The sequence below is a fragment of the Capricornis sumatraensis genome, chromosome 16 (genome assembly GCF_032405125.1).
Source record: "Capricornis sumatraensis isolate serow.1 chromosome 16, serow.2, whole genome shotgun sequence".
In the NCBI taxonomy this organism is placed as follows: Eukaryota; Metazoa; Chordata; class Mammalia; order Artiodactyla; family Bovidae; genus Capricornis; species Capricornis sumatraensis.
Window position 1 is genome coordinate 26,473,299 of NC_091084.1, and position 238,071 is coordinate 26,711,369.

General features: G+C 49.6%; 1 protein-coding gene across 1 annotated transcript; it reads left to right on the forward strand.

Moving 5' to 3' along the window:
* Positions 1-16,648: 16,648 nt before the first annotated feature.
* ZBTB16 (zinc finger and BTB domain containing 16) lies at positions 16,649-214,429 on the forward strand. Its single transcript, XM_068988709.1, has 7 exons — positions 16,649-16,788; positions 20,097-21,454; positions 113,738-113,835; positions 149,763-149,849; positions 206,078-206,248; positions 211,467-211,634; positions 213,883-214,429. The coding sequence occupies exons 2-7, from the start codon at positions 20,187-20,189 to the stop codon at positions 214,110-214,112; spliced, it is 2,022 nt and encodes a 673-aa protein (XP_068844810.1). The 5' UTR covers positions 16,649-16,788; positions 20,097-20,186; the 3' UTR covers positions 214,113-214,429.
* The last annotated feature ends 23,642 nt before the right edge of the window (positions 214,430-238,071 follow it).

A 238,071-nucleotide genomic window follows, 5' to 3' on the forward strand; every position in this document is an offset into this window, starting at 1 on the left:
CACTCAGCCTGCCTTCTCCTTGGCTGGCACAGCCTTAGAGAACGGGGACATCGTGATGCGTGAGGAGGTTTCTTTTGCAAACAGTATAAGATCAGCCTTGTTACCTCAGAGCCGGTGGAAGGACAGAGTCCTCTTACTTCCCTGGCTGGTAACGATTTGGGCCCGAGTCTCTCGGTCTCAAGAACATGCTGCCTTTCTATAAAAAAAAAAGTCTTCCTGGGGAGAGGAAAAAAAAAGCCCGACATTTCTTGCTTTGTTCTTTCACTTTTTGAACAAATATTTATGAGAATCCTACTATGTGCTAGCATTGTCCTGGTGCGCTGGACGCGGTGTGTGGTTTAGCCGCTAGAGCCAAGCTCTGCACACAGCCACCTGCAAGAGAGTCCAGGCCTGTGCCCTCACAGAGCTTACATTAGGTAGGAGGGAGCACCAGGGAGGCTCCGGGAGGGAAGCCAGGAAATAAACAAGCAGTCCTATAAACACAGGAAACAATTTCCGGTAGTAACAAGTGCTACAAAAACAATAAAAGCAGGGCAGAGGGCCTGGGGGCAGGACGCAGCTCCAGATAAGGCAGTTGTTGAGTTCCGAACTTGGCAACAAGTGTGTTGGGTCGTGGGAGGAAGGTCTGCGGGGGGGAGGGGGGGGGAGGGGGGCGGGGATGGGGGTGGTGGCAGATAGAACGGAGACCTTAAGTGTAAAGGCCCTGAGGTGGCAACTAGCAGCCTTTAGTGATGTCATCTGCTTTGGGTCAGGTGTATAAGGTTTGTGGCATGATTTCTGAACAAGGGGCTTCCCAGGTGGCGCTAGTGGTAATGAACCCAGCGGCCAGTGCAGGAGACGTAAGAGACATGAGTTCGATCCCTGAGTTGGGAACAAGGGAAGAAAAAAAATGTGTTTCTAGACCTGATTCAAAGTGGTGTATCTGTATTTCTATCTAGTTCTCCATCCCCCTCTGTGTACCAAGCACACCTTATTTGGGTCACAGCTGCACACTCTCTTAACTAGAGCTGCCCTGCCCCCCTCCTTCCTCTATGACCTGGCTTATGGCTTCACCACTGATATTTCCTTTCCTTTCTAGAACCACAGGCAGCCATCACTGACAGAAGCATTTCCTGCACAAACTGAAGCCCAGCTCGCCCTCCTGTGTTTTGCCTGCTTCTGGGTACAGGTGGACGGCTTCCTAGCACCTGGGTCCCTTCATGCTGGGAATCAAAGTTATGATTAAGCGAGACGTCTTCCTTTAAAGACATCCTCATCATTCCTTCTTTCCATCACAAGGTGCTGGCACCTGATTTCCCTGTACCTGAGAGAGTTCACTGAGGATTCCATAGCTCGAGTTGGCGATTTTCAGGTTATCCGCAAGGAAACTGATGCCCCAAAGGAGGGGGAAGTAACTTGCTCAAAGGCAGACAGTAAATTAAGGACAGGTCTTAGGGCTCTTCTCAGAGACCTGGGCAGCACTTTTAAATGCTCACAGACATTTCCCATAAATATCTCTGTTCTTATAGAGGAAAGTATTGAAGCACAGAGAGTGCCTTGCGTGAGGTGACACAGGAGGTGTTTGGCAAAGCTGGCATTGAATTCAGGTCTTGAAATCATAGTTATAATTTCACCATGCTCTCTCCAATCTGCTTAACTAAAAAATCAATAAGTAAACATTCCAGAATGTTCCAAAGAAATGTTAGGGGAGAAAAAAGTTGCCATCATTTACAATTACTGTTTTTCTTTGTTACTAAAGACACTCAATAGGCAGGAAACTCAAAAGAAGGGAAATTCTCTTTCTTTTTGGGAAACATGACTGTCCTATCAAAGATAGGATGTAAAGTCTTGGATGAGAATTTCCACACAGTCAAATATCAGTGCTTATTTATTTGAATGATTCTCCTTGAAAGGAGCTCCTACAGAATAAATGGGGCTTCAGTAAACCAGAGAAATCCATGTCTTGCAGTACACTCTGCAGTCAATTTATAGTCTTTCCTGCTTTTTCACCAAACTTCTTTTCCTGGTAGTATTTTTGGCATTTTAATTTTAGACACTGATGAGGGAGTGGGAGAGGCTTTTTTTTCTTTTTAAACTTGTCTAACATATATTGGGTTGGCCAGAAAGTTCATTTGGGTTTTTCCACACACTTGTACAGAAAAACCCAAATTCAAACCTTTTGGCCAACCCAATACATCGCTAGACTCATGTTTGATCTTAACCTACCAGCTTCTTTCATGCAGGGTGTAAGAGATAGCTTTGAAAAGACTGGGCAGGGTAGAGACCTCCCCTCCAATCTCTGGCCAGTTTCCTCTTGGGGATTCACCCTCTGCTTCCCTAAGCACGGGGAGCAGGCAAAGCAGAGTCCAGGACCGAGGCAGTTTGGGGAATCCAATAAACCAAGGTTTCTGTCCCAGCTCTGTCCCTTACAAACTGTGTGATCATGGCCAAACTCTTTAACTTCTTTAAGGTTAGAGAGATCTTAGACAGCCTCAATATACAGAGGAGGAACCTGAGACTTGAGTCAAGAAATATGCCACATTGTACATCACTATTTACAGATCTGGCTTTGAGACCCATGGGGTCTGATTTTACAGCCAAGACGGTATGGCCTGCTGCTTCTCTGTAAGATCGTCACTAACCCCCAAAGGAACACATTCATGGATTGTGCACATAGGAACCATGACTATCAAATGGCAGAGTCAATTTTAAGCTTATATGTCAGAATGGATATATATGTATATACATATATATGTACATACACACAGATATAGAGAGATAATGTCTCTCCAAATATATATTACATGCTTTTGACTTATCACGTTGGGAAAGATGACTTCCTTTTTATAACTGTATGGCTATCATTGGTGGATCTGCAAATATATATTACATGCTTTTGACTTATCACGTTGGGAAACATGACTTCCTTTTTATAACTGTATGGCTATCATTGGTGGATCTGGATCCGTAGGAGAATCTCAGCCTTGCTGCTCTCCAGTCCCTCAAATTTTCTTCTGACCTCAAATTTCCTTCTCCAACGTCACCTTCTTGAACTTTTTAAAAAGTCAAGTCTTCCCTCTTATGGGCAAGTTATGCTACAACCAAAGACTCAGAAGATTATTGCTATGAATTCCCAAGAGGTGGGTACCATTGTTATTCCCCTGACAGCTAAAGAAACCGAAAGAGAGACTTTGAAGGTAATTTCACAAAATTTCCAGGAGGGATTGAATGGCTCCGATGACATTTCTTGTGATGGCCCCCAAAAGAGCTCTGGCCCCAAGTCTTGGCTCTACCTGACCACATTGGGAACATTGTTTGGCCTCTCAGCTCTGTTTCCTCTCTTGTAAAATGGTGAGATTGGACAAGATGGTGTTTTCAGTCTGTTTCAGGTTTGAGTCTATCAGGTCATTTAAGCCCTAGCATGCTCATCAAAAAATGGACTGCCTTGCCTTCTTGTCATGCCTAATGGCCCTAACGAATGGTCGGGAGGACCTCATAGTTCTCATTTAGAAGTAAATGTAACAGCTCCACCAGCCTATCCATTTTTCATACTAGCCCATTGCCTCATTTCCTCCCTTTACCCTAGAGGATACGGGGTGCAAAGGAGAAATATTAGATATACCATCTCCTTACAACCAGCACCTTCAGAGTCCATTCACCCCTTCCTGCAGACATCTGGGCTCCCTTCTCTTCATTCCTGCGGTGTTACTCCAGCGCCGAGAGTATCTGTCCCCGAATTCTCTCACTAGGAAGGATGCTCCTTGGTAGGATCCTCCCCAACATTTCCTCTTCTGCTTCCCCAGTCGCTTATGCTGGAAAATTGCTTTTCCCTCATTGTTAATAGAGAATTGTGAAGAAACTCAGAGCAGCTTGTTGTTAGTAACAGACCTGCCCTCTCGCTCCCCAGAGAATGCCTGAGGGTCCCTGAGAAACAGAAGCGTCTCATGGACTGGTGCTTAGAATGGAAAAGCTCGGTGCTTTGCAGGTTGGTTCAGTCCCGCTCCTTCCCTTCTGTTGATGAAGGACCGAAAGACCCTGCCACCAGGAATGGAAATTAACCAGAGAGGAGGAGAACACGGCAGTGGTTCCATAGGCGGCTTTGGGAGGCTGGGAGCTGGCTGTTTCCGCCTGTTAGCTGTGTGACTAAAGGGAGGCTGTTTTCTCTCTCCATCTTAGTGTCTTTAGCTGTAGAATGGGAATAACAACAGTACCACCTCCAAGGATTATCTGGGGGAGTAAAGGAAATGACCTGTGTCAAGGGTCAGTGTGCTTGCTTATTAGCCGTGGTTATTACCTTGGAAGCAGGATTCGATGGATATCGTGGAAAAAATAAATTGAAGGCATGACTTAAACTTGTTTAAGCTTATCAGATAATATTCATTCTACATAAACTACAGCGTTTATCATCCTGTTGGCAGCCTTGCTGTTTGTTCCCCATCCTGCTAGAAACTGTGGGAAGGGGCTTAACAAAATCAGAGGAAATGAGAGGTCAGATTCATGCTTCTTTGGTTATTCTGTTATCTTCATTCACAAGAAGGTCCTATGTGGTGCCTGTCTGGTCAAATGCCTTCCCCCAACCATTGACTTCTTTTTTTCTGGCCATGCCTCTGGCATGTGGGATCTTAGTTTCCTGACTAGGGATCAAACCCTTGCCCGCTGCATTGGAAGAGCAGTCTTAACCACTGGATGGCCTGGGAAGTCCCATTCACTTTTATTTTGAAAGGAAAAATAAACGAAGTTTGCAACACTACAACACCCTACCCTGCCCCCCGCCACCACCTGTCCTGTTTGACTCCAGCCTTACTTCAGTTCAGTTCAGTTCAGTTCAGTTCAGTCACTCAGTCGTGTCCGACTCTTTGCAACCCCATGAACTGCAGTACACCACACCTCCCTGTCCATCACCAACTCCCGGAGTTCACCCAAACCCATGTCCATCGAGTCGGTGATGCCATCCAGCCATCTCATCCTCTGTCGTCCCCTTCCCCTCTTGCCCCCAATCCCTCCCAGCATCAGGGTCTTTTCCAATGAGTCAACTCTTCGAATGAGGTGGCCAAAGTACCAGCTTTACTATTAGACTGTAACTTTCTGAGGGCAGAATTGTTTTTTTCTTTGACTGCATCCTTCACCCAGTAAGGGATCACAGATACACTTGGATTTTTCACAAAGAAGCAACACAAACACCCCAAGGCACCGGGGTGGCCTCCTTTCTTCTTAGAGATTTTGCAGAGACGAAATTGTTCAGAAAAGCAAAATAAGCTGCCCACACTCAGGGATCTGTCATGCCTGGCAATTCCTGATTAATCAACAAGGAAGAAGTTTCCTTTAAGGAAAAAGAAATATGGACCGGAAGAGAGAGAGAGAGCTTGCTTATCACTCTCCTCCAGCCCTGCCACCCTCTGTAACGCTTGGTCTCCCGTACAATTATAGCTAAATAGACCTGGTCCAGCCTAACTAGCTAGCAATGGACCCAGCAGGGAACAGCTAGATAACTTAGTCTCTGACTAATACATGGCCAAGAGAAAAAAAAAAATCTGAACTTCAAGGTTAAGAATCCGCCTGCCAATCCAGGGGGCAAGGGTTCAATCCCTGGTCCAGGAAGATTCCACATGCCATGGGGCCACTAAGCCCACACACCACAAGGACTGAAATCCGAGCGCCCTACAGCCACGGCACCACAGCCAGAGAGTAGCCCCTGCTTTCCACAACTGCAGCAAGCCTGTGCCCGCAACGAAGGCCCAGTGCAGCCAAAATAAATAAATGAATAAAAAAAATTTTAAAGACATCTCTAGAACAACTCTTTTCCCTCTTCTACAATTTTCCCACAATCCCTGGCCAGATGCAACAGAAAACACTCAACATTTCACCATTTTCCCCAGTACAAGGGGCTTCCCAGGTGGCGCTAGTGGTAAAGAACTCGCCTGCCAGTGCAGCAAACATGAGAGGCGGATTCGATCCCCGGGTGGGGAAGATCCCCTGCAGGAGGGCATGGCAACTCACTCCAGCTCCTGCCTGGAGAATCCCGTGGACAGAGGAGCCTGGGAGGCTACAGTCTGCAGGGTTGCAAAGACTGGGACATGATGGAAGCGTGTTAGCACGCATGCACCCAGCACTAGAGGGTACTCACTGCCCCCCCCCCACCCCCCCCGGCTGGTGGACAGCAGCCTCTTTGTAAGGAAAGTGAACAACGGTGCGCAGACTAGGCAGAGGTGAGTAGGTGTCTGCAGTCCGTGCCCTGCCTCATCCTGGTCTTGCGAACGCAATCCTAAAGGTTAATAATAATCACAACAGGCAGGCCATCATTGCCTCCCTGTCTGGCTGAGAGGTTTACAACTTAAACTCATGGCAGAGGGAGAAATTGGCTCAATCACTTGGAGTAATGGTACATGCAGAGCCAGTTGGGCATGACTGCTATTTAACTCAAGGAAACTGGGCTGCTGCAGTGGAGTCTAGGTACACGTTAATAAACATGTCATGCTCCAAGGTGAAAATTAACACTGCCCCCTGCACTTCATAGTTTAAATCTGCACTCCCCACTCGGCTCTCCATTTGCCCACTTGCCTCATCCCAACCAAATAAATGGGACAAGACTGGGAGAATGGGGCTGCAAAGCGATGCTTACAGCTATCATTATGTCAATAATCACAGGTCATCCTTCATTCTTTCAAAGAGCTTTTATTTCTCATAAGACTTTACCCCAAATATTTATAATCAGGCATTTTGTAGGGGGAAGGGAGAAAAGAAAGAGTATCTGACATCATCGCTAATGATAGCTAACATTTTCAGAACTTTCACTGTGGCCAAGCACCCCCGTGCATGTTCCTAGCCACTCAGTCAGATGAGTACCATCATTGGTCCTCGATTTAGCTGGTGAGGACAGTACAACTCAAGAGTTTAAATAGCGGACCCCAAATCACCCAAGAGCTAGGAAATGGGAGTGTGGTATTTGAATGCAGATCCGTGTGAGTAAACGAGAGCCCAAGTTCTCAGCCTTTTTGCTACACTAGCTGTTTAAGGGACAAAGGAGAAAGTGGAAGAAGACACAGTGATTGGCTTAACAGGGTTCTCAACTAGTCCTAGTTTTAGCCCTCAAAAGCTCAGACAGGCCTACATTATGACGCCTTCCCATCCGCCCTTCCCCAGCGGGCAAGTTGCTCTTCCACCATGAATTAAGGACTCAACTTGACCATGTGCCAAGTATGGCAGATACAGAGGTGAAACTCACAACCCTCTTTGTCCCCAGGCTTACAGTCTAGTAGAGAGGCAGCTAAGAAAAGTATGTTCATAGGAAAAAGGGTGAACTAAAAGCTGTTGTACTCTTGGTTTTCCCCTTGACTCTGTCCATACAAGACTGTCCATTCTCAATGGACCTGCTCTGCGTGTAACCTAAGTTGTCAAGAGGGCCTGGGGTCAACCCCTTATCCCAGGCCAGGATCCCAGCTCAGGTGCCATGGCCCTGCTGCTCTGACACATGAAACTAGGTGTATGTATTAAGGTAATGCTAATTACTATAATAAACTGTAAAATACACAATAGCTGAAAGACATCAATTTAAATTTTGAATTTCAAATAGTTTTAGTATTACTATGTGCTGTGCAATATTTGGGATATACTTATATTAAAAATTGTTCATTACTTATCTGAAATTCAAATTTAACTGAATGTCCTGCATTTTCTTTGCCAAGCCTACTCAAGACATCAAAGGTTTTTGGGCTTGTTTTTTATATTTATTTATTTATTTGGCTGTGCCAGGTCTTAGTTGCAGTATTTGGGTTCAAGTTCCCCGGCCAGAGATTGAATCCCAGCCTCCTGCCTTGGGAATGGGGAGTTCTAGCCTCTGGACCACAAGGGAAGCTCCTGACATCAAAGGTTTTTTTTTCTTGTTTATATAAAGCCCACATTGGGAGTTCTCAGTAGACAGGTAGCCGCCCTCCAAGGCTCTTTCCATCTTGGCTGTGTCATTTTCATCACTCAGTTTTCAAGGTATCTGTATCTAGTCCTAGTTTTAGCCCTCAAAAGCTAGATACCTAGATATAGGTATCATGGGGCCAAGTCACAGAAAAGGGAAAGGCCTAGAGAATTCTACATGGGAGTCTTTATGGGTTGGTCCTGGTAGCGGCACAAGGGACTTCTGATTACAATCCATTCATTGGCCAAAACTCAATCACATGGCCTGTACCTGACAGCAGGGTAAGCTGAAAAATGTAATCCAGTGTGTGCTCAGGAAGATATCTGGAAAACAGCTAGCCAGTCTCTGCCACACTGGGTAAGAGCAGAACTAACCTGTCAGTGCTGGTGCCTAATCTCCTGTGCTAGTTTCAGGCTTAGTCAGCAGTCCTCCACCCACTGAGGTCCCCAGCAGGAGATCAGATGCTTCTTCTCAGCCCTGGACTAGTTAACTAATAGCCACAGGGATTAGGGGTACAAGGCCACTGTAGGAGAAATAAGCTTTACCATGAATTCATATCAGTTCATTTTGATCCAGGGCAATTTAATAAATATTTATTAATGCTCTTAGGACACTGAGAAAAGCTTGGTTCTAGGCCTCCAAGGGAGACATAAACTGATCTAGAACCCAGTTATATCCTCAAGAAGCTGTATACAATTAAATTCAACAGCTATCCTCCACCCTTAACTATATCCTTTGGATTTTTCAAAAGCTGATGAAAAACCCATAGGTACAAAGAATTCTGCCCTAGATGTTAGGGTACAGAATGGTTCCTCTTCTAAATTCCTGAAACTTTTGGTGTCTATGTCCATTTATTCATTCATTCATCCATGCGTATATGCACTCATTCAATGTTCATTCGTGAACATTGATTGAGACCTCCTCTGCTTGACAGTGTACAGGCTCTGAGGACAGGGATGGGGAATCTAAGTTGAACAAGACTGAGACCAAGCCTTCCAGAAACTCTCAAAAGAAGGAGTGATCAGAATGCATATGATTCAGCCAGATACAAGGCAGATGGTGGTCAACATAGAGAGGAAGGAGAAATTAATTCTAACTGGAGGGTGGAGTGGAGAACACTGCATCAAAGATCCAACAAGGGGGACTTAACTGGTGGTCCAGTGGTTAAGACTCCATGCTTCCAGTGCAGGGGGCTCATGCTTGATCCCACAGGCCACGTGGCAGGGGAAAAAACAAAAAGCCCGAAGATCCAACAATGAACTCCCCAGAGACAAATGAACCTGCCCTGCAGACAGGGCCTCAGGCAAAGTGTCCACAACTCCCTTCCCGGGCATCCGCTTGCCTCCCACCCACTCAGGCCCAATGGGAAAAAAATGCAGTGAGCTCTCCTCAAGGGAGAACTCCAAGGCAGTCTCTCATTTTATCTTAAAAATCCACACAAAATTTGAATTCCACTCCACAGGATACTAACGTTTGTTTTGCTGTGATAATTTTAACATAATTGGCTTAAATTACCTGTCATTGAGTAAAATCATTTCATCTTGTGGCTTATGTACCCCCAACATACCACTTCTGTTTGAAGAGTACCTTTTTGGGAAATTTGGCTTCCCAGCTGGTTGAGCGGTAAAGAATTCACCTGCCGGTGCAGGACACACAGGAGATGCAGGTTCGAACCCTGGGTGAAGAAGATCCACTGGAGAATGAAATGGCAAACCACTTCAGTATTCTTGCCTGGAAAACCCCGTGGACAGAGGAGCCTGGCGGGTTACAGTCCATGGGATCACAAAGAGAGACTGGGCATGAATGCATGCATTTTCCAGAAATTTAGCTTCTGCAAGCGTAGGACCGGAAATTCAGTTTTCACTTACTTTATCTCTTCTCTTTTCTCCCTCAGGATATAGAAAAGATGCCACTTTAAGGATTCTGAGACTAGCCATATGCTTTGTGAACACATAACACGATAACCATTGATGAATTTTGTATTAAACAGGCTAGTTTTCATACACTTCTCTCATATCTGGTAAGAAATATACAAAATAATACAACTTGGATACCAGTTGTTATTTCTGGATGGTGGTGCTTCTGGGGACACCTTCAAGGAGCATGACCCTCCTCCCCACAGGTCCTTCTAGATTGTGCAGGTGGCTCCTGCTGTAAAACAGCTGCCCTGGATTCCAAGGTGCAAAGTTAAACCCCTCACAATGTAAACAACTGACTAAAGTTTAAAAGCACAAGAAAATGTTACATATTTCCCTTCTTCCTGACCTCCCCACAAAGAAACACCAAAGCATTAAAAAAAAAAAAAATCCTGTTTCTGATGAAGACTCAGGGGTTAATTTTCAGCATGGTGCCTGGGGATTGCAGGCTTCCCTTGTGGCTCAGCTGGTAAAGAATCCGCCTGCAATGTGAGAGACCTGGGTTTGATCCCTGGGTTTGGAAGATCCCCTGGAGGTAGGGCATGGCAACCCACTCCAGCACTCTTGCTTGGAGAATCCTCATGGACAGAGGAGGCTGGCGGGCTGCAGTCCATGGGGATGCAAAGAGTTGGACGCGACTAAGCACAGCACTGGGGATTTCACTGTGGGCCTCCCATTACTTGTCATGAGAGTCTTGCTGCTTCATTTCATGCATACTGTATGTGCCCCTCGACAGCCACAAAATTTTAGTTTTGAAATTGAGGCCGTCTTTTTCAGAACAAATCAGATTACAAGAAAACACCAAAACTACTCTGTGTTGGCCTGGGGCCAGGGTTTGTGCTTGTATGTATCTGAAGGGGAGGACTGCCTTTCCCTGGCGTGCAAATGTCCCTTTCAGAGACAACAACATTAAAACATTATGCCCAAGAGCTGACAGCCACGGTTATATGCCTCACCCCAAAGCTTTGTTTGGAACCCCATAAAACCTGGCACGTGGTTTGTGACACCCAGTGAAACACAGGGCCTCTCCCTAATAACCGGAGCCCTGCTGCCTGTCATTAAGGGACCTCTCTTATTAAGCGTCTCTTTTTTAAACGGCTGTCATCATCTGGTTCCAGTGTACATTAAATCCCATTATAATTATAAGCACACTTTCCCATAGCATCCGTTGCAGATTTCATCCACACTGCCTACCCCCTCAGGGCATCTTTGCACTAATAACAACTCAGATTTGCTATCTGAGTTGACAACATTAGGTCCCAGCACCATTTGCAATATGCTGGTGGGAGAGAGAGAAGAAAAAGCTTTCTCTTCCTCAGTCACAAAATCTTGGGGTCACAGTGACCCAAGGCCTCTGGGGCTAAAAGAAATAACCCCTCATCTCTTCCCTTTGAAACACTCTCTGCCTTACAGAAAAGAAGGGCATTCTTAGTACCTGGAGGAGAAGCCTAGGTGTAAATATCACTAACCAGACATCCACTGGGAAAAGATGACAATTACTAGTCAAAGAAACTATCTTCTTATTTTCTTTTCTAAACTTCAAATAACCAGAAGCTACACCTTGCCTGATTTTTTTTTTTCTCTGCTTTTTAGCGGGGGGATGAAAAGAAGTGGGATGAAATAATTAAATTAAGAAAAACAAAAGAAAACTATCAACATATGCACTGAGGCAAATATGACTCTGCTTAGCTTTTTTTTTTGGTTGAGTCTCGTGGCTTACGGATTCTTAGTTCCCTGACCAGGGATTGAACCTGGGCCTCCTGCAGTAGAAGTGTGGAGTTCTAACCACTGGATGGTCAGAGAATTCCCGATTCTGCTTAGTGTTTAACGTTATCGGTATCTATCTAGAGGATATCTCAGTGATGGCCGTGAGGCATCATAAGATCATTTGACTCCAAAAATGGACACAATAGGCTTGCTGTGTTTTTTCCCCTCAAGAGTCCCCAGTGGGGTAAAGATCTGAGAGTATATGTGATGGCCTAAAGATCTCACCTGCCAATACAGGAAACCTGGGTTCAATCCCTGGGTCAGGAAGATCCCCTGGAAGAGGGCATGGCAACCCACTCCAGTATTCTTATCTGGAGAATCCTATGGACGGAGAAGCTGGCGGGTTCCAGTCCATAGAGTTGCAGAGTCTGACTCAGCTGAAGTGACTTAGTATGCACACATGACTGCCTGGTGCATCTTCTGGTGGCAACCTGGAATTCTCCATTGTAGAGAAGACTATTTACATTTTTAATTTTTTTCCATTCAGGGACTTTACTGCCAGCATCCCTCCCTGAATATTTTTCATTCCGTATCACAAGGTTTTGGAGAAATATGAAGTGGCTGCTTCTCCCCCAAAGACAGGAGTCTTTGATCTCATTTTCATGATAGGAAATTTTACCTTCCAATTTTAAGACTATTTTCCAACGAAGGAGCTGGAACAAAATGGTTTGGAACGTTTTGTTAACCCTCAAGCAGAATACTCAAAACAACACAATCACCTTCTTCCTGGGCATCTACTTAATTGGAATTTTATTGTAATTCCAAACTCCTTTCTCAACTTTTGCTGAGATTTTTTTTTTCCCCAGTACTGCGCCACTCAGCTTTCAGCTTGCGGTTCTGACTGGGGAGTGAACCTGGGGCCTTCGGCAGTGAAAGTGTAGAGTCCTCACCGCTGGATCTCCAAGGACTTCCTTGACTGAGATTTCTGAGGAGGAAAGAAAGTGCAGAGATCTGGGCATCTAAGTCTGCCTCCTTGGTGGCCTGATTCAATGCAGAACTGTTCGGTTCCCAGCTCGTCTGGCTGTTGCGGAGGACTTGGTCTTTGTGGAATTAGAGGAGAAGGGAAATTAAAAGCCCTTGTTTCCCTTTTTTCATCCCACAGAGGCTATATAGGAGCTTCCCTGGTAGCTCAGTTGGTAAAGAATCCGCCTGCAATGAGGGAGACCTGGGTTCGATCCCTGGGTGGGGAAGATCCCTTAGAGGAACGTATGGCAATCAGTCCAGTATTCTTGCCTGGAGAATCCCCATGGACAGAGGTGCCTGGCAGGCTATGGTCCATGGGGTCACAAAGAGTTGGACACGACTGAGCGACTAAGCACAGCACAGAGGCTATATAATCTAGAAATTATGATCATGAGCTTTGAAGTTGGAATGGTCTGATTTAAGTCTTGGCTCCGATATTTAACAGCTCTGTAGTCTTGGGTAAAGTGCTTAACCTCTCTGAGCCTCAGGTTTCCCATCCATAGAAATGAGGGAAAGAACAATACTTGCATTATGAGAGTTGTTACAAGGATTAAATGAAACAATACAGGTCATGTGTGATTCACAGACAGTGCTCAGAATGAGGTATAATCCCCACGGTCTCCCTCCTGTAAGATCACTTAAGACCTGATGTACCCTTCTCTTCACAACCTGAGTTCTGAAGGGCTGCTACCACAGGGAGGTACATGAGTAAAGGAGGAGATGAAGGGATAAGATGTTTTAGCGATGGAATTCCACCCAAAGGTCATCTCATCTGTTCCTCTGTTTCCAGCAGGATGATGTCCCTGGAAGATTGAAGTCTCTCCTATTTTTAGGATCTGTCAAAACTGATGTCCCAGTTTCTCTTACCACACCCAAGGAAAAAAAAAGTTAAAAAAAAATCTACTACAGGTACATGAACATGAGAGAGAGAGAAGAGAGAGAGAATGAGACAATGAGAGTTTTCTGCTGTAATTTTCCATCCTGCTGGTTTTTAGGTGCTGCCATATGAAATCTCTGAACTGGAGATTCTCATCAGCCTTCCCAGGGCCCAAGGACACACAGCTCTGGCTATAAATGGTGCCAGTTTTGGTGGGGAGCTGCTGCCACTTTATCTGAGCCCAATAAACCTTATCAAACTGCTGTGCAGCCAGCCTTCAGTGCTAAGTGGAAATGCTTGGAGCCCAACGCTGGCACTCAGCCTAAAGCCTCGCCTGCCTTCCTCCTTTTTTGTTACCTTCGCCACCTCTTAAATTCGGGCATTAATCTCTCTTTAACACTTACTAACAAGGGCCGGGCTTTTTAATGGGTTGAGTTTATGAAGCAAGGGAGATTTTCACATAGCGTGAGTATGGCATGGAGGTTGGGGGGGAGGGGTCCAGGGCCACAGAGGATTTCTTCTTTCCCATTGTTTCCCCAGAGAGTCTCCCTGCCTCTGATTGAGGATTAATAGGAGATTAGATCAGCGGTTAATTGTGTGCTTCGCCTCTTACTGCACTCAGGAGGGGCTAGTAGGTGGACGTGGAGAGAGGTAGCAACCTTCGGAAGGTACTATCTAGGCAGAAGCTAAATGCTTCAGTTAAATGCTTCCTTCTATTTCCCTGGTGAGGCGCTAGGACCATCCTCTCTTCTTCCATCTCTCTCCTCTTGTTCTCCTTGCGGATCAGTTCTATTTTAAAAATTGGATTGTAGTTGATTTACAATATTGTGTTAGCTTCGGGTGCATAGCAAAGTGATGCAGTTATACATATATTTAGATTTTTTCCATTACAGGTCATTACAAGATACTTAATATAGTTCTCTGTGTGTGTGTGTGTTCGTCTCTCAGTTGTGTCCGACTCTGCAACCCCATGGACTGTAGCCTGCCAGGCTCCTCTGTCCATGGGATTCTCCAGGCAAGAATACTGGGGTGGGGAGCCAGTCCCTTCTCCAGGGGGACCTTCCCCACCCTGGGACTGAACCTGGGTCTCCTGCACTGCAGGCAGATTCTTTCCGGTCTAAGCCAACCAGGAACCCCTATAGTTACCTGTCGTCCTCGTCGTCCTCAAGTCGCTCAGTGGTGTCCGACTCTTTGCGACCCCATGGACTGTAGCCTACCAGGCTCCTCCCTCCATGGGATTCTCCAGGCAAGAGTACTGGAGTGGGTTGCCATTTCCTTGTCCAGGGGATCTTCCCAACTCAGGGATCGAGCGGGGTCTCCTGCATTCCAGGCAGATGCTTTAACCTCTGAGCCATTTGTACTACACAGTAAATCCTTGTTGTTTATCACACCAGTTCTTTCTCAACTTTCCTTAAATTTCTTTCCTCTTACAGACTGTAGATCTTAGCTAGAAAAGTAGCCCTATCATAGACTGCTCTTTATTGTTCATCAGAATACCCAGGGACTGGGTTTTCCCTGGCATCCGTCAGACACTGCGGTGTAACTAACTCCCTTTCTTCACTTTCAAGTGGCTTCTCTCCCCCGACTCCTGCAGGCAGGTCTGAGCACTTTTCCTGAGAGGAGAAAGGGACGGGCTTTTGGGATGGAGCTGTCTGTTCTCGGGTCTGGTCCGTTAGCAGCTCTTGTGAACTCGGCTCAGTTCTGATGGAAACTCTGGCCAGCTGGCCTTGCCAGGCCGGAAGTGGATTTTTGCCTCTAGCGGGCTTCTGCCATCTTCCAAGACGCTTTAATTCTTGGGGCCTGACCCTCGGTTTGGGACAGTGCCAGAGGGCGCATCGGGATATACTCATGCGTAAGTCTGGTGGGAAGCCTTTGACCCACCCCCTTGTCAGGGACAGGGCGGGGACTCCAGATTCCGTGATTGAAGCCCCGCATTGCGAAGACTGTATGACCTCCAGGGCCGACTGTCTGGAGACCCAGCGAGGGCGCTCTCCACCACTACCCCCACGCTAGCCGGAAGTCAAGGTGTGTGCCCAGAAGAAGGGCGTTTTCCACCTCTCGCCCACCACCTTCGCCAAGTTCCAAGGAAAGGGTGAAGACAGGGGCTCTCCGCAGCCCGCGGAAGGGCGCATGTCTTCTGGTTGCTCTAGGGATTCCTGACCTCAGCTCCGCCCTCTAAAGTGGAGCGATCAGCAGAGAGGAGGCACTTTGGTGAGCCGGAGCTTCTCCAGGCTCTCACTCGCTGCCCCCTGAAGACTGTGTCCCGAACTGAGCGCAGTTCTTGCGGAATTGCTTCCAGCCAAGGTTCCCTGGGGGCCGGGGGCGGGGGGAAGGGGGGCGGCGGCGCAAGGGAGGATGGGGGGGAAGTTTAGGGGATGCTCAAGACTGGCAAGAAGTTTCCCTCGCGCCTCGATCTTGGCCTCCAGGGGTCGCGACAGCTAAAATGGGGGCGTCTCCCCTCGACGACAGATCCCCGCGGGAGCCTCTGGCACTCGGTTCACCCGGGCCCGCGAACTCTGCGCCTGGAGGCGAATCGCAGCCTGGATGCTCAGAAGGCCTGGAGGCCCCAAAGCGCTGGCCTTGGGTACCATGAAAACGAGCTTCTAAAGACGACGCCGGGGTCGAGGGGTGCCGTCCCGAGCCCCGAGAAAAAAGTGAAAGGCGAGATGACACGCACTCATGGGGCAAACGTTGGGAGAACAAAATTCTGACCCTGGAAGCAGCAGGGAAACACAAAACCTGTTCCCACTGGAGATTAAAATTCTGGGGGTTGAAGATGGGGGCAGCTCCTCGCCCCTCATCTCCACTGCCCCCACTGAGACGCCCAAATCCCTGGTGCGCCTCTCCACGAGCTCCTCCTTCTCTGCTCTCCGCCTGGCCGGTGAGCGGCGGCCGCCAGCGCCCCAGCTGCAGCTAGATGTCAGGCGAAGCCCGGCGCGCGGCGCGCGGGGAAGGGAGGGGGACTGCAGGGGAGGGGAGGGGTGGGGCGGAGAGCGCGCGCGGGCTCGGCCAGTGCGGGGGGGTGGGCGGGCTGAGCCGGGGAACGGCGCGGGAGGGGGGAGGGAAGGGGGGCAGCTGTGGGCAGGGAGCCGGGCTCGGCCGCCAGCACTAAAGATGGAGAGGCGCCGGGGCCTCGCAGGGGAGGGGGCTCGGCGTTGACGTGGGACGCGGCGGAGGCGCCGCAGCCGGTGGTGATTTGCTAACCTCGCAGCACAGAGGAGTTGAGGGCGATGAGAGCGGGTACTGCGAACTGCCGGGCGATGCCGCCGCTACCGCCGTGATACCGAGAGCAACAGTTCCCCAGCAACACCCCTCCCAGACAGAGGCACACACCCCCAAGAGGCACGCACACCCACCCCACGGCACCCGGCTCGGCAGCGGTGAGTTGGGGGCCAGGGAGAGGCGCACTGCCCAGAGATAGCTCTGCGCCCGGGCACCCCAGGGCTGGAGAGGTCTGGGGTGGGGGGGCGCGCTCGCTTCGGCCACTCGACCGCTGGGCTTCTGCCTTATTTTATTCGGCTTGTCCCCTTCCTGCTGCTGCAGCCGTCGCCGCCGGCGGTTGGGGGTCGGCTGGAAGGGGGAGCCCTGGCTGTCAGCTTGGGCGCAGTTGCCTCCCCAACCTTTCCACTCCAGGGCACAGTCGGGGTGAGAAGTGGGGGCCAGAGCGGTCTGCGGGGCCGGGGGTCACAAGCGCAGGGTTGGGAATAGGAGGCTTTGTACCACCAGGGGCCGGCGGAGGAGCCGGGAGCCTGTGGGTGCTCATATGTATGCCGACCGGTGCGCGGGCGCGAGATAGGGCTGTGGTTTATTTGTGTGTTTATTCGCCCGCCAGCTGGGAAGCTAGGATCGGAGGAGTGGTTTTGGGGGCGGAGGGGAGCCGGACTGGGAGTCACTTGGGTTTTGTTTCTCTTTGGAAAACGTGGTGGGCTCCTTTTTCTTGATTGGACTTGATCCCCCCGGTTTTGGGGGGGAGGGGCTCCGTGGTGGAGCTCTGGAGTGTCTCCAGCGCTCCGGGCCCTCCTCGGCTCTCGGCGGGACCGGCTGTGGCGCCGGAGCTCGCTGTGCGCTCCCGGCCGCGCTCGGTGGGTGCTCCGCTCTGCACCTGATGCGTTCGGGATGCCTTTCCCACCCCTGCGCGCCGGCAGCTAGCTCTCACAGCCCCTCGAACACTCCCGCACGCGCTCGAAATGCGCACGATCTCGCCGGCCCGCGGACCCGCTGGAACGCACAGACGCGCTCAGCACCGACTCGCTGGCCGCTCCCCGGAACGCTCGCAACGTGCCTGGGCCGGGCGCGCCTGCTGCTGGCGCCACCCGCCCGAGGCCGGGGACCTTGTCCGCCGCTCGCGGGGATCCCCGCCCTGGGTCGGAGAGAGGGCCCTCAGATCCCTTCTCGCCTTTCCTCCCACAACTCGTCGGGCTTTTGTGCTTCTCCTTCGCCTCAAGGCGAGTCCGCCTTCTCGCCTCTCTCGCCCCAGCATTCGGCCCGCCTGAACTCTTGCCTTTCGCCCGGGTCTCTTTCGCTTTTCTTCTTTCCTAACCCAGCTCCCTTTCTCGTTGCCATCTGGTTTTCCCGGAAAAGTTGCTTCCCCAAGTTTGCTGAAGTCGTCTCCAAGTCTCCGGAGGGGGTGGCTGGAAACGGGGTGGGGGGTGAGGGGCGGGAAGGTGTGAGCGCGCGATCGATCCCCGGAGCTCGAGCTGGTTAGCGCTGGCTTTCCGCCGTGACAAGGGGCACGGCGCTGCAGCCAGCACCAGCCGGCCCCCGGGCGCCGAGCCGCGGGTTTCGGGGACGGCTGATCAGGGCACACTGATTTCCTTCAGGACCCACGGTGCTTGCTTTGGGGAAGGAATTCGGGTAGACTAGCTTCCATTCTTTCGATTCCTACCTCCTAGTTCTCTGAAACCCAAAGTCTGCGGGGAAAGCGCCTGGTGGCAAGGCGCTTGTGAATGGTCACCGCCCCCCACCATGGCCTCCGTTTTCACCCCGGGGTGGGGAGCAAAAGTGTCTTCTTGATTGACTGCCCTATTAACCCTTTCTAAGTAAGATTTGTGGCCTGGAGTCAATAGGGTTCCCTTTGGGGGTGGAGGCCAGCAGTGTTCCAAGAGGAAGAGCCCTTGTTCTGCCTTGCTCCCAATTGGTTTCACAGCAATATTGGCCACAGCAAGGCCGAGGCTGGGAGGGACCTGGGCCTGTGAGATCTTTCAGACACGCTTTAGACAGGTTTGGGAGACCCAGAGCCCTGTTACTGATCCCAGAGAGCACTTGGAGAGAGGCCTTTGTCTCCAGCTCAGTCTTCCCTTCATGCTGGTAACTCACACCATGATGCTGGTGCCAATATCCTCTCTCACCCCTTGGAGCCAGGTGTAGCAATCCAGCATCAATTCCTCTTTGGGTCATGGGACTTGCCCACTCCCGGGAGCCTGTGGGAGATACTGGGGGTTTGTGTTCCCAGCACATGCACTCCTGGCTTTAGGGGTACATGTTTTCTAGGATCTCTCTGTAGGCCCTTCAATACCTAGCCTGCATATTACAGGTCCTCCTCACTACTGGGCACTTGTGGGCAGGAGATAAGTGCAGCACATTATATAAGTGTGGCACATTATATAAGTGTGGACACGTGTGCTTGAGACTTCCCAGGTAGTGCAGTGGTAAAGAATCACCTGCTGATGCAGGAGATGCAGGAGATGTGGGTTCAACCCCTGGGTGGGGAAGATCCACTGGAGGCGGAAATGGCAACACACTCCAGTAGTCTTGTCTGGAAAACTCCTTGGTCAGGAGCCTGGCAGGCTACAGTCATGGGGTCACAAAGAGTTGGACACGACTGAGCATGCATGCACGCACGTGTGTTAACTGTTTCTGTTTCTCTGGCTGGTGCACACACATACATACACACTACACAGCTGAGGTTTTGGATTACTTATACAGTCACTTTGAGGTACCCATGATTGGGAGTGAGCCAAGCTAGTTCATAGACTATGTGTGTGTATTTCTCTTAGTGCCTAAGGAGAGGGTCAGGGCGTGGGTTCATCAGCCCTTTGCAACCCTGAGAAGAGTGGAAGGGTAGAAACCCAGGAAGGCATTAACTGAGAGTGAAAAGGTGGGCTGGAGGAGAGGAACCTTGCCTGTAGATTTCTTTGAGCTGCTACTCTAGGCTGCTAGCCCCAGCTAGGCTGGGTGTTGTTCCTGGGGCTACCACAATGAGGCAGGATTTAGAGAAACTTTGTTTTGAAGATGAGATTTGCTGCACAGGGGGTTGAAAGTGAAGTTGAGTGCTTACACTGACTAGAAGAGGGGGTTAAATTCTTACCCATTTAAGTTAAGCACTGGGCATCTTCTCACAATCAGTGTTGACTTTGCACAGGAGCCCCCCACACTCACACTTAAAGCTCAGGACTCATAAGACTCCACTGTAATTTTCATTTTACTTCTTCTAACAGATGTCACAGACCAGTGAATTAGGCATGTGCTATACAGCAGAACCTTCTCTTTACTCCCATCATTCTTGGGCCCGTAAAGGCAGTCATGTAGATTTCTAGGAAGCCCTTCCCCTCTGTTAAAATCTCCAGGACTGTCTTGCTGCAGGTTTGGGGCAGGGGCTATTGACTGAATTCTTACTTTTAGGGACAGTAACTAATCTATCTTTTGTTCTTGCATCTCTTTTGCCTCTTTCCTCATTTCTCCCCTCTAGGCCTTGCCATTGGCCCAGGAAACGCACCCTGCCCCGCCACGCAGAGCCAGGAAGGAAAGAGAGCCTCATGCCTAAGCCTCGGGGAGCACCATGGATCTGACAAAGATGGGCATGATCCAGCTGCAGAACCCTAGCCACCCCACGGGGCTCCTGTGCAAGGCCAACCAGATGCGGCTGGCCGGGACGCTGTGCGATGTGGTCATCATGGTGGACAGCCAGGAGTTCCACGCCCACCGGACTGTGCTGGCCTGCACCAGCAAGATGTTTGAGATCCTCTTCCACCGCAACAGCCAGCACTATACTCTGGACTTCCTGTCTCCCAAGACCTTCCAGCAGATTCTGGAGTATGCATACACGGCCACGCTGCAAGCCAAGGCGGAGGACCTGGATGACCTGCTGTACGCTGCCGAGATCCTGGAGATCGAGTACCTGGAGGAGCAGTGCCTGAAGATCCTGGAGACCATCCAGGCCTCAGATGACAACGACACAGAGGCCACCATGGCGGAGGGCGGGGCCGAGGAGGAAGAGGACCGCAAGGCGCGCTACCTGAAGAACATCTTCATCTCGAAGCATTCCAGCGAGGAGAGTGGCTATGCCAGTGTGGCGGCCCAGAGCCTCCCTGGGCCCATGGTGGACCAGAGCCCTTCCGTCTCCACCTCATTTGGCCTTTCAGCCATGAGTCCCACCAAGGCGGCAGTGGACAGTCTGATGACCATAGGACAGTCTCTCCTGCAGGGGGCTCTTCAGCCGCCCGCCGGGCCCGAGGAGCCAACCCTGGCTGGGGGTGGGCGGCACCCTGCGGTGGCCGAGGTGAAGCCGGAGATGATGCAAGTGGATGAGGTGCCCGGCCAGGAAAGCCCTGGGACCGCGGAGTCTAGCATCTCAGCTGGGATGGGGGACAAGGTGGAAGAAAGGGGCAAGGAAGGGCCCGGAACCCCTACTCGGAGCAGCGTCATCACCAGCGCCAGGGAGCTGCACTACGGACGTGAGGAGAGTGCTGAGCAGCTGCCGCCTCCGGTCGAGGCTGGCCAGGGCCCCCTCGGCCGATTGGAGCCCCCTGCGCCCCCAGCTGAGAAGCACCTGGGACTCTACTCGGTGTTGCCCAACCACAAGGCCGATGCCGTGCTCAGCATGCCATCCTCGGTGACCTCGGGCCTCCACGTGCAGCCCGCCCTGGCTGTCTCCATGGACTTCAGCACCTACGGGGGTCTGCTGCCCCAGGGCTTCATCCAGCGGGAGCTGTTCAGCAAGCTGGGGGAGCTGGCTGTGGGCATGAAGGCCGAGAGCCGCACTGTCGGGGAGCAGTGCAGTGTGTGTGGCGTGGAGCTTCCTGACAACGAGGCCGTGGAGCAGCACAGGTAGGCCCCTCTGCGCCCGTCACCCCCTCCCGGAATTTCTGGCCTCCACCCCGCCTTCGTTCCCAGCTGTCCCCTAGTCCTGGGGCCTGGCTCCCTTGTTCTCTTTGCTATTTGTGAAAAAAAAAAACCCTGGAAAGATCACTTTCCAGGTCTGTTGGGAGACCTTGGGGTCTTTCCTGAACACGGGGGAACTTAGGCGCTCAGTTCCTTTTTTAAAAAAAATTTTTTTGATTTTTATTTATTAATTTTTAGATCATGTCAAGTGGCTTACAGAAGCTTAGTTCCCTGACCGAGGATTGAACGTCTGCCTTCAGTAGTAGGACTGCCAGGGAATTCCTTTCGCCCAGTCTTTACTAAGCTCTTTGCGTTCTTTTTGCATCTGGGCTCCTGATTTGCTTTTCCTGCTCCTGAGTTTTTTCTCCTCTGCCTGGAGAGACTTCTAAAGTGGAGGGAGGGAAAGGTGGGGTGAGGAGGAAGGGCCCACGGCCGGGGTCTGGCCACTCCGCAGGGTTTCAGGTACCTGAGTTCCCCTGTGGTGGTTCCTGCCAAGGCTGGCGTGTCTGCAGCTCAGGAGGAGGGGAGGGGCTGGAGTCTGCTTAGACCCAAGAGCAGCTGCAGGTTCTGAACGTTGTTCCTGGTGAACCTTCATCACCAGGAATGTTGCCTCCTCTCCCTTTTCCTTCTCTGACCCTGTAAACACGTTTCAGGGGAGCTGATTTAAATTCAAGGGAGAAGGATGGGTATGAGAAACATCAGTTTTGCAGCTTGCAGTCTTATTCTTAACCCATCCCTACTCACACTGAATTAAATACTACTTTGGGCCAGCATCAGCTTCTCTCTGGCTTCTGTTTCCTTCTCTGTGAAATAGCTTTTATGACATGCCTGCTTCAGTTGCTTTTCGTGGAGTCATATTTTTGTTAACAGCAGTTTTCCCAGGTAGATGATGTTCTTGTCCATAGGGAGATAATAAGACCTTTTCCCAGGGTCATGTAGATACTGAGAGGCAGAGCTGGATTCAAATTCAGGTCTTAACCTTCTTGCACTTTGCTGCCTCTCGGAGTTATTCAGTCCGAAAGAGTGTCTTGTCTGCACAACGAAGGGTTTTGAAATTGCTCATCAGAAGTGGAGTAAACACAGAGGGACTCTGTAGTGAGTTTGATGTGCCCATCACATTACCCTCCAGTTCCTGGGTCAGGCGAGGGGTGTTAGGAAATCCAATTTCTCTTTGTCATCTGTGATAACATTTCCCTGCACACTCTCTTGCCTGCTGTGCTGCAGATCTTGGGTGGATTCTTCAGTTTGCACTCCTCTCCTCGCTGCCCCCCCCCCATTCTTCTGTTGACCATTCAGGAGGGGGTGTGGGGGAGAGGAGGCAGGGGCATGGAGTTGGAGGCACCTGGAGGTTATCTGATTCCACCAAGCTGAGTCAGAACCTCCTCCAACACCGCTTAATCGGGTCTTCTGAGACTTACCTTTTGGAAAGTGCTGCTGAGCTCCACGTAGCCGATTCTCTTCCGGTCGGGTGCGAAAAATAACCGCCACTAAGGTGTGTCTTCGTGATGCTTGTACTGCTCAGAAACGGACCGAGGTTGTGTTTGTTTTTGCTCACACTTTCCTAAAGAGGAAACCCTCTCCCCAGACTTGACCAGATACATTGATCGCCTTCTCCGGATGTGAATTATTTCAGTTATGTGCTATGAGAAATGGGGTATAGTGGAAAGTAATTTTAAAATGGAGATTTCGTTGACGTATAACAGTTTCAGGTGTATAATGATTCGGTATTTGAATATTTTATAAAATGATCACTATGATAAGTTGACTTAAAGTCCATCACTCTAGATAGTCAGATAATTTTTTTTCTTGAGCACTTCTAAGACCTACTCTCTTAGCAACTTTCATTATGTAATGCAGTGTTGTTAACTATAGTCATCATGTTGTATGTTATAACCCCAGGACTCATTTATTTTTTGAATACCTTTGACTACCTTTTCCCATTTTCCCCAACCCCTGTGCTCTGGAAAGTAGGTTTTTTTCTTTTTTTTTCCCTTGGCTTCTTCCTGGGTCCTTTTTGCTTCTCTTTACCTGAGAGGGATGCAAAAGATGTTACTCTCCCAGGAGTTTTCTGTGGGACCCTTGTTCCTCTGGGGAGAGCTGGAGGGTTGGCTGGAGGGTCTCACTCCCCACCAGAGCATGGGTAACAGAACTAGCCGTGTCTAGCACTGAGAGCTTGGCAACGTTACGTAACCTTTCTGGGTCTTGCTTTACTTTCTTTCAAATGGAGGAGTTCTGCAGGGTGGGGTGCTGGATTAACGAAGTAACATCCAGAAATCCCTGGAGCTGCGACTGGCACTTAGTAACCAAGAGGGTAAGGGCTGGACCCTCAGTCCCCTGCCTTGCTTGGGTCTCGTCTCTGCTTCGCCCTTGCGGCTCTGAGTTCTACAGTGTGGTGTCCATGGCCCTGCCATCGAGGGGTTGAGTTGACTGGGAGGTGGTGCAAAGGATGTCGCTGTCCTTCTGAGCTTGTGATGTTGAGCCGCCGGTTCTGGCATCCTTGGCGTCATGCCCTGGGCTGCTGACACAGGAGAATGTGCTATTAACTGAGGGTGGAAAGTGGGCTGCCGCCGCCCCATAGGCTGGAGCCTGGGGCTGTGCCCTGGGTGGAAAACTGTGGGGTCCGAGGAGATCAGGGACGGAGAGAATGTTCCTGCATGCTCTCACTGGCAGCCCCTGGCTCCCGATCTGACATGCTTTCAGGAGGCTTCACCTCTCTCCCTCTCAGACCTCCAGGATGAAGGTGCTGCTTCCCAATTTCCTGCTGTTCTCTTGTGTAAAGCTGCCAGCATAACACAAACAAAAAAGTCAAGACAAAACAATCAGAGTGGGAGATTTTGATGTCAGGAGGCTGTGAATGTGATAGTGAAGAACACGATGAAATAACAGGCTACAGGATTTATTTTATTCTGTTGGTAAGCCAGTAGGCTAGAGTGTGGGTAAAGGTTAGGTACCTGCTTGTGGTAGTCGCTTTTCTTCTTGAGGAGTGGGGGTGGCAGGTGATGGGCAGAAGGGCAGGGAGAGGAAGGAGGGGGAGAGTGCAGGGAAGGGAGGCAGGCAGGAAGGTGTGTGATAGAATCACATCAGTGTGCTTTCCTTGTGACTTGGTTCCAAGCTGGGGAGAGGGGAGCCTGTTGGGGTGACAGACAGCTGGAGTGAAACTCTGTAAACTTATGGTCCCTGCAGTGCATGGTGAGATGTAACAGCACTGTCAGATGTGGCCTGATGGATTGATGGGAAGCCCACACAGAGATGCTACCTGGGTAAATCAAATGGGGCTTACCTGCCTAAAGGATCCGGAAGGAAGTCAGAATAGTCAGAGGGCCTGCTGGATAAGCAGATCTGTCTCCAGGCAGATGCAGGAGCAAGTGCTGGATTCTAAAACCTCCCCAGCAGGCTCACATCGCAGAAGATAATGTCTGAGGGAGGGGGGGGGGGTCTCTTTAGTGTTGGACTTTCCTTCTCTAAATTTCCCTGGTGGCTTAGATGATAAAGAATGTGCCTGCAATGCAGGAGACCTGGGTTCAGTCCCGGGGCTAGAAAGATCCCCTGGAGAAGGGAATGGCAACCCACTCCAGTATTCTTGCCTGGAGGATTCTGTGGACAGAGTAGCCTGGCGGGCCCCAGTCCATGGGGTCTCAAGAGTCGGACACGACTGAGTGACTAGCACTTTGTTTAAGCTTGGTCTCTGTTCTGTCTCCTCTCTCCCTGGAAGGCTGGGCCTGTTCTGCATGTCACCTTGTCTGGATCTGATCTGGAGACCAGCTGAACTAGGCCAGGTGCACAGTCTCCTTCTCAGAGCCACGTACATGTGATAAGATTATCAGGAATAATGTGATTGACTTAGGAGTCTCCCCAGGCTCATGAGCCTAAGTCTTTTTTCTTTTTTATGGCCATGCTGCGTGGCTTGAGGTATCTTAGTTCCCTGACCATGGATTGAACCCTCATGCCTCCTACAGTGGAAGTGAGTAGTCCTGACATGCTGGACTGCCAAGGAATTCCCAGCCTGGTCTTAATACGTTTCTGAATTAAAGTGCCACAGAATCAGGGTAGGATCTGGCTTCCCAGGAACCTCTGGATCTCCTGCATTCAAGCCCTCGAATCAGCACTGCATGTCTTGCACACACACAGGAGGAGCTCTTGTCTGGTTCTTGCAAGCATCCTCGGAAACCCCAGAGGTGGTCCCAGCCCTGTCTCTGCACTCAGGACTGCAGCCCTGTTCAGAGGCTCCTCAGGCCAGGTCCAGAGTGCATGACCGTGTCGCTGAGCTATCAGGTCCTGCCTGGCCCTTGCCTTGGCCTCTTTCAGGTGGCCAGCTGTATGGTTTTCGGTGGTTGACCATGTAGAGGGCTGATAACTGTTGACCTTGGTTTAGGCCACTTGGAGAATTTAGTTGTTGCCCTGAATTCTTAGTCCCTTCTCATCATTCTGCCAGTTTTAGGCACCACTGAGGTCCTACCAGATTCTATTTGGAAAAGAGCCTCCAGTGGGATAATGATAGCCATAGTAGTGATATTTTTTTTAATGTACTTAAATTTATTTTTATTTAATTATTTTTTGACCATGCCATGGCACCCCACTCCAGTACTCTTGCCTGGAAAATCCCATGGACGGAGGAGCCTGGTGGGCTGCAGTCCATGGGGTCGCTAAGAGTTGGACGCAACTGAGCGACTTCCCTTTCATTTTTCAGTTTCATGCATTGGAGAAGGAAATGGCAACCCACTTCAGTGTTCTTGCCTGGAGAATCCCAGGGACGGGGGAGCCTGGTGGACTGCTGTCCATGGGGTCGCACAGAGTCGGACACGACTGAAGCAACTTAGCAGCAGCAGTTGCAGCATGTGGTATGCAGGATTTTAGTTCCCCAACCAGGGACTGAATTCATGCCCTCTGCAATGGAAGTGCAGATTCTTAACCACTGGACCACCCGGGAAGACCCAGCAGTAATATTAATAATGCCTTTTATCAGTTGCCCCACTGTTTCTTTTGCAAGGCACCTGTTTTAGGAATATTTGTTTATTTCTGTCTATACTGGGTCTTTGATGCCGTGTGGACCTTTCTCTAGTTACGGTGACCAGGAGCGGCTCTTCGTTGCAGTGCACAGGCTTCTCACGGTGGTGGCTTCTCTAGTCCTGGAGCGTGGTCTGTAGGGCTCACTGGGCTTGAGTCGTTGCAGCACGTGGGGTTGGTAATTGCGGTTCCCGGGCTCCAGAGCACAGGCTCAGTAGTTGTGGCGCCTGCGCTTAGTTTCTCTGCGGCATGTGGGATCTTCCCATGCCAGGGCTCGAACCTGTGTCTACTGCATCGACAGGCGGATTCTTAACTCCTGAGCCACCAGGGAAGCCCCTGCAAACCACCTTTAATGACTTTATCTCTCTTAACCTCCCAGCCTCCCCTCAGGGGGTGCAGGTCTCTCATTCTATACTGGTGATGGTGAAGTCGTCTGAGAACCTCTGAAAGCTAAAAACGCTTTGTGTAAGTTTGCAGCGAACTCATTTAGTGGCAAAACCTGATGTGAACTGAACTGATGTGAGGCTATATTTATCTCGCCTATTTTGAATATTCATATGTTTTGCCGCAAAAATATTGATGTGTTTGATTACGGAGTGGTTCCCTAGACTACTCTGGGCCTGGTGTACACTCAAGGCCCCATAGTACCTTTTTAAAATCTGAACAGTTCGGATTTCCAAAGCACCAAGGATTTGGGTAAGGGATTGTCACCGTCATCAGCTCCAACTTACAGATGAGGAAAATGGGCTGTGAGTGAGTAAGTGACATGTCCAAGGTCACATAGCTATCTATAAATGGCTAGAGACAGGAGCTCGGCTCTCCTTCTAATTCGCAGTCCCGGGTGCTCCACGCCAGGCCTTATAAGCACATGGGCATTGCCATTCTAGGTCAGATCCATCTGACCTAGTCTTTGGGCGCCAATGCCATCCCTAAGATACCACCGTTGGAGGCTGCCACTCTTCTTCCTTGACGTCAATCCTAAAGGTCAGGTGGAGCCCGGCGTCTCTTAATAGCTATTTACAGCTGCTCTGTCATTCACAGATTTGCCCAAATCCTTGCTGAAACCATTTCTGTTTCCAGGAAGTATCCTTTGGGGGATGATGCACGACTTAAGTTTATAAGCTCCTGGGCTCCTGGAAATCTAGTCTGTTCAGGAGGTCACTGGCTGGGAAGATGGGAAGATGACTTTGTGGTGCTGTGTCCTGCCGTTTGGGAGGCTGGTTCTGTATTTTTTGTTTTTCAGTTCTGTCTCTTTTTTTAATCTGGAGTTTAATGTCTTAATTTGTAAAACCAGGCCCTTGGATGAGCTATTTCTGGTTTGTTTAACTCTTAAAAAAAAAAAAAACAAAAAAACTTCTCCTTTGCTCCTTTGGCACTCGCTTATATCTTCATGAAGTCATTTTGGTTATTTGAATTTTGCTCTGTTTTGGAATCTGGTTTGGCAGTCAGCCAGCTGAAATAGAGGGTCAGTTTGATTTGATTCCGTCTGCTCTGACTTCGTTTTTTAATGCTTCAGTCTGCTTAGGGTTACTGAGTCATCTGCAATATAGACTGAACTCTTGGGAAGTTTGAAGATGAGTTCTTTTACTTTCTTTCTAATGGAAGAAAGTTGCCTACTCTTTCATCTCAGTGAAAAGTCCCATTTTAACTCGCTGTCACTATTGGTTGGAGCTGCTAATTGCTAGAAGGAGAGGGGAAGAAAGCTTTAGTTCAGCAGTACTTTTCCCTCCTGCTTGTTCTAGGAAAGCTATTTATGACTCTTTAAAATAGTGATTATCCTAAACTGTTAAAATCAAACCTCCATTCACAGCTCGGATTTCTTGCTAATTCAGGGGAAAAACATTTCCAGTTATTTTAATTCAAAAAAATTAATGACTTTAAAACAAGTCCAACCGAAAGCCCACGTGTGAGACATAAAAAGTCTTGCTAAATGAATACAGGCGTGCCTCAATTTGCCCATTGGAAGGTTCTGGAATTTTCCACGATAAGTAAAGGTTTTTGTAGTCAGATCCTGTTTTGGTGGTTTTAAGTGAAAACTCTGACTCAGTGGCATCTATTTTGTTAGTAAGGAAAATCTACCTCCGCATCCCCGTTCCCCACCCTCCAGCACCACGTTTTACGCTTTGTGATGGGCATTTTGAGCAACTTACACTATCTGGGTCAGAATCTCGATTTCACCACTTACCCGCTGTGTGACTGTGGTTACGTTACTTAACCTTTCTTTGCTTGTTTTGTCTGTAATATGGGAATAATAACCCAGTACCTACTCACTGGGTTGTTGCAGGAATTAATCACTAAATATTTGTCACGAGCATGGAAGAATAGCAGAGAGCAAGTGTTTGCTGTTGTATTTTTGCGGCCCTTGTTGGTTGTGAAGCTGGCGGTGCCGGGTAAAATTTGTGTTCCTGTTGGTTGAGGTCCTGCTTGCCCTCAGAGGTGTCCATTTATCCAGCACCTGAGAACTGCTGGTGTTTTTGCAGCTGGTTCACCGTGAGCTCCTGCATTTCCCCCCAAAAAGCTGATCTCTTGAGGCACTGTGGCCAGGGTACTCTTTGTCCCATTGACCTGAAGCCTGATGAGTCATTGCAGCCTTCTTTTAAATTTAGCTGGGCAGCACTCCACTGTCATCAGTTACGAATGCTGAGGCTACTCACCAACGCCAGGTCCTATCGCATGTGCACGTGGCCAGGCCAGCAAATCACTGTGATGGGAGCACAGATGCCTCCTCACCTAGAGAAGTCTGGGCTTTGGGGGCGGCATGCTGCAGAGCCCCTTCCCGTCCCCACCCTACAGTGCAGGATGCTTCTAAGGGCAGATTCAGCAAATATCGCCTTGAGTGCTTGATACACATGCTAAGTGCATTCGTAGTCAGTATCTGCTCAGAACCTCTAGCCACCCACTGGGGCTAGATATTTGTTTCCCATTCCCTGATGGGCAGAGGGAAGCCTGAGAGGTTAACAGACTGTTCCCTGGTGAGACGGTGAAGGGTGGCACCAGGGTTTGTGCCCAGGTCTCTGGCTTCATGTTCATACTTCTTTCTACAATGTCCCGCTTGGATCTTCAGCCCCTGATGGAATCAGAAGGGAAGGGGGAATACAGGAAGGACCAGCTCCATGTTCCCTGAAGTTGCTAACCAGGAGGCTCACCGCTTGGCCAGATCTGGCCTCCTGGCTTTGTCCGGTGGCTTGAGAAGACGGAGGGAGAGTACTGATTAGCTGGAAGGGTTTGTGTCTTAGGGGGCTGGGGTCACAGGAGTCCATCATCTCTTACAGACACAGGGAGAGGCCAGCTTCTAGCGATAAAGGGGGTTTATGCTGACTTCCAAAACAGAAAAAAAGAGAGAGGAAAAGAAACCCACTTACAAAAATAAAAATCCCGTGCCGTTAATTTCATGCCAGCATAATCAGAAATACCCCTTTCTACTGTTTCCCCTTAAAAACCCCCGTGTCCTTATTATGCTGGCTCAGTCTGGAAAAACTCTGGTTGGGTTTTGCCTATGTGAGGCTTATCTCTGCAGCTGCCAAGAGGGAATCCAGTACTTGATCGTCAGCACGGAAACTTCGACTAACAACTCACAGAAACCTGCTTGGTTCTAAATTTCTTGCCCTGTTGCAATTCTTGTCCTCAAGACATGACCTTCTTCGGCAGGGACAGAATGTGCCCAGCTTTGTAGTGGGAAGAATCCAGGTTAGATGAGAGAAAGAACTCCCTGAAACAGTGGGGGCATTACTGGCGATTTTATTAGAGTATGTAGTCACAGAAATGTGGATGGGAGGAGGAGGAGTCGTGGGCCATTGGAAGGAGTGTTTCGAGGTCTCCCCTCTTTAGGGTCATTTAGGTCCTCCGAGGTGTTAAGTAAGGGTGTATACACCAGGCATGCTAAGAATGAGACAGACACCCCGCCACCCCTGACTCTGCAGGCAGACAAGGTGTGTAGAGCAGGGGCATACAGACGGATCTCAGACTTGGGTTTGAATGCCCGCGCCTCATGGTGGATCTGGGCAGATTTGGGTAGATGGCTTCACCTGTCTGAACGGCCAGGCGCCCCTTCTGTAAAGTGAGGTTGTAGCCCCTTACCTCTCAATGTGGTGCAAACATGTTAAATGGGGTGCTGTGTAACATGAAGCACCCAGCAGGGACTCACATGTGAGGCTGCCCCCAGCTCCCCCCACCCCACGCTTCCCGCTTCTCCTGTGACCCCAGCCTGACAAGGGAGCCTCTCGCTCCAAGCCCCCAGCCACCCTCTCCTGCCGTTGGCCTCTAAGTGGATTAGCTGAGCGTTGTGATCTTAGTGCCATTAGGCCCGTTGGCACAACTCTCCTTGCCGTAGTGAGAAGCAGATGTGGCTGAGTGTAATGGCCCTCGGTGATCCATCAGGCCTGGAGCTGGGAGAAACATTATGAGTGTTAATTTGGGGGAGTCTTTTTATGGTAGCTGGGGGAAATGTGGAGGGATTGTTGGAAATGTATTTATTTAAGCCGTTCAGCAGGTTAGATGCTGCCGGGGGTCTACAGTGGCTGAAGCTCCCACCTCCCTCCACCCACCCCCCCCAACCCCTCCTTTAAAGAAGGCCCCTCCCCAGCCCTGCAGCCCAGGCCTGATTGCTTCCAGAGTTGGAGAGACAGCTTAGCAGGCTCTTGTTTCTTGCCGATGTACCTTATTAGTAGCACCTGGCATCATAACCCGCTAATGGGAACCAGCGCTCTCCTCCTGCGTGGCCAGTGACAAGTAGCCCTGTCAGCCGGAGCTCGCCGTGCGAGGAAGTTCCTATTAGCTTTATGGTCAGGAGAACTTGTCCTGTTCAGGAAATGAATGTTGCCGCTAAAGGTCCTCGGCCCTGACCCTGGCGGCGTAACTTGTGCGGGCTGGGGAGACCCCGCTCAGGATGCTTGGGATTTCAGCCCCTCTCTGGTTCTTGTCATATGTAAAGAGGGAATCATTGTGGTATGTTGCAGCCTTGAACTTTTGATTTATGCAGCGAGGGCGACTTAACCGTTTCCATGCCTGGGTGGCCGTGTGGTGACAGAGCTCAGGGTGTGCGCCTAGGTGTTGGGGGGCAGAGGACGGAGCCCTCATGCTGGCCGGTGGAGTGGCTGCTGGAACGTCAGGAGAACACTTTGCTTGCTTTTCCTTCCCGGAAAAGCACCTTCAGGGGTGCTTGTTGCCTGCGGAAGGGTGAACCTGGGTTTGAATCCATTCTCTGCCTGTTTGGAGCTCCGCGATAGATACCCAGCCACCCGCTTCCTCATCTGCACCAGGAAGCTAATAACGTCAATTTCCCGTGTGCTGCCATGATGATGTTCCTAGGACGGTGCACACGGGACCCCCGGGCAAGGCACGTGGCCTGGTCTCAGGGCACAGTGTCGGGAGGGATGTGCTTGTTTCCTTTTTGCTCATCATAACATGGTTTGAAAAATGGAAGAGAATGGCAGAGTACTTTTTTCGAATATCAAGACCGTTTCTCTCCCTCATCACAGGCTATACTCTGTACGGAAAGACTGCTTAGGTGGCTTCTCCTTCTGTCTTTTTCAACCTGTGAGTAACGTTTGTAAATGTGACATTTGTGGAGCACAGCAGCGTTTGACCTCATTCTCGAGGTGAACTCTGGCCTGACTCTTTGAGAAGAGGCGTTTGTGAGTTGTCTGGCGAAAGGATAGGCCATCACTTTAGCTGCCGCTGCTGCCTTGCTAAAGGCCCCTGGTGACAAAGGGGTGAACTGCACCAGGGGCGCCAGGAAAGGGTGGGCCTGGCGGGGGAGGGAGGACTGGGACGGGACGCCTCCGGAACTGAGAAACAGACCTGTCCCTCCGTCTCTGGCGTTTACGGCATCGTTGACAGTAGTTCAAGGAAAAATAAAAATAAGTTCTTACCGACTGTGTGGTTGGGTGCAGAGTGAAGGACAGGCGTGGTCAGCGGTGGCAGCAACTGATGACCGTGGTAACTCTCTGTTACCCAGAGTTTTGGGGAGTGGGACCCTGGGTCGTTGCAGGGCACACACACTCTGGGAGGACATTCTTACTCCCCTCAACCCTCTCTCCATCCTTTTACGTAAACAGCGGCTCCTGCCCCTCTTGGAGCAGGTGAAAGCTGCTTTGAGGGCGTTCGCAGCGTAGGGATTGGAAATGTTCGATGCAAAAGTGAAATCGTGACAGTTGTCCCCTCGATTCTCTGCTAAATTAAGGATCCGCTAACATTTCTGAGTCTACCTCCTTATATACCCCCACCCCCGTCCCCTTGGCAGAAGGGATAAAGCCGGTACCTAAAAACAATGTGAAGCCGCTGCTAAATCGAGTGACTCTAAAAACATTTTTCTGTCCTTGAAGTTGAGCATGGAAAACCAGGGCTGGACTCTTGAGCGCTGCAGACCCATTTAGGGCCCGGGGCTGGCCCCTTCCTCAGTTCCTAGCACAATGGTTTTCATTGCCACCGGCGCCCCCCCCCCACTCCTTCCCCCCTTCATAATTATCCACTATTTTACTTTTTGTGTCCTGACAGCTACAGAGTGGGTTTTGTGTTTTGAGCTGAGTAGCTGCTAAATATTCCCCAGAAGCCAGATTCAATGGCTCGAGGGAGGGGATAGGCCAAATCTTGGCATCTCCTGTTGCAAAAAGTGAAAAATATTTCTGTTTGCAGTTAATTTTAGTGGCAAGCAGATCATGTTAACTGGATGTAATTGCTTCCAGATATGGCGGAGGGTTTTGTGTGTTGAGATGAAGGGTCTGGTAAGTGCTTACTTCCTGTGTAAATTAGCCTATTCCATTCAGACTTTCATTCTGGCCAGCCCTGGATTCTGTCATCCTCCTGTTTCCCCCTCCCCAGCCCACAGCCTGGTGTGAGAAGCAGCTTGCTCTGTCTGTCCATCCGTCTGAGTGCAATTCTTTTGTCACTTGGAGCCACTCACCTCTTGGTACTTGATGCAAATTTGCCCTTAAAATAACGAGAAGGGTTTGAAAAGATGCCAGCCGGGCCTGCTTCTTTCTGGGCAAAGGCAGATTTGCCAGACCCGGGGGCAGGTAGTCTGTATCTGCTGGTCCCGTGGATGATGTCCAGAACCCACAACTACTGGTTTTCCTTGGATTTGTTTTTCCCCTGCTGCCCGCTGACCCCTACTCTCACCTTGGAGAATACCTTTTTCAACCTTTCTGAACAAAGCACACTCCAGTGGTTCTGAATCCCAGAAAAATGAAATGGCTGTTGCAAGGAGGAGAAAGTTTGGGCCATGAATTCTAGCCATGGAAGGTTCTCTTAGATACGAAGCCACCACTCTTGCAAAGCAGGTTGGACCAACATACACACACACACCTGCCCCTCCCTGAAAAGCAGGAGAGGCAAATCCACCCAGGGAATCTCTCCACGTTCCTGTGGGTTTCGAGGGTTGGAATCGAGGGAAAAGTGTTAAGGTGCATGTTCTCCTAAATTCCGATTTTGTCCTGTGGCCAGTCCTATATTCTTAGTGCTATTTGCATAAGAGATTGCTGTTTATCTTCCTATATCAACTCCACTGATAACCCCTGTGGTCTGTTTAACAATCTGTGAGGAGTAGATTACTTGATAAATGCCGGTTTTTCCAATATGCAAAGATAAACTGTTGGGGTCAGGGTGAGGGGTGGAATGAGGAAGGAGAGACCAGGTGGGGAGCTCGGACCCTCTTTCAGATCGGGGTGGAAACGTGTGAGGGGACCTGACGGCAGAAAACAGGTATCTTGTAAAACACAGCCGCTGCATTTATCACAGTTTATCAGCTTCCTGCCCTCCTCTGCCTTTCTCCCCCTCCGCGTGGACAGGCAGCCTCTGAGAACATTTTACTGAGTGGGCTGTCGAGGCCCGTGTTCATGCAAGATGGGAGAGGGTGTAGGTAATCTTTGCTTCTTTAGTTCCTGTCTTTTTCTCCATCCTCTCCCCCTCCCACAAGTTGTAGGCTGATAAGTAATGCGTGCTGACTAAAAATATGTAAATCTGAAATCTTCAAGGGATGGACTTTTCCTACCTGCCCTGAATTTGCTGCTTTAAGCAGAGTGCCTGGTTGGGGAAGAAGCGAGGTGAAAACTTCTGACCCCATTGCCTAGTCAATAAGCTGTCTGAGAATCAAACAAAAGAGTTTGGACTGGCTGCTAAGGCTTGGAACCCAACTGATAGCTTTGTTTTGATGTCCTTGTAATGTTTGCAGATCACAGAGGGTGCTATTTAGAGCAGGGGTATCTACGGGGACAGACTTACTGGGAAGTTGAAACAGTGAGCACAAAGTCCAGGAGATGCTGAAGATAGTGGAATACAGCCCAGGAATTGGGGTGGGGGTGGCAGGAAAGAGGCTCTCTGGGAGGTGATGGAAGTGGTGTTCTCTAGGAATGATATGCAGTGATGGGAAGAATGCAAACTTCAGAGTAAGACATCCTGGATGAAAACCCAGACTCCAGATTTACTAGCTGGATGCCTCGAACAAGTTACAAATAAGGGCCTTTCTGTGCGCTTATTTCCTTGTTCTCTTTTTTTAAAAAAAAATGTGGCCAGTATACCTTTTAGGTGGTTATTTGGATAAAATAATGTTTAAAGAGGAAATTCCCTGCCGGGTCAGTGGATAAGACTTGATGCTTTCACTGCTGTGGGCCTGGGTTCCATCCCTGGTCAGGGAACTAAAATCTTAAAAGCTGCATAGTATGGCCAAAAAAAAAGAGGTGTAATAGAGAGAAGGCACTGTGTAAATAGGCACTACTGAGCCTTAGAACTAGCCCTTAGAAGCCTTCTATTTTGGCCCAAGGGAGCAACGATGAAAGAAACCAGGGAAATCATTTGTTTTGGGCACTGCTAAGTGGAAGGTAGTACTGACTGATCTTATGCTAGCAGTCAGCAGGTGAAATAATAGATGAATAATCTGAGCGCTTCCCAGGTGTCTCAGTGGTAAAGAACCCCCCTGCCAACGCAGGAGATGCAGGTTTGATCCCTGGGTAGGGAAGAACCCCAGGAGAAGGAAATGGTAACCCACTCCGGCATTATTCCCTGGGAAACCCCATGGACGGAGGAGCCTTGTGGGCTGCAGTCCAGGGGGTCGCAAAAGAGTTGAATGTGACTTAGTAATTAAGCAAACAAACAAATTTGAGCGCATAGTGAATATGGAGGTCTCCATTTGGGAAGTGCTACTTGCTGTTGTAAAGAAGCTTCTGTATCTAATACATGGTCACTTAATCCTCTGATGTGGCCCAGGCCCCAAGCATTTTGGAAATCTTTCGGAATCCTTTCTGAAGCCTGTGCCACATTCTTATGCCTCGTCTTCTGGGAGGGTAGATTTGACTTTTGGAAATGGTCAAAATAATTTAGTGACAAATCTGGCGAATATAGTATGTGATGACATGGGTGACTGTGGCTGACTCTGAAGGCAGATTTTTGGAGAGAGTGTATAGAGAGGGCATGTCAGCTCAGCCCAGGGTGCATGGGGCCTTGCTTCTTGTGTGGGAGGTGAACAGGGCCAAGGGACTTGTGACTTCCAACCGATGACCCTGAAGGAGTCGCTGCCACTGACTGCGCCCCCACCCTCACCCACCCCCTCGAGGCCTGGGACAGACTCCTCTCATTGCTGGAGTGTTTCTGCATTTGTGGTTTGGCCTCCTGTGAGTTTGGGCTCCCAAGAGGCATTTCTGGTGTTAAAAAAAAAAATCTAGCCCAGCACGAGTCAAGTGTTGCTGGAAGTCAAGAAGAATAGATTGAGTTTGCACATATATTCTCCAAGGGGATGGGCACAGGAGGCTTTAGGGGCCCCAGTGAATCCTGACTTCCATCTCTTGGGAAGGTTAAAGGAGCTGCTGTGTTAAAATCCTATCCTGGTGCCCAGCACCTCCTCAGCGTGGCTAGTCCCCTTTTCTGACATCCTTACTTGTCCTCAACACCGTGAGGCTGGAGGGAGGAATATTTGACTTGCCTCTCCGTGGGAACCACCACTGGCTGTCAGTCAGTTCCATTCACCTTGGGATTGTCCGTCAGACCTGGATCTTTTGTGACCTGGCTGTGCAGGGGGTCAGAGAAGGGGACAACGCTCAGACCCTCTCCTTCTCTCTCCTCGCTTTCTACATTATTTATAGTAAAACAAATTAGGACCGAGTGTTAAAGAGGAAGGATGAGTCATTCCATTGAAACCATTGATGACATAAATAAAAGCAAAATGCTTACTATGTGTTTTGTGCAGTATTTAAGGCCAGGTGGTGCTAATTTGAATGCTCCCCGACTGAATCTGTGAAAGTATACATATGTGGGAAAAAATTCAGGTTTAACCAGAGGGAAGTTAGTTATTGAAAATCTATTTCGGTATCTGCTTTCTCCCTTTTATTTACTTCCAATCCATATTCAAATCCTGGTTGTCATCCTTCCTAATGAGAGAGACTGGCTTATTCTCTCGCTGGGATTTGCTTATTTTTGGAAGGTTGAGGAATGGTGCAAGGGGGGTTCTGTGCGCCCCCAGTCTTCACCCCTCTTTTCACCTGCTGTGGAAGGAAAGCTCTCAGAACCCTCATCTGCCTCCCAGCTGTGGGTTCTCAAGGTGACCAGTAATCAGTAAACTGATAGACCTGGAACGACCCATATATCGTTTATTTTGGCATGCTCATTTAGGATGTAAGATATGGAGGTTAGAGAGGCTCTGTGATTCACTCAAGGCCACGCAGAAAATTAGTAAGGACTAGAATCCATGTCCCTGCCTACTTTAATTCCTTCTTCACAAACCTCCCTGTGACTGCTGGGCTCTGCTCCCTGCTTCTGCCACCAAGGAGGAGTTAAAGGAGGATAAGAATAGAATCTGACTTAAGGGCAGTTTCAGATCTTTGGCTGTGTGGGGTGGATTTTCGGCATGGTGACTGGCCTTGTGGAGTGCTCCTTAACCTCTCTCCTGCTCAGGCTGAGTAGACTAGTGTGCATTGAATTCTTTAGATTTGCAGGCGGTGCACTGCTTTGGGGTTTTGAGTGTTGGTAAGACCCGGGACTTGCCCTTGAGGAGCTTATAACTTGAGCAGTTGAGTTAAAATACTGCAAATGTGTACGAGTAGGTTGATAACTATGAGAGAAAGTAGAAAATGGACAGATTATGGCAGATATACAGGAAAAAAAAAACCACAAGGCAATTCAGAGATGAAATGCCTTCCACCTGGAGGGATTCATTTTTAATAAAAAAATTTTTTTGTTGTTGCACACTTAACTGTGTGAGGGGCCCCAGATTAGGCCCCTGGAATTCAGTGGTACACAAGACAACAGAGGGTCTGGCTTTGTGGCGCTTTCCGGATGGGGGAGAAATGTAGCTAGTGTTCTTCCGAAAAACTGTGGGGTTGCAATTGTGGTAAATGTTGGGATCGTGGATAATACAACTCTCTTTGGCTGGAATGAGGGTGGTTAATACTGGAATGGTAGGTTGGGGTCAGGTGGGGTGCCAGAAAGTGCCAGGCCAGGAAGGGGACAAGGTAGGGTGGAAGGGTGGGGAGAACACCAGCAGCCTGAGGACAGGTTGTTGCGCTGCCGCGTGTAGACTCCGATCTTGGCCACACGGCCGAAATACTGTCAGCTGTGGCTTCCTCATCCTATGGTGGGGTTATCATGCGGGATATCATGGGGGCTCGCCTGAGGATTTCAGATAATGCAGTTAACACATTCTGCACGGGACCTGGACCAAGGTAGTTGCTCAATAAACGTAACTGTTGTTAGTTCGGGGACTTTATCCTGGGGCAGTTGGGAGCCTCTGAAGGTGTTTGAGCAGGAAAGTGACAAGGTCCGAGCTGTCCAGGCTGGTCATCTTGTCCCCCGGTGTCCTGGCTCCCAAGCTACCCCAGCTCTGTTTCTGCCTTCAGGGTCTGCAGAGGAGTTTGTTTAACGGTTAATCATCAGCCCCTCTCCCTGCGTCTTGGACCCAGCATCTACCAAGGTGGAATGACGTGACATGAAATGGACCGTTGCCACCTCTTCTTGGTGGGCGGAGGGGCTGGGAGAGGCCCTGGGGAGAGGGGACTGCAGCCCTGGGATCAGAGGAAACGACACCACGAAAAGCTGGCCAGCCGGACTGTTACCGGCTGTCTGACACTCTTTTAATAGAAACCTGAAGGTCTGAGCTCAGCCTAACCGTCCGTCGCCCCGCTTGCCTGCCTGATAGCGAGCGGAGGGCCGGTATCTCCCGTGGGCCAGTCTGGGCTGTGGTTGCAGCCGAAGCCCGCGTCTGCAGAGCGACAGCGGCTGGGGGAGATAAGGGCTGCGTTGTGTAAGAGGAGCTCGGTCTGTTGGCCCCGCGGCTCCCGGCCCCTGGTTAACTGCTAACCTCAACGGAGGAGTGGGCCCTTGCTGGGAAAGGCCGTTCCAGGGCCCCTCGCTGGTTCCACTGATGCCTTTTTGTGGTTGGATAAAGGAAGCTCATGTAGGCCGCCCACAGTGCACACTTGGGCTTGGGCTACGGCTGTTTGCTTGTTTTGTTTTTCTCCTTTGTCTTTCTTAAAAAAAGAGAAGCTGAAAGGGGGACAGTCTTGCTTGGCATCTACCTCCCATAGCCCGAAACGACAGAAAAAAAGCAGTTCCTAAACCAGGCAGGAAAAACATCCTCCTTCCCTGCCTGATATCCCCGGGTCCCCAGAGGCCAGCTTGGAGAATTCGGCTTGAGGGCTTGACCGGAGGGGGCCTTCCTTGGTGGCTCAGTGGTAAAGAATCCAGCTGCCAGTACAGAGATGCAGGTTCAGTCCCTGGGTTGGGAAGATCCCCTGGAGGAGGAAATGGCAACCAACTCCAGTATTCTTGCCTGGGAAATCCCATGGATAGAGGAACCCAGTGGGCTACTGTCCATGGGTTTGTGGAAGTATAGGACATGACTTGGCAACTAAACAACAATGACAACTTGACTAGTAGCCCCCGTCTTGGAACCTCAACCCCAGGCCAGCTTTTCTACTGTCCCAGTGGCTGGGTCCAGGGAGCCGCGGTAGAAAATACATTGTACTTTGCTTGCTTTCTTCTTTCCGTCTTCCCCAGCCACTTTTAAGATGGATAAGCGAGCCATAGTGTGTGTCCCCCGCTCTTGAAAGGATGATGGGGTCTAGCGTCCTGGCTTCTGGCGTTGCCCTGTTGTGATGGGTGATAAGCTAGAAGGGACTTTGGTGGCCAGCCCCCATTCTGAGGCTCTCATGTGTTCCATGCCACCGAGTCTCTCCATGGACCCCTCAGGACAGGGATGTTGCTGTTCCCTGAGCAGCCAATGCTTCTTCCAGAGAGTTCTTACAGCCCCACCACCACTTCTGCTCTTTGGAGTCACAGAGGCTCTGGGCCACAGCCTTTGAGATCTTTGTAAGATAGCTACCTGTCTTCCTTAGTTAGGCAGTGGTTTACCATATACTATGATTTTAGTTCACTTCACCATTCTCATAACACTGTTTTAGGTGCTTCCAGATTTGTCAGTTTTATATCACTGCAGATATCAGAAGGATCGTATGCACTGACATGAGCAGGTGAAGAACCAGACACTCACCTCTGTTGTCTGAGATGTTATACTTCTATTAATGGGTCTTCCGAGTGTCTGCCTTCTGTTCTTTCCCCTGGCTGCCCTGAGGTTATTTCCCTTGTTCTTGGCTGTCTGATTGCTCCCAGAGACTGCAGTGATTTTTCTTTTTGTGGGGAAGGTCACTGGGGGAAGCAGGAATGAAGGGTTGGATGGGAGATGATCTCTCTGAATATTAGGTAGAATAGATGGTCATATGCAGGCTTGGTGGTTGCTCCATGCCCACTTCAGGGGTCTGGCTCAGGGATAGTCAGGGGAGGGCAGATGATGATTTAAAAGATTCGAGGTGGTGGCTTATATTGATTTTAGCTTATCTGACCCTTTAGCTAGAGGCTGCTCTTCCCTCAAAGTGTCTTAGTAGCTGTAAGTTAGAGCAACAGAGAAATGTATATCATCCCTTTCTTTGCATTAATTAGGACTGGGAAATTCATTATTTAGAGGGATAAGCACTTCTGAGGAGGGAGACTTTTGAACCAGTGTAGAGATCTGTGGCCAGACTGCGGGATTCCCAGGTAGCAAGTGGAGATGAGGGTGAGAGAGTTGATGAGACATGAGTGGGGAGAAGGAGGGGTGAAGGGTCAGGAAGGGGAGGCATCCAGAGCCCTGTGCAGCCTAGCAGGGATCAGACGCCCTTCTCCAAGGGGGCCCAAGTTAGCAGTCCTGGGAGCAGGCTGATCCTGGGTCTTCTAGAAATGTTGTTTTCTGGGTTTAAAATACAATGTTTAGATTAACTGCCGCTCTGGCGTGTGGTCTGGTTAGCCAAGGGTTAAATTGTACATTTCCCCCTTTTAGTCATAAAGCCAGTTACAGATCTGCCCTGGAGTTGGGTCTTCCTGCCTTGGTGGGCGAGTCTAGAGAACCTACCAGAATGATCAGTGACTCTTGTCTGAATTCCAAAACCCTGCCATGATGATTCTGTTCTGAAGCTGTGGAGTCAAGGGCGAGTGAATGGATAGTGACCCTTGTCCCCCCAGGAATTCTCCGGAAGTTATGTTTTGGATGAAACCTGTGATAACTAGCTTTTTTCTTTGCTGGTTTATCCTAGAATGGAGGCTGTAGGCCCACAGAACAGGTACATTTTTCATCTAGGCCCAGGCCTTAACACAAGTATACCTGAAACTGAAGGCTCAGCAGAACTTTATCTGTATTATATTTTACGGGCGCTGATATTTTCTCTTCTGTTTATCTCTTCTGTTTCATTTAACATTTGTTAATCAAGACCCACTAATGGATTGTTACCCATAGTTTAAAGAACACCCTAATAAACTGAGGATTTAGCCATGGGTATTCAATTCAAAAGACATTTACTGAGCACCTGCTGTGTGCTGGGTGCTTACCAAGTGCTGTGAGGTAGCACATAGCTGTTAATAAAGCCTCTTAAGAGCTCACAGTAAAACACATGATAGCCACACACATGTATATGGCTCTGTGTGTGTGTGTTTATCAGACATACGCTCAATTATTGTGTTAGTGAGGTACTAGGGGAGCACAGGAGAGGAATTGAACAGTTCTGATTGAAGCTTCAGGAGGGATTCACGGAGGAGGTGTCATTTGGCTGGTCTTGGATGATGGCAAGGATTTGGAGAAGTAGAGATAGATATTGCCATTTCTAGCTGGGGAGTGAGAAAAGGTGACCGTGTATGTGTTTGGGCAGGTGGCCCACAGACAGCTCAGTGAGCGGGAGTGGGGGATGGACACGGGATGAATGGAAGGGCAGGCAGAGAAAATGGATCGGGGCCAGGTCTCGGAGCTCTTTGAACACCAGGCTAGCAGTTCTGGGCAAGGTTGAGTTGGTTGGAGGTTGGGTAATTCAGATTTTCGTAGAAGACAGACCTGGGAGAGGAGAGGCCGTGAAGTCTCTCAGAATGCTAACCCCACTCTGTTGCTATCCAGCCTTCTCTGAGTATTTGGGAGTGGGATGGAAGTGGTGTAGAGCTTAACAAGCAGCCTTGATTGGATGCTGGCTTTTCCCCCAAAGTTCTTTCCTATCCTAACTCCTTCCCACCGTCCGCACCCCACTTTGGGAGAGAGGACTGTCTCTTTGGGGCTTACCTGGTGGCTCAGGCGGTTAAGAATCTGCCTACAATTTAGGAGATCTGGGCTTGATCCCTGGGTCAGGAAGATCACCTGGAGAAGGGAATAGCTACCCACTCCAGTATTCTTGCCTGGAGGGTCCCATGGACAGAGGAGCCTGGCAGGCTACAGTCCATGGGGTTGCAGAGAGTCAGACACGACTGAGCGACTGGCTCATGGAGCCGCCTGGTCAGCGACATTGAATGGGCCCCCTTAGACCTGGCGCACACCTGTCCTTTCTCACGTTCAATCGCTACTCTTGGCAAACATGACACAGCCGCTCAAACTCAGCCCTGGGCCTTCCAGGGGAGCAGGGTTTGGAATGAAAGTGCTTTTGTTTGGGGCGTTTTCTACCCCCCCCACCCCCACCCCTGGCAGACCTGAGCTGTCCTTCTCTTTCTCTGTGTTCTCCAAGTCAGGCCTCTGTGGAAGCCCCTTCTCACTGTTTGCCCGCCCCCCACCCCCACCCCAGTTTGCCCCGACAAGTGTTTCTAAGCATTTCTAAATATACAGCATTTCACGATAAGCTCCACGGCCTTCTTACCAGGCTGTTTGGGCTCGCGTCTCCCCAGCTACCGCACAGGTTCTGTGAGGGTGGTGATCATGGTTTATCCATCCTCTCCCCGTCAGCTACCTGATGCCTTGCTGAACACACAGCAGCAATTCCATAAATTACAGCTAAGCGGGCACCCACTCTTTAGTAAGCCATTCATGAGCGTGAATATGCTTCATCCGCACAGCCAGCCGTGGGGGTGGGTGCTGGGGTTTTTAAGAAGTAATTCTATTTATTTATTTTTGGTTGCGCTGGGTCTTCATTGCTGCTCGGGGGATTTTCTCCAGTTGGGGTGAGCAGGGGGCCACTCTTGGTTGCCATGCACGGGCTTCTGTTGTTGTGGAGGGTGGGCTGTGAGTGCAGGGGCTTTAGTAGGTGAGGCTCACCGGCTCAGTTGCTTCTCGGCATGTGGAATCTTCCTACATCAGGGGTCAAACTCATGTCCCCTGCATTGACAGGTGGATTCTTGTCTGCTCTTACCACGGAAGTCCCAGGTGCTATTGCAGAAATCCTTGAGCTTCCAGGTTCCCTCTCCTCAGCTTTGGACTTAGGTTCTCCTGCCCCAGGATGCTCCTTGATTTATCTCCATCCAGCCTTCATCAGGGTGACTGTGTTGACGCTCTTATTTCAAAGGCTGCCTGTGACCTCCTAGTTCTCGAAAGCAGTGTACCTTCCTGGACTCTGTAACATCAACCCCCCCCTGCCCATCCGCCTCAAGATTCCGGAAGCTCCCTCCCTAGAGGCAGTGTGATCTACTACATGGCCTTCTGCAGGATCTCTGCTTGCCTTTATTTAAAAATCGTCATTGGTGAACTTTTTTATTAAATTGTTTTTTTTGAAGAAATTGAAGTGTCGTCGATTTACAGTGTTGTGTTACTTTCAGGCATACAACAAAGTGATTCAGTTACACACACTCACACGCGCGTGCACACACACACACACACACACACACACTCTTTTTCAGATGCTTTCCAGCTGCAGACTGTTACATGATGCTGAATACAGTCCCCTGTGCTATATGGTAGGTCCTTGTTGGTTATCTGTTTTCCGCATGTCTTTGCCTCTTGCTGAGGGGCAGACACTTTGGTCCCCAGGGCCCGCTTCCTCGTCTGCCAAGTGCTGGTAGCTCCTCTTCACAGCAGAGGTGGGTGGGGGCTGTCACTGTGGGTCTGCGGTGGCTGAAGGCAGCCCTGCCGCGCCACAGTGGAGGTGTTTCCTGAGATGCTGTCCCTGCTGCTTCTCCTCTCTCCAGCCTCCTCCTTGACCATCTCATGGTTTCTGTGGTCTGCTCTCTGAGGAAGACTTCCGGATCTCGGTCGCTAGCATTTTTGTCTTCCCTGTGTTGCTCATGTGCCTTTCCAGCTGCCTGCTGGGTACACCAGTCCTGCCAGAAACTAGAACTTGGTGTGCACCGGCTGAGTTCAGCACTGTCCCTCTGGGATCTTCTCTGTGTCCTCAAGTTCTGCCAGGGGCTCTGCCTGCTTCTTCAGACCGTGACATTGTCTGTGTCCCCTGCCTCTCTGGCTCATCTCCTCCCTCTCAATCGGATGGATATCCCAGCCTCCCAGGCAGCCTTCCTGCAGTGCCCCTGACCGTGGCTTATCACCACATCCTCCCGATCAGAGCTCTGAGCATGCCGCTGCTCTGCTGAAAACCCACAGTGGCCGTTACCTCTTTCTGAAGCAACTGGAGAATTCTTAGCTTGGTGTCCAGAGCCATCGGGGATCCTAGATTCCAGCTACGTCCCTATGCTTCCTCCCTTTCTCAGCACGTGCCTTAGGACATATGCCCCTGAAGCGGAGGGACCGTGTTTTTCATGTCTGAGCTATAACCTTTTAGCCCATCATCCAGCACATGGAGGCCCAGTACACGTTACTGTTGCATCAGACTCGTTCCTTCAATTGCTGTAACTTCTCCACTCGTCACAGCAGGGCCAGAGATTTCAAGTTCAAGCACAAATGCTATCTCCTCCCAGCCTTTCTGGGTGCATCCTCCCCTTGGTTGCCAGTAGGAAATAAGATGCCCTCGGAAACCTCCCATGCAAAGAGGCATAGAAAAATCTTGATGCTTATTATCACCACTTCTGTTCATTTCTTCCCTCCGACACCCTTTCTGAGTACCATCTGGGTGCTCTTCAGTTCCCTGGCCATCCCTCCTCCTCTCCTCTTTCCCCCAGGTCCAGTGCCATGCCCTGGATATTCTAAGTGTTACATGAATCTTGTTGCGTAGTGAACTGGAGGTTGTCTGATGGATGGTGGCATTATTATGAAATGGGTGGGCTGAGCTTTCTGAATATCTGCAGTGTAGTACTAAGGGTTTATTTCGGTTCAGTTCAGTCGCTCAGTCATGTCCGACTCGTTGCCACCCCATGGACTGCAGCACGCCAGGCTTCCCTGCCCATTGCCAACTCCCAGAGTTTACTCAGACTCATGTCCACTGAGTCGGTGATGCCATCTAACCATCTTATCCTCTGTCCTCCCCTTCTCTTCCTGCCCTCAATTTTTCCCAGCATCAGAGTCTTTTCAAATGAGTCAGCTCTTCACATCAGGTGGCCAAAGTATTGGAGTTTCAGCTTCACCATCAGTCCTTCCAATGAGTATTCAGGACTGATCTCCTTTAGGATGGACTGGTGGGTCTCCTTGCTGTCCAAGGGACTCTCAAGAGTCTATCCAACACCACAGTTCAAAAGCATCAATTCTTTGGTGCTCAGCTTTCTTTATAGTCCGACTCTCACGTCTATATATGACTACTGGAAAAAACCATAGGAGTTGGAGATAGTTAAATAGCATGTCCATCACTCAGTGGACACTCCGGGAGATAGAGGAGGACCGAGGAGCCTGGCATGCTGCAGCCCATGAGCTCACAAAGAGTTGGACATGATTTAGTGACCGAACAATCACAACAGCAGCTAAGGGTTAGCCATCAAGGCAAAGCCGGTAGTAAAAAGAAAACCCAGAAAGTGGGCCCAGGCTTGGGGACTGTCGAAGCAGAACTATCTTTGCTTGGAGCTTTTTCTTTTATCTTTTCTTTTTTCTGTCTGCTTTCCCCCACCCCTTTTGTGATCAGTGCCAAATTTGTCCTAATTGGCATCTTTATTATGGCAGGAATCGGCCAGGCAGCAGCAAGGGCTGGGGTGTGCGAACGCTGTGTGAAGGAGGGAGGTGGCTGGGAATGTGGATACAGGGCCTTGTTCAAGCGCAGGCATGCAGTGCACAGCCGCCTGCCTTTACCCACTAGGTGACAATGAGCAAGCCCCCGGGGCCGAGAGCCACGAGCCCCGCAACTGGATCCTCCTCTTCCCTCGCCCTCCAGCACCCCCAGAGGAGACCCACATTCCAGTGGACCACAGTCCTTGGAGCAGAGGTGTCAGGGAGAGCTTTGCTGGGAGGGGTGGCAGCACCCAGGGGGTGGACATTCACTGGTTCCGCTGGGGATTCCCTGTGGGTTAAGGGAGCCTGGGAGGGGCTGATCCTGAAGGGAAGGACTCGTACAAGGGCTTCTCATCTGCACCTGCTCGCCTGGTGAGCACGCTGGTAGCACTGCATTGAATTCCATACCGTCGCTTCAGTAAGAGCGCCGAGACTGTGGCTTTTTCTTTTCTTCCTCCCAGCGCCCAGCCTGGCACAAGGTGGTGACCTGTGAGTGTTCCGTGCGTTGAGTTGTAGAGGGCGCCTCTGATCCCCAAGACCTGGGGGTAGGGATCAGCCTGCTCTCGGCTACTGGAAATCGTCCCCATTCCAGACTAGACATAGACGGGGAGAGGCAGAGGCCGCTGAGCTAGCTGGTGAGGAGGCAGAGGGGAGGACCATCTGGCTCCCGTCCTGAAGGGCTCGCTGGGGAGTCGTCCTTTTGCACCTGACTTTGCCAGAGCGCTGTGTGTTCTCTGCTGGCCTGGCGAACCTGGTGTAGGTATGAGCTAGATCTCGAGATGAGAGGGGCAGGGAGGCTGGACGGCTCCTTCCCTTTTCTGTCCTTTTCGACTTGGCAAGTGAGTCCCACAGTGTTTGCATTGTAAAGGTCCACGGGTTTTATAGGCACCCAGATGGCAGGTGCAGGCCTATAACTCCACTCGCGGCCTCCCTGGGGCATCCGGCCAGGCTTGGGGCAGGAAATGGCTGATTCTGGGTCACTTGGCGGCTCTTGTTTGCTGCTGAGATTGTTCCTGTAATCAAGATCTGAGATCTGGAAGGGACACAGAGAGATGATCTAGTTCAGCTCGTGGCCTTCGGTGCTAAAAGCGGTGCTGACAGTCTGGTGCCCATTTCACGGGCAGGTACCTGAAGGCCCGGGATGATGGAGCGCCCTTAGGTCATTCCGCATGGCTTCCTCCGATCTTCTCTTCCGTCCCCTGCCGTGACATGCTGTGGATGGTTGTGGATGAGGTACTGTCTCCCTGGTGAGGTATATTTTCTGTGGGGTGAAGCCATTCTTGTCATTCGATACCTGAGAGGGCCAGCAAGAATGCCCTTGCTTTATTTCTAGGGGCCTGATGCAAAGAGTGGATGGGAAGACAGGGTGGCCTCTTGAACTTTGGGGTTTCTCTGAGTTGAGGCCTTGCCTCGCTGGCCCTGGGAGGCTGTTGGTGGTTTGAGAAGCAAAGGAGGGAAGCGTGGCCTAGCCAGAGAGCTCCTGGGCTCCTGTCCGCCAGCTCCACATCACAGAAATACCTGGACTTTCCGGTGGTCAGAAGGTAGTTTTGGAGAGCCTGTGTGGTTGAGGCCTTGTGTGGGGCTTGTCTGAGGTCTGGGTAAGAACTTCCTTGTCCATGGCTTAGAGACTCAGGCTTTATGGTCTCTCCATCCTGGGAAGCTCATTGGCAAACTTAAAAAAGGACTTCATTTTCTTAGATGCCGTGTGGACCAGCCCTGGGCTGTCAGTGAGAAAGGTCTGAGACCTTGGCTTTCCTGGCCGAGATAGGGGTGTGTGCCCCATGGCTGTCTGCCCTTTCTCATAAGATAACTAATATTTCTACCAAACTCTCAGATTCTTTCTGCCTTTTTTTTTTTTCCCCTGCAGCGTTTTATGTTTGTGGGAAGTTTAAGCAAAATGTATCTGACTTTGTTGTTTCTGCTTATTTGTTTTGTCTTCCAAGTTTCTGATTTTATCCCCCCCTCCCTCCCAAGGTGGAGTTAGTGGAAATTACAGTGGGTGTCCTGGGGTGGTTAAGGGTCCTTATGCCTTTGTCCTCCTACCTGGCTGCAGAGAAGACAAGCTACAGGCATTTAATAAAAAACCTTTCACCATCCTCTCGTGTCTTTCCCTGCCAACCCCTAAGCTCCGTCAAACAGCGAATGGATGTGAATTCTCCTAGCCTGTTTGTGCCAACTTCCGTCAGTGCCTTGCTGACCAGCTCTGGGCTGAGCGTCTCCTGTGTGGGGTTTGGCCTCTGTTTCTGTGTATGAGAGTTGGGTTTCTACTTCTGTACTTCTCTGTGCCTTTTTCCTTTTTCCTAATCTTATCTTTCTTTCTTTGCTTGATGTTTTCTTGTAATTATGTGGCTGCACCCAGTGTGATACGATTCCTTTCTGCTTCTCTAGCTTCCCGGGACGGTGTCCTGTGGCTGTGATCAGGGTGGACTCCAGTCTCTCCGCCCACTCTCCTTCTCCTTGCTTTTGTCCAGTTGACTGGACAAAGAGAACAAAACCAAATGGCCTCCCCTCCCCCCTCTCCTCAGCCAGTCACGCACTGGTGTTCTGAGCTGATCTTCCTGCAGCCACTGAAACACGTGCTTAAATGCCTCAAAGTCACTGAGACTGGCCAGGCCTGTGCACCCCTCCTCCCTGACACCCCTAGACCAGCCAGGGTCTTCCTGCCCCGTGGTACCCAGTGGGTGTGGGGCCATGCAGAGCCCCTGAGGCTCTGCTGACCGGCAGCTCTGTTACAGTCGAGGAGCCGGAGGGCTGGGGCTGGGACAGGTCAGCCAGGCCTCTTTTATTTACAGTACTCTCTTTCACGGCCCCAGTGAAACGGGAGCCCCGAGAGGCTGCAGTGAAAGGGCACTGTGTTTGTGCACTCAGGCCTTCCAGGGCTTGCTACAAAAGGTGGGGGCACCCGGAGCTCTGAAGGGCTTTTTGTCACTAGCCGTTTGGCCTGGGCGCGCCGAGGGCGAGAGTGCGAGGGTCGCCGCTGGGATTCTGAGCCTGTGCGTGTGGAGACAGCCCTGGGCTGCTCCTTAGGGCTAATCCTGCCGTCTGGGGATGGGGGCAGAGGCAGGCACTACATGTCTTGATCCTCTCGATTTTATTGTAGCAGAGCCTCCTTCCTCCTCAGGGTTTCTCCTAGTGGGCCCCTCATCTCACAGAAGCTATGGTTGGGAGTGAAGTGTAGAGGGGACCCCAGTCTCCTCCTCCACTCCCCTCTCTCCAAAGAGCAATGTCATGGACAGCGAGTCAACTTCCATGAGCTCTTGCATTCTTGTTTCCTGATTTTGCCTCCCCCTGATTAATCCCATCTGTAAAATGGGGGCAGTGATAGCATCTACCTCATGTATAGGACTGTTGTAACGTCTGGGTCAGATAACACGTGTGGTTGGCTCACATAGGGTTCTTTTCTTTCAAACTAACCAGCCACAGTCCCTTTCTCAGTCTGAGGAGCCAGGTTTGGGACCCTGCTTTGTAGGGACCCCAACCTTCCTACCATCCTCCCTGGCTCTTGGGGTTCTTCATACTTGACACCCTCTGGGTCTGCGTTATGTGATCAAGGGAAGAGAAGTTTCCCAGAGGAACATTCAAGACATTAAGGTTCGAGATTGTAGAACAGATGAAAGCACACACATACCACACCCCACCCCAAAATTACCTGTTAAAAGGAGATTAAAAAAACCACAAGTACCTACCCTGCATTGGTAAATTCTGGAAGCCTGACAGTGTTTTCTTCATTGACCTGCTGTGACTCCAGTGGTTGAGTCCAGATGGGTGTGGAAGCCTCAAATGTCTTTGCCTTTGCCCTTTAATTCTATCTTGGAATGTCCAGAACCAAAAATCAGGGCCACAGATTAGCAGTGGCACAGAATGGTTACATTCAAGCCTGTTTAGAGAGCCTCAGGACATTTGGAAGCCCTGGGTGGTCGTGCAGTTGGGGAAGCTGGTATTCCCCAGCTACAGAGGGGCCATCTTCCTCTCAGCTTTCGTTTTCTGCACCCCCCTTCCCCCTTACACTTGCCACCCCGGCTTCTCTTTTGGGGGCAACCCCCTCATGTTCTCACCCATCTTCCCAAGAGGCAGTTAATAAACAGCCACAAGCAGAAGCAAGAAGACACCTCGAGGGAGTGAGCAAAAGGCCCAGATAAGGGTGGTGGAGCCTTAATACGGAATTATAAGGAGCCTCAGAAAATCTCCTTACTGTGTGCTCACCCTTCAGGCCATGTCTATGTTCTGTCCAGCTGAAAGGAGAAAAAGATTGGAAAGACACAGCCAAGGGGGTTTTCCCTCTTTGCCAGCACTGATTTCTCTGCTGCCTGCCTTCTCTGAGGGACTAATCTGTAAGAAACATGGAGAACCTTATTTCTACCACTTAACCCACATCCATTTTCTAGATGGTTTATAAAAAAGGCCTCACACTAGCTCTTTGGGACTATCTGCCATACATGAGGAATGGCTCTGGATGATTCTTGCATTGTCAAGAGACACTTTTTCCTTCTGTCTTGCTGCAGTTGAAACAGTGATGATGTCATTGATTCAGACTTAAAGCCCTTCTCTGGTTAAATTCTTCCATGCTGCTGCTGCTAAGTTGCTTCAGTCATGTCTGACTTTGTGCGACCCCATATACGGCAGCCCACCAGGCTCCCCTGTCCCTGGGATTCTCCAGGCAAGAACACTGGAGTGGGTTGCCATTTCCTTCTCCAATGCATGAAAATGAAAGGTGAAAGTGAAGTCGCTGAGTCGTCTCCGACTCTTTGCGACCCCATGGACTGTAGCCCACCAGGCTCCTCCGTCCATGGGATTTTCCAGGCAAGAACACTGGAGTGGGCTGCCATTGCCATATCGGCCCTTAAAAATATATTTTTGGACTTTGCAGTAGAGCATACCTGATTCGCACACGACTGAAGTGACTTAGCAGCAGCAGCAGCATACCTGATGAGTCCACCAGTAGTAGTCTGAGATGTTGGTTCATTCACACAGGCCACTCAGAAAGGTTTAGTTTCCTTTACGGTTGGTGAGGGCACAGGCCACCCCATGAATTGCAGTGTTGTGACCGATTGGGCACCCAGCGTCTGGGAGTCAGAGGGGGAACTTGGGTGTGCAGACGATGGAAAGGGGCCTCCCGAGAGCCATTGCTGCTCAGGAAGTCTCTGTGTGGGCTCAAACTTGGCTGCCAGCACTCCACACAGTGCTTTTCTATGAGTTAGAGAAGGTGCCCTTTTTCCGTTGGGTGGGATGGGGTGGGATTTCGCATCTGCTCAGCCCTCAGTCAGGTACGCAAGGCTCCTGGTCCACAGAGGCCTCTGTGCTTGGAGGGGTCCTGAAATGAAAGCTATTCTAGTGAGATGTTTTGAGCCATCAGCCCATTGGGTGTCAGTGAGTGGGAGCCAGAGTTTCCCAAAGCCAAGGCCTTCCGAGGGTTTCACTGATTCCTCCACCCATCTGGGTTCCTTCAGCCCAGAGCCAGTCAGGGCCCTACAGCGACTGCACCAGGCTGCGGGCCACGGCGGCTCAACTCCACAGGGGCCGGGGGCCTCTCTGCCCGCCCTGGCGTCCTTAAAGCTGTCAGGTGGGGTTTATGGCATCCTCGTAGCATGACTGTCTCTGGTGATCAAGGCCAAGAAAAGCAACGGGAAGGGGTGGGAGTGGCCATGCGCATGCATACAGCCCCCAGTCCCTGGTGTTGCCGTCTGTGGGGTTGAGTTTGGAAAAGCACAGCATTTTATGCAACCAGTTTCTTCCGCATGGATGTGGAGCTGGGAGGGGGAGACCCGTTAACAAGGCAGAGCTCGGCCCTTTGCAGGAAGATCGATTTGCTCACCTCTTTTCTTGTAGTGTTGCTCATCAAGGCTGGGTCTTTAAAAAGCCACTGCCAGGCCTAGGCCAGTGGTAGGGTAATCCCAGGTCCCTTTAGCCTGAGCGCCCTTGGGTGCTGTATTGACAAGACTCTGAAGGGCCCATGGTAAGTAGACCAGGGCCTGAGAATAATTTCCATTTAACTAATTATTATTCTTACTCCAATAGATTTGAAATCTATTTAACTTTTCAGGGTCCCATAGCCTTTTAAATGTTTCAAATGTATTCTCTCTGATAGGTTACCTTTTCTCTCCCTGTAGGCTATAATTAGTGTCCTTTACACAAAATTGGCTTAGAATTGGATTTAGAGAAGATAAGAATCAAATTACCAGTATTTATCTTGTAAATTCCAAAAGATCTACTTAAGACACTGTATTAAAAAAAAAAAAAAAAGGGGAGTTTAAAAGAAAAGTTTACTCTATGAAAAGTAAATTCCTTATAGTCTGAACATCCCAGGGCCATTTTAATATTAAAGCTGCGACTTCCCTTGGAGGAACCTAAAATTGCCTTTCCCCTTGTCTCTCGTTTTATCTCCAATGGAGCTGAAATACGTTGCCAGGCTTTGGATGGTGGAAAGCTAATGTCTGGGTTTTCATTAATTTGGAGAGTTTGGATTGTCTACGATTTTTTGATTTGTGGTGAGACACACCTCTGAACATGTGTACCCTAAAAGATATACATGCAGTTTTTTTCCTTGGCATTTTAAGGTTTTAAGCTGTTGGGAGCTGAGAGAACAGACCTCGGCAGTCTCCTGCATGTTTGCATGACCTGAAATGTGAGCATGCTAGTTTTCACATGCTGCTTGGTACAGTAAGTCTCCAGCAGGTTTAAATAAGGTCATGTCAGAAAAATACGCCTGAGTTTTTAACACTGTTAGTTCATAGAGGTGCCAGGCAGTAATGGCATATTCAGATCATTCATTAAGCATTGAGCTACAATCCTCGTACTCTACAAATCTTTCCTGTATTCAGGTGCACTTCTGGTGTTGAACGTGAAACTCTCACCCCTCAAGCGAGGAAGTGCAGGGTTTCAGCTGCAGCTCCTAGTTTGTGGCCGGGGTCACACTTCACTGGCACTTTTGTAACCTCTGAGGCACTCTCTGCATGGCCTTCTGCTTTAGCAACACTGTTGACTGCAGTTTTCCAAATTGATTCTGACTTTTTTTTTTTGGTTCTGATGAAGGTTTTGGAGACCAAAACACAAACAACAGATTCCTTTTAAGGGAACAAAAATGTGTTTCATGAGCAGTTCCATTTCTGGGTATGGACCCAAAAGAATGGCAAGCAGGGACTTAAACAAATAACTGGTACACCCATGTTAGCAGCAGCGTTATTCGCAATAACAAAAGAGTGGAAGTGTCCCTTGACAGATGAATCGATAGATAAAAATGTGGTAAATACATGCAATGGAATATTATTCAGCCTTAAAAAGGAAGGAAGTTCTGACACATAACCCTTGATGTAGCATGGCTGATCCTTGAAGACATTATTCTACATGAAATAAGCCAGACATAAAAGGTAAGTCTTGTGTGGTTCCATTTCTATGTTTGTAAGTATCTAGGTTTATAAGAAGCACGTTCATAGAGACAGAAAGTAGAATAGAGGCTGCCAGGGGCTGGTGGGGGTAGGAGTAGGGAGTTAGTGTTTAATGGGGACAGAGTTTTAGTTTGGAATGATGAAAAATGCTGTGTATGGATGATGGTGGTGATTGTGTGCACTTAGTGGCACTGATTTATGCACTTAAAAATAGCTAAAATAGTACATCCTAATGTAATGTCTGTTTTACCATGATAAAAATTTACATTAATTGCAATACCTGGCTTTTGAAACAAAATTTCTTGGAAAACACTTAGGTTATCATACTGTTAAAAGCCCTCTGCTAAATGTTAAAGAAACAGTTACCTAGATATAGTATTGATTATCAGCCAGTAGCCTGGCACCCTTAAACCATCAGTATTGTTATCAGCAGGATAAAATACTTTCATCTACCTCTCAGGTGGTACGATTACTTGCTGAGGCCCTGTGTTGTTTCTGATGTGGTTCTAGAAAAGTCTCCCCTTTTTGGCTCTGATACTTTCTCTGGTTGACCTCTTCCCAGAGAGAAGGCTGAGGAAAATCTTCCCCCCCTTAATTTTTATTCTACATCAATAATTTTTTAAAATGTCTGTGGTTTTACAAACACAGAGAGGTTTCAGTGAGGAAGGAAATTCATTCTGGGTTTGCAACATTTCTGAAAATTGTGGAAGAGGTGTTTATGCTTTTTGACTTTGTACCTGTGTGGTCAGGTTTTTAGAAGCTTTCTGTTCCCCATCTGTGGTGAGTCTCATCCCCCGCCAAGGGTTGCAGACATAGCCAGAGAATTTTGTGAGCTTCTGAGCAGAAACTTTTCAGCTCCTCTTAGTTGGATTTTTAGTTAAATGAAAAATGTAAAACTCCTAAGGAAATTCACAGTGAAAAAAATCTATGCCCAAATAAGTTAGCATCTCAAGATGAAAATATCAGTTCTGGAAATGGAAGTTTCCTCTACCCCGTGGTGGCGTTGCAGCCAGCAGCCTCGTTCTGTGCGTCTGAGGGTTTAATGGCCAGCATGCGTAGGTACGGGGCTCGCCGTATATATAGTACCAGGCGTGTGGGCGCCTTGGCGCTGATCTGAAAATGCTTAACTTTGGCATTTCTAGGTTTATTTTAAACCTACAACCTTTAACGCCAGACACAGAACTGCTTTCCCACTTAATGTAACCATACATTGATTGCTTTTAATTAGCGTTGGATCTTTTTTGGTGCTTTGCAGCTTGGGATATGTAAGAAGTCTGATTTAAATTAAAAGGAAAAAAAAAAAAACAACTCCACTCCGACATTTTCACGAGGCATGGGAGCTTTTGAAATCCGCACCCTGCCGGGGTCCTCTTTATTTTTGTCTTGAGTCAGGTGGACTGTGAAGCAAGTGAAGGGTCCAGTATAACCCATCTAACAGATAAAAGGTAATTTATTTGTAGTGTTTTGGCAGAAATTAAACGTCCGTATGTAAATAACGGCGGCGGGGAACTAGGTTTTCAGAGCCTGAGAACATAGTTGATGAAGATCAATGGTGCCAAAGTCATGGGTTGTTGGCTAGGAAGAGAGGGGTGGGGTCAAGCCTTTTCGTTCAACAGTTTGGAAATGCTGATGATCAACTGTGGTTTTCAAGCCAGGATTCATAGTTGCTTGCATGTTGCCACCCCTTGTGGGAAGCCTCCATGCCACCACCGAGTTCTCCAGTAAATATTTCAGACATCCTGGGCCCTGCTGTCCTTCTCCTGCAGTAAATTACATATTAAAGAAGCCTGGTAACTGAGCGCTGGTTGCCGTGAGATAAGGACTGGGAAATCAATATGTTTGCCATGTGGCTGCTTGTTTATGACACCTGCCTCTGGAACAGTTGAGCAATGTTTTGTTTGTTAAGGCTGCATTTCAGAAGCTTGTATCCTCCTAAAACAACCACGATCTTACTGAGGGGGAGAGAGAAGTGCTACAACAGATATTGATTTTAGTTTTTCTAAGTATGGAATTGCCCTTCTAAACAGTGGTCTCACAGCCTGCTTTTTTCTTCCCCCCATTGAAGAAGGGAGCTAGATAACTCTGATCCTCTGAACATGTAGATCATAAATCTATTTTAGAATGTTTATGATGTGGTCAGTTAAAAGAAGGAGTATAGCTTATAATAAGGAAGTGTAGGTGTTGTTTAGATTATCTCTTCTCCGGGTACCTGGCTCACACCAGTTCCGTTCTCTCCAGACTCCTGATCCTCCCTGATAAATGCTTTTCCAACAATAAAGCAAAATGCAACAAGAAACATATCTATGGCCGACAGTAAATAAGCATTTTAATCTCAGTCTCCGTGGGGTTGTATTTTAACTAATGGATAGTACTATTGTCTTGTGACCCAGCCTGCTGGTGAGTTAATGGTTCTTGGAGCTGTGCATTGTCGACTCAAGTGAGTGAAAGAGTGTGTGTGTGTGTGTGTGTGTGTGTGTGTGTGTGTGTGTGTGCGCGCGCGCGCGTGTGTTAGGGTAAGGGGTCAGCTTTGGAGAGAGTAGGGAGGCAGTCCGGATCTTTCATTTGGTCTTCCATTTTGGAAAAAAGCATCAATGACACAGCTTCTCTCCTTGCCTTAGGGATTCAGCGGTTATAAAATATATTTCAAATACGTTTGGTTGTCAGGGTGTAAAACGCGTATTGTGTTGGTGCAGTTGGGTTGCCAATGGCACACGCCCTCCTAGTGTTCCTACACCTAAGAAGCGTTCCTTCTGTCTCCAGCCCAGTTAGTGGTCTGTAACTTCAAATGCACTTACACGTAAACAGTCAGTTCTGCTTTGTTTTGCCAGAAAGTGAGTTAAAGATCTGAAAAGAAACACGAGCTCCTTATTGAGCACCCCGGAGGCACCACCCCTGAGCTGCTACCCTCCACTGGGGTCCCAAAGACGGGGGAGATGATCTCTTAACAACACGGAGATATTCTGAGCCCTGATTTTTGTTTGTTCGTGTGTTTTTTAACCCAGATTGTCAGGTCCTCCTTAATCAACGGTGGCAAAACGTCACTTTCCTTTCTGTTTTCCACGGGATGGTAAATGGTTTATCCAGTCATCTCTCTCTCTTCTGTGTTCAGCCCAAGGTGACGCTTAACATTAGATGAAGGTGATGGGCAGGAGGGCTTGGTGAGTTGAGTACCAGCTCATACCTGGAGAAGGTGAATGAAGCTGGGTCTGTGCAACTGATTGAAAGGCCAGTGACCCAGGTGTCAAAGTCAAAAAATTATTTCTCCACTGCCCCCACACCCTTAGTGTCTAATAATATGGTAGGCATGGTAGGTGACTTATCCTGAGGAAGCTGGAACATATTTGAGATTTATTTAATTTTTGTAGTCCTGGCTTGGCTGGATGACAAAAGTGTTTAAGCCAAAACTGATTCTAGGAAGCATTTTATCCTGCTGGTAATGGGATGTGGTCATAGAGCATATGTGCGAATTTGGCCGTGAGGGTGGGGGAGGGGTTGGGGGTTGGCAAGCTGGCCTCTCTTCTCTTGAATGTGCTCAGCCACTGATGGAAAGAGAGGAAACTCAATGAGGATGCTTCTAGTGGTTTTAGTTTTCCAGAGGTTTTTAACCACTGAGCAGTGCTGGGAGCTGAAGTGACTCTGACCTTTCTGATAGATCCTTTTGTGAGAGGTGGCACTTCTAGCTTTATGAAATTATTAACCTTTTATAAGACTGGGATGATATAAATGCGGAGTGAGACCAGACAGTGGCTGTTGGATTCCTCAGCTGGAGAGATCAGGTGTTTACTGCCTTCACAAAAGTTCGTGCTGGTTTGGGAATCCAGAAGGACCTTTGGGGTGGGGAGAGACCCTGCTGCTACTGCTGCTGCTGCTAAGTCGCTTTAGTCATGTCTGACTCTGTGCGACCCCATAGACGGTAGCCCACCAGGCTCCACCATTCCTGGGATTCTCCAGGCAAGAACACTGGAGTGGGTTGCCATTTCCTTCTCCAGTGCATAAAAGTGAAAAGTCAAAGTGAAGTTACTCAGTCGTGTCCGACTCTTCGTGACCCCATGGACTGCAGCCCACCAGGCTCCTCCATCCATGGGATTTTCCAGGCAAGAGTACTGCAGTGGGATGCCATCCCTAGAGGAGTTTTAATGAGGATGTAGTCACATGGCAAGCTTCTTGGGAGATCCAGAGGGACTTTTAAGGCCAGGAACATTGCAATCTGGGTTTTGGGGTTTTTTGGTGAGTGTTTATTTTGGACAGTTACCTCCTGTAAAAGGATTTAGAATATCACTCAGTTATGACCCAGCCCTCCCCGTATCCTCCAGCTCAGCATTGTTGTTTTTTTGAGCTATGGAAGCATATTTTCCTATGACTGTGTGTAATTCATCTACTTAACCAGACCTATTTGAGGGGTTCTCAGAGTCTTGCATGACTGAAGAGAGAAACATGATATGGTAGAAAAAGCCCAAATTTTAGAATCAAGATAGACCTAGATCGAGAGAGAGTTTGTCCACTTTTTAAATTGTGTGTCCTTAGACACGTCGCTTACACATTCCTAGCCTCTTGTAAAATGGGGATGATGTCCCCTAGCTTGTAAGGTTATTGTGAGGATCAAATGGAAAAACACATGTAGTTCTCCTTGCTATTATTGTAGTGCCCAATAAAGGTTCGTTCCTTTGTCTTCCTTCCTCTCCATTGAGAGCAGGGGACCTGCTTGTATTTCTTTGTTTTTTTTGATGTCATGGTACACAATGGAGATAGTTTCATGTACTGTGGCTCTGTTTTGTATCCATCATGGTGGTAATAAAGGAACTGGTGGTGTCCCAAATGGGGAGAGAACAGGCAAGGTTTTCCCAGTGGCTTTTCGTTTCTCTTCCATAGGAAATTGGGCCCTGCTCCAAGGAACGAAAGTCCTGGGGCAGACGTGTTCCCTTGCCTTTGGCCTCTGCACCTGGGACCTCCTTCGTTTGGTGGTCTGTGTCTGGTCTCGCGGGTCTTGTCTGGTATATTGGGGTTGGCACTAAACACATCACCGACGGCTGCGTGTCCTCATTCACAGGCCTCTGAGCCACGGGCCTCAGCTGCTTTGCTCTGCAGGTTTGCAATTTCCCTTTCCGGGGGGAAAAAAAAATCCTTAAAAAGTGCTTTGGGAAGGCTTTCTTATTGTAGCTGTAAGGTGCTGGTGCTTCGTGTGGGTTTGGATCTGCCTGGGGTTTGAGGATGCTCAGCGGCCGTTCCTGACACGCTCTTGCCTTTGTATGCATGGACCGAGCTTGGGATCCTCGTGAACGTTTCACTGCGGGGCTTTCAGGAGAGAGGTTTGTCATTTGTCATCACGCTCCTCATCCATCATGACTGCAGTGAGAGTGGTTCCAGGGACAGGGTGGAATCAGTTGTTCAGATTTTTCCTTCTTCCTGATAAGTCAGTCCCCATCTCCCGCCTCTCCACCCCCAGCCCCAATCTTTCTGGAAATGAACCAGTTGGGAAATGCCTGGGCCAGTGTTCCTGGGATGATCCTGGCATACGTAGGAAGAGCGGTGCTTTTTGCAGATAGCCCTGGGATCAGTCCCGTATCCCTGAGGTGTGGTTTAGTAAGAGGTAAACAGTCACTTAATTATTTATTAGGTGCCTACAAAATTTTATAGGCAGGAGAGCCTAGGGCAATTCTAGAAAAAAGGCCGATCCTGGAGCTTTCTGTGCAGCTTCCTCCCTGGCCTTGAAGCTTTTAATGCTCCCCGATATCCATCATAGCCCCCAGTGCCAGCTGAGTGTCAGGTGGGGACAGTAATGTCAGCCAGAGCTAGGTTGTTTTGTGTGTCCTGAGGAACCAAATCCAATCAAAAGTGAGTGTCCTTCCAAACCATTACATCTTGCCCCTCTCAGCTGCTGGGAACATTAGAAGACCGTATTTGAAAGCAAACATGACTGTACCAAGGATGCTGGAACCAGAGGTCTGTAAAACAGCACTTCGTTTCTTTGATGATTATTCCTGCTTTGAGCCCTAATGCTGTGATCAGTGAGGTTAAAACGTAGGGGCTGAGAGAGCCTTGAGGTCATTGAGAGTAGTCTCCTGCCTTTAGGCTGGATCCTCTTCTGCCTGAAATGCAGGAGACCCAGGTTCGATCCCTGGGCCAGGAAGATCCCCTGGAGGAGGTCATGGCAACCCACCCCAGTGTTCTTGCCTGAAGAATCCCATGGACAGAGGAGCCTGGCGGGCTGCAGTCCATGGGGTCGCAAAGAGTCGGACACGACTGAGCTACTGACACTGTCTGTTGAAGGCAGGGAGGAGGATCAGAAAATAACTGGGGTTCGGGAAGCAGACCTCCTCCCCCAGCGTGGGTCCAAAGCACCGTTTAACCCGGAGATGAACTCAGAGGGCAGGGCCTGTACCAGTTCTGAGACGCGGCTGAACATTCTGCTTAAACACACTTTTAGTTTTTTTTTTTTTTTTTTTTTTCATTTCTTTTTTAGCATGTACCGTCTGCTAGGACTGAAGAGGTTTGGGTTTTTTTTTTTTTAACTTTGGGACACAGAAGTCTCTGCTTGCATTTGTGTGTTGGTGACCACATGTAACAGCCAGTGGAATCTTTCTTCTCTTTGCTTTCTCTGAACTTTCCAAAGAGTGGGCCCCTGACTCTCGGGGGGTTAACTCCTCGTCAGCCCTCTGTCGTTGGTGCTCCCCCACCCCGTGTCAGCATCTCAAGCTCTGTACACAGGATGTTTTCTCTAGCGCTTATCAGATGGTTTAGGAGATGTGGGGTGGAGATACAGGTAACGTATAACCCATCCTGAATTCCTTTCACAAGTTGGGGCCCAAGACCAACTCAGCCGCAGCACAGAGTGGGGTTTGGCTGGAGTGAATGGTGCTGAGCTTTCTATCTCAGAGGGAGGTGTGGGTGCCTGTGGTGTTACGGCACAAAGGAGCTTCATTTCGGTGGCTTGTTGAGCACCCCTCCCTGACATCAGTGTGTGGGTTTGGAGCTCGGGGAATCAAAGAGAAATCTAACAAGCTATTCTTTCTTGTGTGTGGGCTGAATAATTGAATTTGTGGGTTATCCGTGCCAGTTTCTTCTCTGGTCTCATCTTCCTTCCTTCCTACTCAGACCAGCGTTTTGATCAAGGTGCCCAGTTTGAGATCATCGGCCAAGGAGGAACAGGGGAGGGAGCAGAAACCAAAGCAAGCACCTCTGTAGCCTCGGAGGCTCTTTTCTACGTGGATGCATTTGGATTACATAGAGGTTGAGATTTTCTTCTAAGGCTGAACATGCATGGAAAACTGGCAACTAGCTACGTTCTCGTCTTCAGCCTCACAAGAGTTCCTCCTTTGGAGGCAGAAAGGATGGAAACAGGCTAGGGAGTGGTTTAGCATAGCTCTGTAAGAACCTCGCAAGCATGTGCCAGCCTGTTGACATGGCCTGCTAGCTGGCAAAGGACACCACTGATGAAAGATATCAGGATTCAATCCTGCTACTCACCTAAGACTGAATATTTCTCACCCTTTCTGGACTTGGTCATCTCTTGGTAGCCTTTTCTTCTAATATACCCGTCTTTTTCCATAGCAGGAAGGGAAAAGAAAGTACCCCGGAATAGCTAGCCATCAACCCTGTTCCTAAAACGCTCTGTAATACTAGGTCAGAGGGCAAGCAGAGATGAGAGAGTGAATTGGTACTGTTTTGTGGTGGTTTGCATGCATGTTCCAAAATCTTTTTGGGTATGATTGTCAGATTCAGGGAAATTGACAGACCTCCCAGAAGCCACGATGTAGGAGATCTTGTGGCCTGGGAATCTGAAGACCTGGGCTCTGGAGGCATCTCATCATAGCATTCAGCTCACCCAGCCTCCAAAACAGAGAGCATCCATTTAGCTTCTGCAGCATGTTTCCATTGGAAAGCCAGCCATCCTGTTGAATGGATATTAACTTATTCTTTTTCTTTTTCTCGCTGAACAGAAGAGAAAAGTAGCTCCTTTGATCACTGGACACTCTTGTTAGAGGCACCAGAGTCTTCTCCACCACTCTGAGTAGCAGGATTGCGTTCCTTTGGCCATCAGAAGACAAGTTTGCCATTCCTGTCTTCCCTGGGGTCAAGGTTGGTCACCAGACTGCAGACCAGACCTGCCTTTTCCTGACCCATATTGGCAGGCAAATTAACAGTTTTACCCATAGAGCTCCAATACTTTGGCCACCTGATGTGAAGAGCTGACTCATTGGAAAAGACTCTGATATTGGGGGAAATTGAGGGCAGGAAGAGAAGGGGGCAACAGAGGATGAGATGGTTGGATGGCATCACCGACTCAGTGGACATGAGTTTGAACTCTGGGAGACAGTGAAGGACAGATAGTGAAGGCCTGGCATGCTGCTGTCCATGGGGTCGCAAAGGGTCGGACCCGACTGAGCGACTGAACAACAGCAATCCACCCACCTGGGCGAGACATGTCTGTGTGATCTAAAAAGACTAGACCAGTTGGTATTTGGCACCTGAGAGGTGGACATAGCAGCATGTGGTAACTTATCTTAGTTTCTCTTGTGATCTGAATATTCTCTGATTCTTGCAACAAGCCCGTGAGCTGAGGCTAGCCAGGCAACCTGAAACTCTGAATTAATTCTTCTGGCTGAAACATTGGGTGTGGCTGTTTTTTTTGGTGGAGGTGACAAAAGAGAGGTGAGGTATCTTCTAAGGCTTCCTTGGAGGCAGAGAGAGCTGGTCTCTCTCTGGGTTCCCTGTTTGCTGGCTGTGCTTAGATGATTTTTTTTGTTTGTTTGTTTTTTTCTCTCCCCCTACTGCTCTTCCCTTCTCCTCTTATCCTAACAGTCTTGTAGGTAAACTTGGAAGACAAATACTTCTCAAACTGTCACCGAGAGGGCCATAAAAGAGACATTTGGACAGTGGTGTTGGAGACCCTTGTCTCGGCTCTGTGTTAATACAGAGGGATCAGGGTAGCCCAGATCACCAGGGGAAGGCAGTTTTTCTTCATTTAGTTTTTAATTGCTTTCTTTCACTTTTATGTATAAAAGATTGTCCATTTAATTAACTCAAGAATGCAATTTCAAAAACACTAATGCTTTACACATGATGGCTTTTAAAATAAAAGTAGCATTCTAATATTGCATAATGTTTTCCTCTCCCCTTACTCTCTCCCCCCTCCCCCCACCTTCCCTCTAGTCCGTCTTAACCTTTAACAGCCGAGGGTTGTTAGGAAGAAAATGCTGGGTCCTGGTGATGGGTCTGATTCCACTTCCTATGGAATAAGTACTCCCATCAGTGACAGGAAGGCTGCCCCTTTATGAAGCATTCCGTCTCTTATGTGAAACGAAGGCAGCTCATCCCTTCTGCCTGGGCTCATTTCAGGGCTGTATTTACCGTCGTTTGAGGTCACAAGAATCTTGCTTCTGTTCCTGACTGAAAAAAAAAAAATCATGGTGGATTATATAGAAAAATGAAAAAGGAAATAAAATCCTAATGCTTGACCTTGGTTTCTTCAGTCATTTCACCCTGTGAACATTGGCCTGAGGGTTAACGATTTCACCGTCTTCAGGTCTCTGATTTCTCAAAGAAGGCTAGCTCTTTCTCCTCTCTTCTTCCTCGCTTACCGTGTGAGTTCCCTGTGTCTTTGGTCTATCTGCTTTTCTGATCCTGGTTCCTCCCAGCCCAGACGTTTCCACTTGGACCGACCCTTACAGCCTAGTGCCCATGCGATGGTGGTTTGAAGGTACAGTTGTATTTTCACCAGTTGGGCTTGGGAAGGGTTCGGAGTACACATAGGAATTCCGCACATCCATACATCCCAAGAAAGACAGTCTTACCTGGTAACAGCAAACCCAGCTCCGAGGTGGGAGGGATCCTGGCAATCCCTTTGATTTTGTAGCTGAGATAAGAGAGTGGAGCCCCCGAGAGTTCAGTGACTTGTCCACGGTCTTCTTGTCAATGGGGGTCAAGCCTGAATGAGATCCCCTTGCTTGGCTGATCGCTCAGTCTGTCCACCTACTATCTTCTTGGACTTTTCTCTGTTGCGTTACGATCCGGGTCCTGAAAGGGACCTCAGGCATCATGTGACTCACCCACCTAGACACCTGCCTGGGTATCCCTCCTATTTTGGTTCTGATAATGAAAAGAGAAAAACTCTTTAGACCTTGTAACAGCATCCTACATACAATACTGTGTGTTTAGATCTAATTTAACTTTCTCACGTTAGCCCTGCTTTCTCATGCTCTGGCCTCCTTGGTGATGAAACGCGTGGTCATTGAGAGGGAATAAATCGAGCGACTGCCAAGTGTAGCAGTGCAGCTCGCTTCGGAGAGAGATCTTTTCTCCCATGGTGTCTCTTTTCCAAAAGAACGTGATATTTGAGCCTATTGAAGTGAGGGCAGTGCTGGATTTTCCACCTCAGAAGAATAGTTGTAAAGCTGTACAAGTGACCCAAGGATTGTTTCTTTCCCTGGGGTTACGTGTGTGGCCCTGACTCCTCCACTGTGTGTTGTGAATGTATACATATGCATCTTGGGAGAGCTATAGCCTCTTGATTCCAGAATAGGTTGGTCAAACTGACCTTAGAGATAGGCGTTTTCCAAAGAGGAACAGTGTGCTGGACTGAAATGGCTAGAGCTTGGCAACAGTGTGCAGTTCCACATTTTTTTTTTTTTCTTATCCTATTTGGGGAGAGAGATTTTCTAATTAACCTGGAGCAAATAGAATACTTTAGCAGGAGATTTGGGGCTTTTTTTTTTTTTTTTTTTTAAGTTGTCCTTCCTTGTAATGGGATCCCTTTTCCACCTCCTATCTTTATTATTTTATTATTGGTTTGTACTTCGGAAGCATTCATTGTAGAAGATACTGGCAGGGTTTGAGTGCTGCTCTGGAGAGGACAGGCAGATAGGGACCATACGGCTTTCTCATTCATTAATTCTAGGGTTCATTCACTGAGCTATTTAAACCTCTGTCTGTAAGCCCCAGATGGTCTTTTGGTGCCAGCTTTAGCTCTGAGACCCCAGGCTCTTGACAAAAGAGGGTACAAAGAACAGCTGAGTGTACGAAGTATTTGCGGCCCTTAGGAAGTATGTTCTGGAACTAGCTACAACACCTAGCATCTCCAGCATCTTAGGAATCTTTTTTTTCCTTTAATTTTTCCATTTTTAAAAAAAGCCCAGCATGAATCAGTGAGCCAGATTTTATTATTACGGAAGTGGTCACAGTACATCTCTGATTTTTAGAATGGAATTGAGGTCCATGTGTTTATTCATGGATTTCCTCCGTCATAGCTCCCTGCCTGCTGTTCTGGAAGGGCTTTAACATCACGGCGAACCTTTGAGCTCATCTCCCTCCTTCCCCCTCTGCCCACTCCTTCCCCACTCAGCACTCTATAGGACACCTCAATGATTAGGAGATGGCCAGTAGGATTGAGGAGGGTAGCTGGTAGTGGTGACTGATTTCCCTAGGCATGATGGAGGTGGCTCCCCTGGGTTGACCCCCTGGGGTGCAATGGGCTCTGAGGTCAGTGTTGGGTCCACATCACATTACCTCATTCAGTCCCCACGACAGACCTTTGGCATCCTGGTGTTACTGATGGGAAACCTCATGTGTACACATGAGATGTTCAAAGAGATTAGACTGTTTAGCCCATTCTTTTAAGCTGGGTGTCTGGAAATCAAACCCAGGTCTGTCTTAATTGCTTAGCCTGTGCTCCTAATGCCTTGGATTTTCTCTGTGAATATTGGGATAGTCTGGCTTCAGAGTTGATGGTTAGATGTGGGCACCCGGACAGAACTAGCTTTGCCAAACTGCAGTTATTTACCTTCTGTGTTTTCTTCTCTAGTGAGTCTGTGCCCTGTGGGGACTGTGGATGGGGCACATAGGTCATCCTCTTCCATGTTGGGCTTCCCTGTGGCTCAGACGGTAGAGAGTCCGCCTGCAATGCAGGAGACCTGGGTTTGACCCCTGGGTTGGGAAGATCCCCTGGAGAAGGGCTTGGCAACCCACTCCAGTATTCTTGCCTGGAGAATCCCGTGGGCAGAGGAACCTGGGGGGCTACAACCCTTGGATCAAAAAGAGTCGGACATAACTGAGTGACTGGACACACACACAGGCAGAGGCAGGAAGAGTATGGGGCATGTCCTCATCCTTGGGAAGCATCGTTGCTCCTTCTTCAGTGAATTTAGCTCTGTCTTTTCATTAGCTCTCCATTTGAAAGTGGCAGTTTTTCTAAAGAACTTGGTCCCAGTCCTGAACTGGCCTTCTGGAAAATGCTGTTTTCTCCAGAAATAATGCTGTGGTGAGTGAGATTAGTTCTCTGTGTGTTGAGGAGGGACATCTTTGGCTGGGCCAGGTCCTCGCTAGACTGAAAATGTCTGCAGCTTCCCCGGCCTCCCAGGCCCTGACGCCAGGCCCTGTCCCCCGCTGCCCTGGCCGTGGCACTCACTCTTGGGGAGACCTGGAGGTTGATGGAGTGCCCCAAGGCTGGGGTTGGGAGCACAGAGAGGCCCAGATTTTTTGCATAGTTTTTTCCATTGCCCCATTAGGAATGTGTTCCCTCAGGACGGGTTATGGCCTGGAAGTGAGCCTAATGTAAACATCCTTGCTGTGGCCAGTCCCCTTAATCGAATAGAAATGGTTTGGGGATGAGCGGGCTTAGGGGAGGGAGGAAAGGGAAGGAGGGGCGGGGAGAGATTTAGTGACTGAATTCAGAGACAGGACTGTCTGCGGGGGCTGTTCTCCCGGTGCTGATGCAAAGCAGGTCCAGCCTCCCTGGAGCTGGTGCAGGGCGGACCTGGCCGGTTCTCTTAGGCAGTGGGGTAAGACGCTGAGGCCACGGTGGTTCAGTTGACCAGCTGGGCGGAGCAGTGAGGCGTACAGAGGTGCACCGGATGAGCCAGGCAGGAGCTGGCAGGGGCCCCACGAGGACTTCTGGGGGAGCCTGCAAATTCAAGTACCTTATTATTAAAAAAATTTTTTTTAAATGTATTCATTCATTTGGCTGCATCGGGTCTTAGTTGTCCCATAGCATGTGGGATCTAGTTCCCCGACCAGGGATCGAACCCATGTCCCCTGCATTGGAAGGCGGATTCTTAACTAGTGGACCACCAGGGAAGTCCCTCAAGTACTTTAAAGGCCTGGAACATCATATTCAGAATTGTACTCTTTGAAATGCTATGCTTCATGGGCACTAGACTCCTGGAGCAGGAGTGTGGAGAGTATGGAAGAGTTAGGTGAATATGTGTGAGCTGGGGGTGGTCTCAGGGCTCTTGGCAGGGAGCCTCCACATCCCAGAGAGGCTGACCCTCTTTACTGCCTCCCGTGTAGCTCTTGTTCCTCTCGCTTAGGGGGCTCAGGCTTTCTGGGAGATCCTGGCACCTCACTCCAACCTTGAAGTGGAAGATTGGTCATAAACCTCTGTAGCAACCTGTGTGCAGAAACCCCACAGAGCAGTCATCTGGGGTCCCCAGGGGACAGTAGATGTTAGAAGTCTGACCTGGATAGTTTCCTCTTGTGTGCGAGAGTCTAGGTGTGCTCCGGGCAACGTCACAGCAGCTGCTCTTTCCTGGCTGGTAAACTTTTAGGACTTCTGTGTGAGGCTGGTTTTAAACAGTTGGCAGAGATGCCAAGACCGGTGGGTTGGTTTCACTGGTTCTAGGAATAAGAATCAGGCAACAGGAGAGACCTCAAGATCTGTGAGGTGGTGGGAAAGTTCCTGTTCTCATACCTTGGAATCTTGGTGCCTGAGTGTGCCTAGGAGACCGGAGATATAAACAATTGTTTGCCTTTGGGATGCAGGCTCTAATCTAAACATGATTAAGCTGATTTGATTTTATAGATAGGAATTTCTAAGTGATAGAAACTGATGAGGTTAATGTGAAATATTTACTTAATAAAAAGCCTCATTACCTGATGCTGAAGGGTAGGGGGAAAAAAACTGATTCTTGGTAACTTGTCTGATCTGTTGGAAATGAAGTTGGGTTAAAGTTTTCTTGGTAAAAACTGAATTCTGTGATCTTGTTTTTTACACATGCTGTGCTTAAATATTAACACCAATTGAGCAAATTGCCTTTTAACTGCCTTTATTTGCTTTCATTAATGGTATAATTTAAAAGCTCAAGAATTTGCATAGAACCTGTTGTGCATGTTGGGGGAGGGGCTAATCATAAATTAATTAATCGTGAGAACGTTATCTTTAAGGAAGGCCATGACACGCAAGCGTGGTTTCTGAAAAGCATGTTTGCTGTTTCTTGATGGGACTTGATGTACTTTTGGCTTAGAGATTGTGTGTGTGCAATAACTTGGCTGGATCAAGAAAAATTTTAATGACTGGACATGTTTTAAGTTAAGTTGAGTGAACCTAATTACAGTGCTGTTTCTAGAGAGCTGAAGGCAATACCATTGGTGTTTAAGCACTAGTTTCAAAATTAAAACCAACCTATATAATTGCCTATGCTCCTTAAATTGTTTCTCTCCTCCCCTCTCCGTCTCTGAACACTACCCCCTGCTTGCACTTTCACACCAAAAGAGAAGAGAGAAGTTGGCCAGTGCTGTTGACAACATCATTCTTGCGTCCAGTACATACCATGAACTGCGTTGTCTTTTCCTGAAATGACTCTCAACATGTGAAAAGTTTCCAGAATGATTTCACTGAAATCAGTGGCTTCCTTCTATACAGATGTTTTTGTGATTTAGAACCTCAGCCAAGGCAAACATTATGAATGGGACCAAGACCACCGTGTCCTGATGGTCTGAAGTTCCCAAGGAGTTACTGTATCCAGGCTCTTGTGACACCTCTGTTTTGACAGCACTCAGCCTCTCCTTCCCCTTTTGTCTCCCTTTCTCGGTGCTTTTGGTTTGCTGTGGGTGGTTTTCCTAATTAATTTAATCTGTAGTCTAGTTTTTCCGGGTCTGCAGATGCCAGCATGCTGAATTTATTTATCTCTGGTGTTTTTGTTGGCTGCTGTTGAGACACATTTTTTCCTCTTCTCTTTACCCTAACTCTTTTTGGAGGCTCCTAGACCCACATCAGTAAAGAATTTCTCTTTTGTGAGCACTTGTCAGATATGTTTTCTTCAGTGTCGGGGGAAGTATACATTTTAAATTATATATATATATATTTAACAGGTCATATACAAAACCTGAGGTATATAGAGTTTTACCTTTATATACTTGACTACATCAAAATTTTAAACATTCTGTGTGTTTTTCTATTGGGTTTTTGTCTTTTTCCTTCATATTTGTTGGTTCTTTTTCTGTATAAATCAGAAATGTTCATCCTTTATTTGTTGAAGGCGTAGCAGATGTTTTTCCAGTTTATCATTTGTCCTATAATTCTGATTATGGTTCCTTTTATATCATACACCATTTTTGTAATTTATCTAATTTAATTTTTTAAAAAAAATTTATTTATTGGCCACACTGCACAGCATGTGGGATCTTAGTTCCCTGACCAGGGATTGAACCCATGCTCCCTGCATTGAAAGGACAGAGGTTTAACCACTGGACCATCAGGGAAATCCCTATAATTAATCTAATTTTAAAATGTCACTACGATGTCTATAGAATAGAGAGTATAAAGCCTTCAATGGTCGTGTTTTAAAGTTTGGATTTGTAGAGTATTCAGATACTGAAACAGAGAGGGAGGGAAAGAGGGGAGGGGAAGAAAGGGAAGAAGGAGAGAGGGTGAAGACAAAAGGTTGATTTTTTTCCTGCAAAGAAATCCTTGGTCATCTGAGGCCCCCTTTCTCTAAGGGGAGTGTTCTGGCGATTTCAGCGCGTACTTGCCTCACGGAAGTTTCCCGTGCTGAATGGACTCCTACGTATGAGCTGCCCGTCCACAGAAGGCAGCCTCACCCCATTCTCTCTCCTGGTTTTCTCTCCTGCCGAGGCTTTTAAAATAAAAACTCCATAAAGCCACCTCTGTTTCCATACACTTTATTTTGACCTCTCAAAGGACCTACTGCTTTCTAGGTTCTGACAGAAATACTTCTGCATATCTAACCTTCCTTTTTTTTTTTTGGATACTTGAGGCTTCCCTGGTGGCTCAGAGGTTAAAGCGTCTGCGTCCAATGCGGGAGACCTGGGTTCGATCCCTGGGTCGGGAAGACCCCCTGGAGAAGGAAATGGCAACCCACTCCAGTATTCTTGCCTGGAGAATCCCATGGATGGAGGAGCCTGGTAGGCTACAGTCCACGGGGTCGCAAAGAGTCGGACACGATTGAGCGACTTTAGTTACTTAGCCTAGAGGCAGGAGGGCAGGCTGCTTTCTTTTCTTTTTTAACTTTGATTTTTATTATTATTATTTTTTTTTTTTTTGGCCAAGCCCTGTGGCATGTGAGATCGTAGCTCCCTAACCAGAGATCAAACCTGCGCCCCCTACATTGGCAGTGCAGAGTCTTAACCGCTGGACCACCAGGGAAGTCTCCCTAACCTTCCTTTTTAGAGTTTTACTTGGGAGCAGAGACCTCGTTTTTCTGTTGTTCTGTCTTGTCTTCAAATTCTTCACTTTCTTCAGCAGTCACTGTACAATAATTATTTATGAGTAAGCAATTTACCAGACAGACCAACTTTCATCCATTCCTTTTTCCTGCACTCTCTCCTGAGACCAGTATAGCCTTCCCCAAAGGCTTCCGGGGCTGGGAGGCTTAACACTGCATGCATTTTGTTTTCATAAGTAAGGTTGAGGTGTTGATTTGGAACCTGGTTGGAGTTTTGGGAAGACAAAAAGGAAGAGAAGAAGGAATTTCAGAGCTGCTCACGTTGACCTCAGGATATTCCCAATCTAAAACCCATCTAATCATGACCTTTTATTCTCCCAGAGCACCAGACAAGTGTTTTGCTTTGAGAGAAGTGATGGAGGGCAGATAGAAATGTCATGATCTTTGCCCTCGTGAGGTATTCTCTGGTTTGAGATCTGTTTGGGAAAAGGGGTTACAAAATGCAGACATTCTATGAAATGGCTCTTCTGAGTTAACCCCCGTTCTGCTTTTATTCCCCATCCTTTAATTTCCTCTTCCTAAATGAAGCAGATTGGGGGTGTCTTTTTCAGAGCCAACTCTGTTGAGGTTCTTGGGGCAGCTAGAGTTAGCTGTCTTGTCATCCAGATAGTCTTCGCTTGAAACCTGGCATTTATTCTTTTACTTGTATATTCATTTATTCATTCAATTAGTCACTCAACAAAACGTTGTTTAATCGATATTAGATTAGTCTAGTTTTAAGTACTTGAAGCGACTAAGCTCCTACTCTCTTTCTATTAAAAAGCTGATTTATTAGTGGAAGTAATGGATGGTAGGGATAAAATTGTTACTGAAAAACTCTCCCTGTTGGCTGTCTTATAACCTCCAGGTGATTCAGTAGAAAGAATACTATTTCTGTCTCCATGACATACTTTCAGGAAATAAGTAGAAATGCCATGAGTAGAACATACTATAAATACTCTTAAGAGTCTAGAGTAACCTGATATTCTAATTGGAGATGATTTCTGGAGAATGTGTTCCTAATACTTGGCACGATGTTTGTCACAAAGTGGGGAACCAGTAAATGTTTGCTGGAAGACAGAAATAATGAAGACTGAAGGCAGGAAATTGATGAGAGAAGTTACTTTGGGTTGTGGGTTTGGGAGGGAAAATCCGATTGGGAAAAGACCCACAGGGGACTTCATTCCATATGAGTGGCTTATTATATCATTCTTTAGACCTTGGAATATTAAAAAAAATTATGTTCTCTCATCTGATTGATCTGTGTCTTTGCTGCCAAGTTCCAGCCTTAGTGCTATAGAAGGTGCAGGGAGCTGAGTTAAGCGGTAGTGTTTATAAAAAAGGTTTGCTTCAGTTCTTATCAGAGTTCTTTCCAGAAACAGAACATATGTTATTTTACAGAATATATGCTATTTTTCAAGACTTGGGATGGAAGTCAGGGTGGATGTTAATGTATTCCCTAGAATGTTCTGGTCCTGAACTGCATTTCATAGAAGTCCTGCTGATCATTCCACATTGATGGGCTAGAGGGGCAGAGAAATAAAGATCTCAGGAGCACAGATTCACGCGGTCGTTTATTCCTCCCTCCCTCCTTTCTTTTCCTTCTTTTGTTAAAGGGGAGGTAGGACCAAGCTGTGTAAGGGTGTAATATCGCTGAAAGCCTGAAGGACCCCTTTAATTTCTGTACCCTCACCCAAGGAGCTGAAGCTCGGTATTACTGTCTCTAGAAAAGACCTTCCAGAAAAAGGGACGGTTGCATTTTTATGTGGATGTGCCCAGAGTGGAGAGCGGGTGCGCCCTCCAGCCCAGCTGAAAGTGTTTGGGGTCTGCCGCTTCTCGGGAGGTCAAAGGTGAGGTAGACTTTCTGTGGGTATTGTTCCCTTCCCCCCTTTTAATTCCCTTTCCTTGTTATCTCAGCTCCCAAGCATCAGCTTTGATGTCTATTGTTGGGACTTCAAGAGGACTCTCAGCACATGGGCAGGTGTTGCTTTTAGTGAGCAGGCGCGAGTCCCACGTTCTTCTGTTGCGGGGAGAGAAGTGGGTCCCACCCATTCCCTTCGATGCCCTTCCCCCGGGGCAGCCCCAGGCCATGCTCCTGGGAGCTGGAGTTGGGAATGGGGGTCCCGTACCTGATGGGGTTGGTGGGTGTACACCGGGACTTTCTCCTCTTATTTTTAAAGTGTGTTGCAAAGGATCTGTCTTCCTTCAAAGCTGCTGAAGAGACGTTGTCTAACAGGCGCGTATTAGGGTTTCATTAATCAAAGACACTTCCACTGCCCCTTTACAGAAACACAACTGCTGTGGCTGTCCTCTACTGACAGGCTGCTAATTTATCTTTCCCGGAGGAAGGGAGGGTGAAAGGCGGGGAAACAGGCGGGGGCTGGCCACGCAGGCTCCCAGGGTGCACACGTGCGGGCACATACATGCTGGTTTTTCACGTGTGTGTGCAGAGCGCTGGGCCTCAGGCCGCATCCCCTCCCCGCCCTGCCCGCGTGCCACGGATCACAACTACTGGGAATATTTTGGAGATGGGTTTACATGGTCTTCTTTTTTACTTGCCCGGGGTGTTTTCACTTCCAACTTCCAGGTGGTGTATGCAAGTGTGTGTTTGCTGAAATTGGGGGCAGAAAGACCTAGAAGAAAAAAACAAGAGTCTCCATGCATGTGTTTACGTGAGGGGTAGAGGGAGGTGTTAATACCTGGGAGCTATTGACCTGCAATGTACAGTCTTCCTTTTCAGCTTTGCTGAATTACTCCTCGTTCTCAGGTTGGAATCTGACCCTCTGTAACCCTCAGCTCAGAAGATGGATATTTGGACCTTTGGAAACCTCTCAGGGCCTCCTAAGTAGGTGATTGAACATTGTGTGTGTGTGTGTGTGTGTTTAAAGTTACATCTCCACTGGCGAGTCGCTTTGAACTCACTTGATTCAATTCATCGAATATTTACTGAATACCTACTAGATGTGTTTGGCTCTGTTGGAGAGGTAATAGTGAAGCGTAAGCCTTTTCCTTGCTCATAATTTGGGGTTAGAACTAGTAACATAATGGCTGTAATAGAAGACAGAGTAAAAACACATTCTCTAAGATGATTAGGAAATGCATTGGAAGCTCCAAGACCAGTGTGGCCCCATCTGACTCATTCTTTCAACAGGTATTTATTGAGTTCTGCTACATAACAGACCCTAGGGGTACAGGCATCGAAAGAAATGGTCCTTGTCGCCAGGAATCTTGTAACTTAGTAGAGGGACACACCAATCCCTTAGAGTATAATATAAATGGTGATAAAGTGAAGAGCATAGCATAGGGGGATTGGAGGCCAGCCATGACTGCGCTTTGTGAGAGGCTGCAGGTAAGACTTTGTGGAGGACGTGACATCTGAGCGGAGTTTGGGAAGATGAGAGAAAGGTCACTAGTTAGGCAAGAGGGCAGGGCATTCCAGGTAGAAGAAACAACATGTGCAAAGACCCAGGGGAGGGAGGACCAGAAAACTGCAGGCCACTGGATTTCACTGGAGCTTGAGATGTGTGATGAGGTAGGTAGAGGCCGTGGCTGCAGGCGATATTGAGTCTACTAGGAAGGACTTTGCCAGCAAAAGGACATGCACTTTATTCTGTACATGTGGGGCAAAGTGTTGAAAGCATTCAATCAAGAGAGTGAAATAATAGGAAATACATTTTAGCAAGAGTCCGCCAAGTGTAGAATTGAGGATGGATCTGTGGGGGTTAGTTTAGAGTCAGGGGCACCACTTAGGAGCCTGTTGAGTGGTTTTTGGCAAAGTAGTGCAGGCTGAATTACGAGAGCAGCAGGGAGGTGGAGGGAACAGGGCAGCTGGCGGATGAGGTGGACAGGTCTTGGTTGGGCAGGATTGTGAGGAGGGAGTTGGGAGAAACCCCTGAGTTTTGGCTTGGATGACTGGTGGGAATATAAAAGAAATTCTGGGTGGAAGAATTAAGTTGATGTTTTGAACGTGCTATTGGAAGAGATCTTGGGGAAAAGCCATGTAGAAGTTGTCTGTGTATTTGCAGTGGGTCTTGAAGGAAAGATATTTTGACAAGTTGAAGTTTTCTGTATATGAACTCAGATGTGTTTATTGACTTTTGATGATGCTTTAGAGTACATAAGAATCAGAAGTATCTCAATTCCATGGCAGAAAACAGTATTTTTGGAGTCCCCTGAATAATGAGAAGTGTTTTCATCAAAGACCTTTGTTCGTGTGTGTGCTGACATCTGGAGAACAGAGATAGATATTTTCCTTAGGTCTGGATTCCTGAGCCATGGGCTCTTCCCTCGCTCCTAATTAATCCTTTATAGTTAGTGACTGATGAAATCACGACTCTGAAATTCTAATCCTTGGCTGTATAGACACACCAGACTTTATCACAGGACCCCAGGTGTGTGTCTGAAATTAGTGTTGAATCTATTGCATATTTGATGACTTTATAAAATCCACAGATTCTGGAGAAGACAGACCGGAGTTTTGGTAAGGTTTATTGTCATTATTATGGTGCTTGTGTGTGCTCATTCATTTCAGTCGTGTCTGACTCTTTGTGACCCACTGGACTGTAGCCTGCTAGGCTCCGCTGTCCATGGGACTCTCCAGGCAAGAATACTGGAGTGGGTTACCATGCCCTCCTGCAGAGGATATTCCCAGCTCAGGGACTGAACCCATGTCTCCTGTGTCTTCTGTGTGGCAGGCAGATTCTTGACCCCTGAGCCACTGGGAAAGCTATTATTATGGTAATCTTGACTAATTCTTGAATGTGTATCATGGAATCTTAGAACCTGGAGACCATGCTGTTATCCTCCCTGAAGAAACTTAGGTCCAGAGATAGGAAGCAACCAGAAGCTTGGCTTCCTGCTTCATAGTCTCATTGAAGTTCATAGTTCATAGTTCTGACTGAGGAGTCAGTCTTGAGTGAGGAGTTAGGAAGAGAATAGTGTTTCTTTAAAAAAAAATAAATAAAAAAGAGCCTGAAGCATGTGTCTGTAGTGTGTTTTTGAGCTCTCGTGGTCTTGCTTGTCTCCAGGTTGGAACAGTGAAGGAGAGGGAAGCGTGGGTCACTTGGACGGCGACTTGGAGTTCAGTTGACATTTCAGGTAGACCTTTGTGATGAAGGATGCAGGGGGTCATATATGTGAGTGAATGACAGAGGGTGTGTGTGAGAGAGAGTATGTGAGAGTGAGTGTGTGCACGCACGTGCCTGTTCACGCTCCATCACTGCCTTCTCCTCTGGGAAGGCTGGGCTTGCCTGTAGGATTTCCTGGGAAGAACTCCTACTAGGGACCCGCTAATTCGGTCTCCACTGTGTTTCTGCGTGGTACAGAAGTCTCTCTTCCCTCAAAACCAGAGAGAGCTTGCACAGAGCTGTGTGTGTGGTGAGGGGTGTGGGGCCACAGAAGTTTCGGGTTGGACAGCGTGATGGGGGGCTTCTGTCTGGGCCCACCTGGGTCTCTCCAGTGATGCGGAGTGTGGGTTTCAACAGCAGCCAAAGCACCGCCTCTCCTCTAGTGTTTATGTCAGTCTCTGTGCAGGCACTTTAAAAACCAGACTTTATTAATTGTCACGAGAGGTCTGTGGTAGGTATTGTTAGGTCGGGGTACAGATAATAGCGTGAAGCTCAGAGTGGTTACGTGCCTGGCCTGATGTCACCCAGCTGGGAGGGTAGGGCGGGGACCTTGACTGACACCCAGCCTTCCCACTGCCATGCCTGGTGCTGGTGAGGATCACTTTTTATCGCCTGGGCTGTTTCCTCTGGAGTGAGGAGCAGCTCTCCTTGGAGGAGGGATTTCTCAGAAGAAAGACTAGAGTCTTCCGTCACAATGATACGAAGGATAGAGTCCTGTGGACAGACCTGGAGGGAGTGGAATGAGTTAGGTGGCTTTCTGGGGCCTTTCCAGGAGGTGAGCTGCTGAGAGACCAGCAGAGACTTTCTCTAATTTCCTGGGACCAGAGAGCCGTTGGAGCCACCCCCAAACCTCTCAGTTTCCAGGGTCCTCTCAGGACTCTGGGGGTGGAGCCAGCACTTGCTAATGAGTGGGGCTGAGGTTCAGAGCATCTGGTGGGGAGCAGGTGATGGAGAGCTGTCCCCTCCACCAGACTTCCTTAGGGGCCCTGCAGCTTTGTTCACCTTGAACCTAGGCCTCCTCTTCCCCTGGGTCACGCTGTCTCCTTTGCATAGTCCATTCTTGATCTCATCCTTTAAAACGGACTTCTCTTTGTATCTGCAAGTTGCTATACTCTGAAATGGGAGAAAGCTTCCTTCTGATTTGTCCCACTTTCTTCAACTCCTCTCCCTCTTGGTGTGTTGTTGTTGGTCCAAAGCTAAGTTGTTTCTGACTCTTTGCAATCCCATGGACTGCAGTAGTACCCTCTTGATGCCCACTACATGTTCACCCCTAGAAACCACCAAGTTTGCGTTCCTCGGCATTCTTCCTTGGCATCTCTTTGGATGAGTTCTTTTTTCATCCTGATCACAAGCTCTAAAGGTTGGCAGTGTCCTGGTAGGGACCAAGTCAGGGCCTTCTCTGGGACCTGAGAACCTTTGACAGACTCTGTGGATTATGGGGATGGTAATTGGAGCTCTGGTGAAGTGTAGGAATTGAATAAGAAAGATGAGAAAGGGAAGGACCAGCAGGCACCCGAGGGTCCCTTCTCCTTGTCAGCCCTCGTCTCTAAATCTTCTGCCCATCCTTCAGGGCTTTCTTCCCTTTTCTGAGAACCAGTGTAACCTCAGTCCCTCCGAGACGGCGTCTCATCAGGGAGCCAGTCCCCACAGTCTGATGGGTGGAGGAAAGCTAAGCGAAACTAGGAAACTAGGAAAACTAGATCCCTTCTCAGGGATGCCCAGTTGCAGTCCTTGTGTCCTGTGACATCCTGCCTGAGAAACCTTAGGATTGCACAGAGTCTTAGGTACAAAATCTCAGATCCCACTTGCCTGGTGAGGGAGCTTTTTCATTGACATGCTGCTGCTGCTGCTAAGTCGGTTCAGTCATGTCCAGCTCTGTGCAACCCCATAGACGGCAGCCCACCAGGCTCCCCCATCCCTGGGATTCTCCAGGCAAGAACACTGGAGTGGGTTGCCATTTCCTTCTCCAATGCATGACAGTGAAAAGTGAAAGTGAAGTCGCTCAACTCTGCCTGACTCTTAGTGACCCCATGGACTGCAGCCTACCAGGCTCCTCCATCCATGGGATCTTCCCGGCAAGGGTACTGGAGTGGGGTGCCATTGCCTTCTCCCATTGACATGCTAGGAAATGTTTAACGGATAATTCTGCAAGAGGAACAACACCTGATTTGTAGCGTTTCTAACTTTTATGGTAGAAGTACTCCCACTCTGACTGATTTGAAGTGCTAGTTCCCTCATAGTCTAGTTGGTAAAGAATCTGCCTGCAATGCAGGAGACCTGGGTTCAATTCCTGGGTCGGGAAGATCCCCTGGAGAAGGAAATGGCAACCCAATCCAGTACTCTTGCCTGGAGAATTCTGTAGACAGAGGAGCCTGGCAGGCTACAGCCCCTGGGGTCGCAAGAGTCGGACACGACTGAGTGACTAAAGAGGAGAGAGAGAGGAGAGAGTGTGGAGTCGTGGAGGCAGAGTTGGGGGGAGAGGTGCACAGTGGTATGAGCTGACCCCAGAAGACCACCGCTTCTGATGCAAGCACCCATGTCCTGGCAATCCTAGTCAGCCTCCAGAATGGAAATAAGATAGGGAGGGTGGCCCTCACCAAATCAGAACATGAAATCCATGACTCTGCTCTTTGTCTTGACTGTTCATGCGATTGATATAATCCCACGAATTACGGACTTTGTCCTGATCGTCTGGTTCTTAATTCTGGCTGGCAGCGTGGCTATTTAGCAAACATGCTGTAGACATTGCTGGGCTTCCTAGGTGACTCAGTGGTAAAGAATCCACTTGCCAGTGCAGGAGAGGCAGGAGACGTGGGTTTGATCCCTGGGTCGGTGATATCCCCCGGGGAAGGAAATGGCAACCCACTCCAGTATTCTTGCCTGGAAAATCTCATGGACAGAGGAGCCTGGCGAGCTACAGTCCATAGGGTTGCAAAAAGCTGTACATGACTAAAGCGACTTAGCATGCACACACACACATACATTATCACATTTAATCATAATTATATAATCCCATGAACTACGGATTATTATTATCTCCATTCTACAGATGAGGAAACTGAGACATGGAATGGTAACTCACTTGCTCAAGGCTACAGGGTCTCTAAGTGGTCAAGCCTGAATTTGAAACCAAGACTTGTCTGATCCCAGATTCCAAGCCTTCACCCATATGTCATACTTCCAGTTTTATAGCATTTCACAGACATCTCTGGACTTGGCTCTACTCCCGAGGGAGGGTCCTTGAACACAATCTCAGCTCCAGTTGGCAACTCTTCATGCTGGGCTGTCAAGATAGATTCTCAGAGACGTGAGGTGTCTTGACCTTGGCTTTGGTCAGTTTGGTTGCAAGATACTGGCTGTCCTCTTAAGACTCTGCTGAGCACCAAGACCACAGATTTCACCGAGGACTGAGATGGCTGCATTCTTTGTAGACACTGGGTTTGCCTGTTCCAAAAATGGTGATTTCTATAGCAACCATTTCTTCCAGCAGATGTGTGCCTGGTATGGTTGGCAGAGGGTGGGATCAGAAATGGAAACGGCCTTTTATTCTTCATTTTCTGAATGCACACCCTGTGTGTGAGGCACATAAGATGGGAAAAGATGGCATCCTTAGAGTCTGTGTAAGATCTGTGGCCGAGCAAAGAGGCAGTTGTTGTTTATGACTGACTTTTGTCTGAAGCTTGCGTTGGGCCATCTTTGGTTTCTGGTTCTTTAAGAGGCGTTTTTTTGGCAGATGGACCTGGTTTCAGTTCAGTGGATACTCGTCCCTTTGGTTTCTGTAGAATGTGGGCATTTACTGTGGGGGTGGGGCAGTTAAATAAACACCTAGAAGACACTGCTTTGGCTCTTAAAGACCTCAGTGTCTATGTTCGTGTTTATTACTCAGGGCTTTTTTTGGGCTGTAGCTTTAAAAAAAGATTTGTGCCGGCTTAAAATAAACAAGACTATTTGTTGTCATAACACAGGAGTGTTCCATGGTGCCTCAGGGTAGGGATACAGCCCACCTTTGAAAGGCAAGTGAGCAGCACTGAAAGTCGCTCTCGGAAACCTGGGCAGTGTTTCTCTTTCTCAGCCTCACTTCAGCCCATGCACCTAGTTGCCTTTTTATCTCTCTGTGGCCCTCAGGGTGGTCTGAAGATGACCATCCCAGGACTCCCACCCAGGTTTACCTGTAACAGGACTTAATTGAACTTTCCTGTCTGTGTCCCAGACTCTAGAGAGGGAATCTGTTGCATTTTGCATAGGTGTCTGCCCTTGGCTGCTCACTCACCGAAGGCCTTGTGGTAAGGGTCCTGTCTGAGTCTGCTCGGGGCGCCGTAACCAAACACCACAGACTGGGGCATTTTGACCAGAATTTATTGTCTCCCAGTTCTGGAGGCTGGAAAGTCCAAGGTCCAGCATGGTCAGGTTCTGGTGAAGGCCCTCTTCCCGGCTTTCAGATGACCACCTCCTTGCTGTATCCTCACATGGCAGAGAGAGAGGGAGGGAGAGAAAGAGAGAGAGGGAGGGAGAGAAAGAGAGAGAGGGAGGGAGAGAAAGAGAGAGAGGGAGGAAGATAAAGAGACAGAGCGGGGAAGGGAGAGGAAGAGAGGGAGAGAGGGAGACAGAGAAGAGAGAGCAAGGGAGCTTCTCTCTGGTCTTTCATTGTATAAGGGCACTAATCCTGTGGGATGAAGGCCCCACCTGTATGACCTAATTTAACCTTGATTACCTCCTTAAGGTCCCATCTCTGCTGCTATTGCTGCTGCTAAGTCGCTTCAGTCGTGTCCATCTCTGTGCAACCCCATAGATGGCAGCCCGCCAGGCTCCTCCGTCCCTGGGATTCTCCAGGCAAGAACACTGGAGTGGGTTGCCATTTCCTTCTCCAGTGCATGCAAGTGAAGAGGGAAAGGGAAGTCACTCAGTCATGTCTGACTTTTTGTGACCCCATGGACTACAGCCCACCAGGCTCCTCCGTCCATGGGATTTTCCAGGCAATAGTATTGGAGTGGGGTGCCATCGCCTTCTCCTAAGGTCCCATCTCTAAGTACAGTCAAATTGAGGGCTAGAGCTTCAACATAGGCGCTTGGGGTGGGAAGGGAGATACAGTTCAGTCCATGGCAGTCATCTAAGTATAGTATGGCTTTCAGATTCTACCCTTGAGTCCAGCAGATTGGAAGGAAGCTTTATCAGGCTCTTAGAAGGAGACTGCTATAGATGGAGAGGCTGATTACATTGTGAAGGCAACCCCACATGCCGTATTAGAATCTGAACCTCATTGTCAGTATACTACCTTTGGGGTGGATGACTCTGCTGTGTGTGTATATGCGTGCGTGGATGTACTTTGTACATGTATGCATGTATACACACGTATACGTCTCTATAAAGCTAGAGAGGACTTGCTAGAGAAGGAATGCAAGGATGTTTGAGGATGGCCTTGGGTCCCTGTCATCCCTCGTCACACTGTAATCAGCTGCTGTCCGTACTGGTTTACACACAGAGTTTGAATGAAGGATAAATTCCCATTTCTCACGCTCATGGGTTCTCCATGCCTCAGAGGAGCTGTGAAGAAAGAGCTGGGTTTCCAGTTTGCCAGCCTCTTAGCTCTATGATCCAGAGGCATTCAGACTCTCTTATTGCCAATGGCCTTAAAATAAGAGCTTTTAATAAAATGAAAAAGGTGACATGGGACCACACACTCTTGTCACCTATGGCTAAACAGATCTGAGGTTGCCGGACCAGTGCAGGGAGCCTTCCAAGCCAGTGAGATAACATGCTTCTGCAGAGACCAGATGATGAATATATTTTTAAACTTGGAACCCGGAACCACTGATTATTTCTGAATTAGGAATCACAAAACATATGAATAATCTCAGCAGGGTTTCTGCAGATGTATTCTGCCTTTAAGGTCACTTATTTGGGGGAGATGGTTGGGGCTGACGGGGGAGCTTGGTTCTGTCTGTGACTCCCAGGAATCCATGTCATGCGTGGTCAGTTTCCCCGTTACTGTGAGTGTTAGGCGAGGCACATTGCTGCGGGGTCAGGTAATGCGGGGAGGCACACAGCCTTCTTTATTTTTTTAATACGTCAGTACCACCAGCGCTTCCAGCAGAGTTGTGAGAAGGTGGGCTCTGGCAGCCGTGTGTTCGCGGCTGTGATGATTGAGGAGGCAGCAGCCAGCAACAGAATTCTTGTCCCCAATGCTTCTCCCCTCCCTCCCGGCATCTCTCCCCCAGCCTCCTACCAAACAAGGTCCGGAACTGAGGTGTCCTGGAATGCCGCCCTTGCTAAGCTCTGGGATTAGGGCCGGTCATTTGGGAAAGGGGATGGAGGGAAAGGAAAGAATACCCAAACATTAACCCCTTGAGCCCACAGCTCTGAGAGGCCTCACCATTTCAGCCACGGGCAAATCTGCGTGTCTTGGCCACATCCCTGAAACCTGAGATGCGCACACCAGAAGGAGACAGTTAAGCCAAGCCAGGCTGATGAAAATCTCTCTGTCCTTAATGACTCCGCCGGGCACACCTGCTCCAGCCTCTCACTTGCTCTCATTGTCAGATGGACCCAGGTATTGAATGACCACCGCAGTGCAGAGTGCGGCTCGAGCGGCCGTGGCGGAGGGGGGTCGTGAGTGAGAGGGAGGCTGTGTCTCTTGTCCTCAGGGAGCTTGCACGTGTCTGAGGGCGTGTTCAGGCTCATCCAGAGCCCAGGGGGTGGCCAAGGGGAGGGGACTGCAGGGCTCTAACCCTTGCTGACCGTGCTCTGCCTCAGGCGCAAGTCCTGAACCTTCTTCCTCCCCATCTGCCTATTTCCCTTGAAAACTTTGTTCAAGTTAAAAAAAAAAAAGATAACAGGAACACACACACACTTTTTAAGAAAATGAAGCAATACAAAGATATATAAAGAGCTCTTCCCCTAAGGAAAACTAATCTGTGTTTTATTTTTATGAAATAATTTCAAACTTACAGACGAGCTTCAAGAATGACACAGAGAACTTGCATATCGCCTGTTCCAATTTGGAGTTTACTGGTTTTTAACTTTTTGCCCCTGGGTTTCTTTCCTGATCTCATGCTTTTGGCAGCTGGAGGTAGGTGGGATTACTGTTTCTGGACGTGAGGAAGCCATGGCCCAAAGTCGTTGAGCAATGCCCCCAAGGTCGCATAGCTGTCAGATGGCAGTGCCAGGATTCCCACCATTCCCCCGTGATGTCACCCGTGTTTTCATTTTTGCCGCTCAGGCAAGACTGCAGAAAGTGGACCCATTTGCTTCGCAGGAAGGAGATGGTAGGGAAGTAGGAGGTGAAAAACCCCTGCCTTCCTTGGTCCTCCGCAGACCGGTGGCCTCCGCTCCCCTGTTCTGGTTTTGGGTGATGGGAAGGGTGCAGGGTACACGTTGCTGAAGTGGCTCCTTGCTTTGAGCCCTTTGGGCTTCAGACGGCTAAGTGAGGTCTTTCAGGGCCAAACCTGAAATCGAGGAAGTTCGCTCCACAAATGCATTTGTTGCTCATGAAGAAGTAATAGAAGAACCAAATGAACGAGGTATCCCTTTTCATGGAGAGAGGTTTTGCCATTGCCTTTGGGCTGGACCCGGGATCACACAAACACTCGTCCTTTGGGTGAAAGGAGAGGACCGCAGTGCGCGGCCGTCCCGCCCCCCCGCTGCCCTCACAGTGAGATGGGAAGCTTGCACGGGCTGCACCCCCAGCTTCTGCCATTTCGAGGATCTTTCTGGCTCCGAACTGGTGCTTCTGTGAGGTCTCGTGGAATCCCTCCCTTCTGCCCAGGTGTGGATGGTGTCTTCATCTAATGCTAGCTTTGCCTCAGCTGCTCTTAAAGCGAGGTGAATCCACTGCTCTGCCCTGAAATCCCTAGCAGGGGGCCACAAACCGGCAGCCTCGTGACCCTAGCCTCCTTGGTCCGGTATCCACGCGGAGTTTTCCTGGCAGCTGTCCCCCTGGCCTCGCTCCTCCCCACAGGGACAGGTCAGGTTACTGGGGTCGTGGCCGTGGGTGTCAACATAGGTCTTTGCAGGGTCAGGGGCTTCTCAGGATGAGGGCTGGCCGACTCAGCTGGGTCCTGTGTGGATGGTCCCAGAAACTTGCCCACAGAGCAGGAAGTGAGGCCCTTTCTGTCTGATTCAGAGAGCTCAGTGTTATTGCTGAGAGTGGTCCTAGCTTTGTCTTCGTCAAGAGTGGGGTTGCAGGATTTCCCTGGTGGTCTGGTGTCTCAAGACTCTGTGTTCCCAGTGCAGGGAGCCCAGGTTTGATCCCTGGTCAGAGAACTAGATGCCACATGCCACAACAAGACCTGGCACAGCCAAAAAAAAAAAAAAAAAAAAAGTGGGGTTGTGCCCGTGTGCTGCAGTTAGCATGGGAATGAGAGCTGGGGCAGTGGGCAGACACTCCTGCCTTGGGGGGGAGGGTCTGAGAGCTCATACCCCAGAGATGTTCACAGACGAGAGCAGGCCCTCTGTGTGTCCTCGGCGGAAGCAGGGAAGCCACTCCCAGCCCATCAGCGCCTGTGCCTGTGAGAGGCTGCCATAGTCTCTCCACCTTCCAGTCTGCAGCAGAGTCCCGGCTCCACGAAACCACACTCGCTTACTTTACCACCAGCTGTGGCACCCTCCACGGTTCCGGGTATGGCAGCTTCATCTCCCCCAGTGGGTCGTAAGCATCCCGAAGGCCAAGACCTTGTCTCTCTTATTCTGGTAGGACAGAGGTGGGGAGTGCTGGCTTTTGGACCCCACCTGGGCTCCTGGCTCTGGGTTACACTGCGTTTGCTTCCCTGCCTGCTTCCCTGCAACCCCCCACCTGGCAATCGCGCACCCTGGTGACAGCAGCGTCTTCCCGGGGTCAGGGCCTTCCCGGGATGAGAGGATGTTGATGCATTCTCCTATGCAGCTCCTCTCAAGAGCATACCTGCCTGAGCATACCTGTCCTTCCCCTCCACTGCAGAACCCCATAGATCACGGGGTTCTCAGGGTGATCCGTTGACCCACCTGTGCTGGAAGCCCATGGGGCAGGTGTTAAAGCCTTTTGGCCCACAGGGATGGCCTGGAATCAGAACCCTGGAGTGGGAGTAGAAATCTGTATTCAATAAGTTCCCTATGGACTGGAGTTAGAGAACTGCGGGAGTGGTCCGAAGCCTCCACACCCTGCCCCTGTCATCACAGACACAGACAGACAGATAGGTATGTGGGTGGCTGGGTGGCAGTGCCTGAGTATGGGATCGGGAGGGTTCTTCAGTTCGACTCATGTCAGGGATTAGAGGAAGGAAGGGTCGGCAAGGGGGATCTCAGAATGGGGTTCTTTGGGGTTGCTGGGGAGCCAGGAGGGCTCAGGGAGGGGCCTGTCCCATCCCTGCAGAAGTCTGGAGCTGCCACCCACGTGGCCACCCCTTGGACATACAGAAGTCTGATTCTCTCATCAGGTGTCACGGCGCCGCCCCCCCCCCCCCCCCCCCCCCCCCGCCCAGAGCTGTCCTGAAGTGGGGTTGGGCAAGGGTTATGTGATTAATCTTAAGCCCTGGACAAGGCAGCTGAGCACATGTCTTAGAGTTGCAGAATCTCTTTGCTGTCACCTCTCTATAAAGCCTGGAGACTAGATGCTGAGGGTCCTCCCTTCACCCCCTGCCTCTTGACTATCACTAGTGATACGAGGCAAGTTAATAAAGATCCGACTGCAAGGGTGCAGGACTGGGACTCATACCTGCCTGGATCTGAGCCTTTCTTGCTTAGTTCTCCTAGGACTTTGGACAGTTTCTTTCCCTTTCTGGGAGCTTAATTTCTTGTCCCCTGTTCCCACCCCATCTGGCCTCTTGCTTTTTTAGCTCAGTGTGTGCATGGCTGCAGCAAGGAGTGAGACACTTCTAGAGCCGCACGCCTTTCTTAGGAAGGCTGGAGGACCCCAAGATGTTAGTGATTTGGAGGCACGGTGCTCCTGCGAGCTGTGGCATCAGCTTGCCCTCATGCCTGCCCTATGCATGGAACACCCAGAAACATCTCTTTGGAGGCAGGGGAGGGCAGTCCCTCCCAGGCCGAGGCTGGGCAGTCTGCAGCTTAGCTTGTGCTTGTCTTATCAGCAGGCAAGCTGGATGCTCAGACCCCCAGCTGCTTCTGCGGAGGCCATGAATGGTGACTGAGCCCTGGTTCTGGGAAGGGGACACACCATCCACAAGGTCACAGTGGGAGGGATGAAGATGCCAGCCTCTGGACTCAGACAGTCCTGGCTTTGAATCTCGGCTCCAGTGCTTTTAGCTGAGGAATCTCGGGCAGATAAGTCAAACTCCTGACCCTTAGTTTTCTCACCTATAAGAAGGGAGGAAGGTACAGCAGCTAGTTCCTAGGGTATGTGATGTTATGAGGGTTTGGTGAGGTGAAGCCATGAAACCCTTCTTAGCGCCTGGCCCACAGTCAGCCTTCAGTGAGGGTTAGCAGCAGTTGGGACCCTGGGTGTGTTCCCGAGACACTCATGAGCTTGTAACATGAAGCTCAGTTCCTCAAGCATAATGAGCATCTGGTTTGAGGTTCTGGCCGGTGGAACCTTGGGCTGCTTTAGAAGGCGCCTGAGTTAGTGCAGTTTGCCTTCCCCAGGAAGGGGCATGCACCTGCCGTCTGCCCTTGATGTGCCATTTGCCCTATACTGGTGCCGAGAATCTGTCCCGCAGTCTTGACTTTGAGCCTGGGGTCTGCTCGGGAGGTGGTGCGCTACACCCCCCAGCCCGTTTGGACCAGGTCCGCCCGTACCGTTCACACTGCGGCTCTGGGACCGCTCACGTCTCTCTTCTTTACTTCACTTTGAAGAGAGTCAGCAAAATCCTTATTTCCATAAGCATTTTTCTGGCTGTAAAAAGCTGAATCCCAAACCTGTTATTATAGCTGTTCATGCTATTTTAATCTGCTCTGTTTAGAGGTAAGAGGGTAGCAGTGACTCTGCAATTACCGAGTACATTTGATCCAGGGCGCAGCTACCGGAGCCGGCGGAGAGAGCCCTCCGAGTGGGATGGTGCCGTGTGTGGCAAATCACTTTCAAATTTACTAAAAATATGCCCCTTTGCAGCCATGCAGATATCATAATTTTCCTCCCTGAGGCTTATTGAAATTCCTCTTCGCTTCCTGCCATTCGCTCGTGCCCAGCACGTGTCCCGTGGCCCTCCTGCCTGCTCCCTTTCATTCTTTGTCTTGGCCTTCTTGGCCAGATCCTGTCTGGTCTCCCTCGCCCACCCCCCACCCCTACCCTCCCACCTGCTTTTTCTTCCTCCCTCTTCATTTCCTGCTCACAAATATTTTATATTCTACTGACTGGCACACCCATGAAATCATCTGCGTTTGCCACGGTCAGAAGAAAAATTACTCAGAATTCTAAATCTCCCAACTATTTCACATTTAAACAAGCTGGCCCCGGCGCTGGGCCTCCTCCATACAGTAATTGTTGCATCCCCAGGCTCCCTGTTCTATCTCTGTTCCTATTTCATTCACTTTTCTATTTGCAGCCGGAGCGGCGTGTGGGGCCGCCCCCCTCCTGCAGCCGGCTTTCTAGCCAGTGACCTTGGCCTTCCCGAGGGCTGCACTGTAAATGAAATGTGGCATCGCCACATGTATCTTGATAAAATATATCAGTGGATGAATTGATTTTCATATTGATTTCCTCGGACGAGCAAGGTGTGTGTGGAAATCATGTCTCTTAACAGGAGTCCTGGAGAGAGGCAGGATGCCGCAGAAAGGGCAGGCCTTGCTTTTCTCTCACTTACGAAAAGTTTCTGCTTGTTAGCTTGGGAGAGAGGCCTCTTGGCTTTGTCAGCTCACCCTCTTTGTGGAGGGGAAAAGTAAATGTCACCAGGGCGTGGCCGGATCCCAGAGAGAACCGTGCTGTCTTAGTGACTGCCTGGGTCTTTGGGGTGAGCAAGCATCTGGATGTCCCCAGTTCGTTTGTCTCTGAAGAGAGCTGAGTAACTGTCCAGCCCTATCGGAGGCCCGGCAGGATGGAAGGTCTTGGATGGGCTGATGGATTTGTATGTGATCTTTATACTCGCCCCCCAGGGCCACTTCCGCTTTCATTTGTCAAGTTAGTTGAGATGTGGCCCTTTTGAATCCAGGACTGACTCTGTGACCCAAAGGAGCCATGAGGTTGTGCTTGACCGGGTGTGATTTATATGTGTCAGCATCAGTGCATGGGCGTGCATTCACACAGTGCATGGGTGTGCGCTTTCACGTATATGCATACAGAGAGCTGTGTGAGCCTTGTGTTGGGGCTGAGTGTGAACTCAGGTAGACAGCAGTCTCCAGGCTTGCAGTGAGCCTGGACACCCGAAAGGACAGTATCCAGTGAGGTGATCAAAACTTCATTTTCTCTTCTCTGCAGTTGCCTTCCCAATTCTTGCTCCTAAATAAAATAGATGCGTTTAGCCTTTCTATTCGATCCTAGAAGTGAGCTGGTAGTTGAATCCTTTTCTGAGGCTAAATAAGCATAGCTTAAGGTGATACTGTGTGTGCATGTGTACAGTCATGTAATAAAACAGAGTTAACTGGAATATTTCAGGATGAAGCTATTTTTTGGCTAACTGAGGCTTAACTAGAAAATCCTTTGGGTATAAGCTCTGCTGAAATGCTTTGCAAAACTGAAGTAGTACATTTTCTTTTGTAAGAACCATGTAGCGAGATATTTAAATCCTTTGACAGCATATGAGAGCTAGCCTTTGGTTATTACCTACGATTGTACGTGTCATATGGAACATGTAGAACTGGTTTGAATGAACATGTACTCCAAGAAGGTGGTTCCTACCCAGGGACAATTTTGTCTCCCAGGGCACACCAGGCAACGTATGGAGATATTTTTGGTTCTCGCAACTGAGGGAAGCTGTTACTGGTATGTAAGTGGGTAGAGATCATGGCCACTTCTGAGCTCCCTACAACCATCAGGGCAGTCTTCCTCCTCACCCCTACTCCTTAAATACAAGTAATTATTTGGTCTAAAATGTCTATAATGCTGAGATTGAGAGGTGCCAGTTTAAGATACATCTTTAAACACTTTTGTCCAAGAAGTCTTACTAACTTGCACACAAAATATTTTGTTTTCATGGGTCTGGTTTTTCCGAAGAATCAGGTGCTGGAAATGTACTGAATTATTGAAGCCTCTAATTCATTGACATTTATTGTTCTGCAGAACAAATAGGGAAGCCTGCCAGTTTGCAGATAGGCAGGCCTGTCCCCAGATGGCCCACCAGTGAATGCCCAGATTCATTGAATCATTTAGGACCATTAAAAACCATTAGGGCCACACTAGCTTTAGATTGAACTAAGCAGAATAAATAATCCCAGAGGAGGCCATAGTTTACCCCTTTCTCTTTGTCTTTACAACCCGATCTAAATTCTCAGAGACTTTCCAGAACTTTCTGTTGAGGCAGAATTTGTTATACTTATTGCAGGTCACGGATGATCTGGCCTTGGAACACATTAAAGTGCTTCTGGAGTAGGCAGACATGTTCATTGGTTTTGAATGGCCCCGAGCGAGCCTTTGGCAGTGTCTGTCTGCTCTGGGTTTGGTGGGTGTACCCAAGGGCGAATGATGGGGATTTCGCATACTCTGCATCTTTGACTCTCTGAGGACATCCCTGGAAGTCAATGGATTCATATACTAAAAAGTCTTTTGAGCAAAATCCAACTGGTTTGGGGGAGTTAGGAAGACTGGGGCCTGTCTTACTAGAATAAATTTATTTACTGTGAACTTAAGCTCAACTCAAACTTCAGTGTCAAATGCTCTGAAATTGTTAACATGTCATTTTATGAAGCCACTCCCTTTATGTCTAGAATGCTGTAAGAATCTAGTTAAATGAAGTCTGTGTGTCGTATGTATGGTGAATGCGAATGAGTAGTTGAAGAAAAGATGTTTATCGCTTGGTTTAATGTGCAATTTACCAGTCCATGGCAACCTCTGGCAGGGGTTCATTATTTCATATAAACTAGAAAGGAAAAAGTTGTCCCTGTAAGACACAGGGGGTGAAGTCGTGCAGCCGAAGCAAGGGGTCATCAAGTGGAATTTTTAGAGATCTGCCTTCCAGTGTCCATCAGAAGGGGTGACTGCAGGAAAGAGGGCTGGAGGTGGAGCCAGGTGCCCTGCATCTCATCAGGGTTTGCTACCTTCTAGCTCTGTGACCTTGGACAAGTTGCTTAACCTCCCCGAGGCTCATAGAGAAAACAGCACCCATGCTGCTCTGTGTAGGCTTGTTTGGAGGGATCAAGGGATGGGAAAGCACTCTGTAAATTACAAAGAGCTGAGTAAACATCAGGCATTTGGGACATTGTTCCATTGTTAAGCAAGAGCAGTGCCATTTTTAACCCAGGTTTTCAGTACATCCCAAGCATTTTTTTGTGAGAGGAGTCCAGGCTTCTCTGCACATACTTCTTTAAGGAGGATGGGTACCACGGATCTCTCCATCTGACGTATTCTAGCTGAGATGCTCATTGGAATCGTGGATGTACCTGGGGTCTTTCTCATTCCAGTGCATCCTCTGTGGGGGGCTAGCTGTGTCTCCTCTCCTCTCTCTCAGATGGAACTGTATTTATAGCCTGGTATAAATACAATCAGAAGGTTCCTATAAAACTCTGTTATTACTGCAGCACAAAGTTAGACATGCTTGAGGTTTCGGCTTCTTGGCTCTTCCATGCGGCAATGAATATTTTATGGGAAAGGAAATACTTAGTGTCTGACTCTTTTTATAGTGCAGCTATGCACAGGGCTGGTAACCTTCCAGATCTCTCCAAAATCAAAAGCGTTGCCTGTCCATCTCTCATCTCCTTTCTTCACAAAGCCCATCGCTGCCCTGCCTTGCCGAGGTGTTTGTGCTCTCTTGGTGAATGGGTCCATTTACACGATGTGTGGGGTACACTTTCCGATCCTAATTAATGTCCTGAACTGGAGGAGTTGGCTGCTCACCAGCTCCGCCCCACCCCTCCTGGCAGTGGGTCTCTCTGGTCAGCCCCTGGGGAGGTGTGCTGGCAGGGTGCCCTCTGGGCTCTCCACTTGAAGGCCTCCATCTCTATTTCCTGCCATGCTGCCTTTGCTGAGCGCCCACCAGAGGATGTGGCCCAGTCTTTCCAAAGGCTACTCTCATCTTGGATTTCAAAATGCAATCATGAGTTTGAGGTCCAGCACAGAGCCCCAGGGGCTCTTGCCTTTCAAGGCCTGAGCTTAGGGCTGAAGGTCTTACTGTGAGGAGCCATCAGGCTGATGGTATTTTCCTCCCAGGCCCTCTTACTGAGGTCCCTTCAGTGACCCCAAGTGTCAGGCTGGAAAATGGGGCCTGGGCGGTCTTGGCCCTGGCTTGTTAGGTTCAAGCCTCCAGGAAGGAGACACGAGTCTCCTGGCAGGTCAGCGTCCGTGGAAATTGCTCCTCTGGCACAGGTGTTCGGCTGGATTGGCCTGGTGGTCCTCAGACAAGAGTCATGACTACAGCAGCATCGCAGACCAGATTTCTGGCCATACTGTTATGGTCCCTGGGGTAGTTGGCCCATGGAACTCTCCCCAGAAGCCCCCCACAAGCTGGCAGAGTACTTAGGTCTCCCACGGGTGTTGGGAGGGCAGCCTGGGCCTTTTTTCCAGTGCCCAGAGAGCCCTGGTGTGGAGAGCATGGTGGGGTTGTGTGCAGCTTCTGAGACACAGGAGCAGGCCTGGCTGGGCCCCACCACGGGCTCAGGACAGCTTTCTCTTGGCTGGGGTGGATCTGTGAAAGTCGCTTCCAGTAGTCTGCACATGGACCCCACGCTTCATCAGTGGGGCTCAGCAACGATGGCATTTCACTGTATCTGCTTCTGCTCTGTGCCTGATGTTTGCTCTTGGCGCCAAAGGAGGTCCAGGGAGAGAGTGATTTGCAAACCTCCAGTGGCTTTGATGTGTTCTCCCAACTCTGGTTGCATTGCCACCGAATAGAGCTGTATTTCCTCACTACAGCTTTGCATTGGGTCTTCCTCTGTCCTCCTTTCTCCCTCATCTTTCCTCTTTTTCCATCTTCAGACTCTGTGGTGGCACAGGGCAGGCAAAGTGTAGAGGGCTTCTGGGCTTCTAGACGCACAAGCTCAGCTGTGTCTTCCGTTATGAAGACGAGGAAAGGATTATTTCTTATTTTTAACAGATGGGAATGGGGCCAGCTGATGGCCCTCCAGAGAAACTGAGCGCAGCATTTTCTACCTGGGATTGGCTGCACAGTGAAGGTATTTAACATGTCAGCAGGTTGTTGGGTGGGATGGATATAGGCAAGGGCAGAAGAATTGAAATCCTCAAGTGTTCTTAAAGCATCATTATTGGTCTTTACTCATATTTTGATTAGCCCCCTCCTGGCTCAAATGGTAAAGAACCTGCCTGCAGTGCAAGATACCTGGGTTCGATCCCTGAGTCGGAAAGATCCCCTGGAGAAGGGAATGGCAACTGACTCTAGTATTCTTTCCTGGAGAATCCCATGGATAGAGGACCCTGGCGGGCTACAGTCCACGGGGTCGCAAAGAGTCAGACACGACTGAGCTGCCAACGCTTCCCCCATCTGGGAAGTAAACAGCGATGATGGATAAAAGAAATGTAACCAGAGAGAGAATTAAGAGGGAAAACTTTTACTAAGTATTTGTTTTATAATAAACACTGCCTTGTGTTTTTACATGAATACCTTTCAGGTTAATTCTAAAGCTTAAGATTTAGAAGTTCCCTGATTCTGGGATTTGAGTAATCCACATTACTCATGGGATCATTGGTCCAGGGGTCAGATAAGGCGCCAGTATTGAGTATCTTATTCTGTATCTAGAGATGTGCTGGATACTGTGGAAGAGTCAAAGATGTATATGCTATAATCCCTTCTCTCGGGTTAAGGCCACACACTACACACACACACACGTTCTTGCACATGTGTGTACACAGAGGTAGATGTAGCCTGTGGATCCTGCAGTGCAGCCTGGATTCCAGTGCTTCAGAAATTCACCAGGTGTTGTCTGGGGGCATCACTAAGGTGATACGAGGCACGCCTCCTCCTCCTTAGCAAAGCCTTATGGGCTGGTGTGATGGCAAGTATGGACACCAGCAGAAGGTCGTGGTGTCAGACCAAAACTCACTCCTGAAGTCGTATGGTTAATGAATATGGCAGGCAGGATAGTGCCTCCCGCCCTCCGCAATGTCTGTGTCCTCCCTGGGAACTGTGAAGATGTTACTGGCAGTGGGGGAACTAAGACAGCTAATCAGCTGACTTTGAGACAGAGAGGTATCTTGGATTATTCAAGTGGGTCCAAGATAATCAGGGTAATCACAAAGGCCTTAAGATGTCGGAAAGGGAGGCAGAAGAGTCCGTGTCAGAGTCAGAAAAGGAGATACGGGGCTGGAAGCAGAGAGCCAGAGAGATGGCAGCCTGGGAGAAACAGCCTGGAGTTGCTGGCCTTGAGGATGGAGGAAGGGGCCATAGGCCAGGGAGTGAGGGCTGCCCCTGGAAACTGAGAAAGGCTAGGGAACAGACTCTCCCCTAGGCTCTCCAGGAGGAACACTGGCCTGCCCACACTGTGGTTTTAGCCCAGGGGGACCCACCTTGAACTCTGCCTGTAGAACTGTGAGATTATCCATTTGCTTTATTTTAAGCTGCTAACGTGGTGGTAATTTGTTATAGCAGCAAAAGGAAACTAATGCAGCCACGTGGAGGGAAGGTGAATGACTGGGGAGAGGAAACAGTGCTCTTTACTGTTCTCAGGAGTTCCTGCAACACAAGTGATTTTTTTTCATCCCTTTCTGGAGAGCCAGACAGGACTGACCCTTATCCCACCCAGATTCTCAAAGCAAAACAAGCCCACCCTTGTCTGTACCTCCCTTCCTTCTGTGGGATGTCTCCTGTCTCTCCTGCTCTGTACTCACTGACTGGGTACAGATTGTTGAGGTGGGGCGCTGGCTAAAGACGGGAAGAGGGTTGCGTGAAATTAGGTTGACATTTTTCTGCCTTGAGGGATAGGCTTGGACCCTGGCCAGCGGGGTATCTGGGGTTCCGATGCCTAACTCCACCTTCCTTCACTCAGGTTCTCTTTTGAACTTATCTTCCTTGTGTGAACAACCTGAAGTGTTTTTTTTTAAAAGTAGGTTCTCCCAGGAAGGGCTAAAAACAGCATTTGTTTTCAAGTCTTGGCATTTTGTGAAGGTTATTGACTGCCACTTGGAGGGTAAGGTGCCGTCTAGGAGCAGCTGTGGAAATGAGGTCCTGCTCCCGTAGGTGAGAGGGTCTCACGAGCTCATCAACCACAGATCTGTCCAGAGGCTGTCAGAGTTGGGGGGAGAGGAGCATCCTCCTTTTACAGCGGCGGGAAACTGAGGCTTAGAGAGCTTATATGACCCATGGAAAATCTTTCAGTTTGTGACCATCTGAGAGCTTTGCCTTTTTCTGGCTCTGCTGTGTTTTAAGGTTTTTGCCTTCTGATATTGCCAGTCTGGGGGCGGTGGGTGAATTGTGGTGGTAGAGACAGAGATCAGCCTCTCAATGTTCCTCCAAGAGATGGATGAAACTAATCAGATAGAATATTGCCTCCCAAAGGGATTGGTTGGCGAGGTATTACTCTCCATCATGGAACCTGAGAATACCGTCTACTGAGGATGACTTTGTCTTGGGTATTTCAGTTTTACTTTTAAGATTCTAGCGTAGGTTTAAGTGGAGGGCATCAGCCTCCTTGAAGGTCATAACGTACTGTCTCTGGGGTTTGTGACTTAGCTCTTTCTGCTGGATGATATGTGTGCTACTGTCTCTTATTGTGCTGTTCTCCTGCCTCCAAATCTCCACAGCGGTCCCATGTTCTCTCTGACATTTCTTTCCTGGAAGTCTTTAAAAATATTCTAGGTTTTCTGTCTGTAATGCTTAAGTTCTTTTATTCCTGGATACAGAGAAGGCCCACGGACCTCCCAGGCTCTCTAAGCCCTCTGATTCTTGGAAGGTTAAACTATTATGGAAACCGCATCTGTGTCTTCTCTTATTTCCTGCATGCAGGGGTGACCTTTGGGGGCACATTGTTCAGACCAACCATTATCTCTCCCATTTGAAGTCTGCTTCTCTTCATCTCTCTACCAAAAGAGAAACTAAACCTTATTGTCATGATTAAGGTCACAGCTGACAGCCAGGTAAAGAAGTCAATGCTCCCCCCCCCACTCACAGTGCTTCCTCGTTCCCCAGCTCTCCCATCCTCTCCAAGATGCAAGTGTCTTGGGAAAGAAAGAAAGTGGAGAGTAAGCGATGGTCCTTTCCATCCCTCAGCCTCGCTGGAGAAGGAACTTGGCCACACACTTGTCGGCTATAGGGAGCTGACAGGATGTGGATGTTCAGATGGCAATTCGGTATTTATATGACCAGACCCAAGGATTTCCAGGTGCTTCCAAATCCTTCCAGCCTCCTCACAGTGAGAGTCCTGGAGGCTTCCAGCAAGACAATTAGCACATGGATTAAATTATGTCTCCTGGAAGGGAGCCAAAGTTCCCTGCCCACTGTGGTATAGTTGATTTCATTAAGGTTGACCATGTCCTTCTCTTTGGGCAGAGAGAGTGAAGGTGGGTTCCATGGAGAAGACAGTGAGTTAGTATCATTGGAGAATGACTCTGTGGATGGTAGGGGGCTTTCTGAGACCCCGGTGGAGTCTCCCTCCTCCCCAAGTGGATGGTGCAGAGCTGGGGACAAATCCTACCTGGCTGCTCTGAGCACATCCCCCTATCTGGGTGATGCATGCAGCAGGCCCTGTGCTGTGCGTGTGACAGGTGCAGAGGGAACCACTCAGGTGAGCGCTGACCTCCTGGTTGAGTCAGAGAGAAGGCAGCACGTGAGGAGTGGCTTGTGGGGTCCCTAGAGAGGAGCTTGGCGAGGACCAGGATGAAAAGGTGCTCAGGGGCTGTTGACAGGCCCACCTACAAGTCCTCTGTTCCTAAGCTGGAAAGAAAAGCCAGTGGCAGGGAGAGCAGGAGGCAACTCTTGGAGCCGTGATAGGGTCTAGCCCTGGGAGCTGCCCCTTTAGAGCGTAGCAGGCCTGAAGAGTGGCCAGGGTTAGTAGCCCCAGCTTGACAGACCCCACAGTCTGGAGCCAGGAGAGGATGTAAGAGCTGAGGGAGGGATGCATGGGGGGTTAGACATGGCTGTGGTGCTTCCAGACAGCAGTAAACCTTGGGCAGAGAAGGAGCACGCTCCTTTGCCTTGTTGTTTGGAGCCTATACGTGAAACTTGTAGCACCCTGCATCTGATGTTCAGCCTTGCTTCTCCTCTCCCCTCTTCTTGTCATGTGTTGTTAGCTTTTTACATGCTCATGTTCCCTGCTATGTTTTAAGGTCCTTGAGGGTGTAGCCTGTGTATTCCATTTCTTCGAACCTTTCCACAGTGGCTAACACCATGCTTTGCATTTAGTGGGCAATAAATATCTGTCAACTTTGAGTGAACGGGACTGCCCCTCACTGTTCCCTTCCTCTTAGAGGAGTTAGTTACTCATATTCCCATGGTCTCAGTCATCACCTGTCCCCCAGCCAGCTTTCTGTCTCAAAAAGAAGCTGATGCCAGCCTCTTCCTCCTGCAGAGGTGTGAGAGTTTGTAAGACAAACATCGTGTGCTGTAAATGGTAGCCCCCAAACAGAGGGGTGCCTGGAACCGCACTTCTGAAACCCGATGGAGACCCTTCTCCAGACTGTTGCTGTTGATTTGTGGATGTCTCAGCTCATCTATCAAACTGATCCTCTCTCCTGAAGGGGGAAGGGGGCAGCCTGTAATTCCCTGACCTCTCCAGTTATTATTTTTACTGTCCTTCTTCCTTCCTGCTCCTCTCGAAGCTCCTTTATCCGCCAGCTCTGCCAGTGTGTTCAGTGTGGTTGTTTCAGCTTTATTTGGAAACGGGAAGCCTCATTTTACTATAATAGTTCCTTAATGATTTTCTAAATGAAACTTGCATACTTCATCTGCTCCCTCACTTTTCAGATATTAAACAAATAATCTCTAAGAGGTTTCCTTTCTTTTTTTACCTTTTTTTTTTTTTTTTCCTCAGAGACCAGCAGTTTGCTCAGCCAGATGGTGAGAGATGGAGTGTGTTGCGGGGACGTGGCCGCTTGTGTGTGCCCTGTAGTAGGGGATTCTTGGGGCGGGTCTGGTTTCTGCTCATTCTTTGCTTGTCTCTCTGGCATCCAGCTAGGGACCAAGACAGAGCACCCTTGGCAAGTGACCAAGACAGAGTGGGTGGCAAGAAGGCCCCGTCACCCTGATACTCCTGTGAGGAATCCACGTGTCTGCAAAGGGGCGGCCGTGCAGGGGGTCGCAGAGCAAGTGTCTGGCCAGTCTCCAAGGCCAGATGTGCTTTAGTGCTATGGGTCACGGTGGGAGGGCTTCTGGGGCGAGGCAGACCTCTGCTGTGGCACCGCCTTTATCCTGTGCCTGCTCCCCGTGCCAGGGGCCTGCGATGGTGCCCTGTGTGCTTGCTTCCCAGTCCCACCTTGTTCCCGTTTAGCATCGGGTCTACACGCCTCCCATGCCGCTCCACGACTCAGCTCCCCCTCGCCTGGCTTCTGGCTGGCCGCCCTTTGCTCAGGAACCATGCAGTCCTCAGCCTTGCTTTGCCCTCATCTGAAATACCTTTCCTCTTCTCTGCCTACTACGCATCCTTGCTGCCTTCTAGGAAGTCCATCCTCAGGGGAGTCCTCAAGTTTTTGATTCCCGCTGAATCTGGGTGCGGCGGTTGAAGTGGGGACCTGACGCCTAAGCATGGGAGTAAGAACCGGTTTACATTCTTCTGTGAATGGCCTTCTCAGCTGGATGGCAAGCTTCAGGGAGGCAGGCGTTGTCCTGTGGTTTGGTTATATCTTTCATTGTGCCCATACCTGCCTGATTGATTCTCAACCTGTCTGGGCTGGTGAGAGAGGAGAGCGACTTGTGTTTTGCTTCCCGCCGCACTGAGTGGGTGACCAGCCCAAGATGACTAAGAGGAAGTGGCACAGTGCAGCTCCTCCGTTGCACGAGAGTTCTCCATTCCCATCAGGAGATGATGGTCTGTTTAATTGCGTGGACGTTGCTGCCAGGTAGCAGAAGCAGTGGCTCTGCTGAGTTCCCTGCCTTGATAACATGGACTCCATGGAGCCAGGTGCCTGGCATTGAGACAGGTGGTTTATTCTGATCTCTCTTCTTGTACCTTCTTGTGGGACTGAAGTATCTTCGAGACAGGTGGTTTATTCTAATCTCTCTCTTTTTGTACCTTCTTAGGGGACTGAAGTATCATATACACGCATAGCTGGGATGCCGTGTTGGCATTTTGTTCTGGTTGGCTGATCTAACTACCATCTTTGGAAATATCCTCCTCCTCAATACAGAATTTGGGTACTTCTTTCTGTCCCTCTCCTTCCATGGTTCCTTCCCACACCAAGCCTTCCGCTCCACGCCAGCTCCGTTGTTTGTTTCAGGGAGGGTTTTGGTGGCTGGTCAACGACTGCAGTGCGCAAATCAAAGTCTGCCTCTGTCTTAGGACTCTGCACAATCCAGCCCTTGCTACGACCTCTGCAACCCACTTCTTCACCTGACCCCTCTGCATAGCCAGCCAGACTCCCAGAGGCTGGTCCAGCATGACTTGGCAAGTCTTGGCTCATGTGATGCCGCTTATCACATGGAACTTTCTCCCTTATCCAAGGCCGTTCCATTCTTAATAGTCCCTAACATGGGTTGGTAGAGCTTCAGAGTTTACAAAGCCCCTGAAAGGACCAGCTCAGTCTCACCATGCCCGCAAGCCATCTCTAGCCCCACCACTCACCTTTTAAGCTGCTCCTCTTCTGCACGTCTGAAACATGCATTATTTGTCAGCATTCTGTTCCTAACCACACCTTCCACTTGGGATTCTTTGTCTCTTTCTCACCAGCTGCGTGATGAACCAACTGGAGGAGCTGGGTCTATCTTTCTTCTTCTTCAGCCTTCTACTAGCTGATTTATTTAGCACACGTCCTCAACTCTTTGCTGTGTCTTTTTATGTGCACAGTCTCATTTTTCTGTCCTCTGGGGTAATGTTTATCCCACTTGGCAGATGAGAAAACCAAGGCTTAGAGAATCACAGCATCTTAAAGCTAGTCAGTTGTCACCCTGAAATTTACAGTGAGGGCTGGTTTCAGAGTCTGAGTTTTTAACATGTTTGCTCTGCCAACTAGAAATGTAACAGGCTCTGCCGCCTACCAACTTGATAACCTCAGACAAGCTGATTACTTTCCTGTGCCTCAGTTTCTCATGGCAGAACAGAAATGCAAATACCCTTGCCCAGTGGAGTTGTTCTGAGCGTTGAATGAGATGGTGCACATAGCAAGTGCTCACATATGTCTTGGATACCATCTTCCTAATCCTCCTTCACTGTCAACATCAGCTTAGTATTGTTGTCTGTGTTACATCGTCACCTCTCAGGTCTCAGGTATCCCCTTAGCACCTAACACAGGGTTATGCACGTGGCTTGTGCTCAGGATATGCTTAATTAATGAATGAGAAGATCCTTCGGTTTCCAGAGGTGACTTGGTGACAAATACTCGGTATGATGTTGTCTTCGTGACAGATACTGATTACAAGGTTGTCTTTGCCAGCGTTCAGTCTTGGCAGGTTGTTGCGGCGGTGGTGGGGGAGGGGAGGTGGGGGACGTGGGTGGTGGTGGTGTGATGGACGCTGCAGCGAGAACCTTCCTGCAGTCTGAAAACTTTTTCTCCTTCCCACCCCCTTCCCCAGTAGCTCTGAGCCCTGCCAAGTCTGTGCACAAGCCTTGAAATGACAAAGTACCCTTTAGTTAATTGCACAACGGATTGCCTAGAGTTAAAAGTTCTGATTTATATGACTATAGCTCTAACTGCTCAATAACACAGGCCTGTAATCTACTTTCATTTCAAACAGAACGGTGATTTATAGGGCAGCATGCCGCTTTAGCTCAGAAATGAGGTGTTCAACATATGCTCTGTTGACATAAATTTGGAATTTATCGCTGTTGTCAAAACTGCCTGTTGGACAAAGGTGGGTATTAAGGCAATAAATGGCTCAGAATAGTTTTCTGTCACATTTCCTAACCATTGTATTCAGTCTATTTGAGGGGAAAATATATACTTAAAAGTAATCAAATGTCCAAAATCCATGCATCTTGTTTTGAGTGGTGAGAAGGGGGAGGGTGGCAGGGTGCGGGGGCTGGGAGAGGGTTGAGGGTGTGTCGGGGGTGTTGTCCAGGAGAAGCCTTTTGGTGAAGTTATGGCCTATTTTAAAAAGATTCCACTTGGCTTCCTCTCCCCCATCCCCATTAGGAGGTGGACTTTCCTTTCTCATTTACAAAGAAGGGGAGGAAAATGAAAGCTCATTAAATAAAAATAGTAAAGGACATTTTTATGTGTGGGCTTAAAGCCAGTGATGTCAGGGAGGAGTTAGTGAGTGGGCCTGGGAGGGAGGCAGAGTGCGATTTTGTTTATGGGGAAATAAAGCCACCGGCTCGCGTCAGCCTCCGTTTCCCTGCCACCCCAGCGAGCACTGCCTCGCTGTCACCTTCCTTCCGTGGGCTCCGGGGCTCCCGCGGGCCATGTGACCCCTCAACCACCTGATGCAGGTTAAGAAGAGCTGGGTGCCAGGCTCTGCACACTATACTGTATGTACCCCACCCCTCTTCTGCTTGTGTATTACCCACGGGCTGGCCAAGACACTTCTGCCCACTCACTCCTCCCCAGAACATGTTCTGAGCACCCACAGATCCAGCCCCTTTGTGAGGCTGGAGATTACAGAGAAGTGAGGCTGCGTCTGTCTTGGGGTTGCTTTCCGTCTAGTAGGAGAGTCAGACAAGCGAGCGATGCAGCCCCAAGCGCTACTGGCGCATAGTAGGTGCACAGGCAGAGGATGGGGTGAAATGGATGCTCGTCAGCTTTGGGAGTGGAAGGACCGTGGAAGCACCCTAGAGGTGATGCTAGCTTTCCTACGAGGAGAAACGTCCCTTCGTGGCTATTAGATCCTGTAGGGAGAATCCGGGAAAAATAATACCCTAGCGATAGGCTTTTTACAGATGGTGATGACGCTGTGGCCAGGTGATCACTGAGGTGTGTCGTGTGGGTTTTCTGTGCCGTGTACGGTAACAGTGAGGCCAGGGTCCCTGTGCATCGGGGCTGCCACCTCCCGTGTCGTGTGCACTGGCTCCGTGCCACGGACTGGCCACCACATCCCCTGAGTGCGGGGCCACCAGGCAGGTAGCATGGAAGATTTAGCGAATGTGGTCAGATTCATGGCCACATGACTCTTTTTAAGAATCTCTTTTCTCCATCCTCTGCTCTGTGATAACATAGCTTGTGGTCTGCAGTCCTGAGTGCGTGTCTGTGAGATGGAAAGTACGAGGACACCCAGAGAGCCGGCTGTGTGGTGACTGTCGGCCGTGCCCAGCGTCCTGGGTATTACGCATTTCCTGCACACCTAGCTCGGCAGGCTTACAGGTTAGGAGCTGGCGGAGCAAGCAGGCTGCCTGGTACTCCTCCCTGCGAAATGAGGCCCAGCACAGGCAGAGGATGCATTATTGCTTTTATTTTGTTTTTCCTTTTATCTCAGTCCGCATGCTTGGACCATCTCAGTGTCAATAAATGTGCACTCTTGTACACATACACAACTCTCCTTTCTCTTGCCCTTGTGTGTGACACCCAGATGCACGCTCGCACACACAGTCCTGTGCACACCCGGTGTGGATGCTGTTGTCAGCCTCCTCCGTGTGGCTCTCCCTTCCTTTGCCACCAACCCTTGTCCTTTTCACACAAAGCTCCCCGTTGGGAAAACTCATAATTTTTACACCACACGGTCTTGACTGGCCATTGCTGGAATTACTGTCTCTTTGAAGTGCTTTCTGCTGGGGCATTTACAGGCCGTTTTAATTACCTGCAGCTTGCAAGGGGCCTTGCTCTGTCCCAGCCTTTGTTTGTTTGTTCTTTGCAAGGAGTCTGTGCAGCAAGCATAGGGCTGCCTTCTTTTACAAAGAGAGACAAGGGGAGCAAAAGAAGTTTGAGGAGCCCTTCTCGAAGCTTCTCCCCCAACTCCCACACTTTGGGAAGAGAGGCCAACCTGGCTTTTGGCTTGCCTGTGTCCTCATTTCTGTGGGTCTCTCTCCTAGCCTTTTCCTGGGATAGTTTTGTTTGTATGTGTTGATTTTAAGTATATTTTCAAACTTCCCGTCTTAGATAAGCAGGGCTATCGAATAAAGCTGCTCTCCTTGCTGACCAAATCAGAGTCAGCTGCAGTTGAGCTGGGATCCTGGTCATATTTTTTTCAATTAAATCTGTTTAAGGCATGTATGTTATTAAATTATTGAGTCTAGATGTGGGGTGAAGAGTGGGGGTTGAAATCATATGCGAAGGTAGAACCCACTTTGAGCTGTCTGGAGTTTTATTTTCCTTGTCTTCATTTTTTCATTCAATTCTCTCTCTCTCTCTCTAGAATGAGCTAAATATAAATAGCCTTCTTTGGGGTTTCTGTTAAACATGAGTGTGGCATGTCATGTCTGCAGATGAAGATGCGAGCTTAATGCTGGAGCCTTGGAAATGTATCCCCTTCTCCGCAGGCTTTTAGAGCAGAAAGAATCTTCATTCATTTATTCATTTAGCCCAAAAATGTACTGAGAAATTGGAAACCTCATACATTGTTGATGGGAATGTAAAATGGTGCAGCTGCCTTGCAAGAGCCTGGCCTTGGAAGGGTCCTCAGAAGGTTACACATAGAGGTACCGGCAAGTCTGCTCCTAGGTGAACGCCCAGGAGCAGTGAGAGCAGATGTCCACAGATGAAACTTGTACACACATGGGCATAACTGAAGCATTATTTATAACAGTCAAAAGGGGGAAACAGCCAGAAGTTCACCCGCTGACGAGTGGATACATTAGATGTGTAAGTTAGCCCTATGTACATATATACAGGGCTTCCCTGGTGGCTAAGACAGTAAAGAATCTGCCTGCAATGCGGGAGACCCAGGTTCACTCCCTGGGTTGGGAAGATCCCCTGGAGAAGGAAATGGCAACCCACTCCAGTATTCTTGCCTGGAGAATCCCATGGACAGAGGAGCCTGGCGGGCTAGTCCATGGGGTCACAAAGAGTTGGTCACGAGCATGCACACACATATATACATCCCATGGAATCAAAAGGAATGAAGTACTGATGCATGCTACTAAATGGATGAACCTTGAAAACATTATGCCAAGTGAAAGAAGCCAGACAAAAGAGGCTTCCTTATGATTCCATTTCATGAATGTTTCAGAATAGGCAAATCCGTTGAGAAGATAGATTGGTGGTTGCCAGAGACTGGGGGACAGAAAAATAGGGAATGACTGCTAACAGGTAGGGAGTTTCTTTTGGGGGTGATGGAAATGTTCTGGGAATGGAAATAATGGTGATAGTTGCACAGCTCAGTGAATATGCTAAAAACCATCAAAAGGTAACTTTAAACGGGTAAATTTTATGGTATGTATGTAAATGATCTCAATAAAGCCGTCACTTAAAAAATGTATTGAATGCTTTCTCTGTACCAGGCACTGCGCCAGATTCTGAAGCTACAGCAGATAGTTTCTGCTTTCAGGGAGCTTACAGTCTAGTAGAGATAAGGAAGCAAAAACTCAGTGTATAGCTGTCAGTAGTGGCAAGCGATATGCAGGAAATCAGTGGAGTGCAGTGATGGAGAATAACGCTGGTGGAGAACCTACCCAGGTGGACTTCGGCTCCAGTGCAGCCTTAACTTTCCCAGAAGGTGCTTAACAGATATTAAACAGCCGTCGGGGGTGAGGCTGCAAGTGTTCCCTGAGGTCTTCCCGGTAGGAGGTGCTGAAGTCCTTTCAGGAGCCAGCCTGCCATGGGCGCTGGGTGTCATCACTGGACTCAGCTGTGCACTCGGTGGCTCCGTTTGCTTCCCGATTCGCATTGGGTGAGTGACGGGCGTGTGTTCAGTGTCTCCTCTCTTGCTGGTTGTTTTCTGGTGCCTCTAAGGGTGTGAGGGGACGTTATGGGTGGAGTGCGTATTCTCTCAGTGGGCAAGTGTGAATGTGGGTCGGGAGGTGGGAGATCTGGAGACGTCTGCCTGCTTTACGGGAAGATCAGTGACTCATCCTCAGTGTCCTCATCCACGGAAAGGGGACTGTGCTCCCTTCCCCAGACACGAGGTGGCTGAGACCGTCCTCAGCAAACCCTTTCGGACTCAGATGTGATTTATAAACGCACTGAAGAAGAAGTCACTCAGTCGTGTCCGACTCTTTGCGACTCCATGGATTGTAGCCTGTCAGGCTCCTCCATCCATGGAATTTTCCAGGCAAGAGTGCTGGAGTGGATTGCCATTTCTGTCTCCCGGGGATCTTCCCAACCCAGGAATTGAACCCGGGTCTCCCGCATTGCAGGCAGACGCTTAAACACACTAGCCATATTATTATTAAATCTCTGTGGACTAGATTTTTTTTTTTTTTGCACTTTTCTAGAAGGAAAAAAGAACTAGCAGTGAAATGGCTGTCTATTGGGGTTTTGCCTTTTTCCTTCATTAAAATGACAGTGACTTTCGCAGTGTGATTGGATGTCCATACAGGTTCATCTGTGCACTCCCTTATCTTGCGTTTTGAGACTGATGTTCAGAATGATGGCTCCAAAGCTCAGCATCCTCATAGAAAAGTAATTCAATTTTCGGTGTGCTAAAGCAGAAAGAATGAGGCAATATACATTAAGGAGATTTTCAGAAGGGTTTAATTCCACGGGAACTTCCTCCTCAGGCCCTTAATAAACCTCAGTTATTTTCAGTAGTCTCTCAGGATCCATGCTGCTCTGTGGGACGGGAAGGCGGTAGAATTTTGGCTGCCCAGCTAACGTGAGAGCATCTCAGGATGAGCCTAGGCTCTCTCATGTGAGCCTACGAGAACGACATTTCCTCCGCACACCCAGGCAGAGCAGGAAGATTAAGGGGGAATCTGTAGCTTTTTGAAAGGGTTTTCCTAGAAATTGGCTATTTGTACTGGTTGAAAGCTTCATATAGGAGTGACAGCAAAAAGCGCTGCTCATCCGTAATCATAGTTCAATTCCCATATAGGGCCTTTTGGGATCTGGAGAGAATATTTCGGGTTTATTTTTGTTTCCCTTGGGCTGACATCATCAAGCATGCCTCATGGTGCCCTGTTTTGGGTTTGGAAAAAAGCTCCGAAAAGCTATAAATCTTAAGGCATTTTACTTTTTTTTTCTCCTCTTCCCTTTTCTGAAAGCACAACTTTTCTGGTTTCTTAAAAAAATATAAAATTTAAAAAAAAAACAAACCCGAAAGAAAACTACAAAAGTGTGTATTGATCTCTTTCCCTCAGATCTTAACTGGCCCGGCTGTAATACCTTGCTTACATCTGCCAGGTTTTTGTGCAGTTTTGCAACATCGCCTTAATCCAGTGAGCATAAATAGAACATTTCAATCATATTTGGCTACCAGGAACTTCGCAGATAAGCACGCTAAGACCTTGTTGAAAGAAGACTGTATGAGATTGTGTGCGATAAGATCATCCTATAGCCTGGTGCACAAATGAAAAACTTTTGTTCTTGGTGAAATTTGTTGATAGAGATATTTCAAATAAATGACTTGGGAGAACTTGGTGCTTTAAAACAAAGGGCCGGTTACATAACAGCCAGAAGCCTGGGCCTCCTGGTGCTGGGCCGCCACGAAGATCCTTCTTTGAGCAGTTGCTGCGGGGAGATTAGCATGGCCCTTTGTCATTTTTGACGTTGTGTTTTAACTCTCTGGGGCAGCCTTATCTGAAAGCACTGTACTTTGTGTGGTTATGCCGTGGGGAGTGACATTGTTCCTCATATTTTCAAGGCTCAGGACAGCCCCTGCCCCTCTTCAGTCAGCTCCAGATTGGCCTTGATCCCGGGCCAAGGCAGAATGCATGCTTTTCTTTCCAAGAAGCCCAGGGAGGTCTTCTCTTTTGGACAACAGGGACAACTGGTCTATTTTAAAAATTCATCGTACTGAAATATAGTTGACTTACAACGTTGTGTTAACTTCTGTGTAGAAAAATGCTTCAGTTATCCATGCATTCTTTGACATACGCATTTTCATTATGCTTTATCACAGGGCTTTGAATGGAGTTCTCCGTGCTGTACAGTAGGACCTTTTTGTTTATCCATTTTGTATATAATAGATTGCATCTGCAAATCCCAAACTCCCGGTTCACCCCTCTCGCTCCGCCCCCTCGGCAGCCGCAGGTCTGTTGTCTGTGTTTGCGTGTCTGTTTCTGTCTTAGAGATGAGTTCATCGGTGTCATATTTGGGATTCCACATATAGCTGATATCATATGGTATTTGTTTTCTTCTTTCTTCACTTAGTATGATAATCCCTGGGTCCATTCATGTTGCTGCAAATGGCATTATCTCCTCCTTTTTTTATGTCTGAGTGGTATTCCATTGTGTGTGTGTGTGTGTGTCTTTATCTGCATCTATGGATCACATCTTCTTTATCCATTCGTCTGTTGATGGGCATTTGGGTATCTAGGTTGTTTGCATGTCTTGGCTATTAGGAATAGTGCTGCTTTGAACATTGGGTTGCATGTATCTTTTCAGATTATAGTGTTCTCTGGATATATGCCCAGGAGTGGTACTGCTCATTCCTATGGTGATTCTGTTTTAAATTTTCTGAAAACAAAATATTGTTTTCCATAGTGGCTGCCACCAGTTCACATTCCCACTAACAGTGTAGGAGAGTTTCCTTTTCTCCACACCTTCTCCAGCATCTGTTAATGGCAGACTTTTTAATGATGATCATTCTGACTTTTTGTGAGGTGATACCTCATTGTAGTTTTGATTTGCGTTTCTCTAATAATTACCGATGTTGCACATCTTCTCATGTGCCTGTTGGCCATCTAAAGGAACAACTATTTCTTACTGGGGTGTGTGTGTGTGTGTGTGTGTGCACACGCGTGTGCATGTGCATGCATGTGTAAAAGGCAGTGGGGTTTTTTAATCTCTACGTTTTTTCTCCTTGAATTCCCTTTCATATTTGTCTGTTCATTGAGCAGAGATGCACTGAGTCCCTCCTATGTTCTGGGCTCAATGACAGAGATTGAGGGGATGTTACCTATATGGACTCTTCACAAAGAAGATTGTAGTCTGGCTAGCACAGGCCCCTGTCAACCCCACAGCCTTTTAATGTCATAAACCTGATTGGAAAAGGCCTCGGAAATCATCTAACTCAATTCTTGCTTGGTTCCAAAGCTGCAGAGTGAAACCTGGAGAGGGCAAGTGATTTGTCCAAGGTCGTTGGGATGGTTCCTGGAAGAGCTAGAGTGGACACTGTGTCCCCCACCCCTAGTCCAGCTTTTTGGTCAATACGTGTGTTAGTTGCTCAGTCATGTCCACCTCTCTGTGACTCCGTGGACTCTGGCCCACCAGGCTCCTCGGTCCATGAAATTCTCCAGGCAAAATCACTGGGGTGGGTTGCCATTCCCTTCTCCAGGGGATCTTCCTGACTGAGGAATCAAACCCGGGTCTCATTATGTCTCCTGCACTGGCAGGCGGGTTCTTCACCACTAGCGGTCAAAATACCACACTTCTAATCTAGACTTTTGAGAAAACATGCCTCTTTAAAAGGCTCTGAGGCAACCAAATGGCCTCCATCTTCCATGGCCCATAGGCCTGGATTCCCAGCAGAGGGATGCTTGCTGTCGGTCTGCCCCCCGTTTAGCAGCACAGAAGGTGTTAACTAGCACTCTGTTAGTTCTCGGTTGCTTTTTTTAATCTGTTGTTTGAAATCCTTGCTTTTTATTGGTATATTTACTTTACGGCATACATAAAGAGCTGTATTAAAAAATAAATTGTGTTGTAAAAGCATTTGCTAATGTTTATTAATATTGACTAGTCAGAGAGCAACGAACTCTATTGCTGGAAGGATAATTTGCGGTAATACCAGCTAAGCATCCACAGCTTGTCAAATGACTGTCTAATCTCAACGTTTAAAAAAGTGGGTAAAAGGACAATTTCCCTTATTTATGCCTTGAGAAAATGAACGTGACCCACTCCCTAGCCAAGATTAGAACTATGATTTCTTTTTCTCCCTCGGGGTGCCAGGCCTCCTGTCTGAACCCAGGCAGTTCCAGGGCTGGCTTTCAGTGTCGGGTATCCCTTGGTCTCGGGGTGCTTGGCAGCTGCTTCAGGAGCTGCAGCCTCTCATGGGTCTGCAGCCTCTCATGGGTCTGCTCTGGCGCCTGCGTCAGTAGCTGAGGGATTGGAGGGAGAAATGGAGTCCTGGTTCCTGTCCTCCAGGAGCTTGTAGATTTGAAGAACTTACAAATGGCTTAGTCCAGAACTGTGGGCTTGATACTCCAAGAAGGTACCTAAGGAGGATGACACTGGATGTGCCTGTTGACCCTTGGTGACTGAGCTCGATCACTCACTATTGACAGCATTAGAAGATGTTCCTTGTGGGACTTCCCTCGTGGTCCAGTAGATAAGGCTTTGCACTCCCAAGGTGGTTTCCCTTCGTGGCTGGGGAACTAAGCTCTCGCATGCTTGCATGCTGCGTGGTATGGACAAAAAAGGAGAGAGAGATGTCCCTTGAGAAGATACCCTGTCACCTTTAGAAAGCAGAGAACATTCCATGAGCATCCCAGGTGTCCTGTGGATGACCTGCCCTGGCTTAGGATGGGGGCCGCTAGTGGGACAGTTCTGTTCAGAGTATTCTTTCACCACAGAAAGGCATACGGAGAAAGAACAGGAGGCTGGACTGTGTACAGAAACAACTCCGCAGTCTCCCTAGAAGTTGCTTTTGGGAGTAAATCCCTTGTAACCCAATCGCTTTTCACTCATCTTTTCTTAAAGTTTAAGCCCAGAATGGCGTTGACTGTTTGGCCTTCCTCTTGGCGTTTGAATTGTAGGCAAGTGGACATAGAAGGCACGTTGTGAATTTAATGGTCTGGGGAAGAAGAGTAAGCCCGTTGTGGAAGTGCATAAACTCTTTTCCTCTGTCAGTTCCATTTCTGCCCGGAAAGGTGAGGGAGGCCAGGGAGGTTCTCTTACCACTGGGTTTAAGGGCCATTTGCTGCTTTGCAGACTGAGAGCCTTGTCAGAGCTCCCGAAGGTGCACCCAGCTCACAGGGTGCCCATGTGGGGAGACATGGCTGCCATTCAGGGCCAGTGGACAGGTCCTGCTCAAGAGGGGAGTGGGAGGTTTGCATGGGGCCGCCTTCCCATGATCAGTAGAAAGCCTTAGACAGTATTGACTCCTGGGAGGCAGCAGGCTTTTGAGAGAAAGGGATCATTGAAACCATCATGAGGAGCTGAGTCATAGAACCTTCTGTCTTGTCCTCATCTCTTCTGCGTACCCCTAGAAGCACTGTGTAGGTCAGGTTGATGGTCTCGGGATCAGAAAGCAAAAGCTCAAGCATTGTGCTGACTTCTGCATGTGGGGCAGCTCACACCAAGTAGAGGGGTGAGCTGGAAGGACCTTGAGAGCTGCTGAAGCTAGAGTGTTGGTGGGAGCAGGGGATGGAGTCGTGTAGGGTGAGAACAAAGAAAGCGTCATCTTATAAAGGCCCTTCTAGGTTGGCTTCCCCGCTGCAACTTCTCTCAGACAGAGGTGAGTCGGTGGTTCCCCTACTCACTTAACGCTCAGGACAGATCTTAGTTTTCAATGCTGGTGTGGTGTGACCAGCAAAGTCACAGGGCAGGCATTTTCACCTCCCCAGGAGGACAGCGAAGAGGCACAGCCATTGGGTTACTGGAACAGAATTCCCCTCTTGTTGGTCTGTTCCCCCTGCCGTTTGTCTTTGGCAGGGGAGCTTGGGAAGAAGTGGAATGCTGATGGTGCTGGGCCTTGAACCCCTCTCTCTCAGGCAAGCAGTGCTGCTGGCCCTGCTTCTAGCATCCTCCCCCTTAGTCCTTGGCTGTGTGGGGTGAAGGAGGGCTGAGCTTCCCCTGCAGGGCATAGATGCAGAGGGCGCCCCGTAGGGAGCAGCTGGTATGGACTGCTGTCCTGGGAGGCTGGGCGGGTGAGGATGGCATCTAGCACCAGTCTCTCCCTGCTCCCACTTACTCTCCTCTGGTGGTCTAGTGGGGAGATGAAGGCTCATCCCGAGGTGAGGTTGGCTTGAAGCTCAGGCTTTGTGCAGCTGTGATGTCACCGTTGGCCTTCCACGTGTGGACCTCAGGGGCACAAGTGAAGATCCAGCTCTGGGTTGGAGGTGCACATGAGGCTCTTGTGCTTGGTGCAGTGTTCCGATGAGAGGAGGCTGTCTGGAATTTCTTTGGCAGCACTGAGCAGTCGCTTCTAAACTAGGCCCTACGAAGAAAAGGAAAGCGAAACAGGGCTTCTGCCATTCCATAGTCACAGTCGAAAGCAGATGAGTATGAACGGTCAGGCTCACAACAGCACGAAAGTGGTTTGAATGAGCGTGCAGCTTGCTGACTTGGTTTTACTGGGCGAGAATTGTGTGGTTGAGAATCAGTGAGGAGTGTGTCGTTCCCTCCAGTTAACTTGTTAAGAAATTCGTCTTGGCTCACCTCTGATTTCTCATAATGATTCACCTCTCTTGAGAAAATAGCTAGAAACCTGTTAGAGGTTAATTTTTTTTTTTTTTTTTTTGTCTTCTTGGACCGAATTGAAGATCTCTTACCTTCAGGGTGAATTTACCCAATGAGTCAGGTGTGGATGTGCTGGGGCAGAAGTGGGGGTGGGGGGGCATCTGGGCCTGCTCCCCAAGAGTGGGTGGTGGGGCCCGGAAGCCTGTGGGGGAATGGACTCTCCACCGACTAGAGTGTGGAGATGCTTGGGCCGTCTTGAACTGGGTTACACTCAAGACCGTGCCCGGTGCTCTTGCTTCTCAGAGAAGAGAGTGTGAAAACCAAGGCAGCAGGCGTAGAAAGGTGCAAAGATGTCCTGAGCTGTCCTCCTTTCCTGTGTTACAGTGGAGGCTGAGGACCTCAGATGGCCACGAGCAGTTTGACCTTGTGAGAAGGCATGGCCGGGCTGGGAAAATATAGGTGTGTGTGGTTCAGGAAGAAAGAGGCGGACAGACTTTCCATTTTCATCAAATACTTTGCAGCGGCACAGTGAGGGACGGAGGTGATGGGGGTTGTGGTCTAGAGCAGGAGTCCCCAGCCTCTGGGATCTAAGGTCTGATGATCTGAGCTGATGTAACAATAATAGGCATACAGTGCACAATAATTGTAATGCACTTGAATCATCCCCAGACCATTCCCCCCACCCCACCCCGTGGTCCATGGAAAATCTCTCTTCCAAGAAACAGGTCTCTGGTGCCAAAAATGTTGGGGAGCACTGCTCTAGAGAGACAGACCCTGAGTTCTGACAGTTTGTTCTTTTACTCTAGAAACCAGTTGGGACTTTGTTTCCATGTTGATCATTCCCACAGATGGTGCCATTTAGAATCTATTGGTGACCCTTGAATACACTCAGATTCTTCTCTGCCGTTTCCCTTTTCTTTGAATTAGGAGAGGTCACTGCCTCATTACAGCCATCTCTTGGTGTCTAAACAGTAACAAAGGAGATGGGCAAACTGGCTCTGGGCTAAGCTGAGCTGCGGGCCTGGGAGATGCCTCCCTCTCTCTTCTGGACTTCGTCTGCGTTGCCCTACTCTCTCCGCCAGTGAGGCAGGACTGCGGTCCTTGTACTCCACCTGGGATCGCTTGGACGCCACCCTCGGCACCTGTGTGGGGGTGCTGAGTTAGTAGGTCAGGAGCAGGGCAGTTTCCTTACCCTGAGGCTTGGGCAGGAGAGGACACCCGTGTCTCTGGAGGCTGGAAAGTGCATTGCGGCAGAATGGTTCCAAAGAAGGGCTGGCCATGAGTTCTGGAAGTCTCTTTCACTGAAAGATAGACTGCAAGTGGGTAAAGGAGGAAACTTAGGTTGTCTGGATTAGAAGGATTTAAAATGAATAGATTTCTGGGAACGGGTGTCATTTTTTGCTTGGGTTGTCCCAGCCCGACTGCCTAGGTGTTGTGAGACACCACACAAATGGATGGCTCAGAGAGAGAATGTATGTGCCCTCTCGCTCAGTCACGTCTAACTCTTTGTGACCCCGTGGACTGTGGTCCACCAGGCTCCTCTGTCCATGAGATTCTCCAGGCAGGAATACTGGAGTGGGGTGCCATTCCCTTCTCCAGGGGATCTTCCCAACCAGAGAGGTAATAATACCCCTCAGAGGAATCCCTTGGATAAAAGGGTATGGGTGAGACTTTTGGATAATAAAATTTTGACCCTATGAGACTCAGGTGGTAAAGAATCCGCCTGCAATGTGGGAGACCTGGGTTCGATCCCTGGGTTGGGAAAATATCCTGGAGAAGGGAACGGCAACTCCCTCTGGTATTCTTGCATGAAGAATTCCATGGGCAGAGGAGCCTGGTGGGCTACAGTCCCTGGGGTTGCGAAGAGTGGACATGACTGAGTGACTTCCACTAGCCATCATCCATCACTTTACAGGTGAAAAAAAATACAGAGAGATCGTGACGGCAGGATTGGGCAAGGTCGTAAGGCAAGTTAATGACCAAGTTAGGACCAGGATCCAGGTCTTCTGGCTGCTCCCCTGCCATCCTTCCCTTCATCCTGCTCCCCCTGTAGCAGAGGGCAAGAGTGCATCGCCTTACAAACCACGCCGTTCCTGTTGGCCAAGAAAGCCGCCGACACCAGTGGCCAGGCAAATCCATTGGCACCAAACAAGGCACCAGGGTAACCCTGAAAGTGTTCGTTGGGGTGAGAGACTTGGTCTGCAACCTGCAGGAGGAAGAAACAGAAGCCCGGGGTGGAGTGGGGGTGCTTTCCTGGTGGCGGCTGCTGAAACCCGAGGCTCAGACACTCCAGTGTCCTTTGGGAAAGCCAACCTGAAAGGGTGTTGTCCTCCTCTTCCTCCCGACAGCCGCCCCAGAGGTGGGCACTCCTGGAAGCTAAGAAAGCATTAGTGCAGACAAAGGTGGAGATAAATAAGACTGGAACCCACGCTGACCAGACCGTGAGCATGTGCACCAGAGTCACCTGTGGGACCACCTGTGAACAAAGCTTTTGCTGCTTCACAGAACAGCTCTTGGGAAAGCAAACCCCTGTCCTGCCTGGGCAAGTGACAGGCACAGTCAGCTACCACGTGGGCACACGCATGGGTGCATACACACACACACACACACACACACACACACACACACACACACACACGCCTATGCCTGGGTGCATATTTTAAAACCCGCTTTGCCCAGAATGCTATTAAGACATGTCCCAGTGCCCAGCATTGTGAAATATATTTAGAGTTGAGAATGTTCGGTGGAAATGTTCTGTACTGTTACTATTTCTCAATTGGGATGAATCGGCCTCAGCCACGAATCAGATAACATGGGGGTGGGGTGCACGGCCGTGTCACAGATGAGGGAGTGTGTGTACTTGCGATTGAGAAATCACGTGTTGTCTTTGGCACGCGGGTAAAGGGAAGGCAAGCAAACACAACTGTGATTGAGAAAGAGTTCTGCTAAGGGGCCTGGGACAGAAGCTGGGCACACTGGACCCCAGATACAGTCTTCAAGCCACCAGCCTGGGCTCATACTCACCCTTGGACCCCAGATACAGTCTTCAAGCCACCAGCCTGGGCTCATACTCACCCTGGGGCCCTCAGGGTGGTGACGTACTCTGGGCTCTCGTGGGACTTGGAAGGTGCTGGCAGTGGGTGGCTGGCCTGAGTGTCATGATCTGGGCGCCGCTGACTGGAATGTATGATCCTCCCCTCCCCACCTGCGTTTATCTAGTATCTTGTACCAGCAGCCCTCCAACCTTTGACTGTGGGCCTAACACATCTGCGTCCCAACTGTGATGGGTGGTTCCCCTAAGAGTGCCCGCCTGCTGCCCCACCGCCCTCGGCTCCTACCTCTGGCTGCAGTACCTGCCCGGTTCCTTGGGGCTGAGGCCCCTGGGGAGGCGGCGGGCAAGGCGGGGGTGGACCCTGTATCTGGCGGAGGCACAGAGAGGCCTGAGAACAGGAGTGTGCGTGGAGGAAAGGCAGAGTTCCGGGCCAAACGGCCCTCATGCCAGCCCGCAGCCGACTCTCTAGACCTTCCCCACTAGCCACCCGCCTCCCTGCCCCTCATCGGCTCTATTGCTGGCTCCTGCCTGAGCGGTGGGGTCCGGCAAGGACCAGGATTGCAGGTTGGACCTGTGAACAGTGGATACCAGGGCCCCTGTCTTCTGGGGTGCTGGGGTGATTGTGGGTGGCTGGCCCAGCTCACGTGGCAGGGACAGTAAAATGAGATAACGTGCGTCAAAGTACTTTGGAAAGCCAGCACCGAAGGCTCCCACCTTCCTTTTATAGAATGATGTTATCTGGCTTCTTCAAGCCTTTCTTTCCATCTGGGTTCAACCTCTGGTGGGAAGCAGAGGGAAAGCATGTCAAAAGCTGGGCCTTTGGGGAGGTTTTTTCTGTTGGAGAGTGACTGCGGGTCTAAGAACCCCTGGATACTCTAAGAGGAGCATCTGATGTCCCTGAAGGCCTCGGTTCACTAAGAACGCTTATTCAGAGCCTGCTCTGTGCCCATCGCTGGGTGGGTGCTGGGCTGTGAAAGACAGAGAAGGTACAGGGCGGCCCTCCGGGGTGTGTGGTCTCCTGGGGGAGCCGGGGGCTCTCACAGGGCAGCGCAGCATGGGCCGTGCTGTGAGCCTGGTAAGCAGAGACACCTCGGCCTGTACGAATGGCCTATGCTAGTTTGACTGTGAAAGTTGTGTCTGTCTCACTGACCTGGGGCTTCCTCCGTCCTCACTCCACAGTTGAATCTGACTTTTTCCCTTGGTCTCTGTGCCACAGGGTGAAGCACTAGGGCATGCCCTATCCTTCCAGCCCTTGGACAGGACCAGGTATAGATGCCGCCTTGGCAGCCATCCACGGGAAAGGGGGCTCTCGGCCGCCTGTGGGATGATGAATGTGTCAGGGTCCACCTCCAGCTCCCACGCCCTCTGTCTCCCCTCCTCCTGTCCACCTGCTGGAGGGCTGGCTGCGAATTCCCCCAGTGGGGGTGGGCCTGCTTTCCATGCAACCAGAGTGGCAGCAACCTGTCTTTTCCTTTCCTGCAGGAAACTGCACAGCGGGATGAAGACGTACGGGTGTGAGCTCTGCGGAAAGCGGTTCCTGGACAGTCTGCGACTGAGAATGCACTTACTGGCTCACTCAGGTAGGCATGGATGCCCTGACCGGCCCATCTGAGCACGGACGCCCACCTCCTGCCTGCCTGCCTTTCCCCCACCCAGAGCGTGAACGTCTCCGCTGCTAGTGGGCCTTGGTCTGCCCCGTCCCGTGGATGCTCCTGCCAGGCTGCTGGAGTGAGAAGTCCATCCTGACCACATGACCATCTGGATGGGTCCATCCTCTGCCCTCCCGGGCTTCCTGGGGCATCGTGGGTACCCAGTGCCCTGTGTGATCCACCTTCCCAAGTAGACTGCAGTTTCATTAGCAGAACAGTTGTGGAATTAGGTTCTCGCTGTCTAATGAATCCGACTATTGGTTCACATTATACAGGAGCCTTTAATTAAATAGATATAGAAAGGTTGGAACACAAAGCTAGTTACAGCGTGCTGTCTTTTGCAAGTTAATTTTAATCCGGTTCTGGTGGGGTCGACTCTGCGGCTGCTGGTGCTTTTGCTTGTGTTTGGGCAAAGCTTCTCTGCCTCACGAGGCGTGAAGGGAGAGGCAAGCAGGTAGTGTACCCTGGCATTCTTGGTGGAGGGGCTGATACGGCAGGTCCAAGGCTGCTGCCTCGAGGCCAGGGGGGTTGCCTGGGTTCAGTGGGAGAGGCCGCCACACTTCCCTCTGGGGCCAGTGCTCTTTTCCCTCTAATTTCCTTGTCTTTGGGCTCTGGAGTCAGGGTTTAGGGGAGACGAGCCGACCGTCTTCTCATCTGGTCTTACTCGCTCCCATCTTGTCCACGCTCAGCACCTGTTGTCCTTTTCCATATTGCCTCCCTCACGGGGCCCTCCAGGCAGCGGGCAGTTCAGTGTCTGTGAACTGAGTCTGGACTTTGGGGTTGGCCAGATCCCCATCTCTGTGACCTCAGGCAGGTTTGTCTTCTGAATCCCAGTTTCTGTATCTGTAAGGGCAAGCTGTTGCTAACTCCTATCAGTTAGGTACCAGAATGTATGATGAAGGCGGCATACCCTTCTTAAACCGCAGTTGGTGTTCAGTAGCTGTCGATTGCTTCCACTTTCCCTCCCGCTTCCTCGGTTCTGAAGCTGTCGTCAGGGATCGTGGCCATCGCCATGCTCCCGGAGGAAGGTCTGAACGTCTGTGGCCTGTCTCACTGTCTTCATCGCCTTGGTCCTGCTGCTGGCAGCTTCATACGCATCCGCTCGCGCTGCCTTCCTGCACAGCCGTGTGCCTCTGCGACGTGTGGGGTGCTGTCCCTCTCACAGGCCTTCATAGCCCTGCATCAGGTGCTCCAACTCCTTCCCATTCTTGCCTCTTCCAGGTCCAGGAGCTGGGCCTCGCCGGGCAGCTGGGTGTGTCTGTGTCCGCCCGGCCCCTGTGTCTTTGTGTTCCTTCCCTCCTTCCCCTGGGGCCTCCCCTCCCCCACACCGGGCCCCAGGGCGCCATCCTCATCCCCCCCCCTGCCCCCCGTTGGCCCGGAGTCCTCTGAGTCCAGGCCTTCCTGGACTTGGCATCAAGCTGGGTGCCCGTGTGCTTTCTGGTGTGTTGTTTTGTAATTTGCACCTGCAATCTTCCTGCTCCCGCTTCTCTTTGCAGGTTGTTCAGGGTTTAGCGAGGGGTCCTGTGTGCTCTCTGCCCACAGGTTGGCCACCCTCCTCCGGTCTTGCGTTTTGTTTGTTCCCTGCCTCTTGGCACCTGTGTTGGTCTCTACCCCACGTGCTGTCAGGCACTTCCACGCGGGTGATGCAGCCTGCGGATAAGGCTTCCTCGCACACTGTAACTCAGCCCAGTAAGCTCCCTTGGTTCTTACTGTTTCCTGGGTCTAGTGTGCTAGCCATGCTCGTGTTCTGGTCAGTGTGCTCTGGTGCTGGTGTGCCGGCCAGCACAGCTTGCTCGCCGAGCTCTGTGGCTTTGTTTATTCCATCCCTGTGCAGGGAATAACCCATCCCCAGTCTTCCCAGGTCTTCCAAGGTCTCTAGAATGATCCCATCCTTGACTGTCCCCCACCTCCGGCCAGAAGCGATCAAGCCATCTTCTCAAGTCCATATTTCTTTATCTGAAGCTGTCTCTGGGTACAGTCTTTCTTCTCTGTATTATTGTTGATAATGGAATTGCCTTATTTCCTCCTTCTTGGGAGTCAGGATTAGGAATTTGGGCATCTTCTTCCTAACCATGTGACCTTGGGCAAGAAACGTAAACCATCTGAACCTCTGAACGCAAGGCTCCATTAGATACTTAGCACTCTGCCCGGCACATGATAGATTCTCAGGAAATGTAACTGCCCTTTTCCTCGGTTTTCCCCCAATAGACTGGAATAAGCTCCTTGGGGACAGGGTCCGTCCCCGTGATGTGCAGCACGTTAACCTGGTACAGTGCTGGAGTCTATAGATGCTGGTTGAATGGATTACTACAACCTGGGAAGCCAGGCGACTTAAGAAAGCTCCAGTCTCTCACTGGGTCTCTCCTGCAATAGAAAGAGTTCAGACTGTGTCCCTAGGGTTCCCTGCAGGGCACTGGCTACGTGTGAGTTAGCTGAGGTCTCTGTTGTGAACCCAGTTCTTCAGGAGTGTGGGTAGGTGGGTGGAGTGGCAGAAGGATGAGGAGCTGCTTATACACATTCAGGTGGGTCCAGGGGCCCCAGGTCCGACAAGATGAGGAATGCACCACCCCATGACTGAGTGCCGGCTCAAGGTCCCACAGTCTCGTCTCGTGCGTACCCTGGGGCCTATTTTCCTAGGTTTCCTCTCTGTCCCTGGAGTCTGTGCAAATGATGTGTCCCTCTGAAATTCACTTGCCACTGCCCTTGAAAGAGGATTTGGTGATGGGGGAGGTCACAGCAGGGCCTTAGTTCGCCCTTACAGAGAGCTCAGAGCTTGCTTTGACTCTGATTTTTCTTTCTCTGGCCCCACATACCTCTCACCCTTGTGTCAGGATGGCTTGAGAAGAAAACAGTGACAAGGGCTTCGTGAGGCTAGATCTCGAATTGTTCGTCCCCCCTCTTTAAACAGTGAAGGCCCTGAGGCCTCTAGAGGGACCTGGCCGTGTCGGGATGCCAGGCCTTCTCCCAGATTCCAGTAGCAGAAATTGTACTTTTCTCATTCCAATTCCTCCCTCCTGTTCCGCGATAACAGAACTATGTGCGGTCTTCGAGGAGACGTTCAATTAGATGACGTGAGATTTTCTTGCTGCTCTGTATTGAAGGCTCTGTGCAGGGAGCAGACAGCCAGGATGGCCCCTGAGCATCTGGGGGGCTACCCCCGCCTTAGAGGAGCTCACCAGGGGCTGCAGCAGCAGCGCGGAGAGGTGCAGAACTAGAGTTGCCCTGGGGACCATGTTTTCAAAAGGGGGCAGGCGTGGGAAAAGGGGGTCTGGGCTCTGGGTCAAGGTCGGGGAACTCCTGACTTCCCCTGAAGGCCATCTTTGCTCCGAAAAGGCTCATCCTCACTGCCTCTCCTCCTCGGAGCTGCACAGGCTCACTGCCTTGCAGGCTCTGCGTGCGCCGCCCCACCCCCTCTTGGCGAGCGTGGCCCGTGTTTGTTATTGTAGTTCTGGCGCTGGGCCAGGCCTGGCTGGGCGCCAGCCTTGTGGGTACAGTGTGTACAGTGAGTGCTGAGCCAAGTTTGTCATCATACACGATTAATTTTTTTTTTTTCTCATCTGGTAGGGGTGGGGTGAAGGAGGAGGCAAGAAGGAGTGTCTCCAGTGCTTGAGAACAGGCCTCATTGAATTCTGCGGAGATATTATTTCTGAAAAGATAAAGCGCTCTGGCTCACCCTTCCTCCCCAGCGTTCCTCTTTTTCGAATTATCTTCCTCCTCTCCTCTGCGTTTCCCTACCCGAGGAAATCAGCCTGTGTGAGATCGACACCATGAGGTCTTATTTTCAGTGACTGGAATACCAAATTTATACTCCTAAATCAGTTTGCATTGTGTTGAAATTGACAATTTGTTTAATTAGAAGTTTGCCCTGTAGGAGGCCCTTCTTAGAGACAATTCTTTCTCTCTCTCTCTCTCTCTTTCTTTTTTCTTTTTTAAGATCCTAAATGGTGGTAGTGAATGTTCAGTTTAATTGAAGTTTTGATTTCGATTTGAATGCGTTAACTAACCAAGTGTTTGTGAGTTATACCTGATGATAACAATAAGTTTAAATTAACAAACAATAACCTAACTCACTCAGTAATGAGATTGATCTGGCAAGACCCGGCGTTCTCAGAGGTGGTTTGGAGATCAGGAGGGTTTGAGCACTGAGAAGGAGATTTGGGGTGAGAAGAGCGACCGCTGGAGTGCTTTGCAAAGCTGCTCCTTGTGGAATGTGAATCTCAGGTGCAGGGAACAGGGGAAGGGTCCCAGCCCCTGTGTGCACCCAGATCTCTCTGAAGTCTCCCACCCAGTCCTTTGCTGCCCCTTCCCTTGTGGGGGCCTCTGTGACCCGCTGTGTCCTTGCCATTCCTGTTCTCTCTTAAGAGAACGTCCTCGCTCTGGGATGTCCGTGCAGAAACCAGACTCGGGCGATGACTCGAGTTGATCCTGCGATGTGCTGGGGTAAGGTTTCCCATTAGGTTTCCCCCAGCTTGGCCTAATGTCCTGGTGGATTATAACAGCACACCCAGCGCTGCTTGCCCCTATTTTTTTGCCTTGGCCGCATACTGTTTAGAGGCTTGCATATTTCTGTGGCCTGCTTCTATTCTGGGAGTGTCGTTCATTTTTGGAGCCAGCAGATGCTTCGGGCTCTGTGTGCTTAACCCTGGAAAACAGGCAGCACCCCTGCCCTCTGGGTGCTTATGTCTAGTAGGAAGGATGTCTGATACTGTGAAGTTATGGTAAAAGAAGGTGATATGTGCAGATCTCTAAGACAGAGTTCTAGGAGGAATTCAGAAGAGGAAGGGGGCTCCTGGAGAAGGTGGTAGAATGGGTTTCTGAGATGACCTGAGGTGGGCAGCCTGTGCCTCCTGGGGTGATGCTCAGTGTAGCTGGGGAGTACAGGCTGGGCATGGGGCGGCAGAGGGGCAAGATTGCAGGGGCCTCGAGTTGCAAAGTGAGTTGTTCTGAGTGAGGGCACTCAGAAACCACTGGAAGATTGGATAAGGCAGGGACACTTTTATTCCTCTGGAATAGAAAGGACTGTTGGTCTTTTTGATGTACTCTAGACTGGAGTATAGGGTTCATGAGACTCTCAGGGGAGGTGGTGCGCCTGAGGCATGGCTGGAGTGTGGTGTGGCCTGTGCCTCTTGCCCTGGTTGGGGGCACGCGGCCTTCCTTTGGGAGTCCTGCCTGCATGCTCCCTCGTCCTTGCCCTTCTCCGGGCTGTGTGAGCCATGACCGTCGAGGACCACCCCCAACAGCAGATTCTTCCCCATAGTTAGAAGCACCAGGAAAGAGCATGGTCTTTGGCCAACAGATTTTTCTGGTTGCAGCAGCAGCATGGTGTGGCCGGGCGTATCATCCAGGGCCGGGTCACTGGCTGGCAGGGAAGAGGGCAGGTGGGGTTGGGGTCAGAAACGCAATTGTTTCCTCTCTTGCTTTTCCCTGTCCTGATGGGATGGAAGTCACAAAATTTTACGAGATGTCAAAGATCTGTGGATTGTGTACTTGGCCTCCCCCTTTTTTTTTTTTTTCTTTTGGGAACCACTAACGCTTGGATCCTTCTTTGCAAAGACAGAATGTGGGGAGGGGGCAAAGGAGCTGTGACTGTGAGGTGGAGCTTATGAACTGGTCCCACACTGAGGATAGAGAAGCATGTTAGGATGCAAAGATGGCTGCTTGGGGCCTGCAGCTTCTCCTGACCTTGCATTCTCTCTCCTGTCTTTCTCTTCTTTCCTCCCAGATTACCCATCTGCTAGGAACACGAGAACAGGGTTGTCTGGGCGGCTCTGAACCCAGGGTCCATTTGCTCCCTCTCTCCTCGCTCCCTTCTGCTCTTGGCTTTCTGCCATCGGGGTAGAAGCAGGAGATAACCAAGAAGAGACTTCCCAGGTCCTGGATCTGCTAGAGGTGGGCCCGATCGAGGGTTAAGCTGGGGTGTGAGTGGCTCAGAGACCGCCTTCACCTTCCCTTTGGTCTAGGGGGTGCAGGGACGAGGAGAAGCCACTATCCCCGGCTCTGTCTCCAGCACGCTCCTCTCTCTCCCTCCCTGCTCTGAATCTGGCCTGCTTCCCGAACTTTTTCCCAGAGTGGTGTCGTCACTGGCCTGCCGGCAGGTCTGGATGTTCTGCCAGCATTCCAGAGAGTTTATGATCACTTGCAGATGTGCCTCCAAGAACACACTGTACCCAAAGCAGAAATTAATGCAGGCTTGACTGCCGTCCAAGCCCATACACGGGAGAGAGGAAAAAGAAAACAAAAACTGTTTAATGCTGTTTATAAATTATACACTGGCTGATGAAAAATACATTTCTTCCCCCCCTCCTCTTCCCTGCCCCTTGCTGCCCCCCACCCCCGCCCCTTCTCCCTTTCTGCCTCGAGCCTAAACGGAGACCAGAAGAATATGGTTTTGCCTTTTAGCTCCTGTTTTGGCTGGGATCCGAAACCCCACTGCTGATTCACAGCCAGGGTATTTTTCCCCTTTACCTGATGAAATATACTGATTTTTCCAGCCCAGATGGGGTGTTTTTGGTTTTGTTTTCATTTTTTTTTCTTTTCTTTTGGCCAGGGATCTTGTTTACAGCAAATAGCAGGTCCTGAGGTGGCATTGGGTGCGATGGTGGCCCTGGGGTAGATAAAGCCCCCCCCATCTCCCCACCGTAATGCTGCTGGAGGTGTGTGCCTGGGTCCTTCAGGTGTCATGTTGGGCCAGCTGAACAGAGAAAGTTCAGAAAGTTCATGGCAGGTCATTGTATTAAACAGTGTTTTCACCACTTCCCTCCCGCCCCTTCACCTGCAGCCCCTGTGTGAAAAAAGGGGTTCACATAGCACCCCCCCCAACACACACATGTCTCTCCCTCCATATGGTGCCTTAGCAGGGGTTTGGGAAGTGCATGCATCTACCCCTCTGGAGCCCAGCCTCTCCCCCTATGCTCGAGTCCCCCCTGTCCCAATTTATTCTATAAATTCGCTTCCACATTATGTCTATCCATTTACATGGCTTTTGTGTTTTTTAATACCGCTAATGTTTATCATTTGCCCAACAGGCTCGACAGATTTTGCTTCCTGTAGAGCATCGAGGCTTTAGAGCCCCCTCGTTGCTAAGTAGCAGCCTCCCTGTACTGTAATGGGTTGATTTTGTATTCCGTTCAGCGCTGTATCTTATTTTTGTATGCAAGACAAAGTGTTTTGATGGAGGACGATTGCGGCAGTGTCTGGAGGCTGTTTGGAGTTTTATGGGCTGTACAGTACACTGTGTGCTCTCCGAACAGAACACAGGCTGTTGAATTTGGGATTGGATTTGTCATTTTCCCCCCCTCGGAGAGGAGCCTGTCAGATAGAACATTACTTTAAGGGTGGAGGGAAGAAAGTGGAAATTATGTAATAACCTTCTTTCTCTCTCTGTTTCACTGCGTGTGTGTGTGTATCTCTCTCTCTGATTTTTCTATCCCAAAATAGGGTGGTTTCTACCGGCCCCCCCACCCCGCCCCGCAACACACACTCCCTTCCGTGCCATCTGATTCTGTCGAGATAATGACGTGCGTATCAGGAAATGATGGCCCTCGAGAGATGGATGCCGGGACATCTCTGTCTGTCTGTCTGTCTGTCTGTTCTCCTGTTCTGTCCTTCCCCCTCCCTTGCTCCCGCCACCCTGCCACCTTCTGGGCTGCCTTGCTGGCCCTTGTTTTTGTCTGGGGCTGGCTGGCTGTGGGGTGGCTGGGGAGGATGTTGGTGAGGAATCCGCCCAAAGGCGATGCCATGTTCTTACTTCCGGGGTTCTTTTCACCTTCCTGGGTGTGCACCCTGCCAGGATTGCTGGGTGGTCCTCTGCTGCCCTCTTCGCCCTCAGCCCTTGGGCCTTGCTCTCTCCCCGGTCTGTCCTGGGTCCCAGTGTCCAGGGCTGTACCCAAGAGACCAGCTGCCCCCAGATCAAGGCGTGACGGTTCTCTCTGCCAGCTGTCCTTCTCCATGCGGTCTTCTGAGCTCTCTCTGGTAGCAGGTGTTTATTTTTCAGCTCTGCCCTTCTCCTCGCTTCCATTTCTTCCCCCGTCTCCTTTCACCGCACTTCACCTCTTTGTTTTTGCGTCTGTGTCGGGCTCAGCCCTTTCTTAGTGCTCCTCTACATCTCCTAGCTTCTTCCTTATGTCTTCATTAGACTTGGTCTCTTGCCACGCAGGGGAGGCCTTGGCTGTCTCACAAAGTTTGAAGGTTTTTCATTGGGAAGTTGAGGGTGGTTGGGGTGTGGAATAAATTGTTACTCTGGCCTGGAAGGCCTGAGGAGGACTCCAGAGTGCTCCCGGCACCTTAGCCTTGTGTGTTCCTGCCCCATACCTCTAGGGGACCAGAGTGGGGCTTTTCTGGCTTGGTTCCTGCTTTTCCTAGGTTCCTGGATGTTTCCTTATGTTGAACTGAGTGTGGTTGAGTATGGATAAGCAGGGTTAGGTCTGGTAAGATCCTTGTTGGACTTTGGTGCTAAAAAAGTGCATCTTGCTGGCACTGTGCCCCCAGAGGTCTGTACCATGCCCCTGAATGCAGAGCCCACTGGGCACCTGGGAGTGTGCTTACCCTCATGTCCTGTGGCCGGGCAGAATACCCAGCACACAGAAGGCTTTTGATGAGGGTTTGTTGAATAAGGGATAATACCCTGTTACTAAAGAGTTTGTACTTCAGGGTGCAGATCTGGGTTTGGTGAAGCTTCTACAATTTGGGCTACCCTCTCTCAGAAAAGATGATGAATATCAAATGTTAGAGTGCCCCCCCCCCCCCCCCCCCCGCCTTCAGGAATGGACCCATGCAGTGGAGCGGGGAGGGAGCGGGGAGTTGTTGCTGAAGCTTCTGCTTTTTGAACTTCAAAAAGAAGGGGCCTCTACATACCATGAGGAGCCACCAGTTGGGGTCCCCAGAGTTGGAGCGACTGAGTGGGGAGATTCAAGTTTAAGGGTAGGATGGTGACATCTGCTGTGCTTTGGGGACCCTGGGCTCCCCAGGTGGTGCTGGTGGTAAAGAGCCCGCCTGCCAGTGCAGGAGACATAAGAGACGCAGGTTCAGTTCCCGGGTTGGAAAGATCGCCTGGAGAAAGAAATGACAACCCACTCCAGTGTTCTTGCCTGGAGAATCCCCATGGACAGACGAGCCTGGTGAGCGACAGTCCGTGGGGTTGCAGAGAGTCGGACATGACTGAGGTGACTTAGCATCCATGCTGGGGGCCCTCAGGACGTGGGGGCAGCCATGTTTTCAGGCCTCAGGTTTGCAATCTGCAAGGGGCAGGACAGATTCTCCTGCCTTTGGTAGGCTGCCGTTGGTCCCAGTGGACCTGGTGGCCGCCTCTGCATTTCAGGGCCCTCTTCTCAGTGAGCCTGGTTGGGAGCTGCAGATGGACCCTAAGTCCTGTCTCACCCAGAGCTGCCAGGTCCAGCAGTATATGCGGCAGCCTCCTGCCTCCACCCTGGGCTTCAGTGACTCTCAGTGAAGGAGCGTGGCAGCCGCCCCTTTCTTAGGTGCGGCTCCATCTGCCTGGGCCACGTCTGACTGGAGCAAAGCACTAGTCCTTTCGTGGTCTGTGCGTGTATGTGTGTGTGTGTGTGTCTTGGAGAGGAACCAGGAAGGTGAGTGGCCCTGGAGGTGATGAGCAGTGTACCTAGAGGTTCAGGGGTCTGTTCTGCTGTGCTTCCAGACTCATCCATTAATTAGGGTCGGGACTGGACCATCTTTCGGGAAGGACACTCCTTCTTGGAAGATGTGGAAAAGCTACAGTTATGTTCCCAGTCGTGAGGGCAGCTCTGTGTGTGTGCACACGTAAGAAAAAGAGATGAAGAAGAAGCGTTTACATGAAATACTCAAAATTGTCCCTTTGCTCTAACGGCTCCGCACAGACCATTACCTTGCAGATTTAAAAACTAAATGAGCTCATCATATCTAGTGACTTCCCTCGACATTCATGCCTGATTGCAAAGCCTGTGTTACCTTTGAATTTCGACTTCATTGTTTGTTATTAATGCTTAGATATGGGTGGTATGTTTCCCTCTCTTGGATTCTACCGTGGACATGTTGGTTTGGTGTGATGAATGGAAATGTTTCTCAACAGGATCCCACTCAAGAACCTTTTCATTTACAAAAATCGTATTGGAGTATAGTTGCGTTACAGTGTTACGCTGTTGCTGTGCAGCCATACGTATCCAGCAGCTTTCAACCTTTTTGGTTTCAGCGACCCATTTTGTGGAAGACAGTTTTTCCACCATTGGAGGCGAGGGATGGTTTCAGGATGATTCAAGTGTGTTTCATTTATTGTGAACTTTATTTCTGTTATTATTACATCAGCTCCACCTCAGATCATCAAGCCTTCGATCCCAGAGGTTGGGGGCCCCTCCATACATATGTCCACTCTTTTTTTTTTTGGATTTCCTTCCCATTTAGGTCACCGCAGAGCAAACAGAGTTCCTTGTGCTATGCGGTAGGTTCTCAAGAAGCTTTTCATTTAAAAAATAGCCCCGTGATCTCTAGGATGGAGTCTAGAGTTTCCGAGGAATCCAGTGGGCTGAGGTGGTACTTTGGGCTGATGGGGTTGACTTTGGAGGGGGCAGAAGTTTTTACATGTTTTAATTTAATAACTTGGGTTTCCTGTGAATGGTTCTGCGTTCCATGCAGTACTCTTGCATTTTCATAACTGTCTCTTCCACTTTGGGCAGAGGAAGGGAGGGAAGAAATAACAGCAGCAGTATTCTGTGGGCAAAGGAAGAAAACAAGAGAATGGGGCAGAGAACAGGCTAAATTTAAAATTGTAATTGGCTGACTTCCACTGGCTTGCGGGTGTTTTAATGACTCATAATAACTTCATTTAAAACCAGCTGAGCAGAAAATAGATTGGAGAGGAGCCTCGGGCCATTATGGATTTGTTTTTTTTGACAAGCTCGGTGTTCGGCAGCCAGGAAGGCTCTCAGAGAGGGCTTGGCTGTGTTCGCTCCCTCTCTCTCTCTGAGGGTTGGTGGTCTGCCCGGGAGAGATTGTATAGAAACCCAGGACTGCTTTTTTTTTTTTTTCACCCTCCCTATTTTTTTAAACTGATTAAAAATAGACGCCTTGAGGTATTATTTTAGCATCAGTACGGTTTTTTTTTGTTTTTAACTTTTGATGTGGTAAATGGAACATAAATAAAATTGTTTTTGAAATTACCGAATTAATTAGGTAGTAAAGCCACTACAATGCATACATTTCCTTTGCCGGTTGCCCTGATCCATATTTGGGGGCCGTTTCCCCTTTTTTCTCCATCCCCCGCTTTTTTCTCCCTGGCCCGCCCCCCCCAGCCCCCCCTTCCTCCCCACGCTGACCCTCCCTTTGAATGGCAGGGCTCTTTTATCATCCTGGCTGGGACAGCTAAATGATTTCTCTTTTTTTAAGATCTGTAGGATTTTGACAGGATTGGTTCCGTCCCACTATCCAGTCAGCTTGAGGAAGCACGAATTTTGGGAATTGCCAGAAAAGGCGCTAACCTGCCTCTAGCCGTTTTAAAATAGATCCTGCCTGCTTCCCGAGCGAGGAACAGTGCCAGTGGGCCAGTGATCTTTTCCCTCTTCTCTTTTTAAAGTCAGCCGGCTTAGCCACGGGCTGCGTCTGTCTGGGCAGGACGTGAGGCTGCCCACCCCACCGCACCCCGATCTGATTGCTCATGGCCTTTCATCTGTCCCCTTATGGCACCTGTCTGTGTCATCGCTATTTGTTTGCTTGTCCTTTTTCACCTACCAGACTCTTGAGCTTCTTCAGAACACGTGATTTATTTCCATGTCTCCCATACTACCTAGCAGAGCGACCTGCAAGGTGGGTATACCTCAGTTGCTTGTTGAATGAACTAGTGGGTGAGTGGACATGTGCGTGTGGCGAGGCAGGGCATACCCCCAAAGCGCTGCCCGCATCCTGCCAGCCCTGAGGGTCAGCCGTCTGGACGGGGAGACAGGAGCGGAGGCAGGACCTTATCCCGGGCATGCTCCATGGCCTCTCCACAGCCTGACACCCAGCAGACCCTCAGGAAATCCTGTAGAATAAGTGAATGGCTCCGGATGCACCGCTGGGTGGAGGGGAGGAGAGAAAAATCCCTCCAGAACATGTATTGGACGCCTCCTGTGTTCCAGACCTGGTGCTTGGCGTTCTGCATGTCCGAACTCACTTGTCTAACACTGACCTTGGAGGGTAGTTATTCTGATGCTCTTTTACAGGTGAGAACATTAGAGTGTCCTTAAAGAGCTGGAGTGACTCGTGGAAGGTCACACAGCCAGGAGTGGCGAAGCTAGATTCCTTGCCAGGGCTTTCTGCCCTCCATACCCCCACACCTCACTGCGGTGCTGGCCCAAGGGCTTGCTTTCCTGTTTATAAAGATAACCAGGGTCTCAGTGACTGGGGGGCCGAGACAGGAAGAGCCAGTAAGGCCCTGTCCCCAGGGGTCCTAGGGGTGGGAGGGGCTCTTGCTTGGGGGCCTTGCCCCTGGGCCACCAGGAGCAGGGGTGCAGCTCATGAGCCTCTTCCTGCTCTTCCCGAGTCTCGAGTCTCTTGTGTTCATCTGTGGATATCCCCCTGCAGGGCAGCGGACAGGGTGGTTCTCGGAGCCTTGCTAGGGGGTCTGTGGATCGGTCCTTCCACCCGGGTGAGAGCTTGGTGGTGTTCTTTGCCCATTCCTTCTTCCCATCACTTTCTCACGCAGAGAAGAGTGGCAGGTCCAGAGAGCTGTTGCCGGTAGTCTCCCTTGCAAGGAGACCCAGCAGGGTGCTCTGCTGCTGAGTGGAGGCCCTCTGCTCTGTGATGCTGAATCAAGAGTAAAGGGGGCAGCTGGCCATCCCTACACGTGGGAGCTGTGACGACTCGGGGCTCCTCAGACTTTGCATCTTGGGAGTGAGACTCGCTGCAGGCCTCCCCGGTCTTTCGGATTCTGTCCAGTGGAGCTGGACCACTTGGCGTGAGGCTCCTTCTGTCTGTTGTCCAGCAACCTCATCTTCCCCAGGCACGCGCTGGGGATGCTAGAGCCTTCTCTGGGGACCAAAGCATCAACCAAATGGGAACCAGATGGTGAAGCTTGGGGCAGCAGAGAAGCCTCAGTGACTATTCTGGGTCACTAGAAGTGGCTCTCTTTGCAGGGGGGATGGGTGGGGTGGGTGGAAATCGTCCGTGAATGAGTTCATCAGTTAGCTGATGGCCAGGGAGGGCCCATCGATGTAGTTCCCGGCAGCGCATACAGCAGGGCTGCAGTCAGGGTCCTCACCTGCCAGGGGCCGTTGGTCTGGCGGAGAGGGTAATGTAAGACCCCAGCGAGGCTGGGTGTGCCCCCATGCCCGAAAACGGGAAAGAGTGAGTGTGGCAGTTTACAAAAGGGGGAGGTCCCGAGGACCAGGGTGATGAGGGAGGAGGTTCCTGGGATTTTGATGGACTGTCTCCTGCTGGAGTGTCCACGTGGCGCCACGAGGTGGGCAGTGGATCTGTGTCTCTGGACAAGAGGGAGCAAGAGCTTCCGTGAGCAACAGCCAGCCGGGTAGGTGTCTTCCTCCTCCTCCTCCTGTCCTGTCTCCCTCTTCTCTTCATAGCAGTCTTGAAGAGACTTTAAAGCCCAGCTTCTCATACTGGAGAATCCTCAAGAGTTCTAAGGATGTTACGGCCCACCTGGGGCTGCAGGTTGAGAATGACTGCATTAAAAACAAAAAGCTGGCACTTCATGCAGTCTCTCTGTTGCACGGTGTCCACAGAATAAGCACACGTGTGAACGTGGGCTTTTAGATTGGACACAGATCCAGAGTGTTCTGTGTTTCTCATGCAAGACTAGATGACCCCCAGAATACGTCATGAGTGTCCAGGCTCCACAAAGCACAGACTGAGGACACATACCATAGAGGGCTGCACCTCTGAGGTGGAGGACAGACTCAGAGCCCTGGAGGGGACAGGGGAACGGAGAGGAATTCCTTAGGCTAAGGCCCCCAGGCCCCAGCCTCCTTCCCAGACCCCTGCCTATGTGCCTCTTGAAGGTGAAGGTCGGTGCTTCTTCCCTGGGGCCCTCTCCTCATTCATCCTGATAGAGACATATCTTCTAGGCCTCTGCCTGGCCTTTAACATGATCCTCCCTCCTCCCTCCTATTTTGATTGGAATTCTTTTGCTTGCCAGGGAAAGGAGGGAAAAAAAAAAACACAACACTAAGTTCTAAACTTTTCATTAGGTAGTTGGGATAAGAAGTCTTCTGGGGTAGTCAGATTAGAGCTTGGTGGCTCTCACTGACTATTACAAGCTAATTGAGTGCTAGGAGCTCATTGGCGGTTGCAATGAGCATTTTGCTGGAGTAATTATGCAGAGGCCACAGTCGTCAGTAACAAGGTAACTCCAGGTAAGGAGAGAACTCCCTGAAACTTTTGATTTGCTGGAATCCTCCTCATTTTATTTCTTCATTAAGATGAGCCCAGGAGAGATAGAGGCCCGGAGATGCACTCTTCTGTGAGGCTGCTGCTCACTGGGGATTTCTGCGTGAACGTCCCTGCCCTGATGGCGTGGTTACTTTGTGAGGGCCTGTTATTAGCCGTCCTGCACACCTGGCCTCTGATGGGCCGGGTGTATGTGGATTGAGATTTGGGGTCCAGAGTCAGGTGCTCTGGGATACAGGTTGGAGAGGAATGAGGGCAAGCATTGGGAGCCTGGGGACAGCGGACAAGGGTCAGGGAACCTCACAGGCCAGCATCTTGTTTGCTAATGTGTGCGCTGAGAACATGCCTGACCACAGGTGACAAGGCTGGCATCGTGCCCTCTGTCTCAACTGGGATCTGTCTGTCTTGGGTGGGCAAGGTGTGGGCCTACATAAATGTTGTCTTCTCTGTCCCAGAGAATTCTTTATGGTAAAAACTTCCTTAGATAAGCTATACGCTCCCTGGTGCTGCATCCCCGGCCAGAGTTGTAATCAGGAGGTTGCAGCCTGAACCTGCCACCTGCAGGTCTGGGCTAAGTGGCTTGGGGAGGACTTGTCAGCACAACTTGGCAGGGGGCCTGGGGCCTTGCCAAGCCGACCTTGTCTTCTGGGTGGCCCTGCCCAGCCTCTGGCCCGCTGTCCACATGCATTGAGTCATGCCCCTCAGAGGACAGCGTGTAGCTCTGCTTCCAGATGTAGCCCCCGCCTTCCAGGGGGACAGGCAAGGTCATTGTTATGGAGCTTTCCATCTTTCTGAAGCTGTATGACCCATGTGGCTTTCTTCCCTCCCTTCTCAGCCTGGCATAGCCTAGAATTCTGCTCTGCGAACAAACGTAGAGCTATTTTTTTTAAAGTATGTGGCCCATCCATTTTCTTCTCTTTTCCATCTCCCACTTCAGTTTTCAGGACACTGCCTTCACTCTCTGGCCTGGACTGTCTTCTTCCTCCATCTCACAGTTATAAATTTGTCCCAGTCAGAGGCTGGCTGCATCGAGGCAGGAATGTGTTGTTTGGTTAAATTATAAAATTAGCTAGGAAAGTTAATGAGGCATTCCGCCTCTGCCTTCCGAAGAGCAGAAAGTTTATGGAGGTACCTCGAGTCCCTCGCCTACGAGGGAGAGAAAGAAAGGAGGGAGTGGGCCAGGAATGTGGAATAGCCTTGTCTAGGTGAGCCTGCATGCCTGGGACCCGGCTGGGGCCTGTTTAGCTGGGAGGGGCCTGAGAAGTTGTCCCTCCAAGCTTCAGCTTTGGAACGGCCTCCATCGGCCACTGTGGACCACAGGGACTCCCTCCCTCTTGTCTGAGGACTCCAAGGCCACACAGCTACCTATGGTTAGCTATTTTAGTGCTGCGTTCCTTTCCTGTGGTTGTGCAAGGCTGAAGAGGCAAAGACCAAACACCTGTCTTCGAGGGTGTCTATGGCAGAAGGGGGAAGGCCGAAAGTGACAGTTACAATGGTGACTGACATTTACTGAGACCCAACAGGTGCCCGTTCCTATGCCAGATGCTTTATTCGTCATCTCCTGTGATCCCCACAAGATCCCTGGGACAGTCTCTGCTATTATGTCCACTTAATGGATGAGGAAACTGAATTTACTTGCCCAGGATCAGTCACTGAGGAAGAGGCAGCGTGGGGCCATAAATGCAGGCCTGCCTGCCTCCCACGCCCCTGGTCTTAACCCTGGAGGCAAAAATTACTTGCAGTTCCTTTCCAGGCTGCCCGTTTCTCCCAGCCCCTAGCTCGCGTGGCACAGACTGTAAGCTTGCAAAAACTCCCCCTGCAATTTTGGAAGTCACGGTCTCAACGGTGCCTGCAGAAGAGCTGCCCACAGCCTATATTCTGGACTCACCAAATTCTCAGGTCCTCCAACGACACCAGACAAGCCTGACGAACCCTCCAGTTTTCGAGCGGCAGCTCTCTGCTGCTTCACTTGTCAGGTGTATTTTCATAAGAGTTAGCATGGGACATAGTTACCCTGCTTGGGCTTTTTGCATGAGGTCAGCTGGCAAAGGAGAGAGTTGCTTTTGTGTTTCATTTTTTTCTTGGCTGGTATGGAGGGTGATGGTTCACACTAAGAATGGGCATTAAGTATGACAAGCCATATTTCCGTTTGGAAAAGTGTGGAGTCTTAAGGCTCCTGAATTTTGAGCCTGGAAATGTCAATGTGGCGGTTGTAATGTAACACCTCAATTATGGTGCAGGGGGTAAGGAAGAAAGACTCTGAAACCTGCAAGCTTCTTTAGATCCACAGCCTGAGCCACAATTAAGGTTTCAGAAACACCAAAGGCAAGCCAGTGAGTGTCATTTTTAACCAGTTTGAACATTTTACTACTTCCTAACATCAGAAGCACTCGGGCTAGAGAGCCTGGTCCTTGCCCTCAATAAAGTGATTAAGCTGAATGGGTGTTGGGGAGTATTATTAGGCTGAGAAGCGCTAAAAATAGAAATGCTCTGTTTTCTGAAAGCCACAGCAGGCCTGGAGAGACTGGCAGCCTGGAGGTGCCACTGAGGGGCCCGAGGAAGGGTAGGGAGGGTGGTAGTCCCTGAGGCCCCTGGACTGAAATGGGGTGGTGGGTGTTGTGAGGGGCTAGCCGGGCAGTGGGCCTCTTTCCCAGCTGTCATCAAGAACAGAGTGACAGCCAGGGAGAGGAATGAAACTGGGTCATTTGCAGCGACGTGGATGGACCTAGAGTCTATCATACAGAGTGAAGTAAGTCAGAAGGAGAAAAACAAATACCGTATATCATCTTATATATGCATATGGAATCTAGAAAAATGGTGTTAGTTGCTCAGTCGTGTCTGACTCTCTGCAGCCCCATGGACTGTAGCCTGCCAGGCCCCTCTGTCCATGGGATTCTCCAGGCAAGAATACTGGCGTGGGTAGCCATTCCTTAACATCTGCAGGGCAGGAATAGAGAGTGGACTTGTGGACATAGAGGTGGGTGAGGGGAGGGTGGGCTGAACTGGGAAGTAACACTGACATACGTACAGTACCACGTGTGAGATAGACAGCTAGTGAGAAGCTGCTCTGTAACGCAGGGAGCTCAGCTCAGTGCTCTGTGATGACCTGGAGGAGTGGGGTGGGCGGTGTGGGAGGGAGGCTCAAGAGAACGGGGCTATACTTATACATGTAGCTGCTTTGCTTCATTGTACAACGGAAACTAACAGCATTGTAAAGCAATTATACGCTAATAAAAAATAATAGAATAGAAAGCTGTGGATTGGTTGCTTCTGCCTTGGTTTTGAAGACCACCCTCACCCCCCCTCCCCTTATGTGTTTTTGTATTAAAGTAACTGACAATGCTTGAGTCTAGGATGGACACCTTGATCTAAAATTTACATATTTCAGCCCTGAACTTGTCGGAGGATTTACCTGCTGCTGTGGTGAGGGGTTGGGTGGCGGGTGGGGATGGGTGAGGAATCCAGTTTGGGCAGTGAGCAAAGGGCAGATTCTAAGGGTTATTTGCAGACAGAGCTGGGGAAGGGGAGAGACCACAGAGCGTCTGCTCTGTCAAGCTGGGGTTAACCAGAATGCTCAGGGAAGGTGAAAGAAGGGGACTTTTTGGTTAACGGAAGGTCAGCCTAGAAAGCCTTGTCTGTTTTATTCTTTATAGTTCACTGTCATTCATCAATGTGAGAGGCCTTTTTTTTTTTTTTTTCTGCTTTAAATGAATCCAGTTGACTGTTTTTCATGATAAAATATCTTGCTGGCTTAGAAGTCACAAGGAGAAGGCCCAGGAAGGGAGCTAGTCATGAAGGGATATTCCCAACTGTGATTTCACTGGAAGTCAGTGTTAAAGATCGATGGTACCTTCTGTCAGGCCCTGCATGTTTTTTCATCTTGAACTCATTCCTCCACAATTAGGTAGAAGGGCAGGGCTGGGAACATGCTGTCCACTTTAGAGGTGGAGAAACAGAGGCAGAGTGCTACAGCGGAGTCCACAGCAGGACCAGATCCGTCCATGCTGTGCAGTGGGCATGGTGCATCCCTGGACCCGGAGAGGAGAGCTGTTCTTCAGACACGAGGATATAAACTGGGGAGCTGGCCTTGGAGCTTGTGAGAAAGACCTCCCTCCAGGAATGAGCCAGGGGGTGGAGAACAGCAGGGGCCGAGAGCTTGCTGCCTCTGAGCGTCTCTTCTGCTCCCCTTGATGTGAACTTCTTCCTCGATAACCTTTTACATAATCAGAGGCCCTGAAGGTTAGCTGGGCCTCCCATACTGTCACCCTGATTGATTTGTGTCTTTCTTTTCACTTACTGACTGTGAGACCTTGGGCCACAAACCTAAGCTTTTCAGCCTCAGTTCTTTTTTTTTTTTAATTAGTTAATTTATTGGAGTCACCCTCAGTTCTTACCTCTATAACATGGGAAGAATCTTAGCATTGATGGCAGAATTAAATAGTATGTGAGGAAAACAACAGAATGGGAAAAACTAGAGATCTCTTCAAGAAAATTAGAGATCCGAAGGGAACGTTTCATGCAAAGATGGGCTCGATAAAGGACAGAAATGGTATGGACCTAACAGAAGCAGAAGATATTAAGAAGAGGTGGCAAGAATACATGGAAGAACTGTACAAAAAAGATCTTCATGACCCAGATAATCATGATGATGTGATCACTAATCTAGAGCCAGACATCTTGGAATGTGAAGTCAAGTGGGCCTTAGAAAGCATCACTACGAACAAAGCTAGTGGAGGTGATGGAATTCCAGTTGAGCTATGTCAAATCCTGAAAGATGATGCTGTGAAAGTGCTGCACTCAATATGCCAGCACGTTTGGAAAACACAGCAGTGGCCACAGGACTGGAAAAGGTCAGTTTTCATTCCAATTCCAAAGAAAGGCAATGCCAAAGAATGCTCAAACTACTGCACAATTGCACTCATCTCACATGCTAGTAAAGTAATGCTCAAATTTCTCCAAGCCAGACTTCAGCAATACGTGAATCGTGAACTCCCTGATGTTCAAGCTGGTTTTAGAAAAGGCAGAGGAACCAGAGATCAAATTTCCAACATCCGTTGGATCATGGAAAAAGCAAGAGAGTTCCAGAAAAACATCTATTTCTGCTCTATTGATTATGCCAAAGCCTTTGACTGTGTGGATCACAATCAACTGTGGAAAATTCTGAAAGAGATGGGAATACCTGACCACCTAACCTGCCTCTTGAGGAGTCTGTATGCAGGTCAGGAAGCAACAGTTAGAACTGGACATGGAACAATAGAGTGGTTCCAGATAGGAAAAGGAGTATGTCAAGGCTGTATATTGTCACCCTGCTTATTTAACTTCTATGCAGAGTACATCATGAGAAACGCTGGACTGGAAGAAACACAAGCTGGAATCAAGATTGCCGGGAGAAATATCAATAACCTCAGATGTGCAGATGACACCACCCTTATGGAAGAAAGTGAAGAGGAACTAAAAAGCCTCTTGATGAAAGTGAGAGAGGAGAGTGAAAAAGTTGGCTTAAAGCTCAACATTCAGAAAACGAAGATCATGGCATCTGGTCCCATCACTTCATGGGAAATAGATGGGGAAACAGTAGAAACAGTGTCAGACTTTATTTTTTGGGGCTCCAAAATCACTGCAGATGGTGATTGCAGCCATGAAATTAAAACATGCTTACTCCTTGGAAGAAGAGTTATGACCAACCTAGATAGTATATTCAAAAGCAGAGACATTACTTTGCCGACTAAGGTCCGTCTAGTCAAGGCTATGGTTTTTCCAGTGGTCATGTATGGATGTGAGAGTTGGACTGTGAAGAAGGCTGAGCGCCAAAGAATTGACGTGTTTGAACTGCGGTGTTGGAGAAGACTCTTGAGGGTCCCTTGGACTGCAAGGAGATCCAACCAGTCTATTCTGAAGGAGATCAACCTTGGGATTTCTTTGGAAGGAATGATGCTAAAGCTGAAGCTCCAGTACTTTGGCCACCTCATGCGAAGAGTTGACTCATTGGAAAAGACCCTGATGCTGGGAGAGACTGGGGGCAGGAGGAGAAGGGGACGACCCAGGATGAGACGGCTGGATGGCATCACGGACTCAATGGACATGAGTCTGAGTGAACTCCGGGAGTTGGTGATGGACAGGGAGGCCTGGCGTGCTGCGATTCATGGGGTCGAAAGAGTCGGACACGACTGAGCGATTGAACTGAACTGAACTGAACTAAGGTTTTCAGCCTCAATTCTTTTTTTTTGGAAATGTATTTATTTATTTTAATTGGAGTCAGCCTCAATTCTTACCTCTATAAGATGGGAAGAAGCTTAAAACTGATGGCAGAATTTAAGGGTATGTGTACTAAGCTTTTCAGACCTCAGTTTTCACCTCTATAAAATGAGAGTAATCTTAGAATTGATGGCAGAGTTAAATGGTCTGTGGCATGTAGAGTAGTTAACATGGTGTTTATCTTGTAATAAATATTCAATAATTGAGTTATCAGGGACTTCTCTGGTGATCCAGAGGTTAAGACTGCCTTGCAATGCAGCGGGTGGGAATTTGGTCCATGGTCAGGGAACTAAGTAAGATCCCACATTGGGGCAATTAAGCCTGAGCCCCAATGAAAGATCCTGCATGCTGCAACTAAGACCCAGTGCAGCCAAATAAATAAATCCATTAAAAAACAATAATGTTATCAGTATCCTTATTATTATTCTCAAGGCTGCAGCAGCACTGTTGCTTGTCTCGGCAGGGCAGCCCTTGCAGGAAGGACTCCTAGCATCCTGGGAAGGGAAGAGTTAGGGTGCAGTTGCCAAGCGCCAGTTCCTGTTGCCGGGCACCTTCACGTGCATCATCTCATCTGAACGTCCAAGGTTGTGGCCTCCTTTCTGGCTGAGTGGTGCCCCTGGAGTTGTACGCTTTCAGACTCTAGGATACGACAGGTGTATTATCAATATTGCCTCTTTAGCCGGTGAGGAAACCGAGGCTCAGGGAGGTTAAATGGCTTCCGCTGCTGATGCAGCTGGTGGGCACCTGAGCTGAAATATGTCCGTGTCAAAGCCAGGGATGGGCTTGGCAGTGGGTGAATCCTGCCTCTTCTGGTAATCTGGCAGGCTCTCTTCAGGGGCTGTGGCATGGCGTCCTGGTGGGGCTCCCAGGAGTGGGGAAGTCCCTGTCTCCAGGGCTCAGCGAAGGGAGTAGTCAACAGACGCTCGTATTGCAGGCCCCCGCCCGCTGGTTTCTTAGTGCAGTGGTTATTACACTGGGACAGCATTTGAAACCCCCTGAAATGCCTTGTTCCTTGTAACTTGTTGGGATAGGATCAACTATGGGTGTTTTAGGCTTCCCCAGGGTCTCAGTGGTAAAGAATCCTCCTGCCATGCAGAAGACAGCAGACGTGGGTTCAGTCCCTGGGTCTGGCCTCTGGAGGAGGGCACGGCAACCCAGTCCAGTATTCTTACCTGGAGAATCCCATGGACAGAGGAGCCTGGTGAGCTACAGTCCATGGGGTCGCAAAGAGTCAGACACAACTGAGCAACTGAACACACACACGCACACGCACACGCGCACACGCACACACACACACACACACACACACACACACACACACACTGGAGAACCCCATGGACAGAGGAGCCTGGTGAGCTACAGTCCATGGGGTCGCAAAGAGTCAGACACAACTGAGCAACTGAACACACACACACACACACACACACACACACAGACACACACACACACACTGGAGAACCCCATGGACAGAGGAGCCTGGTGAGCTACAGTCCATGGGGTCGCAAAGAGTCAGACACAACTGAGCAACTGAACACACACACACACACACACACACACACACACACACACACACACGGGTATTTTAGCTTAAAAATGGAGGTGGACTGAGAGGAGTGGGGATGTGGGCATTCCCTCTGCAGGGATCTCAAAGAGCTTCCCAGGTTTTGAGAGACCTTGGCATACTTTGCAGTCATTGAGAAGTGAGGGAGGAAGGATCCTGCCGGGAGACAGGGGGTCCAGAGTGCAGTCAGGGATGAGCGAGTCTGCCTTCCCTCTTCTCTGAAAGTACCTCAAGGGACAATTTAATTGGAGGAGGTATCAGGGGATGTTGGGGGACTGGGGTGCTGGCAGCCCTCAGCTTGTGATGTGGATAGGTGGGGTTTTGATTCTGGCTGTCTTCCCTGGAGTAGCCTGGTTTTGCTTTTCTCTATTGTTCAGGTGGCACTAGTGGTAAAGAACCTGCCTGCCAGTGCAGGAGACACAGGAGATGCAGGTTTGATCCCTGGGGTGGGAAGATCCCCTGGAAAAGGAAATGACAGCCCATTCTAGTGTTCTTGCCTGGAGAGTCCCACGGACAGCTGGCGGGCTACAGTCCGTGGGGACAGAGTCGGATGTGACTGAACTGCCTTAGCACGTACTGTCTAGGTAGTGCCATGCTCTTCTCCTGGGAGGTGGGTCGGAGGTGAGCCCACGCCACGCTGGATTTTGGGTGTGGACCCCTGATGGGGAACTCCAGTAGAAGGGAGCAGAGTGGTTGAGGCTGAGAGCAGGAGGCCAGAGGCTCAGATCACAAGCAGGGCTTCGAGGCTGCTGGACACAGGCAGACAGCCCTCTGCCCTTTAGGAACCTCTCATCTGAGAATCCCCGAGTGGGAACTAGGGAGGAAGGTCCTTGCTGGTGACCAGGGGTTGGTTGAGGGGTTGTCCAGTGAAATCATGGCAGAAGTCACCCTCTTCCCCCGCCCCCCGCCCCACTGCTAGAGTTTTTGTGGCCTTTTTACCTCATCCTTTACAAATACCAAGAGCACAGTGCCACCTCTTTTAAGCAGGACGAAGCCGTGGATACCTGAAAGCTTGGGTGTTCCCTGGAACTCGGCTCAGCCTCCGCCTCGGCCTCACTGGCTCAGCCCAGCTCTGTCTGGTTAATGATTCTCTCAGTGTCTGGACTGTCTGCCCCACTTTGGCTGCCGGATGGAGCAAAGTCTGCCCCTGGGGAAGGAATCCCCTGCTGGAACCAGGGAACCCAGCCCCAACTTGATCCAGCACCGCTGTCCCATTGTCAAGGGTTGTAAGCATTTGGGCCCCTTTACGGCCACTTGAAGCCTCCTTTGCCCTGTTTTTCCAGCTTCTTCCCCAGCGATGCCCCTTGGTCTTTTCTTCTCCCTTGGGTCTCCACTTAAAACTAGTCATTTACAGATGGAAGGATGAAGTGATTCACCCACAGCTACACAGCTCAGACAGGGCCAGTTCACCCGCCTCATCCGAGGGTGCCCCTTCTCCCGTCCCAAACAGCTGAAGACCATGCATTCAAGGCCCCCAGAGAATGCAGTGTCTCTCCTTTTCGAGCCGCTTGCTCATCACAGGTGGGAGCTATGGGGCTAGAGTATTACGGACTGGAGTTCCTGAAGACGCTGTCCAAAGGCTGGTCTCCTGGAGCTCATCAACTTGATGAAGTGAAATTATTCCGTAATCATCATAACTATCCAGGTACTTACTGTGTGCCTGGTACTTCATACAGGTTCTTGTTCATGCTATCTTATGAGGATAGATAACCCCATTTTAAGGAGGGAAGGAAGGCCACAAAGTTGATGCCAGGCCCATACCTGGCCATCAAAAGAGTCTCATCAAAAGAGACCAAACAAAAGAGTCTCTCCCCTTTTGTTTCTTGCTCTTTGGTCTGGGGTGGTAAGAATATTTTAAATGTTATGAGATGTGTATTGCATTCTTTTGATGTCTGTGTGGGTCTCAGACATTGACACCAGGGGAAGGGGAGTAAGCAGTGGTAATGACGAGGACATTAATTTGACAACCAGATTTTATTGAGCAGTCCCTGGATGCCGGGCATGGTGGTAAAGACTTTACATACAGTATTTAAATGAGTCACCAGTCAACCCTGTGAAGTAGATGCTCTGTGCCCAGTTTTACAGGTGAAGAAACAGGTCCAGAGAAGATAATTAGCTACCACTTGGGGGTGGTAGCTAGAAATGGTAGAACCCAGGACTTGACCCTGTGTGTGTTTTGATTCCAGAGCGAAGGTTCTTCCCTGCTATGCAGCTGTGTATTTGGTGTATGTGTTTCTCTGGGCCATGGACTGTGTTTCTCAGCCTGTTGGTTGGTCTGCTGGTGTTAAAAGTGGTAACAGAGGAGCTTTTCTAAGCCTCTCCGGGCTGAGTGATAGGGATGAGGGACACTGTGTTTGGCATTCAGTGGAGCATTGATGGGAAATTGATGTCTAGAGATCAGGAGAGCCTGCCGCCCAGAATCCCCGGTCATTCTGTGATCTCTGTCGCCTGGTCAGGGAGTCTGTCCTGGTGACTTTCTGAGTCCTACCTTTGATTGAGGCCCAGTGTTATTAGTTCCCCCTGCCACCCCCATCTTGCAAGCCGGGCCAGGCCCAGAGGACCTTTCTCCTACTTGGTCGTCACGGAGAACTATCCTTGAACCATATTCTGAGCCGATCGATAGGGCTGGTTGTTTTCCGGGCAGCCCACATCTGCCCACCTGCCTTTCCTGTTCCCTCTCCCCTAAATCTGTGTATCTTACAGGGATGCTGGTTCTGTATCAGTTTTGTTTTTGTTGATAAAGGTGAAAGAGAGAGAGAGTGCGCGAGCGAGCTGGAGGGAGAGCGAGCAGGCTTTCCAGCTCCTCTTAGGGAGTACACATCTCCTTGAGTGAAAGAACACGCAGTGCTGGCCTTTGGAATTGGCAGCCAGTGTACTGTTCTCTGTCAGATAAGAGGTACTGTAAATAAAACTGTACACCATGGCCCGTTGTAAAATGCCCGGAGTCTGTACTCATTGTTCTGACAGCTTATGCTTTTTTTGGGTCTGCTGTTTTGGTACACTCTGTACTTCCTTATGTAAGCAGGCATGCATATCTCATCAGAACAGTCAAGATGTTTATTTTAAAATCTCAAGGAATTAAAAGAAAAAGGACGCAGTACTCAACATTAGATGCTGGCAGACGTTAGGTGTTTTTTCAGTGGTTCTTCCCTGCCCCCTCCCCACCCCTTCTTGTTAGCACGGGGGTGGGAGAGTTTTGGGAGACAAGGGATTTTGAAATTTTTTCCTTTTATCATTGGCTTGCGCCTTACTGGCTTCAGAGAGGCTGCAGGCCACATCTGATTGTGTGCAGTGCCTTCTCATCCCCTCCCTTAGGTGCACGGGACCCCCAACCCCATTTCTGGGCAAGGGGGTGCTGTGTTTTGCCAAGGAGAAGCAACCCAAGCGGGTGGCAGGAGAGGAGGGCGGCTGCGGGCAGCCTGCCTGCCATGCTTCTACTGGATTGCGGCTCTGTTGTTATTGGAATGCTGGGCATTGATAGAAAGCTTTATGGTTTTGAAAGTGCTTTTCTGGCATGTCTCGCCTTTGATTCCTGTGAGTCGGGGTGATCCTTAGCCCAGAGTGGAGCGGCTCCCACACACACAGAGGCCGCCTCCGTGTGGGCTCTGGCAACTGCCTCCTTTCTTTTCACCCAGTCTTAACCCGCTGTGAGCCCTCCTCCTTCCTCTGGCCCTTGTTTCACTTTCTGGAGGCATCAGGGAGGAAGGAGAGAATTCAGAATGGTCAGATGGCTGCTTCCACTCACAATGCTCCCTGCCCCCCCGCCCCGCCACCTCTCGTGGGATCCCTGGGTCAGAAAGATCCCCTGGAGAAGGGAATGGCAACCCACTCCAGAATTCTTGCCTGGAGAATCCCACAGACAGAGGAGCCTGGCAGGCTACAATCTGTGGGGCCCCAAAGAGTCAGACACAACCGAGGGGCTAACATAGCCCCATTTTTCTCAACTAAACTTTGCGTCTGGACTGGGAGTTGGTGTGCTCAGCAGATCTCTGCTGGCCTGTTGGGGGGTCCACTCTGGCTGACCAGAGGCTCCCGAGTGGGCTGGAGGGAGGGCTTGCTTGTTTGCTGCAGCAGAGTGAGTCCTGGGCAGCTGGACAGGGAGCCAGAGGGCGGGCAGAGAAGAGAGACATCTTGCTCCAGGGGAAGCAGACAGCTCCACTTCCTAAGTTTCCCTTTCCTTCTCCTCCAGACTGCCTGAGTTCCAGGCGGAGACCGTGTCCTTGAGTTTTGAAAAAGGGCCAGCAGACAACCCAGCACGTGTAGACCAAGGACTCTGCCACCCCCTAGGGGACGGCCTGGCAGTGCCCTGAGTGGCCAGTGCCCCCTTCACAGGCCAGTTCTGCAAACCAGGAACCTGCCTGAGGGTTTCTGTGTTTATGGGGCAATTAGTGAGCGCCATCCACGTGTCAGGTACTGGGAGAGAATTGGGAGTAGAGAGGTGGTCTCCAACGTTTTGGGCACCAGGGACCAGTTTTGGGGGATGATTCAGGGGGGCGGGGAGCTGGTTTGGGGATGATTTGAGCAGATTACGTTTACTATGCAGTTTATTTCTGTTATTGTTACATCAGTTCCACCTCAGATCATCAAACGTTAGATCCCAGAGGTTGGGGACCCCTCAAGTAGAGGACAAGCCAGATGCCAGCCCCGCCTGCTCTCATGGAGCGTGCAGTCTGCTGAGACAGAGAGAGGAAAGAAGTCTGGCAGGCAACACAGGACCTATGAATGGAGCTCCTCGGACAGCAGTGTAGAAAGTGCAGGGGTGTGTGGGGAAGGGGGCAGGATACGGAGAGCTGTCAATACTGACATGTTGGTCCTCTGATAGATTGCTCTGCTCCCTCAACAAGACAATCCCTCACCTTTTAAATTAGCATGACAAGGGATGTGTGTGTGTGCGTGTGTGTGCGTGTGTGTGTGTGTGATTATAGTGAAATATGTCTTTACAAATGTGGGCTCACTTTACAAGAGATAAATGGCCCCCAAATAGCTATACACTGAATTTCAGTAAAATCAATCATACTTCGCACAAAGGCGTTCTTGAAAGGAGTCCTGGCCCCGAGCCCGTCTGGGCTGGTGGTCAGTGTCACTGACTGGTTCTGTGGCTCTGCCCCGGCCCGTGCGGCCCAGCACTTTGCCCAGCTTCTCACAGCCCTTTTGGGACTGTCTCTTGCTGTTCCCGTTTTACAGAGGGAGCGACAGTCTCACTGAGATTAGGCAACTCGCCGAGGGTCACAGCTGGTGATTCGCTGAGCTGGGATTTGAACTCTGATCTGTCTGACTCGAATCCTGCGCTCCTAACCACATTCTGCTGTGCCCCTTCCACCCGCCAAGGTATAAAGAGCATCAGTCATCTCCTGTCCGCAGAGTGCCTGGTGATTAACCAGAGATTTGTAGTCATCAACTACATGATCTCCTTGGGTTCCCATAGCCTCAAGTGAGGCAGATGGATCCGATCATTCCCATTTTACAGACGGAGATGCATGCGTGTTGAGGTGTGATGAGGGGTGTGAGGTCCACGGCGGGGCGTGGCTGAGGCGAGCCGGGGACCCGTTCTCACCATTCTGGATCGAGCCGTTGTCTCCTCTGGCTCGCTCTGATCTGTAACAGCTGGGGAACAGCGAGGGTCTAGACCGCTTGATCATCGTGCGGCTCTGCCTCTTTGCCGTTGAATTTATCCTCCTGTGATCCAAACCCTATGTCCCTCTCCGCTCTCTGACGCGTGCCAGCCAGCCAGCCTCCTCGCTCTTCCTTTGTCTGGAACGGACTTTCTTAAGACTGTGGGCTCACCTCCTCAGATGCCAGCTCATTCCATAAAAATAGCCCCCACCTTCCCTGGCCCTCTTCACGTATGTAGTTCTCTCTTCATGGCTTATTGCCACCTATTTTATATCTACTTGGCTTTTAACAGCGTGCTTTCCCCTCTTGAATATAAGCTTCTCGAGGGCCAGGATGTGTTCTTTTCTCCATGTCCTGTAATTCCCCCTCTTGGCAACTACTTAACAGACATCCAGGGAACATCCCCTTTATGTAGGAAGGGGATGGCAAGGAATGTCTGTCCCTGAGCCATGCCCTGCATGAGCCCCAAGAAATTTTGGGAGTGGGGTGTAAATGCTGCGGTGTCCTTATGTGCCCATTGTGTTCAGCTGGCATGACCTCCCCCCACCCCCTTGCCCTGATGGCCTATAAATGTATCAGTGGCTGGGTGATGTCACCGTAATGCATTCTGGGAATGGCCGTGTGGTTTATGCACACTTGAGTTGCTCTCAATGCAAACCTGACATCACGCTGGAGGCAGCAGCAAACAACATATGCACAGTAAACAGGCAGAGACTGTCCTATTGATTAACAGATGAGGCCTCTATTATCGATCAAAGCTTGGTGAGGAAATTTATCACTTTTAATTTCAGGGCTGCCAAATATTTCTGCCTCTGAGCCAGCCATTACAGGGACAATTTAAAGGCACACGCCTCCTTGGGAGAGGGGGGCTCTGTGCCTCCCTCTACCCGGTTCGTAACTGCCTGTCCTTGCTCCTGGGCTTGGGGTTTGCAGAGGGAGTCTGGGTGGGGACGGGGAGTACAGAGGCTTCGTGAGGAGAGGCGGGCGTGGGAGCCTATGTCCTTGGCATCCACGTGGGAGGGGGTCGTCACCCACAGTCACTGAGGATGGGGGACTTTCACACACTCACAGTTTTGTGACTTCGGCAATGCAGGGGTTGGAGAGCAGAGGACTTTGAGGGCAGCCAGATGTGGTCAGGCCTGGGCCAAGCCGCTACCCTTACTAAGATCACGTGTGCTCTCATCCGCTTTATCTTTGTCTGGCTTCGACAGTGTCACACATCCGGCCCGTGATTGCCTACCTGGCCTCTCCCTGCTTCTCAGTCATTAAAGCAGATGCTCCTGAAGCCACACGGATGGCTGTTTTCTAAGAATCCTCGTCACCACAGCTCTTTGAAGCTGCAGCCCGAGTGGGCTCCTCACCCAGAGGCTCCAGCATCATGGCGATGGCAGTGGTGGGCCCTCCCCTTTCCAGCCCCTGCTTCCCTCCTGAGGCCCTCCTTCCCCTTCTTCTTTAGGGACCCAGGAGGGGACCTCCCTGGTGGTCTAATAGTTAAGACACTCCACCTGTCCATTGCCGGGAGCACAATTCCCTGGTCAGGGAACTAAGATCCCACGTGCCATGTGGCGTGGCCAACAAAACCTGTAAGTCCTTTAGGGAGCTATGAGAACTGGTAGGATCAAACCAAAAATTAGGGTTAAAATCCAGTTCCTTACAGGTCTGCAGAAATTCATTGCTGGCTGATGATTTGGAGCTGGGGGAAGTTTCTCACTGTAAGCGGGGATGGTTTCCTCCGCCCCGAGGCTTCCCACCTCTGCCCTTTGAGGTACTTGCTGCATTTCCAGTATGAATGGATAAAAAGTGGCCTGGCTGCCTCCAGGGTGGATGCACATGGTGACTGCTTTGCCATCAAGTTCCCTGGCTCTTTCTTAGAAGCTCTTGAAGCTGCTTACAGATGCTTGGCCCTAGGACACCCTGCAACTTGTAGGGATACCCGGAGGGGATCATGGTATTCTGCCTGCCTTGAGGCAAAATTCTACTCCAGCCACTGAAGACAAATGACAATATTTATTTTTGAAACTCTTTAAGGAAAAGTAATTTCATATTTTTCTTGAGGCACTTTATCATTCATTTATTTAGTCAGCTGTGTAATATTTATTGAGCCCCTAATAGAGGGTATATCCTGCTCCTTGTCAGGAATGTAGACAAGATCAATGCCCTAAATGTTTATTAGTATTTAAGTCTATACTGGTATAACTTGTATTCTGAATGCTCGCCCTTAGTGTGCCAAATACTCCAAGACAATTATAAGACGCTTGCTCCTTGGAAGAAAAGCTATGACAAACCTAGAAAGTATATTAAAAAGCAGAACCATCACTTTGGCGACAAAGGTCCATATAGTCAAAGCTATGGTTTTTCCAGTAGTCATGGATGAATGTGAGAGTTCACCCATGTGTGAGGACGAACCGTGAGGATCACAAAGAAGGCTGAGCGCCAAAGAATTGATGCTTTCTAACTGTGGTGCTGGAGAAGACTTTTAAGAGTCCCTTGGACTGCAAGGAGATCAAACCAGTCAATCCTAAAGGAAATCAATCCTAAATATTCATTAGAAGGATTGATGCTGAAGCTGAAGCTCCAATACTTTGGCCACCTGATGCCAGGAGTCGACTCATTGGAAAAGACCCTGATGCTGGGAAAGATTGAGGGCAAGAGGAGAAGAGGGTGACAGAGGATAAGATGGTTGGATGACATCACCAACTCAGTGGGTATGAGTTTGAGCAAACTTGTAGGAGACAGTGAAGGACAGGGAAGCCAGGTGTGCTGCAGTTTATGGAGTGCACAGAGTTGTACATGGCTTAGGGACTGAATAACAAAAGATTTTAAAATTACTTCAAAGCAGTGAAACACCTGGAGTAACAGGCAAATTCGGCCTTGGAGTACGGAATGAAGCAGGGCAAAGGCTAATAGAGTTATGCCAAGAGAACGCACTGGTCATAGCAAGCACCCTCTTCCAACAACACAAGAGAAGACTCTACGCATGGACATCACCAGATGGCCAACACCAAAATCAGATTGATTATATTCTTTGCAGCCAATGATGGAGAAGCTCTATCCAGTCAGCAAAAACAAGACCGGGAGCTGGCTGTGGCTCAGATCATGAAATCCTTATTGCCAAATTCAGACCTAAATTGAAGAAAGTATGGAAAACCACTAGACCATTCAGGTATGACCTAAATCAAATCCCTTATGATTATACAGTGAAAGTGAGAAATAGATTTAAGGGACTAGATCTGATAGAGTGCCTAATGAACTATGGACAGAGGTTTGTGACATTGTACAGTACACAGGAATCAAGACCATCTCCAAGAAAAAGAAATGCAAAAAAGAAAAATGGCTGTCTGGGGAGGCCTTACAAATAGCTGTGAAAAGAAGAGAAGCAAAAGCAAAGGAAGAAAGGAAAGATATATCCATTTGAATGCAGAGTTCCAAAGAATAGCAAGAAGAGTTAAGAAAGTCTTCCTTAGTGATCAGTGCAAAGAAATAGAGGAAAAGAATAGAATGGGAAAGACTAGAGATATCTTCAAGAAAATTAGAGATCCCCAGGGAACATTTCATGGAAAGATGGGCTCGATAAAGGACAGAAATGGTATGGACCTAACAGAAGCAGAAGATATTAAGAAGAGGTGGCAAGAATACACAGAAGAACTATACCAAAAAAAAATCTTTATGACCCAGATAATCATGATGGTGTGATCACTCACCTAGAGCCAGACATCCTGGAATGTGAAGTCAAGTGGGCCTTAGAAAGCATCACTATGAACAAAGCTAGTGGAGATGATGAAATTCCAATTGAGCTGTTTAAAATCCTGAAGGATGATGCTGTGAAAGTGCTGCACTCAATAAGCCAGCAAATTTGGAAAACTCAGCAGTGGCCACAGGACTGGAAAAGGTCAGTTTTCATTCCAATTCCAAAGAAAGGCAATGCCAAAGAATGCTCAAACTGCCGCACAATTGCACTCATCTCACACACTAGTAAAGTAATGCTCAAAATTCTCCAAGCCAGGCTTCAGCAATACGTGAACCGTGAACTTCCAGATGTTCAAGCTGGCTTTAGAAAAGGCAGAGGAACCAGAGATCAAATTTCCAACATCCGCTGGATTATGGAAAAAGCAAGAGAGTTCCAGAAAAATATCTATTTCTGCTTTATTGACTATGCCAAAGCCTTTGACTGTGTGGATCACAATAAACTGTGGAAAATTCTGAAAGAGATGGGAATACCTGACCACCTGACCTGCCTCTTGAGGAGTCTGTATGCAGGTCAGGAAGCAACAGTTAGAACAGGACATGGAACAACAGAGTGGTTCCGAATAGGAAAAGGAGTACATCAAGGCTGTATATTGTCACCCTGCTTATTTAACTTCTATGCAGAGTATATCATGAGAAACACTCGGCTGGAAGAAGCACAAGCTGGAGTCAAGATTGGCGGGAGAAATGTCAGTAACCTCAGATATGCAGATGACACTACCCTTACGGCAGAAAGTGAAGAAGAACTAAGGAGCCTCTTGATGAAAGTGAAAGAGGAGAGTGAAAAAGTTGGCTTAAAGCTCAACATTCAGAAAACGAAGATCATGGCATCTGGTCCCATCACTTCATGGCAAATAGATGCTGTCAGACTTTATTTTTGGGGGCTCCAAAATCACTGCAGATGGTGATTGCAGCCATGAAATTAAAAGACGCTTACTCCTTGGAAGGAAAGTTATGACTAACCTAAACAGCATATTAAAAAACAGACATTACTTTGTTAACAATGATCCATCTAGTCAAGGCTATGTTTTTTTCCAGTAGTCATGTATGGATGTGAAAGTTGGACTGTAAAGAAAGCTGAGTGCTGAAGCATTGATGCTTTTGAACTGTGGTGTTGGAGAAGACTCTTGAGAGTCCCTTGGACTGCAAGAAGATTCAGTCCATCCTAAAGGAGATCAGTCCTGGGTGTTCATTGGAAATACTGATGTTGAAGCTTAAACTCCAATACTTTGGCCACCTGATGCGAAGAGCTGACTCATTTGAAAAGACCCTAATGCTAGGAAAGATTGAAGGCAGGAGAAGAAGGGGAAGACAGAGGATGAGATGGTCAGATGGCATCACCTACTCAATGGACATGAGTTTGGGTAAACTCCAGGAGTTGGTGATGGACAGGGAGGTCTGGCATGCTGCGGTTCATGGGTTTGCAAAGAGTTGGACATGACTGAGTGACTGAACTTAAAAGCAGTGGAACTTTTTTTTCTAACTAGAATTTTACATAAAACTTGGAGGTATAAAAGGGATAAATTGGATTTTTTGTAGGGGGAGAAAGTCTAGAGCCCAGCTTCCTATTCATGAAGCATCTTTGCAGATGAAACCCTGGGAAGGCTGAAGGGTGCAGGGATTCAGAGGAAAGGCTCTGAAGTCAGGCTGCCTGTGTTTGAGTCCACCTCTGCGGTTAGCCACTGTGTGACATTGAAAGCTCCTTAACCTCTCTGAACTTGAGTTGAATCATCCGCTAAATGGGATTAATCACACTATGTCCTTTGAAAGCTTGTTAGGAGTAAATGAAATGATACATGCTAAATACTCCGCCTTACGCCTGGGATATGCTATGTTGTTGTTTCGTTGCTTAAGTCGTGTGTGACTCTTGCAACCCCATGAACTGTAGCCCACCAGGAAATCTGAGGTGGTTTGCAAACAGCACTAGACTGCTTTCTACTATAAATATGTGAAAGAAATAGTTGTGCCTCTTATGTGACTTGAATACAAAGCTAAAACACAGGCACACTTAAAGAAGTGCTCAGACTTGTCGAAAGGAGCAAAGTGCAACAGCAGATAGCAGGTTGGAAAGGGCAGAGCCGCGAGGGGCTGGCGTGTTTGGCACATGTGTACTTTGGTGTTGGAAATGGACTAGGACTGGAATGGACAGAAATGAAGAGAGGCGTTGTTCGGTCACCATGACCCAGGAGGGCCCCGCGGCACCCGGAGAGGGCTGGCAAGGATAGTTCCCAGTGGAGTTGGACAGCTGACCGGGTGAGCTGATGGAACACCTTGAAAGCCAAACAGAGTTTAGTGAAAGTTACTCAGTCGTGTCTGACTCTTTGCAACCCCATGGACTGCACAGTCCATGGAATTCTCCAGGCCAGAATACTGGAGTGGGTAACCATTCCCTTCTCCAGGGGATCTTCCCAACCCAGGGATCCAAGCCAGGTCTGCCGCATTGCAGGCAGATTCTTAACCAGCTGAACCACCAGGGATGCCCGAGGAGGAGTTTAGAGTCAGTGCAAATTGTGAGCTGTTGTGTATTTTTGAGCAAGGAAGTGTGAGGAATCAGGAACCTGCCTCTGTTGGGTGGATCAGAGGGTGGCTGGTGGTGTGGCAGTCCTCGAGTCATCCAGTGTTCTGGACACAACCCACAAGGGCCTCGGTAGGGGCAGTGGTTATCAACATGCAGGGCGTGAGATGCAGCTAGAAGACATTTGGAGGAAAACCTTCCACAGCTGGTGACGGGTGCCCCCTAGATGAAGGAACAGAGCCTTGAAAGCCATTAGCAAGTGGTAGAAAGTCATTGTCACATTGTGGCACTGTTATTTTGATGCTTGTAAAAATGGTTCCAAAAAAGCTGATCCAATTGAATTGCACTGAACTGATTTTGTTTATTCCACAGATATGTATAGTCATTCATTCCCACTGGGTGTTAGGCAGATACAACTGTGCATATGATGACATACTTCCTCCCTCAGGGAGCTGGAGACGGGTCCACAGGCCTTTAGGAGAGAGCCTGGTGAGACCGCAACCTGGAACAAATGGGGTGCTGTGAGAGCCTGGAGAGGGTCCCTCTCACCAGACCTGGGGCAAGGGTGGGAGCTGAGGCATGATAATGACGAACTGTGGGGCTGGGGAGAGGGGTGGACTGTCAGAGACAGAGGTGGTAGAGAAGGATGCTCAGAGAGCTCACAGTGTGGAAGTGCGAGGCTCCTGCAGGGGACCAGTGCTTCTCAGGAGGGCTGGAGACCAGGGATCGAGGATGAGGAGCAAGAGAAGAAGCAGGAGAGAGAAGCGCAGGAAGGGCTTTGTGAGTACCCTGTGGACTGTGAACTTTATTCTGAAGGAGAGTCATTCAGAGATTTTAAATTGTAAGCTGCAGGTGGTGCCTGGGGGGTAGACAGTTAAATATTTTTAAGTTTATTTTTTGGTAGATGTGGTTTGGTTTGACTTTTTAAAAATACCTACGTTTATTTATTTATTTGGCTGCTCCAGGTCTTAGCTGCAGACCTTCGAACTTCTTTGAGACATTCTGACTCTTAGTCGTGGCGTGGGGGATCTAGTTCCTTGACCAGGGGTTGAACCCGAGCACCCTGCATTGGAAGCATGGAGCCTTAGACACTGGACCACCAGGAAAGTCCCGACAGTTTGGTTTTAGACACACAGAAAGTGGAAGTGTTAGTTGCTCAGATGTGTCCAACTTTTTGCAGTCCCACGGACTGTAGCCCACCAGGCTCCTCTGTCGATGAGATTTCCCAGGCAAGAATCCTGGAGTGAGTTGCCGTTTCCTTCTCCAGGGGATCTTCCTGACACAGAGATGGAACCTGGGTCTCCTGCCCTGCAGGCAGATTCTTTAGCATCTGAGCCACCAGGGAAGCCCCAGGCATACTCAGTTAGGGAATTATCCAGGTACTGCTGTGTCAGTAGTTTCTTTTTTTCCATAAAGTATAGTCTGGGAAGCAGGGCATGTTTCCCCTCACAGTATCAGGGACTGCTTTCCATCCCTCACTGGGTGCGAACCCCTTAGGATCCCCCTTCTTCTTGCACATCTCTCCCGGATCCCTTCGCTGTTTGTTATGGCTGTCTGGTTCTGTTCCCTCTTCTGCCTGGGAGAGCCCTTGCTGGGGGGGCATTTGGGAGCTCAGTTGGGTGGGTGGTCACATCTTGGAGGTGGGTCCAGGCTGGCTCTGGGGCCGTGGGTTATCCCTGACTTGAGAGCTTCACAGGTGTTCAGCCCCTTCCCCCAGGGTCCACCTGCACGATTTTAGCCCAGGACCCCTTTTCCTATTGCAGCGTCACTCTTAATAATAAGGTAACTGCCTCCCCTTTCTTGCAGCGGGTGCCAAAGCCTTTGTCTGCGATCAGTGTGGTGCCCAGTTCTCAAAGGAGGAAGCCCTGGAGACGCACAGGCAGACCCATACTGGTGAGTGAGTGACCCCATCCTCCAGGCCTCTGTTGCGGTGGCGCGTGGATGTGAGTATCTTGGCCCTTGTTTCCCTGGGGAGCTGTGAGTGGGGTGGTTTGTTGAGTGACCCCATCCTCCAGGTCCTCCATTGTGGTGGCGTGTGGATGTATCTTGGCCCTTGTTTCCCTGGGGAGCTGTGAGTGGGGTGGTTTGTGCTATCTTCAGCTACCCTTGCTTGTGGAGCTGGCTGGGCAGGAGCTTATAAGTGTGACTTTGCCCCAGAAGAACAGCTGCCCTGGATCAGGCCAAGCTCTCTGTCTCTAATAGGCCACTTGGAGCCCATCTCCATGGAGATGCTGGTACTTTCAGAGGCTTTAGAAAGTCAGTGATGTTGTCTAACTCTGAAGTGGCCCAGTGGGCTGGCCCTCCTTCTGCAAGAGTCTAGTCACTGTCTAAAAGAAAGCAGTCTGTCCACAGGCGTGCATTTGAACAATATTACCCAACAGTGATATTGCGGTGATCTCAAACCATTGATTTCATAGCATCAGTGTCATCCCATCACGGTACTTGGCGGCAGCGTCATCACTGTAGCTCACGCTTACTGAGCGTTCACAACATGCCAGGCCCTGTCCTTAGTGCTTTACCTGATCTCAGTGAGCCAGTCTTTCCATAACTCTGTGAAGTAGAAAGCTACTCCCGTGTCACTGATAAGGAAAGCGAGATTCAAAGGAGGGTGCGTGACTTGCTGAAGTGAGTAGTGGGGACGGGAATGGTACTGGTTTGATCCTGACACTGCCATTTACTGTTGGTGGAGCCGTGAATCCGTGACTTAAGCCCTCTTAATTTGGGTTTCCTCACCTGTTGGAAAAGTAGGGTAATACTAGTATCTACCGTGCAGCATAGATTTGTTGGGGGGATTAAATAAGATATTTTATTTGGAGTATTTAGGGGAATGCTTGGCTCATAATAAGCATTCGATAAATAGTAGTAGATGCATTTAATTTAATAAATATTAATTGAGTTCCTGTAATATCCTGGGCACTGTGGGAGTCTTTAAGGTCTAATAACATATGAGACAGATAGCATTCTTCATGGAGCTGAGATTCCAGTAGGGCGATAGGATAGGCACGTGATTGTGTAGTAATAATGCCAGGCTGTAATAAGCACTAGTGAGAAAAAATATAGCAGGATAAGGGAGAAAAGGGATATTTTAGGTCAGATGGTCAGTCTTCTCTGAGAGGGTGACATCTGAGCTCAGCAGTAAAGTTGGAAAGTGAGTTAGTTACTTAAAGGTTTCGGGGAAGAAGATCTGAGTAAAAGGAACAAATACTTGTAACACTCCTGCACGTGGGTTGAATTTGACAGGTTTGTGGAAGAGCGGTGTGGTGGTAGGGGGCAGGCAGTGAGGTGCAGAGAGCGGTGGGAGGTGAGGTCAGAAATTAGGTGGGTCTCTCAGTCCTGGCACGGAATTTGGATTTTATTCTGCATGTGCCAAGAGTCCATTCTTGGGGTTGCGGGGCAGGGGGGGGATAAAATATTTGCAAATCATTTTCATTCGGTTCGAAAATATGAGGAACTCTTAGGACTCTAATAAAAATACAAATAACCAAAGCAAAAACTGTGCAGAGGATCTGACTGAATAGATATGTCTCCAAAATAAACAAATAATCATTGAGCACATAAGAAGATGCTTGACATCATTAGCCGTTGGGGCACGACAAATCAAAATCACAATGAGATACTAAATGCTTTACACTCACCAAGATGTAGCTTAATAAAAATGCAGGCAGTGAGAAGTGTTGTTGAGATTGTGGAAAAATCAGGACCCTCATACACTGCTGGTGGAAGTGTAAACTGGTGCAGCCACTTTGGAAAACAGGCAGTTCCTCAAAAAGGTAAACAGATACTGTGACCCAGGAATTCCACTCCTGCGTATATGAAAACATATATCTACACAGAAACTTGTATGTAAGTGTTCTTAACAGCATTTTTATAATAGCCAAAACGGTAGATATAACTCAGTGTCTTCTACTGATGAATGGATACACAAAAAGTAGTTTATCCATACAGTGGAGTATTACTCATCTATAAAAAGGAATGAAATGCTGATACATTCTAAACCTTTTAAAGAGGAATTCTAAAAACGTTATGCTCAGTGGAGGAATCCAGTCAAAAAGGCCATGTGTTGTATGGTTCTGCTTACATGAAACATCCAGAATAGGTGACTCTCCAGACAGAAAGGAAGTTAGTAAGGGGCTGGGAGATTTGGGGGGAAATGGTAAATGCTAATGGGTATGGAGTTTCTTTTTGGGGTGATTCAAATGTTCTAAAATGTGGTGATGGTTGTGCATCTCTGAATACATTAAAAAGTACTGACTTTGTCCTTGAAAAGCATGACTGGTATATCATATGGTATATGAATTATGACTCAGTAAACTACACACACACTCACACTGTGCACACACACACACACACACACACACACACACACACATGTATGCAGACAAACATTTATAGAAAATGGGCAAAACAGTCCATTGGAGGGTGTTGAATGGAGAATGACATGACTTGATTTATGGGTTTAAAATATCACTCCAGTTTCTATGTTGATAATTGACCGCAGGAGTGTTTGTTACCAATTGGTATGCAAGGAAAACCACTCTTAACAGTAGATTAAAGCCACACTGTGTTAACATATCAGACGTTTCTGTAGGTGACTATGCTGAGCTGAGCAGTTTTCACTTGGGGTCTCTCACGTGGTTGCATTGGGTGGTGTGTGGGCCTGGGTGTCCACGATGGCGCCCTCCCTCTCGTATCTGCCTCCCAGTCCTCCTCCCATTGGCCTCTCTCTCCACCAGAGCAGCCTGGACCTCTCACTCAGGGCTCCAAGAGTCAGGAAGCAGAAACTTCCAGCCTTCTTAAAAGGTAGGCTGGGAACACGGAGCATCACTTCCACCAGTTCATTGCTCTCAGCAGGCACAGGTCAACCCCAGGTTCAAAGAATGGAAGAGTAGATTCCCTCTCTTCGTGGAGACTGACAGACATCAGGGAAGGAGGGACTGGTGGCAGCCCTCTGTGGAAGCAGGCCCCTGAGCTGCTACCGGGGCCGGAAGGGAAGAAGGAAGACCAGTCAGCTGCTGCTGCTGTTCGTGATTGCCATCAGTCTTTTCTCGTCTTCCTGCCCCTCAAAATCAGCCTCTCCACGTGGAAGACGTATGTCATAGTCCTGGTATCATGCACTCTGGGCTGGTGTTGCCCTGACCTGTGGCATTAAGCAGAACTTTCTAGGTGAGCTGTCAGCCCAGTCAGTGTCTCCCTGGCTCGGTTCTAGAGAAGAGGACTTGGCCAGCAGATTTTGCCCAGGATCCCAGAGCTGGTGTTCTTAAAAGCCAGGGAAGGACGCATGTCTCTCAGACTCCCGGCTATTTCTTGTTGCCTCTGGACCGCACATGTAACTGAGAATCCTGCTCTGAGAATTCCACTTGGGGGCTGAGGACACCAAACTCTGAGCCAGCTTTGCAAAGCAGCTTAATTCTGTCCATCCAGATTAAATTTGCAGCAGCAGGGAGCAAGCTGCCCTAAGTGCCAGGGCCAGGGCAAGAGACTGCGTCCCTGCTGAGTGAGCAGATGGGTGTGTCGTTCACAGACAGGACCCCACACACTTCTTGAGCACCTTTTGTGTGCCTGGCACCCACTGGGTATATGGCAGTGAGCAACGCAGACCTGCTCCCTGTATTGTTTTTCAGACAACTTTAGTGAGATGTAATTCACATCCTGGTCATGTGTTTAAAGGATCCAGTTCTGTAGTTTTTGATATATTAGTGTATTTTTAAGACTGTCATAAAAGATACATAAATTTGCCATTTTAACTAAGTGTATAATTCAGTGGTATAAATGACATTGCAACCTGTTTGAGTTTGGTATTGATTGGGCTTTGAAAACCAGGAGGTGTCTTAGGACTAATGCCCTTCCAGGATTTATTAAGTTAGTGAGGACTTGAAAGTGACCAACATTTTTCAGAAAAGAATATTAGTTCCAGGTACTTTGGCCACCTGATGCCAAAGGTCAACTCATTGGAAAAGACCCTGATGCTGGGAAAAGACTGAGGGCAGGAGGAGAAGGGGGTGACAGGGTGAGATTGATCGGATGGCATCATCAACTCAATGGACATGCGTCTGAGCAAACTCTGGGAGATAGTGGAGGACAGGGAGGCCTGGCACGTCAGACATGACTTGAGAGGCTGAACAACAGTGATTGGAAAAAAGCTGAAGTTTGAGTCAGAAGCTGGGGAGGGGGTGGAATCTAACTTTGCTGGCTAGCAGGTGGATAACCTTGTTCCTAGTCCTTTCTGCCCTTCAGATGTCCTCACCTGCAAAGGGGTATAGTGCCCATCCTTCCTTAGCAGAGGTGGAGCCCGGCTCCTTCAGACCTGTTTGGGGGCCAGGCATAGTACTGTGGAGAAGGCATGTGGGAATCTTAGTTCCCTGACCGGGGATCAAGCCTGTGCCCCTTACATTAGAAGTAAGTCTTAACCACCGGAGTCTTAACCCTCAGACTTACTTCTGCTTTATCTCCAAGCTGAATCCAAATTGTGCAGAAGAAACCAGGGTGGATGCTTTAAGAAAGGCTCCCTTCCCAGCTGGCTGTGAGCGAGGGGCACGCTTCCTTGCCAGGAGAAGTGTTTGGCCCCTCCTGGTGTTGGGCAGGCTGTCCTCGGCTGGGGACAGAGGTGGTGGTGGCCGTATTGTCAGCTTCAGGTTGGCATCGAGGCAGTTCTGCTGACAGGCAGAGCTGGGCACAGTACTATAGGGGACATACCTGTAGAACCTGCAGCACCCAGATGGGTTCTCGGACTCCCCTAATAATCAATGAGAAAACACAACGTGACATCTAGATGCCATCTCTGTTCTAAGAAAGGCAGCCTCTGAGGAAGAGAGAGGCCTCGTTATAAGGAATGCTGAAAGTGATGCTAAAGCTGTTGGACTGGGGGAAGCCAGTGGGGTACCAGATATCCTTTAAGAGAGCGAACAGGAGAGCGGGGAAGAAGCTCTGAGAAGGAAGAGACCCTGGGAAATTAAAGTCATGAAACTGCCGTCTTATGTTTCTGATACCTATATTTATCAAACACTTTCTTCCACTGTACCCATTTTACAGATGAGACCATGGAGGCCTAGAAGCTCAGCACTAGGAAGTGAAGAGCTGGAACTGGACCCAACTCTGACTTCAGTGCTCTTTCTACCAATCCCCAGCTGCCTGCTCATTGACTTACTATTGTCCATGGGTTTGTGGCTGAACGGTTTAGGGAGAGCTTGTGTAGCTCATGGCCACATCCTGGGCAGAGCTCTTTTGGATCCCTGTGACCTATTTAACTAAGCATCCTCAATACCCTGATGACCGTGTGCCCCTCGGGAGATAGTATACAATATCCCTGAAATAGATAGGGTCTGGGAGTTCCATGCCCAAGGCAGCCCCGCCGCGTAGGGAATTCACAGAGCTGACGTGTAGCATGGCATTGGGATGGGTTATCAGGGTGCTTCTCAGATATTCTTGACACTGCAGAATGAATTTAGGAGAAAGTTATTTCCAATCCCATTTTCGCCAAACACATCATCTTCAGGGCTCACCCTTTTAGCTCCTCCACTTACCCTGGAGGACTTCTGTCTCCGTGGGTGTGACCCTTCCTTGTTCCTGCCCTCCAGGATCTTGGTGGGCTCCAGCTGGTGCTCAGGGATGACACACTTACGCTTGGGCTGGGCTCAGGCTTCGTTGTCACACTTCAGTTTTCTGTTTTGCTACAGCTAAGACTTTGAGGAGATAAACAGAGATCACTTTACACCTTTTATATTATGACAAATACATATTGCAAAACACTGCTGCTTCCAAAATGTTTGGGTTGCAGAGCAGTCAGGAATTAACAGCTCTGCAGCTCCCCAAGATGCCTGTACTTCATTTACACATCAGAATTTTTTTTACACTGTTCAGTAAAATAAAAAGCGAGAAAACACATATACACGCACGTACACACACACACCCAGTGCACCAGTTGGGTTCTATATCAGGAATGTCTTAAATTAGTACGTAGTTCTTTAAAAGTCCAGATAAATTGATAAATACCATTAATGGCTTAATTTATACTCCGGGTTTGAAATTTGACACACGGACAGTATCTTGGCTCAGGAAACACAAGTGGTTTTGTGCCAGAGGTTTTAATGACCGATCAGTAATATAAATTGCTGCGTCACTGAACAGAAATAGCTTCCCCATGTCATTTGATCTGGAAACTTCTCTGGCCAGGCAGCAGTTAATAAATTTAAAAATAATTACCCTCTTCATTCAAAGTCAAACTAATTAGGAGTGGGTTTTACAAATCATAATGTTGTCCGAGCCACTGTATATCCCCGTTTGGGATGTGAACAGGCCTAGGGGCAACAGATGGGATCGGGTGGCATTAATTAGAGGGCAGGGGAGATACCTCAGCTGCTGAACTGAGGGCAAGGGGGTTGGGGCAGTCTGCAGCAGGCCCTGTGGGGGAGGGGGGAGATCTCAGTGCGGCAGCCTTGGAATTGAGCTGAAGGAACCTTCACCTCTTTTAATTCATATGTAGGAGACTCAGAGGCTTCACAGGTGGCAACAGTGGTAAAGAACCCACCTGCCAACGCGGGAGACACAGGAGACGCAGCTTCAATCCCTGGGTTGAGAAGATCTCCTGGAGGAGGGCACGGCAACCCACTCCAGTATTCTTGCCTGAAAAATCCCACGGACAGAGGAGCCTGGCGGGCTGCAGTCCATAGGGTCAGGTCGCACAGAGTCGGACACGATTGAAGTGACTTAACACGTCCGCACGTAGGGGACTCAGAACAGCTGTCTATGTGCAATCTGAACATAAGAGAGATGGGGCCAATGCTAGTGTTTGGGGGCCAGGCCAGAGAGCCCGTGAGAACCCCACAGCAGGAAAGGCAGATGTGCAGATGGCTACTCAGGGAGGATGACCTCTCGAGGGCTTTATTCACCAGGCAAGTGGGGGCCCTGATAGCGTGGTTCAGGTTTGTCTTGCAGGTTTCAAGGAAGCGGGACCCTTGGAACCCAAAGTCTTGAGTGTGACATTCAGGGTATTCGGAGCGCTTGGAATCTGGTGTCAGACTGTCTAGATTCAAGTCCTATCTAGTCCCATCACTTCCACGTTTTATGAGCTTGGGCAGGGCGCTTAACTTTCCCTAAGCCCGTTTCCTCCTTGGTGATGTGACAGCAACAATGCTGTCGTACAAGGGATGTTGTGAGGATTTAGTTTGATGATCCGTGGAAAGCACTCAGCACAGGCCTTGCATGGAGTAAGCGCTCAGTCAGTGGTGATGGTGGTAGGTGAGAGGGGAAGGGGCAGGTTGATACAGTAAGCAAGGAGTAAGAATGGGGTGCAGCTGCTTTGCTGAGCGAATGGGATCTTGAGGATCCTGGTGTGTCCTTTGGTCAAGAGGGTGTTTCCAGCGTACCTGTAGAGCCAAGAGCCCCTGCTGTAGGTGCAGTGGGGAGAGGTGAGGGCATCATGAGGTTGTGCATGTGAAACAGCCTCTCAGCAGATTTCGTGGATTTTATTTAAGGCCCTAGTTCCTAGAATGCTCAAAGCTTCCCGGGGGGACTGCCCTTTTCTGACGTTTAAACCGATAACATATCCAACTAGGCTGGACAGGCTGCAGAGCTGGGGTTGGAACAGAGCAAGGTCCTGTGTTCCCCCTTCCAGGAGCTCGAGTCCCCCACTGGTGTCCTGGCCCATGTCTGTTGCCATTAGGAACCTGGGTATTCTGGAAATACAAGTCATCAGACCTGTGTCATCCCACTTTATGCCCTCGTAGTACCCAGGTAAGGAAAAGAGACAGAAAGTCATTCCTGAGCTTAGGAGTTCTGGGGCTAGGAAGCTTCACGGACGCCTTAGAGCCCAGGAAACTTGATCTCCAGACTTGCTCCAAAGCAATTCCCCTCTCTTCTCCAGCCCACTCCCTGCCCCACGAGGTTGGCCAGGCTAGTGACTTGTGTTCGCTACATACCAGAGTAGCCTGTGCGGCTGATTCATCCCATCCTTCCTTCATTCATTTATCCACTAAGTTTTGAAGTACCTACTGTGTGCAAGGGGTGGTCCCTGCCTTCCTAAAGGCTACAGTGTGTTGTGGAGGAAATGAACAAGTAGGGTGAATTTGCTTTGGTCGCAGATAATATAGTCTTCCCAGGTGGCGCTAGTGGTAAAACAGACAAACAAACAAAAAAAAACTTGCCTGCCAATGCAGGAGACATAGGAGATGCGGGTTCAATCCCTGGCTCAGGAAGATCCCCTGGAGGAGGGCATGACAACCCACTCCAGTATTCTTGCCTGGAGAATCCCATGGACAGAGGAGCCTGGCGAGCCCATGAGGTTGCGAACAGTTGGACACGACTGAGGCAACTTAGCATGCATTCACAGATAACATAGTAGCTGTACTCTATTGGGTATTTTGGAGATATGATTTTATTAAGTCCTTATTACCGTCCTAAAACATAGACATTTTCCTTCCCTGTTCTTTGCTAGAGAAAATTAAAACTTAGAGAAGTTAAGGATGACCTGTCCAGGATGGCTAGAATGTGTGCTTCGGGCTCCTGCACCCTAAAGCCTGTGTTTTAATGTTGCTTCTCCTCCCCGTGTGGGCCTGGGCATCATACCTAATGTGCAGAGCCGGGGGCTCAGCTCTGCCCATTCAACAGCCTAAATAACTAGGGCTCAGAGGCCTGTGTTTGCAGAGGGGGGTCAGTTGAGAACAAATAAGCCAAACCAGAATTAGGACCCACGAGTTCTTACTTCCAGGCCAAAGTACTCTCCACTCTTGACTACAAAATAAGGACTTTATTTTGCTGGCCTAGAAAAACTTGCTTCATTTCCACCTTCCTGCGTCATAGAGAAAGCCATTCAAGCAGATGCAAATGCTGAGATGCTCCTTCTCAGCTTCTCCATGTCAACCTCAGGAGGGTCGTGTGGCCCAGAACAGCTGACTCACCCGGCGGCCAAGGGCAGTGGTGCTGCAGGACCTGCCCACCCCTGGTAGCACGGAGCAGGCGCTGGAGGCGCCCTCCCTGGGGCCCTCTCCTCCTCAGTATGAAGGAGGCTCAGAGACACCTTGTCGTGGCTTTGGGAGGAGAAGGCAGTGATATCACACAAACACACGCGAGCACGCACATGTACACCCTTTGATTGTGCGGAGAGCTGTGCCCCCACCTTGGTGTTGTCGGCTGCCTGCTTGAACTGGCCCCTCTGTCCCTCCTGATATATTAAGGATACTTGGAAAGAGCTGCGGGGACTGTCTCTGGCCCTGAACTCCAGAGGAGAAAATGAAGTCCTTGTTTGGAGGACTTTCGGTGGTGGATGAGCAGCCGGGGCAGAGAATCAAAGAGGGTGAGCAGCTACATTCCTTACCTGGGGGTGGCTGCCGGCCTTCTGGCCCCCCCTCCCGCCCTGGGCCTGGCACGAGGGGTGGTGCTGGGCACGGAGGAGCCCTGTCAGGGCGGCTGGCTCCTGTCCTCCTGCAGTAGGAAAACCAGCAACTGTTCTGGCTCCTCCTCCCAAGGGCAGTCTCTCTGTTCCCCTGGTCCCAAAGAGGATGGGGGAGGGAAAGGGAGAAGGGCCAGCAGATGAGAAAGAACTTCCTCTCCCCATAGCTTGACATGGAAAAAAGGCAGAACGAGCCTCCCACCCTGGCCCAGGCTGGAGGGCGGGGGGGAGGAGGGGGTCATCAGATGGACACGTGGGCTCCACTTGGATTGGCGTGACCTCTCCCATTGAAAGCATAATAGCTTTTGACTTTTGTAAATATCAGGGGTGATTGGTATAGCGTTTCACGTGGTGTGCCAGGGAATTGAACCCGAGAAAGCCCGAGCTCGGGACGGCTGCAGGACGTCATGGGCACTTGGGGAGGGAGAGTCATGTGCCCCTGTTTGTACAGTCAGTACTCCAGCACAGACTTACTCTTGAGCTCGTTTTGTGCTATTACTATCAAGGCATGTTTGATGCCTAATATAGAGTTTTATTTTCCAAGCCCAGGGCTCTCAGCTCTGTTGGAGCTGTTGCTGTGGTGTAGGGAACAGCAGCCTGCTGTCACCTGCTGCCCAGCCATGCCTGCCTTCTGCACCGGTCACCCTAGCGGTGCCAGGGTCTCTCTGGCTCCTTCTGGACTGACCTCCAGTGCTGCTGCTTGTGAATAGATTTTGGGTTTGTTTTTTTTTTTTGAGTGATTTTAGATTTATAGCAAAATAGAGTGGAAAGCATAGAGTATCCCGTATACCCTCTACTCCCCACCCCAACACAACTCCCTCCCTGTCAACATCCCTCATCAGAAGGGTGCATTTGTTACCCCTGATGAACCGAGGTTGATACATGATTATCCTGCAGATTTCATGTTAACGGGTCAGTGTCGTTGTTGTAAATTCTCTGGGTTTTGATAAATGTATAATGATGTGTATTCACCATGGTATCATACAGAAGAGTTTCGCTGCCCTACAGAACCTCTGAGCTCTGCCCATCCACCACCCCAATACTTTTGCATGAAGCGTTAACACTTTGAGGGGATCGGTGGTATTTAGCTCTCTTGGGATTGGAGAGGAAAATTGAACTGAGATTGATTTGGGCTAGAAGAGGTTAAAGCTCATTCATTCAGAAGACGTCTTGAGCATCTGCTCTGTGCTGGACATTGATGCTGGGCCCTGGGATAAGGATACAGCAGTGAGCAGGGTTCACTCGGTCCCCACCTCCAGCAGTCTCCCATCATAGTGGAAACGATGAACATCATTGTCCTGTGGGGGCAGCTTGGTATTAGGGAAAACAAGAATGAATTAGGGGAAAGGAAAACTGAGTTCTGAGTTCTTATCCTGGCTCTGTCACAGGCTTGCTTTATGACATGGGACAAATTGCTTTGTTTCTCTGCTTCTCTCAAATATCGGGAGTGGGAATTAGGTAAGAAGAATTGCTGTTTGAGAGGTTGCATGGTTCCAAGCACAGCCTGAAGTTCCGATCTTGGATGGATGGTCTACATTTTTCTCCACTTCAGCACATTTGCACCTATGCCAGTTTCAGGGGCTTCCCAGGTGGACCAGTGGTAAGGAATCCATCTTCAGATACAGGAGACACAAGTTTGATCCCTAGGTGGGGAAGATCCTTTGAAATAGGAGATAGCGACCCACTCCAGTATTCTTGCCTGGAGAACCCCATGAACAGAGGAGCCTGGCGGTCTACGGTTCATGGGGTCACAAAGAGCCAGACATAACTAAGCACATTAGACATTTACAGTTTCTGTCTCACCAGTAGACAACCGCTTCTTTCATTTTATTTAGATGTGTATTCAATAAAAAATTAAATGCATACTGTGTCTGAAGAAGAAATTAAAGGTGAAGATCTTTTGTCTTTTAAAAACTGTTCCAGAAGTTTAAGGGGATTGAAATGGTTTTGATCTTTGAGGACTGTTGTTCAGAGCTTGGACTGTGCCTGGCTCTGGTGCTTTTATATATTATCTGGTAGAGCCCACTAAGAGGCAGGTTCACTGCCCCTATCACTGCTGAGGAGCGGTGGGCTCAGAGCAGTTTAAGTAACATGGCTCGCTCAGTGGAAGAGCTGGGCTTCAAGTTCAGGGCCCCCAGCTGGGAGTCTGATGGAACTTCCGGGGTGCGTGTCATTCTCCTATGGTCGTAAGTCCCTTCCATGCGAACAAGTTCTGTTCCATGAGTGGGTTGGTAAGTCCAGCTTGTTCGTAAGTCGATTGAAGTTAGCCTAGGTACCCCTAACACAGTCGGCCCCATGGTACTGTACTGTAATAGGTTTATAATACTTCTCACACACATAATTCATAGCAAACATAAAAAATAAAACATCTTACCGTGCAATACCTTGGAAAGTACAATACGAGAGCTGGCATCGGGGGGCTGGCCTTGAGTGAGCAGGCAAGAAGCGCTCCTGACTGGAGGAGGGCGAGGAGGTGGGAGATGGTAGAGCTGGTGGACTGTCAGCAGCGGGAGACGGAGGGCGAGCTGCAGTTTCACTCACAGCTGGCGTGGGTGGCGTGGGATCTGGTTCCTCGCTGGAACCAGATACACGCTCGCATCTTTGAAAGTTTGCAACTCGAAGGTTCATATGCAGAGAGGACTTAACTGGATTCAGAATTGCCTGTGTTCAGAATGGCCTCTTCCCTTTCATGTGATCCTCAGACCAGAGTCCCCGTGGTCAGCCTTGGGGCTCCCACTCACCTCTCCAACCCTGACTCCCGCTGGCCCCATGTATCCCCTCCATCTTTTCAGCTCCTGCCCCTTCCTCTCTGGCTGTGCTCCCTTCTCCCCCCGTGATACCACTGCTGCCTGATGACAGAAAGGAGTTAATAAAAACCAATGTGTAACTTAAACTTGAAAAGCCATAAATCGCCTTGTTTTTTTCTAGGATGTTGGTAGCATTTTGATTTAATAGTTGGACAAACACAAGGGCCTATTTTATTCAGAGTTTACAGGCCTCAAGGCTGTTATTCCTCCCAATTTAATAGCATTGAAATTGCAGGGTTTGCTATAATTTGCCTATCGCTTTCTGCTCCACCACTGATGTTTATTGTCAGCGGGATGGAATCTCAATCCGACTCACTTAGATAACATGTCTGTTAAACATTTAGATAATTGTACCATCATTAACTTGTCACATTATTTTGGAGATTCAAAACAGAAGCAGGGTAAGTAGAGGTACTGGGGGGAGGGGGAGGAGGAGGAAGAGGAAATCTCTCCTGAGTTGAACAACCAGGAGATGAGAGAATTGATTTCACACTCCTGACGTTTCGGGGGGGCATGCAGCAGAGCTGGGCTGGAAACCCAGGGCAGGTCACCCCTATTACATTGCCGCAGATGCTCAGGGACCCTTGGTGGTTCATGCCCAGCTTTGGCCTTTACGTCACAAAGATCAGTTTTTTAGCTTCCCTTAGAGATGCTGATTACAGCATTATATGTAATTACAAAGCCTGAGACCAACCTACGTGTCCAAAGGAAGGGACTCTGTTAATTATGGCACCTGCATGGAAAAAGAGCCCTGATGTTTTGTGCGATAAAAGGTGATTAGAGGAGAAGGTGGTTTAGTGTCATCTTATTTCATGTAAAATACAGAAGCCATCCTGTAAGATTCTATAAGGCTCTACAGTCCACCTATTAACAGTGATTATCTTTAAAGAATAGGATTACAGAGCAAAGCAGGTTTTACTTTCTGCATTAATATCTATTTCTGAATAATAATAAGAACTAGTATTTATTTTCTTTATTATTATATAATAATAATGACTTATTGGCATGTTTTACTTATATAGTTTTACATTATTTATTTACTTTTTGGCCATGCTGCACGGCATGTGGGATCTTAGTTCCCCAACCAGGAATCAAACCCATGTCCCCTGCAGTGGAAGCACGGAGTCTTAGCCACAGACCTCCAGTGAAGTCCCTTGTTTGATTCTAAAAATTAAGGTCATATTATAAATAACAAAAAATATCACCTTTGAGCCTCATTCTTTCATGGAGGAGAATTTCTAAAAAAAGGCTGCAAGTGCAAGTAAATGGGTTTTTGAGGCAGATGTAGGACATGACTGTCCAGACCTCAGTTTCCCACTCTTAAGGCAGGTGACTCCAGATGGAGAACTCGGGACCTGGAAGGGGCTTGTGCCAGTGCTCAGGGATCACAACCACTGTCTGTGTTCAGCGTGGCCTGATAGAGGACGTGGGTAGCAGGGGAGACTTTCCTTAAAATTAAGTGAGGACTGACGTCACACCTGGAGGGGTGACCCAGGCCAGGGCCCAATAGGAATGAGCTCCCATTTTTCAGAGAGCAACTACAATAAATGTCAACACGAGTAGGGTACGAGCTTGGCCTCCAGAACTGCCTCCGTAGGAATTCTATGGTCTATGTCCTCTGGTCCCTAGGAATTCAATGGTCTGTGCCCTCTGGTGACAGGTGTGACGGGTTCTGTCCGTCTGGCTTTAAACACTGTGTTAGCTCCTGCGTCTGTGTGCACCCAGTGACACCCAGGAAAACTGCCCAGGTCACAAAACAAAGGTTGGAATGGACATGTACACACTGCCATGTAGAATGGATGCCTTGTAAAATAGAGCGCCAACAAGGACCTACTGGATATCACAGGGGACTCTGCTCCATGTTATGTGGCAGCCTGGATGGGAGGGGAGTTTGGGGGAGACTGGATACACATATGTTTGGCTGAGCCCCTTTGCTGTCCGCCTGAAACTCTCACAACATTGTTAATTGGCTGTACTCCAATATAAATTAAAAGGTAAAAGCAACAACAAAAAGCCCTACAAAGGTTAATGTTTTCCTGATTGTACTGTAAATAGTGCAGATATTTGGGGGTGGGAGGAACAATGTAAATATTTTATAGACTGTAAGCTGAATAATGTATATATTTAGAAAAACAGCTTAAATATTTCATGTGCTATAGCGCAGATTTTTTCTTCGAGGATGAACTGGACTGGTGAAGCCCACGGGGTAAGGATGGTGACATGGTGGCCCCTGGGGTGGAGGACCAGAGGAGTTGCAATAAAAATACGTGTGTGGGATTAGGGAACAACAAGGACCCACAGCTGTCAGTTTCTTGGAACCCAAGTATGTAGTTGAAAGTCTCAGATATTTCAAACTATCTTTTAAATATCCTGTGCTCTTTTTTTTTTTTTTTTGATGTGTGAGAGACACAAATGACAACCTAATAACAAGAATTTACTTTTAAAAAACCACTTCTAGCCCAGGAGAATTGAAAAACATCCATCCACACAAAAACTTGTACATCAGTGTTCATAGCCACTTCATTTATACCCTCAGCGTAGAAACTGGAACCCACGTGTCCATCGGCTGAGGAATAGATGAACAAGACGTGGTATATCGGTATCATTATCCAGCCATAAAAAGGAATAGATACACTTGCATGCTACACCATGGATGAATGTTAAAACCAACACGAAAGAAGTTGGGTACGAAAGGCTACATAATGTATGACCCCGTTTATGTGAAATATTCAGAATAGGCAAATCTACAGGAACAGAGCAGATTAGTAGTTGCCAGAGGCTGAGGGGAGTGGAAAATGGGGAGTCAGAACTAATGAGTATGGAGTCTCTTTTGAGGGGTGATAAAATGTTCTGGAGTTAGTGTTGATGATGGTTGTACAACTTTCTGAGTACATTGAAAACCATTGAACTGTGTGTTTTAAAAGGGTGTGTTTCATGGTTTGTGGTGGATTATATCTTCACTGAAATGAAAAGCAACTTCTAGGTCTTGTTGGTTTTTATACCCTCAGCCCAATCCCCTCTACCTGCTGCATCTCAGGATTTGTTTTAGATAGCCAGCAGTTTGCAGAATGGTGACCGTTCAGACAATGCAGGAGGCTCTGGTGCCTTCAGGATCGTTCTGTTCTTGGAGGCAGTGGGGAGCAGGATGGCTCAGAGACCTCCTCCTGTCCTTTCTCCGTATCCACTGCCGACTGCCGGGAAGAAAGAAAGAAGGGATCAGGTCGGGACCCTCAGTGGGGGAAGGATGTGAATCTGACCGCAGTCAGAGGAGACTGGAGTTGCCTTGTGTTGTACATCTTCAGAAAAACAGCCAGGCCTTCTCATGCCCGAGAGGAGTCCCTCTGACCAGAGGGCGTACATGAATAGCGTGGACCCAGGCAGCCCGTTTTAAGCAAAGAATCACACAAGTAGTGTGCGCTCCGTGTGGGGAAATTAGAAAATACGTGTAAACAGAAGAAATGTGCCTCCTGTAGCTCCACCATCTTTTTCTGTTGTCTTTTAAACAACACCGGGGCCATAACAGGCAGCGCATGCTGTTCTGTAATCTGTTGCTCGCATGCCAGCAACCCTGTATCTTGATGATCATTGTAATACTTCCCTAGGATTGTCCCCTACTCCCCATGTTTTTTTTTTTCTGTAAGCCTCTGATTGCCTTACTTTGTGCACTGGGATGCCCCCTTTGCTCTCCATGCTTTGGTGGGGGGTGGGGAACCACTCCCCACACATGAAGGACCCTCCGGGGGGCTGCAGGCAGGATAAGTGACTAACAGATGCAGCATGTTATCACCTCTTACCTATCGCTTCTTCTGTCAACAAGATGAACTGGGCTGGCCAGGCACTTCTGCGGCAGCTGTTTACTTGGTCATTCCAGGCAAGCTTGAGATGCTGGGAACACAGCCAGTCCTCACATTCGATCTTCTTAGAAGCTGTTTGCCTTTGGTTTTCTCCAGCCTTGCAAATGGCCACTCGCCCTGGGCACGATCTGGGCAGGTAATTTACCTACTCCACTAGCTTAACGGATGGCACTGCCTGGGGGCTGGGCAGAGCAAGGAAAATACAGGCATCGATTTATTTGCCAAGTTTAAGCCCAGAGTTAAGTAGCAAGGTAAGTCTCTCCATGTGTTAAGTGTCCCAGGCCCAACTAGAGTAGATTTCCTACCAAAGAAGAACCCCAAACAGGTATTAAGGAAAAGGCTTTTCTTTTGGCATTTCCTTCTCGGAACATTAGGAAAAGTTACCTAACAGGGGGATTACAGGTTTGGGTCAGATGAAGTGTTCCCTGCCCGTTTGGAGAAGATCCATTACAGATTGGAAATGACTTTGTCTCTAAGTGCCCATTGTTAGATGGAATACACATTCCCCTCCACCAAACAAATATAAAATGCTTCCAGCCTCTGCCTCAGATTTTCTATTACTGTTTCACAGGACTCCAGAGAGTTTTAAGATAGCAATTTGATTAAGCTTATGGGGAAGATCCCATCAGATAACATTCTTTTTCTGCAGGTAGAGATAATGTGTTCAAGTATTAAGTATGTTTTAAAGGTAATTATCTTTTCCATATTCATTTTAGTTACAGGAATTGAAAAGGGGGAGACTTTGTATTGGAAAGCTGCCCCTTGGGCCCTAGAGTCGCTCTGACTTCTCTCCTCTGGGAAACACACTTGAGGGTTTTGACAAATGAAGGAGCACCAAGTGTTGCGCTGTTTTGAAATGACTTGGGAACCCCTGTCTCTGGGGAAGTGGTCCAGAAGGCAGCATCTTGGCCCCTGCTCTCATCTGGCTCCCAAGTTTGGACCCCCTGTCCTGGGATGGCTTATGGCTTCCCCATCTTAAGCTCAATGGACATGAATTTGAGCAAACTCCATGAGATAGTTGAAGGACAGGGAAGCCTGGCGTGCTACAGTCCATGGTGTCGCAAAGAATCTGAGATGACTTAGTGACTGAACAAAAACAACATCTTAAGCTTCTGGGTGATGGAAGGAGGCCTGGTTGCTGCTCAGAAAGAGAACTTGCCTCATCCATCAGTGAGTCATAATGTTACAACCCCACCTTACAAAATAGAGCCTGGAATCACCATTTACATTTATTAGCCCAGCTTTGGGCTATACTCATATTGCTGCTCATATTGGGAGAGGCTAATTCCAGATCTCAAATTCTAACATATTTAGAATCCTAGACTTCAAAATTGGAGCAGGAGGCATTAAAGAGTGTGATCCTGAGCCTCAGAGAGGTTCAGTGATTTGCCCAGGATCACACAGCAAGTTAGAGAGATGTACTGTGGTCTAGGGGGCTTCCCAGGTGGCTTAGTGGTAAAGAATCCACCTGCAATGTGAGAGATGTAGGAAATGTGGGTTCAGTCCCTGGGTCAAGAAGATACACTGGAGAGGGGAATGGCAACTGACTTTCTTGACTGGAAAATTGCAGAGACAGAGGAGCCTGGTGGGTTATAGTCCGTGGAGTCAGAAAGAGTCAGATATGACCTAGCTTTCACGCATGCACTGTGGTATGTAACCCAGGAATCCTGGTCTTGGATCACTCCTCCCGTCTCCTGGGATTCCCACAACTCTTCGATCTGGAAATAATGCTCAGCCCCTTTCCTGGGAGTTTCCAGAGTAGGAGATTCTGTCCACGTGGCCTTCCTTGGTTATCCGTGCATCAGGGTCTGCACTGAGAGCTGCCAGGGCCCCTAGGGGTCTGAGAAGCTCAGAGCAAAAATGGTGCCGATGCTCTGAACTTCTTCAGATCTCACTTGCCCACCAGCTGTACTGTTTGAATTACTCTATCAATTTTTTTCAAAGTAGAAAAATCAGATTGGAATCCTACCTTCAGAAAGCAAACAATTGCTAGGGAGGAAAAAACACAGACATAGCTGAAAAGATAATTAGTGATACAAGGCACTTGAATCAGATGCATGCTGTGGGGATCCAGGGGTGGTGATTGGAGTATCTCTCATCCCTTCATCTGCCTGAAATTCTTTCTGCTGCAGCCAGAAACCCATAGTTCCTGCCCACAGTATCCCCCACGTTATGTCTCTGCCTGATTGCTCAGGAGCACGTGATTAGACTGAAGTCACTGGTCTGAAGGCAGCTGACTCTGCGAAAGGACCCCAGGTGATGGTCTTATCACGTAAGACCCAGGATGGTGGCGTGGAGGGCCCCATTGTCTTCACATTCCTGCCCAGTTCTGTCAGATGGAGATGGCAGTGGAGGATGGGTGTGGAGCTGATGGGTCCAGGCTGGTTTTAGGGCGTAGCCTCATGCACTTACCTTAGCTAAGGTTGGCTCTGGCATCCTTGCTGGTGTTGTCTCCCCATGCAGGAGATGCAGGAGACATGGGTTTGATCCCTGAACTGCAGGAGGAAATGGCAGCCCACACCCAGTGCTGTCTCTCCCATGTTCCTCCTTTGGAAGGTCCTCATTGTCGTTTATCAGCTATACATTAAAATATATTTATATCAGCTATATATTAAAATACTTGGGGGAGCTTTTTTTTTTTTAAAAGAAATAGCAAGCAAGGATTCCCACTACAAACCTGCTGAATCAGAATCTCCAGTGAGGGCGCCAGTGAGGGGCTCAGGATGGATGTTTTCTAAAGCTCCCCAGGAGGCTCACATGTAAAACCAGGGTTGAGACCTTCCGGATGAGATAAGATCAGGCTGTACTGCGTGGCCCAGAAAATGCCTCCAATCAGAATTTCAGGCCATCTCATGCTACCACCTACAGTGTTCATCCTGAAGCACTTATAATTTCCTATCTCTCTCTGCTGCTTTTCTTCTCCTTGTATCTTCCCCTGACTCCTTCATTTTCCTGTGTCTTGTTTTTGTAGACTATTTCTTCTCAGCTCCATTGTTTATGTTATATAAATGTTTGTGTTTGCCCTCCACCCCTGTTCCCTGCCCCGATTCATGTCTTGAAGCCCTTACCTCCAAGGTGAAGGTATTTGGAGGTAGAGCCTTGGCAGGTTTAAATGAGATCATAAGGATGATGAACCCCCATAATGGGATTAGTGTCCTTATAAGAAGCAGAAGCAAAGACATCGCTTTGCCAGCAAAGGTCTGTCTAGTCAGAGCTTTGGTTTTTCCAGTAGTCATGTATGGATGTGAGAGATGGACCGTAAAGGAGGCTGAGCGCCCAAGAATTGATGCTTTCAGATTGTGGTGCTAAAGAAGATGCTTGAGAGTCCCTTGGACTGCAAGGAGATTAAAGCAGTCAATCCTAAAAGGAAATCAACCCTCAATGTTTGTTGTAAGAACTGATGTTGTAACTGAAGCTGTAATACTTTGGCCACCTGATGCAAAGAGCTGATTTGTTGGAAAAGACCCTGAAATTAGGAAAGATGGAAGGCAAAGGGAGAAGGGAGCAGCAGACGGTGAGATGGTTAGATAGCATCGCCAACTCAATGGACATAAATTTGAGCAATCTCTGGAAGATAGTGACAGACATAGGAGCCTGGTGTGCTGCAGTCCATGGGGTTGCCAAGAGTCGGACATGACTTAGCGACTTACCAACAACAGAAGAATCAGGAGAGACTAGAGCTCTCGCCTCCATGTAAGGACACAGCTCCAAGGCAGCCATCTGCAAGTCAAGAAGGGCCCTCACTGGGAATCCAGCCACGTCAGCACCCTGATCTAGGACTTCCAGCTCCCAGAACTATGAGAAGTAAATGATGGCTAAGCCGCCCAGTCACAGCATTTTGCTAGAGCAGCCCAAGGAGGCTAAGACAGGGCCGTCCTCTGTCACCCCCTTTTCCCCAAATAAGCACTGGAAGGCATGGCCTCCTTTTCATCTCCTGCACCACGGGCATAACTCCACTTGCACCACTTGGCCGTCTTATTACTCCATGTGTTGGGGAGGGGCACTGTCTGAACCATCTTTGGTCCCTGGACCCTTTGACTGTTTTTAGAGGAGTAGCCACCCAATCAGTATTTGTTGTGTGGTTAACCAAAAGCAATAAAGGGAGCTTCCTGGTGAAAAGCAGGAAAAGGGAACCTGTCTGAATTCAGAATTTTGCTCTTCACGTGCCAGCTGTATAGCCTTGGACAGGTCACTCAACCTTTGTAAGTCTCAGATTCCTTACCTGAAAAACTAGAACTTCATGCTTGCCCCAATCACGCCAAAGATGGATGTGACAGCTAGAATAATCTCAGCAGTAACGTCCCTGTGAGGTGAAAGGCAAATTCACATGTAAGCTATCGTTCTAATTGTCCCAGCTTGGGAGCCCCTTGGGGGCCTTGGTTTCTGCCCTTCAGATACCCAGTTTGTACCCTCTGCACCGCACCCCTCCCAGCTCTTCCTGGCCCTTCGCTTCCCTGGCTTGCTCTGCTGCACCTACCATCCTGTCCCCTGCACATACATGAATGCTGCATGGAAAAAAAAAAAAAAAGTAAAATTCTGTTACCATATATTTTGAATTACACAGAAAGTAGTGGGGGAAGCAGGCTGGTCCATCTGGAAATTAACTATTCAGTGTAACATGATGGACAGACATTAGAGGGAGAGGCGTCCTAGGGTTTTTGATTGAATATGATCTGAATAGGTCAGATCCCGCATGCCATCCATTCCAGATCCATAATTTCTAGTGTGGAGAAAGTTCCAGAAGGAACCTGAGCTCAGTCATCCCTTGCTCATCCGCCCTGTGTGACTGGAGCACCAACCATGGGCATGTGGCAGGTGCCCACCTGCCAGCATCTGAGGGTAGCCTGCCTCACCTGCCCCCCACCCCCATTCAGGAGCTTGCAGATGAGAGGACGGCTGTGTCCGGCGTGCTCAGGAGCAAGATGGGAGGGCGCCCAGCCGTGATGGGGCCAGGAAGGGCTCGGAGGCAGGAGGAGACCCTCAGGCTGAGTTTTCTTCTCATGCTGCTTTAGGGTAAATTTATCTCATGGGGATGGTGACTGAGTTGCTCCCTGTATCTTGCACAGTAAAACCTGCGTGTTTAGGCTTGCAGATGGAGGCTGTCGCTAATCCCTTTCCTTTCTTAGTCTCCTATTTCTGAGGCTGGCGGTGTCTGGCGTTTGTGCAGAGAGGAAGGATATAAAAGGGCAAGACAGGAGACCCCGGTGCCTGGATTCAGAGCCTCTGCATTCCGGGACCCCCCAGAGGCCCCGCTCCCTGGACCCTTCAGCCCGAGAAAGCCATTGTGCTCCGTCCTGGCCTCTGACCCCAAGGCTCTGAGAAGCAGCAGGTTGTTGACACTTGGACAATCATTTCTCGCAGGACCACTGCCTCCCTCGGGAGCTCCCCTGTCTGCCTTGGGGTGGTGACGGCTCCCCCAGCTGGGAAGGGGGTTGGCAAAGGAGAAGTTTGCTCCCAGCCAGAGTGGGAGGAACGGAGGGGACGCCTCCTCAGCAGCCACCCCCCCGCCAGTTGGGTCTGTGTCCTTTCCTCTCTCACCTGCCAGTTCAGTGGCACACCCCTCCCCGGGTGGGGAGAGCTTCAAGAAAATGAATCCAGGAGACATTTCCGGCCCACATTCCCTCTGGCCTTCTTGTTGTGGGTCTCCTGCTTGCGGGGGAGCCCCGTGTTTCTGCGTGAAGGATGTCTGTCTGTCTCCTGCAGTTACAGCAACAAAGACTGTTTCTGGCCTTGGTGCTGCCGCTTATTAGAAGCGAGACTCTGGACCAGTCAGTCGCTTGCCCTTTTAGAAGCTCAGTTTCTGTATTGGTAGAAAGGGCTCCAAAAAGCTCGCTTACCTAACAGGCCTGCTGTGAGGCTCAGAGAATAATAGGTGTGGAGCGCCCTGCACCCTGTGAAGCCAATATATGGTGGGTTATTAGAGTTTCTTTAAGAACCACAGTTTGCTGGCAGTTCGCATATATGATTCTTACAGTTTCTGTGTGTGGGGGCGAGGTTCCCCAGCATTTTCTCCCCCTTCTTTCTCCGGCATCTCAGAAAACATTATTTAGAAGCGGGTGGAACTGGACAGAGGGACTCTTACATTTTTTAAGTGCCACTTTGCATTCCTTTCACCTTGGTCTTAATAATAAATAACTCTGACCGAGTGACCAGGGCCTGGGATGGTCTGTCCAAATAAATGCAAGAATGTCTCCAGTAGCCAGGCGTCCCCATTCAGTGGGCTTGCTCAGGACCATTTCTCCAGCCATGAGAAAAGCTGTCTTGCTAAGCTACAGAAAAATCTCCCTTGTGCTTTAATTCTGGAAGAAGCGGATTAGTGTGGCCATATTTAACCTTTGACCTCGACACAAAAGCATTATCAAAATTAGTTGCCAAGAGGCTCTGTCTTCCTCTCCCTGCCCCCCATGTCCCTGTTTGCCTGGACTGGTTTAGGACCTTGGTAAACTTCTGAGCAAGAGCAAAGGTTCAGAAGACCATTGTTGCCTTAGAGACGTCCGGGCCTGGTGCTGCCTGTCCGAGCTTCTGGGGTCCAAGGTGAGCTAGAGGGCAGAGCTGAAAGTCTTGTGCTCCAGTGGGCGTCAGAATTTATGGGCTTCCTTTGAACACTCTTTCTCTCTTGGAACCGGCCTAGTTCTCGGCTAGTTTGGAAACTGGACACTAGTCAGATGGTACATTGATTTTTAGACCCACGTTCCTCAGAACTTTTTAATACCTCCTTCCACCCGGTTGCTATGGGATCTCAAAGTACTGGTTGATCCAAAGGATTGATTTCAGACATTTTCCCCCTCCAGGCAGAAATCTGTGGACTTGGAGGATGGTGCAGGGTGGGTATCTGGACCTGAGTCAGTTCTCCGGGTGTAAATCCCTCCCCTGTCATTTAGTCACTAAATGGGCAATTTGTGTGAACTCTGAGCCTCACTTCCTCATCTGTAAGGTGGGCACATTCATGACAAGTATAATAGGATATTGTATGTAATAGGATAGCATGGGAAGAGCCCAGAATGGGGCATGACGCTTACATCAGTGTCCTCACTGCTTAGGCAGACATTAGCTGTTGTTATTCCTGTTGACATCAGTATCATTATTGATTCTTTATTACTTGCCCAGGTCCTGCGTCTCTTTGGCCACACCCCCCACCCCTCTCAGTCCCCACCACATTGGCACCCCACAAGTTTTCTGGGTGACTTTCCCCATTTCTGGCTCCTCTAGCCCAGCTTACTTTGCAGTGATTTTTGGAGTCGTCTCTTGGATAGGGGGTGGGGGTGGCTGGGTGAGGACTGTCTTCATTTCATACCAGAAAGTCCAGCGTGCAGAGGGGGATTGGGAGGGAAGAGCGCTTTATAAGCTCGTGATGAAAGCTGTAAAACGAGATGGTCAAGGGTCTGGCTGGGCCTGGTTCAGGATTATGGCCGGCCCCTGGAATGCAGAGGGGGCCTCTCTTAAGAAGCCAGCGTCTATTTACAGTGTATCTCTCATAAACCCCAATGCTGGGGCGAGGGCAGGGGGACTCGCCCTCCTGGCATGTGATTGATTATCTGGTATTTATGCCATTGAGGACTTGTCAGCGGTTCGGGGTCAAAGGGTCATCTCATGTGTCTTGCCGCCAATCCACCTCCTTTTGTACAGTGCGGACTGGGTGAGCAGTGCACAAAACAGCTTTTTCTTTGCCTTGGGAAACGGGGGAGGGGGTGGGGAGGGAGTGTCAATGAAAATTTTTTTCAACCTTTTCTGAATAGTGTCCTTTTAATTCTAAAGAACTTTTAATTAAAAGTAGCAGGAAAATTCATCTTGAGAAGGTTTAACTTACCTTAACAGATAACTTTTGTGTCCCGAGAAGCTGGGAGTGACTTTGGATTAAAAAAAAAAAAGAAAGGAAGGGGTTCTGTTGTGTCTCTTGCCCTCCGCAGACATGTTTGAGGATCCCTGGAGGTCCCTGCCCTCTGTCCCTAAATGTGGCCCCAGCTTGGGAAAGCAAGAAGGACAGAGGTGGTCCTTCAACTGTAGCATAACCTTAAAAACCTAGCGAGGGTCTCTCCGCTCCAGCGTCCCCCTGTTTTAGATGAAGAAACAGAGCTTTGGCAGGTGGAAGGACTCACTCGGAGTCACGCAGCTGGTTGGTTGTAGAGGCAGGCACTGGGTTTTGTTCTCCTGACCCCCCTTCCGCTGCTCCTCTGAGCACATGAAGTTGTTTCTTAAAGTTTTGGATGCCAAGTGGAGATAAAGCGATGGTATCGGCTTGGCCAAAATGTTCGTTCGGGTCTGTTCCACAAACCAAACGAACTTTTTCAGCCAACCCACTATTTTGTTGCTTTTAAACCCTAGATGTTTGAGACTTGGGGGACTCTCCTAGGTTCCTTGGGCTGGAAGGACCCGCCTTCATCTCTGAATAGACAGTGTGTGCTCACGTGACCCAGAGGACTCACTCTATGCCCCCTTCCTAAACATCTACCAAGGGTTGTGGGAGGGGCCTCCGTGTCCTCTGCGTGGTAGAAAATCGCAGCATCCCTCTCCCAGTCTTTGTCACTCTGATGGTCTGGATGTTCTTCTGAACAGTAAGCTTCCCCTGGCCTGGAGCTCAGGAATGGCCTGAGTGGAGGCTGACTGTCCACGGGTGTGAGAGGGGCCACCCAGAGCCGGGACTTCCCAGGGCACCTATCTGTGTATAGTTCTTCTCTGCTGTGGGCTCAGCACCCCAGGGGGACGTTTAACCCCCCAAATCTTACCCAGCTGACTTAGCTGGTGATGCCCCAGGATAGCAAAGGGACACCCTGGTCATGCCTCTCAGCTCATTGAACACCAGTGGAAACCCGGGCAGAGAAATTCTTTGCCTAAGTTACGTGTCTGTGGGAGTCGCATGATATTCCTGTTGGCCATATTCCTGATTTTGTCCTTCTTGCTGCCACTTAAGAAGATACAGTACAAGGAATTGTCTTCTCGGGAATTGCTTTAGGAATCCCAATTCTTTCTATTCCCCTCATTCCTATTCCAGTTAAATTAGTGAATGCTAATTTGGGCTGACGGGGCATCACTGTGAGGAAAAGACTGAAATTGTGTGAGACCTTGTTCTTGCTGGTGAGAGAACAGCATTTACCACGTTCTTACAGACTTTGCTGAGTGTCAGACACTGTTCTAAGGCTTAATTGTAATAATTTTATTTAGTCCTTCTATCAGCTTTTCAAAGTGACCATTCTTGTCTCCAGATGAGGGAGGCATGAACCACTTTCCCTGGAGATAACTCTGATAACCATTATAGTGAAAACTGACTGAACATTTGCTTCATGCTGGGTAGTGCTAAACTTTTAAAACACATGATCTTCCTGGATCTGTACGAAACCCCTGTGAAGTAGGTACTGGTATCATCCTGGTTTTACAGAGCCTAAAACAGGCACAGAGGAGTTAGGTAACTTTCCCGAGACCACACAGCAGAAGTGGCCAAGCTGGATTTGGGACTACAGAGTTTCCCCTTAAGCTGCATCACCCCTCTGTCTCTTTAGGTTTCAGAGCTGGGCTGCAACTCACGAGTTTCAGACGTCAGTGCTCGTATTGTTTCTTCTCACTATCCTAACATAAATTTGCTGGGAGACACTATATATAGACGTATATAAATCAACCCGAGACCAGCAAAAGGTCACTGTGTAATCAGATGCCAGCCTGGGTGGTGCATGGAGAGGAATTGAGAGGAGCAATATGTTAACGAGGACATCACCCAGCCCCAGCCGTAAGCTCCCACAGTAAGGGCACTGATCCTCACCTTTCCATCAGTAGACCTCACCCAGGACTGGGGCATGTTAGCTCTTCTACAAGTGCTGATTAAATTACCAGGAAGGAGTGAGTGGGGGAGGTGGAGTGAAGTGGATTTGGTTTAGGAAAATGGCATTTTTAGCCGTCTCCCTTTCATGGCGTGCTGACAGGGTGCCGGGTCCTCTGCCAGGTCTGTTATTTATGCTCTGTGCGTGCGTGTGTGTGCTGAGTTGCTTCAGACATGTCTGACTCTTTGCAGTCCTGTGGACTGTAGCCCACCAGGCTCCTCTGTCCATGGGGCTTCTCCAGACAAGAATACTGGAGTGGGTTGCCGTGCCCTCCTCCAGGGCATCTTCCTGACCCAGGGATTGAACCTGCATCTCTTTTATCTCCTGCACTGGCAGGTGGGTTCTTTACCAGTAATGCCACTTGGAAAGCACCTGTTTGTGCTATACTTTAACCTTTATACGTCAGCCCTATGGCTGTTATTATCCCTCACCTGAGGCTGAAAAGAAGCTCTGTACCTTGACCAAGAATTCTCCCCATGATTTCAAAATCCATTTCCTTTCCCCAAGGCCAAGAAAAAGGCACAAGTGAAGGGTGAAAAGGATACAAGTGACAGAGGTAGACTGCAGAGAGACTGCTCACTTGGCACCGGGGACCTGGAAAACCAAGGAGGAGAGCATGTCCTCTTTTCTTCTGCTTGTGGTTGGGAGTTGCCTCTTTGATATAAGGATATCTGGATCTATGAAGTTAACTGTGTCCAGTTAATTGAATTTATAATTCAGCCCCCGCCCCCAAATGCTGAAAAGAATCGTTTTTTATGTTCCTTAATGAGTGCTATAAAAACAAGTGGTGAATCTAATTTTATGAATGATCCTTTATGACTTACCTGATAACTAGTAGTTGTTCAGCACAAAGGACTCATAACTCAGTCTGGGTGTAAGCTGGCTGCCTGCAGTAAAAGAACGTGTTTTAAAGTTGTCATCTTGTTCCTCTTGAGTGGCCGAGGCCTGCAGCTAGCTGTTCCCTCGTCCACCGTCAGGCTCCTCATTCAAGGGGGATTGTGGAGAAGGGCCACCTGGCTTGCCAGCCCGGGACGACCAAGAGCTCTCGCCTCTCATAACTGGCTCCCACCCAGAAGGGGAAGGGGAAATATGGCGGCTCATCCCAGTCCCTCTCTGCTGGAGTCCCACCTCGATGTGGCCGGCTGTGCTAGGGAAGAGAAGAGAAGCACAGAGAAAGAGGTACAAGGGCTGTAAAGGAGTTTCTTTCATCTATACCCTACAACGAAGACAGTGAGCTTTTGAAAAAAAATAAGGGAAAGAAATCTAGATGAGATGCTGGTGAGAACTTCCTGAATTGAAGAGCTGTTCTTAAGAGAGGCTGAGGCATGTCCATCACTAGAATAGGCACACATACATGTGCTCTTAGCTTTTTATAGTTTTCATTGATTCTTAAAAATCTTTTAGCAGTTGAATTTAAATGGTTTGGTGATCACACACCTTAAAAGTAATAGAGCTTAGTCATATAATTCAAGCATCATTCATGAAGACCATTGAAGAAAGGTTGGCTGAACTCCCCAGCTGGAAAGTCAGAGGCAGGGGGCTGGACTCGGTGGCCGGGACCCTGCCCACGGTGCTCACCCAGGACAGGAAGGGCTTAGAGGAGGGAAACCCTTGAACCTGGCAGCCAAGATGGGGGTGTGGGAGCGTCATGAATGCAGGCCAGGATAAAGCTGTGATTTCCATGGGTTATCACCTTTCCCACTTTATCTGGGGTAAGAACAAGGTAAGAACAGGCCCTGCGGCCCTGAGTGAACCTTTTCTTGGGGCTGCTGAGCGGGGAAGAGGACACCCCGCCCTGTCTCCCCACACCCCTCTCCCTTGTACACACTGCACCAGTAAAGTACACACTGCAGCTTTGGTATGTGGGGTGGGTGGGGACAAATACAAGAAAGTCCCTGATCTGGGTGCTGATGACTTCCTGGCAGAGTAAGGCTGCCTTTGTGGCCATGGTGTGAGTCTTGCCTTAGCTGGCCTTGTGCCCAGACTGTCTGGTGGGCCTTCCTTCCCCTTGTCCCCACCGTCTCTCCTTGTCGCAGCCTCACCAGGCTGATGACACGCTCGTGGGATGCACCGGGGCTCTGACTGCTGTTATCTTCGATCAGAAGGAGTCTGGGTGAAAAGGACAAGGAGAACGACTGCTCCAGCACCACGTTTGGAGGCTGATGAACTTTGGCAGGGGAATGCCCACCTAGCTGGTCTGGAAAAACTTGTTTGGGCCCCAGAGAACCTGACAAAACTGGGTGCTAGCAGCCTAGAAACATTTATGCTGAAGGCAACCGAGAGCACACACATTCCATCCTCTGATGAACGGCTGGAGACAAAGGATGTGTGAGGCCTCACTGCCCCTTCCTTGAACCAAATCCAGATTCTCACTGTGCTGGCATGTTCCTAAAGGACCCCCCGCTTCCCGCTAGTATTTTGAGAAGCAAAATAGCCCGACGTTCGTTCATTCATTCAACATTCATTGAGTGCCTGCATGTTTGTTTGCTAAGCCACATCAGTCGTGTCCGACTCTTTGCATTCTCTGGATCATAGCCTGCCAGGCTCTTCTGTCCATGGGATTCTCCAGGCAAGAATACTGGAGTGGGTTGCCATGCCCTCCTCCAGGGGATCTTCCCAACCCAGGGATCGAACCCACGTCTCTTACGTCTCCTGCATTGGCAGGCAGGTTCTTTACCATTAGTGCCACTTGGGAAGCTCTCATGGAGTGTCTACTGTGTGCTAAATGCTAGGGATACAAGGGTCAATAAGTCCTGATGTCTTGATTCCAGGGACTCAGAGTCGAGAAGACAGACAGTAAGCAGCTGGTTATAACAGACAGTGCTGGTTAATGGAGACATTTGTACTTGGTACTGTGGGCACTCAGAGGAAGTGTCCACAGTGGATACTCAGGGGACAGATAAGACATCCTGGAGAAGACATCACAGGATTGAAAGAAGATGGAGAAATTAGACAAGATGAAGGGAGAGCTGGACAGAAGGAACAGACCTGTGTGTGCTTAGAAACGGCAGTGGGGTAGCTTAAGCATCACGTCTGAGACAGATGTGTCGGATAAGGTTGGAGGGAAAAGCAGGCCCAGACCACAGAGGTCTTGCTAGGCCATCTTTTTTTTTTTAATTAATGTATTTATTTGTGGTTGTGCTGGGTCTTCGTTGCTGTGCTCAGCCTTTCTCTAGTTGCAGCAAGTCGGGGCTGCTTTTTGTTGCAGAGAATGCGCTTCTCACTGTGATGGCTTCTCTCGTTTTGGAGCATGGGCTCCAGGGTCCTGGGCTTCAAGTAGTTGTGGCAGCTGAGCTCAGTTGCTCTGCAGCATGTGGGATCTTCCCAGACCAGGGATCAACCCCGTGTCCCCTGCATTGGCAGGCAGATTCTTAACCCCTGGACCACTAGGGAGGTCCCTAGACTGTCTTAAGGAGCCTAGAAATTCTCTCTAGGTGATGGAGAGTCCTGGGAAGCCTTTAAAAGGATGCTGCAACATCAGATCAGTTTCCGAGAGGCCACGTTGGTGGTTGTGTGAGATGCGCTTGGGAAGATGTGCTGTGTTTGGGAGCCTCTTGCAGGAATCCTGGTAGGGACACTGGAAGCTGGGTCCAGGCTGTGACTTTCTGGTAGGAGAAGGAAGGGACACACATGGCAAGGTCTCAGGTCCTAAAACATTAGCCAGATTGGGATGGGGTGGGGGGGGGGGGCGTGGGTCGAGGGGCCTCGGGGATGACATCCAGGTGTTTAGCCTGAGTGACAGCATGGGAGACAGTGCTGACAGTTGAGACAGAGACCCAGGAACGGGGACGGGATTGGGAGTGGAAGATGTGCGTTTCAGGCTTTGACACGCTGAGTCTAGGGTGCCTGTGGAGCATGCTGGGGCACTCGCATTTGTGGGTTTCGTGCTCAGAGGTCTGGGCGAGAGGTGTGGTTGTTAGCTTCTGAGGGCCAGTGAGACCAGGAGGGGAGAGTTCACTGGGACAGACCGTGGGGTGCGGGGAGCATCGTGAGCTGAACACTGCAGGGCCAAAAGCTGAGCAAGGCCTCAGCCCTCGTCAGCCTCAGGCTTGGCAGAAAGAAGCATGGGCCTGGGGTGCAGAGGGCTGTCTCTGCAGGGCCGCCCCCAGGCGTGGCGGGTGTAGAGACACCCACAGATGAGACAGAGGAGCTCCAGAGCCCCAGCGGTTGGTGCTCTTGAACCCCAGGGAGCTCCTTGGACCAGTGCCCTGGTCTGGGGCAGGAGAGAAGACAGGCTGAAGGAATTGTTTCAGAGCTGCTGGCGCCTTAAGGGATGCCAGATCCCCCCTCCTCTTCTGGGATGGAACAGTCAGTCCTCTGGGCCACTCTAGACGGTTCGAATACCCGACCCTGCCCTGCGGCACGGCCCTTCCTGGGAGTCTCGTCCATTGAGCCCTGAAGCTGGCCGCTTCCCGCGGCCCCATCTTTTTGCATGTGTGTCTCTCTTTTGAGGTTTATGGTGCTAGGTCATGTTGCATATTCTTGAGGGAATATAAGCACCCCCGCTTCCTTCCAGAGGAAGCTGGGATCATGGCCCCATTTGGGTGTGACCTTCTCTTACACCCCATCCCCCACCTTCCCACTCTCACCCTGATCCCCAAATGAACACTTCTCTGGGCATGTGGGTCCCACTCTTCCTGATGTCCTTCTCTGATGGCTTCGCATTTTGGGACCGGCTGCTAGAGTGATTGACATAAAGCCAATCTATAAATAAAAGTCTTTTTCTCTTCTCATAAAGACTTTGTGGTTGAGTTTGTCTTCAAGGTCAAGATCAGACCTTTCTAAATAAACACATATCAAAGGATCATTAGCAGAGCAGCACTGTTAAATTGAGATATTAACTTCTGTCAACTGCTTGTTTCTTTTTTGTTCTGTAACTCATGACTGCAGTAGGTTTTTATTATTTTGTCCTTAGGCAGTAGCATCTGGCTTCTGTAGAGACTGTAAAAATTAAAAAGCAACACAAATCATTGCGGGAGAAAAGCAGTAAATCCAATGATAAGAATTTAAAATTAAAATGTTTCAGCGCTTTTATATTCTGCAAAACATGAAATGAATGAGTTTGCTGCCTGTTGCCATAAACCTAACCCAGCTAATCGTCCGCTTGAGTTTTTTCTTGTCTCCTTCGCTCATCACCATCAATTCTGCCTTGGCACAAGGCGAGACATCAAGTGAAAGTCGTGTGTGTGTGTGTGTGTGTGTGTGTGAGTGAGTGTGTGTGCAAGTGAAAGCCGTGTGTGTGTGTGTGTGTGTGTGTGTCTGTGTGTGTGTAGTCAGAGCAAGGGGAAGATTGACTGAGACCCCCTCATCTGAATGGCAGAGACGAGAACAGGGGGTGAATGCAGTGGAAACCGGGGCGGGGGAAGAGGCGTGAAGGTTTGCTTGTCCCCATGGATCAGAATTCTCTTTGTAATGACTGTTTCCAGTTAAGCGCTTAAGCCAAAATATAGCAAAACCATCACGCCAAAACCCACAGGTCACAGACCTAAGCAGCATCTTGTAGCATCCAAGTGAAATGCTTAAAGGGAGTTTCCGTAGCAGGTATATGATCTTTGATTAGGGATCTGAACAAGTTCTGGCTCTTTCCCATCCCAGAGAAACCCAGGCCCTCCCTTCGGTACAGGGCCAGGGTGGGAGATGAGGCTGCATTTGAAACTCTTTAATCTGGCTTGAAGATTCAGGTTTTCTGTGCTGGGGTCCCTCATTCTTATTGCAAAATCGAGTTGTGATGCCTGACTTAGCTATTGCTAGGCCATGAGAGAGATCAAAGTAGAAGATTGGTTTTTTCTTCCCCCCTGCTCTGGAAGAACTGTAGCTTAAAACAATAATGGAAAAGAGTATTAAAAATAATATCTATACACACACATATATATATTTATAACTAAGTCATTGCTGTGTGTTTTCCTGGTGGCTCAGTGGTGAAGAACCTGCTTGCCAGTACAGGAGATGCAGGAGACATGGGTTTGATCTCTGGGTCTATCCCTGGGTCTGGAAGATCCCCTCGAGAAGGGAATGGGAACCCACTCCAGTATTCTTGCCTGGAAAATCCCACGGACAGAGTAGCCTCGTGGGCTACAGTCCATGGGGTCACAAATAGTTGGCCATAACTAAATGAGCACTCACTTTGCTGTACAGCAGAAATTAGCACAACATTGTACATCAATTACATTTCAACAAAACTTTACAAAGAAAAAAATAGAGATGACACTTTCCATGTTAAACCGCTAGAGGACAACTTAAGGCAGATGTGGGTAAGGACGCGACGCTGTTGGACAAGTCACACGCCCACCATCTGGGCACCGTGTGGATTATCAGAGAGAAGTGAGGCCAGTTCAGGGAGAGCTCTTAGGACGTGGGTCGCTAATGGAATTGAGAGCTGATTCTCAAGTCCGTCCGGGTCTGGTGCCTGGGAAGCCTGGGGTGAGCATTGTTGGGGGGCTTTATCCCCATATTCAAACAGGAGAGTGGAGGGGGTTGGTTTTCATCCAGCCTGTCCCAGTTTGACTGCTGGACCCACAGGCACGAGGGCAGAGTTCTTTGTCCTGCACGAACTTCTTCAGCCTAGGAAGAGGTGAGAAAAGAGAGTCAGTCCTTGGCCTCCGTCAAAGGGAATGAAGGGAAGTGTGAAGATTAGGGGACGGAGGGGTCGAGTTAAGAGGGTATGACTAATACGGCCGGTCATTCAGATAGGAGAGCACATTGTTCTCTGTGCCCAGATGGTCCTTGGAATAAATCAGCTCAGGCAGAAACAGACTTCCAGTACAAGGACGTTGGAGCAACTGCTTGCCTGCTATTCTCCAGCCGCATAATCCAGCCTGGCCCAGAAGAGCAGACATTTCATATTTGTACTGTGGGTGTTGGAATGGGGGGGCAGTATATGTGTGAGAGAGAGAAAATGTGTCCTTTTATAGCCTCTTAAAGAAGAGTGTTGGAGAAGGCAGTAGCACCCCATTCCAGTACTCTTGCCTGCAAACCTCCATGGACGGAGGAGCCTGGTGGGCTGCAGTCCGTAGGGTCGCTAAGAGTTGGACACAACTGAGTGACTTCACTTTGACTTTTCACTTTCATGCATTGGAGAAGGAAATGGCAACTCACTGCAGTGCTCTTGCCTGGAGAATCCCAGGGACGGGGAGCCTAGTGGGCTGCCGTCTGTGGGATTGCACAGAGTTGGACAAGACTGAAGCGACCAGTACTTTTGCCTGGGAAATCCCATGGGCAGAGGAGCCTGGTAGGCTGCAGTCCATGGGGTCGGGAAGAGTTGGACACAACTGAGCGACTTCCCCTTCTCTTTTCCCTTTCATGCACCGGAGAAGGAAATGGCAACCCATTCCAGTGTTCTTGCCTGGAGAATCCGAGGGACGGGGGAGCCTGGTGGGCTGCCATCTATGGGGTTGCACAGAGTCGGACACGACTGAAGTGACTTAGCTTAGCTTAGAAGCAACTTAGCAGCAGCAGCAGCAAAGAAGAGTGTATGAGGCCATATTGTGAGGGGGAGACATCAGGAGACTTCACCTAGAGCCCGACTTCAGATTCCAACCCTTGAGAGTTTTAGAAGTAGTCAGGCTGGTTTGTCTCCTTCCATAGACAGGAGGCTCTCCAAGGGCAGGGACTGTATGTGTCTGATTCATCAGCCTGTCCCTAAGACCTGCATTGCACAGCAGCTGCTTCCTACAAGGTGCCTAATAAATAGAAACACAGAGAAATTTCTGGCAGCATTCTCTGTCTTTTTTTTTTGGCTGCACCAAGTCTTGTTTGCATCTCGTGGGATCTTTACTGTGGTGTAAGAAGTGGTGTGGTCTTAGTTAGTTACGGTATGTGGGATCTAGTCTCCTGATCAGGAATTGAACCTGAGCTCCCTGCATTGGGAGCAGGGAGTCTTAGCCACTGGACCACCAGGGAAGGCCCGTTAGCAGCATTCTTATTTTCCTCTGTTGCTTCATGGTAGCCACCAATTCATTTATTAAACTAGTAATTGAAAGTGATAAAGTGTTAGTCGCTCAGCTGTATCCAGCTCTTTGTGACCCCTGTGGATTGTAGACCGCCAGGCTTGTCTGACTGTGGAATTTTCCAAGCAGGAATACTGGAGTGGATAGCCATTTTCTTCTTCAGGGAATCTTCCTGACCTAGGAATCGAACCCGGGTCTCCCACATTGCAGGCAGACTGTTTACCCTCTGCGCCACCTAGGAATTGGTACCTGAGTTTGGTGGCCCAACGGCATTCCTCACATGGTTCCTGTCTGGGGACAGTCATGAGCACTGAATGAGATGGGCAGGACACCCACCAGAGCTGTCAGTTAGAAGGTTTGGGGTGATGCAGGGCTCCTTGTCATAAACGTTCTCTAGGTTTACCGTGTTGACGATTTGCAGGCATACACGGACGTAGACTATACGTAACCGTCCTGATGCTTGGTGGCAGCTTTTCCAGCCTGGAGACCCACAGGCAGCAGAAAAGTCAACCTGCTCCGATCTCTGGCCCTAGAGTCTCCATCTGCAGGCTACACAGATTCCTTCCCTTTCACAGAATCTGTTCGGGCTCCTTAGGATTTAGGGGAGGGAAGAACCACATGGCAAAATCACTGAGTAAATAAGAATAATCAAACAGATACTCCCTGGAGAGGTTCCTTTCTATGAAGATGTTAATTAATATGAGCATTCTGGTCTCGCGTTCGTTCAGAGGCAGTCTTCTGTGCAAACGGTACACGACCGCCCCTCCAGCCCTGAGTAAACCGACTCTTAGGGATCTTTGCCGTTTGGAGAATGAACTAGTTTGGGGGAATCAAGCCAGATTCTGTCAGAGATGGAAGTTGCCTTGTCTGAAGTTAAGCACATCATAAAAAAAACCACAGTGGAAAGAGGAAAAGACACCTTAGCCCTCTGCAGCTGAGTTAGAAAACGTCGCAGGAGACAGCAGAAGAGACACAGATGTATAGAACAGTCTTTTGAACTCTGTGGGAGAGGGTGAGGGTGGGATGATTTGGGAGAATGGCATTGAAACATGTATATTGTCATTTATGAAACGAATCGCCAGTCCAGGTTTGATGCATGATACAGGGTGCTCGGGGCTGGTGCACTGGGATGACCCTGAGGGATGGATGGGGAGGGAGGTAGGAGGGGGGTTCAGGATGGGGAACACATGTACCCCCATGGCGGATTCAAGTCAGTGTATGGCAAAACAATGCAATATTGTAAAGTCATTAGCCTCCAATTAAAATAAATTTATATTTAAAAAATAAAAAAACAAATTTATCTTAAAAAATAAATAAAAATAAAAAATAGAAAATGTCGCAGGGAGTCCATGTGCGTCCCCCAACCTCCTCTCAGCCTGCCCTGCTTGTGCACCGCCCTCGATGTTTCAGAAAACCCAAAGCTCACGAGCTGCCCAGGTTGTCAGAGCTGAAAGGTTTGAGGGCTGTGTCTGTGCTGTCCTTGTCTGAGGCCTTGTACAGTCCACACGGCCACTTCCTCATTGCTCTGTTGTCCAGGCCCCTCACATCAAGAGGCGGTGTCAGCTTTCTCTGTGCTGGTATTACTAACAAACTAGTCTTACCTCAATAGGCTGTTGTTTCCAAGAAACAGCTGACCTGAGGAGGAGGAAGGGAAGACCAGGGAGAAGGGAGTAGGTTGGGTGACCTGGGGAGCACTTGGGGACTGGAGGAGCCGGGGAGGAGTAAGAAACTGGTCTGTCCAAAGAGAAGACTCAGGCTGTGAAAAGGAGTGGGTGTGGCCACACGACGTCCACTGGGACTTGTTGCTGGCGTTCCCTGCGTGGAAAACCCTCCTGGAACCAGACGTCCTGCGTGAGTGGTGGTGGGGAACCTGGCTTGAAGTCCTTTGGAAGGATAAGGTTTTTCCTGCTGATCTTTGCCGCTGATCCCAGAGGCTTCAAAAAGCTCCACAGTACTTCTGTTTGAGTTCAGATGGGAACATTTTGACAATTCCTCACTCCTTTCAAAGACCTTTGTGAAAATCCTCCAAATGAACAGTTACTCTAATGCAAATAAACAGAAAGCGTCCTCAGTATTTGCCAATTCTCAAAGGCCACCAGCATTAGTCTAAAAAATCATATGCTTCCCACCTTCTCATCCCCCCCAAAAAAAGTTAGGAAAGAGGTGTAAAGATGAATGAATGAACACTGCTTTCTCATTTCCAAGGGTTTTGAGAAGTGGGGGAAAGGGAAATAGTTGTGGACAAGCTGGAAACACAAAGGGACCTGAATGGATGTGGGCAATGCCAAGGCCCCTTTGCCTGGGACCTGGAATCTCCCAGGGAATCCCTGTGTTGTCACGTTTGCTTACAAGGACACTGGGTACTACACTCACCACTGGCAGGTCACCCATAGAGCCACAGGAACTGGGTCTTTGACCAGGTCAGAGGGCAACCCCGGACTCAGATCTCAGGCAAAAGCCTGTTGAACTCTTGAAGAAAAATCAATCTTAAGTTTCCGAGCAGGATAGTATCGGAGGTCACAACTTACGTGCGTGATGGTGACACAGCTTTGGGCATTTCCATTAGCAGCTCTGTTTTAGGGGTTTTCCATCTGCTCTAGGAACGGCGTCTCAGAATAGTAAAGTATACATCATCACCCTCTGAAGAAGGCTGAAGGCAGCCTGCCCAGAGTGTGATTTGGGGAAGGCCATTGCCTGAGTATAGAGGATTCTGTCCTCTGGGCAGCTCAGAGCAAGTCCTGCGGGGAGAGCTGAGGGCCAGCTCTGATCTTAGAGGAGGAAGAGGCAGCAAGTGGACACCGGGTGCATGTACAGCCTTGGGTCCATGTCCTGCCAGGGGCCAGGAGGAGTTGTCAGTTTTAACATCAGGTTCCAAACTGTTAGTGACTTGCTGGCTGCCAGCTCACAGCTTTGGCCAGAAAGTAATATCTGGTAACTCCATTCTACAGTCCTTTCATTCAAAGAGCTGGATCCTCCTTTGATGCAGATGACTTTCCATCTTGAAGAGACATCTGGGTAGTTCTGCACTGGGTACCACATGTACCCCCTGGGTAGTTCTGCACAGGAGGCTTCCAGGTTGGGAGGCGAGGCCAAGCCTGGGAGAGCCCGTGCCCAGATTCTGGAGCATACGGATACGAGTTCACACTTGTCAGTCACACTATTAACTATATTGTAACAAATATTCCAGCTTTTAAGGGATCCGTTTACAACACACTTTTTGGTGTTTTGTTTTTTTTTTTAATCTCAATTTATCAGCTTCCAGATAATCACTAAACCAGAATACACTGTTCCCAGAACACCATGACAAAAAGACTGCTGGCGTCTTGCTAAAGATTATTCTACAGTCAGGAAAACTAATCATAGAAACAGACAGGCCCAGAAGCCTGCAACTCACAGGGAATCTGGGCTGGTGGCAGAATGGCTGAAGAGGGTAAGGAGGCATGCTTTACTTGAAGTCGGTCAGAATCAAATATTAATGGCGTGGACTTTAGAAATCGTAACTTGCCAAGGATCGTGGACCAAACCCACAGAGATATTAAAGGTTAAAACTTTGGGTATCGTTTGTTTATTTATCCATTCAGTAAATATTTATCAACACCTGTCATATACCTAATAGTGTATTAGGCTCTGGGAATGCAGCGGTGAGTAAACAGAATTCCTGTCCTCATGGGGCTCATGTCTTACAGGGAGGCAGACAGGTGAGTAAGCAAGTCACATACAGGATAAATACTGTTACAGTGGAGGCATAAGCTGTTATAAGAGCACACATGGAGGCCTCCACTTGGATGGGGAATCGGGGAGGCTTCCTGGAGGTGGTGTCTTCTGCAGGATGAGAAGTTATTAAGTAAAGAAGATAGGTTACTGGGGGAGAAAGGGAAGAATGTCAGACTGAAGTCAACACCCAGAGTTGGAGACAAGTTAGGCTGATGTGTGAACGGAAAAATAGGAGTGGGGAGTAGGGCTGGCTGAGGCCTGAGTGTGGAGAAATGATGGACATTAACTGTGAAAGACCCCTAAAAACCTTAAGTAACTGTGTGTTTTTCCTGAGGGTGACGGGGAGCCATTAAAAGGGCCTCGGAGAGTGACATCAAATTATGTTTGAGAAACATGACTTGGACTACACAGTTGTGAATAGACTGGAGGGGTTTACCCAGAAGGCAAGGAGATTCGTAAGGAAAGTGTTGCCTGTAATCCAGGCAGGAACCTGTGGTAGCTTGAACCAGGGCATTTACAGTGAGGACGGGTAAGAAGTGGGAAAAGTTCACGATATTTAGGAGCCTGAAGAAACTTCACAAGTGATCTGTTGTAGAAGATGAGAGAGAAACGAATCAAAGATGATGGCCCCTTTTCTTATTTGGGGCCCAGTGGGTGACAGTGGAGCCCTTTACTGAGATGGGGATAAAGGAGAAGAGGCAGAAGAACTTTGTTGTTGCTGCTGTTAAGATGATGAACAGTCTGTGTCACAGGAGTGAGGCCCGTGTGACATCCAGTGGGCATCCGTCCAGGAGGCCTTTGGACTCATGGTTATGTCTGGAATTCGGTAAAGAGAGAGATTTGCTGGCCATGTACCTATTGGCGTCATCGGCATATAAACGATTCTTGAAGCTGGTGAATTTACAGAACAAGAGACGAGAGCCTGGAACAGAATCCAAAGGCACTCCAACTCAGTGGGCCCTCCAGGATAGTCACAACCCATCATGGAGATTAAAACAGAGTTGCTGGAAGAAACAGGATGGAGACCAGGAGAGTGTGGTGTCATGAAAGAGGAAGGGGAAAAGTAGTCATCAGTCTTAATGCTGCCATTAAGCCCTCTAAGAGGGACTAGAAACATCTGTTGGGTTTAGTGACATGGGGTCATTGGTTATCAGAGGTGAACAAGTCCTGGTCTTCGTGGAATGATGGAAGCAGGGCTGAGATCATGGTGGGTTGGGCACATGGGAGGGAAGGGGAGGCAGCCTGTGTAGGCAGCTCTAGGGGTGGAGGAGGCAAGGAGTTAGACTGATCCAAGGGTAGCATTTGGCAGGGGTGGGGTGGTACAGTGGGAGGATAATGGGCAAGGGAGTTCAGGAACTGGCCAGGAAGCAGATGGGAGTTGAACCATGGGCCCTGAAGTAGGGGCTGATGGAAAAAGAAGGCAGAAAGGAAGGACATGCTGGGGATCACTGGGGCTCCGAGAACAGTCCTGGTGAGAGTAACTGGATGGGAGAACTAGGAGCGGGGCGAGGAGGTTTCAGTGTAATACTTCAGAGGAGTAGCTCTTGCTGGTGAAGAAAGGCCTGGAGTATTCTCTGTCAGCATCTCCTGGAGTGGGCCTGCACAGTTCAGGGTGAAGGTGAAGGTGTTAGTCACTCAGTCGTGTCTGACTCTTTGCAACCTCATGGTCTGTAGTTTGCCAGCCTCTACCCATGGAATTCTCCAGGCAAGAAGAGTGGAGTGGGTTGTCATTTCCTTCTCCAGGGGATCGTCCTGACCCAGGGATTGAACCCCGGTCTCCTGCATTGAAGATTCTTTACCATATGAGCCATCAGGGAAACCCTCAGTTCAGGCTACCTAAGTTCAAACACCAAATCCATTATTTACAGACCTCTCTCCGTACGGCCTTCAACCAGGTCCCTGGATCCCTGTTCTAACCAGCTACCAATTCTCCACTCCCTACTGTCTCACACTGTGGTGGTGGTTATAGGTTTTAGTCACTACGTCGTGTCTGACTTAGTCCATGACCCCATGGACTGTAGCCTGCCAGGCTCCCCTGTTCAAGAGATTCTCCAGGCAAGAATACTGGAGTGGGTTGCCATTTCCTTCTCCAGGGGATCTTCCCAAGCCAGAAATTGAACCTGGGTCTTCTGCATTGCAGACACATTCTCTACCGACTGAGGTACGACAGAAACTCTCACACTGTGGGAGACTCATGTATTACCTCCAACCCTCCCAGCGAGCTTGAGTTGTGGATGTTATCACTCTAATGAAAATAAACCAAGACCCAGAGATATTAGGAAATTTGCCTACCATTCTCTAGCTAGGAAGTAAATGGCAGAGCCAGGTTCTGTCTGACTTCTTTCTCTCCATTTCTTAGACTGCAAGCTTAGTGAGAGCAAGAAGTGTCTTCTTAGGGCTAAAGCCTTGGTATTTGATGCCTGTGCAGAATTGGAGCTCACGAAACGCCAGGTACCAGGGAGAATGGGAAAATGAGTGAATGGTGCTAAGAATGATGCTCCAATGCTGTCTCCCAAGGGAAATAAAAATGCTGCCACCCCAAGAGAGACGTGAAGATCACTGGAAAGAAGGAGGAACAGGTTTGGCAATCAAGTGGCGCTTGTGTCGGATGAATAGAACAGAGGTGTCTTCTTGGGCTCTTTTGTGAGTGGGGTGCTGGGCGCTTGGCTGTGGCATGAGAGAGTCGACTGTCAGCTTTCCATCTGCGCTGGGGCCAGCCTCAAGTTCCAGTCCTGGCAGGGAGTGGCCTAGAGCACTCCCCCCTCCCCTCCCCCCCGCCCCAGAGGTGGAACTGAGAGGGGAGGGACCTAGGAAATAGAACCCGCAGGGGAGAAATGAGAAGCCTTGACCACTCCCTAACACTCCTGTGTTTCCTTTTTAGAATGTGAGGCTGGGGCTTCTCTGCAGATCTTCCATCATGCTGTCAAAGGGGCGTGTGTGCGTGTGTGTGTGTGTGTGTGCACGCGTGCGTGTGAGGGCGTGGGCAAGGAAGGCCCAGGTTCCTCACCAGTTGTCTGAAGAGCATCCCCACTCCCTGGTGCAGGCTTAAGGCCCTGGCGATGTCTGCTGGGTGGCTACCCCGTCGCTTGCCCCTGGGAAAGATTTAGAGAGTCAGGTTCACAGCCTGCTTGAAGGGAGGGGACTTCCACATTTGAGGGAAGTGGGGAAGGCTGGTGGACCATGTGGTTTGGTTTTTGTTCTTGACTGCATACTTCTCTCCCACCCTCCCTGAGTAGCACAAAGGACAGTTTCCTCCTTCCAGGCTTTAAAGGCCACCGCATGCCACCTGATGCTACCGCAGGGCCTAGTCCTCAGGCCTCCCTGCCTCCCTCTCGTCGCCTGTCTGCTCGGCAGGTCTGTATGTTCATCGTCCTCTGTCTCCCACCATCGTTACCGGCCCATTTCCTCTCCATGGGGCGAGGCCTGGGGTCCAGGGGAGAGCCGTGGGGCCCGGGGGCAGGAGCCCCTCGCCCTCAGTCTCCACGTCAGGCATGCCCCTGCCACAGCCCGTCCCCCCCAACCTGTGTGCACGAACCCCCCACACCACCCCCTGTCTACTTCTGAGGGCTGCGTGCTGGAGGCGAGGTGTGGGCAGTAGGCAGGGGAGCCTGGTGAGGAGAGGGAGCCCCGCGGAGACTGTTGGCGCCTTAAAGGATCACAGAGCCCGTCCTCCTTATGTCCCAGATGAGATTGAGAGTCAGAGAGAGAAGATTCATGTTTAATCTTTCATCCGCTGGTCCGTCCTTCTCTCCATCCAATAAAGATTCATCAAACGCCTGTCAGATCCAAGAGACACAGCAACGGGGTCTGCTGCTCTCAGTCGGCTTCTGTTCTGATGGGGAGGGAGTCACCATAAACCTTGAACTTGAAGCAGCTCTACCAAGGCTAGTTGGCGGCCATAGAGCTGAGCCTGGACCTTCTTCAGTGCCCTTTCCGAGACCCGTGCATGATGACTCCCCGCCTTCCTTGGATCCTGAGCTTCAGTTCTCTCTAAAAAGGAGATGGAAACATTTAGAAGGATTGAAACTGGATTTTAGCCTTGATACTTCTGAGCAGCAGAGGGTCATGAGTAAAATGTATCGAACATAGGATCTAGCGTTTTAACCATTTTTAAGAGTGCTGTTCAGTGGCATTCAGGAAATGGCAACCCGCTCCAGTATTCTTGCCTGGAGAATCCCATGGACAGAGGAGCCTGGTGGGCTACACAGTCCCTAGGGTTACAGAGTCGGACACGACTGAGCTCGCACGCATGGTACTCAGTGGCATTAAGTCCTTTCGCATTGTCGTGCAGTCGTCACCACCGTCCGTCCACAGAACTTTTTTGTCTTTCCAAACTGAAACTCTGTCTCCGTTGAACAGTAATTCTCCCTAAGTCCCCCGAGCCCCTGGACCAGGAATTCTTCACATTTCGTGCCATGGGCCCCTTGGGAAATGTGGTGAAAGCTAGGAACCCTGCCTCGGAATAATGTCTCTAGCTGCATAGAGTGAAATAGCTAAAATTACCAAGGGAAACTTTAAATACAGATAGCACAATATTTTTAAACCATTTGTAATACAGTTAATATGTGGGATCCTTTGTCATCCTGTTAACAGGCTCAGGCAGTGATTGGGCATCTGCAGTTGGCATAACTGGTTTGAGGTAACCGCAACATGTCTTCTAATGTGGTGTAAGTATCTCGCTGCCTGTGCATGACCAGGTCACAAGTACAGTTCATCTGACTGCTTTGTCACTTTCATTCCCCCATTGAAGGAACTGCTGAATTTCAGTTTGTTGTTATTTTTCGTTCGCTAAGTCATGCCTGACTCTTTGCCAACACAGTGGGCTACAGGATACCAGCCTCCTCCACTGTCTCCGGGAGTTTGTTCAGTTTCATGTCCATTGAGTCGGTGATGCTGTCCGACCATCTCACCCTCTGCCGCCGCCTTCTCCTTTTCACCTTCGATCTTTCCCACCATTGGTTAGAGGTTGGTAAAAATAAAAAGGGAATATTTTCTCCTCCATGATTACCAGCCTCCTGAATTCTGTCCCTGGGTTGCATTTGGGTTTCTTGGCCTGGAGGTTCAGAGAGGCCTTGCGGAGCCAGTTTGCCTAACCTTTTCCGCCTGAGAGGGCAGCGCCCGGGGCCAGGAGTGTGCTGATGGGTAGGATGCCTGACGGAAACCTTCCCTTTGCACCGGCTCTCTCTCTCGAGAGGGATGGCAGGAACATCCTAGGAACCCAGCCAACAGGGGAAGAGGTGCCCCCTTTCTCCCCAAGCTGCCAGCCTGCTGTCTGAGGTGGGCGGGGCCAGCGCCCTCTGGAAGCGTGCCTTCTGGCAGCTTCCCCGCCCCCCTTCTAGCCCCTTGTCCAAAGGCTCAATGCAGAAGGGAGCCATATGGTCCTTTGTGGACACATTTTCCCCAGTACAGTATCTTCCTGGTGTGAATGCAGGGGCCTGGCTCCCCAGTGTCAGCTGTCTGTCCCCTCCCCCACGACGCCCCATCTCTCATCGTCAGCCCAGAGCATAGCAGGTTGTGGGGGGCAAGCTCACCGAGTTGGGGAGCCCTGCAGAGTCAGGGTGAGTGAGGCATCTTTTTAGTAACACCCAACCGCACGCACTCACACAGAAACTGTTGAAGTCAAATGTCTCAAAGTCAGATCCCTTTTTAGTATGAATTTGCTGTGTCTCATTCTGAGCACTAATTCCAATTTAATTGCAAGTGGCCTGAAGCCTCTTCAATAGGAGTAACAAATGGTTTGATTTTGTAAACTTCATCAGACTGCATTTTAAATGCGACACAGTAGCCCAGCTCGAATGCCAATGAAGCACTGGAGTAGCTCTCTGTTTACTAATTATCCGTTTTTACTCCAAGCCACGCTGGCTGGCTTGTCTGATTAAATCGGATTTGTGGGATAGAGAACAGCTAGCAGAGTTTTCTCTATAGTAAACGAGATTGAAACTATGGGCCGCCTGGCTGCACACTGTAAATTATATTTCCTTTTAAAGGGGACGTGTCTCTTTTATTTCTGTGGCGCCCCTTCTGCATATTAAACCTTCTGGCACAGAAATGTACCTGGCTCCTAAATCCAGCCTCCTCGCGCCCTCCACCAAGTAGCCGGCTCACTTCTGTTGCTTTCCATCTCCCTCTCTGAAGGACTGGAAAGGAAGTTGGCGGCTACATCCTGTATTTCCCTCCCACACTGCTTTTCTTTTTTAATCCTTGCATTTCTCCCCTTTATTCTAGGGATGAGTTTTCATTATTTCATTATTCTAAAAGGCCCCTGTGATGATATGGGTTCTTAGAATTCATTTTGAGTTGGATAACACAGAGTTCTAGCAATAAAATTTGCCGATACCCAGCGCGGACTAGGGTTTAACTTCTCTGAAAGACGTGAATATTGGTGGCATTGGGTGGGTGGGCCTGAGTTGGTAGTGACAGTGTGGGTGATAAAAGAGCCAATTTCTGAAAACTTAAATCTGTTCTTCAGTCCACCCTGGAATGAAAACCTTTCTTCTCACCAGGGTGAAATTCAGATCCCAAGGTTCCTCCCTATGGTCCAGCAGAGAAGCTATGGCTCAGGCACTGGAGGAGGGGGTGTTGTGGGCCAGTACTCACTGTGTAGCCTGCATCAGGGTTTAGCTGGTTTCTTCTACCCACTTGCTGGGGTCTGGAGTCTGGCCTTAAGCTCCTGGTCTCTCTAATTGTTTATTCCTTTGTCCCCAGAGGGCTTCCCTTGTGGTTTAGATGGTAAAGAATCTGCGTGCAATGCAGGAGACTCCTTCATCCTTTCTGTCACACTGACACAGACACACACACACACACACACACACACACACAGACACACACACACACACACACACAGACACACACACACACACACTACATAAACTGAACACAAGGCAGCCCTGAATAAGGTGTAATCAGGTTGTGCTTAAACTCTCCTGTTGCTAAGACTTTACTCCACAAGCTAGACCTGCCTGGCCTGCCCTCACTCTCTCTGTCTGTGCACCAGAAGCTTTTTGTCTTTTAATTTGCTTCTGAATGTCCTGCAAAATTAACGGTGTGCGGACTTTTCCCTCTCTGGCCATTGTGTGCGGTACAGTACAGGCAGGCCTGGCAGTGCCTCTGATAGCCTGGTTACCGTGGGAATGAATGGCCACCACACTCTCAGGCTCACAGCCCTCCTCCTAATTGTTGACAGTAAAAAGCGTTTAAATGCTGCTTAATTTGTAATCATCTTCTGGGGGTGGGGGGGAAGGAGAGGAGCCATTAAAATGTCAGTAAAATGAATACATCCATCTCTCTCTCTCTCCGTCTCTTTGGTTTGGTTTTGTTTATTTATATGGGGTGGTTTTCCTTTGCAGTGCCCAATGTTTGTCTGAAACAACCAGTATTCCATTTGATTTTGAATTTCCATCTCCCCCAGTCCCTGCTCCCCTCCCCACCATATTCTGTCCCTGGGTCTTGGCCTGCAGAGGCCTGTTTCCTCCTCTGTCCCTTCTCTTCTAGGGGGGCCTCCCTGCTGGCTCGTCCTCATCATCTCTGAAATGCATTGGGATTTACAGGACCATTTAGATGAGACCCCAGCTGAGCTGATATCTTCTTTTCCATTGATCCCTTTTCTGGGTCCCAATTCTAGCCTGGGGGGCCTCAACGTGGTTTTGGGGATGCCTGGATCTAGGGAGGTGGGCTCTGTTGAAAACATCTTGTACACCTGAAGAAGATGAGAGAGGAAAGCTGCCTGGGGATAAGTCATTGTATCACTGCAATAAGGAAATTGGGTCTCATCTTCAGGTGGAACCGCAGCACCCTCCCATGAAGCCTTGGACACACAGCTGAAAAATGAAGTGCCTACTGTGTGTTGGGCAAAATGTTAAGGAAAGGAGGCCACTGGAATCAGGGGGTCTGGTTCTCTGACCCACCATCTTGGTTGTGTTTTCTGTCACCCAGCTCTAGGGGCCTGAGAGAGAAAGCCCCTTCTCCCCTCACCCCTCCCCATCAGCCTGGCCCTTGCCCTGTACAGAGAGGCTGGCAGGGACTCTCAGACCCAGCAGCTCAAGAATTGCCCTTCTAGGCGTAGGGCTAATTCTAGGAGGTACTAAGTAACTGGTGGCCCCTTGAGAGAAAGGACCTAGCAGGGAGTCTCGAGTCTTGTTTGCCCCATCTTCCTAAATACCCCTGTGTCTCAGGACTGGTGGAGGGTTCGGAGGGAGAGACCTGGATCGCCCAAAGCTGGTGCTCAGTCAAGCTTAGCTGTCTTCTGTGCCTCTCCTGGGGCTGTCTCTCTGTGAGCCAAAGATGGTGGCTTCCAAGTGAAGCCCCGAGAGTCTCCTTAACCAAAGAAAAACTGTCAAGGGGCACTTTGAAGGAGAAATGTCTGGAACGCATCTTACCGGGGAAAAGGCCTTTCCACTTCCAGCACCCTCTTACAGGCCTAGGATTACTGCCTGTTAGAGTGAAGGCAGGAGGAGAAGGGGTCGACAGAGGATGAGATGGTTGGATGGCATCGCTGACTCAGTGGCCTTGAGGTTGAGCAAGCTCTGGGAGAGGGTGAAGGACAGGGAAGCCTGGTGTGCTGCAGCCCATGGGGTGACAAAGAGTTGGACACAACCGAGCGACTGAACACACAGAGTGAGGGGAAGCTTGAAGATTACTGACTTCTACCTGCATTTTTCTGATGAGGAACTTGAGGCCCAGAGAGGTCCAGGGACCTGAGTGTGCACAGCAAGGGAGCTGCTGAGCCAGGACCTGAGGATGGGCCTTCCAGTGCTTTCTACCCTTCTGGTCCTCTTCGACTAGGAGCCGGTAGTGAGAAGTCACCGGAAAGGGAAGGGCAAGAGGACCATGGCAGGACGATTACCCTGGCATGTCCTTGCGTATGTCATCCTGGCTTCCCGTCTCACGTTTCAGGGCTTCTTTGCCAGAAACCTCAGGACCAGGAGGCTCCTGGCTTCTTCCAAGCCAGCTCTCACACAGCCTGGTAGAGAGCGGCAGGCTTCTCGCGGGGGTTATAGGCCACAGGTGCAGAGCTGAATACATGCCAGGGAGGCTGGATTGAGGAAGGAATCCATTGCAGCTCTGGGTTTATTTGTACCCATCTACCCACCAAAGGAAGGAAGTTGGGAGCTCTTGGGTTTCAGGAACCCTCTGGGCAGACAGGTGCCTTGCCTGTCTCCTGTGATCTTCAGTCCTGCAGAAGAGACAGCGTAGGGAAATTGCGGAAGTCGGTCCTTCTCTGCCTCTTGGGAGGAGAAGCCGGGTATTGGTCCTTCTAGGCAGCTCGAGGCCCCTCCTCTGCTGGACGGCCTGGTCTCAGAGGCCCGTCTCCCTCCGCCAGAGTGGGAAGCACCCCGGGAGCTGCTCCCATTTCCGACCCCTACTCCTGGGCCAGGCAGGCTCTCCTGGGCTGAGCTAGGTTTAAGGGACTGCCGGCCGCCCCTCTCCACTCAGGGCTGTTGAAGTTGGTCCAATTTTTCAATCGTGGGCCAATTAGTTTCACAAATGGGGGCCCCCGTGGTGCCAGGGCGCATTTGTTCCGGGCCTGCGCACTGGCTGGGCCCCATTGTCCTGCCTCCCACCCCCATGGGGGCCCATTGTCCTCGCCCCCAGCGGGGGCTGCTTATGGCTGATTTATACGGGCAGGCGTCCCGCGGCACTGCCACAGCTGGCCGAGGTGCTTAAGGCCTCGGACCCCCTGACCTCTGCCCTAGTCCTGCTGTCTTTTTGAAAGTTACAGACCAGAGGGCCGCATACCTCTCCGGATTTACTTTCCTCCCCCCAACTCAGCACGCACCGTGTCCCTTGCCTTTTTCCTCCCTTTGCTCTTGGCGGTGGCAGCCTGGGCTCCTTCTAGAACGTCTGGAAGGGTCCAGGAGCTGGGCTGGGACGGGGATGAGGGGCAGGTGGGAGGTTCCAGGAGAGGTAGCCAGTCTGATGGGGAGGTGGTGGCTGCTGCTTCCTCCACAGGGGGCTCTGCGTCCTTGATCCCTTAGTTCCCTCTCTGAGGCGGGGCAGGGAGGGCGTGTTCCCATCGGTGCAGCGCTGCCCGGGACCCCGGGACTCGGTTTGACATCTTGCAGTTGAGTTTGCCCTCTCCGCCTTTCTGCCCGGGCCCGTGCGTCCTGGACAAAGCAGCCCAAGGTACAGGAACTGGAGGCGGTTGGTCATGTAACCAGGCAGCAGAGCACAGATCGGACTCCCTCTTAACCCGTGGACTCTCTCTTACCAACCAAATCCAACTTTCCTCTTCCTTTTCACTGCTTTTCCTCTCTTTTCCACCCCTCCTCCCCTGTTCTTGTCCCCTTCCCCCAGTTTCTCCCCCTCTTTGGCTCTGTTTGTTAGAATGATTGACAAAATTAGTAAATCCATTCATGTTACTTTTATTGTGCAGGTCTCAATAAATCCCCCCCATGTTCGGGGTGCACCTTAATGAGCTAGTGAGCTGACAAATTTGTTTACTGTAGCTGGAGGTGCCCAGTAATGAAATGCATTTGTGTCTGCAGCTCACTGCTAAACAAATACACAGTTTTCTGGGAGCCAGCATTGCCTGCTGCTGCTTGAGGATGCAGCCACACTCCCCAAGAGACTGAGAGGGGTGTGTGTGAGTGAGTGTGTGCCTTCGTGTGTGTGTGTAGAGCACGCACATGCCCTGAGACTTGTAGTCACTCACCAGTCCATGTCTTAGTTCCAAAACAAATTTGAATCAGCAGCTCCAGCTCCTCCCCCTTTGGTTATTCATTGAGAACTCTACTCCCTGGGCTAATGATAGGAAATCCCAACATTTCCCCCTTTCCCTGTGGAAATAGAAGGTTATGTTGATATATGGGTGCCTCCCAAGGTTCTAAGCAGATAAGAAATAAAGGAAAATGTGGCAAGGGGGCTGGATAAGAAGACTGAAATTGACGAGACTGAAGTTGACAGGAAGGTTAAGATGCTATGGTTTTTAGCTCCTGGCTTGGTTGGGGAAGATGCGACGAAGCCGATGATTAAAGGTGCCCTAGAAGTAGGTGACTATATGTAGGAGGCAAGCACTGGTGCACAGACTTGTGGCTAATTTGGTTTGAGGCAAGCCTACCAAAGCTGTTTTTTTCAGCCTTCCCTGCCCTTCCTGGGAGAGAGGCTGTAGGCAGTAAAGGAAACAGTGGGACTTGTCTCCCACTCTCCAGCAGCTGTCACTCCCGGGGCGGGAGTGGGGGGTTGGTGGGCCGACATTTTCTTGGGCTGGGTGGACTGGGCCCTCTTTGTGCACATAGCTAGCCTTCTCAGGAAGGCTGGGAGTTGAGGGTTCATCCCAAATGATGCTTCAGCCTATGCCCAGGAGGAGAGCTAGAGCAGGATCATTTTGGTACTTTCTTCAGTCGATCCCTTGAAAAGGAGCCAAGCCCTAGTGATGGCTCAGGGGGTTCAAAAAGGAGGCATCCCTGCCCATGTCATGCATTGGGCTTTTGCTTCCTTTCTGTCTGCTTCCGGTCCTGTTCTCCCCCACCCCACACTCACACCTCCAGCCTCTTGAGATGCAGACAGGGCCTTCCTGCCTTCCGTGTGAGTCAGCCCTGGGCTGCTTGTCTCTGTCTGTCTTTTTCTCCCGCACAGTGCATGACGCAGCTCTGCCACTTCTTTAGCAGTGACCTGGGGCGGGGGAGTGGGGGGAAGGAGGAGAAAGATGGGGAAGAGGGAGAGGTGGCAGTTTCTGTGGCAGTTTTGGTGTGCGCTCACAAGGCTTCAGAGGACTGGAAATGGTGTCTTAGGAAAGAGTACTCCTGAAGGTCAGAGGAAGTACAGTAGGTAGCTCTGTCTGAGGACTTGGGGATGGGGGAGGGTGGAGGGGTGGAAGGTGGGTGTTGGTTCCCGTTTAAATCAAGATTTTCACACGGCGCCCCCCGCCCCAGCCCACATTTGCTATTTTCTTTCCTCTGGAAAGAAGAAGTTGCAGGGGGTGGGGAAGCAGCTCTTCCTTTCTTGGGTGAGATTGGGTGGAGTTGGACATGAGAAGCCCATCCTTGGCCCATGTGCCAGCACACGCTTATACACACACACACACACACACACACATGTAACAGTCACAGCCGGCTTACCAAAAAAAAAGCCCCAATATATTTAGATCCCTCTGCTCTTTTGATTAAGAACCTGCTTATGTCTAGGGATAATAAGAGCCTTGCTCCAAGAAGGTGTAGCACCTGAACGTCTTCTCCAGCTGTGTGCACCTCTGATCCTGTTCCTGCCTTTCTATTAAACAGCTAATTGGTATGGAAATGGCACAGGTGTAAACATGAGGGTTTTTGTGTCTCATAATTTCAGACCCAGTCATCACCGGGGTGAAATAAATACCCTGGGTCGGTGTCACCCCTCCTGCCTCCTGTTCCATCCTAGCCTTGGCTTTCTCTGGTTCTTTTTTATTTTTTGGCTAAAATTAAACTTGTTTTAAATTGGGAATCTGTGAGTTGTACATGCCCTGCAGCCAGATTGGCTGTGCTGCCCTTGAGGGTTTAAGGCAGGTATGTTGGGGGCCACCATCTCCGGGTAGAATTGGTGCTAATGAGGGTACAGATAGATGCATGCTCTTCCCCGCCTTACCTAGGGCCTCTCTCCATCAACCCCAGCACACCCATTCCCTCCTCCTAGTTCATATTCCCTTCAGACCAGGCAGACACCCTTGGGGTCCAGCCTAAGATGGAGACCCATTCATAAGGGCAGAGGGGGTTCTATTCTTTGACCTGATAAATGATTTCTTTGGGCCAAGCCTAATTTATGTATCTGATTTACATTTGAATTTACAGATTGATTGAAAACAATACCTTTGTAGGATTTACATACTCAATAATTTTTGCCAGTTGCCTATTAACAGCATTATGAAGTTGGTGTTGGAAAGGGCAGCTGAGTCGTGAATACCATTTCCTAGATGAAAGAATGAGGCCAAGGGCAGCAAGTAGCTGGCCCAGGGTCACAACCAAGAAGGGCTTCACCTTTGGGCGAAAACCAGGGTCTGCCGACTGTATCATTGCATGAGGTGGTAAAACTGATCCTTCTGTGGGCTGGGTCTTTGCTTCTGAGCAGCAGAGCTGAGACATGGAGCCAGAACCAGGGTGTCCTGTTCAGCCCACTAGACGGACCTGAGAGGCCCCAAAGACATCAGCTCTTTAGAGATTATTGGGCGTTACTCATTTCCGAGGAGCATCTTACTGGACATTCTGCATTCAGTCTGGGCTTTCCCCAGCTCTAGCCATCCATTGCTCTGTACCATGACTTTCCCCATCCTGTGACCCCCTGTGCTCTTTGTGATTGTCCCACAACCCCTTATTTATTCTTTAAAAAAAAAAAAGCTCTTTATTGATTATTATTATTTTATATTTTCTTGGCTATGCTGTGTGGCATGTGGGAATCTTAGTTCCCCGAACAGGGATTGAACCTGCCCCCTTGCATTGGAGTCTTAATCCCTGGACTGCCAGGGATGTCCATCCTTAATTATTCTTGAATGCAACATGCAGCTATTGAGCGCCTACTGTATGCCAGGCCCTGTGATTTATGTTAGGGGATATAATGATGAAGAAAGTGCTTCTTGCTTACCCTCTCTTACCATCTCCTGGGCAGAGCTACATGTCAAAAATAAGTACAACAAAGGGTTTAATAGTTGTGCTGGGGTTGTGAGGCTCAGAGGAAGAAGGTATCCTTGGCACTGAGTCCTAAACAGTGTCTCTCATCCAAGATACCTTCTCTAGGGCCAGTTTCCTGGAAGAAGTAGCCCAGAGTCGATAAAACAAAGTCAGCTTGTGTATCGTGCAGGGCGACCGTGATCTGTATCCAGGTTGTTCACTGCAGGAGGATGCCCAGCTGAGGGAGAAACAGAGGCTGGAGTCCAGCCGTCTTTGCGTGCCAGAGCTGTGTGCCCAGGAGAGGATCTGTGTTGGGCTAGAGAAAGAGGCATTATTTTCTAATTCAGACAAAGGCATCCTCTGGGCTGGCATTAGTTCTGCTACCACTTCATAGCTAAGAAGCTTTTCCACTTGGGTATCTCATTGGATGCTCTCAACGGCCACAAGCAGGGTGGCAAAGGATGGAGCAGACCCTGGTCCAGAGAAGCAGAGTGACTTGCTCTGGGTTGCAAGGCAATGGAGTAGCTGAGGCAGGACCCACGTGCTTCCCTGGTCTCCCTCGTGTCCTGCTGGCCCTCTGATTTCTGAAGGTCTTTTGCAATGAGTGGAGGCTCCTTGCCTCTCCCCAGTGGTATTAGGCATGAGGTTCCCCCAACAGCAGAGGAAGGGGCAGTGTGCGTCTCAGGGGCTCAGGCATTGAAGGGAACAGGGTTCTAAAACTGCCAGGCCCCCTTGCTTCGCCCTACATCTCACGGCAGCTAATGAATTGCTAATATAATTTTCTAGATAATTTTATTTCCATAGTCCCACATTTTAATGTGTTTCCAAAAGCTAGCATTTATTTGCTTAATCTCCCAGTGTAATAGAATCTGCCCTGACTCATCATACATGCGAACAATCAGCTAGGCAGAAACTACAGCAAATTGTTTAATAAGTCAAATCTAGTCGCTGGATTTTTAACTTACATGCACCAATAGCTTTTCTTGTGTCTCATCCCTTTCTCTCCCTCCCCCCGACCCCCGCCCTTTCATTTTTCCTTTAAAGATATTTTCTATCCTCTCAGCTGCTGGTCTCCAAACAGAAGAATGGGAAGTGGATGGGGCCCCTCCTTTCTTCATCTCTGATCCTCAGGCAGTGTCATCAGTGACCAGGGGGAACCCCTGTGCCCTGTGGAATGCCTAGGAAGGAGGGGACCACCGTGGGGACACTGTAGATAGATCCTTTCCTGGTGGTCACTGCATGACTTTACACTTGTCACCAAGAGCCGATATCCAGAACTTCAGATGCATGAGGCTTCCTGACTTGAGCCCAGGCTGAGGGTCCTGTCCTGCCATTGCCCCGGGATTCCACTTCTCCAGTCCTCCTCTGTCCTCCCAGCCCCTACCTTAGACTGGTCCCAACACTCCTCCAGTGATAGCACAAAAGCCATCTCCTCTGTCCCTGATTTCAGCCACTTTGCCAATGCCGTTGGTCCCCACTCAGCCCCCAGGGGCATTGCCTTCACATACTGGTTGGAACATGCTAGCCCCTGCTCCCCGCATCTTTTCCCCACACCCCTGAGCAATCGCACCTGGCAATATGGCCGTCTGCCATCTGGCCCCCAATAACTGTCTCTGCTTATCTTCATCCTTGGGGGGGGGGGGTCTGTCCTCTCTTCCTGCCTGCTTTGATATCTGATTGCGTTGTTTCTAGCTTGGCTCCTGTGCCCACTGTGGTCCTTAGCTCCTCAGTAGACTTTATTTCTTAAAGTCTAAGAAGGAATCTCCAGAGCCCTCTTGGGATCAGCCTGTCTTATCCTCTGGCTGGTGGTTGGTTTGTCTGTGTCCTCCACGTGGCCAGGACCCTGTGTCTCTGGTTGAGCTCAGCATCCCTCTTGTCACCTAGGACAGTGCCTGCCCTAGGTGATATTCACAGAGTTGACTGAATGGACACGAAATAGGCTCAGGGGATCCTGAGAAGAAGGGGCCGCACAGTGGGGCAGCTCTGGGGCCCTGGGAAGACCCGGAGGGTGAGGCTGCCAGGGTTCTCAGTCTTCCCTGGGCTGGGACTGACCCTCAGAACTCCTCCGGGCTTGGCTTTTTAGGCTTGGGATCTCCTACTGGGAATGTCATTCATGTTCCCTCTGACCCAGGTTCCTTCCACACTGGGGATTTTGGGGGATCCGTAAAGAGAAACCTGGGCTCTTAAAGGGCTTCATCGGGACTCTCTGTAGGTTGAGGTTCAGGCCAGAGATGGGGCTCGTGGGATGAAGCAGCCAGAGCTGCCATGCCCCTGGATATGTTGCAGATGGACGCCACCCTCGGGAGTGCTGGCCAGGCCAGACTGGACTTTGAGGAGTCACTGTCAACCCTTGTCTGCGTCTGCTGGGCAGATCACTGCTCTCACTGTACCCCCCTAATCAAATGGAGTGAGCACCTCAGTTCTTCTTGCAGAGGCCTTGCTGGCTCCCAGAGGGGTTGGAAGGCTTCAGAGAGCCCTACCTCGTGACATCTTCTAGGGTGCTCCTCCTGGCCTGGGCTGTCTGTTTCTAGGGTGGACCTTGGATGCACGGGGGCTCCTGAGCCAGCTGGGTTGGAACTGGCTCTCTGCGTCATCATTGTGCCTCTTCCCAGAGAAGCCCAGGCAGATAGGGAGACATTAACCCAACTCTGTGGTTTCTGAAATCAGACAAACTGAGGCATTTATAAATCCCAGCTCCTCTTCTTTCTGACCATGTGACCTCAGGCAAGTTATTTAACCACTCTGTTTTGCCATTTGTGAAAAGGGGCATGAGCATCCTGCCGGGTGCGGTTGCAAGTTTCAAATGAGATGATGGCATAAATAAAGCACCTAGCACAAGGCGTATAGCAGTCCCCGTCCCCTCTGCTCTCTGAGGCCAGGAGGAAGGTCGTGCCCTGGCTGCTCCTCACGTCCCCTGCCCAGCCTTCCCGGGACCTGGGTGCAGGCGATGCCCGTGGGTGCGATGAAGCATGGCTCCAAGTGCCTTGAGGGGTGGGGATGTGGGGAAATGAGAAGCCGTCCTTGCCTTCCTGCTAGTCCCTCGCAGCCCCAGCCGTGAATGGGACTGAGGCAGCCAAAAGAGACCCCCTGTTTGCTGTCTCCACTGATAGACCTGCGAGATAGCAGGCTCTCCGTGCTATCTTTCTTGTACCCCGCCCCCTTCCCACTGGGAGCTCCCTGATGCCACACCAAGCAGACCTTGATCTGAAGCAGCCAGAGCTCTGACCCATCTTCCACGCTGGACTGACAGGTGCTGCACCTCACCCCCTTTCCTGCTTGTGTCCTTTACACAGCGGGGCAGGGAGGCAGGGCTGGGCTGAGCACGAGTGATCAAGCCCAGATGCCTGCAAAGAGAGGCGAGTAGACTGGGAGCTTCCAGGGGAGCTGACATGCTCAGGAAAATGGAACCCAAAATAGTGGCCAAGGCGGCCAAGACCAGCTGGGACTCAGATGGAGGGCTTAGATGCTTCCTCCTTAGATGCTGAACCCTGGAAAGCCACGGCTCCACAGCAGCACCAGAAAGAGGGGTGACGAACAGAAAATAGCACCCTGTCTTTGTAGGGCTTTCCTGGGCTCAGTGGTAAAGAATCTGCCTGCCAATGCAGGAGATGTTGGTTCGATCCTTGGGTCAGGAAGATGCCCTGAAGAAGGAAATGGCAGCCCCCTCCAGGATTCTTGCCTGGGAGATCGCATGGACAGAGGAGCCTTGTGGGCTACAGTCCATGGGGTTGCAGTCAGACACGACTTGGCGACAAAACAGCAACAACAACTTTGTAGGATATCATGGGCTACCTACCTCTACTTCTGATCAGCACAGAAAACAACCAGAGTTAAATGAAAATCTCATGTCCCTCATTAGCTTAAAATCTCTTGACCGAGGACGTCCCTGATGGTCCAGGGGTTAAGACTTCGTTTTCCAATACAGAGAGTATGGATGGGTTCAATCCCTGATTGGGAATCTAAGATCCCACCACTCCTCATGGCCAAAATACCAAAACATAAAACAGAAGCAGTATTGTAACAAATTCAGTGGAGACTTTAAAAATGGTTCACATCAAAAAAATCTTTTTAAAAAATCCCTTGACAGCTGCATGTTGGTCTTGGGATGAAGCCTAAAGTTCTTACCACGATTTGCAAGACTCCGTACAAGCTGGCCTGGCCCGCTTCTTTGACTCCCTCCCTGTTTTTTTCTCTGCCTCCCTAGCTGCACTGTTCTGTCTGATCCTTCTACCGGCTATGTTTCTCTCCAGTTCACAGATACTATTTTTTCTTCCTAGAATGCTGTCCCCATGTCCCCAGTGTGCTTGGTAACATCTGTGATGAGGGCAGGCACTTTGTACAGTTTTCCATGGCTACACCCCCAGGGCCAAAAAGAGAGTCCTACTTGTAGTAGATACTAAAATAGTATTTGTTCAAAGAACGGACCCTTAGGAGGTGTGCATTCATGAGTGGAGATGTGGTTAAGAGAATCGGGTCTGTAGCGTCAGGGGAGGATCAGATCCAGGCAGCCTGGGCTTGAATCCCAGCTCTGTTTGCTTGTGAACTCTGCTACTTTGGACAAATTACTCAATCTCTCTGTGTCTCCTTTTCCTTAGCTGAAAGGTGAGGCTGTAGAGGTCCCATTTTGCAGATGGGGTGTCTTAAGTGTTAACATTCCAATGATGTTATTCATCTTTCCTATTGTGGTTCCTCACAGAGGCCCCCGGACACCCCATCTCCTGCCCAGGCTTGGAAAGGGCCTCTGATAGATGGCTTCTTGGTACCCTGCCTTTGACACAGCACTCCAGATGATTGCAGAGTCATTTGCTGCCATGATGTTTTTGATTAATATCTCTGTTTCTCCCACTAGACTTTAGGTTCCATGAGGATGGGAAGTGAGTGGATTTTGTCCACCGGTGGAGCCGTGTACTGGGGGCTCCATCAGCATCACGTGGCCCGTGCTACCTCTGGGTTCGCTGCTGAGTGTGGAGCCGGGGGTGCTGCCCTGACACTGGCTTGTGCTCCAGCCCAGCTGAGGCTCTGCCCTGTTTCCCGCAGGCACGGACATGGCTGTCTTCTGTCTGCTGTGCGGGAAGCGTTTCCAGGCACAGAGCGCGCTCCAGCAGCACATGGAGGTCCACGCGGGCGTGCGCAGCTACATCTGCAGCGAGTGCAACCGCACCTTCCCCAGCCACACCGCCCTGAAACGCCACCTGCGCTCACACACAGGTAGGCTGGCCACCGGCGCGCGGGTGGGCGGGGTCTCTGGGAACCGCTGTCCAAACGGTTTACCTCCAAACTCATCTGGTGGGGGAGCCCTCGGTCCAGTGTGCAGGGGCCTCTGAGGTGCAGGCCAGTGTGGACAGTTCTTATCCCATCCCACCTTGGGGACGTTTAGTTCTCGGTATCTCTGTGCCCAGCAGAGATGGTGCTCATTAGAAATGTAGGCTCATGGGTCCCCCCCACCTCAGAAACTTCCATTTAGTGGGCATGGGTGGGAATCTAAGACTCAACATGGTTAATAAGTATTCCCAAAGATTCTGATGCAGGTGGGCCTGAAATGAATTTTGAGGAAAATCTGCCTGCTTAGTCTGTTTCCCACCACTGGTCCTACTCCACACACACACACGCACACGCACACACACACACACACACATACATACACACACACACTCTGTACGCACACACATATATATACCATGCACACATGTTGTGCACACATGCACTGTGCAGGCATACACTGCACACACATGCACACACACAGTGTACACACACAGCATACACACATACATACACACGCTGTGCATGTATGTTCCTGAGGTCAGCCTTGGGCTCTTAAGGGAATGTGGCAGAAGTGGTCCGGCCTACTAGTTAACAGAAGCACATGCTCTGTATTGGGCCTTGCCCTGCTTAGGAGAGACAGCGTGGGTGTATAAACTGAGCCAGTCGCTGCTGGTGGGGGAGGAGAGTAGCTATGAGTCAGGGGTAGGGGGTGGGGTGCTTGCTTCTGAGACCTGAGGGGCATTGGCTTCCTCGCATCATCCCCTAACCCCCAGCAGTGTCACAGGTGACTTGAAGCCTCCCTTCCTCTGACTGTACGTCGATGAAGGATTGCCCGTTTCTAAGTCTGCATGTGTCTCTGCTTGTGTGTGTTCTGTCCTGGATTTGGGGTGAGAGGTGGGTGATGGGGCCGGGGATGTAGAGAGGCAAATTATCTTTCTGGGGGTGTAACAGGGTGTGTTCTCCTGGCTGCTGGAGAGGGTATAAAAAACTCTGCATGCCTCTGACAGACTCGGCAGGACCCTTTCCTCACCCTCGGGTCTTGTCACAGCCCCAGGATTAAGTGGCAGGCTTTGCCGAACATGGGAGAGGTGGTTATTCATCACAACCTGGCCTGTCCTGCTGGCAATAGGCATCCTCACCGAGGAGCCTCCCAGGCTCTCACCTCTGGATGCCATTCTGTTCAGGGGAGCATGTTGCCTTAGCATCACCAGATTTGCTTGGAACTTCTCAGATTTGCTGGCTTAGGATGAGGAGGGGTCCCAGAGGATAAGGTCTGACAAGAAAGGCGAAGGAGGAGAGGATGCTGGCAAGAACTTTCTCTGCAGTGACCGCCTAAGCATCTCCGGCAGGTATCAGCACCTTCTGTCAGCACCTGCCCCACTGGGTCCCTAAGCTCAGCTTATCGAAGATGGCCAGTTACCTTTCAGACACTTCTTTTTTATTAATTTTTATTTGTTTATTTTTGGCCACGGTGGGGTCTTTGTTGCTGCACGTGGGCCTTTCTCTAGTGGCAGCAAGCGGGGGCTGCCCTCCAGTCGTGGCTTCTCATTGCAGTGGGCCCTCTCGTTTCAGGGCATAGGCTCCACAGCATGTGGGCTCCGTCGTGGTGCATGGGCTCAAACGCCCTGCGGCACGTGGGGTCTTCCCAGAGCAGGGATCGAACCTGTGTCCCCTGCATTGGCAGGAGGATTCTTAACCGCTGGACCACCAGGGAATCCCCCTTCGGCCACTTCTGAGCATACTGCTGGGTCCCCTCGGCTGGATTCACGGGACTCGGATGATCCCACCTAGGGTTGCCCTGCTGTGCCCATGCTGTCTTCTCAGAGCTCAGATACCGAAATGTCACGGGTCCCTGGGTCAGTCATGGCTCGGATCCATTTGGAGGGACTGTTTCCAGACGTCGTTGGGAGAAGTACTTGCTTAATCTAGGAAACATGGAGCGTGTGCACTGCTTGTGCACACACAGACCAACACCCATCAATTTCACACTAGCCAGGGCCTGTGCACACAGGCCGAGCACACCCCCACACAATGCCTCATTAATATTCCGTTGTTCTTGGCCCGTTTACTGCTGGGGCCGGGTGTTTAGCATCGGCAGCTGTGTTTGGTAGGTTAGTCCAGCCGCGCTGTTGGCATTGATGGATCCCTGATTCACATGGCTCATCATATAATAAACTCTCAGCTGTGTTGGAGGGGTAGCTGAGGGGCTGACGGGATGGGGCTGGGGTGGGGAAGAGGACATTGGGCTTGGCCACTGCCAAGGAAACCAACCAGGTGAGGACGGACCACTGGGGTCACAGGTGCACTGGGCAGGCCGTAGGGGGCTCTAATTAGTCTCGTTTGTCCTGCACTTAATGTCAAGCTCATTAAAGAGGCTACAGAGTTAATCAACATACCACAAATTGGATTTTGAGTTCTGCAGCCAGTTTTGTGTACATTATGGCAACACTGACACGATTAACTCTCAGGGTGAGGATTTTGGGCCAGGTGCTTCAAAATCCATGTGTGTGTGTGTGTGTGTGTGTGTGTGTGTGTGTGTTGGTGTGTGCATGTTGGTGCATTCCTGTGTTTTTTCCTTCCTAAATTTTTTATTCCTTTCCCTGGACTGCCTCTAGAGATTTCCTATTTAAACTCATTTAATGTGATCCACTTCATAATTAAATTCATAAAAATCTGATCAAACCAACCTCTCTGCCTTAACCCTTTGTTTTTTTAAACTCTCCGGGCCCCCTCTGGAGGGGGGAAAGACGCAGACAGACGGCGGTGCCCCCCACCCACCTGCCGAGTGGCTGCCGATGTACGTTTTAATTACCGGCTCCGGCTGAAGTCTCACGTGGGCCCTGCCTTATTTATTTATTTATATCTTAATGAGGATACTGAATCCTTGATTAAAGTCGTAATCGTTGCCGATTCACTGAGGGGGGGTGGAGTTGGTTGTCAGACGGTGGTGAGCACAGGCATCCACACACACACAGTGGTGTGCGGGGCCAGGCACACAGAGATCACCCCTCACTCTGTTAGACACACAACTAATTAGGACCAGGGTCTGCCTGGGCCTCGTCTCCCCTGGGATTGGATGAGGCTGGAGGCTGGGGGACCGGGCATCTGCACAGCCCGGCAGTGAGAGGGCAGGCGGGTGCCGGGAACCCAGATCTCTGCTCATCCCCAGATCTGCACATTGGGGGGCTCTCCTCTGAACCCAGGGCAGGGCCCCTAGGGTGGTGGTGACTGGCGTGGAAGGACAGCTCTCTTCTTCTAGCTTCTTCCATCTGACGCCTCAATGGAAGGGTTCCCACCCACCCCGCTACACCCTTGGAGCATCTTGCAAGTCTTCCTCCCGCGAGAGAGCCCGCCAGCCAGCAGACCCCAGCATCCTCTCCCCACAGAGCCTTAAAAACCCTTCAGAGCCATCAGAAGAGATGAGAATTTATATGGGTACAGAGGCCTGCCTTCGAGAATGGGGAGGTTTGGTTAGAGGCCTGAGGAGGGGAGAGAGAGAAGAGAGTAAAATATCATTTTAAAGAGGAAGTGAAGGCGCAGGCATGCAAGTCTATAACGAGAAGGACAATTTATGCCCAGGCACGAGCGCAGTTTGACATGGGGATAATGAAAAAACGTAGGTCATTGTGGATGACTTAAACCTTCAGCGGCTGAAGAAAATGTATGAAATGCAGAGGACATTACACGGTTGGCAGCCTCGCACATCTGCAGAGGGACAAGTGAAATACAGTGGGCCATTCTTTACCATAAACTGTGGTTGTTGGAGATGCAGCCCAGAGAAATTGTAATTACAGTGACAAGACGAATCAGCGATATTTAAATATTCATGAACAAAGTCTGGGGTGATCAATCTATCTTTATTGTCTGTGCCTTCACTCCTGTAATAAATAAGTAGCTGAAGTCTTCACCTTTCATCCCCCCACCCCGCCCCGCTGCCACCGAAGCCCCCACTTTAGGTACAAGAGGAAGGATGGTTAATCCTCATGCCCCAGCCTCTGACCCAGTAGGGGATTTCAGGGTGCATTACAAACAGGATGCTGATGGGCATAGATGCCAGGCCAGGGAAAGGGAAAGGCCATTCTCCCCCAGTTTCACGTACTGACATTTTCTGAGCACTTTGATTGGATTTGACTGTGTGCTACGTACTGAGGCCACAGGGATGAGCGAGGCTTCCTTCTTGGCCCTTGTGGTGCTTCTGTTCTACGGGCACGGTGGCTGTCACAACAGATACAACACGGCACGTCAGTTATTAGTCTGCTAACTGACACTAGTATTCCAGTATGTCCAGTTAGTATTACTGGTATTCCAGTGTCCAGACCCTGGAACTGGATCTGAATCCCAGCCTAGCTGCTTACCAGTTCTTTGACCTTCAGGACTGTGTTAAGTGTCTTGAAACAGCTCATGTTTCTCATCTGTAACACGAGAATGATACTATCTTTCTGGTAAGGTTGTTGAAGTGATTATGTAATATTATCCGTGTGAGGTTCTCAGCACAGTGGTGAGCACTCAACGTGGGCCATTTTAATTAGCACCATGAAAATTGTGCTATTACTTCAAAAGGGATAGAATGCTGGACATTTCTTCTCTCCGGAGACTGAGGAGAAAGTGACTCAATTTGCCTGGGCTGTGGCGATGGGAGGCGGCGCTAAAGGGAAACTTCTGAACCGTGGTGACACGTGATGTGGGTTTTGATGGGTGACTAGGAGTTCGTTAAGAGAGTATCATACAGAAAGAGCAACTGCATGAGACTGTGGAGGAGGGAAAGAGCAGGGCGACTGAGAACACTGGAGGGGTTTTTTGAGGGTCGTGGAGTCAGGCTGGAATGGCTTGCACCCTTGACCTAGAAGAAGGGAAGCTGGGAGCAGGGTCTAGAAGCCCCTGGGTCTGCTCTGCCCCCGGGGCGCCTGCTTTCTGGGGGCTCTGTCCTCCCTGAGTTAGATGGGCTCTCTTTTCCCGGGACTAGCCTTTGAGGCCTAGATGACCGTGGGGCCGTGTGTGCCCCCCGTGAATGCTAAGGGGCCGGCAGGGGTGGGCGCTCCTCAGTCACGTCTGCAGGTGGTGAGTACAAGCAGTCTCATCCTCCGGTGCTCTGATCCCGCCCTAATGTCCCCTAAAGAGAGGGTGGGCGGCGGCGAGGGCCTGATGCAGCCCCTTGTCCCCACAGGCGACCACCCGTACGAGTGTGAGTTCTGTGGCAGCTGCTTCCGGGATGAGAGCACACTCAAGAGCCACAAGCGCATCCACACGGGCGAGAAGCCCTATGAGTGCAACGGCTGCGGCAAGAAGTTCAGCCTCAAGCACCAGCTGGAGACGCACTATCGCGTGCACACAGGTACCGGGGGCAAACGGGCTGGGGGCGGGGGCAGGTGGCTCCCCAGAGAAGCCCAGGCGAGGATGGGCCCAGGCTGAACCAGGGTGGAACAGCTCCTGTTAAGGCTTAGTACAGTGACCTGAGTGCCACTACTTTCTGGAGAGGGCGAGGCAGACATCACTAATCGATCACACTTTCCAGCAGCCCAGAGCAGCCTTCCAGGCAGCCATACCAATAGCTCGCAGATGATGTCCATTCATGAATCCTTAATTAGGGTTCACTTGGCCTGATTAGCTGAAAATGAAGGCTAGGATGATTTCATGTGACTTGAGGGTTAGAATAAGACCCTAGGGGACATTAAGTTAAGATTTACGATGAGGGTTGGGAAAAACTGTAAGTTCGATTGAGTTCAAAGATTGGAAAAGCAGATGTTTTTACTAACCCCTCCACGTGTATAATGTTTTACCATTTCAAAGGGCCTTGCCCTTCCTTTTTACGTGAATGTGAGCAACTGTTTTCTTAGGGCCTGAGGACAGAACAGGTGGAAGTGGTCCTGATGTCCAGCGCTGCCAGAGCTGGGAGCAGTGGAAAGCTGGAGCCGGCCCCAGCCTGCCTGGGAGAGCCTCCTTTCACAAGTCTTTCCAGCATCACCCCCCCCCCCCACCCACCGCCCCCGTGTTCATTGTTATCACCTTGTTTGCTTAAAATCAGCCACATGGGAGTATTCACGGCATGACCATCTGCAAATGCTACAAAATCAGGGCTTTGTGGAGAGCCCATTGTTAAACACTTACCACTGGCACACTGCTGGGTTGGAGGTAGATATTCAGAAGGACTTCCTTTGAGGATAAGAAGTGGTGGAAGGCAGTGGAATGTGGCCAGACAGAAAGCCTCCCCTGATCAGGGGAAATAGCTGCCTGAGCAGAGTTAGAAGGGAGCGATTCCCCTGGCGGGGAGGGTGTGAATTCCTGGGAGGGGAGGTGGATGGAGGGGCCAGTAAGCACAAGATATGTGTTGTCACAGGTCTGCGTTGGGCCACACGGAGAGGATGGGGTGGTTGTTGCTGACAACTGGAATGACCCCCAGGATTTTGCAGAGCCTCAGGGGCTTCCTTAGCCCCTTGTGGGAGATGTGACCTGGCGGGTGGATCATTAAATGCATTGGCACTGACTATCGTAAATAGCCGGTCGATAGTTAGATCACTTTGGCTGTTCATTACTTCATTATTTGCAGGGGCCTCTGCACGGTGGAGTATCGATAGTGAGATGGCTGGCCAGTTAATTACTGTATCGAAACAAGGTTCTCCTGCGTCCTCCGCTCAGCTCCAGGGGACTGTAACAGAGGGGTGGGTGGTCACAGCTAGGGCGTGGGCCACGGGCTCCCAGGGTCTCCTTCCTTCCCTGTTCTAGCTTGAGAAGGAAAGCAGGGTCCAGGGCAGATTCTTCCTGGTCTTAGAGGAGGAGGCATCCCCAGGGGTAGCATGCTTGCCAGACTGGGGTCCTCTCACTCTTAGCACCCCCTGCTTCCCACCATCTGTAGCCCTGAAAGAACTCTATCCCCTTGCTTCCCTAGAAGGAGTTGTGTGCTAAAGAGCCATCCCTAAGAACTTTAGAGGCTTCGAGGGCACTTTTCTAGATTTCTGTTTCCTCTCTTAGGAAGGAGAGAGTCCACACGCTAGAGAGAGTTAACGCTTTAGTCCAGGGGCTGGAGCTGGCCCACACATGACCACTACCTCCATGTGGCTAAATTTATTGGGTTGGCCAGAAAGTTCATGCAGGGTTCCAATACCCAAGACTTCCCTTGTGACTCAGCTGGTAAAGAATCCACCTGCAGTGTGGGCAGGATTGGGTTGGGAAGATCCCCTGGAGAAAGGGAAAGCTATCCCCTCCTGTATTCTGGCCTGGAGAAATCCATGGACGGTACGGTCCGTGGGGTTGCAAAGTGTCGGACACGTCTGAGTGACTTTTGCACACGCACACACGCACACACAATACATTAGTTATGGTGAACAAGATTAAGAGTGTAATATACTGGAAACTAACACACCATTGTAAATCAACCACACATCAATTAAAAACAGAAAGAACATAGGGTCGCGGTCGCACGGGCCACGGTTCAGGCACTCGGGAGCTGGATGTGACTTGTGGCCGCCACGCTGGGCGGTGCACGCGGCACACGACGTGCGGGCCCAGAGGGCCTGAGCGTCCCCAGCTCGCCGGGGTGGGGCTCCTCAAGGCTCCGGCCTCTCCTGACCCCCCTTCCCCCACAGGCGAGAAGCCCTTCGAGTGTAAGCTGTGCCACCAGCGCTCCCGGGACTACTCGGCCATGATCAAGCACCTGCGAACGCACAACGGCGCGTCGCCCTACCAGTGCACCATCTGCAGCGAGTACTGCCCCAGCCTGTCCTCCATGCAGAAGCACATGAAGGGCCACAAGCCCGAGGAGATCCCGCCCGACTGGAGGATAGAGAAGACATACCTTTACCTGTGCTACGTGTGAGGCCGGCCTGAGGCCGCGGCGGGGGAGCCGGGAGCAGGAGGAGAAGCGATGGAGCTGGGTGGAGTCCAGGAGGACCGTGCAGGGCAGAAACACACACACACACACACACACATACACACGCAGCAAGAAACAAAAAGCAAACAAAAAAAGCAGAAAGGAGAAAGAGAGAAAGGAGGAAAAGGAAGTCTCGGGGCTGTCTGGCTCTGGTTCTGCCTGGGGCTCCAGGTGACCCGATGCCTGGCCCAGCCCCTCCACCCAGGCCTCCGTCCCTCCTTTCCTGGCTGGGGGTCGTTGGCCTGCTCTTTTCGGGTGGGGGTGGAGGGGGGGTTTGTCGAGCTCAGATGGTGGGATGTTTCTCTCTTCCCTCCACCCAGATCCTCCTTTTGTGTCCCGAAATAGAAACTAGGAAAGGGCTGCGGGGTCCTCTGGTCAGAGTCAGACCGTCCCTGCCTGCCGTCCCCTCACTGACTCCTCGGAAGGTGGGGGGCTGAGGGATGGGTGGGGGTGTGCAGGGGGCGGCCTGCAGAGGCTGGGGCTGGGCTGGGTCACTGGTTGACGCTCACAGTGGCAGCTCTAGTTTGCCGGGGGGCACATTGGGGTGGGGAGGGGCCCTCCCGCCCTTCCCACTGCTCAGTTCATCTGTTGCTTTCTTCCTGCGCCACACCGGGTGTCCCTTCACAGTCTTTTAGGAGCCTTGGGGCTCTTGTCTGCTCCCTGGCTCCCCTTGACTCCTGTCCTCCCAGCCCTCCCCCCGCTATGGATCGGAGTATCTCCTGCCTCCTCTGGCTCCCTGGTGGGGAAGCTGGGTCTGACTAGAGAGCCCCGCCAACTTTCACCCTCTTGCTTTCTGAAAAAATGCAGACAAATTCAGTGGAATAGCCCATCCCAGTCCAGCCATCCTGAGCAAGACTCCTGCTGAGCTGCTTTTGCTTCCAAAATGGAAAAATGTAACAACTAAATACATGCTGTCCCACCAAACGAACACAGGCCCTAGGAGGAGGGTTCGGTCCATGAAAGGGGTCGTGGCTGGTGAAGGGACGTGATGTTCTTCTCCAGAGGTGTCCTACACCTGGGGAGGGGGACCCCTGTCCTGGGAGGGAGTTGGGGAGCCGTGCTGGGGACCCTTGGAACTCATGGGACCCCCCCCCAGGCCTGGTGCTCTCTGCGGGGAGACCCAGGTCCAGAGGGCTGTGCAGGATTCCTGGCTCCCAGGGGCGCCCAGGCCACCGAGAGGAGGCGTTGAAAGCGCTTTGCCTTGTGTTCCGTTTTGCTTCTGTTCTGTGTCCTCTGTTCACCTGTTAGCACATTGTACTTGAATTACCTCAGTTTTTTGTGACCTCATGAGCTTTTTTGACCCCTGTATCTCTGTTTTGGTTGGGGGTTGGAGGAACGGGGAGAGTGTTCTTTTCAGTTTCTTGTGTAAATTAATAGCCGGTTTAATAGACTTCAGCTGGCCAAGGCCCTCCCCATCCCCTCGGACGAGCCTCCCAGATGGAGGGAGCCGTGCAGAAGGAGCTGAGTACTCAGGATCTGAATGGGAGGCCGGGGCAGGAGGTGGGTGCCTGCCGGGGACGGGGCGCCGGGGACACCGCAGGACCACAGCTGGCTCCGACCAGACATGACGTCCCCAGGCCTAAAACACTCTGGAGCGAATCCCACCTTTCTTACAGTTTGCTGGGTCCTCCAGGTCTGGGGGCCTGTGTTCTTCAAATCTTTTTTCATGCGTGTGGCCCCACCTCCGTGTGCATTATCACTGCCAAAACTGGCCTCTGGTCTCTCTGCAGGGCTGGTTGGGGACAAGACGGCCCGTGTGTTGTTGCAATGGGGTGGGGGTGTTGTTTTTCTCAAAGCTACCTCTTACGTTTGTCCAGCTCTTTTGTTCCCCTTCACGCCTCCCATCCTGCTGCTCTGCGTCCCCCACTTCTCCCCAACCTCCCCCCGCTGAATTTTTGGAAAGCACATTTGCAATATTTGTGTTCGCTTTGGGACGGGTCTTCCGTTTCATCTCATGCTTTATTTGTAAGAGTTGTTTGTGGGGTTTTTGTGTGTGTGTGTGTGTGTGTGTTTTTCTTCTTCTTTCCTTTCTCTCTCTGAGAAAATTGTGGCTGCATTTTTATTTTTAGGTTTTAAAAAGGGGTTTAGGGAAGTGGTTTAGGGGAGAAGGGTTGTGAGGCATACAGGGAAGTCGGAGGGGTGCGTGCTGCTGTGACAACCCTGTTCCCGGGCCCCATCCCTTCTGTTCTCCCCTGCAATCTCGCCCACCAAATCTGAAGGCCTTAAACGTGGTGTGTTGGGGGGATATGGATTGGGAGGACTGTGTCACTAGACTGTTGACTGGGGGTGATAACTAGGGCGGATGCTGTTTTGCAACTATAATAATGATTTAGTGCTTTGGAAAGGAAAAAAAGTTAAACTTGAAATATGTAACTAGAACAGTTGTCGTGTTTATAATGTGAAGAGTGGAATCATTGGGGGAGGGGCAGTCCGTAAGAAATCTTTGTGCACTATTGCGGCCTCCCCCAGTCCTGGAAGTAGTGGGGACAGGCTGGCCCTCAGGGGATCTATAAATCCCAGAAAACAGTGTTTGAACAGCAAGATACCATTCACCTTAGGTGGGGAAGGAAAAAAAAAAATCAAACTATTCCATAGGCCCAGCTGGCCCCTCTCCCCCTCCCCCTCCCCTTCCTGCACAGCCTGGGTCTCCTCCCCTGTTCATAAAAGCTGAGAGGGTTGAGCTAATATTTACAAATTGTAATATTTTTGTAATATTTGTTAGTTCCTTCATCAGTTCTACCAGACCTTGCCCTTTTCCTTTTGTAATGTGAATAGGAAAAAAAAAAAAAAAAAAGACAAAAAAATTCACCACCACCACCAAAACGTCCCTTTGTACATGCGTGTGCGTGCGTGTGCTTGTTGTGTGCGGTTGTGTGTTCAGTCATGCAGTATTGTCGTAATCTGGTGTTGCAGCGCTGGATGGTACTTAATCAGCCCCTGCTAGCCCCCATCATCCCAGAGGGATCCTGGTCGAGAGATGGGGAGAGAGAGGGTTTGGGCGTCGGGTCTCTGAAGAATGCTAAGCGGGGAGATCTCTGTATCTGGCTCTCCCCTCCTCTCCCACGAAGCCCCAGACTCCCTGAAGAGACTCCAGCATCCCTCTTGCCGCAGCTTTCTGCTCACAAAGACAAAATGATTTCTGACCTTGCCAAGGTGGTCGGGCCTGATGGCCAAGGTAAAGGTCAGAGATGACCTGGAGGCTTTAGACGTGTCTGCACAAAGAGGGCTAAGGAGACGAGGAGGGTGAAGGCCGCTCTTTGCCCAGGTGAGACCCCAGTGCTCTTACTTCCCTCTTCTTTGCCAGCTCCTCGGCCGGCCACCCCTCGCCTCTGGCTGTGGTACTGCTGACAACCTGACTTGCTACTGCCTTACCCAGCACAGTGAGCTTGTCCAGTCTGGGAAGTCCAAGTTGACTAACAGTCCCTTTCCTGTGTTCAGCTCCTATAACTGTGCCCCCTTAATGCTTTTGGTGACATTTCCCCCCTCACTCATCCACTCTTTCCCTGTTCACTCCTTCACTCATTCAAAGCATTAAAATCCTATGTGTATATAGGATAGACAAATATATAGAGAGATATATATATAGCAAGAGAGAGATATAAAATAGTAAATATCATTGCTGCTTTGGGCTGCTTTGGAGGAGGCCACAAATACGGGGAAGGGAGATGTGGGGTGTAGGGGTGGGGTGGGAGGCTGGGGGACCCAGTGATTCAGTACAATCCAGGGATGCAACGCGGGCTTGTTTAATCTTTGTGCCTGAACAGTTTTTCCATGTGTAGAAAAGAAAAAGAAAAAAAAAAAAAAAACTGCTGCAATTTTTCACAAGTGTATGGTACCCTTCTGGATGCTGTTGGTACAACCGGCTGCTGGGGTGTCAAGGCCTTGCAGGGACAGAGCTGACTGGCTCACCTCCTTACAGGGGGGTGAACAGTGGTGGGGGGCAGCCTTCTGACTCTAGGGGGTGCTGGGGGAGATTGTTGGCCAATTCCCTGCAAACCCCACGAGGGCAAAAGCTGGGGGCACCAGACGTTAAGACAGAAAAGTGGAAAGCGAGCAGCCTGTGTTCGTTTTTTCCTAGGCCTACGTCAAATCTGTTTTTCCCCTCCCGTCTTTTTTTCCCTCCATCTTGGAGCTTCGTTGGTGGCACTTAACCTGATATTTCAGGAGGAAGGGAAAAGGCCAGAGCAGGCCTATATGGTGGGGCTGCTGGGTGGAGGGGAAAAAGGCACAGCCAACCAGGAGAAGGTGTGCAAGACAGACCAGGGGAGCTGGGTCAGGGGAAAAGGGCTGTGGGGAGAGGGCCTTCAGGCCCCCGCAGCAGCCCTGCCTCCCTGAGCCCTTGGCATCCCGCTTTGCAGACAGGGTACCGGCCTCCTGGGGTGTGGCATAGGAGTTGTTCACATAGTGTTATGCATGATCTTTGTGAGGTTAAGACGCCGTGGTGGTGCACCATGACATCCGACCCGTATATATAAAGATAAATATATATATATATGTATGTAAATTATGGCACTGAGGGCTCTGCCGCCCTGCTGGACCAAGCGGAACTCAGCCTTTTGGTTTGGGTATCATGGTTTGTTTCGTTACTTGTTTGTTTTTTGTGTGTGTGGCTTGTCTTCTGTCGTGACAGCAGGAGTGCCAGTCCGACCGCGCTGTATTACAGAATAGTGTTTTTAATTAATTGACGTTCTAGTTCATGTCTACCTCAGCACCTCCTCTTAGCCTACTTTCAGGAGGTTGCCCAATTTTGTTTCTTCAATTTTACTGGTTCCTTTTTGTACAAATCTGTTTCTCCCTCCCTCTCCTCTCTTCCCCACCTCTCTCCCCTCCCTCCCTCCTTCTCCCCCCTCCCTCCCTCCGTCCCTTTTCCCTTCCCTCGCCTCTCACTCCTGTGTGTTTCACTTTCTCTCTCACTCTCCCCTTATTGCCCCCGCCTCTGGCCCCACCCAGCCCTGCCACCCCCACGTTGTGCTTGCCAGCCCCTATCTGTTCTAAGCCTGAAGCAGTTCACCCGAACTTGTGCGGTCCTGGTTGCAGCTTGCCGCATCTGCCTTCGTTTCGTGTAGATGGACGCGTTTCTTTGTAATTTCAGTGTTTCTGACGAGATTTAAAAAGAAAAAGGAAAAAAGAAAAAAATTGAAAAAAAAAATGAATTTACTGCTGCAGGTTTTTTTCTCTCTCCATGTGTCACTAAGTGAAGTCTGTGCCTTCTATAGCAAAGAGAATATTTTTTACATCCTACTAACAGTAGATTTTTTTGTAGTGAACATTTTTTGTATTTTTATTTATAAGTCTCATAAGAAAAATAGCAATGTTCAGTTGTATACCTTGAATCTGCAGTTAGAAGAGAATAAAGTTAATTCAGTTGTCTCTGGCTTGAAGTGTCCCCGTTTTTTAAAAATGTGCTTTGCCTTTTCTGCCTTTTCCTGGGTGGGGAGGAACTGAGGTTTCTGTCTGGGGATGGGAAAGAGAGTGCATTACCCCTCAGCCTCACTTATGTGGCACTGTTATGCATATTTGAGAGGCTCATACCCACCTCACGACATACTTACTTGATGAGTTTTCCTTTAAAAAATAGCATTAAATACACAAATAGCATTTGACCCTTGGTACGGTATGTGAAGCAGGCTTTCTGGGTGGCTCAGTGGTTAAAGCATCTGCTTGCAGGACAGGAGATGCAGGTTCAGTCCCTGGGTCAGGAAGATGCCCCTGGAGGAGGGAATGGCAACCCACTCCAGTATTCTTGCCTGGAGAATCCCACGGACAGAGGAGCCTGGTGGGCTACAGTCCATAGGGTCTCAAAGAGTCAGACACGACTGAAGCAACTTAGCACACAGGATGTGTGAAGCAGATATTTGTCCATTGATCGCTTCAGCATAAGTGTTCATCTGGTAATTGGCAGTTATTGTCATAAACCTTGGGAATAGAGTGAGAAGGGAGCAGACAGACCCCTCCTCTCAGGAGCCAGTATTCTAAGCTGCTGGGTTGGAATGTTCTTCGATTATAACTTGTCCTGATCCCACAGCTGGAGAGTGGCAGGGTCACACCCTGCATCTAGAACTCCCCGTTCCAAATCAGGTTCCTTTTTCCCCTGACATCAGAAGCAGCGGGGGGCTCCTGTCTGGTCTTAGAGATATTTTCTACTTTATGTTCACAGCCAAGTGAGTTTCATCTGTTTCTCAACAAGAAGCTGCCCCCCAGTTAAAGGTCCCTAGGTCTGGCAGCCGGGCCTAGGGGAGAAAGGAGTTCGGAGCTGGCAGGGCGGGGGGGACGCAAGCCCAGCATCGTCACTGGCAGAATAAAGCCTTTGTACAAACTGGGATGCCGTGGCTCCTCCCACACTGCCCTGTCTCAGGGTCTGTCTGCTTTCCTCTCCTTGGGGATAGGAGTGTTGGCCCCGCTGGTAAGTGTAAGCCAGAAAGCCAGACACACTGGTTCAACACCTCTGCCCGAGGTCACCTACCTGACCAGAATGAGGAGAAGAATCCATCTGGTCACAGAGACCTCGTTAAGAATAGAGCAGGCAGGCCGCCCCCCGGGTGTGAAACCAGTGCCAGGCCTCGGGGGCCGGCCTGGCCTCCAGCGGCATCCTGGGCATCAGCGGGAAGCGTCCTCCACGTGATGCCCTCCCAGCACCAGCTGGGCGGTGGGGCCTGATCTCCGGCCTCACCTGCCAGCTCTGGGCGCCGACCCTTCAGCCCCCCCGGTCCGGTGTCTGTGTGTCCCTGGGGTTGCGAGCTGCAAACCGCCTGGAGCTACACACCTGCCTGGGTGGGTGGTAGCCCCTCTGCGGGGGGCCGCTCTGTCCGTCTGTCCTTTCTCCTTCCCGGTCTCTGCGCTCCGCTCTGGTCGTTTTCCTTCACCTTCTCGTCTCTCTTTCCCTCTCCCCCAGTCCTTCTCCCCTCTCCCCTTCTCTCTCTGTCTCTCCTTTCTCTTGAGGTTCCTTTGGGTCCCATACTCTTTTCCCCTCCCCATGTTTCTCATCTTGGAAAACAACCCTTTGCCCCTTGATTCCGAGCCCCTGCCCCGTTCCTCGGAGCCCTTGGGCCAGGCCTTTTTCCTCCTGTCCCTGCTCATTCCCATGCCCCCCCAACCCCACCCCACCCCGGCCTCCCTGCCCCTCCCCCATGTCCCTCCTCCGCCTCCCCCCCAGGCCTCAGCATTCTCTTGACAGATGGGAGGGCAGTGAGCGCTCCCTCTTTAAAACAACATTTAATCGCCGTTTTCTGTTCTTGGACATCAAAGCTGGGGCTTAGGCACTGTGCTGGGGTCGCAGTGCGCGGGCTCTGGGGAAGAGGAGGTGAGTGAATAGGGCCGGACTGAATGGGCTTTGTGTGGCCGCTGGGGTCTGCCTGCTTTACGTGCTCTTTGACCCAGATATGATCTCATGGAGAGAGAGGGGCCCTGGCCGTGGCCAGCCTGAAAACGCTCCCTGGCCTGACTCAACCCCCACCCCCAGCCCCGCCGCCCCAGCCTCCCTCTCCAGGGCAGGGGGCTGGCCGCCCGCCTGCCTGTGGCCAGCCCAGGTGCAGCTGCCCTCAGCTCCAGCCTTCAGCCCAGGGCCACCTCCTCCAGGACTGGGCTTGCCCAGAGGATGCTCTGCTGGGCTCAGAGGAGGGGCTGGGCTGCTGGCAGGGCGGGGCAGGGGCTCCATTCCTCCTGACTGTGTCTCCGGGGACATTAGGTGGGAGGCTGCCCCTCCCCGCACACAGGCACACTATCCCTTCTTGGATGAGGCTGCTGGAGTTCTGGTGGGTTCTGGGGTCACACGGATCAACCTTAATGGCTCTGAGGGGGCCCCCTCCCACCAGAGGTCGGAGCGCCAAGCAGCAGAGCCAGCAGAGGCTTGCTGAAGACTCAGGTTGTGGTGGGGGAGCAGACAGAGCTGTCCAGCTGAGTCTGAGGCCAGGGCGTTCCCCACCCAGGTCTACATTGCTGGGGCTTCTGCCTGGCCTCTCCGGGGCCCCTCGTCCCCCCCAGGAAGGCAGGGAACTGAGGAGTACTGACCCCACGTGCTCTTCCTCTCTCCGTCCACCCTTGAGTTTGCAGCGGCCAAATGGATTTCCCAAAAATGCAAACAGCATCACGTCACTCCTTTGATTAAAGTCCCTTGTTACTCTGCAGATGGAGTTCTGACTCCTTCCTTAACGAGGTTTGCAAGACCCTCCATGAGAGAACCTCTGCCGGCCATCCCAGCCTTATCTCAGCATCGCACCCTGCCCTGCCCTTGTCTCCACCTCCCTGGCCCCTGTGCTCCAGACTGCAGAGGCCTTCTGGAAGACACTGAGCTCCGTGCCCCGTGGGCCTTTGCTTGTGCCTTGTGCTCTTCTGGGAACTGCATCACGCATACACATACTGGCCTCGCTTTGGTCTCGGCTCAGGTCCTGGGCAAACCCTAGTTTCCCAGGAAAGCTCTGCAAGGGGCCGCTGAGATTGGGTTCAGAGTCACCCCTTCCCTCCCTGGTCCCATTGCCCTCATGCGTTATGATAACTCACTTCCTTAACTGTCAACGTTGCCCCAATGCTAAATTCCTTGAGAGGGGGCATTGTGTGTCTTCATATTCCCAGAGCCTGACGCTGTCCGGCATGTAGAAGGCCCCCAGTAAAGCTTTGCCGGATAAACGGATGGGAGAAGGAGGGATGGAGAGACAGCATCAGCGGCTGAGGTCAGAGGTGCACACCCATGCCGCCCAGGCACCTCCATGAGAGTGCATGTCACCACGTGCAGACTTCAGTGGAGGCGACTGTGCCTCCCCTCACACGTGCCCATGTCAGTTCAGAGAGACGCCTGAAGAGTCAGCTCATAGCCATGTGCAGGGGAGGAGCAGTCAGCCCAGGACAGCGGTGCATCTCAGCCTGGATATCGCTCTGGGTGCATGTGTACGCATGAGCACGTGGGTGTAGACACCTGGTCCCCAGCCACTTTGGGGAGAGGTTATCCCCCAACTCTCGCCGTGGCTCAGACCCAGGCCTGCCATCCCCCGCCTCCCCCCAACCCCAGCCCCTGCCCCTCATGTGGGCTGGCGGGAGGGCAGGCTCTTCTCTGGGCTGTGTTTGCTCTCCGGGGGGCGTCTCAGTGAAAGTGAACTCACTCATTTAAACCTGACTCTGCAGCCTTGCAGCCCCCTGCAGCGCTAATTACCCTGTAGCTCTCAACTGATGGCTGTACACTACGCTTAAGCCCTCCTTTATTTATTTACTGACTACATTAATAGGAAAGCCACTGCTTTCTGCAGCTCACGACTGTACCCGGCTGGCACCCCGTTCCTCTGCCACCGCCTCTCCTGGGGGGCCGGGGGTTGGGGGAGGGGTTGGTGATGCAGAGATACAGCCTGAAAAGCCCACCCTCTCCTGGAGATCCCGGGGCCACAATGTGAAAGTCACAGCCTTCCCCCTCATACTCCCTGACCCAAGCAGGGGGCTGCTTCTCTTGTTGTGGTTCTTCAAAAGAGCAGGAGCACCCAACACCCTGCTTCCCCAGGGGGATCTGCTATTTGGGGGACTCTTGGAAGCCTCCCTTTCTTCATAGGTCCTATGAGGTGCTGAGTGCTGGCTGCATTTTACGGAAGGGTAAACTGAGACTGTGACTCGTGGTGGTGGCCAGTGAAGGTGAGGCTGGAAGTCGAGATCTGTCATTCCATCAGCTCCGTCTCTTCTCTCCGCCAGGCCACCTCTCTAGGTGACACCCTCCCACTCCTGGCCCCATCAACCCAGGTTGGACCATTTCCATTTAGTGACATGTTTTCACAGCTTCCACTCCTGTGTTGAATCAAAGCCTTTATCTCCCAGCTTTTTCTGCCTCATTCACATGCCTGCCCAGAATTTGCTGGAAACCCGGGCCCTACAGCCTTTCCTTCACTCTCAGTAGCCTGTCCCAGGGCAGACCTAAGGCCAGCCTTAGCCAGAGGACCACGTCCCCCCTGCCATTCACACCTGGGTGGGTCTGGAGAGTGAGGCCAGCTGTGGGCTCCTGCAGGGTGGTGTCACCAGGCTGCCTGGCACTGTCTGCTTCACCAAGTGCCCTCAGGCCCCATGAGGCAGAGCTGAGCCCTGGCCTTGGGGCCTGGCAGCAAATGAAGCCCAGATGGGTCCCATCAGGGTGCAGCATATGGCCCCACGGAATCGAGCACCCAGCTCCACTCTGACTGATGTGTGGTGACTGCTATTCTGGGCTCCCCCCAAGGAACAGGGGCAACTGAGTCCAGGCTGAAAGAATCTAGTGTCCAGAGTCAAGAGGACCTAGCTCTGAGGCCATTCATCGTGTGACCTAGACCGTAACTCCAAGCGACTCTGAGGTTCTCTGTCCTCAGCTGTAAAATGGGGTACAGAAATGCCTGCCCTGTTTACCTTCAGGACATTGCCAACTGAAGCAAGGCATGTGAATCAGCTTTCTAAACACCACGGTGCTATAAAATGAAAGCATAAATTAGTGGGGGAGGGGGCAGTGGTGCTCACGGCCTGGGCATTCATTTCCAGAGCTAGGGCCCTGCAGCCAGGACCTGGGAGACTTGGGGTGGGTTCCTGGGCTCTCTGGCATCACTGGGACTCTATCACCACCTAGTGGACACTGACTGCAGGTGCCTCTACTGGGCAGGCAGGTCTGGAAAGTGACTGGGAAAGCACATCCCCTTGCAAGGAACTTGGGTTCTTTGGGGGCACCCTGTGCTATACCGAGTCTGAGGTAGGGCTTCCCAGGTGGTGCTAGTAGTGAACAACCCGCCTGCCAATGCAGGAAATACAAGAGACGCGGGTTCGATCCCCAGGTTGGGAAGAACCCCTGGAGGAGGGCATGGCAACCCACTCCAGTGTTCTTGCCTGGAGAATCCCCATGGACAGAGGAGCCTGGCGGGCTACAGTCCATGGACCAGGTTGGGCTTCGTAAGAGGAGAAAGTGGTCCAGTTTTACACCAGAAAGGAAATGCTAAACTACTTGGGAGATGGTGCAGTTGGATTTTCCAGAAGTTCGCCCGAGTCAGTATTTCTTCCCTGATCCTTTTTCTCCCGGCTGAGCAACTGGTCTTGTCAAATCCAGCCCCTCCTGTCCCCAAAGGCTGCCATCAGCCAGCCCACACCCCAGGGATCCATGTGGCCTCATCTGACACTGAAGGAAGATCAGCCTCGAGGGGATCCAGCCCCTCAAAAGCTTTGCTGCTGGGAGAGAAGCAGGCAGGCCAGAGGGCTGCACAGGAGCTCAGAGGTCCCCAGCTCCACGCTCGAGAGCCTGAGAGGGGACAGCAAAGGGCAAGAGGCGGTGGGACCAGCTCTTACTTCCTGAGAACCTTCAGAGACCCTAGGAGAGCCGTCATGGAAGGTTGCTAAGGTCAGTTCCTGCCTCTAAATAGAACTGCCCTTCTCATACAGCGGGTTGACCTGTGCCTGTCCACAGCACCTCTCTGGCTGCTTAACACCTGAGTTCTCTGGGAGGTAGTGGACTCTCCTTGGACATTTGGGTCTACAGGGTATTTGATTGGAAGTGATCTTAGGTTGGGTCATTTTGCCTCTCTTCTTGACTCTTGGCACCTCTGACCGTCTCAAACGGATTCAACGGAATGGTTTAGAAGACCCTTCCCAACGTGGCTCAGACGGTAAAGCATCTGTCTACAGTGTGAGAGACCTGGGTTCAGTCCTTGGGTTGGGAAGATTTCCTGGAGAAGGAAATGGCAACCCACTCCAGTACTCTTGCCTTGAAAATCCCATGGATGGAGAAGCTTGGTTGCAGGCTACTGTCCATGGGGGTCGCAAAGAGTCGGGCACGACTGAGTGACTTCACTTCACTCCCAACGCTAAACTTCTGAGATTCTATGACTCTTGCCAATTATGAAGATCCTCAGAGCAAAGGATACCTCTGTCTCAACATCAGCTGTTAGCGCTTGTTTCTCTGGATTGGGTGAGCCTCAGTTTAGAGCGAGCGTCTAGTGACACCAGGTGGTGAGAAGGGGGAAACGCACGTTTGGTGGTTGGTCTGATGGGCAGAGAAAGGAACAGGGAAGGGAGGGAGTCAAGAGGCGAGGAGCAGGAACCGGTTGGGGGTTGGACCACACAAGTTAGATTTGATTGATATCCACCTTATTCTCAGAAATCTCTTGCCATTTAGCATTCCTCCTTAACACCAGTTGTCCCAAGTGGCTGCACTTGACCTTTCCCTTCACTCCCCAGAGCACAGCTGAGACCAGCCTGTAACATTTAAATTAGATTTCTCTGAAGTCTCAAGGACAACAACAGAAAATAAGCACCAAGAACAACATACCATTAGCCCAGCTCTCTGCCTGCCTGCCTTCATGAGACCATGCCATCTTTAATCCCTAGGGCCAAGAAACCCAATAAAGTGAGACCCAGAGTGAGGCGTCTAATGGATTACATGTCCATCCTATTGAAGGTCAGCCCCTCCTCCTGGGCTCTGGGTCTCATCCTCCCTTTTTCTTCCAAACCCTTTGCTTTTGTACTTTTCTCTCTGCTGTACCCATTTTCCCCTTTTAACTGGATTATTCCCATCAGCATTACAAATATCTGTTATCAAAACTTCCCCTGACCCAAAGTCCCTCTTTAGTTACCAACTGAATCCTTCTTTGAACAACAAAATTCTAGAGAGAATTTTGCCTATATGCATTGCCTTCTGTCATTTTTCTTACAACATTTTCCTGACCTGGGTTTTATCCCAGTTTTACTTCATTGAAATTGTCTTGTCAAGGTCATCAGTGGCTTCCAAGAGACTAAGGCCACTTTGCTGTCTCCATCTTGCTTGAGCTCTCAGCAGCTTTCTAGATCCCGGGCTCCTTTTGGAAACACTTACTCTCCTGGCTTGAGCCTCTTCCCCAGAGCCTGCTGCTTCTCGGTCTCACCGACTCCTCTTCTGGGATTTTGGCTGTAACAGTAGGCTGTCTCTAGCGCTCCCCTGACCTTCTTGCCCTAACTATCGACTGTCCCCTGTGGCATCCCCTTCCGTCACGTGTATGCTTGCTAATGACTCCGAAATCTTTCTCCCTTGTCCTCAATTTTCCATTGAGTTCCAGACTCAGTTACTTAATTGACACAAACACTTTCATATCAAACAGGCATCTCAACCTTACCATGTCCTTATCAGAAAGCCTGTCCGTACGTATCCATGCCTGTTTCTTCCACTGGGTATATATTAAATGGGATAACACTGGTTGCAATAACAAATAGATCCAAAACACACAATTCCTCCCATATGTCTTTGTGTGCTCCCTCAGCCATGTCTGACTCTTTGTGGCCCCATGGACTGTAGACTGCTAGGCTCCTCTGCCCATGGAATTTTCCAGGCAAGCATGCTGGAGTAGCATGCTGTTGCCTACTCCAGGGGCCTCCAAGATAAGTTTATTTCTCACTCCTTTAGCTATCCGAAGGTGGATGATTGTGGTTGGCAGATGGCTCTTCCCTACAGTCCTGTGGTTCGGCCATCCCTGGAGGTCTTGTCTTCGTCTTCATCTTCTTGAAGAAGGGAAGACAGAGTCTGAAGGGAGTTTTCCTGCTTTTTAAAAGCCTTGGCCCGGTAACGACATGTATCTTTCCTGCTTTCGTTTCATTGGATTGTATTCTGTCACATGGCTACATCTAAGGGCAAGGGGAACAGGAAAATGCCTTTCAGCTATGTTCAGAGGGAGGAGAGTGAGCTTTGGTGGAAAGCTAGAGATTCCTTCAGCAATTGTCCTTCTACTCTGTTTACACTCTTCTTCCCGCATGTAAAACATTCCCAAAGAAAAATAACCCCCGATTCTATCCTATCATTGCACCCATTCCAAAATGCGGGGTCTCTGGTTGATGTTCAGTCTTCACCATCAGCTCTGTGAACTAAAAGCAAGTTACGTGTATCCCACCCACATCCACGGGTACATGGCTAAAATAAATGACGACTGCCCATGCTATGCAGTAATCGATTTTCTCCCCTTCTTGGTTTAAATTAAGGTTATAGTTCCCCGGCAGTTAGGTGTGGCCAGATGACTGATGGCTAACAATCACGTGGGTAGAAGTCATTTGTATTACTGTTGGGAAGAGGATTTTAAAGACAGTATCCCTCGTTGAAGTTTCCTGAAGCTCTCGTGACACATCACCACAACTTGACGCCTTAAACCAAGAGAAACTAGTTTTCCCACAGTTGTGGAAGACAGAAATCCAAGACCAAGGTGTCAGATGGCCACGTTCCCTCTTGAGACTCGAGGAGAGGATTTTTTGTCTCGTCTTCTAGCTCCTGAGGTGCCTGACATTCCCTGGCTTGTGGCAGCATCCCTGACTCTGTACGTGACCTTGGCCCTGTGTGTCTGCTTTGTTTCTGTCTCTTTTAAGAATGCTCTCATTGGATTTGGAAAGTGAAAGTCACTCAGCCGTGTCTGACTCTTTGCCACCTGATGGACTATACAGTCATGGAATTCTCCAGGCCAGAATACTGGAGTGGATTGCCACTCCCTTCTCCAAGGGATCTTCCCAACCCAAGGATGGAACTCAGGTCTCCCACATTGCAGGTGGACTCTTTACCAGCTGAGCCACCAGGTAATCCCAAGAATTCTGGAGTGGGTAGCCTATTCCTTAGATCTTCCTGACCCAGGAATCAAACCAGAGTCTCCTACATTCCGGGCAGATTCTTTACCAGCCGAACTACCACCCCAAATCCAATATGAGCTCATCACCATCCTTATGCTAACCACATTTAAGACCCCATTTCCAAGTAAAGTCATATGCTGAGGTTACAGTGGACATTCTTGGGACGAAACCATCCAATCCACTACAGCCTGCTTTATAATAAAAATCCCCTTCTGCAATGGGAAGCAAGGGGCTCATCCAAGTCTCAAGACCGCAGCGATGATGGAGGCCCTGTACACAGGTACGTGTGAAGGACCCCTGCCCCAGCAGTGGGGAATGTTCTGAATCTCTAGGCTGGGAGGAGTCGCTTTGTCCGATGTTCTCAGAAAGCCCTGGCTCCAGCCTCTGAGGAATCATTTCTTGACTGTTATCTATCCTGACCCATCTCAAGTGGTCCTGGGAGGTGGGCCTCCCTTAGGATAGCACCTCTTTCACCACCAGCACCAGCAGTACAAGTTCAGGGGGACTGAATATGATTTTAAGGTCTGAACTTCCAAGGCCTTTATTAGGCTGGGTTCATGGATTTTTTTTGGCAATTCAATTTCTTAAAAAACAGCTTCTAACCCATTTAGATCTATTTGCTTCTAACCCATTCCTCATGCTGGCAGACACACCCAAATTTCTTTCTGACACACAGTTGTCAAAACTGCTTTTATCATTGATATTATTATTGTTATTAGTAGTTATTTTTCTTCTTCAAATCCAAGCCTGCTTGTGAACTTCCTGGTGGGTGCCTGAGAGGGCTGGCTTGGGTGGAATCATAACACTCTTAATTTGATGTTTACTGTGAAGCTGAATCCCTTTGTAAGAGAATTTTAAATAATGAACCTTTATTGCTTGAAGCCTTTCGCAGTCTTATTTCCTGTAATTGCATAGGGCATAGAAACAATCAGCTTACCTACATCCCAAAATACACAAATATCTGGATACACCCTATTTTCTTGTATTTCTTCTTGGAAAGTTGTCAATAATATTTTGCTGTAAACACTGGAGAACAACCAACAAACTAACATACACTCTGGTCCTTCCCCCAAAATTTCTCTTAGAGCTAGAGACTCAATACATATTTGGTCTGTCTTTCCAGTTGTCCAGCAAGAGTTTTCCTAATTGTGTTATTTCTGGCTACCATGGGACTCCATCTTTCTAGCCAGCCATACTTCTCTCCTTGTTCAGTTCAGTCGCTCAGTCGTGTCCGATTCTTTGCGACCCCACAAATCGCAGCATGCCAGGCCTCCCTGTCCATCACCAACTCCCGGAGTTTACCCAAACCCATGTCCATTGAGTCAGTGATGCCATCCAGCCATCTCATCCTCGGTTGTCCCCTTCTCCTCCTGTCCCCAATCCCTCCCAGCATCAGGGTCTTTTCCAAGGAGTCAACTCTTCACATCAGGTGGCCAAAGTATTGGAGTTTCAGCTTTAGCACTAGTCCTTCCAAAGAACACCCAGGAGTGATTTCCTTTAGGATGGACTGGTCGGATCTCCTTGCAGTCCAAGGGACTCTCAAGAGTCTCCTCCAACACCACAGTTCAAAAGCATCAATTCTTCGGCACTCAGCTTTCTTCACAGTCCAACTCTCACATCCATACATGACCACTGGAAAAACCATAGCCTTGACTAGACGGACCTTAGTTGGCAAAGTAATGTCTCTGCCTTTCAATATGCTGTCAAGGTTGGTCATAACTTTCCTTCCAAGGAGTAAGCGTCTTTTAATTTCATGGCTGCAATCACCATCTGCAGTGATTTTGGAGCCTAAAAAAATAAAGTCAGCCACTGTTTCTGCTGTTTCCCCATCTATTTCCCATGAAGTGATGGGACCAGACACCATGATCTTAGCCACTGTCTATTTCCCTGTCCCGTCTTTCCCACTATCCTTTACCGGCGTTCCCTGCCTCGCTGCCTTCCATCGCTTCCCGGACAGAGCAGGCTTTTGTTTATGTTGGTCCCTCTGTCTAAGCCTATGCCAGGCTGCCTCCTGCACATATAATTGAGGTCTCAGCTCAGACATTGCTTCTTGATGGAGTCTTCCCTGACCATCCCATTCAAGTGTGTTTCTTCACAGCATTTACCACCATACAATATTATCTTCTTTATTTGTTTACTCATCATGGTCCTGGCCCCACTCCACTTGAGCATGGGCTGTGTGAAAACCAGGATCCTGTTGGCTGTGTTTGCCCCTGCTGGTATTAGGAACTGGGATTGCCATACAGCTGTTATGATGACAAACACCCATATTAATATATCATGTGTGCCAGACACTGGTTTAGTTTTTTACTGAAAACTTTTTTAATGAAAAATTTCAAGATATACACAAGTAGAATAATACAACAAACCCCACAAAGCCCATCACCCAGATTCAACATTATCAAGAAGACACTTGCTTTATCTATCCTTCTTTCTCTCCTTCCCTCATTTCTCTTTCCCTTTCCTTGCTTCTGGTGAAGTTTTCTATAGAAAATCCCAGGCATTATGTCACTCCTCCCCCATCCCACTGTATCCTTCATTTTTTTAGAAGTTAATTTTTCTTATAGAATTTCAATGCCATTCATACACCTCAAAAAATTAGAATGATTTCTTAGTATTATCACTCCATATTCATATTTCCTTGATTACCTTAAAAATAACTTTTTAATGTTGACCTGTTTGAAATAGGAACCAAGCTAGGTCCACACAGTTGTTATTTCTCCTAAATCTCTTTCTCCCTGTCTCCCATACTGCTGACTTGTTGAAGAAAGCGGTTATTATCATGAACTTTCCAGCTATGAGATGATGAAGGCTGGAAATGAGGCTGGATAATAGGGACGAAAAGAAGGAAATGTTCTGAAGAGACCATGTGGAGTAGGGTCATCTGATTGACCCTGACTTGGGTCCATAGAGTGGAGACATCACTGCCCACTTGGAAGCACTCAGGAGCTATGAGAACAACAATCGCCTTGCTTCCCCTTAGAGGGGGACAGCTGAATGGAACCCTCAGATCAGCTAATTGTGTCTCTTGTTTTAGTCCCTTGCTCAGCCTCTCCCAGCTGGACAGAACATCTGTACGATCTTCCCACTTCTTCACAAAATTCCCTCTTTATCTTGCAGCCTCTGAAGCTTGTTGGGAAAGGGTCAGTCCCCACACACTGTACTTACTGTGGTTCTCACACCAACTGTGTACCGAAACTCACGGAGTTTCTTCTGCTTCTGTAAAATTATACTCAAATATCTGATTACTTATCCCAGGCCATTGGAATGAACACCTGTGGCCATAGGAATATGTATTTTAAAATCACTTTCTGGATGACCATGACGTAATTATGGACCTAGATCAGAAACTTTGTAGAATATACCAATGATGTGAGGCCTAAGATGAAATCCGTAAGGCAGTTTCTGCCAGCAAAGTCACAGTTCCTCTGAGGTCAATCATCTCCCACATTTTTTGTTAAAAAATGATATGAAATTAAATGTTAATCATATACCTCAACATTTGACTCAGATGGTAAAGAATCTGCCTGCAGTGCAGGAGACCTAGTTCAGTCCCTGGGTCAGGAAGATCCCCTGGAGAAGGAAATGGTCACCCACTCCAGTATTCTTGCCTGGAGAATTCCATGGATAGAGGAGCCTGGCAAGCTACAGTCTATGGGATTACAAAGAGTCAGACACGACTTAGAAACTAATGCACATTATATACATGTACCACTGTACTACCATATTAAGTACAAAAAACATTAAAGTAAAAAAAAAATTATTTTAAGATTTAGCAAGTAAATAGAATTTCAAATATTTGCTTCCTGAAGCCCAGTGGGTTTTTTTTGATGCCTGCCCATCTGTGAACTACTGCTCTGGAATATTTTCAGCCAATTTTTATTTGCCCAAGTCTTCCTCCAAGGGGCCCATTTGATGAGCTTCCAGATATCACTTAAAAGCTCCTCTTTTCTATAACAGTCCTTGTCATAACCTTGAATCCTGCTTGGAGAGAGGTGTGTCTAGTTCACCTTGGTTGATTTTTTTTTTTTTTCCCTCTACTGTTCAACCATGGAACCTTTCCAAATTAGTTGCTGAGCAGACAAAAAAATTATATCAGCTCTCCAGGTTTGATTGGACCCAAACCTTCCATTCCTCCTGTCATCTCTTGGATCTGAGGGGCCTCAGGACATGAAAATTTCCTAATGGATGTACCTAAGCCTAAAGAAGGAGAAAAGTGATTAAGGGTCTAGAAGAAAAAGAAGGTACATTGGGGTAAGGAAGACTAGAATTTGCCATTTCTAGAGCTCCTCCTTCCTTTCTGTAGATCTAAGATTCTATCAGTATCATTTTCCATTAGCCTGAAAATCTTCCTTCAGTATTTCTTATACTACAGGTTTATTGGTAACAAATCCCCTCAGCTTTCATTTATATGAAAATACCTTTATTTCACCCTCATTTTTGAAGGCTATTTTTGCTGGAAAGGGAATTCTGTGTTGACAGTTATTTTATTTGTTTGTTTTGGGCTTTAAGGACATTATCCTTTATCTCCTGACCTCCACTGTTTCCGATGAGAACTCAGCCATTTATTGTGTCCTTGTTCTCCTGTGTATAACATGTCATTTTCCTTTGGATGATTTCACAACTTGCACAAGTCTAACGATGATATTTCTGTTTCATTTAACCATGATAGTGGTTTAGTTGCTAAGTTGTATCTGGCTCTTTTGCGACTCCATGGACTAGTAGTCTGCCAGGCCTAGGAGAATTGATGCTTTTGAACTGTGGTGTTGGAGAAGACTCTTGAGAGTCCCTTGGAGAGCAAGGTGATCGAACCACTCAATCCTAAAGGAGATCAACCCTGAATATTCATTGGAAAGGCAAATGCTGAAGCTGAAGCTCCAATACTTTGGCCATCCCATGCGAAGACTTGGCTCTTTGGGAAAGACCCTGATGCTGGGAAAGACTGAGGGCAAGAGAAGAGGGTGACAGAGGATGAAATGGTTGAATGGCATCACTGACTCAATGGACATGAGTTTGAGCAACCTCTGGGAGATGGTGAAGGACAGGGAAGCCTGGCATGCTGCAGTTCATGGGGCTGCAAAGAGTCAGACATGACTTAGCAACTAAAGAAGCAAGCAAGCAAGCAAGCAACTACGATATGCCTTGTTGTGATTTGGGAGTTTGCTGAGCTTTTGAATCTGTAGGTTGATATATTACATCAAATTTAGGGAAGTTTTATCATTTTTATTCATATATCTTTCCCTATACTATTCTCTCCCTCTTTTCCTTCAGGGATTCTAATTATGTAAACGTTAGCTTTATATTTTCCAACAGATTACTGAGGCTCTGTTCATTTTGTTTCAACCTTTTTTTCTCTCTTTTCTTTGAGTTGGGTCATTTTTACAGCTCCTTCTCCAAGTTCAGGGACTCTTATTCCTGCCATCTCCAATCTACTGTTAAAACAATTCAGTGAATTCTTCACTTTAGATATTATATTTTTGGTTTAGAATTTCTCTTTAAAAAGTCTTCTCTTTGAGATTCCTTGTTTGCTATTCATCAAGACTGTGTTTTCCTTTATCTTCTTGAATAAATTTATTAGTGTTTTGCTGAAAGATTTACTTTTGTTTTAGCCTTGAAGGATTCATTAACAAAAAAACTACTCAGTACATACATAAATAATTTCAACTTTTTATAGATTACTTGACTCTATTTCAATATACAGCCATTAAAAGAAAATAAATAGAAACAATAGAGAGAAGTAACAGTGAATACATCACCAAATTGGGCCAAGCTAAATCCAGACTTAGACAGTGGGCTGGGAAGTCCTTTGTTAAAAGCAATCTGGAGTCCCAGTTGGGAAAGTGTCCTGGGCAGTACTTCCACCCCATGACTCAGACTTCAAATTGCAGTTTGGGGGCTCTGGTTTATAATCCCAAGCCACAAAGTGATATCATCATCAATTCATGTGCAAAAATGCAACTCTGGTTTTACATTAACCATTTTACAATGCTCTTTGTTTCATCTTGTAAATTACAGGGTTTAGTTAGACCCCGGGGGTTGGCCAGACCCTTAGGGGCTCAGGAATTCCAAGACACACTTCTTTTCTTGTCTAAAGTGCTGCCTGACTTGCTGTGCTTGCAGGCAGTCGTGGAATCTGGACAGTATCCAGGCAGATCAGAAACAGAGCAGAGGCTTCTAAAGCCTGAACAAGACTTCCTCCATTTTAATTTCCTTATCACAATTGCACTCATCTCACACGCTAGTAAAGTAATGCTCAATATTCTCCAAACCAGGCTTCAGCAATACGTGAACCATGAACTTCCTGATGTTCAAGCTGGTTTTAGAAAAGGCAGAGGAACCAGAGATCAAATTGCCAACATCTTCTGGATCATCAAAAAAGCAAGAGAGTTCCAGAAAAATATCTATTTCTGCTTTATTGACTATGCCAAAGCCTTTGACTGTGTGGATCACAATAAACTGTGGAAAATTCTGAAAGTGATGGGAATACCAGACCACCTGACCTGCCTCTTGAGAAACTTGTATTCAGGTCAGGAAGCAACAGTTATAACTGGACATGGAACAACAGAGTGGTTCCAAATAGGAAAAGGAGTACATCAAGGCTGTATATTGTCACCCTGCTTATTTAACTTCTATGCAGAGTACATCATGAGAAACGCTGGGCTGGAAAAATCACAAGCTGGAATCAAGATTGCCAGGAGAAATATTAGTAACCTCAGATATGCAGATGATACCACCCTTATGGCAGAAAGTGAAGAGGAACTAAAAAACCTCTTGATGAAAGTGAAAGAGAAGAGTGAAAAAGTTGGCTTAAAGCTCAACATTCAGAAAATGAAGATCATGGCATCTGGTTCCATCACTTCATGGGAAATAGATGGGGAAACAGTGGAAACAGTGTCAGACTTTATTTTTTGGGGCTCCAAAATCACTGCAGATGGTGATTGCAGCCATGAAATTAAAAGACGCTTACTCCTTGGAAGGAAAGTTATGACCAACCTTGACAGCATATTGAAAGGCAGAGACATTACTTTGCCAACAAGGGTCTGTCTAGCCAAGGCTATCGTTTTTCCAGTGGTCATGTATGGATGTGAGAGTTGGACTGTGAAGAAAGCTGAGCGCCGAAGAATTGATGCTTTTGAACTGTGGTGTTGGAGAAGGCTCTTGAGAGTCCCTTGGACTGCAAGGAGATCCAACCAGTCCATCCTAAAGGAGATCAGTCCTGGGTGTTCTTTGGAAGGACTAGTGCTAAAGCTGAAACTCCAATACTTTGGCCACCTGATGTGAAGAGTTGACTCCTTGGAAAAGACCCTGATGCTGGGAGGGATTGGGGGCAGGAGGAGAAGGGGACAACTGAGGATGAGATGGCTGGATGGCATCACCAACTCAATGGACGTAAGTTTGAGTGAACTCCGGGAGTTGGTGATGGACAGGGAGGCTTGGTGTCCTGCAATTCGTGAGATCGCAAAGAGTCGGACATGAGTGAGTGACTGAACTGAACTGAACAATTATAACTGCTTTAAAATGTCCTGGTCTGCTAATTTCAATTGCTAGACCATTTCAGAGTCTGTTTCCATTGATAGCATTGATTTTTACGGATAACATTTTTCTGTTTTTTGGTGATTCACCATCTGGTGATTTTTTATTGTAGGCTAGATTTTGTGGGTAATCGATCAGAAGGAGCCTGGATTATGTTGTTCTCCTTTAAAGAGTGTTGTATTTTGTTCTGACAGGTAATTAATTTATCAGAGGCTTTCCTTGACCCTGTCAAGGCTTGGTTTTAGGCTTTGTTAGGGTGAGGCTTCCCTGGTGGCTCAGAGGTTAAAGCGTCTGCCTCCAAAGCGGGAGACCTGGGTTCAATCCCTGGGTCGGGAAGACCCCCTGGAGAAGGAAATGGCAACCCACTCCAGTATTCTTGCCTGGAGAATCCCATGGGCGGAGGAACCTGGTAGGCTACAGTCCACGGGGTTGCAAAGAGTTGGACACGACTGAGCGACTTCGCTTGCTTACTTACTTAGGGTGCATCTAAAGTAGCCTTTATTCCAGGGTATAATCCCTCTTCCCAAAGCATAACTTTCTGGCATCTCAACTGTATGCTGAGGTAGTACATTCTGTAACAAGAAGTCCTCTCCACTGTGACTGGAACACGAACTCCCAGCACTGTGTGACTGATCTGAGTGAGAGCAGTGAGTGGTCCTGAAGAGAGATCTTAGCTTCCCGCCCAGGAACTGGATCTGGGTAACCTGGATGAAAACCAAGAATCCTAGCCACTAGACCACAAGGGGCTAGAGGCTAGAAGAAAAGTGACCCTGGCTCTTACCCCTGTTTGAAAGAAAGAATGTTTCAAGGAGGCAAAAACTGTAAAAACAGGTATAAAATTTATTAGTAGAGGGCACAGCCCAATGTATGGGAGAGCACACAGATAAAAACAGTTTATTTAAGTTGGAACCAGGGCAGAGACACACCCGGAGAGAAAGGGCGTGGGCATCTCTGCAATGAGGAGAGCGGCAGTAAGTCAGAAGCCAGGCAGAGACACACCCGGAGAGAAAGGGTGTGGGCATCCTCTGCAATGAGGAGAGCGGCAGTAAGTCAGAAGCCAGGCAGAGACACACCCGGAGAGAAAGGGCGTGGGCATCTCTGCAATGAGGAGGAGTATAATAAAGAGGGAATGTAAATCACTTATTTAGGACAGTCTTTCCAGGTCTTTGTTTCCCTTTGGCTAATTATGTTGTTTCTTTCTTCACATCTGACTGCTCCTTGGACACTCTGAAAGATAATGTGCGCAACTTTTTTCTAAGATGGATCTCACCACAGAGGCCTGTGAATGCATAGCCACATTTATTATGGGGTGGGGCCCTCCCATTTTGACCACCAAGAAGCCTTCCTACTCATGTGTAGACAGGAAAGTCTGTATTGACCTCTGGAGAAGGCACCTTATCTCTTTGTTTTAGCAGAGCTCAGCTTTCGCCACTAGCTTTGTCCCTGGAGTGTCTGGGTGAGACTAAAGCTTGAATTCTACTCCACTTGATAAACAACAGCTGTCTGGCCCAGGGGCCGCCTATCTCCTACATCATGACCTCTAGTATTTCCATTCAGCTTTCAACTCCATAGCAGCCAGATTGTCACAGTCTCAGCCTGTGCAGGGTCAGCCCAGTTCTTGACCGAAACTGACAGGGAACCCCTGTTACGGGTGAAATTGTGCTCCTCCCAAAAGATACACTGAAGTCTTAGCCCCTAATACTTTAAAATGTGACTTCTTTCCAAATAAGTTTTGGAGATGAGGTTTTCATAAAGGTGGTTGTTGTCGTTCAGCTGCTAAGTCATGTTTTTCTGCCCTCTGGACTGTAGCTTGCCA

Coding starts and splice junctions, on each gene's coding strand:
- ZBTB16 (XM_068988709.1), top strand. CDS start 20,187: ATGGATCTGACAAAGATGGGCATGATCCAGCTGCAGAACCCTAGCCAC. Junction 21,455..113,737: donor GAGGCCGTGGAGCAGCACAG/GTAGGCCCCTCT, acceptor CCTTTCCTGCAG/GAAACTGCACAGCGGGATGA. Junction 149,850..206,077: donor GCACAGGCAGACCCATACTG/GTGAGTGAGTGA, acceptor TGTTTCCCGCAG/GCACGGACATGGCTGTCTTC.